Here is a 244449-nt window from a genome sequence, read left to right on the forward strand (position 1 = left end):
TAGCCCCTGTACTCTGGGGTCTTCCACCCTGCAAACTCCTTGCGGGCAAGGATTGTGTCCGTTTATTGTTCTATTGTCCTCTCCCAAGCGCTGAGTACAGTGCTCTGCACACAGTAAGCGCTCAATAAATACCCCTGACAACGAATGGATGAATGGCGCTCCCCATCCATCCCCCGACTGCTATTTTGAGGCCGTGGCTGTTATGAAAACACCAGGCCCAGAGTACAAAGGGAGTGCTGGGAGGTGGCTGCATTTGGTTTGCCAATGTGCCCGGGGCCTTACTGTCCCATCAATAACGGGAATCACGATGCCAACGCTGCCACTCACTGCCTCGGAGATGTCAAATGCCTCAGCGCTGCAGCCGCGCCCCCCGAACCTAACCCCCGTCCAGAGGTGCCCGGCCCAGCCTCCAACTGAACCCCCAGCCCTAGGCATGAGGTGAAGGAAGAGGAGCGAGAGAGGGGAGGCGTCTGGGAACAAGGCACCCCAGGAGGGATTTCCCGCCAGGGGAAGCAAGGTTGATGCCCGGTTCCACCACAGTGGAATTCCCCATCCCCGGCCTCCAAGCGGGCTCTGGAAAACCCACCCGGCCCCGGCTTGGGGCCTAAACTGGGCATCCTAAACTGGGCATCCGGGGGATGGAGAGTGGAGAGGGACTCCTCACCTGGTTGGCGGGCCAGAGGGGCATCTATTTGAACGTGTGACTCTCAGCGCCTCCACGCCCGAACCCTGGGAAGGAAGTAGAGTCCCATCAACGGCTGAGGGGAGGGTCCGGAAGTGGGGGGTTGGGGAGGGGAGCGGAGGGTGGAGACAGAAAGCGCTCTGGGGCCTCATCTTCTCATCTGGAGATTTCTGGCAGGGGTGCTTGTGGTTTGTGTTTCTACCAGGACCCTGCTCTCCAATCCTGCAGATTGAATACTGCAGGAGAGCCAGGAGGGGAAAACAGTGATGGGACATTGTGAGGGAGCAATGGGGAGGAGCATTTCGGGGTGGGAGCGGGGGAGTACCACAGAGGAGTATGAGCGCAAGTTGTGGCGGCTACAGGATAATGCTCCCGCAAGAGAACTAAGCGGGCCCCGGGGGCCGACAAGGTGGGGCCTAGGAGCTCAGTAGTTTGGCCTAGGAGCCACCGCCCCAGGATCCCCGGTGGATAGGGGTGGGATGGAGGTTGAGTCACATACATGGTGGGACCCAGAAAGGGATTTGGGGGGCCAGGGGGAAGGGGTTACACCTGCCTTTAGGCCCAAACAGAGCTGCGTAGCATGGATGGTTGCAGTAGGGCTTCCCCTCGTGCTGTGGAGAGAAGAGAACAGGGTCGCATGATCCGGGAGCACTGTGTGGGGAGCGCAATCCAATCTGGGGGAGCGCAATCTTACATGCCGGTCCGGAGAGCATTTTCCGGAGGAATCACAACCCACAACCAGGGGAGCCCGGACTCTCCAACCCCACCCCATGCCTCCCCCATGGACTATGGCCTGTCCTTCCTGCAGAGATGTGAGAGAAGTTCTCTGGGAGAGTCCCAGCTGTCTCCCACCAAGCTGGGGTGTCCGGCGGGGCGGGGGTCTCACCTCTGCGTGACTGCCTGATGTCAGAGTCTTGTTGCATTTCTCGCACTTGAGGCAGGGGCGATGCCAATCCTTGCCCAGGGAGGTGACCCTCTCAGCTGTGCCGCAAACGGGGTGGGGGGGAGACGTCAGATAGGTGTATCCCACCCCTCCTCCATCCCACACCCACTCCCTCATCCAGGCACACACGCACGGTAGTGCGGGTACACACAGGCATGCACACGCGTCCCGCATGCAGCCGAACTCTCCCTCCCGTTACGCTACACCTTGCTGTTGGCATCGAAAGCCCGATGGGGGAAACGGAGCCACAGTGGTCCCAACCCACAGCTCCTGCCCATCCCGGCTTCGCCAATTGTCAGCTGTGTGACTTTGGGCAAGTCATTTCACTTCTCTGGGCCTCAGTTCCCTCATCTGCAAAATGGGGACGAAGACTGTGAGTCCCCCGTGGGACAACCTGATCACCTTGTATCCTCCCCAGCGCTTAGAACAGTGCTTTGCACATAGTAAGCACTTAAAAATGCCATGATTATTATTATTCCCTCTACCCAGGCCTCTCACCTTGCCCTCTGACAGAGCCGGAATCCTCCCCACCCCAACCCCTGCTCCTCTAAGGCTGGACCCCCTCTCCCCAGCTCCACCCTGGAAGGTTTTTTCCCCAAAAGTGAAACACACACGGCCAGTCAGTCAATCGTATTTACTGCGTGCTTACAGTGTGTGGAGCACTGTACTGAGCTGTTGGGAGAGCATGATATTCACTCATTCATTCAATCGCATTTATTAAGCACTTACTGTGTGCAGAGCACTGGACTAAGCACTTGGAAAGTACAATTTGGAAACAACACAGTCCCTGCCCACAACAAGCTTACAGTCTAAAGAACTACACACACACACACACACATACACACACACATACACCTAACAATAATAATGATTGTGGTGTTTATTAAGCGTTTTAGATGCGCCCAACCCCGTGCAAAGCGCTGGGGTTGATAGACTCTAAGCAAATCGGACACAATCACTCCCATACCAGGCTCACAGTCTAAACAGTCTTCTTCATTCATTCAATTATTCAATCAATATTCATTCAATCATCCAATCATATTTATTGAGCGCTTACTGTATGCAGAGCACTGGACTAAGCGCTTGGAAAGCACAATTTGGAAACATAGAGAGACAGTCCCTTGACAATATAACAGACACAGTCCCTGCCCACAACGAGCTTACAGTCTAGAGAACTACACGCACACACACACACACACGTACACCTAACAATAATAATGATTGTGGTGTTTATTAAGCATTTTTGATGCGCCCAGCCCTGTGCAAAGCGCTGAGGTTGATAGATTCTAAGCAAATCGGACCCAATCCCTCCCTTACCAGGCTCACAGTCTAAACAGTCTTCTAGACTGTGAGCCCGTTGTTGGGTAGGGACCGTCTCTATATGTTGCCGCTCTGTACTTTCCAAGCGCTTAGTACAGTGCTCTGCAGATGGTAAGCGCTCAATAAATACGATTGAATGAATGAATGAATAAACAGGAAGGAGAAGAGTCTCTGGGTTGGCTCACCCTGGTGGGAACCCAGGCCACTTGGCTCTGAATCCCAGCCAACTGGGACCCCTCCCCATCTCTCCCAGCACCAGTGCTTGCAGGAGTTCAGCCAAAGCCTCAATCGATCAATAACAATAATAACGATGGCATTTATTAAGCGCTTACTATGTGCGAAGCACTGTTCTAAGCGCTGAGAAGGTTACAAGGCGATCAGGCTGTCCTACGAGGGGCTCACAGTCTTAATTCCCATTTTACAGATGAGGGAGCTGAGGCCCAGAGAAGTGAAGCGACTTGCCCAAAGTCACACAGCTGACAATTTGGCGGAGCCGGAAACTGAACCCATGACCTCTGACTCCAAAGCCCGGGCTCTTTCCACTGGGCCACGCTGCTTCTTTTCAATCAATCAATCAATCAATCAGTGGTATCGAGCACATACTCTGCGCGGAGCACTGTACTGAGCCCATGCAACAGAGTGTAGTGGGCACCACCCCTGCCCTCAAAGGTCCCACATCGTGTCCCCCGTCCCCCACACCCACATATACAGGGACATACACATCCCATTCATTCATTCAATCGTACTTACTGAGCGCTTACTGTGTGCGGAGCACTGTACTAAGCGCTTCACTCCATCATCCCCAACTCTGGGACCTCGCCCTATTTCCCACCTGCTCCCCTTCCTCTTCCTCCTCCTCCTCCCCCGCCAGGACCGGCCTCCCCATCCAGTGGAGGGGGGGGGGGCGCCCCCAGGCCGAAGCTAGGGGCGGTAGGACCCCGCGGACACCGGCCCAGGGAGCCCTCCCGGTTGCTCCTCCGCCTAAGTTCGCCCCGGCGCCTGATTTCGGTGGGGCCTGCAGAGAGCGGAATAAGGAGGGAAGCAGCGTGGCTCAATGGAAAAGAGCAGGGGCTTTGGAGTCAGAAGCCATGGGTTCAAATCCCGCCTCCGCCAGTTGTCAGCTGTGTGACTTTGGGCAAGTCACTTCACTTGAAAAGAGCCCGGGCTTTGGAGTCAGAGGGCATGGGTTCAAATCCCGCCTCCGCCAATTGTCAGCTGTGTGACTTGGGGCAAGTCACTTCACTTGAAAAGAGCCCGGGCTTTGGAGTCAGAGGGCATGGGTTCAAATCCCGGCTTCTCCAATTGTCAGCTGTGTGACTTGGGGCAAGTCACTTCTCTGGGCCTCAGTTCCCTCATCTGTAAAACGGGGATGAAGACTGTGAGCCCCCAGTGGGCCAACCTGATCACCTTGTAACCTCCCCATCGCTTGGAACAGTGCTTTGCACAGAGTCAGCGCTTAATAAATGCCATCTGTAAATAAGGCCGGGCAGGGGGCCGTCTCTTACCGAAATACACCTCCTTCTGGCACTTGGGACACTTGGGCATGGCGGCAGAGGAGGAGGAAGAGACGATGGAGACAGTCGGTGGAGACACAGAGAGACAGAGAGAGAGGGCCGGAGCTGAAGCAGCGGTCAGTGCGGGGATTTGGGGGGCGGCCGCGCCCTCCTCCCGCCTTTCACTTGCCTGCTGACCCCTCCCCATCCCCTCCCACCCGCAGCCCCTCCCCCTCAGTCATTCATTCATTCATTCAATCGTATTTATTGAACGCTTACTATGTGCAGAGCACTGTAATAATAATAATGACATTTATTAAGCGCTTCCTCTGTGCAAATCAATCATATTTATTGAGCGCTTACTATGTGCAGAGCACTGTACTAAGCGCTTGGGAAGGACAAATTGGCAACATACAGAGACAGTCCCTACCCAACAGTGGGCTCACAGTCTAAAAGGGGGAGACAGAGAACAGAACCAAACATACCAACAAAATAAAATAAGTAGGATAGAAATGTACAAGTAAAATAAATAAATAGAGTAATAAATATGTACAACCATATATACATATATACAGGTGCTGTGGAGAAGGGAAGGAGGTAAGACGGGGGGATGGAGAGGGGGATGAGAGGGAGAGGAAGGAAGGGGCTCAGTCTGGGAAGGCCTCCTGGAGGAGGTGAGCTCTCAGCAGGGCACTGTTCTAAGCGCTGGGGAGGTTACAAGGTGATTTCAATTCAATTCACTCATACTTATTTATGATTTATTTATTATTATGTTATATTATTATGTTGTTATTATTATGTTATTATTATTGTGTTATAATTATGTTATTATTATGTTGATTATTATGTTACTATTATGACATATAATATGATATTATTATTATAAGATATGTTATTATTATGCTATTATTATGCTCTTATTGTTATGTTATTATTATGTTAGTTGTTATTATTTATTGTTATTATTTATTATTTATTGTTTATGATTGATGATATTTATTGAGCGCTTACTGTGTGCCGAGCACCGGACTAAGTGCTTGGGAAGTCCAAGTTGGCAACACTATAGAGACGGTCCCTACCCAACCACGGGCTCCCAGTCTAGAAGGGGGAGACAGAGAACCAAACATATTAACAAAATAAAATAAATAGAATAAATATGCACAAATAAAATAAATAAATCGAGTGATAAATCCGTACAAACACATATACGTATATACAGGTGCTGCGGGGAGGGGAAGGAGGGAGAGATCAGGCGGTCCCACGGGGGGCTCACAGTCCTCATCCCCACTTCCCAGATGAGGTAACAGAGGCCCAGAGAAGTGAAGTGACTTGCCCAAAGTCACACAGCTGACACTGTACTAAGCGCTTGGGAGAGTCCACTTCAGCAACAGAGGCGGTCCCCCTTCTAGACTGTGAGCCCGCTGTTGGGTAGGGACCGTCTCTATATGTAGGGACTGTCTCTATATGTTGCCAATTTGTACTTCCCAAGCGCTTAGTACAGTGCTCTGCACATAGTAAGCGCTCAATAAATACGATTGATGATGATGATGTTGCCGACTTGGACTTCCCAGGCGCTTAGTACAGTGCTCTGCACACAGTAAGCGCTCAATAAATATGAATGAATGAGTACCCAACAGCGGGCCTACAGTCTATTGTCTCTGTTGCCGACTTGGACTCTCCAGGCGCTTAGTACAGTGCTCTGCACACAGTAAGCGCTCAATTCATTCATTCAATCATATTTATTGAGCGCTTACTATGCATAACACTGTACTAATCGCTTGGGAAGTACAATTCGGCAACATTTAGAGACGGCCCCTACCCAACAGCGGGCTCACAGTCTGTTGTCTCTGTTGCCGAATTGGACTCTCCAAGCGCTTAGTACAGTGCTCCGCACAGAGGAATTGCTCAATTCATTCATTCAATCGTATTTATTGACTGCTTACTGTGTGCGGAGCACTGTACTAAGAGAAGCAGCGTGGCTCAGTGGAAAGATCCCGGGCTTTGGAGTCAGAGGTCATGGGTTCAAATCCCGGCTCCGCCAACTGTCAGCTGTGTGACTTTGGGCAAGTCGTTTCACTTCTCTGTGCCTCAGTTCCCTCATCTGTAAAATAGGGATTAAAACTGCGAGCCCCCTGGGGGACAACCTGATCACCTTGTCACCTCCCCAGCGCTTAGAATAGTGCTTTGCACATAGTAAGCGCTTAATAAATGTCATCATTATTATTATTATTATTACTAAGCGCTTGGGAAGTACATTCGGCAACATTTAGAGACGGTCCCTACCCAACAGCGGGCTCACAGTCTATTGTCTCTGTTGCCGAATTGTACTCTCCAAGCGTTCAGTACAGTGCGCTGCACACGGTAAGCGCTCAATTCATTCATTCATTCAATCGTATTTATTGAGCGCTTACTGTGTGCAGCGCACTGTACTATGCACTTGGAAAGTACAATTCGGAAACAGAGACTGCCCCTACCCAACAGCGGGCTCACAGTCTATTGTCTCCCTCTGTTGCCGAATTGGACTCTACAAGCGCTTAGTACAGTGCTCTGCACACAGTAAGCGCCCAATAAATACGATTGAATGAATTAAGGGAAGCAGCGTGGCTAAGTGGATAGAGCATGAGCTTGGGAGTCAGAGGACCTGGGTTCTAATCCCCCCTCCGCCCCTTGTCAGCTGTGTGGCTTCACTTCACTTCTCTGGTCCTGTGACCTCATCTGGAAAATGAGGATTGAGACTGTGAGCCCCTCCTGGGACAACTGGATTACTTTCTATCCCCCCGCAGCGCTTAGAACAGTGCTTGGCACATAGTAAGCGCTTAACAAATGCCATCGTTATTAATCCCTCCTCCACCCCTTGTCTGCTGGGTGACCTGGGGCAGGCCACTTCACTTCTCCAGGCCTCAGTGACCTCATCTGCAAATGTGAGCCCCACGTGGGACAACCTGATGAAACCAGAAAGAGGGACGCTTGCAAGTGTAAAACAAGAGCCAGGCCAGAATTGTAACATTAATTGGACACACCATCCAGGGTTACAAATATATATACCTATAATTCTATTGATATCGATGCTATTGATGCCTGTTTACTTGTTTTGATGTCTGTCTCCCCCCTTCTAGACTATGAACATGTTGGGGGCAGGGATTATCTCTCTTTATTGCTGAATTGTACTTTCCAAGAAATTAGTACAGTGTTCTGCCCACAGTAAGCGCTCAATAAATACAATCGAATGACTTCCCTTGTATCTACCCCAGCACTATGCTTAACAAATACCATTATTATTATTACCTTTAGCGTGGACCACCCCTCCTCTCCAGAATCTGGTCCAGGGCCCAGAGACCCCACGACCCTCTCGCCCCCAGCCCCACTCACCCATTGGACTGCCTCCCGCCAGGCCCTAGTGAGAAGTGCTTCCTCGAGTCCCACCTTAAGCCCTCCTGCTGTCTGCCGAGAGGCCCGGGGAGGGGGTGGCCACCTCGGAAAGACCCTTCCTCCTCTGCCTTCCCCTCTCCGTACCCATCGCTGCAGGCTGGGAACAAGGGGGATTTCTAAATTCTGAGTGGAGCGGATATCCCCTGACCTGACTGCTGATAATAATAATAGTGATGGCATTTATTAAGCGCTTACTATGTGCAAAGTACTCTTCTAAGCGCTGGGGAGGTTACAATGTGATCAGGTTGTCCCATGGGGGGCTCACAGTTTTAATCCCCATTTGACTGATAAGGGAACTGAGGCACAGAGAAGTTAAGTGACTTGCCCAAAATCACACAGCTGACAATTGGCAGAGCTGGGATTTGAACCCATGACCTCTGACTCTAAAGCCCGTGCTCTTTTCCACTGAGCCACGCTGCTTCTCTAGCCACACTGCTGCTGAACACTCATCCACCCGGAGACAGGGGCCTGGACTAGATCATCTTTGGGTTCCCAGCCAATGCTGGATTCTGGCCTAGGGGACAGGAGGTGGGCTTTATTAAAGAGAAGCAGCGTGGCCTAATGGATAGAGCACAGGCCTGGGGGACCAGAAAGTAATGGGTTCTAATTCCGGCTCTGCCACTTACCTGCTGTGTGACCTTGGGCAAGTCACTTCACTTCTCTGGGCCTCAGTGACCTCATCTGCAAAATGGGGATTGAAACTGGGAGCCCCACGTGGGACAGGGACTGTGTCCAAACCGATTTGCCTGTCTCCACCCCAGGGCTTAGTACAATGCCTAGCACATAGTAAGAGCTTAATAAATACCAGCGTGGTAGCAGCGTGGCTCAGTGGAAAGAGCCCGGGCTTTGGAGACAGAGGCCATGGGTTCAAATCCCGGCTCTGCCACTTGTCGGCTGTGTGACTTTGGGCAAGTCACTTCACTTCTCTACGCCTCAGTTCCCTCATCTGGAAAATGGGGATTAAGACTGTGAGCCCCCTGTGGGGCAACCGGATTACCTTGTATCCTCCCCAGTGCTTAGAAAAGTGCTTTGCACATAGTAAGCGCTTAATAAATGCCATTATTATTATTATTATTATTACTATAATTACTAGGACTCTACTCTTGACCGAAGGGGGTTGGGGTGGCTCGGGAGGACCAAGACGATGGAGAGGCAAGAGGGGAAAGTGGGGAGGGAGTGGTGGTGGGGTGGGGCAGAGGGGTCCCAGGGGAATTCTACAGCACCCACCTCCTGCCGGGGAGCGGGGAGACCCTGCCTGCTTCTGTTCTGATTCCCCCCTGCTCTACTGCCCCTGCTGCGTGACCCCCGGAGACCCGCCCCATCCCCCAACTCAGTCCCCTTACCCCAAATCCTCCGCCATCCTCCTTGACCTGTTGGGATTTGAGATGGAAGAGGCCTTCCCATACTGAGCCCCCTTTACCCTCTCCTCCTCCCCATTCCCCCACCCACCTCCTTTCCCTCCCCACAGCACCTGTATAATAATAATAATGGCATTTATTAAGCACTAACTATGTACAAAGCACTGTTCTAAGCGCTGGGGAGTTTACAAGGTGATCAGGTTGTCCCACGTGGGGCTCACAGTCTTAATCCCCATTTTACAGATGAGGGAACTGAGGCCCAGAGAAGTGAAGTGACTTGCCCAAAGTCACACAGTTGACAAGTGGCGGATCTGGGATTTGAACCCATAACCTCCGACTCCAAAGCCTGGGCTCTTTCCACTGAGCCATGCTGCTTCCACGCTGCTGTATAATATGTTTGTACAGATTTATTACTCTATTTTACTTGTACATATTTACTATTCTGTTTATTTTGTTAATGATGTGCATTTAGCTTTAATTCTATTTGTTCTGACGACTTGACACCTGTCCACATGTTTTGTTTTGTCGTCTGCCTCCCCCCTTCTAGACTGTGAGCCCGTTGTTGGGTAGGGACCATCTCTACATGTTGCCAAGTTGTCCTTCCCAAGTGCTTAGTCCAGTGCTCTGCACACAGTAAGCACTCAATATGTACGATTGGATGAATGAATGAATGAATGAATGGAGGGGCTGGGTAGTAGTGGGAGAGGACAACAATATCAATCAATCCATCAATCAATCAATGCTATTTTTTGAGCAGTTCCTGTGGGCAAGGCACTGTACTAAGTGCTTGGAAGAAAAAAATATAACAGAGTTGTTAGGCATGTTTCCTGCCCGCAACAATCAATCGATCAATCAGTGGTATTCACTGAGTGCTTACTGTGTGCAAAGTACAGAACCAAGCACTTGGGAGAGTATTCATACAATGTAACAATTCATAATAACAATAATAACAATTAATCAATTGGATTTATTGAGCGCTGACTATGTGCAGAGGATTGTACTAGGGCTTGGGAGAGTATGATAGAACAGGATCAGTAGACACGTTTCCTGCCCACCAGGAGCCTACAGTCTCGAGAGGGAGACAGATATTAATATAACTAAATCAATTATGGATATATACCTAGGTGCTGTGGGGCGAGGAAGCGGTGAATAAAGGGGGTAAATCCAAGTGCGAGGGAGACGCAGAAGGGAGTAAGAGAATGGGGTTGTATGATAGTGTATTCGCAATGACGTGCGAAGATAAATTGAATATAAACCTCGAGGGAAACCAGTCGGGGTTCCCTGACCCCTAAACGAACACCGGGAGTGTGCCAACACAGCTTTCAGCAAGGCAGGGGTGATGGTAAGCGCTTAGTACAGTGGTTTGCACACAATAAGCACTCAAAAAATACAACTGAATGAATGGGAAGGGGTACGGCCATAAGAACATTCTCCCCCAGCAGCACTTAATAATAATAATAATAATAATAGGATTTATTAAGCGCTTACTATGTGCAAAGCACTGTTCTAAGCGCTGGGGAGGTTACAAGGTGATCAGTTTGTCCCACAGGGGGCTCACAGTCTCAATCCCCATTTTACAGATGAGGGAACTGAGGCACAGAGAAGTTGTGATGTGCCCAAAGTCACACAGCTGACAATTAGCAGAGCTGGGATTTGAACCCATGACCCCTGACTCCAAAGCCTGTGCTCTTTCCACTGCGCCACACTGCTTTAGGAAATGGCCCTTCCTTGCCTCTGCTCTTTCACTTCCTATCACCCAGTTTGCCCATGGGGGAGTTGGTGGGGGACTGGTGTGGGGAGGGGGTTGTTCTCTCTTCTAAACTGTGAGCCCGTTGTTGGGTAGGGACCATCTCTATATGTTGCCAACTTGTACTTCCCAGGCACTTAGTCCAGTGCTCTGCACACAGTAAGCGCTCAATAAATACGATTGAATGAATGACCCCCGCCACACAAAGAACGACAACCTTGGGAGGAAGGACGGGCGAGCCAGAAATGGCGCCGCTGGCAATGAAATGCACCTGGAGGCGTGGCTGCGTTCGGAAAGGCCGATGTGAGATGGCAGTCCTGACCACGTTAGGTACACATACGCGCACACACACACACAGTCATCTGTTGTGCTGACGTGTTCGCCTCTGGTACACTGGCACTAATCACTCTCTCCGGAAGAACTTCCTCATTCTCTCGGCCATTCTACACCGTCAGCAGAGGCTTATCGACAACAATAAACTCGAGAAAGCCGAGGTCGTGAGCCGCCCTCCGCCAGTCGGGGCTCCATTGGTGACACAGAACCTAATGTTGTCACCAAATTCTGCTACCTAGGCAACAAGTGCCCGCCTCAGGGACAAAGAAGGGGGAAAAAAAACAAACAAAACAAAGCAGAAGGAAGACAGCCAGCGTGGCTCTGGAGAGAATGAAAAACAAAATACAGCAACAATGGGAGAATCAGATGCTGCGCCAAGTTCATTCATTCATTCAATCGTATTTATTGAGCACTTACTGTGTGCAGGGCACTGTACTAAGCGCTTGGGAAGTACAAGTTGGCAACATATAGAGACGGTCCCTACCCGACAGTGGGCTCACAGTTTAGAATGAGTTTATAAAGCTGCTTTAGTGTCCAACCTGTTGGGTGGCTTTGAGGCCCAGACCTTCTGGAGAATCAATCAATCAATCAATCAATGGTACTTATTGAGCACTTATTATGTAAAGGTCACTGTACTAAGTGCTTGGGAGAGTACAGCATATCAGCATCATGGCCTAGTAGATAGAGGATAGTAGATAACAGATAGAAGATAGCAGATAATAATTCTGATAATCATTATCAGAATTAGCAGACATGTTCTCAAACAAGCCTGAAGTCTAGAGGGGGAGGCAGACATTGATATGAAATAATGATTTACAATATGTTCATTCAATAAAAATAATAACAATAATAAAGGTAAATGTTGAGCACTTTCTACATGCCAAGTACTGTTCTAAGCACTGGAGTAGATACAAGATAATCGGGTTGGACACAATATCTGTCCCACATAGGGCTCACAGTCTCAATCCCCATTTTACAGATGAGGTAACTGAGGCAGGGAGAAGTGAAGCGACTTGCCCAAGGTCATACAGCAGACACGTGGCAGAGCCGGGATTAGAACCCATGACCTTCTGACTCCCAGGCTTGTGCTCTTTCTACTATGCCATCCTGCTTCATATTTATTGAGCACTTACTGTGTGCAGAGCACTGTACTAAGAGCTTGGGAGAGTACAAAAGAACAATAAGCAGAATTTACATATCCCCTACAGACCCACCTGGACCACAACCACAAATTCCGGGACCACAATCTGCTCCCTGGGATTGAGGCAATGATCCAGGCAACACATTTTATCTGGGCCACTTAGGAGACTGGATGACAACAGACCCCCCACAAGCAGCTGCTGTGTTCATTCATTCGATCGTATTTATTGAGTGCTTACTGTGTGCCGAGCACTGAACTAAGCGCTTGGAAAGTACAATTTGGCAACAGATAGAGACAATCCCTACCCAACAACGGGCTCGCAGTCTAGAAGCCTGTGTGGTGCTGCGTGCTGTGTGGTGGATTGAATGAATTTATTACTTAAGTAAGTATGGTATTTGTTAAGCGCTTAGGGAAGACCATGGTGATCCCTCTGGATCATCATCAATCGTATTTGTTGAGCACTTACTGTGTGCAGAGCACTGTACTAAGCGCTTGGGAAGTACAAGTTGGCAGCATATAGGGATGGGACGTTGAGGCCCCATGGGGAGAAGTGTCAGGGCTGCGGGGGGGGGGGGGTGGCAAGTAAGCATCTCCCCTTTTTAGACTGTGAGCCCAATGTTGGGTAGGGACTGTCTCTATATGTTGCCAATTTGTACTTCCCAAGCGCTTGGTACAGTTCTCTGCACATAGTAAGCGCTCAATAAATACGATTGATGATGATGATGATGATCTCTCCCGCTGCCCCCAGTCTCAGATGAGTGACGGCAAACGTTATCCCCGTGCAAATGGCGTGACCTAGAAGAAAGAACCCAGGCCCGGGAGTCAAAAGGACCTGGGTTCTAATCCCGCATCCGCCACATGTCTGCTATTGACCTTCGCTCTTCGGGGCCTCAGTTACCTCATCCGTAAAATGGGGATTGAGGCCGTGAACCCCAAGTGGGACACGGACTGTGCCCAACCCGATTAGCTCGCATCTAACCCTGGTACATAATTCGTGCTTGACAAACACCATTTAAAAAAAGAAGGGAGGGGTTGAATTCCTCTGCACCACTGGCCTTGTAAATCAAAGCTGGGATCCTGAACAGATGGCAGCAGATGAGACTAGAGAACAGATGAGAAGCATCATGGCCTAGTGATAGAGCATGGGTCTGGGAGTAGGAGAGACCTGGGTTCCAATTCTACCACTTGTCTGTCTTGTGACCTTGGGCAACTCACTTCAGGCAGGGCCTGTTGCTGCTTCTGCCTCTGAGTGAAAGTTTCAAGGAATCAGCAAAGCAGAGAAGAGGCATATACAGCAACAGGCCCTGCCCGAACTCACCACCAACACAGCTTCGATCCAGGGGGAGAATAATAAATAATAATAATAATGATGGCATTTATTAAGCGCTTACTATGTGCAAAGCGTTGTTCTAAGCACTGGGGAGGTTACAAGGTGATCAGGTTGTCCCACGGGGGGCTCACAGTCTTAATCCCCATTTTACAGATGACGGAACTGAAGCAGAGAAGTGAAGTGACTTGCCCAAAGTCACACGGCTGACAACTGGCAGAGCCGGGATTTGAACCTATGACCTCTGACTCCAAAGCCTGGGCTCTTTCCACTGAGCCATGCTGCTTCTCTGCTGGGCTGGGTTACCAGAGAGGTCTGGGTTACCAGAGAGACCACCCCCTCCCTCTCTTGATCAATCAATCAATCGATCAATCATATTTATTGAGTGCTTACTGTATACAGAGGTCTATATTAAGTGTTTGGGAGTGTACAGTACAGGAGCTGGTAGACAATTTCCCTGCCTGCATGAGCTATCAATCTTGAGAGGGAGACAGACATTAATATGAATAATAATAATAATAACCATGGTATTTGTTAAGCGCTTACTATGTGCCAGGCACTGTGCTATGCACTGGGGTGGATACAAGCAAATCAGGTTGGACACAGTCCCTGTCCCACATGGGGCTCACAGTCTCAATCCCCATTTTACAGATGAGGGAACTGAGGTCCAGAGAAGTGAAGCGACTTGCCCAAGGTCACACGGAGAAGAGGAAATGAGGACTTAGTCAGGAAAGGCCTCCTGGAGGAGATATGATTTTAATAAGGCTTTGAAGTTGGGGAGAGTGATCGTCTGTCAGATATGAAGGGGAAGGGAGTTTCAGGGCAGAGGCAGGATGTGGGCATGGGTTCGGCAGCCAGATAGATGAGATCAGGGTACATCATCATTCGTATTTATTGAGCGCTTACTGTGTGCAGAGCACTGTACTAAGCGCTTAGTACAGTGACTAGGTTGGCATTAGAGGAGCGATTGATAGGAAACCAGGGAAGTAAGGTAAGGGGGGTGAGGTGGTCGAGTGCTTTAAAGCCAATGATAAAGAGTTTCTTTTTGATGTCTAGGTGGATGGGCAATCACTGGAGGTTCTTGAGGAGTGCGGAAACATGGACTAACTGGTTTTTAAAACTATGATCCAAGCAGCAGACTGAAGTGTGGACTGAAGTGGGGAGAGACAGGAGGCAGGGAGGTCAATGAGGAAGTAAATTTCATGGTCAAAGGTGGGATAGGATAAGTGCTTGGATTAACATAGTAACAGTTTGGATGGAGAGGAAAGGGTGGATTTTAGCAATGTGCATGTCGTACTGGGTACAGCATGGACCTGAGAATCAGAAGATCATGGGTTCTAATCCCACCTCTGTCACTTGTCTGCTGTTTGACCTTGGGCAAGTTGCTTTGATTCTCTGTGCCTCAGTTACCTCATCTGTAAAACAGGGATTGAAACTATGAGTGCTTTTTAGGACAGGGACTGTGTCCAACCTGATCTGCTCGTATCCACCCCAGAGCTTAGCACAGTACCTGGCATGCAGTAAAAGCTTAACAAATAGCACAATTATTATTTCAATTATTAAGGTTGAACTGACAGTATTTGTTGACAGACTGAATGAAAGGAATGGGTCGAGGATAATGCCAAGGTTATGGGCTTGTGAGATTGGACCGTGGCACTGTCTATAGTAATGGGAAAGTCAGGGGGAGGACAGGGTTTGGGTGGGAAGATGAGGAGTTCTGTTTTGGACATGTTAAGTTTGAGATATTGGGGGGACATTCAAGTAGAGTTGTCCTGAAGGCAGGAGGAAATCTGAGACTCCAAAGAAGGAGAGATCAGGGCTGGAGATGTAGATTTGGGAATCATCCACATAGAGGGGATAATTGAACCCACAGGAATGAATGAATTCTCCAAGGAAGTGTATGTAGATAGAGAATAGAAGGAGATCCATTCATTCATTCATTCATCTGCATTTACTGAGCACTTAAGGAAAGAGCATGGGCTTGGGAGTCGGAGGTCATGGGTTCTAATCCCAGCTCCGCTGCTTGTCAGCTGTGTAACTTTAGGCAAGTCACTTAACTTCTCTGTGCCTCAGTTCCCTCATCTGGAAAATGGGGATTAAGACTGTGAGCCCCATGTGGGACAACCTGATTACCTTGTATCCCTCCAGCACATAGAACAGTGCTTGGCACATAGTAAGCACTTAACAAATGCCATCATTATTATTATTATTACAATATAACAATAAACAGACACATTCCTTCCCAGAGCGAGTTTACAGTCTGGAGGGGGAGAAAGATGTTAACACAAATAAATAAATTATAGATATATGTACATAAATGCTGTAGGGCTGGGATGGTGGGGATGAATGAAGAGAGCAAGTCAGGGTGATGCAGAAGGAAGTGGGGAAGAGGAAAGGGAGATGAGTCAGGGAAGGCCTCTTGGAGGAGGTGTGCTCTCAATAAGGCTTTGAAGGGCAGGGGAGAGTCACTGTCTGTCAGATTTGAGGAGGGAGCGTGTTCCAGGCCAGAGGGAGCCAAAACTGAACCTCGAGGGCCTCCCCCAGTTAGGTGGTGGGGGGCAGAGGAGGAGCCCAGAAAAGAGACTGAGAATGAGCAGCTAGAGAGATAAGAGGAGAATCAGGACAGAACCTTGTCAGGGAAGCCAAGGTTGGTTAATGTTTTCAGGAGAAGGGAGCGGTTGACAGTGTCAAAGGCAGCTCAGAGGACGTGGACTCTGTCTGATCTAACAGCTAAGCAGATTCAATTCAATTCAATCGTATTTATTGAGCACTTACTGTGTGCAGAGCACTGTACTAAGTGCTTGGGAAGTACATGTTGGCAACATCTAGAGACGGTCCCTACCCAACAGTGGGCTCACGGTCTAGAAGGGGGAGACAGAGAACAAAATAAAACATATTAACAAAATAAAATAAATAGAATAGTAAATATGTACAAATAAAATAGAGTAATAAATACGTACAAACATATATACAGGTGCTGTGGGGAGGGGAAGGAGTTAAGGCAGGGGGATGGGGAGGGGGGAGGAGCGGGAGAGGAAGGAGGGGGCTCAGTCTGGGAAGGCCTCCTGGAGGAGGTGAGCTCTCAGTAGGGCCTCGAAGGGAGGAAGAGAGCTAGCTTGGTGGATGTGCGGAGGGAGGGCATTCCAGGCCCGGGGGATGACGTAGGCGGGGGGCTGATGGCGGGACAGGCGAGAACGAGGCACGGTGAGGAGATTATCAGCAGAGGAGCAGAGGGTGCGGGCTGGGCTGGAGAAGGAGAGAAGGGAGGTGAGGGAGGTGGGGGTGAGGTGATGGACAGCCTTGAAGCCCAGGGTGAGGAGTTTTTGCCTGATGCATAGGTTGATTGGTAGCCACCAGAGATTTTTTAGGAGGGGAGTAACATGTCCAGAGCGTTTCTGGACAAAGACAATCCGGGCAGTGGCGTGAAGTATGGATTGAAGTGGGGAGAGACAGGAGGATGGGAAATCGGAGAGGAGGCTGATACAGTAATCCAGACGGGATAGGATGAGAGCTTGAACGAGCAGAGTAGCGGTTTGGATGGAGAGGAAAGGGTGGATCTTGGCAATGTTGCGGAGCTGAGACCGGCAGGTTTTGGTGACGGCTTGGATGTGAGGGCTGAATGAGAGAGCGGAGTCGAGGATGACACCAAGGTTGTGGGCTTGTGAGACGGGAAGGACGGTAGTGCCGTCAACAGTGATGGGAAAGTCAGGGAGAGGGCAGGGTTTGGGAGGGAAGACAAGGAGTTCAGTCTGGGACATGTTGAGTTTTAAGTGGCGGGCAGACATCCAGATGGAAATGTCCTGAAGGCAGGAGGAGATGCGAGCCTGGAGGGAGGGAGAGAGAGCAGGGGCAGAGATGTAGATTTGGATGTCATCAGCATAAAGATGATAGTTGAAGCTGTGGGAGCGAATGAGGTCACCAAGGGAGTGCGTGTGGATGGATTACGCCAGTTGAGGTAGATCTGATAAACAGATCAGACACTTTCCCTGTCCCATGCGGGGCTCACAATCTAAGCGGGAGGGAAGACAGACATTCGATGCCCATTTGACACCTGAGGAAACTGAGGCCCAGAGAAGTTCAGCGACTTGCCCATGGTTCCCCAGCAGGCAAGTGGCAGATCAAGGATTAGAATCCAGGTCCCCTGATTCATGGGCCTGTGTTTTTTCCACTCATCCAGGGTGAAAAACCCCACCCTGGAGTCAGTAGGGAATGGGCAGAATAGGCAGGGAAGAGACTCCAGGGGTTGCTCCAAAGATCAGCCCCCACCCCTGATAAGGCTAGAGCATGCCGGGCTCTACCAGTCCCGACCTCTTTGTTCAGCAGGGGGGGACCACTCATAATAATAATTATTATTATTATCATAATAGCATTTGATATTCTGATATCTATTTGATATATTATATTTATTTGATTTATTATATTTGATATAATAGCTTACTCTGTGCCAGGCACAGTTCTAAGGGCTGGGTAGATATAATAATAATAATAGCATTTATTAAGCACTTACTATGTGCAAAGCACTGTTCAGGTTACAAGGTGATCAGGTTGTCCCACGGGGGACTCACAGTCTTAATCCTCATTTTACAGATGAGGGAACTGAGGCCCAGGGAAGTTAAGTGACTTGCCCAAAGTCACACAGCTGACAACTGGCAGAGCTGGGATTCGAACCCTTGACCTCTGACTCCAAAGCCCAGGCTCTTTCCACTGAGCCACGCTGCTTCTCTTGGACACAGCCCCATCCCATGTGGGGCTCACAGTCTCAATTCCCATTTTACAGATGAGATAACAGGACCAGAGAAGTGAAGCGACTTGCCCACGGTCACCCAGCAGAGAAGTGGTGGAGCCGGGATTAGAATCCATGACCTTCTTACTCCCAGGCCCGGGCTGTAGCCACTACGCCATGACTCATTACTCGTGACTAGGATTGGGTTAGTGGGTGGGGTAGCTCAGGACAGCCACTCTTTCCGGAGGTTCTTTGGAAGTGCTCTGCATCCCTGGCTGGATCCCCTGATCTTAGGCCAGGGGAAAGAGCACAGCTCTGGGAATCAGAAGTCCCGGGCTCTAGTCGGAGAAGCAGCGTGGCTCAGTGGAAAGAGCATGGGCTTTGGAGTCAGAGGTCATGGGTTCAAATCCCAGCTCCGCCAGTTGTCGGCTGTGTGACTTTGGGCGAGTCACTTAACTTCTCTGTGCCTCAGTTACCTCATCTGGAAAAATGGGGATTAAGACTGTGAGCCCCCCCATGGGACAACCTGATCACCTTGTAACCGCCCCAGCGCTTAGTACAGTGCTTTGCATATAGTAAGTGTTTAATAAATGCCATTATTATTATTATTATTAGGCTCAGGTCTGCCTGCAGCTGGTTAACATAATAATAATAATTAATAATAGTATTTGTTAGGCACTTACTATGTGTCAAGCACTGCTCTAAGTGCTGGGGTAGCTCCAACCTAATCAGGTTGGGCCCAATCCACGTCCCAACATGGGGTGCACAGTCTTAAATCCCCAATTTATAGATGAGGGGGGAAAAAACTGGGATATTTGTTGAGCGCTTACTATGTGTCAAGTACTGTACTAAGCACGGGGATGGCTACAAGCAAATCAGACTGGACACTAATGATTCATTCATTCATTCAGTCGTATTTATTGAGCACTTACTGTGTGCAGAGCACTGTAATGATGTGCATTTAGCTTTAAGTCTATTTGTTCTGACGACTTGACACCTGTCTACATTTTTGTTTACCCCATCTAGACTGTGAGCCCGTTGTTGGGTAGGGACCCTCTGTATATGTTGCCAACTTGTACTTCCCAAGCGCTTAGTACAGTGCTCTGCACACAGTAAGCACTCAATAAATACGATTGAATGAATGAATGACACAGTTCCTGTCCCACGTGGGGCTCACAGTCTCAATCCCCATTTTACAGATGAGGGAACTGAGGCCCAGAGAAGTCAAGTGACTTGCCCAAGGTCACACAGTAGACAAGTGGTGGAGCCGGGATTAGAACCCATGACCTTGGAGAAGCCGTGTGGTTTAGCAGCAAGTAGACGGGCTTGGGAGTCAGAGGTCATGGGTTCTAATCCCAGCTCTGCCACTTATCAGCTGTGTGATTTTGGGCAAGTCACTTCACTTCTCCGTGCCTCAGTTCCCTCATCTGTAAAATGGGGATTGAGACTGAGCCCCCTGTGGGACAACCTGATTACCTTGTATCTACCCCAGTGTTTAGAACAGTGCTTGGCACCTAGTAAGCACTTAACAAATACCATCTATCATTATTATAATTCTTCCAACTCCCAGGCCCATGTTCATGCTCTATCCACTAATAATAATGATGGTCTTTGTTAAGCGCTTACTATGTACAAAGCACTGTTCTAAACGCTGGGGAGGTTACAAGGTGATCAGATTGTCCCACGGGGGGCTCACAGTTTTAATCCCCATTTTACAGATGAGGTAACTGAGGCTCAGAGAAGTGAAGTCACTTGCCCAAAGTCACACAGCTGACAGTTGGCGGAGCCGGGATTTGAACCCATGACCTCTGACTCCAAAGCCCGGGCTCTTTCTACTGAGCCACGCTGCTTCTCTACACGCTGCTTCTCTGCTTCCGCTACACGTGCTGCTTCTCCAGCTGAGGCCCAGAAAAATGAAGTGACTTGCCCAAGGTCACACAGCAGAGAAGGGGAGGATCTAGGATTAGAACCCATGACCTTGGAGAAGCAGCGTGGCTCAGTGGAAAGAGCATGGGCTTTGGAGTCAGAGGTCATGGGTTCAAATCCCAGCTCCGCCACGTCTGCTGTGTGACCTTGGGCAAGTCACTTAACTTCTCTGAGCCTCAGTTACCTCATCTGTAAAATGGGGATTAAGACTGTGAGCCCCACGTGGGACAACCTGATCACTTTGTTATCCCCCCAAGTGCTTAGAACAGTGCTTTGCACATAGTAAGCGCTTAACAAATGCCAACATTATTATTATTATTAAGGGGAGGATCCGGGATTAGAACCCACATCCTTCTGACTCCCAAGTCCATCGTTTTTCCATTAGGCCATGCTGCTTCCCAGTATCATGATAATAATAATAATAATACTAATGATGTTGCCCGGGCTCCCAGGCCTGAAGTTTCCAAGGGTCTTGCCACCGATCCTGAGGGGAGACGACGCCAAGCTTCCCCCCAGCTGCTGCTCACAAACCCGCCTGGGGGGTCTGCACCTTGGTGAGACCACCCAGCCTTTCTGCTGCCTCCCTCCCCCAGCCCCAACAAAGGGGTCTCCCACGCTCCGGGGTCTCCAGAGAAACAGCTGGCCTACTGGAAAGAGCCCGGGCCTGGGAGCCGAAGGACCTGTGTTCTAATCCCACTCCATCACCTGTCTGCTAAAGGACCTTGGGCAAGTCACTTCACTTCACCTGTATATATGTATACGTATTTTTATGTATACAAAGTCTTTTAGACTGTGAGCCCACTGTTGGGTAGGGACTGTCTCTATATGTTGCCAACTTGTACTTCCCAAGCGCTTACAGTAAGCACTCAATAAATATGATTGATGATGATATGTATATACGTTTGTACGTATTTATTACTCTATTTACTTATTTATTTACTTGTACATACCTATTCTATTTATTTTATTTTGTTAGTATGTTTGGTTTTGTTCTCTGTCTCCCCCTTCTAGACTACAGTGCTCTGCACACAGTAAGCACTCAATAAATACGATTGATGATGATATGTATATACGTTTGTACATATTTATTACTCTATTTACTTATTTATTTACTTTACTTGTACATATCTATTCTATTTATTTTATTTTGTTAGTATGTTTGGTTTGGTTCTCTGTCTCCCCCTTCTAGACTACAGTGCTCTGCACACAGTAAGCACTCAATAAATACGATTGATGATGATATGTATATACGTTTGTACATATTTATTACTCTATTTACTTATTTATTTACTTTACTTGTACATATCTATTCTATTTATTTTATCTTGTTAGTATGTTTGGTTTTGTTCTCTGTCTCCCCCTTCTAGACTACAGTGCTCTGCACACAGTAAGCACTCAATAAATACGATTGATGATGATATGTATATACGTTTGTACATATTTATCACTCTATTTACTTATTTATTTACTTTACTTGTACATATCTATTCTATTTATTTTATTTTGTTAGTATGTTTGGTTTGGTTCTCTGTCTCCCCCTTCTAGACTACAGTGCTCTGCACACAGGAAGCACTCAATAAATACGATTGATGATGATATGTATATACGTTTGTACATATTTATTACTCCATTTACTTATTTATTTACTTTACTTGTACATACCTATTCTATTCATTTTATTTTGTTAGTATGTTTGGTTTTGTTCTCTGTCTCCCCCTTCTAGACTACAGTGCTCTGCACCCAGGAAGCACTCAATAAATACGATTGATGATGATATGTATATATGTTTGTACATATTTATTACTCTATTTACTTATTTATTTACTTTACTTGTACATATCTATTCTATTTATTTTATTTTGTTAGTATGTTTGGTTTTGTTCTCTGTCTCCCCCTTCTAGACTACAGTGCTCTGCACACAGTAAGCACTCAATAAATACGATTGATGATGATATGTATATACATTTGTACATAGTTATTACTCTATTTACTTATTTATTTTACTTGTACATATCTATTCTATTTATTTTATTTTGTTAGTATGTTTGGTTTTGTTCTCTGTCTCCCTCTTCTAGACTGTGAGCCCACTGTTGGGTAGGGACTGTCTCTATATGTTGCCAACTTGTACTTCCCAAGTGCTTAGTACAGTGCTCTGCACACAGTAAGTGCTCAATAAATACGATTGATTGATTGATGCACTTCTCTGGGCCTCATTTATCTCATCTGTAAAATGGGGATTAAGACTGGGAGCCCCATTTGGGACAGCGACTGTGTCCAACCTGATTAGCTTGTATCTACTGCTGTGCTTAGTACAGTGCTTGGCACATAGTAATAATAATAATGATGATGGCATTTGTTAAGCGCTTACTATGTGCAAAGCACTGTTCTAAGTGCTGGGGAGGTTAAAGGTGATCAGGTTGTCCCACGGGGGGCTCACAGTCTTCATCCCCATTTTACAGATGAGGTAACTGAGGGCCAGAGAAGTGAAGTGACTTGCCCAAAGTCACACAGCTGACAACTGGCAGAGTCGGGGTTTGAACCCACGACCTCTGACTCCAAAGCCCATGCTCTTTCCATTGAGCCACGCTGCTTCTCTTATGTGCTTCTCTAGTAAGCACATAAATAGTATTGAAAAAAAGAAGGGAGCTGTAGTCCACAATAGGAGGAGTAGCAGGGCTTCAGCTGGGAAAGGCCACATAATAATAATAATTGTTGTATTTATTAAGCACTTACTATGTGTCACACACCGTTCTAAGCACTGGGGCAGATAATAATAATAATAACGGCATTCATTAAGCACTTATTCTGTGCCAAGCACTGTTCTAAGTTCCGGAGTAAATACAAGGTGATCAGGTTGTCCCACATGGAGCTCATTTCCCAGATGAGATAATTGAGGCCCAGAGAAGTGAAGTGACTTGCCTAAGGTCACACAGCAGACAAGTGGCGGAGTCAGGATTAGAACCCAGGCCCTTCTGACTCCAGGCCTGGGCTCAATCCATGAAGCCATGCGGTTTCACATCCTCCCCACCCTTCTCTGCCTACTGTGTCTGAGGTTGGTGGGCTTTTGGGTGGGCCCCACCGCTCCATCTGTTGGATGGGGGCTGGGGGCTTTCACGTGTGTATGTGGCAGGGGCGGGGACGGGACGGGGTTCGATTCACCCCCATCTGGCCCAACTGCCTCAGGCCTTCCTCTCACATCTGGATGGGGCGGAGGAGAGATTTGGTCCAACCACATTTGGAACGATCGCCCTTCCAGCTCAATCTTCTTCCCCTCTTCCAGCCTCCTGCCACGGAAGGGAGGCCCCACTCGAGTCTATAATAATAATAATAATCATTTTGGTATTTGTTAAGCGCTTACTATGTGCAAAGCACTGTTCTAAGCGCTGGATGATGATGACGATGGCATTTGTTAAGCACTTACTCCGTGCCCAGCGCTGTTCTAAGTGCCGATAAGTTAATTGGGTTGGACACTGTCTCCGTCCCACGTGGGGTTCGCAGTCTTAATCCCCATTTTACAGATGAGGGAACCGAGGCCCAGAGAAGTGAAGTGACACAGCTGACAAGTGGCGGAGCCGGGATTAGAATCCAGGTCCTTCTGATTCCCAGGCCTGGGCTCTAGCCACTAGGCCATGGTGGGGCTCTGTGAGGTGAGAGAGAGGCTGAGAGGGGTATCCTCGAGGGTATTGGAGGGTATCCCTTCCCCACTGCACCTGTATATATGTATATATGTTTGTACATATTTGTTACTCTATTTATTTATTTATTTATTTTACTTGTACATATCTATTCTATCTATTTATTTTATTTTGTTAGTATGTTTGGTTTTGTTGTCTGTCTTCCCCCTTCTAGACTGTGAGCCCACTGTTGGGTAGGGATTGTCTCTATATGTTGCCAACTTGTACTTCCCAAGCGCTTAGTACAGTGCTCTGCACACAGTAAGTGCTCAATAAATACGACTGATTGATTGATTGATTGGAGGGATGGGGCTGGGGTGGTGGGAGCATGTTGCCCACCCCCACCTCTGTGCCCCAGGATTTGCGTGGACGGTGCCCTGGACGGCCCCCCTCTTTCCTCCCCCGCTGCCGGGATTCCAGGCCAGGGTTTGCCCCTCGGGAGCCCACTGGCTCCGGCAGTCCTGTACCCACTGCTGCCACTGGTTGATTTTGGCGGGGCGGCCGTGGGAGCAGAACGTTTCCCACCCACCCACAGCCCGCCGGCCCCGTCGTCCTCGACCGTGGGGCCGGTCAATCCCCACGGGACCTGAGGCTCCACGCTCAGCAGGCCCTGCCCCAGGGGACCCCCCAATCCCGGGACCCCCATCCTCATCTCTGTCCTCACCCTCGTTCTGGGAGGGAATGCCCAGCTTCTTGGGGCAAAGCTTGGAGAGGGGGAGATAGGTGTCCTCTAGACTATAAGCTCATTGTGGGCAGGGAATGTGTCTGTTTATTGTTGCATTGTGCTTTCCTTGAGCTCTTAGTACGGTGCTTTGCACACAGTAAGTGCTCGGTGAATACTATTGAATGAATGAAAGAATGAGTCCCCATGGGATCACCCTGACTGTGTCCTACCAAGACCCATGGTGACCACCTGCAGTCGGGGGGAGACCGGATTCTAGACTGTAAGCTCCTTGTGAGTAGAGAATGTGTCTGCTTACTGTCATATTGTACTCTCCCAAGCGCTTAGTACTGTGCTCTGCACACCGAAAGCACACAAAAATCCGATCGAATGAACGAATGAATGAAGGGAGTTGTCTGGAAATAGGTAAGCTTTTAGTACAGTGTCTGCACACTCGGTAGGCACTTAATAAATACCTTTGATTGAGGATTTAGTTTCTTTCTGTCTGTCAGTACAGTGGATGTGTATATCAGGGCATGGATGTGAATTCATGCCCATGTGTTTCTGGGTTTACATACATACTGCCTGGCCAACATATTGTTTGCACATGTGCATGCATGCCCATGTGTGTTCTGTGTGTATCAGTCGATTTATTGCGTGCTTACTGTGTGTGCAGAGCACTGTACTAAGCGCTTGGGAGAGTACAACATAACCGCATTGGTAGCCACGTTCCCTGCCCACAGTGAACTTACAGTCTACAGGGTATCCGTCCTGGCCGTCCATCATACCGTGTGTGCATGTGCGTGCAGGCCCATGTATGTTTTTTGTGTTTGCATCCCTCCTGCCCATCAAACCGTGTGCATGTGTGCATTAGCATTCATGGCCATATGTGTTCAGTGTGTGGGCGTTCTGCCCATCCATCAAACTGAGTGTGCATGTGTGGGTAGAAAACAGGGGGAGGGAAAGCAGGGGGCTAGAAAAGACTTGGTGGGGGGGGGGGGTCCCAGTCCGGGAAACTGAGTCATTCTGGAGAAGGTGATGCGAAGCCCAGCAGGCCAACCAGAGCCTGGGTCCTCTGATTCTCTCCCCCCTCCCTGGTCTGCCCCGGGCATTAATCCCAAAAGGCGAGATGCCAAAGGAGGAAAACTCTTCCTGATTTCCTGCCACTTTATTGGCAGCTGCGGCTCCTTCTATTTTTACTTGAGTTTCCCCGTCCCGTCCCCGTTCTCCGCCTCAATGAAGCTGTCAGAAGGGAAAAATGGTGCCTCCCTGGGCGGCTCCTGGATCCTCGGCCTGCTAATGATCAGCGGGATTCCGGGGGTAGGGGGGGAGCCCAAGGGGCAAGGAGGAGCCCAGGATGCCAGGAGCAAGTGAAAAGATGGACATGGCATAGTGGTTAGATCCCAAGCCTGGGAGTCAGAAGGTCATGGGTTCTAATCCTGGCTCCGCCACTCTTCTGCTGTGTGAACTTGGGCAAGTCGCTTCACTTCGCTGTGCCTTGGTTACCTCAGTCTGTAAAATGGGGAATGAGACTGTGAGCCCCACGTGGGACAGGGACTGTGTCCAACCCGATTAGGTTGTACCCACCCCAGTGCTTAATACAGTGCCTGGCATATAGTAAGCACTTAACAAGTACTATAATTATTATCCGCCTGCTCCCAGGGCCCCCCCCCCCCCCCCCCCGCCTGGATTCTGCCCCACAGTAAGCGCTCAATAAATACGATTGAATGAAAAGGAGGAGGCCACCCAGTTGTCCCCCTGGGGACCTACTCCCCTAACGTACCCCCTTGCTTGTTTCCTCGTTTCCTTGGCTACAGACGATGGTGCAGAGCTGGTGCTGCTGTGGGGTGAGGGCCAAGGGGGACCAGGAGGGGCAGGTGATAATAATAATAATCAAAATTGTGATATTTATTATCAATCAATCAATCATATTTATTGAGCGCATACTATGTGCAGAGCACTGTACTAAGTGCTTGGGAAGTACAAATTGGCAACATATAGAGACAGTCCCTACCCAACATTGGGCTCACAGTCTAAAATGCACTTACTATGCTCCAAGCACTGTATAAGTGCTGGGGTAGATACAAAACCATCTTGTATCTAGGAGAAGTAGCGTGGCTCAGTGAAAACAGCACGAGCTTGGGAGTCAGAGGTCATGGGTTCTAATCCTGGCTCCGCCACTTAGCAGCTGTGTGACTTTGGGCAAGTCACTTAACTTCTCTGTGCCTTAGTTCCCTCCTGTGTCAAATGGGGAGTAAGACTGTGAGCCCCACGTGGGACAACCTGATCACCTTGTATCCCCCCCAGCGCTTAGAACAGTGCTTGGCACATAGTAAGCACTTAACAAATGCCATTATTATTATTACTACATACACAAGCGCTCTGGGGCGGGGACGGGGGTAGAGCAGAGGGCGGGAGTTGGGGCGATGGGGAGGAGAGGAGGAACAGAGGAAAAGGGGGGAAGTCTGGGAATGCCTCCTGGTGGAGGTGAGTTCTCAGTAGGGCTTTGAAGGGGGGGGAAGAGAGCTAGGTGGCCACAGGGGTGGGCTGGGAAGGTCCAGGGGAGGGAGGCTGGATGGGGGGAGGCCTGGGGGGCCGGGGGGCTTGGGAGAGGGAGGCTGGAGAGGAGGCCAGGGTGGAGGCCGGGGTTCCCGGGGGCGGGGGGCACAGCCTGGGGAAGGCAGCAGCTGCCTCGAGGGCTACCACTGCGACCCCCGAGGGGAAGCAGTCAGTCTAGGGTCAGCCTGGTGGATCCGGCGTGGGTGGATGGAGGGAGGGATGAAGGAATGGCTGGATGCATGGGGTAGGAACACCTGCAGGCTTATTTTGGACTCCATCCCCCTGGGAAATGCCTGCAAAAGAGGTGGGGAAGGGCCTGGGGAGACCAGGAACAGGGCAGGGCCTGGAGACTTCTTCCCACTCTCTCTCTCGATTCCTTTTTTTTAAAGAAAAAAAAGGTATTTGTTATGGCCTTACTATGTGCCAGGCAGTATACTAAGCACTATACTTAGTAGAGTACTCAGCACTCGAGGTAGATCCAAGCTAATCAGGTTGGACACGGTCCCTGCCCACGTGGGACTCACAGTCCTAATCCCCACTTTAAAAGTGAGGTAATTGAGGCAAAGAGGAGTAATAATAATAACAATAATAATAATAATAATGGTACTTGTTAAGTGCTTACTATGTGCCAGGCACTGTACTAAGCGCTGGGGCAGACAGGAGCAAATTGGGTTGGATAATAATAACGAATGATGGCATTTGTTAAGCGCTTACTATGTGCAAAGCACTGTTCTAAGCGCTGAGGTAGATACAAGGTTATCAGGTTGTCCCACGTGGGGCTCACAGTCTTCATCCCCATTTTGCAGATGAGGTAACTGAGGCACAGAGAAGTTAGGTGACTTGCCCAAAGTCACACAATTGTCAAGTGGCGGAGCCGGGATTTGAACCCATGACCTATCATCATCATCATCAATTGTATTTATTGAGCGCTTACTGTGTACAGAGCACTGTACTAAGCGCTTGGGAAGTACAAATTGGCAACATATAGAGACAGTCCCTACCCAACAGTGGGCTCACAGTCTAAAAGACTCCCAAGCCCATGTTCTTTCCACTGATGCAGTCCCTATCCCACATAGGGCTCACAGTCTTAATCCCTATTTTACAGATGAGATAACTGAGGCACAAAGAAGTGAAGTGACTTGCCCAAGGTCCCACAGCAGACCAGTGGAGGACCCGGGCCCGGGCTCTATCCACTAGGCCACGTTGCCCAGGACTTGTGGTAGAAAATGATAGGGTGAACTGGTTAGGGCTCACAAAGACTCCCTCAGTCTAGGCTTTCCATCACAGGGTGGGAAACACCCAAACCAGATAATAAATGTAAACTCCTTGTGGGCAGGGAATGTGTCTATTTATTATTCTCTCCCAAGCGCTTAGTACAGTGCTCTGCACATAGTAAGTGCCCAATAAACATGATGGAATGAATGAATGAAGTTTCCTTTTTCAGGGTTAGAGCTATTTTACTACTACCTTAATAATAGTGCCCATTAAGGGTTTCTTTTATGGTATTTGTTAAGCGCTTACTACACACCAGGCACTGGACTAAGCGCTGAGGTGGAAACAAGTTAATCAGGTAGGACACGATCCCTGTCCCACGTGGGGCTCACGGTCTTCATCCCCATTTTACAGATGAGGTAACTGAGGCCTAGAGAAGTGAAGTGACTTGCCCAAGGTCACACAGCAGACAAGCGGCAGAGCCGGGATTAGAACCCAGGACCTTCTGACTCCCGGGCCTGGGTTCTATCCATTAGACCATGCTGCTTCTCATTAAGTGCTAACTATGTGCCAAGTACTGTACTAAGCATTGGGGTAGATAGAAGATAATCAGGTTGGACACAGTCCCTGTCCACAGCCCTACTGAGAGCTCACCTCCTCCAGGAAGCCTCCCCAGACTGAGCCCCCTTTTTCCTCTCCTCCTCCCCATCCCCCCCACCCTACCTCCATCCCCTCCCCACAGCACTTGTATATATTTGTACAGATGTATTACTCTATTTATTTTACTTGAACATATTTACTACTCTATTTTATTAATGATGTGCACATAGCTCTAATTCTGTTTATTCTGACGGTTTTGACACCTGTCTACATGTTTTGTTGTCTGTCTCCCCCTTCTAGACTGTGAGCCCGTTTTTGGGTAGGGACCGTCTCTATATGTTGCTGACTTGTACTTCCCAAGCACTTAGTACAGTGCTCTGCACACAGTAAGCGCTCAATAAATACGACTGAATGAATGAATGAACTTGCAGTCCAAGTAGGAGGGAGGAGGATTTACAGAGGAGGAAAATGAGGCACAGAGAAGTGAAGTGACTTGCCTGAGGTCACACAGCAGACAAGTGGCAGAGCCGGGATTAGAACCCAAGTACTCCGACATCAAGGCCTGCGCCCTTTTCCCCCTAGGCTGCTCGGCAATAACAAAGACTTCAGTGTTTGTTGTTGTCCGGAAGGCTAGTTCAGCTGGCACAATAACCAGTGGCACTGGAAGTGGATGGGCAAGGTGCCAATGCCAGGCCTGAGGGCCCTTGGATTTTTTCAGGCCAATTGGACACAGCTCTTCTTCTGGAGAGCCCATTTTCGGCCCTGTTGATTAACCATCCAATGTTATTCTTCCCTGACCCCTCTGTCCTCGTCCACAATCCAGGGCACTGCACTTTCTGCAATGCTCAACTGACCAGTTTGACTCTCCCACGGTCTCTACGCTCATGCAAAACCAGATTGTGGTCCACTTTGACCTCCAGGGCTTTTACTTCTCATCTCTCAAGCGTCTAATCAATCAATCAATCAATCGTATTTATTGAGCGCTTACTGTGTGCAGAGCACTGTACTAAGCGCTTGGGAAGTACAAGTCGGCAACACATAGAGACAGTCCCTACCCAACAGCGGGCTCACAGTCTAGAAGGGGGAGACAGAGAACAAAACCAAACATACTAACAAAATAAAATAAATAGAATAGATATGTACAAGTAACATAAATAAATAAATGAATAGAGTAATAAATATGTACAAACATATATACATATATACAGGTGCTGTGGGGAAGGGAAGGAGGTAAGATGGGGGGATGGAGAGGGGGACGAGGGGGAGAGGAAGGAAGGGGCTCAGTCTGGAAAGGCTTCCTGGAGGAGGTGAGCTCTCAGTAGGGCCTTGAAGGGAGGAAGAGAGCTAGCTTGGCGGTTGGGCAGAGGGAGGGCAGTCTAGTACAGTGTTCTCCACTCAGTCCGTACTCAGTAAGTACTGAAGCAGCGTGGTGTAGTGGATAGAGCACGGGCCTGGAAATCAGAAGGTCATGGGTTCTAATCTCGGCTCCGCCACTTGTCTGCTGTGGGGCCTTGGGCAAGTTACTTCACTTCTCTGGGCCTCAGTTACCTCATCTGTCAAATGGAGATTAAGACTGTGAGCCCCATGTGGGGCAACCTGATTACCTTGTATCTACCTAGTGCTTAGAACAGTGCTTGGCACATAGTAAGTGATTAACAAATACCATTATTATTATTATCATCCTGCTTCACTTCACTTCTCAGTTACATCATCTGTAAAATGGGGATTGAGACTGTGAGCCCCACGTGGGACAGGGACCGTGTCCAACCCGATTATCTTATATCTACTCCAGTGCTTAGAACAGTGCTTGGCACATAGTAAGAGCTTAACAAATACCGCTATTACTATTATTATTACTATTGATAGTTGATTTTGAGCCGCGTGGTCTGTGAGTCCCACGTGGGGCATGGCCTGTGACCAACCCGATTATCTCGTTTCTACCTCAATACTTGATAAGATGCTTGGCATGTAGTAAGCACTAACAAATACCAAATTACTAATATCAGGGATGGGTGTGGGTGTACATGGATGTTTTCATCCCAAGGTACTTCCTCCCTCTGGACTATCATCTCATGAACTCCTCTTCCCGAGTCTGCCTGGCCCTGACCCTCTGAATTCTCTCCTTATCATCTCCTGATTAGCCATCCACTCCACCCACTCCCCACAACCATGCCAGCACATGCCTTCTGCAAACCGACCTCAACTCTCCATCTTTCCTCCCAGGACACTGATAACGAAAAGTCCAATAAGGCCCCAGAAGATGAATAACCTCCAGCTAATTATATAATCATGGTATTTATTACGCACTTACTATGTTCCAGCACTGGATAACTCCCCACTGGGTTGCTAGACCACAGTCTGTCCCTCCCTCTGGTAATAATAATAATAATAATGATGGCATTTATTAAGCGCTTACTATGTGCAAAGCACTGTTCTAAGCACTGGTACCTGACCCATTAGGCCTACCTTTCCTCTTGGCGGGAATGCCCCACTCAAAACCCATCAAACCACGTTTCTCCTTTCCCACTTTCAAAGGCCTCCTAAGAAGTCACCTCCTCCAGGAGGCCTTCTGTGATTAATAGTAATAATAATGGTATTTGTTAAGCTTACTATGTGCCAAGCACTGTTCCAAGCAATGGGGTAGATACAAGGTAATCAGGTAGTCCCACGTGGGGCTCACAGCCTTAATCTTTGTCTTAATCCTTAAGACAAGGAGACTTGTCTTTTTGTTTGAGAAACAGCGTGGCTCAGTGGAAGGAGCACGGGCTTTGGAGTCAGAGGTCATGGGTTCGAATCCCGGCTCCACCACGTCTGCTGTGTGACCTTGGGCAAGTCACTTAACTTCTCGGAGCCTCAGTTACCTCATCTGTAAAATGGGGATGATGACTGTGAGCCCCACGCGGGACAACCTGATCACCTTGTATCCCCCCCCCCCGCGCTTAGAACAGTGCTTTGCACATAGTAAGCGCTTAACAAAATGCCATCAAAAAAATCCCCATTTTACAGATGAGGTAACTGAGGCCCAGATAATAATAATAATAATGGTATTTGTTAACCTATGTGCCAAGCACTGTTCTAAGCAATGGGGTAGATACAAGGTAATCAGGTTGTCCCATGTGGGGCTCAGTCTTAATCCCCATTTTAAAGATGAGGTTACTGAGGCACAGAGAAGTTAAATGACTTGCCCAACGTCACACAGCTGATAAGTGGTGGGAGTCACAACCTCTGACTCCCAAGCCCGGGCTCTTTCCATTAAGCCACGCTGCTTCTCATAGCAGGATAGACTTCTCATAGACTAGTCCCCCTACTTCCTGGCCAGGCCCAACCCAAACGTGCTTTTAGCTCCTTTCTTCCTTTTCCCCTTGCTTCCCAGCCCAGTAATACAGCTCAGACAGGCAGCAGGACAATGAAGGCGATCACACCCCTCAATTTAACTGGGATCGTCTCTGGTCCAACTCTGCCAGCTCTGCAGGCCCCGCCTGGCTTTAATGACGATCTAGTGTAATATAGAAGTGGGAGAGCGGGACGGGGTGGGGGGTGGGGAGGAAGAGCTAGAGTAACGGGGAGAGGGGGGTGACTTCAGGGCTCATCTGGGGCTTGGGTTTTCCTTGAATGAGATGAGGATCCAGGCCCCAAATTGAGGAAAGGGGCAGGAAATTGGCCTTTTGCAAGGTAGGAGATGTTGCCAAATGATGATTAGAGAGAGAAAAGAGGAAGGGAGTGTGTATGTGTCTTTGTGTGTGTGTGTGAGGCTGTGTGTGTGTGTGTCTGTCTGTCTGTGTGTGTGTCTGTGTGTGTGTTTGTGTGTGTGACTCCAGCTGGTCTTGGAGTCAGGGAGGGAATAGAAGTCATTTTTCATTTTTCCAGCTTCACACCCGGTCGTATTTCCTGCAGATCAGACTCCCGAAATCCTTTTCACAGGGTTTAACGTTCTGTGCAAATGCCAAGATTGGAGTATAATTACCGGAGCAGCCAAGGCCACGCCCACAGAGATGTTTACTGAATATTTGGGGGAAACCAATTTGGAATAAGCAGAAACCCTTCTTGCCCATCCCTCTCCAGTTTGCCCCAACACCCCCCAACCCCTGACTTCCCCAATGTTTTCTCGCTCTCTTTCTCTCTCTCCCCCACCCAGCTGCCCCTAGGAAGGCCCACACCCTGGGGAATGGTGACTTCCATCTCTATCCTGGCAAAAGTCGAGCTTCCTTAACCCTGGCTGCATGGTCTTGTGGATAGAGACTCACAAACCCCTGGGTTGATGATGATGGTATTTGTTAAGCGCTTACTATGTGCCAAGCACTGTTCTAAGCACTAGAAGGAATACAAGGTCATCAGGTTGTCCCAAGTGGGGCTCACAGTCTTAATCCCCATTCTACAGATGAGGTCAGTGAGGGATAGTGAAGTTAAGTGACTTGCCCAAAGTCACACGGCTGACAAGAGGTGAAGCCGGGATTAGAACCCACAACCTCTGACTCCCAAGCCCGTACTCTTTCCACTAAGCCATGCTGCTTCTCATCCCGGCTCCCCCATTTGTCTGCTGTCTGTCTCCCCCTTCTAGACTGGGAACCGGTTGTTGGGTAGGGACCATCTCTATCTGTTGCCAACTTGTACTTCCCAAGCTCTTAGTACAGTGCTCTGCACACAGTAAGTGCTCAATAAATACGATTGAATGAATGAATTGGATGAATGAATGCTATGGGACCTTGGACAAGTCACTTCCCTTCTCTGTGCCTCAGTTCCCTCATCTGTAAACTAGGGATTAAAAAACACTGAGCCCCACGTGACACATGGATTGTGTCCAATCCGCTTAACTTGTATCTACCCCCAGCCCTTAGTACAGTGCTTGGCACATAGTAAGCACTTAACAAATACCATTAAAAAAGTCAATCAGTTAAGAGTATTTGCTTGAGTGCCTACTATGTGCAGAGCACTGTATTAAGCACTTGGGAGAGTACAACAGAGTTAGTAGATGTGATGGTCTAGCTGGGGACAGAGATGCAAAAGTAAACTTTAGCGAGGAGGAAGTAATGGAATATAAAAGATATGTACTTAATAATAATGATGGTATTTGTTAAGCGCTTACTATGTGCCAAGCACTGTTCTAAATACTGGGGTAGAAACAAGGTAATCAGGTTGTCCCATGTGGGGCTCACAGTCTTCATCCTCACTTTACAGATGAGGGAACTGAGGCACAGAGGAAGTGAAGTGACTTACCCAAGGTCACACAGCAGACAGTGGCGGAGCCGGGATTAGAACCCAGGTCCTCTGACTCCCAAGCCTGTGCTCTTGCCACTAAACCACGCTGCTTTTTAAGTATCACCGGGATTGTTAGTACTTAAGTGCTAAGAGGTGTGAAAGTACTGACTTGGGAGTTAGAAGCTACAACCTGGGGAAATTAGAAATTATTTGGGAAAGGCCTCATTGAAGAGATGTCCCACTCCCTTCTGCTTCACCCTGACTTGCTCCCTTTGTGCATTTCCCTCTCCCAGCCCCATAGCACTTATGTACAGATCTGTCATTTATTTATATTAATGTCTGTCTCCCCACCTTTAGACCCCAAGCTCGTTGAGGACAGGGAATGTGTCTGTTTATTGTCATACTTAGTAAGTGCTCTGCACACAGCAAGGCTCAACAAACACAACTGAATAAATAAATAAGAAATGATTTCAGAACAGCTTTGAAGATGGGGAAAGAACTCTGGCGGTGCGGGAGAGTATGAGCGGAAGGTCAGCAGCAGGACAGATGAGAATGAGAAACAGTGAGTAGAACGGTTTGAAAGTAAAACTGTGAGCTGAGATGTCATTACCACTGCCCAAAGCACAGAGGCAGATATAACGTAAACTGACAAACACAAGCCCACGTCCCATTTGGGGCTCACGGTTTAAGGGAGAGGGAGAACAGACACTTCATTCCCATTTTACAGACGAGGAAACTCAGGCACAGAGAAATTAAGTGTGACTTGCTCAAAACCACTCAGCGGGCAAGTGGCACGGCAGAGTAGGATTAGAACTCGGGTCCCCTGACTCCCTAGTGCTGTTCGCACTAGGTCACAGTGCAGTGGGAGCAAAGAGCAGATATGTAGGCGGGAGAAAGCCGATAGGCTCAAAGCCAGTTGTCAGGAGATTCTGCTTGATGCAGGAAGAAATGGATTTCTAGACTATGAGCCCACTGTTGGGTAGGGACCGTCTCTATATGTTGCCAACTTGTACTTCCCAAGCGCTTAGTACAGTGCTCTGCACACAGTAAGCGCTCAATAAATACAATTGAATGAATGAATGAATATTTTAATTTATTCCTATCTTTGGCACTTTTATGTATACATTTTCTAATTTACATTTGTAAACTCAGTGATCCATGCTACCACTTCATCCTGGTATGTCCCTTCTACTTCCTGTTCTATCCTACTAGGGGTGAAAGGTAAAAAAACAACACTTCTAACCAGGACGGTGCGGTCAGCTGGGGGGGTCAGCCAGGGCAAGGGTCCGGTTGCCCTCCCGGGCTCCCAGGCCTGGGGAATGGGGTCCTGCAAACAGAGGGCTGGGATGGAAGGCCCAACTTGACTGGCCTCTCCTACCCCCTCCCTTTCCAGCACCCAGGGGCCATCAGGTTTGGCGTCCAGCCCAGGGCTTCAAGGAGGAGTTAAAGGGGAGAAACTCCATCCCTCCCTCTGCTCCCACTGCGGGCAACAAGAAGCAGCAGGAGGTGGGGGTGGCCCGGACAGGGCCTTCCCTTCCCCCCAAGTCCCACGAGAGCGCTGCTTTCCACAGTCACGGAAAAACCATCTCAGACCATGAAACCATCCCAGGCCTTTTTCTTTTTCTGAGTTGCAGCTTGCTTAAGACTCCTGTGCTCTCCCAAGAATTCAGTAAGTGTTCTGCATAGAGTAAGCGCTTAATAAATACCACTGCCTGCCTCCTATCCTCTCTATTTATATTAATAATCATGGCGTTCGTTAAGTGCTGACTACATGCCAGACACTGTACTAAGCGCTGCCTCCTATCCTCTCTATTTATATTAATAATCATGGCGTTCGTTAAGTGCTGACTACATGCCAGACACTGCTCTAAGCGCTGGGGTGAATACAAACAAATCCATTTGAACACAGTCCCTGGTCCACATGGGGCTCACACTCTCAACCCTCATTTTACAGATGAGGTCACTGAGGCCCCAAGAAGTGGAGTGACTTACCCAAGGTCACACAGCAGACAAATGACAGAGCAAGAATTAGAACCTATGACTTTCTGACTCTCAGGCCTTTGCTCTAGCCACTACGCCAATGTATATATATTGTACCTAAATACAATATACCATGTAACTATAGTTATTGTTGCCTTCTAGTAAAACTGTAATAATAATAATAATAATAATAATAATAATAATGGTATTTGTTCATTCATTCATTCAATCATATTTATTGAGTGCTTACTTTGTGCAGAGCACTGTACTAAGCACTTGGAAAGTACAATTCAGCAACAGAGAGAGACAATCCCTACCCAGGCTCGAATCCAGGCTTCGCCACATGTCTGCTGTGTGACCTTGGGTGAGTCACTTAACTTCTCTGAGCCTCAGTTACCTCATCTGTAAAATGGGGATTAAGACTTTGAGCCCCATGTGGGACAACTTGATCACCTTGTATCCACCCCAGTGCTTAGAACAGTGCTCTGTACATAGTAAGCGCTTAACAAATGCCATCATTATTATTATTATTACCCAACAAGGGGTTAAGAGCTTACTATGTGCCGGGCACTGTATTAAGCGCTGGATACTCTCCCAAGGCTTAGTATAGTGTTCTGCACACAGTAAGCGCTAAATAAATATGATTATTTGCAAATTTTAAAAAAATCTGTCTCCCTCTTTATATGGTGAGCTCTTTGAGGGCAGAGAACAGGTATCTGGCTTCCATGGCTTCTCTCAGAGAGTCAGTACTGTGCTTCACACTCAGTAAATGCTCAGTTAATAAGGCTTACTGGGAGGGTGTTCAGAACAGGAAAAATAAAAATAAATCGTCGTCATCTCTCCCCCCACACCGCATTCCTGCAGAGACAAAGAGATCTAGAGAGACATGGACAGTCTCCAAACAGAGGCCTAGATGGAGACCATTCATTCATTCATTCATTCAATCGTATTTATTGAGCACTTACTAAGCACTGTACTAGGAGCTAGGAAAGTACAATTCAGCAACAGATAGCGACCATCCCTGCCCAACACCGGGTTCACAGTTTAGGAGGGAGACAGACATCAAAACAAGTACAGACCAAAGTGCAGAGCTAGAGAAAAGCAGCTTCAGAACTCACAGACAGCTAGAGATGGTTACCCTATTCCTACTTGCAGAGCTAAAGAGACCCCCAGAGAAGCAGTGTGGCTTAATGGATAGAGCCTTGGGCTGGGACTCAGAAGGACCTGGGCTCTAATCCCAGCTCTGCCACTTTTCTGCCATGTGACTTTGGGCAAGTCGTTGCACTTCTCTGGGCCTCAGTTACCTCACCTGTGAAAAGACTGTGGGCCCTATGTGGGACCAACCTGATGACCTTGTATCTACCCCAGTGCTTAGAACAGTGCCTGGCACATAGTAAGCGCTTCACAAATACCAGAAAAAAAAAAGCAAACCCACAAAGGAAGAGATGGGGATTAAGACTCTGAGCCCCATGTGGTGCAGGGACTGTGTCCAACCTGATTAGTTTGTAATAATAATAATAATAATGATGGGATTTATTAAGCACTTACTATGTACAAAGCACTGTTCTAAGTGTTGGAGAGGTTACAAGGTGATCAGGTTGTCCTACTGGGGGCTTACAGTCTTCATCCCCATTTTACAGATGAGGGAACTGAGGCACAGAGAAGTTAAGTGACTTGCCCAAAGTCACACAGCTGACAATTGGAGGGGCAGGATTTGAACCCATGACCTCTGACTCCAAAGCCCGGGCTCTTTTCCACTGAGCCGCACTGCTTGTACCCACCCCAGCACTTAGAATCATCATCATCATCAATCGTATTTATTGAGCGCTTACTATATGCAGAGCACTGTACTAAGCGCTTGGGAAGTACAAATTGGCAACATATAGAGAAAGTCCCTACCCAACAGTGGGCTCACAGTCTAAAAGGGGGAGACAGAGAACAAAACCAAACATACTAACAAAATAAAATAAATAGGATAGATATGTACAAGTAAAATAAATAAATAAATAAAACCATATATACAGGTGCTGTGGGGAAGGGAAGGAGGTAAAACGGGGGGGATGGAGAGGGGGAGGAGGGGGAGAGGAAGGAAGGAATAGAATACAGCTCAACACACAGTAAGTGCTTAACAAATACCCTTACTATTATTATTTTGCAGTCTCTCTCTCACACCCAAGGAGAGACACACAGAAACACCAAGAACACACACACAACAACACCCACCCCAGGGGATTGGGGGAGAGGCCAACTCCCCAGTCTCCCTGCAGCTCTGCCCTCAAATCCCCCATCCCTCTAACCCTCCCTTTCCTCTTCTCCCACTCCCTTCTGCTTCGCCCTGACTAGATTCCTTTGTTCATCCCCCCTCCCAGCCCCACAGTCCTTACTTACATATCTGTCCTTAATTTATTCATATGAATGGCTGCCTCCCCCACTCTAGACTTTAAGCTCTTGTGGGCAGTGAATGTGTCTGTTTCTTGTTGTGTCTTACTCTTTCAAGCGTCCAGTCAGTAAGTGCTCGAGAAACACGATTGAATGGGCCGAGCTGGGGGACAAGCAGAGGGGAGTTGGGTCAAAAGCAGATTCCTTGACCCTCCCCTCCCCTCCCCCGGCGCGTTTTCCGTGGGCTGCCTCCCTCCCCCGCCTGCTCCTCCCTCAAAGAGCCGCTCCCAGGGACCACGGACCATGGTCTCCATGGCAACCCTCGGAAACACACAAAACACTCACATCCTCAGGAAGGACAGCAGGGGAGGGGATGGGCGGGGCGCCTGGAGGAGAAAGTAGGGGTGCCTTAGGCCAGGGGTGGAGCCTGGAGGGGGGCCCCGACTTTGAAGACCCCCTCCTTCGCCCCCTCCATCACATGGTCGGGAGTACATATTTGTTACTCTATTTATTTATTTATTTGTTTTACTTGTACATATCCCTTTTATACTGTGAGCCCACTGTTGGGTAGGGACTGTGTCTGTGTGTTGCCAATTTGTATTTCCCAAGCGCTTAGTACAGTGCTCTGCACATAGTAAGCGCTCAATAAATACGATTGATGATGATGATGATGATTCGGACCTCTCCTGGCCCAGCCTAATCAGCCCTCGGCATCTCGCATCTCCCTCGGCAAATGGCTCCGAAAATGCAGAAGTAAAACCATCCCCCTCCTCCCCCTTTCCCTCCTCTTCTTCCCGCTGGAGTCCACACCCAACCGCTCCTTGGCCGGACCTTGCCCCTAGGCCAGGGAATGGGAAAGAGGGGCCCGGGAGGGACCCCAGGGAGATCTGTGCTTCTCAAGCGCCTAGTCCAGTGCTCTGCACACAGTAAGCGCTCAATAAATACGATTGAATGAATGAAAAAGTGTGTACGTGGGGGGTCCCGGCACCGGTTCATGCGGCGGGGATGGAAGGGGGGGTGTCCACGAGGGAGGGGAGTGTGATAGAACTGGGGCAGGTGGGGTCGGCCTGCCTCTGGCCTGGAGTGCCCTCCCACCTCAAATCCCACAGACAACCACTCTCCCCCCACTTCAAAGCCTTATTGAAGGCCCATCTCCTCCCAGAGGCCTTCCCACATTAAGTCCCACTTTTCCTCATCTCCCACTCCCTTCCGCATCACCCTTTCTCCCTCTGCTCTTCCCCACTTCCCAGCCCCACATCACTTATGTTCATATCTGTCATTTTATTTGTTTGTACTGATGTCTGTCTCCCCTCCTCTAGACTGTAAATTCATCGTGGGCAGGGATTGTCACTATTGCTGTATTCTACTTTCCCAAGCGCTTAGTACAGTGCTCTGCACACTGCAAGTGCTTAATAATTATGATTGCATGAATGCCAGTGATCGCCCTCCAACCCGATGCCCCTCCCTCCCTTCACCGGATTCTAATCTCGGCTCTGCCACTTGTCTGCTGCGTGACCCTGGGCAAGTCAGTTCACTTCTCTAGGCCTCAGTTCCCTCATCTGTAAAGTAATAATAATGATGGCATGTAAGTGCTTACTATGTGCCCAGCACTTGTCTAAGCGCTGGGGAGGATACAAGGTAATCAGGTTGTCCCACGTGGGGCTCACAGTCGTAATCCCCATTTTACAGATGAGGGAACTGAGGCACAGGGAAGTGACTTGCCCAAAGTCACACAGCTGACAAATGGCAAAGTCAGCATTAGAACCCACCACCTGTGACTCCCAAACCCGGGATCTGTCCGCAGAGTCACGGGGATTGAGACTATGAGCCGCACCAGGGACTGGGACTGTGTCCAACCTGATTTGCTTGGGTCCACCCCAGCGTTTAGCACAGTGCTTGGCGCATAGTAAGCGCCTACCAAATACCCTAATTATTGTTCACCCGCCGCCTCGGCCCCCAATGCTGCGCCCCGGCCCCCCTCCCCCAGGCCGCCCTCCGGGCCAGCGCCCCTCACCCCCCGACTCTGGCAGCCCAACACACTCACGCAGTCTGTTTCTCCAAACTTTATTGTCGGCCCAAAGCCCCGGCAGCTTTAGTGTCCCGATAAAGGGCGGGGGTCGCGGAGAGGGGGGGCGAGGGTCCCCGAGGACCCAGGACCCCCCACCAGTCCCTTCCCCTCCTACTGCTGCAGAGACATCAGAGACAGCAGAGACAGCAGAGACAAGCGTTTAGCTCATAAATAATGCAAACCCGCAACAGAGGCCTCCCCCCTCCCCATCTCCCCCTACCCCATTATCCCTTCCCACCCCCACCCCCGGGATCTCAGCGACCCAGGCCTTCTCCCCCCACCCCCTTCCCCACTCCGACCTGGGGGTTCTGCCCCGGATCCAGCAGGGAGCCCCCCACCCCACCCCCCAAATCGCCCCTTCCCCAACTACTAGCAGCCTGTACTTGGGGAGGGGGCGGCAGCTCATTATTCCTTGGGTTGGATTCCCGGCCTTGGCGGGCAGAAGGGCAGAGGTGGGGGTGGACAGAGGGGCGGGACCGCCCAGGGTTAGGGGGGTCGTCGTCTCGCCCCCCACCCAAATTGCTAGTGTAGACAGCTACTAGTGTAGACAGCTACTAGTGTAGACAGCTGCTAGTGTAGATAGGAGGAAGCCAGGCCTAGGGGGAGGGGGATCTGCCGGCCGGGAGTGGGGGAGAAGGGAGGAGGAGGTGGAGGTTTGGGAGGGGAGGGGGCGCAAGAGGAGGAGGAGGAGGAGGAGGAGGGAAAGGGGAGATGCTTAGGGCTGGTCCTTGGCCTCTTTGTCGTAGATGTAGCTCCCCACAGCTCCGGTGTTCACACCTAGGGTGTTAGGACGGAAGGGAACCGGCTCAGATAGGGTTTGGGGGAGGGGCTTCTCTACCCCCCTCCCCCCACGACCCCCTGCTCCTTTGGGCTAATGGTGCAGGGGTCGCAAGCCCAGTTCTCCCATGTAACCCCACCTCCCACCCTATCTCCAAGGATGGAGAGCCGCCGCCGGCCCCACTCCTCACCTTTCGGCCCGAAGAGGATCCCGTAGCAAGGCTTGTGGCAGTAGGGCTGACCGTCGTGCTGGGGGACGGGAGGGGGAAAGGGGGACAAGGTCACTCAGTGCTTGGCACATAGTAAGCGCTTAATAAATGCTATTATTATTATGAAATCCCCAGGCCCCTTGACCTTCAAACCCTCAGGCCCCTCTAGACTATGAGCTCATTGTGGGCAGGGAATGGGTCTGATCTTATATTGTACTCTCCCAAGCGATTAGTACGCTGCTTTGCACACAGTAAGCGCTCAATAAATAGGATTATTACTATAAATAATAATAATAATAATAACCTTCCCATCGGCTGCCGGGCGGACAAGGCCCAGATCTACGCCGCTCTCCCGCCCCCTCGTGGACAGATCCTAAACTACAGCCTGTCTCGGCCAGGCCCCGCCTTTCATTCATTCATTCATTCATTCATTCATTCATTCAATCGTATTTATTGAGCGCTTACTGTGTGCAGAGCACTGTACTAAGCGCTTGGAAAGTACAAGTTGGCATCATATAGAGACGGTCCCTACCCAACAACGGGCTCACATTCAATCGTATTTATTCATTCATTCAATCATATTTATTGAGCGCTTACTGTGTGCAGAGCACTGTACTAAGCGGTTGGAAAGTACAAGTTGGCATCATATAGAGACGGTCCCTACCCAACAACGGGCTCACATTCAATCGTATTTATTCATTCATTCAATCATATTTATTGAGCGCTTACCGTGTGCAGAGCACTGTACTAAGCGCTGGAAAGTACAAGTTGGCATCATATAGAGACGGTCCCTACCCAACAACGGGCTCACATTCAATCATATTTATTCATTCATTCAATCATATTTATTGAGCGCTTACTGTGTGCAGAGCACTGTACTAAGCACTTGGAAAGTACAAGTTGGCATCATATAGAGACGGTCCCTACCCAAAAACGGGCTCACATTCAATCGCATTTATTCATTCATTCAATAATATTTATTGAGCGCTTACTGTGTGCAGACCACTGTACTAAGCGCTTGGGAAGTACAAGTTGGCAACATATAGAGACAGTCCCTACCCAACAATGGGCTCACAGTCTAGAAGGGGGAGACGGACAACAAAACAAAACAGGTGGACAGCAATGGTATTTATTATTAGTAGTAGTAGTATTAGTATTAATTGTGGTATTTGTTAAAGTGCTTACTACGTGCCAAGCACTGTACTAAGCGCTGGGGTGTATACAAGTAAATCGGGTTGAACACAGTCCCTATCCCAGTGCTTTTACGGTGTTGGTTAAGCGCTTACTATGTGCCAGGCACTGTAGTAAGCACCGGAGTAATCAAGGTAATCAGGCGGGCATGGTCCCTGCCCCACATGAGGCTCACAGTCTTAATCCCCATTTGACAGATGAAGTAACTGAGGCACAGAGAAGGTAATTGACTTGCCTAAGGTCACACAGCAAAGTGTCTGTTTACTTAATAATAATAGTAATAATAATAGCATTTGTTAAGCACTATGTGCAAAGCACTGTTCTAAGTGCTGGGGAGGTTACAAGGTAATCAAGTTGTCCCACGGGGGTGCTCACAGTCTTACTCCCCGTTTTATAGATGAGGTAACTGAGGCACAGAGAAGTTAAGTGACTTGCCTAAGATCACACAGCAGACAAGTGTATGTTTACCTGTGTTGATGTCTCTCCCCCAGATCCCCCCAACCACACTATGAGCTCATTGTGGGCAGGGATTATCTCTCTATTGCTATATTGTTCTTTCCCGAGTGCTTAGTTCAGTGCTCTGCGCACAGTAAACAATAAATATGATTGAATTGAATAGTATTCGTTAAGCATTTACTATGTGCCAGGCACTGTATTAAGCACTGGGGATAGATGCAAGGTAATCCAGTTGGATAGTGTATTTATTGAGCTCTTATTGTGTGGTCAGCACTGTTGCCCCCATCCGGGCTCTAAGCTTTGGGGCAGGTGGTAAACGGGGATGGGGGGAGCGGGAAACAGTGGATTAAAGGAGAGGTGGTGGGCACTCCGGTTTTTGCAGATAATAATAATAATGGTATTGTTAAGCGCTTACTATGTGCAAAGGACTGTTCTAAGCGGTGGGGAGGTTACCAGGTGATCAGGTTGTCCCACGGGGGGCTCACAGTCTTCACCCCCATTTTACAGACGAGGTAACTGAGGCCTAGAGAAGCGAAGTGACTTGCCCAAAGTCACACAGCTGACAAGTGGCGGGGTCGGCATTCGAACCCACGACCTCTGACTCCAGAGCCCGGGCTCTTTCCACTGAGCCACGCTGCTTCTCTAAATCAGGTCGGGATGAGGGTGGAAATATTCCGAACTTCGCTTGAGGTTTGGGAAGGGGGGCCGCCTAGGTCAGTCTAAAGCAGGGGCTGAGTTGCGTCCCCAGGAGACCCTTCCCTCCCGCTCCCGACCCCGCCGCCACCCCCGGCCTCCTCACCTCGGCATGGCCTCCTGGAGTCAGGGTTTTGCTGCAGCGCTCGCAGCGCAGACATGGACGATGCCAGTCCTTGCCCAGGGAGGTCACCTTCTCAGCTGCGGGGCAAGGAACCAGACTGAGTGAGCATCTCTCCCCCCCTCACCCCGCTATCCATGCCTGTGGAAGGCGATCAGCCCACTGACAATTCCTCTTCCCCCATTCAATGCCTTATTGCAGGCCCAACTCCTCCAAGAGGCCTTCCCTGACTAGGGAAGAACAGTGGTCAGCACTGTTCAATCAATCGTATTTATTGAGCGCTTACTACGTGCAGAGCACTGTACTAAGCGCTTGGGAAGTACAAATTGGCAACACATAGAGACAGTCCCTACCCAACAGTGGGCTCACAGTCTAAAAAACTGTTGCCCTGACAATAATAATTTAATAATTTTGGTATTTGTTAAGCGCTTACTATCAATCAATCAATCAATCAATCGTATTTATTGAGCGCTTACTATGTGCAGAGCACTGTACTAAGCGCTTGGGAAGTACAAATTGGCATCACATAGAAACAGTCCCTACCCAACAGTGGGCTCACAGTCTAAAAGGGGGAGACAGAGAACAGAACCAAACATACCAACAAAATAAAATAAGTAGGATAGAAATGTACAAGTAAAATAAATAAATAAATAAATAAATAGAGTAATAACTATGTGCCAAGCACTGTTCGTTCATTCATTCAATCGTATTTATTGAGCGCTTACTGTGTGCAGAGCACTGTACTAAGCGCTTGGGAAGTACAAGTACAAGCGAAGCAGCGTGGCTCAGTGGAAAGAGCCCGGGCTTTGGAGCCAGAGGTCACAGGTTCAAATCCCGGCTCCGCCAATTGCCAGCTGTGTGACTTTGGGCGAGTCACTTCACTTCTCTGGGCCTCAGTTCCCTCATCTGGAAAATGGGGATTAAGACTGTGAGCCCCCCGCGGGACAACCTGATCACTCTGTAACCTCCCCAGCGCTTAGAACAGTGCTTTGCACATAGTAAGCGCTTAATAAATGCCATTGTTATTATCACAAGTTGGCAACATATAGAGACGGCCCCTACCCAACAGCGGGCTCACAGTCTAGAAGTGCTGGGGGAGATACAAGGTCATCAGGTTGTCCCATATGGGGCTCATAGTCTTTATCCCCCTTTTACAGATGAGGGAACTGAGGCACAGGGAAGTGAAGTGACTTGTCCAAAGTCACACTGCTAAGTGGCGGAGCCAGAATTAGAACCCATGACCTCTGACTCCCAAGCCCATGCTCTTTCCACTGAGCCACGCTGCTTCTCTAGACTTGCTTTCTTTATTCATCCCACTCCCAACCCCACAGCACATATCTGTGATTTATTTATATTCATGTCTGTCTTCCCCCACGTTGGCCATGTTGGATTGGGAGTGGGACAGAGGGCTGGCCAGATGGACCAGCCTGGAATGTCCTGGCCTAGAATGCCCTTCCTCCTCAAATCCAACAATTACTCTCCCCCTGCTTCAAAGCCTTATTGAAGGCCCATCTCCTCCAAGAGGCCCCATTTTTCCTCATCTCCCACTCCCTTCTGCATCGCCCTGACTCCCTCCCTTTGCTCTTGACCCCCACTTCCCAGTCCCACAGCACTTATGTATATATCTGTCATTTTATTTGTGTTGATGCCTGTCTCCCACCCCACTAGAGTGCGAGCTGGTTGTGGGCTGGGATTGTCACTGTTCATTGTTGTATTGTACTTTCCCAAGCACTTAGTACAGTGCTCTGCAGAGAGTGAGCACTTAATAAATACAACCGAATGAATAAATGACCCTGGAAGGCAGAGGATGGAGTTTGTGACTTCAGGTCAGTCAGTTAAGCAATCGTATTTAATGAGCACTTACTGTGTGTAAACCACTGTTCTAAGTGCTTGGAAGAGTACAACAATTAACAGACGCATTCCCCCAGTACAACTAGCTAGTCTACTCTAGACAGACATGAATATAAATAAATAAATTACAGATATGTGCTGTGGGGTTTTAGACTGTGAGCCCACTGTTGGGTAGGGACTGTCTCTATGTGATGCCAATTTGTACTTCCCAAGCGCTTAGTACAGTGCTCTGCACATAGTAAGCGCTCAATAAATACGATTGATTGATTGATTGATTGGGGTTGGGAAGGGGATGAATAAAGAAAACAAGTCAGGGTGAAGCAGAAGGGAGTGAGAGTAGAGGAAAGGAGGATTTAGTCAGGGAAGGCTTCTTGGAGTAAGGCTATAAAGATGGGGAGAGTAATCGTCTGTCGGATATGAGGAGAGAGGGCATTCCAGGCCAGAGGAAGGACGAGGACGAGAGGTCGGCAACGAGATAGGTGAGATGGAATGTGTACAGTGAGAAGGTTAGCATCCAGCGCTTAGAACAGTGCTTTGCACATAGTAAGAGCTTAATAAATGCCATTATTATGTTATGTTATTATGTTGCCAATTTGTACTTCCCAAGCGCTTAGTACAGTGCTCTGCACATAGTAAGCGCTCAATAAATACGATTGATGATGATGATGATGATGATTATTATTATTATTACTAGAGGAATGAAGTGTGTGGGCTGGGTTATAGTAATAATAATAATAATGGTATTTGTTAAGCGCTTACTATGTGCAAAGCACAGTTCTAAGCGCTGGGGGAGTGGATACAAGGTGATCAGGTTGTCCCACGTGGGGCTCACAGTCTTAATCCCCATTTTACAGATGAGGGAACTGAGGCACAGAGAAGTGAAGTGACTTGCCCGAAGTCACACAGCTGGCAATTAGCAGGAGAGTAGTGAGGTGACGTAGGAGGGGGCAAGGGGATTGAGGACTTTAAAGATCACCCCTGCCCCCCAGCATGGGCGGGGAGCTGGGAACTCACCAAAGTAGACCCTTTTGCCGCAGCGGGGACACATGTTGGGTTCTCCAGTAAAGATGGTGACGCTGGAGGCTGAAACAGGGGCAAGAGGAGGGCAGTTGACCCATCCGACCTCCGGAACCTGCCCGATGGGTAGCCCAGCCCTCCCGCCCCTCGCCAACTTGCTCACCTTTGCTGGGCCCTCTGGGAGGATTGGAGGCGGTGTTGACCTTCCGCTCCTCCGCCCTGGCCACATGCTCTATGGGGCCGGTCACCGGGGTCTCGTCCGCTGGGGGCTTCTCATAGATGTAGGAGCCAGCGCCACCGATATTCACACCTGGACACGGGCCTCTGATCGTCACACCTGCACCCGAGCCCTGCCGTGGACACTTGCAGCCCCCTCCCTCAGGACAGTCGCACCCTCTCCTCCTCTTGTGAGTCCATGCGCACACACACAACACACACACACACACAGGGGAGTGGGGAGTTCTCCTACCTTTGGGCCCAAACAGCGTGGCGTAGCAAGGCTTGTGGCAGAATGGCTTCCCATCATGCTGAAAGTGAGAACAGGTAATAATGGCATTTATTAAGCGCTTGCTATGTGCAAAGCACTGTTCTAAGCGCTGGGGAGGTTACAAGGTGATCAGGTTGTCCCACGGGGGGCTCACAGTCTTCATCCCCGTTTTACAGGTGAGGGAACTGAGGCCCAGAGAAGTGACTTGCCCAAAGTCACACAGCTGACAGGTGGCGGAGCGGGGATTTGAACCCATGACCTCTGACTCCAAAGCCCGGGCTCTTTCCACTGAGCCACGCTGCTCAAAGGGGTCAAAGGGAGTGAATCCTTTTATTTATTTATTTATTTATTTATTTATTTTACTTGTACATTTCTATCCTACTTATTTTATTTTGTTGGTATGTTTGGTTCTGTTCTCTGTCTCCCCCTTTTAGACTGTGAGCCCACTGTTGGGTAGGGACTGTCTCTATGTGATGCCAATTTGTACTTCCCAAGCGCTTAGTACAGTGCTCTGCACATAGTAAGCGCTCAATAAATACGATTGATTGATTGATTGATTGATTGATTGATTGAATCCAGGAAGCATCTTACACGGGCCAGACCTCAGGAACCATATTCGTTCGATCATATTTATTGAGTGCTTACCATGTGGAGAGCACTGTACTAAGCACTTGGGAGAGTACAATAATCATAATAATTATGGTATTTATTAAGCACTTCGTGCAAGGCACTGTTCTAAGGGCTGGGGTAGATACAAGATAATCGGGTTGGAGACAGTCCCTGCCCCACATAGGGCTCACAGTCTTCACCGCCATTTTACAGATGAGGGAACTGAGGCCCAGAGAAGTGAAGTGACTTGTCCAAGGTCACACAGCAGAGAAGTGGAGGAGCTGGGATTAGAACCCATGACCTTCTAACTCCCAGGCCTGGGTTCTATACACTAGGCCATGCTGCTTCTAACAATATACAATAGAACAATAAACAGACACATTCCCTGCCCACGACACACAGTCTAGTGGGAGCTTACGGCCTAGAGGGTCCACGGACCGTATGATAGGTGGAGGTAAAACGAGCCAGAGACTTGGAAGAGCTTTCCCTCATTTCAGGCCTCCTCCGGGTGTGGTGGGGAGAAACTGAGGAAGCCCACTGGCCCTCCCCCTCCCCCTAATTCTCGTGGAGCCCCAGGGCTGCCATCTCCACACCAAGGACGTAAATGGAAGAAGAGCAACAGAATGATGGGGAGAAACTTCGGTGGGGAATGAGATGTTGGGAAAGCGAGAAAATGGCCTGCCCAGTGGACAGAGGGATGGATGGGATCCCCTTCCCCTGGTATAAGAGAAGCAGCGTGGCTCAGTGGAACGAGCACGGGCTTTGGAATCGGAGGTCATGGGTTCGAATCCTGACTCTGACAATTGTCAGCTGTGTGACTTTGGGCAAGTCACTTAACTTCTCTGGCCTCAGTTACCTCATCTGTAAAATGGGGATTAAGACTGTGAGCCCCCCGTGGGACAACCCGATCACCTTGTAACCTCCTCAGCGCTTAGAACAGTGCTTTACATATAGTAAGCGCTTAATAATAATAATAATAATAATGGCATTTATTAAGCGCTTACTATGTGCAAAGCACTGTTCTAAGCGCTGGGGAGGTTACAAGGGGATCAGGTTGTCCTACGTGGGGCTCACAGTCTTAATCCCCATTTTTACAGATGAGGTAACTGAGGCACAGAGAAGTTAAGTGACTTACCCAAAGTCACACAGCTTAATAAATACCATTATTATTAGTATTATTATAAGGATGTGCTGACCATAGAAGCCCCTCCTCCCCACCCCAGTCTCGATAAGGCCGGTCACTTCTCAGTCCCTCACCCCATCCTCCCCCAACAATCCCTCTCTCTGCCCCGAGCCTTCTCTAGGGAACGCCAGGCCCCGGTGGGGAAGCTGTTTCTCTGAGAAGGGTCAATAGGGAAGGGGAGCTGAGTCCAGGCTTGATAAAACAGAAAAAAGAAGCAGGGACCCAACCTAGGAGTCCCTAGGGAGAAACTGGGCATGCCTCCCATTTTATCTCGGGGAGTATATGTTCTTCGTATTGGAAGACGCAGCAGGGATGGTGAGATTCAGAAGAGGTGGTGGTGTTTGTGTGTGTGTCTGTCTGTAGAAGCCAATAAGGGACCCATAATCCCAGCCACATTGTGCACACAAAAAGGCCGTCCTTTATTGTCTTGTGTTTGCAGAGCCTGGCACTTCTCTTTTGCCTTCTTGTTCAATCAGTGGCATTTGTTGACCGGCCACTGTGGGCAGAGCACTGTTCTAAATTCTAAATCTGAAGGAAGAAAGTGGGTGAGGGAAGGTACAGGATGAGATGGATCCCCTCCCTTACCTCCTCACCCAAATTCTGTCAAACTTGGGTCCTGTCTCCTGGAGCAGGGTAAGTCAAAGCTAATCTCCCTCAGAAGTCTTCATGGACATAACAGCAATTATTTCCCACCCAATGCCGTCTCAAATATTTACAGTATTACATGTAGGAAGCAGTGTGACCTAGTGGAAAGAGCCTGGGAGTCAGAGGTTCTTGAGAAGCAGCGTGGCTCAGTGGAAAGAGCCCGGGCTTTGGAGTCAGAGATCATGGGTTCAAATCCCAGCTCCGACGCTTGTCAGCTGTGTGACTTCGGGCAAGTCACTTCACTTCTCTGGGCCTCAGTTCCCTCATCTGTAAAATGGGGATTAAAACTGTGAGCCCCCCGTGGGACAACCTGATCACCTTGTAATCTCCCCATCACTTAGAACAGTGCTTTGCACATAGTAAGCACTTAATAAATGTCATTATTATTATTATTATTATTCTAACACTTGCCTGTTGTGTGTCCTTGAGCAAGTCACTTAAGTACTCTGTACCTCAGTCCCCTCATCTATAAAATGAGAATTCAGTACCTTTTCTCCCTCTTACTTAGACTGAGCCCCCACCTGATTAGCCCGTTATCTATCCTGGAGCTTAAAGCAGTGTGTGGAATAATAATTGTGGTATTTGTTAAACACTTACTAGAAAAGCAGCATGGCTCAATAGAAAAAGCACAGGCTTGGGAGTCAGAGGTCATGGGTTCAAATCCCAGCTCTGCCAATTGTCAGCTGTGTGACTTTGGGCAAGTCCCTTAAACTTCTCTGGGCCTCAGTTACCTCATCTGTAAAATGGGAATGAAGACTGTGAGCCCCATGTGGGACAATCTGATCATCTTGTATCCTCCCCAGCACTTAGAACAGTGCTTTGCATGTAGTAAGCGCTTAACAAATGCCATTATTATTACTATTATTATTATCATTATTATTATTATTATTATGTGTCAAGCACTGTACTACGAACTAGGGTGATACAAGCAAATCAGGTTGGACACAGTCCCTGTCCCACAGGTGGCTCACTGTCTCAATCCCCATTTTCCAGATGAGGTAACTGAGGCCCAGAAAAGTGAAGTGACTTGCCCAAGGTCACAAAGCAGGCCAGCGTCAGAGTTGGGATTAGAACCCATGACATTCTGACTCCCAGGCCTGTGCTCTATCCATTATGGAACATAGTATGAGCTTAACAAAAACTGCAAAAACAAAAGAAAACAAAACCAGGGAACTGTCCAACCAACCTGATGATCATGTATCTATCCCAGCACCTAGTACAGTGCTTAGCACATAATAAGCACTTAACAAGAACCATAATTACATACGTAGGAGGGGGCTGCAGGTTTATCCTCGCCTGGGTGACCATATAATGAGGGTGTGGTTCTCTGCTGTTCTCTAACTTGGGTTGAGAAGGGATATGGCCTTAAACCTGATTCATTCATTCCGTCGTATTTATTGAGCGCTTACTCTGTGCTGATGGGAGGGACTGGTCAGCCCCACCTGCATCCTGAGGCCTGGGGGGTGGAAAGGATAGAGAAAAGAGTGGGGGGCAAAACACGATTTTACCTCCGCGTGACCCCCGGGGGTCAAAGTCTTGTTGCAGCGTTCACACTTCAAGCAAAATTTATGCCAGTCTTTGCCCAGAGAGCTGACTTTCTCGGCTGCAGGAAGAGACAGAGACAGTCAATCAATCCATCAATGGCATTTATTGGGTGCTCACTGTGTACCGAGCACTGTACTAAGAATCGGCATGAGGATGTCCGCCCCCCCTGCCTCCCCCATTGACTGGGTGGGCCTGCCTTTCTTTACATGGATTCCTCCATCCCCTCTGCTGCCAACTCAGCCAAGGCACGCATCGGGGCAGAGACATCAAGTGCCACCCGCCAAAGCCCCCTGCCCTTCCCCTCCCGGGGTATTTAGTGGTCCTGACTTTCCACGTGAGTTTGGGCGAGTCACTCGCCCTCTCTGGGCCTCAGTATTCAAACTGGACATTTGCCCCAGGACCCCATAGGTGTGGATTCGGCCCGGGCTCTGACTCTGCCTTCTGGAAGGATGTTGGTTCTGAGCCTTCCAGATGCCTGCGGGCCCCTCCCAGCAGCTCTGAGCCTAGGCCCGGGGTCCAGGCCCGGTGGGAGTGGCCACAGAGTTCCTAATCCTCCTCTGAAGGGTCCTCTCAGTCGGAAAGCCCCCTCCCAGGTCCCAAAGAAGCCACATCCTGAGCAGCAAACAGGGGTGGCAGGGGGTGGCTTTCCTGCTTGCTCCCCAAAACACACACACACACACACGTGTGTCCTGGGAGGAGGGGGAGGCCTCTAGTCTCTACTTTCCTCCTCCTCCAGCGGGTGTGGTGAGTTATCCCGACGCATCCTGTTGTCCTTGGCCCAGACCAACTTTCCAAAAGACTGGAGCCAAACCATTCCCCGCCCTTGTGGTCTCCCCCGCTGCGGCCTCTGGGACCCAGAGACTCCCAGAGAGGCCTAGAGACACACAGAGATGCAGGATCTTTGGAGAGACTCGGAGGCTTCTCCGGCTGACCCCCATTCTTCCCCCACCTCAACCCCATGGTCCGAGAGGCGCCCGCTTCCTTCCCCTGACCACCTGTCCTGTCCACACCTCGACCACCCTCTGTCTTGCTCCTTTTGGGCAGCTGGGGAAGGGGAGACCCCGGCCCCGCCATCGGATCCCCTCCCTTCGCACTCCTGAGGACCCCCGGCCCATTGCCTGGGAAACTTCCAGGCTGGTCCTGGGCCTGATTGTGTCCACCTGCAGCGGAGGCAGAAACCCCTCCCGGCCCCAACCCCTTAGTGGACAATGGCCGGATCCCGTGGGTTGGGGGGTGGTCGACCACTCCTCCTTCCTGCAGATCCAGAAACAGGAGGGTGGGCCCAGGGGAGAGAGTTGACGTCAACTCACTCATCCCCTCCCCACTATCCCCCAAAAAGGCTAGTCCTTTCATTCATTCATTCATTCAATCGTATTTACTGGGCGCTCACTGTGTGCAGAGCACTGGACTAAGCACTTGAAAAGGACAATTCGGCAACAAATAGAGACCATCCCTACCCAACAACGGGCTCACAGTGTTGGGCCTTAGCCCAGGACGCAAGGTGTGTGTGTTGGGGGCGGGGGGGGGGGGCTGTCATCAGGCCAATTCATTCAATTGTATTTATTGAGCGCTCACTGTGTGCAGAGCACTGTACTAAGTGCTTGGAAAGTCCAATTCGGCAACAGATAGAGAAAATCCCTACCCAACAACGGGCTCCCAGTCTAGAAGGGGGGAGAAAAACAACAAAACAAGTAGACAGGCATCAATAGCATCAAAATGGATAAATAGGATTATAGATACCCATCATTAATAAAATAAATAGAATAATAACTACGTGCAATTCAATGAGGGGTCCGGGAGGAAACCAAGTCCTGCCCCCTCCCACCCCCACACTCCCGGCAGCCACCTGTGCCCAGGGCGCAGGAGACAGCAGCTGCAAACATCTGGGCGTCATGCAAACCGGGGGGCCGGGGTTGGGGGCAGGGGGGCGTCCAGCGCAGAAATTCTCCCACACCTGCCTCCTCCACACCCAGATAGACCCTCGGCCCCCTGCCCCACCCCTCCCCCTCCGTCCCCTGTCAGTCTGCGGTCACTAGGGCCGGACAGGTCATCCGGAGCAGTAGGGAAGGGAAGGGAAGGGAAGGGAAGGGAAGGGAAGGGAAGGGAAGGGAAGGGAAGGGAAAGGAAGGGAAGGGAAGGGAGGAAAAGGAGGGGAGGAGGGGAGGGAGGGAAGAGGGAGGAAATCAATCAATCGTATTTATTGAGCGCTTACTGTGTGCAGAGCACTGTACTAAGCGCTTGGGAAGTACAAGATGGCAACATACAGAGACAGTCCCTACCCAACAGTGGGCTCACAGTCTAAATGGGGGAGTCTAAAAAGTCTAAAAAGGAAAGAGAGGGAGGGAGGAGGGGGAGGGAAGGGAAGGGAAGAGAGAAAGGAAGGAGGGAAGGGAGGAAAAAGAGGGAAGGGAGGGAGGAAATAGAGGAAGGGAAGGGATGGAGGGGAGGAGAGGGGAGGAGGGGAGGGAGGGAGGAAAGGGAGGGAAGGGAGGAAAGGGAGGGAAGGAAGGAAAGGGAGGGAAGGGAGGGAAGGGAGGAAAGGGAGGGAAGGGAGGAAAGGGAGGGATGGAAGGAGGCTGGGTCCAGGGCCGCCCCCCGCCCATCCAAGCTGCGGGGCCTATATTTAGCTGCCAAATTTCCGGAGAGTTGGGCCCTAGGGCTCGGATGATGTAAGGCCGCCCCCTCCCCTGTCGGACTTCGCCCCTCTCCCGTTGGGACCCTCCCTCCGTCCTGCCGAGGGTGGGTGGGGGGCGGCCACCGTCCGGGCCCGGAAGGCCCCCTCTCTCCGGCACCTCCCCGGCGGCTTCCCCTTCCCGCATGAATCAATCGCCCCTTTGTCTGGGCTTGGGCCCGGGGCGGCGGCGGGGAGGCGAGGCTCAGGACTGGAGGCGGGCCAGGGGGCCCTGCTGCCTCCCTCCTAGTCCCCAGGGGTCCAAGAAAGCCCCCTCTCCTCGACCAGCCGGGAGCTGCCCACCCCCGCGTGGACCCCGATGAAGTGGGAAGGAAAGGGGGGAGACCCTCGCCCTCCTCCCCTCCAGACCTGGCTGGGGTCTCCATCCCCTCCAAACCTTCCAGGGCGCGGGCGCACTAAGACATGTAATAATGGTATTTATTAAGCGCTTACTATGTGCCAAGCACTGTTCCAAGCGCTGGGGTACGTACAGGGTAATCAGGTTGCCCCACCGGGGACTCACCGTCCTAATCCCCATTTTACAACTGCCGTAATTAAGGCCCAGAGAATAATAATAAACAATAATGATAATGGCATTTGTTAAGCGCTTACTATGTGCCAAGCACTGTTCTAAGCGCTGGGGGAGATACAGGGTAATCAGGCTGCCCCACGGAGGACTCACCGTCCTAATCCCCATTTTACAACTGCCGCAATTAAGGCCCAGAGAATAATAATAAATAATAATGATAATGGCATTTGTTAAGCACTTACTATGTGCCAAGCACGGTTCTAAGCGCTGGGGGAGATACAAGGTAAACAGGTTGTCCCACGTGGGGCTCACAGTCTTAATTCCCATTTTACAGATGAGGGACTGAGGTTCAGACAAGTGAAGTGACTAGCCCAAGGTCACACAGCAGACAAGTAGTGGATGGGGATTAGAACTCACGACCTCTGACTCCTAAACCCGGGCTTGTTAATGAGCGTGTGAATGCCCGCGTGTTTGGGCACGTGGGAGGACCAGTGTGTTTTGGTGTGAGCGTTGGATAATAATAATAATAATAATAATAATATTAATAATAATAATAGTATTTGTTTAGCACTTCCTATGTGCCAAGCACTGTTGTAAACGCTAGATGCGAGCAGTCAGCATCCCCCCCACCCCCCACCCCACACACTCCTCAGGGGTCAGGCCCACGAGGAAACGAGCCTGCGACCCCCTCCCCAAGGCGGCACCTTACCCCCCGCTCCGCCCTCCCTGCTGGTCCTTATTCATTCATTCATTCATTCGATCGCATTTATTGAGCGCTTACTGTGTGCAGAGCACTGTACTAAGCGCTTGGGAAGTACAAATCGGCAACATATAGAGACGGTCCCTACCCAGCAACGGGCTCACAGTCTAGAAGGGGGAGACAGGCAACAAAACAAGTAGACAGGTGTCAATACCATCAAAATAAATAGAATTATAGCTCTATACACATCATTAATCAGTAAGCGCTTAACAAATGCCATCATTATTCTTAATAAAATGGAGTCCTTATTTCACCCGCGGGCTCACGCTGATCCCCTGGTCTTCCCAAGGCCGGAAAGGGGGTGGGAGTGGGGGGAGACCTGCGACCCCCAGGAGGGGAGGGATGCCGGCCTTCGGACATTGACGGGATAAGGGGGCCTTGCCCCGCAGAGTCCCCATTTCCGAGGCAGGTGGATGGGCGCTTTGTAAAATAAGGATTAATAATAATAATAATAATGAAGGTATTTGTTAAGCGCTTCCTATGTGCCAGGCACTGTACTAAGCGCTGGGATGGATACAAGCAAATCAGGTTGGACACAATCCCTGTCCCACGTGGGGCTCACAGTCTCAATCCCCATTTTACAGATGAGGGGATTGAGACTGTGAGCCCCACGTGAGACCGCCTGATGACCTTCTATCTACCCCAGCGCTTAGAACAGTGCTTAGCATATACTAAGCGCTTAATAAATACCGTCATTATTATTATTAGCAGCAATGTCCCCGGGAGAGGACTGTCCCTATATGTTGGGACTGTCCCTATATATAGGGACTGTCTCTATATGTTGCCAATTTGTACTTCCCAAGCGCTTAGTACAGTGCTCTGCACACAGTAAGCGCTCAATAAATACGATTGATGATGATGAGAGGGGTTGGGGGTTCTGTCGGGGGAACCAGGCGACCCGTGAAGAGGCCCGGCATGTCTGGAAAGGCAGGGGAGGAGGAAGGGTGGGGGTCTCAGAGTAAGCAGCGTGGATCAATGGTTAGAGCCCGAGTTTGGGAGTCAGAGGACTTGGGTTCTAATTCCGACTCCATCCCTTGTCTGCCTTGTGCAAACCACTTCACATCTCTGGGCCTCAGTTCGTAGCTTAGTGGAAAGAGCCCGAGCTTGGGAGTCAGAGGTCATGGGTCCTAATCCCGGCTCCGCCACTTGTCAGCTGTGTGACCCTGGGCAAGTCACTTCACTGCTCTATGCCTCAGTTACCTCATCTGTAAAATGGAAATGAAGACTGTGAGCCCCACGTGGGAAAATCTGATTACCTTGTATCTAGTCCAGCTCTTAGAACGGTGCTTGGCACATAGTAAGCGCCACGTGGGGCAACCAGATTACCTTGTATCTACTCCAGGGTTTGTAACAGTGCTTGTCACATAGGAAACGTCTAACAAATACGATTATTATTATTGTTATTACCCCAGCGCTTAGAAAAATGCTCGGCACTTAGTAAACGTTTAACAAATACCATCATTATTATTATTACCCTAGTGCTTAGAAAAGTGCTGGCATTTAGTAAACATTTAACAAATACCATTATTATTATTGTTTCACACCCCCACCCGGGATTATCACTCTCGCATTCCTCTCGTGCTTGGGCGTACCCTCCCTCCCCGCCCAAGGTCTAATAACCCCCCACTCCCTATTTCCCCTTCAGAGTGGGGAAACTGAGGTTTGGTGGAGAGGAAGGTCGAAGTGGGGTTGCCCCCCAAGTCCTCTTTCCTCGCCCACTTGGGTCTGAGCCCCCGGCCCCTCCAGATTCCCCGACCCTCCTTCCACGATGAGTCGCCCCCTCCCCATTAAAATCTTGGCATCCTGGCAAGAGGCGGGGAATCTAGCATGCCACCCCCCAAACCCGACTGCCCGCCTGGGTGCCCTCCACGTGGTAACTTTATAGCAGGAATCTGGGGTAGGGGACGGGAAAGGGTGAAATTGGGGGTCTCCGGGCTGGACAATGAAGACCCCCCCCCCTCCATTAGAGAAGCAGCGTGGCTCAGTGGCAAGAGCCCGGGCTTGGGAGTCTGAGGTCCTGGGTTCTAATCCCGACTCCGCCACTTGTCAGCTGTGTGACTTTGGGCAAGTCGCTTCACTTCTCTGGCCCTCATTTCCCTCATCTGGAAAAACGGGGATTTAAGACTGTGAGCCCCACGGGGGACAACCTGATAATCTTGTATCCCCCACCCAGCGTTTAGAACAGTGCTTGGCACACAGTAAGCGCTTAACAAATGCCATCATTATTATTATTATGATTATTATTAAAATCCTGGCATCCTGGCAAGGGGGTGGGGAGGGAAAAATCTAGCATGCCACACCCCAAACGCGACTGCCCGCCTAGGCGCCCTCCATGTGGCAACTTTACAGGAGGAATCTGTCGAGAGGGGGGATGAAATTGGGGGTCTCCGAGCTGGACAATGAAGACCCCCTCCCCATTAAAATCCTGGCATCCTGGCGGGGGGGGGCAACCTAGCATGCCACACCCCAAACCCGACTGCCCGCCTAGATGCCCTCCACATGGTATCTTTACAGGAGGAATCGAGTTGGGGCGGGGGGGAGAGGGTGCAATTGGGGGTCTCCGAGCTGGACAATGAAGACCCCCCTCCCCAATAAAATCCTGGCATCCTGGCAAGGGGGGGCAATCTAGCATGCCACACCCCAAACCCGACTGCCCATGTAGGTGCCCTCCACGTGGTATCTTTACAGGAGGAATCGGGTGGTGGGGGAGGAGAGGGTGAAATTGGAGGTCTCCGAGCTGGACAGTGAAGACCCCCCTCCCCAATAAAATCCTGGCATCCTGGCAAGGGGGAGGGGGGGGGTATCTAGCATGCCACTCCTCAACCCCGATTGCCCGCCTAGGTGCCCACCACGGGGAATCTGGGAGGGAGAGGGTGAAACTGGGGGTCTCCCGGCTTGACAACGAAGACCCCCTCCCCATTAAAATCCCGGCATCCTGGCAAGGGGGTGGGGGGCAGGAAATCTAGCACGCCACACCCTCAACCCGACTGCCCGCCTAGGTGCCCTCCGTGTGGTATCTTTAAAGGAGGAATCGGAAAATTGGGGGTCTCCGGGCTAGACAATGAAGACCCCCCTCTCCAACCCCACCCCCTTTCCTGGGGTCCTTCAGGATTTAAGGGCTTGGCGGGGGGGGGGGGGTTGTCCAGCTGCTGCTGCTGCTGCACCTGTGCAAGACGCCCCCCACCCCCCCCCACCAACCGGGGCTTCGAGTGCCACCTCAACACGCCCTGCCCCCCCCCCCCACCCCCGGGTAGTGCCACCCCCGGGCAGTGCCACCCTCGGGCAGTGCCACCCCCATTCCTCTCCCTCTGCCAAGGGCGGGGGAGCCGCCCCCATCCCCACCTCGGGGACTGTCCCACCCCCTCTCGGACTCTCGTTTGCGACCCCTCGGGGGGCTCCCGGGTGGGGGGGCACCCCTGGCATCGCCCTGGGGGATGCCCGGTTTTAGCCAGGGGAGACGTGGGGGGCGAGGGGGAGAGGGGGAGGGCTGCGGAGCCCTGGGAGGGGGCTGGGGGGCGTGGGGCGGGCGCAGGGCGCTGCGAGGGCGCGCGCCACCCCCAGGTGGGCACAGGTGCGTGGGGGCACGGGGCGGGGGCGCTCACCGAAGTAGACGGTCTTGTCGCACTTGGGGCACTTGGAGGCCATGGTCCGGGACGGGGGGCACGGCGAGAGGGGGCACGGCGAGGGGCACGGGGACGGGGGGCACGGGACGGGCACGGGGGGCACTGAGCGGTGCGGAGGGTCCGAGAGGCCGGCACGGTCTCGGCGGCTCCGCGGCCCGCGGCAGGCCCCGCCCCCTCCCCGAGGCCCCGCCCCCGGACACGCCCCCCGGACCCGCGCGGCCCGCCCATTGGCCCGGGACCCGCCCGGGCCACGCCCCCCGGGCCCGGAGGCGCCCGCCCATTGGCCCGGGGGCCCAGGAGGAGGGGCGGGGCCGGGGGCCACGCCCTATCCCCCCCCCGCGCGGGGGGCAGGAGGGGGAGGAGGGGGAGGAGGAGGGATTTGGGAGGGGGGAGAGGGGACAGGAGAAGGGGGTGGGAGGGGAGGGGGGAGGAGATGGGGTGGGAGGGGGGAGAGGGGATGCAGGGAAGAGGGGAGGGGGAGAGAGGGGGGACAGGGGAGGGGAGGGGGAGAGGGGAGGGGTGGGAGGAGAGGGAGAGGAGAGGGGAGTCGGGGGGAAGAGGGGATGGGGTGGGAGGGGGAGAGAGAGAGGAGAGAGGAGGGGAGAGAGGGAGGGGAGAAGGGGGTGAGGGAGAGGGAGGGGGGAGAGGGGATGGGGTGGGAGAGAGGGAGGGGAGGGAGAGAGATGAGAGGGAAGGGGAAGGGGAGGGGGGTTGGGAGAGGGGAGTGGGAGGGGGGAAAGGGAGGGAGTGGGAGGGATTTGGGAGGGAGGGGAGAAGGGGGTTTGGAGGGGGGAGAGGGAGGGGAGAAGGGGGTTGGGAGGAAGGAGAGGGAGGGAAAAAGGGGGTTCGGAGGGGGGAGAGGGAGGGGGTTCGGAGGGATTTGGGGGGCAGAAGGGGGTTGGGAGGGGGGAGAGGGAGGGAAGAAGGGAGGTTGGGGGAGAGGGAGGGAAGGGGGAGGGGGGAGAGGGAGGGGGTGGTAGGGATTTGGGAGGGAGGGGAGAAGGGGGTTCGGAGTGGGGAGAGGGAGAGGGTTGGGAGGGTGAGGTAGGGGAGAAGGGGGTTGGGAGGAAGGAGAGAGGGAGGGGAGAAGGGGGTGGGAGGAAAGAGAGAGGGTGGAGAGGGAGGGGGGTGGGAGGTATTTGGGAGGGAGGGGAGAAGGGGGTTCGGAGGGGGGAGAGGAAGGGGGGTGGGAGGGAGAGAGGGAGGGGAGTGGGAGGGATTTGGGATGGGGGAAGGGGGTTCAGAGAGGGAGAGGGCAGGGGTATGAGGGGAGGGGGGAGTAGAGCAGGGTGAGGGGGATTGGGGATGGGGAGGGGAAGCGGAGGGAGAGGGAGGGGAGAAAGTGGTTGGAAGAGGGAAGGGGAAGGGGAAAGGGAGGGGTTTGGGAGGGATTTGGGAGGGGGGAGAGGGAGGGGAGAATGATGATGGTATTTGTTAAGCGCTTACTATGTGCCAAGCACTGTTCTAAGCGCTGGGGCAGAGACAAGGTCATCAGGTTGTCCCACGTGGGGTTCACAGCCTCAATCCCCATTTTATAGATGAGGTCATTGAGGTAAAGAGAAGTGAAGTGACTTGCCCAAAGTCACACAGCTGACAAGTGGGGAAGTCGGGATTAGAACCCACGACCTCTGACTCCCAAGCCCGGGCTCTTTCCACTAAGCCACGCTGCTTCTCAGAGAAGGGGGTTGGGGGGGGGGGAGAGGGAGGGGAGTGGGAGGGGGTTGGGGGGGGAAGGGAGGGGGGTGGGATGTTTCCACTCCCCCCCAACACACACACACACACACACACACACACACACACACTCTCTCTCTCTCTCTCTCTCTCTCTCTCTCTCTCTCTCTCTCTCTCTCTCTCTCCCCCCCCCCCCCCCCCCCCCCCAACCAGGGGGGCTACGGGTGGCTGCCCTGCCTCTGGTCTGGGGATGTCCCAGAGACCCAGACCAGAAAGGAACTCAGGCGGTGGGCCTGCAGAACTCAGGCGGCGGGCCCAGAGGAAAGGGCCTTGGAGTCCTGCTTGACGGGAAAGACGGGGTGGGGGGTCTCGGTGTTTTTTTCCTGGATCCGAATCCCTCTTGGCCTTCTCCCTGCCCAGCTCAATTCCTCTTCTCCCACTCCCTTCTGCATCGCCTTCACTTGCTCCCTTTGTTCATCTCCTCTCCCAGGCCCACAGCACTTTTATCATAATAATGATTTATTCATTCATTCATTCATTCAATCATACTTATTGAGTGCTTACTGTATGCAAAACATTGCACTAAGTGCTTGGGAGAGTACAATATAACAGAAACATTCCTGCCCACAACGAGCTCACAGTCTAGAGGTAATGATAATAATGACAATAATGATGGTATTTCCAAAGCGCTATGTGCCAGGCACTGTACTAAGCTCTGGTTATGTACCTACCTGTAATTAATTTATATTAATATAATAATAATAATTTTGGTATTTGTTAAGCACTTACTATGTGCCAAGCACTGTTCTAAGCACTGGGGGATACAAAGTAATCAGGTTGTCCCACTTGGGGCTCACAGTCTTAATCCCCATTTTCCAGATGAGGTAATTGAGGCCCAGAGAAGTTAAGTGACTTGCCCAAAGTCACACAGCTGACAAGAGGTGGAGTCCGGATTAGAACCCATGACCTCTGACTCCCAAACCTGTGCTCTTTCCACTGAGCCACGCTGCTTCTCATATCTGTCTCCATCCCTCTAATGATGATGATATTCGTTAAGCGCTTACTATGCACCAGGCACTGTACTAAGCGCTAGAGTGGATGCAAGCAAATCGGGTTGGACACAGTCCCTGTCATAGTCTTAATCCCCATTTTGCAGGTGAGGTAACTGAGGCACAGAGAAGTGAAGTGACTTGCCCAAGGTCACACAACAGACAAGTGGCAGAGCTGGGATTAGAACTCATAATAATAATAATAATAATAATAATAATAGTAGCATTTATTAAGCACTTACTATGTGCATAACACTGTTCTAAGCGCTGGGGAGGTTACAAGGTGATCAGGTTGTCCCACAGGGGGCTCACAGTCTTAATCCCCATTTTACAGATGAGGTCACTGAGGCACGGAGAAGTTAAGTCACTTGCCCAAAGTCACATAGCTGACAATTGGCAGAGCAGGGATTTGAACCCATGACCTTCTGGATTCCCAGGCCCGTGCTCTGTCCACCATGCTGCCGACTGTCAGCCCGTCATAGACAAGGAATGTGTCTGTTTATTGTTGTAGTATACTCTCCCAAGCGCTCAGTACGGTGCTCTGCACACTAAGTGCTCAGTAACTTCGATTGAATGAACAGTTGGGGCCCAGGCTGATAATAATAATAATCATCAATTGTATTTATTGAGCGCTTACTGTGTGCAGAGCACTGTACTAAGCGCTTGGGAAGTACAAGTTGGCAACATATAGAGACAGTCCCACCCAACAGTGGGCTCACAGTCTAGAAGACTAATAATAATGATGGCATTTATTAAGTGCTTACTATGTGCAAGGCACTGTTCTAAGCGCTGGGGAAGTTACAAGGTGATCAGGTTGTCCCAAGGGGGGGCTCACAGTCTTCATCCCCATTTTACAGATGAGGTAACTGAGGCCCAGAGAAGTGAAGTGACTTGCCCAAAGTCACACAGCTGACAATTGCCAGAGATGAGATTTGAACCATGACCTCTGACTCCAAAGCCCGGGCTCTTTCCACTGAGCCACGCTGATCACCTGCCCCTTCCACATCCCCTCCCCTTAGTGTCCCCCCAACCCCAGGGGTCAGCCCGGGGGGGTCGGTCCGGCCCTGCCCGGCTCTGGCAGCATCTGGAGCCCGAGCTGGGTGGAGGTGGGCCTTCAAGGCCCTACTGAGAGCTCACCTCCTCCAGGAGGCCTTCCCAGACTGAGCCCCTTCCTTCCTCTCCCCCTCGTCCCCCTCTCCATCCCCCCATCCTGCCTCCTTCCCTTCCCCACAGCAGCTGTATATATGTATATATTTTTGTACATATTTATTACTCTATTTCACTTGTACATATCTATTCTATTTATTTTATTTTGTTAGTATGTTTGGTTTTGTTCTCTGTCTCCCCCTTTTAGACTGTGAGCCCACTGTTGGGTAGGGACTGTCTCTATATGTTGCCAATTTGTACTTCCCAAGCGCTTAGTACAGTGCTCTGCACATAGTAAGCGCTCAATAAAAACGATTGATGATGAGGTGGGGGGCTCTGCCCCCATCAGGGGCCCCGCGGCCTCCCGGGCCTGCCAGTGGACTGACCGTGAAACAGGAGCCGCCACGGTCCCTGCGCTGGCGGCCTTGCAGGCGGGTAAGGCAGATTTTCAAGGACAATAAACAAGGGAAAAGCTTGGACCGAGACAATCGACATCCGAGACCCAGGGCGCCACTGCCCCCCCAACACTGGTGTGCATGTGTGGGGAGGGGGGGCAGGGGCGGTCATCCCCATCTGTCCGCTTTCTACAGCCTTGTCTGAGAGTAGTGCCGCCATGCCCCGGCTCACCCAACCACATCTCCGTTAGGGCCGTCATCATAATAACAATGGTATTTGTTAATAATAATAATAATGATGGTATTTGTTAAGCGCTTACTATGTGCAAAGCACTGTTCTAAGCGCTGGGGGGATACAAGGTGATCAGATTGTCCCACGTGAGGCTCACAGTCTTAATCCCCATTTTACAGATGAGAGAACTGAGGCACAGAGAAGTGACTTGCCCAAAGTCACACAGCTGACAATTGGCGGAGTGGGGATTTGAACCCATGACCTTTGACTCCAAAGCCCGAGCTCTTTCCACTGAGCCACGCTGCTTCTCTGCTTACTGCTTAAGTGCTTACTATGTGCCAGGCACCGTTCTAAGCGCTGGGGTAGATACGAGATAGTTGGGTTGCATAGAGAAGCAGCATGGCTCAGTGGAAAGAGCCCAGGCTTGGGAGTCAGAGGTCATGGGTTCTAATCCCGGCTCTGCCGCTTGTTAGCTGGGTGACTCTGGGCAAGTCACTTCACTTCTCTAGGCCTCAGTTTCCTCAGCTGTAAAATGAGGATTCATTCATTCATTCATTCAATTATATTTATTGAGTGCTTACTGTGTGCAGAGCGCTGTACTAAGCGCTTGGGAAGTACAAGTTGGCAACGTATAGAGATGGTCCATACCCAACAACGGGCTCACAGTCTAGAAGGGGGAGACAGACAAGACAAAACATGTGGACAGGTGTCAAGTCATCAGAATAAATAGAAGTAAAGTTAGATGCACATCATTAACAAAATAAATAGAATAGTAAATATGTACAAGTAAAATAGAGTAATAAATCTGTACAAATATATATATAGGTGCTGTGGGGAGGGGAAGGAGGTGGGGAGGGAAAGGAGGTAGGGCGGGCGGGAAGGGGAGGAGAAGAGGAAAAAGGGGGCTCAGTCTGGGAAGGCCTCCTGGAGGATGTGAGCTCTCAGTAGGGGTTTGAAGGGAGGAAGAGAGCTAGCTTGGTGGATATGCGGAGGGAAGGCGTTCCGGGCCAGGGGGAGGACGTGGGCCAGGGGTCGACGGTGGGACAGGCGAGAACAAGGCCCAGTGAGGAGGTTAGCGGCAGAGGAGCAGATAAGACTATGAGCCCCATGTGGGACAACCTGATTACCTTGTAACCCCTCCGGCGCTTAGAACAGTGCTTGGCACATAGTAAGCGCTTAAAAGATGCTATCATCATCATCATCATCATCCAGTCCCTGTCCCACATGGGGCTCACAGTCTTAATCCCTGTTTTACAGATGCGGCCCAGAGAAGGAAGGGACTTGCCCCACGTCACACAGCAGAAAAGCGATGGAGCTGGGACTAGAAGCCAGGTCCTGCTGACTCCCAAATTCGGGCTGTATTCACTAGGCTATGCAGCCAAGAACACCCACTACATGCATGTTAGTTTATATATGTGCGACCCGCTAAAGTCATGTTAGTATCCCAAGCACATGTGAGGGAGGAAACCCAGGTAAGCTGAAGCCCTGATCTATGCATCAAACTAGCGCTGTTTCCAGCACCAAGGCCATAAAGAAATCAGGCAGCGAGACTAAAAGAAACTAAACACATTGTTTTCTTGCCCTCCCCTCAGGGTCAGGTTTCTGTTTGGGGCTTAGAGCAAAAAAGAAGGAGTAGACTGGTAGAAAAAGTCAGAGGCCTTGGGCTCTAATCTCAGCTCTGCCACGTGCTTGCTGTGTGACCTTGAGAAAGTCGCTTCACTTCTCTGTGCCTCAGTTTCCCCATCTGCAAAATGGGGGTTCAATACCTGTCTTCACTCCTACTTAGATTGTGAGCTCCGTGGGGAAAGGGGGTACATAATAAGGGTTTAAGAAGCACCAGAATCAATCAATGGCGTTCACTGATTGACTGTACTAAGCGACTGGAAGAGTCTAAAAAACATACTTAGTTTTTTATGGTATTTGTAAAGTGCTTAATAAGCGTCAAGTTCTGTTTTAAGCGCTTGGGTAGCTACACATTTATCAGGTTGGACACAGACCCTGCCCTAAATGGGGCTCACAGTCCCGTTAGGAGGAAGGAAAATTTAATTCCCATTTTACAGGCGAGGACACTGAGAAGTTAAGTGTCTTGCCCAAGCAGCATGGACTAGTGGATAGAGCACTGGGAGTCAGAAGGACCTGGGTTCTAATCCCGGCTCCACTAGTTGTCTGCTGTGTGACTTTGGGCAAGTCACTCCACTTCTCTGGGCCTCAGTTCCCTCATCTGTAAAATGGGGATGAAGACTGTGAGCCCCATGTGGGACAGGGACCGTGTCCAATGTGATTTGCTTGTATCCACCTCAGTGCTTAGTACAGTGCCTGGCACACAGTAAACACTTAACAAATACCACTATTATTATTATTATTATCATCATCATCATCACAGTAGGCAATTGGCAGAGCTGGGATTAGAACCCAAGTCCCCTGCCTCCCAGCTGTACATGCTCTAACTTCTCAGAGTTAGTAGACTCATTCCCTAACCACAAGGAGTTTGGTCTAGAGGGGGAATTATTATAATTATCATTACACCCTGCCTTTGAAAGGGCTGACAATCTGATGGAGGAGACAGATTCTTTCTCCGGCTCCGTCTGTCTCTCTCATTGTCCTGAGCTCTGAGGCGGAGGAACAGGTTCACAGTTTTGGAAATAGAGGTGTCCGTACTGGTTATTCATTCATTCAGTCAATCAATCAATCAATCGTATTAATTGAGTGCTTACTGTGTGCGGAGCACTGTACTAAGCGCTTGGGAAGTACAAGTTGGCAACATATAGAGACAGTTCCTACCCAACAGTGGGCTCACAGTCTAGAAGGGGGAGACAGAGAACAAAGCCAAACATATTAATCAACATAAAATAAATAGAATAGATACGTACAAGTAAAATAAATAAATAAATAGAGTAATAAATATGTACAAACATATATATATATATGTATATACAGGTGCTGTGGGGAAGGGACGGAGGTAAGACGGGGGGGATGGAGAGGAGGACGAGGGGGAGAGGAAGGAAGGGGCTCAGTCTGGGAAGGCCTCCTGGAGGAGGTGAGCTCTCAGTAGGGCTCAGTCATATTTGTTGAGTGCTTCCTGTGTGCGGAGCACTGTACTAAGTGCTTGGGAAGTACAAGTCGGCAACATATAGAGACGGTCCCTACCCAACAGCGGGCTCACAGTCTAGAAGACTGCTAGAAGACTAGAATGGTTAGAGGTTGGAGAGATCAAAATGACCATAAGCATGTGAGATGACTCTTGGAAGGTTTCCTGGAGGAGGTGGACTTTCAGGACAGAGGGTGGGGCAGGCCTGGAGCCCCTTGGACCCTGTTGGGAAGGGGGCTTCCTTGCCCCTGCCACGCATCATTCCCAACAGAGGTTGAGAAAATCCATCTGCGCCCCTGCCCCCCTCCTGCAGCAGAGCTCAGCTCCCCTCACCCCTCCCTGTGCCACCGTTCTCAGACTGGCGCGTTTTCTTTGTTGCTCCAGTTCTCATGGCAACGGCCTCGCAGGCGGATTCCTCCTCCAAGATTGGAATGACGGGGCTCGGAGACTTGGGACAGATATCCAACTTGGGGTTCAGCCCAGCCCACTCCCCGAGGGCTATTGGGGAAGACTTATCCCATCCACTGGCCCACCAGTCCAGCCGGGCCCAGCTCCCAGTTGCAGTTCAGTATAACCAGCCCGGGCTTCGGCTCCCAGTTCCAGACCAGTATAACCGGCCCAGATTCCAGTCCCCAGCTCCAGTCCAGTATAACCTGCTCAGCCCCAACCCCCCAGCTCCAGGCCAGAGAAGCGGCGTGGCATAGTGGCTAGAGCCCGGTCCTGGAAGCCAGAAGGTCAGCGGTTCTAATCCCAGCTCTGCCACTTGTCTGCTGTGTGACCTTGGGCAAGTCACTTCACTTTTCTGGGCCTCAGTTCCCTCATCTGGAAAATGGGGATTGAGACTGTGAGCCCCACATGGACTGTATCCACCCCAATTTGTTGGTATCCACCCCAGCACTTAGTACAGTGCCTGGCACATAATAATAGTAATAATAATGATGTCATTTGTTAAGTGCTTACTATGTGCAGAGTACTCTTCTAAGCGCTGGGGGGGGATACAAGGTGATCAAGTTGTCCCACGTGGGGCTCACAGTCTTAATCCTCATTTTACAGATGAGATAACTGAGGCTCAGAGAAGTTAAGTGACTTGCCCAAGGTCACACAGCAGACATGTGGCGGAGCCGGGATTCGAACCCATGACCTCTGACTCCAAAGCCCCGGCTCTTTCCACTGAGCCACGCTGCTTCTCTAGTAAGCACTTAACAAACACCATAATTATTGTTATTATTTATAACAGGCCCAGCCCCCAGCCCCCAGCTCCAGGCCAGTAAAAGGGGATTGAGCCGGACTCCCAGGATCCCCCACTGTCGCAGTAGCCCTGGAAGCAGGGGCTGGAACTGCCTTGCAGTCATTCATTCGTTCATTCAATTGTATTTATCGAGCGCTTACTGTGTGCAGAGCACTGTACTAAGCGCTTGGGAAGGCCAAGTCGGCAGCATATAGAGACGGTCCCTCCCCAACAGCAGGCTCACAGTCTAGAAGGGGGAGACAGACAACAAAACCAAACATGGAGACAGGTGTCAAAATCATCAGGACAGTCCTCACTTGGAGGGCTTCTGCCTTCTCTACAGCCACAGGGTCTCCCGGATCCCCGTCACTCCCACACCCGTGAGCTACTGTTTCAGCACCCAAGACAGCAGCCGCCTTCCCATCCCTGCTGACCAAGGTTGGGTTGGGGGGGACGGTGGGGGGGCAGAGAGAGGAGGGGTCACCCTCCCTAACCTCATGGCACTGGAAGTAGGTTGGGGGACACAGGACACACGCACACAGTCCTGGGCACTGACTCTTAGGAGGCCTTCCCTCCTTCCTCTCCCCCTCCTCCCCCTCTCCATCCCCCCAGCCTTACCTCCTTCCCTTCCCCACAGCATCTGTATATATGTATATATGTTTGTACATATTTATTACTCTATTTATTTTACTTGTACATATCTATTCTATATATTTTATTTTGTTAATATGTTTTGTTTTGTTCTCTGTCTCCCCCTTCTAGACTGTGAGCCCACTGTTGGGTAGGGGCCGTCTCTCTATGTTGCCAACTTGGACTTCCCAAGCGCTTAGTACAGTGCTCTGCACACAGTAAGTGCTCAATAAATACGATTGATTGATTGATTGATTGATTGACTCATCTTCAGCCGGGCCTGAGAGGCCGCGGAATGACCCGGGGTGACCTGACCAAGAGCTGGGAGTCCAACAGGGCCGATGGGCTAGAGCCAGGGACCAAGAGGTGGCCGGGGTGGGCGTGAGGTGGGCCACTGCTCTACTCTGCAGGGGATGAGAGCCCCGCTGCATTCCGGATGCCCCCTGCCACCTTGCCACCCTGCGGGGTTGGATTTGGTGGTCTGTGGCTAATAATAATAATAATGATGGTATTTGTTAAGCGCTTACTACATGCAAAGCACTGTTGTAAGCGCTGGGGGGATACAAGGTGATCAGGTTGCCCCATGGGGGGCTCACAATCTTAATCCCCATTATACAGATGAGGTAACTGAGGCACAGAGAAGTGAAGTGACTTGCCCAAAGTCACACAGCTGACAATTGGTGGAGCCGGGATTTGAACCCGTGACCTCTGACTCCAAAGCCCGTGATCTTTCCGCTGAGCCACGAATCTAACAGGGGATCCGGCCCAGGCCTAGGATAGGGAAGGAATTACCACTCCAGACAAGAGTGGACCACTCCCCCGGCCCAGACTGGCCTGGGACCATTCACTCCACGCTGACCCTGTCCGGGGGGAGCAAGGTGATGGCAGGGAAGAAGCTATTTTGAGGCTGGGCCCCCTGCCCCCATCCTCCAAGAGGTCTACAGCCCCTTCAGCGTCACCTGCTTATCTGTTTCGGGGGCCCGGAGAGTGATATGTGCGGTGGGGGAGAGCTGAGTGGTGATAGTCGAGGCAGCCAAGAGTCATCCCAGTTTGGCACGTTGGCCAGAACTTTCTGTGCTCCTCGGTAACGGCCTCTCCGTCTCCCCCTCCCCAATCCCCAGCACTTCCAGGCCTTTTAGGGCCATGGATTGAGTCCTTCCCCCCTGGGGTCCGGCAGCAGTGGAGTTGGGGAGGAGCTTCTCGTGGACTGCCTCTGGCTGGGACAACCCAGACTACCTACCTGCACTTTCTGCTGCCCCTTCCCGGGGTCGGGAGTTGGGGACGGTAGTTCCCAGGACATTGAGACCCTGGACTGGTCCCAGGCGCGGCTGAGAGGCTTCTCCCCTCCAGCCCTTTCCCCAGGCCCTGCAGCAGGTGGGATGGAAGTTAGACTCAGTCCAGTGCAGTGCACACAGTAGGCATCCAGTGTAGATGGACGATGATGAGGATGAGCGTTTTAAGGTTGAAGGTGGGTGTGGGGGGGAACCTTTCTCCTCACTTCCTGACTTTCCTTCCCTTTTCCCTCCCCACCCTCCCCTCGGGGCCTAACAGAATCTGCGACCACCCAGGGTCCAGACTATGACTACTTTCATTCATTCAATCATTTATTGAGCGCTTACTGTGTGCAGAGCAATGTACTAAGTGCTTGGGAGGGTACAATATGACAATGACAGACACATTCCCTGTCCACAGCAAGCTTACAGTCTAGAGATGAGCTTAAGGAGCCAGACACTCTGATGGCTTGATGGCCTCCCTCCCCCAACTGCTGCCACCCAAGGGGGTGGCGGGGGAGTCACTGGGACCTTGGGTGACCCTCCACCCCCCCGCTGCTCCTGTCACCTCGGGGAGCAGTCTGCTGCCACCCCATCAACCTTGGCCTGGGCACCTAGGAGGGAACATCTGGTCCCCTGAGGGAGGGCAGACTGCAATCCCCCCATCCCTTGACCTGGTCACCTAGAAGGGCACAGCACGTCTCCGGAGAGAGGGGCAGACTGCCATCTCCCCCGCCTCCGCCCAGCAGCATGGCTCAGTGGAAAGAGCCCGGGCTTTGGAGTCAGAGGTCATGGGTTCAAATCCCCACTCCGCCACTTATCAGCTGTGTGACTTTGGGCAAGTCACTTAACTTCTCTGTGCCTCAGTTCCCTCATCTGTAAAATGGGGATTAAGACTGTGAGCCCCCCGTGGGACAACCTGATCACCTTGTAACCTCCCCAGAGCTTACAACAGTGCTGCCATTATTATTATTATTATTATTATTATTATTGTTGTTATTATTATTGTTATTATTATTATTATCCTCCCTGTGAGGCTGGGGTGGGCTTCTCTGGGACTGTAAGCTCCTCCTCTGTTATGTTGTACTCTCCCAGGAGCTTAGAGTGGTATTCTACACACTGTAAGTGCTCGATTAATTAATAATAATAATAATAATAATGGTATTTGTTAAGCACTTACTCTGTGCGAAGCACTATTCTAAGGGGTGGGGGGGATACCAGGTGATCAGGTTGTCCCACATGAGGATCACAGTCTTAATCCCCATTTTACAGATGAGGTCACTGAAGCACTGAGAAATTAAGTGGCTCATTCATTCATTCATTCATTCAATTGTATTTATTGAGCGCTTATTGTGTGCAGAGCACAGTACTAAGCGCTTGGAAAGTACAATTCAACAATAAAGAGAGACAATCCCGTGGTTCAGTGGAAAGAGCACGGGCTTTGGAGTCAGAGGTCATGGGTTCAAATCCAGCCTCCTCCAATTGTCAGCTGTGTGACTTTGGGCAAGTCACTCAACTTCTCTGGGCCTTAGTTACCTCATCTGTAAAATGGGGATTAAGACTGTGAGCCCTCCTTGGGACAACCTGATCACTTTGTAACCTCCCCAGCGCTTAGAACAGTGCTTTGCACATAGTAAGCAGGATTAGAACTCAAGACCTTCTGGCTCCCAGGCTCATGCTCTATCCACTATGCCATAAGCTTGTACCTGCCCCAGTGACAATTAGGATGATGAGTGCACACGGTAAGCACTTAATAAATACCATTAAAAGGGTATCCCACAGTGCTGATCCTTACATTCTGCTATTGCCTCTAACAGTAATTTATTTTAATATCTGTCTCCCCCACTAGATTGTAAGTTCCTTAAGGCAGGGATCATGACCACTAACTCTGCACTCAGGAAGCACTCTATATCAAGAAATCAATCAATATAATAATAATAATAATGGCATTTCTTAAGCACTTACTATGTGCCAAGCACTGTTCTAAGCGCTGGGGTAGATACAAGGTCATCAGGCTGTCCCACGTGGGGCTCACAGTCTTAATCCCCATTTTACAGATGAGAAAACTGAGGCACAGAGAAGTCAAATGACTTGCCCAAAGTCACACAGCTGATACGTGGTGGAGCGAGGATTAGAACCCACGACCTCTGATTCCTAAGCCCGGGCGCTTGCCACTTTCCACATAATATGTTCAGGGCACTGTACTAAGGACTTGGGAAAATATAAGGGTATCTATTGGTAGATACGATCCCTTTCCACAGAGATCTTAGAGTCTGAAAAAGGGGGAGAACGACACTGCAATACAGATGAGAAAATGTCAGGGTAGAAGCACTGTGGGGCTGAAGGTGGGTGAATATCATGACTTTTAAGGGCAGAGATCCAAATGCTTAGGAGACACAGAGGGAGAGGGGGTAGGAGACATGAGAAAAGAAGCAGCGTGACTCAGTGGGAAGAGCCCGGGCTTTGGAGTCAGAGGTCATGGGTTCAAATCGCAGCTCCGCCAACTGTCAGCTGTGTGACTTTGGGCAAGTCACTTAACTTCTCTGGGCCTCAGTTACCTCATCTGTAAAATGGGGATGAACCAACCAATCAATCGTATTTATTGAGTGCTTACAGTGTGCAGAGCACTGTACTAAGCGCTTGGGAAGTACAAGTTGGCAACATATAGAGACAGTCCCTACCCAACAGTGGGCTCACAGTCTAGAAGGGGGAGACAGAGAACAGAGCAAAACATATTAACAAAATAAAATAAATAGAATAGATATGTACAAGTAAAATAAATAAATAAATAGAGTAATAAATATGTACAAACATATCTACAGGTGCTGTGGGGAAGGGAAGGAGGTAAGAGGTAAGGTAAGAGGTAAGGGAAGGAGAGGAAGGAGGGGGCTCAGTCTGGGAAGGCCTTCTGGAGGAGTGAGCTCTCAGTAAGTAATACTAGTTGTAGAGATTTATTTTAATTTTTTACTACTATGGAACACCACACTTGGAAAGAGAATCGCATAATGGTACATAAGCTATTTTGAAACTCCGAACGCCTCAAAACAAAAATTATAAAGTGACCGAATCATAAAAGAAACAGAGCAAGAGTAAAAACTCCAAAAGGAATATTCAGACTGTGAGCCCCCCGTGGGACAACCTGGTCACCTTGTAACCTCCCCAGCGCTTAGAACAGTGCTTTGCACATAGCAAGTGCTCAATAAATGCCACCATCATCATCATCATCATTATTATTATTATTATTATTATTAAAGGACAGAGATCCAAATGCTTAGGTGACACAGAGGGAGAGGGGGTAGGAGACATAAGGGCTTAGTGAGGGAAGACGTCTTGGAGGAGATGGGATTTTAGGTTGGTTTTGAAGGTGGGGAGAGTCGTGGTCTATTGTATATGAAGGGGCAGGGAGTCCCAGGTCAGAGGGAGGATGTGGGAAAGTGGTCATCGATGAGACAGATGCAGTAGAGGTACAATGAAGTGTGAGGGCTGGGTTGTAGTAGAAAATCAGCAAGGTAAAATAGTGGGGGGTGAGCTATTTGGGGGCCTTGGTGCCAATGGCAATAGTAATAATAAATAATAATAGTTATCATATTTGTTAAGCACCTACTATATGCCAGGCACTGTACTAAGCACCGGGGTGGGTACAGGAAAATCCGATTGGACACAGTTCCAGTCCCACGTAGGGCTCACAGTCTCAATCCCTATTTTACAGATGAGGTAGCTGAGGCCCAGAGAAGTGAAGTGACTTGCCCAAGGTCACACAGCAGGCAAGTGGCAGAGTCAGGATTAGAACTCATGACCTGCTGACTCTCAGGCCCGGGCTCTATCCAGTACGCCACGTGCTTCTCCCAAGTGCTTAGTTCAGTGGTTTGTACACCGTAAGCGCTCAATAAATGAAATAGAATGAATGAATGTGTTTCTGTTTGTTGTGGAGGTGGATGACACGCAAATGCGTGAAGCGTTCCATATTTTTATGTTTTGTTTTATTGTCTGCCTCCCTCTTCTAGACTGTGAGCCCGTTGTTGGGTAGGGACCGTCTCTATATGTTGCTGACTTGTACTTCCCAAGTGCTTAGTACAGTGCTCTGCACACGGTAAGTGCTCAATAAATACGATTGAAAGAAAGAATGAATGAATGGGCAACTATTGGAGGTTTTTGAGGAGAGGGGAGAAATGGACAAAACATTTTTTTTAAGAAAAATGATCCAGGCAGCAAAACGAAGTATGGACTGGAGAGGGGAAAGACGGGAGGCTGGGAAGTCAGTGAGGAGGCTAATACAGAAGTCAAAGTGGAATAGGATAAGTGCTTGGGATCAGCATAGTAGCAGTTTGGATGGAGAGGATATGTCTGCCCGTCTGTCTCCCCCTCTAGACTGTGAGCTCATTGTGGGTAGGGAATGTGTCTGTTGTTTTATTCTACTTTCCCAAGCGTCTAGTACAGTGCTTTGCACACAGTAAGTGTTCAATAAATACGATTGGGGCCCCAGACTGAGCCCCCTTTTTCCTCTCCTCTTCCCCATCCACCCCCGCCCTACCTCCTTCCCCTCCCCACAGCACCTGTATATATATATTTGTACAGATTTATTACTCTATTTATTTTACTTGTACATATTTACTATTCTATTCATTTTGGTAATGATGTACATATAGCTGTAATTCTATTTATTCTGACGGTTTTGACACCTGTCTCCATGTTTTGTTTTGTTGTCTGTCTCCCCCTTCTAGACTGTGAGCCCGTTGTTGGGTAGGGACCATCTCTATATGTTGCCAACTTGTACTTCCCAAGCGCTTAGTACAGTGCTCTGCACACAGTAAGCGCTCAATAAACACGATTGAATGAATAAATGAATAAATGAATGAAAGAATGAAAGGATAGAGTGGATTTTAGTGGTGTAATGAAGGAAGAACTGACAGGATTTGGTGACAGATCAAATGTGTGGATTGAATGAGAGAGCTGAGTCAAGGACAATACCAAGGTTGTGGGCTTGTGAGACAGGGAGGATGGTGGTGTTGTCTATCCTAGAGAAGCAGTGTGGTTCAGTGGAAAGAGCACGGGCTTGGGAGTCAGAGGTCATGGGTTCAAATCCTGGCTCCGCCACTTGTCAGCTATGTGACTTTGGACAAATCACTTAACTTCTCTGGGCCTCAGTTACCTCATCTGTAAAATGGGGATTAAGACTGTGAGCCCCCTGTGGGACAACCTGATCACCTTGTAACCTCCCCAGGGCTTAGAACAGTGCTTTGCACATAGTAAGTGCTTAATAAATGCCATTATTATTATTATTATTATTATTATGTGCAGAGCACAGTACTAAGCACTTGAGAGAGTACACTATAAGAGGTTTTTTTTTAATGGTATTTATTTAGTGCTTACTATGTGCCAGGCACTGTACTAAGTGCTGAGGTACAAGCTAATCAGTTTGGACACAGTCCACATCCTACTTGGGGTTCACAGTCTTAATTCTTATTTTACAGACGGGGTAACTGAGGCACAGAGAAGTGAAGTGTCTTGTCCAAGGTCACACAACAGAAACGTCATGGAGCCAGGATAAAAATGCAGATCCTCTTACTCCCAGGCCCGTCCTCTTTCCACTAGGCCACACTGCTTCTCTGAGTTGGTAGTGTTAGTCGACACGCACCCTGCCCACAGCAAACATACGCTCGAGAGGGGGAGACAGACATCAATATAATAGAGAAGCAGCGTGGCTCAGTGGAAAGAGCACGGGCTTGGGAATCAGAGGTCATGGGTTCAAATCCCGGCTCTGCCCCTTGTCAGCTGTGTGACTTTGGGCAAGTCACTTAACCTCTCTGTACCTCAGTTACCTCATCTGTAAAATGGGGATTCATTCATTCATTCATTCAATCGTATTTATTGAGCGCTTACTGTGTGCAGAGCATTGTACTAAGCGCTTGGGAAGTACAAGTTGGCAAGATATAGAGACGGTCGCTATCCAACAACGGGCTCACAGTCTAGAAGGGGGAAACAGACACCCAAACAAAACATATTAACAAAATAAAATAAATAGAATAGTAAAGATGTACAAGTAAAATAAATAGAGTAATAAATCTGTACAAATCTGTACAGGGGTTGAAGACTGTGAGCTCCTGGTTGGACAACCTGATCACCTTGTAACCTCCTCAGTGCTTAGAACAGTGCTTTGCACATAGTAAGTGCTTAATAAATGCCATTATTGTTATTATTATTAAATCAATGACGGATATGGATGTAAGTGCTGTGGGGCTAAGGGAGGGCTGAATAAAGGCCAAGTGCAAGGATGACACCGAAGAGAATGAGAGAAGAGGAAATGAGGACTTAGTTGGGGAAGACTTCTTGGAGAAAATGTGTTTTGAAGGCGGAGGAGAGTGATTGTCTGACAGATATGAAGAGGAAAGGCATTTCAGGCCAGAGGCAGGATGTGAGGAAATACCTGGGGTGAGATAGATGAGATGGAGATATAATAAGTAGGTTGGCATTAGAGGAGTAAGTGTGTGGGCTGGGTTGGAGTATATGTTAAGAAACATTTGGACAGTGTTAGCAGCCATTGGAAAATGTTTAGTACATATTTACTATTCTTTTTATTTTGTTAATGATGTGCATATAGCTGTAATTCTATTTGTTCTGACGATTTTGACACCTGTCTCCATGTTTTGTTTTGTTGTCTGTCTCCCCCTTCTAGACTGTGAGCCCGTTGTTGGGTAGGGACCGTCTCTATATGTTGTCGACTTGTACTTCCCAAGCGCTTAGTATAGTTCTCTGCACACAGTAAGCGCTCAATAAATACGATTGAAAGAGTGAATGAGTAGGACAGTAGCGAGGTAAAGTAGGAGGGGGCAAGGGGATGGACTGCTTTAAAGCTAATAGTGAGATTTTGTTGTTGGAGGTGGATGGGCAAACACTGGCAGATCTTGAGGAGTAGGGAAACATGGACTGAATGGTTTCCTCAATAATAATAATGACGGCATTTATTAAGTGCTTACTATGTGCAAAGCACTGTTCTAAGCTCTGTCAATCCAGTATGGAATGGAGTGGGAGAGACGGGAGGCAGGGAAGTCAGCAAGGAAGCAGTAATCCAGGTGGGATGAGGTCTTGGATTACAGAAAGCAGCATGACCTGGTGGGAAAGAGCATGGGCCTGGGATTCAGAGGATCTGGACAGGAGCAGGGGGGATTTTAGGGAGGTCACACCTGATGGTATCAATTTTTTCCAAATTGGAATTAAATGGGGATTAAATAACTGTTCTCCCGCCCCTTTAGATTTTGAAACCTTTATGGGACAGGGCCTGCCCCGATCTGATTGTGCTGTATCAATCCCAGTGCTTAGAGCAGATAAAACCTAAAAAAAAACCCCACAATTAGTATTCCCCTTCATCTAGGACTCCTGAAAGGGGGAATCTCCTTCCCTCAGGATCAGTCAGTCATATTGATTGAAGTGGCATTGTGTAGTGGTAGAGCACAGGCCTGGGAATCAGAAGGCAATGGGTTCTAATCCTATTCTGCCATTTGTCTGTTGTGTGACCTTGGGCAAGTCACTTCACTTCTTTGGGCCTCACTTACCTCATCTGTAAAATGGGAGTTGAGATTGTTAGCCCCACGTGGGACGGGACTGTGTCCAGCTCGATTTGCTTGTCTCTACCCCGCTGATTAGCACAGTGCCTGGCACATAGTAAGCCCTTAATAAATACTATCATTATTATCATTTTTATTGACGGATTGCTTACTGTGTGCGCAGCACTGTACTGTTGGGGAGAGTACAATAAAATGGTTGCTAGACACGTTCCCTGCCCACAAACGAGTTTACAGTCCAGAGCTTACGTTCTCAGAATGAAGCCAACTGGACAGGATTGTTGACTCCGAAAGGCGGCCAAACCCAGACCCCTTCCTCCGACTTCCCCGCAACCCACCTCTGTGGTCAGGATTGTTGACTCCGAAAGGCGGCCAAACCCAGACCCCTTCCTCCGACTTCCCGCCAACCCACCTCCGTGGTCAGACACCACACTCCCACCCCGATTCCTTTCAATCTCATCTCTCAGGGACAGATGTAAACCCAGGGTTACACGAGGACCCTGAGGGGAAGGAGTTGCGTCGGCGGGTGAGGGCTGGAATTACCCAAGCTGGCACAGGGCCAGGCTGGATCCCAAGAAAACTCCCAGATGGGCAGTGACTGATCCCTCTCCACCCTGGGCCCTGGTGTTTGCCAGTCCTGGGGTCGGCTACCATCTCTGCCTGGGATGCAGGGACACTGGGGTGAGGGGAGTGACTGGAGAAGCAGCACCAGTGACAAGAGCACGGGTTTGGGAGTCAGAAGAGCTGAGTTCTAATCCCGGCTCCTCCCTTGTCTGCTTGTGTGGCCTTGGGCAACCCACTTAACTTCTCTGGGCTTCAGTTACCTCATCTGTTAAATGGGGATGAAGGCTGTGAGCCCCAAGGGGGACAAGCTGATTAACTTCTATCTACCCCAGTGCTTAGCACATAGTAAGTGCTTAACAAATACCATTATCATTATTATTGAGAAGCAGCATGGCTCCGTGGAAAGAGCACAGGCTTTGGAGTCCGAGGTCACAGATTCAAGTCCTGGCTCCACCAATTGTCAGCTGTGTGACTTTGGGCAAGTCACTTAACTTCTCTGTGCCTCAGTTCCCTCATCTGTAAAATGGGGATGAAGACTGTGAGCCCCCCATGGGATAACCTGATCACCTTGTAACCTCCCCAGCGCTTAGAATAGTGCTTTGCACATAGTAAGCACTTAATAAATGTCATTATTATTATTATTATTATTGGGATGGGAGATGTCCCCTGTGCAGAGAGGGAAAGGAATTGGGGGTAGCTCCCCTGGAGAATCCTCCCCCTCCTCCTTCAGTCCTTGAGACTGTAAGCTCGTTGAGGGTAGGGAATGTATCTGTTGATTGTTCATTCATTCAGTCAGTCACTCGTATTTATTGAGTACTTACTGTTTGCAGAGCCCTGTACTAAGTGCTTGGGAGAGAACAACAATAAACAGACACATTCCCTGCCCACAACGAGCTTTCAGTGTAGAAGGACTTATAACAATTGTTATAGTGTACTCTCTGAAGCACTTAGTACAGTGCTCAGCACAAAGTAAGTGCTCAATAAATACGATGGACTGCCTGAGAAGAGAAGACAGAGGTGAGGACAACCATGGCTTCCAGGTCCAGGCAGGTTTGGGGGCTGGGAATGCTGTCAGCACTCCACCCCCAATGGGGGGAATCCATCAAGAGGAAATGGGCAGGACTTAAAAGTGATCAGTCATAATTATTGAGTACTTACTGTGTGCAGAGCACCGTAGTAATAACTGTGGTATTTGTTAAGCTCTTATTATCTGGAGGGCACTGTATTAAAGGCTGAGGTAGATACAAGATAATTGAGTTGGGCACAGTCCCCTTCCCACATGGGGCTCATACTGTTTATCCCCATTGTACAGTTGAGGAAGCTGAGGCACAGAAAAGTTAAGTAACTTGCCCAAAGTCACACAGCAGACAATTGGCAGAGCTGGGATTAGAACCCAGGTCCTCGGACTTTGTTTTAATGGCGTTTGTTAAGTGTTTATAATGAGTTAGGCACTGTACTAGGCGCTGGGGGAGACACAAGCCAATCAGGTTGGACACAGTCCCTATCCTAAATGGGGCTTACAGTCTTAATCTCCATTTTCCAGGTGAGGGAACTGAGGCCTGGAGAAGTGAAGTGACTTGCTCAAGGTCATGGAGCAGACAAGTGCAGAGGCAGGATTCGAACCCAGGTTCTTCTGACTCCCGAGCCTGTGCTCTATTCACTAGGCCACATTGCTTCTCGATTGTGATTGGATACAAAGAACTTCCTGATGGCAGGAGCCAGTTCCTAAGGGTGGGGTGGAATCTCTCGCTCTCTTCCAACTCTGTGGCTCAGGGCTGACTTTGGGCTCACTGATTCACACCAATGCTCTTACCCTCTAGACTGTAAATTCCTTGTGGGCAGGCAACATTTCTACTCACTCTGTCCTATTATACTCTCCCACGGGCTTAGAACAGTGCTTGGCACACCAGAAGTGCTCAATAAATATTGTATCTTCCTGGTGTGTCTCCTTATCAGGGAGAAAGAGCTGGCTCCACCTAATGGGGTCCCCAAACGGTGGTAATAACAGTAATAATAATAATTATGATGTATTTGTGAAGCGCTTACTATGTGCCAAGCACCGTTCTAAGTGTTGGGATAGATAAAGGTAACCAGGTTGTCCCACATGAGGATCACAGTCTTAATCCCCATTTTACAGATGAGGTAATTGTGGCACAGAGAAGTTAAGTGACTTGTTCAAAGTCACACAGAAGACAAGTGGTGGAGTTGGGATTAGAACCCATGACCTCTGACTCCCGAGCCCGGGCTCTTTCCACTAAGACACGCTGATCTCCTAGTGGTGGTGATCTCAGGGAGATCAAACGCAGACCACGATGGTTCCAGAACCCTCGCACTTCTGCCTGCTCCAGTGATGAATGGACAGTGATTCTGCAAAATCTGCTGGCCTCAAACTCGTCTCTTCTTCTCTGCAATATCCCATTTCCTCCTGCCTCCAGGACATCTCTGTACGGACAGACATCCTGCTGGCACCTCGTGCTCAACATGTTAATCAATCAATGGTATTTCTCGAGCACTTACTGTGTACAGAGCAGTGTACTAAGTGCTTAGGAGAGTACAATGCTACAGAGTTGGTAGTGGACAAAGCATATCGTCAGGTCGTGGGTTCTAATCCCGGCTCTGCCACTCATCTGCTGTGACCTTGGGCAAGTCGCTCCACATCTCTGGGCCTCAGTTTAAGCGCTTAGTACAGTGCTCTGCACATAGTAAGCGCTCAGTAAATGCGATTGATGAGCTACCTCATCTGTAAAATGGGGATTGAGATTGTGAGCTCCATATGGGACAGGGCTGTGACCAACCTGATGAGCTTATATCTAACTGCAGGGCTTAGGAAAGAGCCTGGCCCCTAGTGCTTAACATATGCCACAATTTATTTTTAAATTTTTTTGGTCATGTTCTCTTCTCACAGTGAGCTCACATATGAGAAGCAGCATAGCCCTAGTGGCAAGAACACTGGCTTGGGAGTCAGAGGTCGTGGGTTCTAATGCCGGCTCTGCCACTTGTCAGTTGTGTGACTTTGGGTGAGTCACTTCACTTCTCTGTGCCTCAGTTACATCATCTGTAAAATGGGAATTGACTGTGAGCCCCACGTAGGACAACCTAATCTCTGTGTATCCCCCCCAGCACTTAGAACAGTGCTTGGCACACAGTAAGTACTTCCCAAGCGCTTAGTACAGCGCTCTGCACACAGTAAGCGCTCAATAAATACGATTGATGATGATGATGATGAAATGCCATTAAAAAGCAAATACCATCATTATTATTATTATTACTATAATGCAAACTGAACTCATCTCCCCCTGCAAATCTTCTATTCCCCCTGACTTTCCCATCACTGTGGAGAACACTACCATCTTCTCCATTTCTCAACCCTGTAACTATGGCATTATCTTCCTCGATGCCTTCTCTTTCAACCCCAACATCCAGTCTATCACCCGGTTCTTATTTTTTTATGGTATTAGTTAAGCACTTACTATGGGCCAGGCACTGTTCTAAGTGCTAGGGGTGGATTCAAGCAAATCAGGTTGGACACAGTCCCTGTCCCACTTGGGGCTCACAGTCTTAATCTCCATTTTACAGATGGGGGAACTGAGGCTCAGAGGAGTTAATTGACTTGTCCAAGGTCACACAGCAGACAAGTGGCTGAGGCAGCATTAGAACCCAGGTCCTTCTGACTCCCAGGCCCGGGGTCTAGCCACTAGGCCACATTGCTTCCCAAGGTATTCTGGTTTGCGAAAGCTAGATCCCACCTGCCCGCCCGTTTCTGGCACGCACCCTCATTTCCTTTTCTCCCACTCCCTTCTGTGTTACTCTGATTTGCTGCCTTTATTCACCCATGATCCTCAGCCCCATAGTATTTATCTATAATTGATTAATTTATATTAATGTCTGTCTCCCCCTTAAACTGTAATATTGCTGTGGGCAGGGAATATGTCTGTTATATTGCTATACTGTACACTCCCAGGAGCCTAGCACAGTGTCCTGCACACAGTAATCAATAAATACAATTGATTCCTCTTTGTATTTATTTTTATGTCTGTCTTTCCTGCTAGATTGCAAGGTCCTTGAAGGCAGGAATCATGTCTGCTAATCCTACTGGATTCTTCCGGCACAGAGTATAGTGCTTTGCACACAGTTGCAGTTGGTACTCAGTTCATTGTTTGATCAAATTAATGGAAACATTTATATGGAATACAGTGTATAAAGGAGTGAATTGCCATACAGTAAAAATACAAAAGCTAATGCACAAAGCATTCAGAAATGGCCAGCCAACAGCCTACCAGAAATTGAGGAAGTCAGATCGCATTCTGACTATGAGATGGTAGGGTCTGTTTTATATAACTGCCACGTTAAACCAATTGACTACCAAATTGTTTATCATAGTAAGTTTAAATAATCGTTAATAATAATTGCGGTATTTGTTAAAGGGCTTACAACTCTGGCTATAACCAAGTGACAAATGGCCACTGTGGTTTTGGAAAAGGTATTGGCTGGATTGCTAGATTAACAGGAAGGAATCTGGGTAAGAACTGCTGCAGTTATTCCAAAATTGGACAGACTGGTCTACTGGGAAAAGCACAGGCCTGGGACTCAGGAGTCTTGGATTCCCACCCTGGCTCCATCACTTGCTTCCTGAGTGATCTTAGGCAGGTCACTTGACTTCTCTGTGTCTCCATTTCCTTCTCTGTTCTCCCTCCCTGCAGACTGTGAGCCCTGCGTGAAAAAGGAGATGAGTCTGATCTAACGATGGTTGGCACATAATTAAGTACTTAATTAGTGATTAATGATAATAATGATGATCATTATTAATCTCAGGTTATGAGGCTAGGTGAAAGGAACAGGGCAGGTGGCCCTGGATGGAGCCAGCTGAGGGGGAAGTTCAGGAGAAAATTCACAGCCACATCCTTCCTGCCTCATTTAGAAATTATCGGTAATTTTGGGACAAGCCTTGTGGACCCCCCAGCCCCCTTCCATGGTAAAGGGGTTATGAAATTCCTCCTGGGTGCCAAGATAATGATCCATATGACTGGGATATTGGGTGAAGGGTGTGTGGGGCTCGTACTTCATCCTCCACAGTTGGGAGTGTTACCCATGGGTTTAGCAATAAAAACAATGACTGTATTTGTTAAACACTTACTATGCGTCAAGGACTGTAGTAGGCCCTGGGGTAGATACAAGCTAATCAGGTTGGACATGCTCTCTGTCCCTCATGGGCTCATGGTCTTAATCCCTACTTTACAGATGAGGTACAGAAGTGAAGTGACTTGCCCAAGGTAATAACAATTGTGGCATTTGTTAGGTGCTTACTAAGTGCCAGGCACTGTACTAAGTGCTGGGGTGGATACAAACAAATTGGGTTGGACACAGTCCCTGTCCCATGTGGAGCTGTACTTCCCAAGCGCTTAGTACAGTGCTCTGCACACAGTAAGTGCTCAAAAAATATGATTGAATGAATGAAGTGGTGGAGGTGGAATTGGAACTCAGCTCCTTCTAACTCCCAGGCCTGTGCTCTATCCACTAGGCCATGCTGCTTCTCAACATGGTCTACCTGGATTACTCCCAGCAACACATGCAGTCGAGCATAGGAAAAGGGAGCAAGGTGTACCTGGGTAGAAGGATTGGGTATGAAGTAATGGGAAGACGGGACAATTCCACGCCACCCGTGGAAGCATTTGGTTGGAATACCACCCATATAGCACACAAGGATGAAAAGAGACTGGCTAACCTTTGTGGAATGGGCAAGCAGGGAGTAACCATAACTGAGTTTTTTTTTAAGAAAATGGTATTTGTTAAGCGCTTACTAGGTGCCAGGAACTGGACTAGGCGCTAGGGTAGATACAAGCTAATCAGGTTGAACACAGTCCATGTCCCATGTGGGGCTCACAGTCTTGACTCCCCACTTCACAGATGAGGTAACTGTGGCACTGAGAAGCTAAGTTCATTCATTCATTCAATCGTATTTATTGAGCGCTTACTGTGTGCAGAGCACTGTACTAAGAGCTTGGGAAGTACAGGTTGGCAACATATAGACGGTCCCTACCCAACAGTGGGCTCACTTGCCCAAGGTCTTACAGCAGATAAGTAGCAGAGTGGGATTAGAACCCACATCCTCTTACTCCCAGGCCCGGGCTCTTTCCACTAGGCCATGCTGCTTCTTTGAACTACTCTATAGTTCAAAGAACTATATACTCTCTCTCTATATCTATATACTCTATCATTTAAGTATATATATATATATACATATATATACTAAGTATAATATATATATATATATATATATATATATATATACACTCTCTCTCTATATATATATACTCTATCATCTGGCATAACTTGTGAAAATTAGTCCACCAAATGTGGGTTAAAATTGAGTCTGACCTAAAGAAACAAAAAGGGAGCCATGACATATGCTCACCATCGGCTGGAACAGATGGCTTCAGAAGCAGGCAGAAGTGGTTTACCATTGCCACCTTCCGAGTCTCCGTCCTCAGCTGTCTCCCATGCAGCTACTACCCAGCACAGCTAATCGCTTAAAAAAATAGTATTCATTAAATATATACTTGGTCCTATTCCCACCCGTTGGGAATGAGATTGGTGACCAACTTCAAAGGTGACCAAGAGTGGTGCGCTGGCAATCGGATTTTGACCAAGAAAACTCCATGGATATGCTACCAAAACGATTGCAGATGGAGGTGGGCATTCTGGGAGAGATGTGTCCATGGCGTCGCTATGGGGCGGAGATGACTCGACAGCAATATGCCAGACACTGAATTAAGCGTTGGGGCAGATATAAGCTAATCAGGTTGGATAGAGTCCCTGTCTCACATGGGATTCACAGTTTTAATCCCCATTTTGCCGCTGAGATAACTGAGGCACAGAAAAGTTAAGTGACTTGCCCAAGGTCACACAGCAGATACATGATGGAGCCAGAATTAGAACCCAGGTCCTCTGACACCCAGGCCTGTGCTCTTTCCATAGTCTACGCTGCTTCTATTATTACTACTACTACCACCACCACAAGCACCTCTTCTACCCAGTTTTCTCCCCTACTTAAGATTGTGAGCCTGACGTGGGACCGAGACTGTGTCTGAACTGATTGACTCGTATCTACCTCAGTTCTTTCATTCAATTTATTGAGCACTTACTGTATGCAGAGCACTGTACTAAGAACTTGGGAGAGTACAACACAACGATAAAAGAGGAAGCGCTTGTTGCAATAATAATGGGTTGCTTTTATTCATACTTTGCACCTAGTAATAGCATTATGTGTAGTTATGGTTAGAATGTGGACATGCGTGAGTTAAGCTCTGGTGCTAATCTCCTCTCTGGGCTTCATTCTCACCTGTCCCGCTGTCGACCCCTGTCCCATGTCCTACCTCTGGCCCGGAATGCCCTCCCCCCTCAAATTCGCCAAACAATCACACTTGCCCCCTTCAAAACCCTACTAAAGGCTCACCTCCTCCAAGAGGCCTTCCCAGACTAAGCCCCACTTTTCCTCAGCTCCCCCGCCCCTCTCCATCGCCCCGACACACTCCCTTTGCTCTACGCAGCCACCCACAGCACTTGCGCATATATGTACAAATCTATAATTCTATTTATTTATATTAATACATATATTATTATATGTATTTATCCATAATGATGGCACTTATTAAGCGCTTACTATGTGCAAAGCACTGTTCTAAGCACTGGTGAGGTTACCAGGTGATCAGGTTGTCCCACGGGGGCATACAGTTTTAAGCCCCATTTTCCAGATGAGGTAAATGAGGCCCAGAGAAGTTAAGTGACTTGCCCAAAGTCACACAGCAGACAAGTGGTGGAGCTGAGATTTGAACCCATGACCTCTGACTCCAAGGCCTGTGCTCTTCCCACTGAGCCACACCCAATAAATATGATTGAATGAATGAATAATTCTAATGTAATTCTATTTATATTGATGCTATTGATGCCTGTTCAACTTGTTTTGCTGTCTGTCTTCCCCTTTTCAGACTGTAAGCCTGTTGTGGGCAGGGATTGCCTCTACTGCTGAATTGTACTTTCCAAGTGCTTAGTACAGTGCTCTGCACACAGTAAGCGCTCAATAAATACAACTGAATGAATGAATGAGTTGTCTGTATCAAAAATTAAAGGTATTTCATTAAGTATTGGATTCACAAGGTTGGATGAAGCCAGCACGTATTTTGGGACAAAGAAGTCCATGGCAGAAGTCTGTCAAATGATGAATGAACTGTCAGTGATTCTTGGATCTGTGACCTTTGATGATGATGATGGTATTTGTTAAACGCTATGTGCCAAGCGCTGTCCTAAGCGCTGAAGGGCATTTGATATTTGCCCCACCCTCGACCCCACAGGTACATATCTTTAAATTATATATTATAATTTATTTATGTCAATGTCTGTCTCCCCCTCCAGACTGTATGCTTATCGTGGGCAGGGAATGTGTGTGTCAACTCTGTTGTTCTGTACACTCTCCCAAGTGCTTAGTACAGTGCTCTGCACATAATAGGTGCTCAGATACCATTGATGAAAATAATAATGATGGTATTTGTTAAGCGCTTACTATGTGCAAAGCACTGTTCTAAGCACTGGGGAGGTTACAAGGTGATCAGGTTGTCCCACTGGGGGCTCACAGTTTTAATCCCCATTTTACAGATGAGGTAACGATGAACGATTCTGCTTTAGAATTGCACAATGATTGATTCCAGTTTGCCTAAAAGTTGAAGTTATTACTGATATTTCATACTTATCAATGACGGACTGCCAATGAGAAAGGGTATGGAATAGGATTCAGGAAGGAAGGTTCTAGAAGCTGGCTGAAAGACAGGAAAAGGGCCTAAGGGTATGAAAGCAGGAATCCTTATCACAACCAAGAATGTGAACATGGCTCACCTTATCAGTGAGGAACTCATGTCTCCAGTCCAACACCAAACAGAAGTGACTGAGCTGAGCGAGAGATGATAAGCCGAGGACGAGACACAGAACAGATGCAAAATGTGCTGGGATGAAGAGGGCACCTGACAAGGATGGACCAGGGGTGGCATGAGGACACTGAACTATAAAACCAGGGACAAGCCCATCCATTCAACTGCAAGACCCCCCCTATATGGATTTGGCCACTTTCGATAAACCAACTAGCAGAAACCACACGCGGGTGTGTTTGAGTGCACGACAATCCTCACTTTGGTGGCTAATCCATTCCACGGTGATCAATAATCAGATACAGTGTCAGTTGCTGTGGGCGTTTGCTCTTCCCCTGAATCCTCCTCTCCCACTGCATGGCCTAGTGGCTAGAGCCCGGGCGTGGGAGCCAGAAGGACCTGGGTTCTAATCCCGGCTCTGCCGCTTGTCTGCTGTGTGACCTTGGGCAAGTCACTTCACTTCTCTGGGCCTCAGTTACCTCATCTGGAAAATGGGGATTAAGACTGTGAGGCCCACGTGGGATAGGGACTGTGTCCAACCTGATTTGCTTGTATCTATCCCAATGCTGAGTACACTGCCTGGCATATAGTGTTTAACAAATACCCCAATTATTGTTTTTATTAAAAGGACCAAGACCCAGCGCAGCTGTCGACCCTGGCCACCCCCTTGGTGGGGCTCTGTGGCTTGGCCAGGTTTCTGCTGGACTGCTCCCCTAAAACGGTCCCCACTCCAGGCACCCACTCTCTGGGAATATGGTAGCCATCTCTCCGGCTCTCCAGGGGGAACCAAGGATAGGAACAGGTTAGTCAGTGCTTTCATTCCCTCCGTGGCCATTTCCTTCTGGTGATGATGATGGTATTTGTTAAGCACTTATTATTATTATTATTAATAATAATAATGATTGTGGTATTTGTTAAGCCCTTACTATGTGTCAGGAACTGTACTAAGTGCTCGGGTAGATACAGGCAAATCGGGTTGAACACAGTCCCCGTCCCACATGGGGCTCAGTCTTAATCCCCATTTTAAAGATGAGGGAACTGAGGCTCAGAGGAAGTGAAATGACTTGCCCAAGGTTACGCAGCAGACAAGTGGTGGAGCCAGGATGAGAACCCAGGTCCTTCTGATTCCCAGGCCTATTCTCTATCCACTGAGCCAACCTGCTTCTAGATACAAGTAATCGAGTCAGAAACGGCCCCTATCTCACACGCGGTTCACCATTTAAGTAGGAGGGACAATGGTATTGAATTCTCATTTTACAGATGAGGGAACTGAGCCCCAGAGAAGTGAAGTGACTTGCCCAAGGTAACATGGGAGGCAACGGGGGGAGCCGGGATTAGAACCCAGGTCCTCTGACTCCCACGCCTGGGCTCTTTCCATTAGGTCGCGCTGCTTCTCCAGTGCCACCTAATACGTCTCTTAAGAGACTGTGAGCCCACTGTTGGGTAGGGACTGTCTCTATATGTTGCCAACTTGCACTTCCCAAGCACTTAGTGCAGTGCTCTGCACACAGTAAGCGCTCAATAAATATGATTGATGATGATGATCCTTAAAAATAATAATAATAATAATAATGATGGCATTTGTTAAGCACTTACTATGTACCAAGCACTGTTCTAAGCACTGGGATAGATACAAAGTAATCAGGTTGTCCCATGTAGGTCTCACAGTCTTAATCCCCATTTTACAGATGAGGTAACTGAGGCACAGAGAAGTTAAGTGACTTGCCCAAAGTCACACTGCTGAGAAGAACCCACCACCAGGACCCCTAAATCTTTAGTTCTCCACCCAGATCGAGCTGCCATCCGTCTCTCAAGTGCCCCAGGGTCATCTGGGCAATCTCTCCTCCCATCCGTGGTCTCTTTCAGCTCGCCACTTTAGCAACCCCCCCCAAACCCTCTCGCTGCCCCAGTGAGGGGTGTGGACAGGGCTTCCAAATGGTCCCCGGTCACCCCGCATCCTGCCCGTAGTTTCCCAAGCACAGACGAACAGGCCGGAGGTTCACAAACGCGTCACTGCCGGATTTATTTGCACCGTAAGTAAAGGGAACCGAAATGTCTCCGGGAGGGGGTGGGGGTGGGGGGTGGTTTTCCATCGTGCTGGACGCAGCTGGTCTGACCCCCTCCTCCTCTCCCCGCACCGGTTAATCCAAAAAACAGCACTTTGGCTCATCTCGGCGCCAACACTTATGGAATGACTAAGGAGTTTATCACATGCGTTGCCTGCCCGCGGCAGGGACACGGACAGATCGGTACAAGTTGCGAATGAGAGTCGACATCTGTTCAAACACAGCGGGGGCGTCTGAAATGCACCGCATGGAGGAGACGTACAAGAAAGAAACCGGACAGACCTGCAAATACAGAGTAAGTTCAAGATGCAAAAACCGTAAACACAAAAAAGGTTTCAAGGGGAAACACACTTAGCTTTTTGATACACACTGTGTCCAAATTAAAATCCAATTTTCAATTTCCTCCACAAGGGAAAATGTCTAGTAACGCCGCTTCCCCTTGGAGAAGTGTATCCAAAACACTGTTGCACAAGCAAGTCTCTGAAACAAAAGCGATGTAGGCCCCGGACCAGGGCAAGACGGTCGGGGGAGAGGAAAGGGGTGCGGGGTTGCCGGACCCCCGGGTCCAGAGCCAGAGCCGCTTCTCGCCCCCGGTTTCCGGAGGGCCCCGGGCCCACGTTGATGGCTCGCCCGGTCCCAATGCCCCCGGGTGTTTCAGAGGGGGGACGGGTGGGCCGGGGCCTCCCTCGAGTCTGGGGAGACGGCTGATGGGCTCACGCCCTTGGACCCAGCCGACGACTTCCAAGGCCCGGGGCTAACACTGCTGGGGGGACGGGGAGAGGGGTCGGGGCAGGAGAGGTCCCTAGGAGGGTAATTTGAAAAGACGAGGGACAGACCCCGGACGGACCGACTGAACTTGTGGTTGGCGGTTGTGGCCCTAACGTCCTCACGGAGCTGCGGACCTCAAGTTCCCTACAAAAGGAGTCGTAGAAATAAAATTAAAAATGGCACCTTCGACACCAGAACAGGAAGAAATCTTACAGCACAGCCTCCCAGCCCCGCTGAGGATGCCGAGAGCTCGGAGGCGTGCGTAGTGGAAGATTCCTTGTCTTCACCTCTTCTGAAGGGTAAACAAAAAGGCTAAAAATGGCTGTTCCGCATTCTCTGAATAAGTTAAACCGCCCCCCCTCCCCTCAACACCACCCCGGCTTGCCCACCCAAGGAGCGGGCCTCGCTGCGAGTGAAGGGGAAAGGGGGCCAAGACTACCGACAACAGAGAAAGGAAGGAGATACGGACAGTCCTCGGTCTCGGAAGCCGCCCGATTCGGGTCGGAGAGGGGCAGGCCGATGCTGTAATCCTCTCCCCGTTTCAGCAGCTCACTCGATGCCGTCGCTGGGAAAGCTCAGAGACACTGGAGCGGAGATTCTTTCGGGCGGATGTGGAGTGGGGTCGCGTCGGGGAGGGGAGGGGGTGGACGGAGGGGAGGGTGGGGGTGGCCACTCGGCTGGCGTTAATCCTCGATGACAATGGGCTCGTCGTTCACGGGCTGTCGGAGCTGTGTGGCCGGCAGCTGCCGCAGGATGATGGGCTTGTACGGGCGCCGGGCGGCTCGCTTGGTCTCCGACGATGAAAGCAATTTGCGGATTTTCCTGCCCGGGGACGGAGACAAGAGGCATGAGGGCCAAGGCGGGAAAGACAAACCACGTTCCCCAAGGAGATCCGATCTCCCTTCGATTTCACCAGGGATAGAGGTCTTCCCCAGGTGTGGGGGGGCCGCCCCGGTGAAAAGGGGCTACTCGGCCGGATCCCGAGTTCCCTGGTTGCCGCCCCCGGTCATTCCCTGAGCCCGCTTCCTACCTGGTTTCTTCGGTGGCCATGTAGAACACGTCATCTGGAGCATCAATCCAGTTCATCCTCCTCCTTTTCACCGGCGGCATGGATCCACCACGGATTAACCGGACTTTCGTTGGGTACGATTTCCCATTGAGCAGCAAATTTCGGCTTGGTCCCTGACACAACACACGAGAAGGAATGAGGGCAAGGCCAGGGGCAAGCCCACACGTGTTTACTTACGCTGACCGGCTGGGGAGGGGAAGGGGCTAATAATCTCTGGAAACACCCCCTCCCCGCCCCCACCACCACTCAAGTCCAAAGGTCCCCCGGAGATCTGAGGTGCCCAAACCAGAGTCAGCGGTGTCCACGGGCCTCCCTGGAGAGGTGGAGGGACACCCACGGTCTCCCGCTTCCTGTCAGCCCTACTGGCTCTCAGCAAGTGGACAGTCTAGGAGGAGCTTAGAGTCCCAGGACCCTCCACCCTAATGCCAGCACGTCCAAGTGTCCGAGGTGAACAACGACTCCCGGGGCAGCGATAGGTCGGCAGAGACTCAGAGAGAGGTAAACCAGTGTGTACGTGGGTGGGGGAGTGGGGGACCCTCTGAGGGGGCTTCGGGGCAGGTGGGAGGGGTGAGAGGGATGATAGCTGCAGCCCAAGGTGTTGGTCACGCACATCTCTCGGCAAATACACATCTCGGAGAAGCAGCACATCTCTAGAGCAGGGGCCTGAGATTCAAAAGGTCATGGGTTCTAGTCCCGGCTCTACTACTGCTCTGCGGTGTGACCGTGGCGAGTCACTTCACTTCTATGGGCCTCGGTTACTTCACCTGTAAAATGGGGATTGAGACTGCAAGCACCACATGGGACAGCGACTGTGTCCAACCCGATTTGCTTGTATCCACCCCAGTTATTAGAACAGTGCCCGGCACCTAGTAAGCACTTAACAAATACCATAAGGTAAACAAAATCAATCAATAAATAACAACTCTCCCCTAAAGTCCAAAGTGACTCCACCTTCCCTCTGGGCCAGAGAGAAGCCAGGTCTCCCCTCAGCGGAGTCCTCCTACCACACCTCAGAAAATCCTACCTACCATTTTCCCTGAAAACCAGCAGCCCCACAGTCCTTTGGAGCTTGGATTGGGATTTCTGCCTGGACAACAGGGCTATCATCCTGCCCTGGCGGCTGGAGAGGATTCCGGATTTGAGCCAAGTGGGATAGTTTCCTGGGGATTTCCCACTTTTCCTCAGTGGGGGAGTGGGCGTCCCGGCCCCCCAGCCCCAGCATCACCAACATGGCCTCCTGCTTGGAGGGACTGCCCTGTGGGCACCTCTGATTAGCACCCGGGCCCTTCGCCAGGCATCCGGAGAGGGTGCGGAAGGATTCCGGCCTCTCTGCCCTTGCCGGGTTGGGCTCATCCAACCCAGACGAGAAGCAACCCTGGCATCCTCTGGGGAGACACGCCCCTGGCCCGGCCCGTAACACCACGCTATCGCACCCGGAAGCGTGAGACGAGCAGTTCTGTCCCGAGGGAAACTGGCACACATTTAACAAGGCGGGGAGATCAGGTAGGGCAGGCGAGGGAAGAAGAAACGGGGCTCGCTGTGACCTAAGTCACCAATCAATTCTCCTGAAGAACAAACATCTTGACTTTCACGACCCAGGAGTCCCCGGACAACAGTGGGGAATCTGCTCCCCAGGCCTTGTGTGGGGGCAGTTCCCGAGAACTCCAGCCTGCAGCGCAAATTAACGTCGGAGCCCCCTCCCCACCCCGGCCTTTCACGTCGATCTGCACCAGGTTGGTCTTTTTTTCCACCATGACCAAACCCCTAGCTCAACGCACACTGGGCCCATCCGGGAGCAACCTGCACGCCGACCGTTCAACAAAAAAACTGTTCTCTAAAAGCCACCTGTTCCCTGACATCTTCCTGGGCGAGGTGACCCGGCCTGCCTAGGGTCCAGCCCCAGGCCCACCCGAATGCCTCGTTTCATCTCCGTGGGACGTGGAGACGACGGGCATTTCAGTTGGAGCAGAGCGCCCTGGGTGCCCTGGGAGGGAAAATGGTGCCCACGTCCATTTCCCGTTGGCTGGGCCTGCTGACAGGCTCTTCTGCCTCTGACGACAGAGCAGAAAAGGCTGTGGGTAGCAAGGAGAGGGGGCTGCCTGGGTGGTCGGGAAACTATCTAGAGACAGGTAGAGTATTCTTTCTCTTACCATTTGTCTGGTTGGTCCGTGGTTAGCCAGACCTAACAAACAGGAAAGAGAATAGAGCTTGTAAGACACCATAGTTCTTCCAAGACAGAAATAATACAAAGTCAAACCAAACAGCAGTGTTTGCAACTTGTTTGTTCATCTAAACTAATGGGTTTGGGGCTGCCTCCATCTTCCTGGAGGGATAAACAGAAAGCAAGCCTCCCCAACTGAACACATGCTGGGGGCCAGGAGGGGCAACTTTCCAGCCTGCTGTCTGCTAGCCCCCACTTTCTGGCCCAAACTGGACACGGGGCATTCAGAGGGGGCGAGGGGTAAAATACGATCCTTTCTAGTGGTGGCCTGCTAGTGTGTGCCCTGAAATGACTGAGGGTGACTTGAACTGAGGGGAAGGTAGGATGTCATGAACCAGAGGGGCTGGGAGTTAAAAACCCACCCCTAAAAAGATCACAAGCCCCACTCCCTGCCCCTGCCAGAGTGGTATCTACTGAGCCCCCTGGGCTGGAGATTGGGTTGCCGAGACCTTCCCATCGGCTCTCAGCCCAGGAGCTTGGCAGGCTTGCTGCCATCCACCCATGCCCCTTTGCCAGCCTGGGCCTAGGACCTTCAGCTCCCAGACCCCGACCCTCCAAAGTCTGAGTTGCAGATGCCGTTGGCTGGGGGGTTGCCAAGCTGATGGGGCTGGGTGGGTGCATACCCATTACCCAGAGGGAGAAGGGGTTGGCAGACAGCAGCGGTGCCTCAGCCAAGATGGTACAGGTGGCCACCGACAGTACTAGAATTGGCAGCTACTCCCAATTACCACCCTTATTCATCTGCCTGGCACCAAGGGAGTTTTAATCTCTGCTCTTTCCCACCTCTACTGGAGGATCTCAAAGTTCTTACTGTCCCGATCAAATCACTAGGCCTCCACAGCAAACCACTAGTCCCCCAGAGCAAACCCCAGCCAGGCTGGGCAGAGAGGGCAAGTGGATAGCAGGATCTCCAGAAACAGCCCAGGCACAATAGTTTCTGGGCTTGGTTCCGAGGACAGTCAAGTGGGGGTGGACAACAACTCGCTAGCACTTTCTTCTATTCCCTCCCTGACCTGGAAGAGTCAGCAGAGAAGGGCAATGCATCCTGGGCTTGGCGGGTCATACAGACAGTGCTCTGGGGAAAACCCTGAAGTCCCTGTGGTCCTCTTCCCCACACCACGATTGGATTTCTTTCCAACACAAGTTGACGTGCTGCCCCTCTCTGGTCCCACACCTCAAGATTTGGAGGGAAAAAAAAATCAACCATCCACCAGCTTTAAAGCAGCATGGCTCAATGGAAAGAGCATGGGCTTTGGAGTCAGAGGTCATGGGTTCAAATCCCGGCTCCACCAATTGTCAGCTGTGTGACTTTGGGCAAGTCACTTAACTTCTCTGTGCTTCAGTTACCTCATCTGTAAAATGGGGATTAAGACTGTGAGCCCCCCGTGGGACAACTTGATCACCTTGTAACCTCCCCAGCGCTTAGAACAGTGCTTTGCATGTAGTAAGCACTTAATAAATGCCATTATTATTATTATTATTATTAAAGGGAAACAGGCAGGTTCTCTTGGAGCTCCCAAGTTTCCTGGGATTCACAGACTCTTGGGAGCGGAGGTGGCTCGGAGTGGGGCCCCCGGAAGAGGGAATTTTGTCTCTTGTTCTGAGTCTCGGCTGCTCTCCCTGCCTGTAGGCCCGGTTCTGGACAGAGACATAGAGCCAGGCTAGTGCCAGGTGGAGAATGGGAAAAAAGTCGGCCTATCCGGCCAGCCCAGCAGCCCCCAAAATCACTCCAGAATGGTGGTCAGGTGCAGCTGAGGCCCCAGCCTATGGGAAGGGGGAAGGAAAAGGGAGCAGTCGAAATCCATGAAGGTTTTCTGGAATGGGCGCTGACCAACCCATGTCCTGAGGACTGGACAAGAAGAATTAGGCTTCTTCCCACAGGAGAGACTGCCATTGTGGATAAGGATGATATTTCTGCCCCTCTGGAAGATGCAACATTGGAATAAGCTACCTAGGGTGATTGAGGTCTTGATCCCTGGAGATCGGAAAAGAAAGAATTAACTCCATCTGAGGTGGATGGAGGCAGGGGGCTGGACCAGATGATTTCTGAAGCTCTCATTATGTATTATGCAAATTCAGACCTCCAGATGATTGATAAATATAGGGATGTCCTAATCCCAAACCCCCAGTGATTTAATAATGGAGGACATCTCTAACCAATGCTATCCAACTCAGCTGAGAAGCCGCATGGTTTAGTGGATAGAGAACAGGCCTGGGAGTCCGAAGATCATGAGTTCTAATCCTGGCTCTACCACTTGTCTGCTGTGTGCCATTGAGCAAGTCACTTTATTTCTCTGTGCCTCAGTTCCCTCATCTGTAAAATGGGGATTGAGACTGTGAGCCCCACGTAGGACAGAGATCGTGTCCAACCCAATTTGCTTGTATCCACCCCAGTGCTTAGTACCATGCCTGGCATGTAGTAAGCGCTTAACAGATACCATAATTATTATTTATTATTACTGATAGGGTTTCCTACTGAATGTCCCAATGACACATGTGCAGATTCTCCAACCCTGGGAAGTCAGTAACGGGCAATGGGGAATCAAAACAGAAACTCTTAGGGTCAAGGCCGACGGGAGTCACAAGAATCTGGTTCAAAATCCAAGGAGACTGTGGCAGGCCTGCCCTACATACAGTTCTCTCACTTCTACTGAACCCACGAGGGCAGGAGAGCGGCCAGGCTGGAAATCAACATTGCCGACACTACACCACTGAACATGGATGTACTGACAGGGATGTCAACCCTGCTCCCCGGAGCTTAGCGGGCAGGAGGAAGACAGGTTCTCCTCTGCAGTGATCCAGCAATTACCACCAACGACTGGACAGCCTTCTTCTCCAGGACAAACAAGAACTGTCACTTGACCTTTAGTTCATGGAATGGGGAGGCCTGCCGTGTCAAGGTATGACTGAGTAAGGCCAGGTGTACAAACTCCCCCTACCAAAAGAGAAGCTTCAGCTTGGTGAAAGATGCTACTGCAGAAGCAGATTTCGCAGGAATCGTCCCACTACCCAAAACCCTTTGATTTATCAAACCAAACCACGTTCATAATGACTCTCAGCACTGCTGGAAGGAAACGAGAAGCCACTTGTGAGCAGGACAAGCTTAAGAGAAGCAGCATGGCTCAATGGAAAGAGCACGGGCTTGGGAGTCAGAGGTCATGGGTTCAAATCCCTGCTTCACCGCTTGTCAGCTGTGTGACTTCGGGCAAGTCACTTCACTTCTCTGTGCCTCAGTTACCTCATCTGTAAAATGGAGATTAAGACTGTGAGCCCCACGTGGGACAACCTGACTACCTTGCATCCCCCCCAGCTCTTAAAACAGTGCTTTGCACATAGTAAGCACTTAACAAATGCCATCATTATTACTGTGGGCTAGAGAAGAATCAAGAAGCATAACTGGTACTGGCAAATCGTCTCCACTACCTGCCTCTTGAAGCTTCAGTGGCAGCGTGCTGTTTTGGGGGAAGTTTGTGTCCCCAGGCCAGACTGGGACCTGTTTGAACGACAAGTAATTTTTCCCAGGGAAGGGGCAGCTCCGTTGCCCATCAGGTGAGTTCCTTAGAAAGGCGGTCAGGCCACACCCACAGGGCCTTTTAGCAGCTTGTTTGCCCTCTTTGACGTGGGGGTGGCCCCTCTGAAGCCTGCCCGAGGGAGAAGCTGCCTAATGGTTGACAGAGAAACTCTGTCAAGAACAAGAAAGTGCTCCAGAGGGTTGTGTTTGACATTCACGAGGCCTAGCCCATTCTCCTGTTCACCAGGGACCCAGCCCAAGGGAATCTGGCCTGAGGGGGAAATGCAATGGTGCCTGTTTCCCTTCTCCACTGAGGCCCCACTCAACCCATGGAGGACCCCCAAGTGGGATGTGCTCTCCTGGGCTTTGAAATCAAAGCAAAAATAATCTTGTTTCAAAAGCTCCCAAGCGATTGTCCATAAAGGAGGCTGTCCCCTCACAACCAATGCTTCTGGGTGTTTTTATTCCTCCTTGAAGAGACGAAAACCTTGTCTACCAACTCTGTTATACTGTACTCTCCCAAGCACTTAGTACGGTGTTCTGCATGTAGTAAGCACTCCAATAAATACAACTGGTCAATTGAGACACCAAAAGAGTTGCCCTCTCAGCAGCCCTGGAGTTCACAGGGCCCATGGGCCACCCTATAACCATGAGCCCTTGGCTCCCCAGACCCTGGAACTCTCCTGGCCACCAAGCCGAAGTGAAAGTCAATACTGAGCGATCCCTCAGAGGCGGGAAGGGTGTACATAGGGGAGGAGAAGGGCGGAGACGGGAGACGAAGCATAATCTGTTGAAACGTGTCAGGGCCCATTTCGGACGGGGAGCACAAGCCTCTATAATGAAGCAAACAACCTTCGCGTGGCATTTTCCCGGCCCCCGCCAACCACCGAGGGCTCACGGGGTTAGGAGAGTCCCACTTGAGGAGGGCGTAGGATGCCTCTCCCAGTCACCCTTGGCCTACTGGAAATTCGGGCAAAATGAAGATGTTAAAATTCCAAGCTACTTACCTAAGTAAGTTCCTATCAGATTGGCAGAGGAAAAGAAAACAGATTGAAAGTTAAAAAAAAAAAAATGAGGGAATGTGACTGGCACCGAGAAGAATTCAACAAGTCTGCTGGGCGGGATTCGCGAGCAGCGAAGCCAACTTCGGGGACATGTGATGGGGGGTGGGGGTGGCGGTTTGTCAGTTCACCCTGCAGCTGGTAAAACCACTTGCGCTTGCGAGAGCCTTGATTGGCTCCGGGCGGTCTGGAGCAGCTGGAAGCTGGACATAACTCAGGAGAAACACTGCCCGCGGGGCAACTGGCAGACCCTGTCCCAAGGAGGCCACCTCCCTGCTTGCAAAGAACAACAGGGAGACCGAGAATCGTCAGAACGTCAGTTCCTGAGAAATCTCTCCAAGGAAGGAGCGAAACCCTCCAGTGTCAGCTCCTGGAAATCTCACTGAACACACACATCACGGGGCGGACACCCACGATCTTTCTCCCGCCTCCCCTCCTTGAGGAAGCCACAGGGCTAAGGCCCCTGATTCTCGGCCTTGTCCTTGAGGGTGGCAAAGGACATCTAGAATCTCAGTGGGCTTCTCCGGGCTGGAAAGGAAGCCAACCTTGGAGAAGCAGCGTGGCCTAATGGAAAGAGCCCGGACCCGGGAGTCTAATCCCGACTCTGCCACATGTCTGCTGTGTGACCTCGGGTGAGTCTCAGTTACCTCATCTGTAAGATGGGGATTGAGACTGTGAGCCCCAGGTGGGAAATGGACCGTGTCCAATCTGACTAGCTTGTATTTACCTCAGCGCTTAGTACAGTGCCTGGCACATAGTAAGCTTTTCACAAATACCATTAAAAACAAAAACAAAAAAACTCAATAACTTCATTTCCACTGCCCAGAAGGCCCGGTCTGGGCTAGAGACTCTACCTGCCAGAAGTTCCAGGGAGGGCCACTGGGCCCCCTCTATCGTTTCTGCTTTGGACTCGATACCAGGGGAAACTGAGCAAGGACTAGCATTCAGAAACATCTGAGGCGAGATCTCCTGGTGCACAAGGAGGAAGGGACCCAGGACTCTTTTCAAAACACCACTGCTTCCCGAGGAGCTCCCTTCTCCCCGGCTCCCCCGGGCAGTCAGACCCCCACCTCTCCCGCTGAGCATTCCGAGTGGCATTTCCCCACCAAGTGCCCTGCCAAAGCATAGTGGAAAATCCCAGGTGGACACATCCTCCAGATCAAACAGGAATGCCTGACGGCGGGGCAGGAGCGGGGAGGTAGGCGGGGATTTTCTGCCTGGCTAGAAGGGTTGAGGTGGAAGTCCCAGCCTCTGAGGAGGTCACTCAGTTTGCTTGTATATGATACAAATGGAAACCAGACAAAATCAGAAGTGAGAAAAGACAATTTTCAGATCTGCAATGCCCTCAGGAGGGAGCAATATGGGAAGCAGCATGGTCTAGTGGAAAGAGCAGGACCCTGGGAGTCAGGACCTGGGTTCTAACCCTGGCTCCATCACTTGTCTGCTGTGTCACCTTGGGCAAGTCACTTCACTTCTCTGGGCCTCAGTTCCCTCACCTGTAAAGTGAGGGTTAAAACTGTGAGCCCCGTGTGGGACATGGACTGTATACAACCTGCTTAGCTTGTATCTATCCCAGTGCTAAGTATGTAGCAAGCACTTAATAAATATCATAAAACAATTATGGATGGCCTGTGCACAGAATCTAGGGACGAAGGATCAGTCCTGGTGCTTTGGCTTCCTTTGGCAATAGTTTAGACATGAAGGCAGGACAAACGTTTCCTCCGAAGGCACGGAGACCAGATTCTCCCCCTTTTAGACTGTGAGCCCACTGTTGGGTAGGGACTGTCTCTATGTGATGCCAATTTGTACTTCCCAAGCGCTTAGTACAGTGCTCTGCACATAGTAAGCGCTCAATAAATACGATTGATTGATTGATTGATTGATTCTGACCATTCAATGACTCTCCACTGGAGCCAGGCCCACATCAGGGAAAGTCTCGGGAGGGTCGTTACAAAAGCAAGGCCTAGTCGAAAGAGAACCGGTCTGGAAGTCAAAAGACCTGGTTCTAATCCTGGCTCTGCCGCTTGCCTGCTGTGACCTTGGGCAAGTCATTCCACTTCTCTGTGCCTCAGTTTCCTCATCTGTAAAGTGGGGATGAAATGCCCCACCTCCCTCTTACTTAGACTGCCGGCCCCAAGTGGGACAGGGGGTGTGTCTGACCTGATTAATTTAGACCTACCCCAGCATTTAGAACAGTGCTTGACATGTAGTAAGAGCTTAATAAATACCACATAACGATTAGTAATAATTATTATTGTTGTTATTACAGAGCTGGAGAAGGTACAGACAGATGATCAGACGGATGGTATTCCAGGATGAGTCGAACGGGATTGATATCTTCGGTCTCATGAAAAGTGTGGGAAAAATAGGATTGTTGTTCATCAAATACCAACGCAAGAGGACAAGAGATGCAGTGTGGCCTAGTATATAAAGACTGGGCCTGAGAGTCAGAAGGACCTGGGTTCTAATCTCAGCTTTTCCACTTTTCCACTTTTCTGTGAGAATTGGGGCAAATCACTTAACTTCTTTGTGCTTCAGTTATCTGTTAAATGGGGATTAAGACTGTGAACCCTAGGTGGGATACTGACAGGCTTAAATATAGACATAATAATATAATGGTCATTCATTCTGCTAAATGGATGAATAATTAAATAATGGTCATTCATCCTGCTAAGTGGATGGCATGGATTCCGGCGGACACCATCATTCGAAATATACACATTTAAACCAGTCAGTATCCCACTTTTATATATATATATACATATATCCCAGTGCATAGTACAGTGCCTGGCACATAATAAACACTTAACAAATACCATAAAACAACAAAAAAACAGGCGGACATCTAGTGAGTCTTGAGGTGGGGGTTCCATACAGAGAAGCAGCATGGCTTACTGGAAAGAGCATGGGTTTGGGAGTCAGAGGTTGTGGGTTCTAATCTTGGCTCCGCCACTAGTCAGCTGTGTGATTTTGCGCAAGTCATTTAACTTCTCTGTGTCTCAGTTACCTCATCTGTAAAATAGGGATTAAAACAGTGAGCCCCACATGGGACAACCTGATTACCTTATATCTAGCGCAGCGCTTAGAACAGTACTCGGTACATGATAAGCGCTTAACAAAGATTATTATTATGATGATTATTATATGAACAAAAGGGAGGCAGCGTGGCCTAGGAGACAAATCAATCAATCGATCAACTGGATTTATTGAGTGCTTACTGTGTGCAGTGCACTGTACAAAAGCATGAGTTTGGAAGTCGGAGGACCTGGGTTCTAATCCACCTGACGGAGGCTGAGGACATGGAATATGTTGCTACAGGAAGTCCTACAGCTGAAAATATTTGCAGGTTCAAAAAGGACTGGAGAAGCAGTGTGGTTTAGTGGAAATAGCAGGGGCCTGGGTGTCAGAAGACCTATGTTCTAATCCTGGCTCTGCCGCTTGCCTGCTGTGTAACCTTGGGGAAGTCACTTCACTTCTCTGTGCCTGTTTCCTCATCTGTAAAGTAGGGATTAAGGGCTTGCTCCCTGCCTGTGAGATGGAGAAGCAGCGTGGCTCAGTGCAAAGAGCACGGGCTTTGGAATCAGAGTTCATGGATTCAAATCCTGGCTCTGCCAATTGTCAGCTGTGTGACTTTGGGCAAGTCACTTAACTTCTCTGTGCCTCAGTTACCTCATCTGTAAAATGGGGGTTAAGACTGTGAGCCCCCCATGGGACAACCTGATCATCTTGTAACCTCCCCAGCGCTTAGAACAGTGCTTTGCACATAGTAAATGCGTAATAAATGCCATTATTATGATTATGTGGGACAGGGACTATGTCCAAACTAATTATCTTGTACTCACCCCAGCACTAGGTAAAGTGCCTAGTACATAATAAGTAATTATTATTATCACAATTATTATCATCACCATTACATTCATGGACAAGTGGAACATAAAGGGTTCTTAGAGTGAATGTTATGATGGTAGAGAGAAAAGTTCAGTGTTAACAGTTCATTCCTAAGCAGGAGGGTGGATGTCTGGAAGGGTAACCAACACGTGACTCTCCCAAGAGTCCTGGCGCCAATGTCAGAGACCAAGCAATGGCATTGTTTTGTCGTCTTCAACTGGCAAGATCCTTCATCTGCCTGACAATTTTCTCCTATTTTAGAGCATGAGATTAAAACAACTGTAATCTCCACCCAGAGGCTGGAACACTGAAAATGCTTTGGCAAACATACAATTAGGGGTAAATAATGGTCATTCATCCTGCTAAGTGGACGGTGTGGATTCCGGCCGACACCATCATTCGAAAAATTGTAATTAGTCTTCTTAAAGGCTCTTCGGTGCAATTTCAAATACACGGATCCCAACCAAGACAGAAGTTATTATTCAGAGGAATTGGATGGGAGCAACAACTAAATTAAAATGAAGCAGCACAGCTCTCGGTAATTGGCAAAATGGAAGAGGTAGTCTAATGCAAAAGATGTCTGCACATAAGAGGTGGGGGAGGGAAGGTATACAGCAGAGTCTTTTCAGCAAGGGGCTGGGGAACTAGGAGGCAAAATCCCTATTTCTGGCCAGAATAGGTCGCTGGCCCCTCCCTGGAGAGGGTTCTGTGAAGCTGTGGGGGGAGACCAGGGGGCTGACTGATTCCTTAAACCCAGGCAGAGGTGGGTGGAGAAGGGAGAGGGGCTGTATTGCTTTGTAGTGAGACCACCACCGGTGGCTGCAGAGTAAATTGGCTTGGCCAATGGCAGGTAGCAGCGGAAACTCAGAGGGGCCAGAGAGGTAAAGGGTGAGCAGTTGTGGAGGTGGGAGGGTTGAGGCTGAAGAGAGAGGAGGAGGATCGTGATGCTTCGGGAGCAGGGGATCGGGGTCTGAACAGTCTGAGGGGTGAGTCTGAGGGAGAGAAATCCAAGGTGCCTGGTGAGGGGTCAAAGCAGGGTGGGGGAACCATTAGGGAGATTGGATTTGAGCTCGTTGCCCAAGCCAAAGCTGAAGCAAAAATTGTTTTTTGCTCTGAAGAGAGAGACGCACTCACTGGCCTGTAACGGGTGATGCCCTGGGGATCAGAATGACCTGGCTATGGTCAGTTGCTCAGGTCAGAGAAGGCAGAGGAAGACCGGAGGGGTCCTCCCGCCACCAGCCCTCTCGCCCGATCAATTCCAATCGAGGTCGCCCGCTTGTGTCAAGGAGGCTGAATTCTCGGCGCAGAGACGGGTGGCGAGGCCCAAGACCTGGCTCCAATGAGTACGGCTGAAATGGACTGGTGACTCTGCCAGGGCTCTCAGACTCCCAGCCGCTTCATCGATCAATGGCCGCTTCCTTCCCTCCCCAAGGTCACCCCTCTCGGAGCGGTCCATGTCCAGCCCCCGCCCTCCCCTTCTGTCCTCAATGGAGGAACCCAAGAATGCAGCCCATTCATCCCTCCAGTCCGGCAGAGGATCCTTGCTGCGCAGCCTGTGGGGTCTTTGCCCCCTCATGGCATCATCCACTCTTTCCTTTAGGAGGCCAGTGTCCTGCCTCGGGCACCTTCCTCCATTCCTCGTTAACCATCCCTCTGTTCTGGAACTTGTACCCCTTGGGCTGACTGTGTATTTGGATGGTCGGTCAAAGAACCTAAGAAATCTGCATTTGAGAAGGGGATCTGTGGCCTCAGACTCAGAATCTGGGCAAAAATCTATCCTCCCACCCTACACAGACACCACGGTTGGCTTTTGGGCCACCTTGGCTGTTGGTAAAATTCTTTGTAGGCCTCTTCCCGCAGAAAGGATCTTCTCTCCATTCCTTCCCACTCTCTTATCCCTTCATCACTCAGCCTGTTAACGTACTCTTCAGCCTCAACCCTCCCTTTCTGGTTCTGCCCGAAGGGTCTGAGCTTCCAAAGAAACCCCATTTACTCTTTGCCCTGTCCTGCCTTTCCTCTCATGCCCATGCTTCCTCATACACCAATGGGCTGACGAATCCCTTTCTCTCCAGGTTATTTACGGTTACTGGGGGCACTGTCATTACATGAGTTCAGAATTACAGTGCCCCAGTTCCTCTCAGCCATTGCACCAGCCACCTCTACCTCCCTTTGGCGGGAAGAAATGAGCTCTTGGGGTTTCAGGGTGAGGCGAGGGGTGGGTGGATTCTTGATTTGGAGTTGCCGGTGAACGACACCCGCCCCCGCCCCCAGTGAGTCTGCTGCCTCAAGCGTGGAATCTCACCAAAGAATGCCAACTGGCTCCTTGCCCCTAGCCACTGCTATCCCACGAAGAGAGACCAAGCCAGGGAGGCTCATGTGGGCTATGCGACCTGGCCGTGTAGTTTGCTGGCTCCCTCCAGGACTCCCTGCAGCGAGGCCTGGTTCTGCTCAGCCACCGAACAGACCCCGCTTCCGGCCAAAGCGGGCCTGTGCCCACCCACCATCTTCCATAAGCTTGGCCCCAGGGCCACGCAATGAGCCAAGACCTAGGGCAGAGGACTCCACCCCCGGAGGACAGATGCCATTTCCCCCCTAGTTTGCATGGCACGGTGGTAAAATCGTTTGCTCTACCTAACAAGCTCAAGGAGGCCATCTCCCAACTCTTCCCCACCAACAAGATTCCCTCCCATCTGCTCAGACCCCTGGTCCCTGGTTGACACCCGGCAGAGATGCTTGGCTCGCTCGGGCACACTAGTGTTTGGGGTCTCTGGACGTTTCCTAAGGGTTGCGGAGCCTATAAAGGCTCCAGAAAGGAGTCGCTGGCCCAGAGAAGTGGGGTTGACTACAGAGGCCTCTCCCAGCCCCAACAGAGATGACTCAGGCCATGCTGATCCTGCCCAACTCAGACAGGGGGATGGTCCCCAGCCAATGTGAAAAGGCTTTGTTCTGGCAACCCCTCCACAATGATGGACTGTGGGCTAAGCTGCTGAGTTCCTGTCACTCTCACAGGGAAGGACTAAATTCAGTCTAAAATGGTGCTCACGCTGACCCAGCAGCAGAGGGAAGACCTCCCCCAAGACATTCCCACTTCTCAGTTCTGAGTAGACCAAGGAGCGGGTTGGCCCGTCCACAGCTATCGGATGTGGAAGCGGGTTGATCTGTGCAAAGTTTTCTGGTTTGGGAGTGGGTTGGCCTGTCCTCAGCTATCTTGGGTGGGACTGGGTTGTCTCGTCCACAGCCACCTGGTGTGGGCAGGTACATGGGTGGGGCAGGAGAACATAATGAACTAGGTTCCGCCCGTCTAGGAGAAGATGGGCTGCAGTGAGATGTAGAAAAGCTAGCACCGTTCCCTTCTGGTCTGTCCTTTCCCTAGACTCTGCTCCTCTCCCCATAGTTTCCCTAGGCCAGCTCTTTCTCCCAGGGCTTCCTGTCACTTCTCAGAAAGCCCCGACAGGCGGGGTGGTGATCTGATCTAGAAGACAACACTATGATGATGCTTCTAGGTTCTGGAGGGCAGGGACAACCTGTCAACCAACAGCATCTACCGAGCCCCTCCTGTGTACAGAGCACTGAACCGAGTGCGTGGGAGAGTACAAGAGAAGGCAAAAACCCAGTCCCTACCCTTGAGTAGTTTTTAATCTAATGGGGAAGTTCACCGCCTAATAATCCTATTATCCCAGCATCTGTTTCCTACCAGCTAGGATGCTCCCAGAAGCAATGACGTCTCAGCTTGGCCCCAAATTACATTTTCCTGATTAAGGCCACCCCAGGGAAAAGTCATCCAAACACAGGCCAAAGCATGCCGAGGGTTACTTGAGGCAGATGAAACATTTTTGGGCCCTGTTAACCATTGGTGGTCTGGCTGAGGAGGAGGTGTGGGGGCGGTGGATGGGAGGGGGTGCTGGGGGAAGAAGGTAGCCTGGTCAGTGCCTTTTTTCATAGACCATTGAGCAGTAGTTTGCAAGAATCCAGGCATCCCCTCCTCCCCCCGGGAAAGGGCTCCCGTTGTCACGGCCGGAGAGGGTTTGGGCACTGCAAGAGGGCAGGGCAAAGAGCATGCCAACCACACAGAGCACGACGAGAACAATCCAGAGCAGAGCCACAGGGCCGGGCTGGCCTACACTTCCGCACCGCCACTGCACGGCACACCGACAATATCCATTTTGAAACGGTTCACACGGACACAGGAGGAAGTTGGGCTATTTCTCCCCAGGGGAAACAGCTCGAGGGCTCTGACCCAACCCGGAGGAACACCTTTACCTCTTTCTCCTCCTCCTTCCCCTTCCCATCCTCTCGGAGTTCGATTGGTGGGCGGGAGAGGGACTGCCCAGGATAGAGACACACTAGCTTCTTGGTTGCCAGTTTCTCCAAGGGGGCCAGTTCTGGGGTTGGATCTGTGGGTACCCCACCTCAGGCCAGAGAGGTGGAGGGGGCCTGGGCCAGAGTGGGGTCAGAAATGTCTGTCATTAGGAAAACATGGGCATCCATGAGTACTTGGATGGAGTCTGGAATCGATCGGCTGGGGGCATTTCTCCTGCCTTCAGGTCCAACTGTTATCTGCACCTTTTTGCCCTCTGGCAGGGCTGCTGCCACGTTGTTTGCCACTCAAACGGCAGCTGGGCACTCTGAGAAGGCGAGTCCCAGTTTAGGAGGGACTGTCTCAGATTTCCATCTCCTTCCATTTTACCTCCTCCCTCTTCCATAGTCCCAGCACCTTCCAGACTTTCTAATGGCATCGGAATGGGTGTCCACTCTAGAAAGCAGGGGGTTGCCCACGGTCCTTTCACCCATTAGGCCCTCCTCAGGAAATCCCGGGTCCTTTCAGGTGATACCAGAAAATGGACAAAAAGGTGGATGGATCGGGACAACAGAACTGAAGCGGGGGGAGGTCGGTTCCCAGGGAAGGGGACCAATTTACTCAGATGGACGGGTCAGCTGCCAATCTCCCTCCTGACACCTAGGTGCCCTGTGTCAGTGTGGACCCTCAAGGCAGACATTGTCCCGAGAACATTCAGCCACCAAGACAGGATTCACACAAAGCATTAGTAGCCACAAAGCACAGACAAGCCAACTAGAGAAGCCTGCAGGTGAGTCTAAGATCACAGACTGTCCTAGCATCAACTGACTGCAGCTTCGAGGTTCTTACCCCTGCTAGGCATCAAAAGGCGCTTCTTCATGTTGCCTGACAGTACGGGTGAACAGAAAAGAGAAAAAAAAACTACATCATGAAAGGGAACAGTGACATTTCAATTTTAACAGACTAGTGTTAAAGCCCGGCAGTGACCACCAGGGATTGGATGCATGGCTTCCTCAACATTTCATCAAATTTTTCCATTCAGGCCAAAAGTCACCTCTTACTCCAGTGTTAGCTAGGGGGGAGAAAGACGATGCAAGAAAGGCCCAGTGCTGGGAAGGAGTGGGAATGCCATGTTGGGGCTGAGGCCGTGTCCTAGACAAGCAGAGTTCCTCCCCTCCAGGGCCTTCACGTCGGCTCTTTTCCGCCTCTCATCCCTCCTGGGTGATGGCAAATTTTGCTGAGGTCCGAGGCCACCCCTCTTCCTGCTTTTCGCCGCCCTCATTTCTCCCACTGAGGCCTGGGCTGCCTTATCAAGTCCAGAGAGTCTACGGGGAATACCAGTTTTCGCTTTACAGAGGGCAGATTCTGGGAAAGCGAAAACTCCGTACTGGGGCCTGACGGGGCGGAGAGAAAACAGTCTGGGTTGACTGACTCATTGAGGGAGATCCGACAAGGCAGCTTGACCAAAGTCAATGGCTGTATATTTTTTCACTCCAGCTCAAGTGTCTCCGACTCCACAAAGCCCACCCTCCACCCGTCCCCCTTAGCCAGATCGCCATATGCAGAGAGATCACCGAGTGACTCTCCTCCTTCGCGCTTCAGACGATTCGAGCCGCCTGGACTTCTGGACAGGAATGGGAGTTCCCGCTTGAGGGGCGATGGCGGGGATAGAGGCTCACCATCCATCCCGTTGTGCTGCTCGTAGCTCCGCTTGCCCAGGATGGTCGGGGACCCATTGTTGATGACCGGAGAGGACTTGGCGGGGGTGAGGCTGCTCAGGGAACCGGAAGCGGTCTTCACAGGGTCGGGCTTGGGAGGGCGGGGATGGGTCTCTGTTGAAAACCAGCATGGATATGGTGTTACTTGTCCTCCTGTGGGGGGTATATCTAAGAGTCTGGCTGCTCTTGATGAGGGCAACTGGCCCCTTGGGAAATGCCGGGCTGACCTGAGCGCTCGGCCTGGTTCCGAGAAGTGGCAAGAGGAAAGGCCCTACACCCACACTGGCCGGAATCACATTTCTGGGTCTACTCTCCTGAGGGAAGTGTCCTGAGTTCTAATCCCGGCCCCACCACTAGTCTGCTGGGTAACTTCTCTGTGCCTTGGTGACTTCATCTATAAAGTGGAGATTAAGACTGTGAGCCCCTTGTGGGACAGGGACTGTGCCCAACCTGACTCGCTTATATCTACCCCAGCACTTAGTACACTGCCTGAAACATAGTAAGCGTTAAACGAATACCATTAAAAAAAAAGGATCATGGTTTTAGGCTATTTGGGATGCTCTTGCCTCCACAAAACGCTGCCCTGAGGCTTTGGTGGGCGAGATGGAGGTGGGCAGGCAGGACTCTGGGGGGCTTCCTTTCCCACCTATGGGGTTCCTGAGACTGACTGGTGGGGACCAGAGACCTGGCCGCATACTCATCCTGCTCAAAGGCATCGGAAGAGGGAGCGCCCATGGCGGGAGGGCTCAAAAGTGGTTCTCGGTTCGTTCCAAGGGGTCGAGACGAGCTTTGGAACCGGGGCTGTGCCGACTCCATTCATCCTCTCTTGCGACCCAATGCAGGGGACCTACTGTATGGGTCCCCACCCAAGAAGTACGGAGAGGGAGGCAAGAGGGTCAGCTGCCACGACTCCCACAGTTACCCGGACCGTTGTCCCCTCCCCTGCCATTGTGGTTACAGCTTCAGGCTATATCAGAGAGAAAATGTGCAGGGAAGCAGGGTTGAGTACGTTCTGGGGATGAAAAGCTGCATCGTGTGATGGATCGAGCACAGGCCTGAGAGTCAGAATGTCATGGGTTCTAATCCCAGCTCCACCACTTGTCTGCTGTGTGACCTTGGGCAAGTCACTTCACTTCTCGGGCCTCAGTTCCCTCAGCTGTAAAATGGGGATTGAGAGACTGTGAGCCCCACATAATAATAATAATGATGGTATTTGTTAAGCGCTAACTATGTGCAAAGCACTGTTCTAAGTGCTGGGGGATATACAAGGCGATCAGGTTGTCCCACGTGGGGCTCACAGTCTTCATCCCCATTTTACAGATGAGGTAACTGAGGCACAGAGAACAATAATAATAATAATAATGGTATTTGTTTAGTGCTTACTATGTGCAAAGCACTGTTCTAAGTGCTGGGAAGTGAAGTGACTTGCCCAGAGTCACACAGCTGACAAGACGCAGAGGAGGGATTAGAACCCATAACCACTGACTCCCAAGCCCGTGCTCTTTCCACTGTGCCACGCTGATTCTCATGGCGCAGGGAATGTGTCCAACCGAATTGCTTGTATCCACCCCAGTGCTTAGTACAGTTCCTTTTTGCCTAGTAAGTGCTTAACAAATACCACAATTATTATGATTACTATTACTAGGGATGGTAGCCGGGGGAAGACCTGGCCCAGGGGGCCCCTCAGAGCCCATGTTTGACTGTTGTGCCCAAGAAATTTCCTTGGGGAACAGTCCTGCCCCACCCTGCTGTTTCTCAATACAGAGGCAAAATTCCTGCCAACACCCTTGGGCGCTCACACTACCAGTTTGTGTCCATTTGAACAGACAAAAAGGTCACGGTAGACAGCAGGAGCTTCTCAACAGCCTCAGCTCAGTCAGAAGCACTTGCGGGAGGCTTAGAATGACAAAAGGGCTACGCCACCTGGTAGAGAATCAGCACGGCCTAGTGGGAAGAGCCTGGGGCCAGGAGTCAGAGGTACTGGGTTCTAATCCGGCTCCACCACTTGCCTGCTTGGGTGACCCTGGGCACGGCACTCCACTTCTCTGGGCCTCACTTTTCTCTTCCGTAAAATGGAGAGTCAATACCTGTTCTCCCTCCTACTTAGACTTTGAGCACCATATGGGACCGGGACAATGTCTGACCTGAATTATGATGTTTCAACCTCAGCATTTAGCACAGTGCCTGGCACACAGTAAGCACTTAATTATTATGGTGCCCCTCTGAGGAAAACTGAGCACTTTCATCCCGATAGGAATGCTTTCCCCTGTTCATTCATTCATTCATTCAATCGCATTTACTGAGCCCTTACTGTGTGCAAAGCACTGTACTAAGCGCTTGGGAAGTACAAGTCGGCAGCATATAGAGACAGTCCCTACCCAACAACGGGCCCTGTTGAGGGGCACCCTCGAAGGGACAGGAACAAGAATGGTCTGGTTCGCTTTCTTTCCCAGCGGGCACAGCGGGGGTACGCCCCAAGCTGGGGAACTCCCCTGGAGACCACAGGGATGGGATGGCCCTGCCATGCTCTATTCCACCTCTATTCCACCTCTATTCCACCTCTATTCCAAGTGCACTTACCAATTAAACCGTTGTCTAAGTGTTCCCGGTGACGGGAACTGACCTTCAGTGACACATCTGTCTACATGTTTTGTTCTGTTGTCTGTCTCCCCTTTCTAGACTGTGAGCCCGTTGTTGGGTAGGGATTGTCTCTATCTGTTGCCGACTTGTACTTCCCAAGCGCTCAGTACAGTGCTCTGCACACAGTAAGCAGAATGAATGAATGACCTAGAGAGCCCTTGCAGTAAGGTTTATGCTGCATGCAGGCCAGTGCATTCATTGTGTACTTTCAGGGACTACCTCCCAGGGTGGGAATAAATTATTATTATTAGCGGTAATAATAATAAAATATTATATTTTATTATGGTATGTTAAACGCTGAATGCTGATCCTGAAACCCCCCTCGGTCCCCTCCAACAGAGAGGGCTGAAGGTGAGGATGAAGGGAAAAGTGGCCAAGGAAAGGCTCCTTTAGAGCTGGCTGTGGCTGACTCCAAAGCAACCTCTGCAAACAAGAATTTAAAGAGAAATACCTCCACTGCCGGCTGAAGGCCAACGATGTGAGGAGGAATATCCCAGCTCGTTTTTCCAAGAGACTGAAACCAAAACGCTTCAGAAAGAAATGGAATTCAGTCAACTCCCAGCTATCCATGAGCAGAGCCTTTAGCTGGTGGGTAATGAGGGGTTTTGCTTTTCACCCTGCTCTATCCCCCAGGGTCATTAGCATTTCTGCCAGAGAAGGGAGACGGCAGAAAAGTCAACTTTGCTACTCTGGCCTTCGGCTTTCAACTCTGGAAAGGAGAGAAGCCAACAAAAATCTGACAAGAAACTCTAGGAACCCAAATAAGGTGCTTGCAAAACACCCGCTGCTATTTTAGGAATTCCTTAGAGAAATACAAGTAAGTGAAAGCCCAGAGGTTCTGAATCACTCAAAAATGGCCGAGGACAGTTATGACACCCAGCCTTCCTCTGCTGGGCGGAGAGTTAATGATTCTTGGAAATGTCAACGGCTCTCACCCAAAACCATATCCTGGGTGGGTGGGACTCTGGAAGAGGCCGGGTCTGCCTATATTTACCAGCTTTGTTCATTTGAAAGTCAATGACACCAGGAATTATACTCAGGAATGTCTTCCGGAAATGCCAGAGTGGGTCCCCTCAGCTCCCCGGAGCCCTGGGACCGAGTACTAGCACTGTCTCTCTGGTCCCACCCCGTAGTCCCCAGACCACCTCCCCACCCCCCTTTTCAGGCTGTTTTGCTGCTCATTCTGAACAGGCCCAGCTTCTTTCAGTTTCCAAAAGCCATTGCTGAACCCTGCTTGGCCTCATGATGGCTTAAACTCACTGACCACCCCCAGCTACTCCCTCCCCCGCAAGTCTTTCCCTCCAGCCTCATTCTCCTCAATCTCTCCTCAGGGCCGAGCTCTCTCCAGGCTTCTCTGGCTGAGGTCCTGCCACACCTCATTTCTTCTCTTCCCTTTCCAATGACCTCTTGAGCATCTCCCTTGACAGCTGCTCCCATCAGCTCCTTAACAAGGTGGAGAGAGGTCCCCCAAAGACTGTCGCCCTCCAAACTCCATCTCTCAGGGATCTGTCTTCGCTTGCACGTATGCACTGTCTCTTGCTTATATGTGGACTCCCCCCAAGACCTCTCCCCCTGGCATCCGGTCATGAGCTCTCCCTCTGTCTTGTGGGACGTCCTGAATAAATGCCCCACCCCAGTGCCAGAGGCAGGACTCCCCGATTTCCTGGTCACAACTTCATTCATTCATTCATTCAATCGTATTTATTGAGCGCTTACTGTGTGCAGAGCACTGTACTAAGCACTTGGAAAGTACAATTCGGCAACTTCCCAACCTCCCTCCCTCACAGGCAACCTCCACCAACCTACCTGTCTTCCCCAAGCATGAAACCTCCTGCCTCCCCCTCTGGAAAGGGTGGAGAGATTGGCTAGCTGACCGGCTGACCCCACTGGGCCTCGTGCCAGTATTGCCAAAGCAACCACTTCCTGCTTGGCGCCAAGGTATAGGATGACTCAAACAGCCCCGGCTGCTAGCCCCCGCAGGCCAGAAGCCCCCACGAGATGCAGGTGATCAGAGACGGGCAGCCTGTCCTGGCTCAGCCCTGCCAGACCTGACACCGAGTCTGGGGCGGGTGAGATGGAGAGAGAGACGAAGGCGTAGGAGGCGAATTTCTCAGAGTGTGGAAGAATGCTGGGCAAGAAGACTTGAAGAGCCGAATGAGAGATTTTTGGCGATTGGGGAGGTAGGAACTTGCCGCCCCCACAATTTTTCATCCCTTCTAGTGGCAAGTGTGAAAGCTACTCCCCGTTTCCCAAAAGTGCTTTACCTAGATACCGGAGCACGGCTTCTAGCGGCTTACGAACCACCTGCTTCAACATGAGCGGGCGCTGGGAGGCTTCTGGTAACCGGGCGGTGCCTGCCGAGACAATACAGGGCCGCTGTCAGACACTTGAGACGGTGGATTGACTCTGTTACCAGGTGACAGCGTGGCCTTCTCTGAGCATCTTCCAGAAAAAACGCCACTTTTCTGGAGATTTCTTGGGCCAGGGGAGCACATCCTGACAAGACGGTGGGATGCTAGCAAGGTCCAAAGCTAAAAGAACGTTTACGCACTCTCCCCGCCCCCTTCAAAGCCTTACTGAAGGCCCATCTCCTCCAAGAGGTCGTCCCAGACTAAACCCCTCTTTTCCTCATCTCCACTCCCTTCTGTGTCGCCCTGACTTGCTCCCTTTGCTCTTCCCCCTCCCAGCCCCACAACACTTATGTCCATATCTGTCATTTATTTATTTGTATTGATGTCTGTCTCCACCCTCTAGACTGTAAGCTCACTGAGGGGAGGGAATGTCACTGTTTACTTTTGTACTGTACTTTCCCAAATGCTTAGTACAGTGCTCTGCACACAGTAAGCGCTCATTAAATATGATTGAATGGATGAATGAATGAGTCTGTGATCTCTGGGCATTTGATATTTGCCAGATTCCCAACGCCACAGCACTTAGGTGCATATCTTTACATTATACATTATTATTTGGTTGTAATCCTGGCTCGGCCACTTCTCTGCTGTGTGACTGTGGGCAAGTCACCTCCCTTCCTCTGTGCCTCGTTTACCTTGTCTGTAAAATAGGGATTGAGACCATGAGCCCCATTTGGGACATGCACTGAGTCCAACCTGATTAGCCTGTATCCACCTCAGAGCTTAATACAGTGCCTGGCACATAGTAAGTGCTAACAAATACCCTGATTAGTATTATTATTTATATTAATGTCTGTCCCCCGCTGTAGACTGTAAGCTCAGTATGGGCAGGGAACATGCCTGCTCATTCTGTTGTACTGTCCTCTCCCAAGCACTAAGTACAGTGCTCCATAAGTACCACTGATGGATTGATTGAATTCCCTTGTGTCAGGGCCCAGGCTCTGGGCAGGTCACCCCGGTGACCGGGCCGGGCAATGTGTCAGCAGGGCAGCGGTTCGGCCAGTGGAAACACTTACACTCAGCTTTGATGGCGGCACTGTTGATAGGCAGATAGGGGTGTCGGGCCGCATGCCACGGGCGCAGGATATCGCGGCACAGGCGCCGGGCGATCCGCGTCAGTTTGGTTGTGTGCAGGTAGAAGGCTTGTCTCGTCTTCATGGCGAACTTGGGGCTTCCGCTGTTGCGCACGGGGACGCCATGAGGACTCTGAGAGAGGGGAGAGGCCCGCCCGCACACACGGGTTCCGTTATCTCTTGGGTAGCATTGTGGGATGGGCGACCCCCGGTTGTACAACGCCACACACCCTGATGGTCAACCCAACTGTAGGGTGCCTTTTGGGGCCCCGGGCAAGAATTTAGGAGGTCAGATAGCATGGGTCTCCCGCTCCCATCCCACCACAGAACTGTCAAAGAGCTGCCTGGCCTTCATTTTCACATTCCAGCACCCGCCAGTGGCCTTCTTTTCAGCGTGCGCTAGCGAAAGAGAACAGACTTGGGAGTCACCAGACCCAGACTCTAATCCGACTCTGCTGTTTGTCTGCTGTGCGACCCTGGGCAGGTTACTTCACTTCTCTGGGCCTCGGTTACCTCATCTGTAAAATGGGGATTAATAATAATAATAATAATGATGGCATTTGTTAAGCACTTACTTTGTGCAAAGCACTATTCTAAGCACTGGGGAGGGAACAAGGTGATCAGGTTGTCCCACGTGGGGCTCACAGTCTTAATCCCCATTTTACAGATAAGGTAACTGGGGCCCAGAGAAGTTACGTGCCTTGCCCAAAGTCACACAGCTGACAAGTGGCGGAGACGGGATTAGAACCCATAACCTCTGACTCCCAAGCCTGGGCTCTTAAGAGTGTGAGCCCCATGGGGCACAGGGAATGTGTCCAACCTGCCTGTTTACTTGTTTTGTTTTGTTGTCTGTCTTCCCCTTCTAGACTGTGAGCCCATTGTTGGGTAGGGATTGTCTCTGTGTTGCCCAATTGGACTTTCCAAGCACTTAGTACAGTGCTCTGCACACAGTAAGCGCTCAATAAACACGACTGAATGAACCAACTCTAGTGCTTAGAACAGTGCTTGGCACATAGTAAGTGGTTAAAAAGTACCATAAATATTATTATTATTAAAATGGGGATCCAATACCTCTTCTCCCTCCCACTAGGATTGTGAGCCCCATATGGGACAGGGGTTGTGTCTGTGTGTCTGACATGATTATCTAGTACCTACTCTAGCGCTTAAGAAAGTTCTTGGCACATAGTAAGCACTAAGAAATACCACTGTTTTTTCTTTTAAAAAGCACTTACTATGTATGGCTCAAAAACTGTTCTAAGCACTGGGGTATGTACAAATGAATCAGGTCAGACACAGACCCTGTCCTGCATGGGGCTCACAGTCTAAGTAGGAGGGCGAGCAGGTATTGAGCCCCTCTTTTGCAGTTGAGGAAGTTGAAGAACAGAGAATTTAAGCGACTAGCCCAAGTTCACCTGGCAAGCAACTGGCAGAGCTGGGATTAGAACCCAGGTCCTTCAGACTCCCAAGCCTGTGCTCTCTCCACTGGGCCACGTGGTTTCCCATGTTATCGCTGTTATTTTTCAAAGCAACACCATACACCCATCGATGGGTCTCAGAGGCTATTTGGCTACAGTCGCTATTAGAGACAGGGCTTGTTTTTTGTCCGCGCCTTCGGAAAATAAGACCAAGATCTTAACAGAATCCATGAAGCAGGACATTTTCAATGGGAAGATTTACCCCTTTGACCCCTTCACTGGGGCTGTTCCAAGGAACATGCAGCTCCGAACCATTACCCTTCAGCCCATGATGTAAAGCAGCCCCGCGGATGCCTAATGCTAACAATTTCCTGCTGAGGAGAAGGGCACAGACGGCTCTCCAAGAGTCAGGTGTGGAAAAGGGGAGTCCTTTTCAGGGCATCCAGTAAGTGCTCAATAAATATGATCGAATGATATGGCTCACGGGGCTGGAACATAAATCGGGCAAAATACGTCAGAGCGAGATTTGGAGGCGGGAACTGAATGTGTGTCTCCCCCGCTCTAGACTATAAGCTCGGCTCACTGTGGGCAGGGAATGTATCTGTTTATTGTTGTATTGTCCTCTCCCAAGCACTTAGGATAGTGCTCTGTGCACAGTATATGCTTAATAAATATGACTGACTGAATGAACGAGACCAAAGATCCACTCAGTGGTTTGCTTGCTCCAGCTGGGAAAGGGCTCCAATGAATTAGAGCCCTAATTCTTCCCTGATGACAACAGACTCGTTTTCTAAGAGCAAGGACGGGGACACCACAGTCCCACGGCTCCTAGACCGCCTGGGCCCGGACCAGACGGCGAAGAGCAAGGCGGCCGACTCCCCGGACATACCATGTTATTGCGGTTTGGTCCTGGCCGCTCACCATCCAGCCGGGTTGGCATTTTCAAGCCGCCATATTTCTTCCAGTAGGTCCAGCAAGATGCACAGAGGCGACACTGCATGGTAGGGGGACCCCAAGAATACCACTGGTAAGACTGGGTGGCTACGGACAACAAAGTTGAAAATATACGTATTCTTAAACAGGACTATTTTTTAGGAAGTTAATTATACTTCAAAGTCATTTTTACCGCTTCAAGAAAGGAACACTTCATTTGTCTCCACATTGGCAAAACTAATCAGCGTTTTAGCTCCGGAGGGAAGATGGCAACTTTCGGAGCAGGTGAGCCATAAATAGGCGGTGGGGTCCAGGGTACCCTCCCCCTCCTCATCCGTGGGACCGCTGCTCTCCCCATCTTCAAAGCCCTGTGGAAATCGCATTTCCTCCAGGAAGCTTTCTCTTGACATCTATCCACTCCCCAATTCCCATTTCCCCTACTATAGCATCACATTTGTACTTAGGTCCTCCCCACAACCCTTTCCCCGCCAATAGCCCCTCCCCGCTTCAAAGCCTTATTGAGGTCGCATCTCCTCCAGGAGGCCTTCCCTGACTAAGCCCCTCCTTTCCTCTTCTCCCACTTCTTCTGTGTCGCCCTGACTCGCTTCCTTTCTTCTTCCCTCCCCTCCCCAGCCCCCCAGCACTTATGTCCATATCTGTAATTTATTTGTATTCATGTCTGCCTCCCCCTGCTCTAGACTTCAAGCTCATTGTGGGCAGAGATTGTTTCCGTTTACTGTTGTACAGTACTCTCCCAAGCACTTAGTACATCGCTCTGCATACATTAAGCGTGCAATATATGACTGAATAAATGTACATGTCTTTAAACTCTGTTGCTCCCCCCTTCCCCTCCCCATTGTCCCAACCAGCTCCCTTTACTCTTCCCCCCGCCCCTCCCCACAGCACTTGTGTATATATGTACATATTTATAATTATAATTCTATTTCTTTTTATTAATATGTATATATCTATAATTCTATTTATTTATAATGATGCTACTGATGCCTGTTACCTTGTTCTGATGCCTGTCTCCCTGCTTCTAGACTGTGAGCCCGTTGTGGGCAGGGATCGCCTCTGTTGCTGAATTGTACTTCCCAAGTGCTTAGTACAGTGCTCTGCACACAGTAAGCCCTCAATAAATACCATTGAATAAACAAATTTGTTTTCACGTCTGCCTCTTCCAATAGGCTGTGAGCTCTTTGAAAGCAAAGATCATGTCTACTGACTCTATTATGACATACCAAGTACTTAGTGCAGTGCTCGGCATGTACTAAGAAAGTGCTTAATACATGTACTTGAACTCGGAGCCCCGTGTGGGAAAGGGATCTTGTCCAAATTGATTATATTGCATTTACCCCAGTGCTTAGTTCAGTGCTTGGCATATAGTAAGCCCTTAAAAAATACCATTTAAAAGCAAACAAAAAAAGCCACAGTTACTACTAGTACTATCACCATTGAGCAGTTGGTACAGTGCTCTGTACAAAGTAAGTGCTCAGTAAACCCTACTGATTGATTGCATAATTCAACAGGTTAGAGAATCTGGCACCAAAAAAGTTACATTTCTCTTTCTCACAGAACTTGGTGCCTTCCATTTGACCCCAGAGTACGATACACAGGGCAGGAGACTGAAGGGCTTCTAGATGGCAGTTCCCTCCCTCGGGCCTTTATTGATTTGTGACAAACAGTCCCACTGGGGTCACACCAAAAAAGGGAACAGATTTCATCAATAGCTTGGGCAGGGAAGAGGGAGGAGAGAGGAGAGTCTGGGGTGAATTATTCAATGAGTGGATTTACCCACATTCATACACTTGGAAAACATTTGGAAATGAAGGACTATTTGCACCTAGACTGTAAGCTCATTGTGGTCATGGAATATCTGTTTATTGTAGTAGTGTACTCTCTCAAACGTTTAGTACAGTGCTCAGCACACAGCAGGCATTCAATAAATACCATTGATTGATTGATTGATCTGAGCTCTGAATGAACTCTGCTAATGTTCACCAGTGACAGAAAAACAGATTTTTTTTAATGGTACTTATTAAGCACTTCCTATGTGCCGGGCACTGAACTAAGCGCTAGGGTGGATACAAGCTAATTGGGTTGAACAGTCCATGTCCCACATGGGGCTCACAGGCTTAATCCCCATTTTACAGAGGAGGCCATCGAGGCTCAGAGAAGCCAAGTGACTTGCCCGAGGTCACACAGCAGACAAGCGGCAGAGCTGGGATTAGAACCCAACCCTATTTGCTTGTATCCACCCCAGCACTTAGTATAGTGCTTGAAACATAGTAAATACTTAACGAATACCACAATCATTATTATTATTGAGTTCTAGGCCCGTGCTCTATCCACTGGGGCATGCTGTTTCTCAAAACCCCTCAAAAGATCCCTCAAAAACCCCCCAAGAGGACAGGAGGAAGGCAACCAGCCTGCAATTCCTCCTAATATCCTATTGCCAATCTCAGTGCCCCCCTTTCCTCTTCTCCCTCTCCCTTCTGCATCGTCCTGGCTTGCTCCCTTGCCCCAAAGCACTTATGTACATAGCTGCAATTTATTTATTTATACTGTTGTCCGTCTTCCTGCCTCTAGACTGTAAGCTCATTGTGGGCAGGGAATATGTCCGTTTACTGTTGTACTGTACTCTCCCAAGTGCTTAGTACAGTGCTCTGCACACAGTAAGCGCTAGATAAATACAACCGAATGAATGAATGAATGAATTCCTGGGCTGACTGGGTCTCAGAGGTTTCTGAAGCAGCATGGTGCAGTGGCTAGAACACGGGCCCAGGAGTCAGAAGACCATGGGTTCTAATCCCTGCTCCGCCACTTGTCTGCTGTGTGACTTTAGTTAAGTCCTTTCACTTCTCTGTTCCTCAGTTACCTTATCTGTAAAATGGGGATTAAAACTGTGAACCCCACATGGGACAAAGACTATCTAACCTGATTTGCTTGCGTTCATCCCACTGCTTAGTACAGTGTCTGGCACACAGTAAGTGCTTAACAAACACCATACTTATTGTTATTATTCTCATCTTCCTGCAATGAAAATCTGTCGGCTTTCTCAGGACAAATTTTGCAGCCTCTCTCCCAAACCAGCTCTGTTTACGCCCATCGTGTCCCTCCTCAAACCACTTACTGTAGCAGCTTTCACAGCCCCGTCCCGCTCCAGGGTTCTGGCCCTGGACGCCCGTGCCATTGACCGTTCCCGGCTTGACGTTATTTACATTGATCTGGTTCGGATTTGGCTTGTTACTGAAAAACACGGACAAGAGGAAAAGAGCGTCAATGGTATCTCCGTCCTGACAATTTCAATTGGTCTCTCCTTCTAGCCACCCAGCAGACATTATGTCACTGGCCCCAGGGAGGACTGGGTATATTAGTTTATGCCAACATGCCGTTCGCTGGGAAGCTTCCAGTCTAAACCTGGCATAGATGCTGGAAAAGATGAGATGAACATCCAACCCATGGGACAGGAAGACATCGGGAAAGGAGCTAAAATACTTTCCTCTTCAGGCCCCATCTTCATCCACGGGGGGACCCAGGGGACCTGGGTTCTAATCCTACTGAGAGCTCACCTCCTTCAGGAGGCCTTTCCACACTGAGCCCCCTCCTTCCTCTCCCCCTCCCCCCTGCCCTACCTTCTTCCATTCCCCACAGTACCTGGATATATGTTTGTACAAATTTATCACTCTATTTTACTCATACATATTTACTCTTCTGTTTATTTTGTTAATGAGGTGCATCTAGCTTTGCTTCTATTTATTCTGACGACTTGACACCTGTCCACATGTTTTGTTTTGTCGTCTGTCTCCCCCTTCTAGACTGTGAGCCCGTTGTAGGGTAGGGACCATCTCTATATGTTGCCAACTTGTACTTCCCTAGCGCTTAGTACAGTGCTCTGCACACAGTAAGCGCTCAGTAAATACGATTGAATGAATGAATCCACCTCTCACCAATGTGACTAATAGCCATTCCCATGTCTTTCCACCATTCTGTTCATTTTTCCCCTCTCCCAGCCAAAGCTTCATTCACTGCACGTCTAATCCATTCAACCAGTAAACCTGGAATACTCTCCCTCCCTCTAAAATTCCTGCCAATTTCACCAGCTCTCCTTAAGTCCATCCCTCTTCCTCCTTCCATTACTCACCACAGTCGGGACTTTCACCCTTTGCCGTTGTCTCTGTTTTACTCTATTTATTTATTTTACTTGTACATATTTATTCTACTGATTTTATTTTGTTAATATGTTTTGTATTGTTCTCTCCCTTCTAGACTGTGAGCCCACTGCTGGGTAGGGAACCATCTCTATATGTTGCCAACTTGTACTTCCCAAGCGCTTAGTACAGTGCTCTGCACACAGTAAGGACTCAATAAATACGACTGAATGAATGAATGAATGAATGTCTCCTTGCCGCTGCTCCTCTAATCATTCCTCCTGCTCATACTAAGGCTGGTGGCTAACAAGTGCCCACCTCACATCTGCCCCTTTTCTCGTTCTGTGGCCACCCAAACTCTGGGGAGGGCCTGATGCTGGGGGCCAGGAGAAGCAACTCACACAGAGCCCACAGCTTGGAAGAAGCGAGGTCAAACGCACAGCCAGACCGGGCGGGGTGGGGGTGAGGAGGGTTCCCAGGACCTCCCCTAAATTACTTGCAACTCTCGGTACAGGATCTCGACTTCTCTAGATTCCTCTGCTTCTGATCCCCATTTATTTTATATGCAAGGCTAATGGCAAGATTGACACCTAATCTGAATAGACACGTTTGTGAGGGGGATGGTGACGTACACTATTCCCCAAACCCTCTCAGTTGTTCCAACTGTAATCGGTTCTCCTAAGACGTGGGTGCCCTGTCCCTAAAGAACCTTGTGCTGAGGAAGATGGGCACTAGGATGTTCATGTCTCGACCCACACCTCAATCAAGGGCACAACTCTTTCTTCCGACACCACGTCGGAAGAACACCCCCCCCCAAATTTGCCAACCAGCAAAGGACACAGATGGGGTGGACACACACACACACACATTAATAATAATAATGATGGCATTTATTAAGCGCTTACTATGTGCAAAGCACTGTTCTAAGCGCTGGAGAGGTTACAAGGTGATCAGGTTGCCCCACGGGGTGGCTCAAAGTCTTAATCTCCATTTTACAGATGAGGGAACTGAGGCCCAGAGAAGTGAAGTGACTTGCCCAAAGTCACACAGCTGACAATTGGCAGAGCCGGGATTTGAGCCCATGACCTCTGACTCCAAAGCCCGGGCTCTTTCCACTGAGCCACACAAACACACAGACACAGGTGCGCTCCCTGACAGGAAGTGGCTTGGGCGTCATGGTTTACATTTGAACTCTTCCCAGTGGACAACATAAACTTTCCTTCTGCTGAAATGGAAATGCTTTCAGGTGCTGGGAACACAGCACACTCCATTACTGGGGGATTCTGTTGCTGTCCTGGTCCAAAGCCAGCCCAAACTGCTCTCCTTCTCTCCTTCTCCAACCCAGTCCACAGACTTCACTCCTCTGGTGCTAACCTCACTATGCCTTGATCTCACCTGTCTCACCACTGACCCCTGACCCACGTACTAATTCTGGCCTGGAATTCCCTCCCTCTATATCTGTAATTTTATTTATTTGTATTGATGTCTGCCTCCCCCACTCTAGAGTGTGAGTTTGTTGTGGGCAGGGACTGTCACTCTTTTTTGCTGTCTTGTACTCTCCCAAGCACTTAGTGCAGTGCTCCGCATACAGTAAGTGCTTAATACAATTGAATGAATGAACTGTTCCTGACAAACGGTCCTAAATCCTGTACCACCTCGGCTGCCCATCTCACAGCCTTCCTGTGACAGCCAGCTACATCATGGAGCTCACGGTGCCCTCCCGTGTATTGTGAAGCAGCTTAGCTGCTGCTTCACAACCAACCCAAGTCCTCTGAGAAGAACAACTTACTAGTTCGGTATGTACACTTGCTTCAGCTTGCTTTCCGCTTCGGCTGCTTTCAATCGTTTCTTGGAACACAAGCAGAGGAGAAAGTCAGGGACGTGGACGGGAATTTTCTACTCCAGCCGGGAAAGGAGGAGGCCTGCAGGGCTGGGACGGAGGCGGGCGATCCCTGAATCCCTACTGATGGATGTAAAACTATTTCGGCATGGGTGGGTTGTTTGAAGAGGTGGTGGGCCCTCCTTCCTCAGTGACCTATGAGCCCGTAGATTGGTCTGACCAGATTAGAATCAATCCATCAATAGTACTTCTTGTGTGCAGAGCTTGGGAGTGTACAATATAACAAAATTGGTAAACCATCTCCTGCTAAGAATAATAATAATAATATTTGTTAGGTGCTTGCTATGTGCCAGACACTGTTCTGAATTCTGGGGTAGATACAAGATAATCAGGTCCCCGACCCACCCAGAGCTCACAGTCTTAATCCCCATTTCACAGATGAGGGAACTGAGGTACAGAAGTTAAACGACTTGTCCAAGATCACAGAGCACACAAGCGGCAAAGCCGGGATTAGAACCCAGGTCCCTTTGACTTCCAGGCCGTGCTCTATTCACTAGGCCATGCTCCTAGATTGAGCAATGATTCCCCCTCCCCCTCAGTCCTTTGATCCTGTGCTGCCCCATTCCACTTGAACTCGGTTAACCGGGGAGGGGAGCGTTAAGCTAGGAACTGGAGAAATGGATCTGGGATGTCTTCTCTCTCACCCAGATTCAAAGGAGAGAGCTGCATTAGGTGGGAGAAAGGCTGTGGAGAAGCAGCATAGCCGTGGAGAAAGTCTGCGTCTGGGAATCAGAGGACCTGGGTTCTAATCCCGGCTCTGCCGCTTACCTACTTGCTGAGTGACCATGGGCAAGTTACTTCACTTCTCCGTGACTCAGTTTCCTCATATGTAAACTGGGGATTCAATAGCTGTTCTCCCTCCTACTTAGACTGTGAGCGCCATGTGGGACAGGGACTGTGTTTGACATAATTATCTAGTATCTACCCTAGTGTGCAGTACAGTGCTTGGCACATACTAAGCACTTAACAAATACTACAGTTATTATTATTACTATTATGTGAGTAAGAGAGGTGTGATGGGGGGGTGGATGGGCACGGAGGATAGCAGAGATTTCAGGAGATCTGAATACATCCTCTAGACTGTAAACTCATCGTGGGTAGTTTACTAGTCTCCCAAGCACTTAGTACGGTGCTCTGCACACAGTAAGTGCTGAATAAATATGACTGATTGATAGTCACATCGCCCGCCCAGAAGTGAGGATTCGAGGGAGCAGAGATCAACCCGGCCAGAAGGATGTCTTGAAGTGGTTGGGAAATGAGGATTCTTACCTGCTGAACGTATCTATCTGTTGTCTTCCACATGTAATAGTATTCAATTATGCTGGTTAAGGACTTCCACGGGAGCTATGAACAGGAAGAAAAATGTATTCATCGACTAGAATCAGAGAAAGGGGTTTAAAGCTTCTATTGGGTAATGTTACAATCACAAACCTGGTGTAAATTTATCTGCAGGGAGAAATGATGAGGGAGGTATCTTTGAGAAAGTCTGTCCCTGTGTTTGAAGCTCCGGGAACAGAGTCTGGGTTAACCCACCGGGCCTGGCTCTCCCAAGGGGCGGCCAGCCGAACCACCAGTCTCTCCGACTGACCTCATCTCCCACCCCCCGGGCGCTGCTGGGAACCCCATAGGCCCCTCAGTTTGGTGTCTGAGGAGAATGTGGCTTCCCGTGCCCCCAGAAATGAGTCCCACAGCAGGGAAGAGCCTACAGTTGCCAGCAGCCTCCTCACCACCTCTGGAGGGAAAGCTCGTGAGCTTTCAGAAACACAGGCCGCTTAGCCAGATGGTCTGAGCCACACTCCCCTCCGAGCCAAATTGGCATCTTCTCCATCTGCCTTGCTTATTCAAGCTTCTGCTGGCCACATTCTAATCGGCTCGCCCTCCCTCAATCCCCCAGATATGATTGTCAATGCAACGCGTCCATCAGAGGAAAATTCAGCTCCGAGGAGGGAAGCCGTCCTTCTGATGAACGCCTAAATTCACACGGATTAACGCCAGCAGATCTTCCCAGCCAAAAATCATAGCTGGGGGTTGAGGTAGGGGAGGATTCTATAGTAGGACATGCTGAAAAGGTTAGGGCTTGGCCATCTGGGAATAGGCCGGATGAGGGGGTCCACGATTCAACTTTACAGGACCGAGATTGGTTGAGACGGGGTGGATACAGAATTGCTGTTCCCCAAATCCTACTCTGCCGGGATAGGATTTGGGCATGAGGGTGGGAGGAGGGTGGGAGTTGGATGTCCTGAAGGCAGAAAGCATCATGAGGTTCAAGAGAGTTTGGATAAATCGTCCCGTTGGCCAGCTTCTGTTTAAGTTGCATTCACCTCTCTCTCCCCCATGATGTACAAGGCTCAAGGGTGACAGCTGAGAGGCGCGGCCAGGTTCTCTCTCCCGGCCCCGGATGTTGGCGGAAGCCCAGAGATCACGGTCCGCACCGAGGACAAGTACTTACAAAATCTTGCTGAATGTCAGTGAAATCTTTTCCATACTTTTCTAGGGCTTCTTCGAAGAGGTTGGCCTCAGAAGCAGACCACTCTTCCATCTCGTCCCGGCACAGGACGGGCCCGCCCTGGGGCACCAGAGCAGAAATGGCCTTGGAGATGTCATAGACGTTTTTGTGCAAAGTGTCCATGGCGTGGAACTGAGGGGGAGAAAAACCAAAAAAAAGAAAAATGGAGGTGAGAAGAGGCCCTACCCATCTGAGAACCAGCCTGGAGAAGCTTGCCATTTCTGTAGCCCCAGGCCTAGGCACGTGAATAGTAATAATAATAGTGATAATAATAGTGATATTTGTTAAGTGCTTAGTATGTGCCAGGCACTGTATTAAGAACTAGGGTAGAGATGAGCTCAGTGGCTCAGTGGAAAGAGCCCAGGCTTTGGAGTCAGAGGTCATGGGTTCAAATCCCGGTGCTGTTTGTCAGCTGTGTGACTTTGGGCAAGTCACTTAACTTCTCTGTGCCTCAGTTACCTCATCTGTAAAATGGGGATTAAGACTGTGAGCCCCCTGTGGGACAACCTGATCACCTTGTAACCTCCCCAGCACTTAGAACAGTGCTTTGCACATAGTAAGTGCTTAATAAATGCCAGCATTATTATTATTATTATGAGCTACTCAAATTTGGACACAGTCCCTGTCCCACGTGGGGCTCACAGTTTCAAACCCCATTTTACAGATGAGGTAACTGAGGCACAGAGAAGAGAAGTGACTTGTCCAACGTTACACAGCAGACAAGTGTCAGAGCCGGGATTAGAACTCATGTCCGTCTGACTCCTAAGCCCATGTTCTTTCCACTGGGTCACACTGATTCTCCCCAAAGGACATGATTCCAGCTAGAATCACCGAAAGATCAAATGCACCCCACCCTGGGGGGTATCCAGCTTGAGGGCCAAACTCATGCTGGCCATAGGCCCCTGAGCTTGGAACTCACCAGCAGGCTGAGGCACCCCCTCACCTGAATAATAATAATTGTGGTTTTTCTTAAGTGCTTACAGTGTGCCAAAAACTCTTCTAAGCACCGGGATGGACTCAAGATCAGTAGGTCTCACATGGGGCTCACAGTCTAAGTAGGAGGGAGAACAGGTATTGAATCCCCATTTTGCAGCTGGGGGAACTGAGGTCCGGAGACGTGAAGTGACTTGCCCAAGATCCACAGCAGTGTGGCTCAGTGGAAAGACCCCGGGCTTTGGCGTCAGAGGTCATGGGTTCAAATCCAGGCTCCACCAATTGTCAACTGTGTGACTTTGGGCAAGTCACTTCATTTCTCTGGGCCTCAGTTACGTCATCTGTAAAATGGGGATTAAGACTGTGAGCCCCTGGTGGGACAAGCTGATCACCTTGCAACCTCCTCAATGCTTAGAACAGTGCTTTGCACATAGTAAGCGCTTAATAAATAATAATAATAATAATGTTGGCATTTGTTAAGCGCTTACTATGTGCAAAGCACTGTTCTAAGCGCTGGGAGGGTACAAAGTGATCAGGTTGTCCCATGTGGGGCTCACAGTCTTAATCCCCATTTTACAGATGAGGTAACTGAGGCTCAGAGAAGTTAAGTGACTTACTCAAGGTCACACAGCAGACATGTGGCAGAGCCGGAATTCGAACCCATGACCTCTGACTCCAAAGCTCGTGCTCTTTCCACTGAGCCACGCTGCTTCTCTAAATGTCATTATTACTATTATTACTATTATTATTATTATACGTCAGGGGCCTGGGAGTCAGAGGTCGGGGGTTCTCATCTCGGCTCTGCCACTTGTCTGCTGTGTGACCTTGAACAAGTCACTTCACTTCTCTGGGCCTCAGTTCCCTCATCTGTCAATTGGGGATTAAGACTGTGAGCCCCATGTGGGATAGGAACTATGTCCAATCCAATTTACTTGTATCCACCTCAGGGCTTAACACAGTGCCTGACACATAGTAAGCGCTTAACGAACACCACAATTACTATTATTATTATTATTACAAGAGAGAAACAGGAAGAAGACCTTTATTTGCCAGGTGGCATAAATGAACTTTACCTTGAAAACTGCCTGAGAATAGACCACACATGCTCACTTGCACACAAGAATCAAACGCCAATTCTTCTGTGGCCATTTACCATTTACCCATTTACCTGCTTCCTGCTGGAAATTAGGGGGTCTGGGGGATTTGGTAAGTGTGTGTATCTGTCTGTCTGTCTGTCTGCACACACATCTGACCTTCATATTTAAAGATAAAGCCCCTGAAGGACAATCTCTCCAGTATTGGCAGATGTACGCTCGTCGTGGGCGGGGACTGCGTCAGTTATATTTTACTCTCTCAAGTGCTTAATACAGTGCTTTGCACACAGTAAATGCTCAATAAATACGACTGAGAGGTTTCAGTGCTGTTCTTCACCCGCCTCCAAGATCTGACATGCTGCAGACAGCCTGTCTCCTGACTTGTGGTTTGGTCTGGAGTTACGTTGCAATATGGGACTCGGGCTAGGCCTTTGCAGGCAGTGGAAATCAATAAGACACCCTAGTAGCCACTGGAGTCTCTGCTCTCTCTTCACCCTCCTCCTGGAAGGTCATGGCGGCAGCGGGGCATGGTCTATGTCACTCTGAAGCATCTCTCTGTTGAAGCAAAGCTCGTCCAATTGCTTCATTCCATTCCCCTCCAGGCTTCTACATCTCCATCAACTGGCCTGTCATCAGGTCCTGGTGCTTTGTCATTTTTCCCGTTGCTGGCTGTGGCAGGGGCTTTTTCAAAAGCCAGACTGATGCCTCTGCTAGGCTTTGGTTTCGTGAGGCCTTCTCCCAGACAGCAGAAGGTGTATTAAAGGAACGTCTCCATGGGATTTCCACCACGACAAAGCTGGAACCTGTCCTTGTCCTTTAGCGGTGCTGTGAGACAGTCACTGTGGTCGGGTCGGTGGGGCTGAAACTCCTTCGGGGATGTGGAGGCTTTGGTTTCATGATGGCCTGGATATTCTCGGATCCCTCCAGCCTTCATGTCCCTACGCAGGCCTGGGACATTTTTACCTAACTTTGCCCCAGATGTAACTCTGGGGGTGGCATGCAGGCATGCAGGTGATGTTTAGAAGTTGCTTGCAAGGCATGGGTCCCAGCAAAGACACTCCACCCTCAAACTGCCCCCGGATCCAGCTCGCTGCCCTGTGCCCGATTGCATCTGTCTGTACAGCCAGATAAAAGGCAGATCTTCGGAATACTTCCCATACTGGGAATTGGATAAAGCACGGACCTCAGAGTCAGGAAGAATAGGGTGCTAATCCCGGCCCCATCACTTATCTGCTGTTTGACCTTGGGCAAGCCGCTTAACTTCTCTGTGCCTCAGTTTCCTCATTTGTAAAATGGGGATTAAGACTGTGAGCCCTCTGTGGGACAGGGACTGTGCCCAACACAATTACCTTCTATCTCCCCAGTGTTCAGTACAGTGCCTGGCACATAGTAAGCATTTAACAAATGCTACTATTATTATTATTATGAATACTTCACTTCCAGCTCATGCTCTCTGACAACAACCAGGAAATTTGCTACTTCAGTAGGTTTGGATCCTAGTGGGTGCTTTGTTCAGTACTCTGAACGCAGTAAACGCTCAAGCAGGGACCTGGGAATCAGAGGACCTGGGTTCTAATTCTGGCTCTGCAACTGCTTACTGTGTGGCTTTACTGTGTGGCTTTGGGAAAGTCACTTAACATCTCTGTGCCTTACTTTCCCTAACTGCGAAATGGAGATTAAAATCCTATTCCCTCTTGGCTGGGAGTCAGAAGGTCATGGGTTCTAATTTCAGCTCTGTAACTTGTCTTCTCTGTGACCTTGGGCAAGTCACCTCACTTCCCCGGGCCTTAGTTAGCTTATCTGTAAAATTAGGAATTGAGACTGTGAGCCCCATGTGGGACTTACAGTGCCTGGCACATAGTAAGCTCTTAAAAAATACAATAACAATAATAATAATAATAACAATAACGGCATTTACTAAGCGCTTACTATGTGCAAAGCACTGTTCTAAGCGCTGGGGAGGTTACATGGTCATCAGGTTGTCCCATGGGGGGCTCACAGTCAATCCCCATTTTACAGATGAGGTAACTGAGGCACAGAGAAGTGAAGTGACTTGCTCAAAGTCACACAGCTGACAACTGGCGGAGCTGGGATTTGAACCCATGACCTCTGACTCCAGAGCCCGGGCTCTTTCCACTGAGCCATGCTGTTTCCCTAATTATTATTAGTTACTTAGACTATGAGCCCCATGTGGGACAGGGATTGTGTCTAACCTGATAAACTTTTACCTACCTCAGTGCTCAGAACAGTGCTTGACACATAGTAAACACTTAGCAAATACCATAAAAAAATAATACCATTAATCAATACCACTGACCACCCCCGAAGGAGATGTTTAAGGGGAGGGTTCGCTGTTGGCCCAAACCCAACAGGTTCAGCAGTCAGGGATGAAAGCCAGTTGCCTCAAATTCCACCCCAAAGCAAGAGCATGATTTCCCTGGGGTCAGAGTTCACATCAACAGACTTCAGAGACCACCCTCTTTGGAGATGCTGGAGAGGCAGCGTGGCGTAGTGGGGAAGTAATTGTGTCCAACCTGATTACTCAGAAGCAGTGTGGCTCAGTGGAAAGAGCCCGGGCTTGGGAGTCAGAGGTCATGGGCTCTAATCCCGGCTCTGCCACTTGTCAGCTGTGTGACTTTGGGCAAGTCACTTCACTTCTCTGTGCCTCAGTTACCTTATCTGTAAAATGGGGATTAAGACTGTGAGCCCCACGTGGGACAACCTGATTGCCTTGTATCCCCCCACCCAGCTCTTAGAACAGTGCTTGGCATATAATAAGCACTTAACAAATACCATCATTATTATTATTATTACTCTGCATCTACCCTAGCGCTCAGAACAGTGCTTGACACAGAGTAAGTGCTCAACAAATACCATAATCTTTATTATTATAATTATCTTTTCTCCTCATGGTAGGGCTTCCTCATGGAGACTCTTCTCTGGGTGGATGGCCCAACCAAGGCAATTTTCTTCAGGAAAGGAGAGAACATTTCTTTTCTCATCTTTTTTTCTAACCGCCCCTGGAATTGGCATCTCTATTTCATCTCTCACTTAAGTCATAAAGCCATTAAAGTCAGGGATCCTGTCTCTTTCCTTCCCACATGCTTAGTAGAGTGCTCTGCCCACAGAAAATGCTCGATAAATATCAACCACTGGATTGATTGCATTTTCAGGTGAATGGGAGGTTGAAGAAACCTCCCCTCAGGCAAGGGAAGTAGACAGGCTGAAATTTCCCCTTCTAGAGCTCAGAGTGGTCTGGGCAGACCATTTCGGGGGCTTCGTGTCCGAACAAGCACTCCGGTGACCCTGCAAGAGGGATGGTCTCGACTTCTGTTGGAGGGGGAGGCAGCCCCTTAACTCCGAAAGCCGTTTAGTGAGGGAACAGAAATCAGGTTCTGGACCCACGAGTTCTAGCCCCATCTAAGACCAGAAATAACCGCATCTTTCCCATTAAGTGTCCACTAAGGGTGCATTAAGACAGAGGCTGCCTGCTGACAAGAGTGTTTCAAAACACCGAATGAGGTAAGGGCATTCTGGCAGACAGGGTGAAGGTGGTGGGAAATATCTGGAGCCGTTTTCTTGTCACTTGCTCTAATAATAATAATAGTGATGGTATTTGTTAAGCGCTTACTATGTGCGGAGCATTGTTTTAAATGCTGGCACTGTTCTAAGCACTGAAGTTGTTCCCCGAAATTGCGTGTACGTTTAATGGGCGGGGGGGGGGGGGGGGGGGAATCTTGTCTGAGAGAAGAAGTGAGAAGAGCTAAGCGAACTGAGGCAGGAAAGGGAGTTGGAGGAGAGGAGGAATATCTTTGGTCTCAGCTTGAAGAACTCAGTCCCAGTCTGGCCTGCAACCTTCTGCAAGGCAAGTTTCTGAATTAAAAATAAATAATAATTATAATAATTATGGTATCTGTTAAGCACCTACTATGTGCCAAGCACTGTTCTAAGCACTGGGGTAGAAACAAGATAATCAGGTTGGACACAATCCCTGTCCCACATGGAGCTCACCATCTTAACCCCCATTTTGCGGATGAGGTCACTGAGGCCTAGAGAAGTGAAGCGACTTGCCCACGGTCACCCCGGAGACGAGTGGCGGAGCCGGGATTAGAACCCAGGTCCTTCTCACTCCCAGGCCTGGGCTCGATCCACTAGGCGACTCGGTACGCAATCCAGGCCACAAACTCCTGCAAGGCGAGTTTCTGATTCGAGATTGAAAGCCCCCGGCTCTAAGGAAGGAAATGATGTTATTTTAAGGTTTTCCTATTCACGCCCATGATCCGGAGCTGAGCCTGGCTGAGCGCCCCCCCTCCACCGTCCCCTCCTATGCCCCCCGTCCCCGAGGGAGGCTCCACCCCCCTGCTGTGTGGCGGCGGTGGGCTTCGCACGCCTATCTCGAGCAGAAAGAAGGGCTGTCGGCAGCGGGGATTGACACGGCTCTAAACACACAGCTGCTCGAAGGAAGACAAAGCCGAATGGAGACCGCGGGATCCCCGACGCGGCCGCAGGACAGCAGAGGGGACACAGCTGTACGCCGGGCTCAATCTGGGCCGGGAAAAGGAAACCGGCCAGATGGACCCCGGCATTTCAACAATGGAAATGCTGCTTCTGAAAGGGTGGGAATTGGATGGCAATGATTTAACGGGGAGAGGGAGAGGGGGAGAAGGGCAGCCGACTGGAGGCTTAAGGCAAAGAAATGATTCAGAGAGGCCCAGGAGAGCAGCAGACTGAATGGAAAGATAAAGGATCCAGGCGGGGGACTTAGGGTCTGCTGTCCCTCCACCATCCGAGGTTTAACGCAGCGTGGCCTACTGGACAGTGCCCAGGTCTGGGAGTTGGAAGGACCTGGGTTCTAATCCCGGCTCTGCCACTTGTCTGCTTTGTGACTTTGGGCAAGCCACTTTACTTCTCTAGGCCTCAGTGACCTCTTCTGGAAAACAGGGATTAAGACTGTGAACTCCATGTGGGACAGGGTCTGTGTCTGACACAATTTGCTTGTATCCCTCCAGCAGTTAATACAGCGCCTGGCACATAGCACAGGCTTAACAAATACCACAGTTATTGTTATTATAATTATTATTATTGAAGCAGCATGGCTAGCAGACAAAGCACAGGCCTGGGAGTCAGAAGGTCATGGGTTCTGATCCTGGCTTCGCCACTCGTCTGCTGTGTGACCTTGGGCAAGTCACTTTACTTCTCTGGGCCTCAGTGACCTCATCTGTACATTAGGGATTGATACTGTGAGCCCCACATGGGGCAGGGACTATGTCCAACCCGATTTGCCTGTATCTACCAGCACTTTCATTCATTCATTCATTCAATCGTATTTATTGAGCGCTTACTGTGTGCAGAGCACTGTACTATGCGCTTGGGAAGTACAAGCTGGCAACATATAGAGATGGTTCCTACCCAACAGCGGGCTCACAGTCTAGAAGGGGGAGACAGACAACAAAACAAAACATATTAACAAAATTAAAATAAATAGAATAAATATGTACAAGTAAAATAAATAGAGTAATAAATATGTACAAACATATATACACCTGCCATATATATATATACCCGCCAGGATGCTATATATATACATATATATAGGTGCTGTGGGGAGGGGAAGGAGGTAAGGCGAGGGGGATAGGGAGGGGGAGGAGGGGTAGAGGAAGGAAGGGGCTCAGTCTGGGAAGGCCTTAGTACAGTACAGCACTTAATACAGTACCTGCTCCACAGTAAGCACTTAACAAGTACCATTATAATAATAGTAATTATTATTATTATTAATGCCTGTTAGCCAGATCATCAATCACCACTCATGCCCAGGGCAGTGCCAGAAGTGTGGAGAAGGCATGGGACCACTGTTGAAGCCTCTCTCGCTCTCAGAAGGGAGCCGTGAGAAGAGAATGTAAGCCTAGGTGAAGGGTTACAATTTAAGGCATAACTAGCCGGTCCCTCGGTCTCCCCTAGAAGAGACACCTAGTTCTGCTGGAAGCAGCAGTGGACAGGAACAGCGGTGGTAGCTGCTCCCCTTTGGAACAGGGCAAAGAACTTTCCAGAAGGCACTACCAGCTGGCAGGGCAGACACGGGGCGAACAGGGGGTGGCTTTAACCGCAGACCTCAGGGAACAGGAATGGAAGCGAGATGCCAGTTGCTCTTGCTGATTCCCACTTGGCCTGAGCCAGAGAGCCGGGACCCGCCAGGATGCCAGAGAAGCAAGCGTGATGAGGTTGCAAGCGTGAGAAGCCGCATGGTCTACGGGATAGAGCACGAGTTTGAGAGTCCGAAGGACCTGATTCTAATCCCACCTCCACCAGTTGTCTGTTGTGTGACCTTGGGGAAGTCACTTCACCTCAGTTACCTCACCTGTAAAATGGGGATTAAGACTGTGAGCCCCACGTGGCACAACCTGATTACCTTGTATCTGTCCCAGCTCTTAGAACAGTGCTTGGCACATAGTAAGCGCTTAACAAATACCATCATCATCATTATTTTTATTATTAACAGGGACTTTATCCAATCTGATTAGCTTGAATCCACCCCAGCAATTAGTACAGTACCTGGGCATATAGTAAGCACTTAAAAATACCACTAGTATTATTATTAATAACAAATACCATAAAAAAATGTTCGGGTGTTTCCGGATGATGCCGATCTGCTCTTGGAAATCCTGCTGTTCTCTGAGAGTTGGGAGTTTGTTTCCCTGAGATGTGTTTGGACTCTGGCCCCCAAGACACTTATCAGATGGCGGGGAGGCTACTCCCACCAATGAGGGTGTGCACACACACACACACACACACATGTGTGTGTGTGTGTGTGTGTGTGTATGAGAGAGAGATAGAGAGAGAGAGAGAGATAGAGTGCATGTGTGTTCAGGGAGCTGGGTAGTGGAGCTGGGTAAGTGATGATGATGATGGTGGTATTTGTTAAGCGCTTACTATGTGCCAAGCACTATTCTAAGCACTGGCGGGGGGGGATACAAGGTCATCAGTTCGTCCCACATGGGGCTCACAGTCTTAATCCCCATTTTCCAGACGAGGGAACTGAGGCCCAGAGAAGTGAAGTGACTTGCCCAAAGTCACACAGCTGACAAGGGGCGGAGCCGGGATTAAAACCCATGACCCCTGACTCCCAAGCCCGGGCTCTTTCCACTGAGCCACGCTGGTAGTGGGCAGCATGTATGCTGGCTTTGCTGGGTCTTATAGAAAATACGGACACAGACAGCCAATCCTGGAGAGATCCGTAAGTATAGATAATAATTATAATAACAATAATAATAATACCACCATAAGTATTGTGGAGCGCTTTGATTCCAATGTGCTCTTACATTACTTATCTCATTTTCACCCTCACAGCAACCCTGTGAGGCAGAAAGACAGGCATTATCGTTCCCGTTTTACAGATCAGGAAGCTGCAGTACAGAGATCAATAGACTTGCCCAAGGTCACCCAGCAGGCTGGGAGCAGAGCCTCTGGCTTGCAGACTGGCATTCTGCCACTGTCCCCCGCCCCCGCTGCATCCCAAGAATTCCTGCCAAGGCCGTCTGGCCAGCCCCAGTCCCTGATGCAGAAAGACCCAGGTAGCGTAGCTCTTGGATCTGAGGGTGAAGACAGTATTCCGGCATTCCCGGGGCACTGGAAGAAGACACGGGGGAGGCAGGGAGGCTTCACTAATTTTTGTCCTGCTACTCAAGATTTTCCCAAGAAGCAGCAGGGCCTACCGCAAAAAGCATGGGCCTTCACTTGCCTGAAGTGTGACTTTGGGTAAGTCGCTTCTCTTATCTGTGCCATAGTTTCCTCATCCGTAAAATTGGGATTCAATACCTGTCCTCCTTCAGCCTTAGTGTGTGAGCCCCATGTGGGACAGGTACTCTGTCTGACCTTATTAGCTTGCAACTACCCTAGTGTTTGGTAGAGTGCTTGGCACACAGTAAGCACTTGGGAAATACCACAGACACTTCCAAGGAAATCTATCCTCAGAGCTTGCTCTTCCATTTCCATTCCTCCTCATTTCATGAGACCAACTTTTCCTTCCCTGGCCATCACCTTCAACTGCTTGCTTTCTGATGACTTCTTCCCCTCTGCCTTCAAACATGTCCACTTCTCCCCTAAACTAAAAAAAAACACCCCAAACCCTCCTCTAAACTCCACTGTGCCATCCAGCTATTATCCCAGCTCCCTTCTCCTATTCCCACCCAGATTCCTCCTGAAATGGGCTGCCTCCTCTTCCTCTCCACGACCCTCTACAATCCATCTTCTGTTCCCATCCCTCTATTGAGCCCACTCTCCCTAAGGTTACCAATGATCTCCTATTTTATTGAACTAACAAGCTCTACATTCTGTTCTAATCCTCCTCATTCATTCACTCATTCAATCATATTTATTGAGCGCTATGTGCAGAGCACTGTACTAAGTGCTTGGAAAGTACAATTTGGCAACAGATAGAGACAGTCCCTACCCAACAATGGGCTCACGGTCTAGAAGGGAGAGACCACCTCTTGACCACCACTGCCGATTACTACAGACCCCTACTTGGACACCCATCTAAATTTTGGTCTTTCTGATCCTCTGATCCTCACAGCCTTAGAGAGCTCATCCCTGTTATTAATTCTACTGTACACCTGTGAGCATTGATTGAGTGCATATTAGGCGCCCAATAAAGGCTATTGAAGGACAGAGAAGCAGTGTGGCCTAGTGGATAGACCATGGGCCTGAGAGTCGGAAGGACTTGGGTTCTAACCCCGGCTCCACCACTTCATTTGTTGTGTGACCGTGGGCAAGTCACTTCGCTTCTCCGTGCCTCCGTTACCTCATCTGTAAAATGGGGATTAAGACTGTGAGCCTCTTGGGAGACATGGACTGTGTCCAACCCGATCAGCTTGTATCTACCCCGGCGCTTAAAACAGTGCCTGACACATAGTAAGCACTCAACAAATACCGTTAAAAAACATGGAGGACAAGTAGAATAAAGTAGACCATAACCCCAGGAAGCCACTCTAGGAGAAAATCCCCAAATAAGCAAATATCGCTTTGCCAAAAAAATGTGCAACTCACAGCCTCCCCATTCCCTCTGGCACAATTGCTGATGCTTGGGCTCTGAGCCTGTGACAGACTGTAAAGTCCTTGAGGGCAAAACTCTTATCAGGAACCCTAGTCTGCCCTTGGGCAGGGAACTCAGCCTGGGTAATAATAATAATAATGATGGCATTTATTAAGTGCTTACTATGTGCAAAGCACTAAGAGCTGGGAAGGTTACAAGATGATCAGGTTGTCCCACAGGGGGCTCACAGTCTTAATCACCATTTTACAGATGAGGGAACTGAGGCCCAGAGAAGTTAAGTGACTTGCCCAAAGTCACATAGCTGACAATTGGCGGAGCCAGGGTTTGAACCCATGACCTCTGACTCCAAAGCCCGTGCTCTTTCCACTGAGCCACACTGCTCCTCTAAGGGTCCAGGGTCCAGCGCCTGGACCCTGGGTAGAGAAGTAGCATGGCCTAGTAGAAAGAGCATGGGCTTGGGACTCAGAGGACCTGGGTTCTAATCCTGACTTTTCCACTTGCCTGCTGTGTGATCTTGGGCAAGTCACTTAGTACAGTGCCTGGCACATAGTAAGTCGCTGACAAATACCATTAAAATAAAACAAAACAAACCACCCAAAAAACCCAAGTTGGAATTTCCTGCATGTCTTCTCTGGAGGGAGAGGCAGCCTATCTTCTTTAACATCACAGGCGCGAGAAACCAGCGTTGGTCAACTCTGTTATACAGTACTCTCCCGAGCGCTTAGTACAATGTTCAGCCCACAGTAAGTGCTCAATAAGTGCCACTGTTTGACTAAATGAAACCAAGTTGTGAGGACCATTGAGACAATGGGTTTAAATGGAACGGAGCTTTTGAGACCTATTTCACCCATTTCCCCCTGCCTCAGGATCTAGAAGCATGACACTTCCCAGGGACGCCCCTGTCAAACTGTGTGGGGGAGAGTCCTTGAAGCGTGATATTCCCATATTTAACGGATGTAAATACGGAATAAACAATTCCCCTGCCCCACACAATTTGATAGAGCTGGACTTAACTCCCAAATTTGGGACAATCCAGCTCTCTTTGTTTATGAGGAAGTAGCCACATGCACACTGCCGGGGAAACCACTTTCAACAACGGATCCTTCAGCGCCTGGACCCTGGCCCTTTATTTGTGGTCGATGTTGATTTCTGGCTGGGAGAATGAAGAGGCTCCACTAGACAAATGAGGTTGGGCCGCATTTCGCTCAATCAGCCCTATGAAGAGTGCGCTGAGCCCTCAGGAACGCCTCCAAGAAGCTGCTGGAAGAAGTGCTTTACTGCCCAAAATTTCTACATTTACCACACCAACAGACCCACAGCGAGGCCGGTCTTTTTGCAGAGATCCCGAGCCATTAGCTAACTCCCAGTTCAAGGCCTGTGGGGAGCCAGATGCACAGTGTCTCCTGTCAGCTTTCAGGCTCATCTGTAGCGCCCTTTGCTCTGAGCCCTCTTTTCATCCACACAATACCACCTCGCTCCACCCTCCTGAGACTGAAACTGGAGACGCGGATTCTTCTGAAGCGAGTTCTGTGCCCCCAAGTGATGTTTAACTGCAGCTTCCTGGAATACCACCTCAGAAGGGCCCTGAAATGGTTTGTGTAACCAGTGCTGTCTATCGGGGCAGCGATCTGGGGATCCAAAATCTGGCAGAGGTGAAGGGAAAGGCAGAGGGACAGTGTGTGACAGAGGGGGAGGAAAGGAAGGGATAGAGGAGACGAAGGGGGAAATGACAAGGACTGAAATTTGGGTAGACTGGAAACGAGAGGTAGCATTAGGGAATTCTAGAATCCCACACCGAAGCCTACCACTGGGTTCTGAAATCACAAGCAAAGGAGAGCGCTTGCCATAAGACTTCTAGGCAGCCCGCAGGCAGAACTTCCTCCAAGGGAAAGCAGCCAGCTGTGTTTATGTTCGTATCAACAACCCCGCAAAGATCTGCTTCCTTTTCTTTTTGTTGAAAAAACATGGGGGTATTTGGTGTATAAATCTCATCAATGGAATTTATGCTGGCCCTTCTTAGAGAAGTCAGGAAATGCAAAGCTATAGTTTCCGGGGTGTTGACTTAAGCCCGACTTGTGACGTGAAGCTGAAGACTGGGCACTGATTTCAAGAAGTAAATGAGCACACGGAATGCAGCAGTTCAAGGGATGTTGATGGGGAAGTCATCAGAAGCCCAATGTTGGGCTGTGAGACCAAACTGCCCAGAGTGACACTCTTCCCCCCGGCACCCCAAATACCCTGACCCTTATCCCCAGAGTCCACCCAGCCCAGGACTTTGATGGTATTTACTAAGCACTTACCATGTGCAGAGCACTGCACTAAGTGCTTGCGAGAGTACAGTACAACAGAGTTGATCGACGCGATCCCTGCCCATCACGAGCTTGTGCTTGGAGGAACTCATTTCCCCCACTTCCTCTCCTTCCACGCTGCCCTTGCACTTGGATCTTTCCTCTTTAAGCACTTAATAGTCATCCCACCCTCAGCCCCTAAACCCATATCTGCAATTTATTTTAATGCCTGTCTCCCCCCTAATAATAATAATGGCATTTATTAAGTGTTTACTATGTGCAAAGCACTGTTCTAAGTGCTTGTGGGGGGATACAAGGTGATAAGGTTGTCCCACGTGGGGCTCACAGTCTTCATCCCCATTTTACAGATGAGGTAACTCAGGCACAGAGAAGTTAAGTGACTTGCCCAAGGTCACACAGCTGACAAGTGGCTCGTTAGAGAAGAAGAAATGGCTTGTTAGAGAAGAAGGGGAAACCCCCAGGCCTAACCTTTTCCTGATCTTCCCAACCAGTTCCCACCCCAAACCTGACCACCTCAGCGGTCACCCCTTACCAGAGTGATATCCCTGGAGGCGGCGGCGGCGCTCATGTGCAAACTCGGCTGCCGGACGGAGCTGCTGCAGTCAAGAGCCCGGGCAAACGTACCTACAGAGCTGAGACGCATTGGAGGAGGAGAGAGACGTCAGATTCTGGCCCACCTTGGCCGGGTGACCCCCACCCCAGGGGGACAGGCTGCTCTCCGGCCTCTAGCTGGACAGTGCCCTCAGGCCCCTTTCTCCAAGGGCCCGGCCAGCGGGCCAAGCTGTGGTTGAGGAGACCTCCCGCATGCCCTCTCTTCTCGCCTCCCACCACTGCCATCGTGGATGTGGCCTGGGTCTAACTGGTTCGGCCTCAGGAGATAACTGGAAATCAGATCCAAACGCCCCACAAGTTTCAGGGCCAAAGCTTGCCGGTCTCATGGAGGTGAAGAGCCAGTGTGGGGAGAGTGGGGATAGTGGGAGTCCTGGATGTCTAGCAATGCCTCCAGTCAGCTTAAATCACCCACATCTTCCAACTCCACTGCCTTCCTTCCTTCCTTCCCTCCTTCCTTCCCTCCCTCCCTCCTCCTCCCCACTCCCTCCCTCTCTCCCTTCCCCCCTCCTTCCTTCCTTCTTTCTTTCCTTTCTTTTTTTCTCTCTATCTCTACCTTCATTTCTTTCTTCTCTCTCTCTCCCCCTTCTCTTCTGCTCCCACTCCTCTGGACCCTTGGTGGATCTTCAAATGCACTGGGCCTTTCATTCTCTCGCTCGGCAGAGGAGCGCAATGTCAAGACCATAAGCTTGTGGATGGCAGGGAATGTGTCTGTTAATTTGTTCTTGTCCAAAAGCTTTGTACGTGCGCTGCACCCAGTAAGTGCTCAATAAATACAACTGATTGACTGACTCAGAGGAAGCAGTCTGGGCAAAGAAACCTAGGGGCCCGGGCATCATCCAGAAGGGACTTTATTAAGACTAGTGATGGCGGAGTGGGACCAGGCCGGCCTGCACCGAGAAATGGGGATGGTGATTTGGGGAAAGGGGGCATGGGGTTCTAAAGAAGATGTTGCCTCTCCTGCCCTTGAGAATATGTCTCTCTGGAGGGCAGTGTTCACTACCTCTTCCACTATGGGAATTGCAGACCCTGGGCCCTAGACATTTCTGCCACCAAAGGGATAGGGGTAACCATGCAAATCTCACAAGGCTGGGGGGGTCACCTGGAGGGTCTGTGAGAGTGGGCCCAAACATTGGGCCTGCGTAGACCAGACAATGAACCTCAAAACTCCAGCAGGTGCCTACCTGGGCCACAAGCTGAGAGAGATTCTGGACTAGGCCGTAGCCACTTCCCTGGGCCTGTCACCAGCCAAGGGACAGAGAGGTGTGGTGTTCTGCTCCAAGCTGGGGGAGCCAGGCCAACCTGACCCTGGGGATATTGCTGCATCCCCTGTGGGGGTGGCACTGGCTCTTGTCCTAGACTGGGAGAGTCGGGGGTCCCAGTAGGAAGAGAGGAGCTACTTTGCTGTCATGCCTTTGGCCTAGCCACGTGGGCGCTGCCCTTGGGTATCCCTGGGGCAGGTAGAGGACAGAGAAGGGGGAAGAGACTAACCTCTAAAAGAGCAGGTCCCTCAAGTCACCCTTCCCTTTTCTTCCTCTCCCCTCCCCTCTTATTTCACGCTAGTAGCAACAGCAGTGGCTATGAAGCAGCTGTCCAGATCAACGACAAAATGATGATGGCATTTATTAAGCACTTACTATGTGCAAAGCACTGTTCTAAGCGCTGGGGGGATACAAGGTCATGAGGTTGTCCCAAATGGGCCTCACAGTCTTCACCCCCATTTTCCAGATGAGGGAACTGAGGCCCAGAGAAGTGAAGTGACTTGCCCAAAGTCACACAGCTGACAAGTGGGGGAGCTGGGATTTGAACCCATGACCGCTGACTCCAAAGCCCATGCTCTTTTCCACTGAGCCACGCTGCTTCTCCGACCGGGCCACAGTTAATGTGACACAAGGACGCCATTTGAGGGCTCCATAAAACCAAGTAGTCCTGGGCCCCCTGGGCTAGACTGTAGGCTCCTTGTGGGCAGGGAATGAGTCTAATAAATCCATTCTATTGTCCCAAGCGCTTAGTATAATGCTTTGCACACAGTAAGCGCTTAATAAATACAACTGACTGAACAAGATATTTAAAACTGCTGTTGCCATGTAGGGAGGTGGTGATGACATTTTGCAAGCCATTTGGTTCAAAATTAAGTAAGCTTTGTTAAGATGTGTTTAAATGGTAAGATTGGCTCTTTGCATGCCCTTTGATCAAAGTTTTCATTTTTCTTGCCTCTTCAGAACAAAAAAGATGCCAGGCCCTGCCCTAGGGTTTAAAGTAACAGGAATCTGGCTAGAAAGACACTCCTCTGCTGTCATTTAAGTACTCTGACAGGCTGGGGCCCATAGGCAGAGACCATAAGGGGCTAGAGGGGAACAGGTTCAAAACTTGGGAAATACCTTGTTTGGAAAGACTAAAGACATGAGGCTTAGCCTTAAAGAGAGGGAGGCTAAGGGGAACAGCGGACAGGCAGAAGGTGAAAGATGAGTTACTTTCTCTATTTCCACAGAGATGGAAAAGGCTGAAAATGCAGGTGAAAGGGATTTAAGAGAGCTCTGAGGGAGAACTCCCAGGAGGCCCTGGAATCAACAGCTTTTCTCTTTGAAGAAAAGTGTAGACAACATATCTTGGGTCAGCTCTGGGGAATTATTATTATTATTGTATTTATTAAGCTCTTACTGTGTCAAGCAATGTTCTAAGTGCTGGACCTAATCAAGTTAATCAGGATGGACACAGCACCTGTCCCAATTGGGGTTTGCAGTTTAAGGACGAGGGAGAAAATGTATCGAATACTCATTTTACAGATGAGGACAGTGAGGCCCAGAGAAGTTAAGTGACTTGCCCAAGGTCACACAGCAGTCATGTAGTGGATTCGGTATTAGAACCAAGGTCCCCTGACATCCAGGCCTGGGATCTTTCCACTAGGCAACACTGCTCCTGCAGGGGATTAATAATAATAATAATAATAATAATAATAATAATAATAATAATAATGGCATTTATTAAACGCTTACTAAGTGCAAAGCACTGTTTTCCTCCCATTTGCGGTGCCTATGCACTTGGGTCTATACACACTAACCACTTTCATAACCCATTGCTAGGCAGCGTGGCTCAGCGGAAAGAGCCCGGGCTTTGAAGTCAGAGGTCATCGGTTCAAATCCCGGCTCTACCACTTGTCAGCTGTGTGACTTTGGGCAAGTCACTTCACTTCTCTGGTCCTCAGTTACCTCCTCTGTAAAATGGGGATTAAGACTGTGAGCCCCACGTGGGACAACATGATCACCTTGTAAATTCCCCAGTGCTTAGAACAGTGCTTTGCACATAGTAAGCGCTTAATAAATGCCATTATTATTATTATTATTATTATTATAACCTTATAGTTGGCGGCTTTCCCATCTGTAATTTATTTTAATGTCTGTCTCCCTCTCTATACGGTAAGCTCCTTGTGGGCAGGGACTGTGTCTGCCAACTCCACTGTGTTGTACTCTCCCAAGCACTTAATACAGTGCTCTGCACACAGTAAGTGCTCAGTAAATACCACTGATTGATGGTTCAGCCATTCCCTTCTCCCAACCCCCCAGCTCCCATGCCCCATCTTCTCTTCAGGATGGGGAGGAGGAGGACCTTTCCCAGAGGTCATTCAGATTAGGAAAGAGGACTGGGCAGAGATGGAGGGAAGGAATACCGAAAGACGGAAAGGCATAATGCACTGAGGCAGTGGGGTGAGGAAGAAGGACAGGTCCAGCTGACAGCGCCATCAGAGCAGCAGAGCCTCGGCTGACAAGACGCCCAGGGCCACTGTTCAGAAGAGACCACTCCCTGGGGTGGGGAGCGGGCCCGGGGGAAGACGGGAGGGAAGAGATGCCACCCACCCTGTCTCCCCAACTCTTACCGTGCCACCACCAGAAACTGGTCTATCTGCTTATCTATTAGCGGGTTGTAGGCTTCCCAGACTTTCGTTTCCAGCTTTGATTGGTCTCTTCCATCTTCCTCCCCTACGGAAATGGAAAACACGAAAGCCGTTGGCAGAACAAAGGATCTCTGATGGGCAGAGCTCGTGGGGTCAAGTGAGATGTATGAGGGAGAAAGATTGCAGGTGGGAGTGTGCAGAGTCAAACCAAGGCAAGAAGAGGGTCTCTGAGTTCCCTACAAGAGTCCAATTTGCATCTCCGATAGCGGTAAATGAGCCTTGGTACCTGTTTTCAGCAAGGCTGACAGGACTCTGTCCAGACTATATGGAGGCACATAGAGACAATGAGAGTCAAGGCTGACGTTTAGAGAGCAGGAAGGAAAATACAGGATGGGAATACCAACTTGATTATATCGCTCTCTCCCAAGCACTTAGTACAGTGCTCTGCACAGAATATACAATTGATAAAAACCACTGATTGACTGATTTGGAGCTAGGGTTCCCATCCAAGCAGAGGATTGAAGGAAATCAACCATTAGGGTTAGGAGGTTCCTGTTGGAGTGGGACATATTTAGCGAGGACTCCAAAGTGTGCACAGATCGATGCTGATATGCTAGCCTTGAAGGAAATGGATGCAGGCAGCCGTGTCCTCCTGACAAAGCCCCACCATAAGGCCCTGGATCAGGACCCCCAGAATCCTCAGTGGTGGGATGGAGATCAGCCCTGTGTGCCCTTTGACCTACTTTCCCTAGGATTTTCTAAGGGTTCCAGAGGCCCACTAAAAATACTCCTGGAAAGAAGATTGTGGACCTGGGGCATCTGCCTCCTTTGTTAACAGAGCGGAAGCACCCTGTGAGTAGGGACAATGTCTAAGTTTTATATTTTCCCAAGTGTTTAGATCCCAGTGTACTAAATAGACCGTAGACTCAGACTGTAGGCTGTAACAGACTCTAGACTGCAAGTTCATTGTGGGAAGGCAATGTGTCTGTTTATTGTTATTCTGTACTCTCCCAAGCACTTAGTACAGTGCTGTGCACACAGTAAGCGCTCAATAAATACGACTGAGTGAATGAATAAATGATCACAGTTCAGTGTTCAATATACTACTACTGGTACTCCTCAGCCGCACATTCCTCTACCATCTGAAATGGGCCTATTTCAGTTCAGTGGCTCACTGGGCGACAGTCCCCAGTTCCTCCCTTCCCCATCTGACTTGGTGTCACTGAGTTCAATTTTGCAGCTGGGATTGTCCACCTCAGTTATGTTTAAACCAGATCGCGCAGCAAATTTAATTCTTGTTCTCTCCAAATTTGACTGTCCTAATACCCGGGCGTGCCAAGGGTTCCAGGAGGCTTCTGTGGCCAGGGTGGGGACTGTCTCTATATGTTCCCAATTTGTACTTCCCAAGCGCTTAGTACAGTGCTCTGCACATAGTAAGCGCTCAATAAATACGATTGATGATGATGATGATGATGATCTCAGGGGTCACTCAGAGGTCACACTGCTCGACTGCGGGCCAGTGTTGGGAGGGCGGAGGGCTCCCTGCCGGATGGACACTCCTCACAGTGCTGCGTCCAGCTTGGGAAGGCGGGGAGGGCTGCTCATTGCTTTCTCATTCATCCTTTTGGCCGGCGGCCAGATTGGACCATTGGTTTCCTAGAGGACACCCCTCTAGGCGAAGAGTGGGCGAGACAAAAGTAGGTTTTGTAGGGGTCTCCAGGTAAAGCGCTGGCGTCTTGGGAGCGAAGCCCTGAGACACCATTTTGTGGAACCTTACACGTCAAATGAGGAGCTATACCGGGACACAGCGATAGACCTGGGCACTCTGCCCTGAAGCTAGGGCTGCCCAGTTGGGTGGGTGTCCGTGGGCTTTCATGTGATAAACACAACTTCCCCTTGTGTTGGGCTGCTTTCTCCTGGGAGGTCACTGAGTATGCTGTCCCAGAGTCCTCATCACTTTGAGGGTGAGCGTGGGGGAGACAGGTCTGGAGTTTTTCAGGCGTATCCTTGGCCCGAGTCCTCCAGGTGAGCTAGGGGCAGGTGTGACAGAAGCTTGGGTTGCTGGGGAGGCTTGGGCCCCTTGGGCTTTCATCCCTTCCCCAGGTTAGAGTTTCTCTGAGATCTTTCAAAGGCAAGCGTTAATAAAAAGGCATGCTTCGCCACAATTCAAATTCATTTCCTTGTATGAATCTCCAAATATTTCCCCAGAGTCAAGAGTTCCTTATGAAGTAGCTCCGCTCAGATCTGCCAACTACTGTGTGTACTGCAACAAAGACCGGGCTGGGCCTTGGATGCAGAAATCCCAAACCAGCCCGGATAACAGAGAGTCAACAGGGAGGACGTTTATGGCTGACAGCTCCTGTACTGATAGGAGACCACAGATTTTGTTCACATGCCGGTGTGCCAGTTGCACGAAAATTTCACTTTCCTTTCTTCACTGGCCAGTAACCCCTGGAGTCTGAAGACTCCTTCTTTGGTAATTTCCCTTCCAGATTTCTATGTACAAGGAGCACTTGGCTCTGGGTTCCTTTTCCTTTACTGGAACCTGCAGACCGATTCCCGGTAACCTGAGAGAATGTGGTCTCCGGACCAACACGCTCAGCTTATTCTCTCAGGAGGCCAGGGAGGTGCCTGCCATCAGACAGTAACAGCCCACTTGGCGTCCCGAGCCTCCAACTACTGTGAACAGTGAACAAGGTTTTGAAGAATGGCCGTGTCTGGTGGGTTTTTTTTTTTTTTTTTAGAGGAAGCACTTTACGAGTCATCAAAGGCGCCCTAGGAGTTTACCCTCTTTCAGCAAGTCTGTTATGTCGGCTTGGTATCTGTTCCCCACTCGAATCTCCCCTTTATCAGCCAGAAGAGTCTTTTGCTGCGGATCGTAAACTAGAGAATAAAAGAAGAAATCCTAAAAAAAAAAAAACCACACACACATACACACGCACACACGCACACACACAGAAAACAAACATTATTAACATTATGAGTTCAAAATTGTCTGCAGATCATTTGCAACTGTGGGTATCAAGCCTGCAGCTTCTAGTTTAGGAGGAAGGAGCATTTTCAAGCATCCTGTGGTCAGAGCAGTGTGCTAAGCAGAGCCTGAAGGCCAACAAGTGACTTTTGGGGTCCAAAATGAGTTCGCACCCTAGCCCAGTCCGACTGTGAAAACCCTGGCCACCTGTTCATCTCAATGGCCGGCAGGACTTTTTGTTTTCATTTTCTATGGTATTTGTTAAGTGCTTGCTATGTGCCAGGCACTATTCTTAGTGCTGGTGTACGTATAAGATTATCGGGTTGGACACAGTCCACGTCCTAATTGGGGCTCACAGTCTTAATCCCCATTTTACAGATGAGGGAACTGAGGCATAGAGAAGCGAAGTGACTTGCCCAAGATCACAAAGCAGACGAGTGGCAGAGCCGGAATTAGAATCCAGGTCCTTCTGACTCAGGCCCAAGCTCTATCCACTTGGCCACGTTGCTTCACTTATTGGAAGGGAACACGAAAAGGAGTCATGGTCTCCCTGAACTCCCTCCTGGGACAAGGGTGACAGAAACAGGGGTGTGAATAAAGCAACCTGAATTTGGAAGCTACAAGCCCATGGGCCAGAAAGAAATATGACTGGGACCAAAAGCAATCTGGCAATATCCCTGTTTGAAATTAAACGTCTTTAAGTAGTTACGGGATGATCTGGTATTTACTCCAGTGCTTAGCTCTGGGCTTTGGCAAATGCTTTATAAATGCCATAATTAATTCACTTAAAGCCACTGCCGTATGATTTATATTGGAAAGCATGGAGTGTGCTGGGAAAATCCCAGGGCTTGACAAAAAAGTCGGGGGATCCCTGGAGTTTCTTCGCCTATATCTGAGCTTGCCAGTGAAGGCTGTTGCTTCACAGCAAGCAAAGGACCATTAGAAGGCCAACAAAGACCTGCCTGATTAAATTGTGTCTACCCCTAGAACAGTGCTTGACACATATAGTAAGTGTCTAGTAAATACCGTAAAAAGCAAATGAACCAAAAAAACCCTTCACCCCGAGGAAACCCAGCCCAAACCCTCGTGGCGAAAAGGGCTTCGTTTCTGCCCTTCAGACAAGCTGAGGAAAGTCAAGCAAGACTTGAGACCTTCCAGAGGTAATCACGTGGCTCTCTATGCCCTCCCCTTCCCTTGCCCCTAAGGCCAAAGGGAAAATCTGCTACCTTGGCAGTTCCTCTGTCATCATGTGAATGAATGGCCGGTACTCCCCTGCCCTCCCCCCTACAAGCCGGACTGAGAGATCGTGTTACCCAGGGGACCCCAGAGGCACCAAAGAGTAAAGGCATTCGAATAATCTGTGGAAGCTTCACCATTAGCAAAATGGGCTCCTACCTCCCGTTCCAGGTAAGATTTCAGGGATTCCGTCTCATTTAACAGAGTGACGCTGCATTTGCCTCTAAAAGAGAAAGAGACGATACTGAAAAATAAGACAGACTTGCCTCTCACAACGCACTCCGTGGCGGGCAGGGACACGCCCTTCCACTTAAACCTGACCAAGAAGGATTTGAGACCGCTTGCCTTCTGGCCGGGGGAAGGTGATTGCATTATAAGCACCCTGGCGCTTAGCACAGTGCTAAGCGCTTAGCAACTACTGCGATTATTAACAAAAACCGATACCTGATGTGGGTGGCTGGCAGGGACTCCAGCTGCCGCGAGAGGAACAGCTCTCGATGCCTTAGCTGATGCTTAAGTTTCTCGGGCAAATCTACCATTTCCGGGTTTTCCATCTCTTCCTCCATTTCCCCTGAAGGACAAAGGTTCACAGTCATCGGATGGCTCTGGTGAGATGCCCACAGACAAAGCCAGTCGCCCAACCCGGCCCCTCGAGGTTCGGGGCCTAACTGGCCCGACATTAGCTGCAAACCACGGGGCAGAACAACAAAGCTCTCAGGTTATGGGATTAATGGCAAGCAGAACTCATCACGGAGCAGCTGAGGCAAATGAGAATGATCTCTGAAATGGAAAGCAAATTATTTATATAAAAAACAAAACAAACAAAAAAGCAGCAGCAGCGCAGCAGCAACAAGCCAAGCTGCTATTACAACCATGGAGAGGGCAGAAGCTTATAAAGCATCCTTGGGTTGAAGACACAAATCTGCCATCTTCTCTGCCCAAGATGATGGTGGCATCTCTTCACCACGTCTTCCTGGGGCAGGGTCCCGGGGCCTGTCAGTCACGACATCGGGTGGTCATTCACAGCTCCTCAGAGCTGCTACCCCAACCGGCTGGACCTCAGCCCAAACCGCTCCGATAAATGATCTGCCAAGCCCCGGGGCCCCTTTGCATCAAACTCGGATATCCAGACATGGGAACTGGACAGTTCTCCTAGCGACCTCCCCGGAAAACCTACTAGGATGGCGTCCGTTGTGGAACTCCAGAACCTAAGTTTGTCTTTTCTGTTTCACCCTGGAACCCCGATACCGTAGACCAGAGACAACCCCGACGGGAAAAGGTACAAACAGCAAAACGCTGGCCTCGAAACAGATGGATGACAAAGAGGAAAACAGAAAGCAAAGCGGCCAGTCCCTGCGAGGCGATGAACATTGGTGCCCAAGTGTCAGAATAACCTTTGGAACTGAGCGCGACGCGGGAATGTCCGGGAATGACTCAGAGTGCTGAGGGCAAGTTTGGCACCCCCCCGCCGCCCCCGGGGAGCATCACCCTAAAATCCCTGGAGGCGGAATGGGGCGACACCACGCCCATGGAGCAGCGGGTAGAGCGAGCATGGTGCGGAGGAGCCCACAGCAGAGACAGAAGCCACACGCTCATCGCACAAATGGGATGTGGAAACTGGGACGGTATTTCACAGAGAGCAAAGGGACACATAACAGGGAAACTGGGCACAAACGGACAGGATTTTATCGCTCGCCCTGTGAGTTAGTACGGGCTACAGGTCCTTTCTCACTCTTTCTCTCTCTCTCTCGCCACCCCCCACCCTAAGCGGCAGCCAAGAATCAGGTGATTCACCCACAGACGAGCTAATCCCCAGCAAAAGACCTCAGTTGTCTTCACTCTAAGTGACCCAGGCAGCAGGAAAACCAAACACCCTCCAAGTCACATATTCCTGTTTCTAGTCGCAAGCACGCTTCAACAAAACCTCAAAGCAGCATGGCCCCCTTGCACTCCCAAAGCCCAGACTGACTGCATTTTGACAACGAGCACCCTCCCATCCGGTTATCCCATAACCCATCCTGCAACCACCCCCTCCCCACAACCGCCCAAGCTAAGAAAGCCAGGAGGAAGTCACTCACTGCCGCTCACGGCAGCGGGTGGCCGTTCCCAGAGATCAGTGGGAAAACACTTTCCTTCCTGTCAGTCTGTCCCCGTCAGTGAGAGGGAAGCAGCATGCGGGGCTGGCTGTCCCACCGGGGTCCTGAGCCACCTCGCCTCACTCCCCCTCCCTAGCCCACCCTCAGATAAAGGCAGCGGGGGACGCGCTGAAGAAAACAATGCGAAAGGGGTGATATTTTCCTTCAGAGAAAAGCTGTTCTTACCTTCCTCGTCGTTTTCTCCCCCTGGTCCGGTTTTAGAGTAGACTGATAATGCTATATAACACAGACAAATACCACCCATTATGGTACAGGTTAACAATGTAGCTTGTCACAAACACTGTTACGGCTTTGTCTGAGTTGGGCGCAGTTAGGGAACAAGAACTCATATCAGGACACACTCCCAAAGAAAGGCCGTGCCTGCGTCCCAATACTCCTCGAGCCAGAGGATGGAGGGCAATGGTGAGGAACGACCAAACGGATTGGCTTCCAGTATCGGCGGCACAGAGCTGGGGCTGGTGACAGAAGGCTTCAGTAGCCAAGCCTCTCTGGGAGACTCACAGGGGAGAAGTAAGGGGTGGCCAGAGTGCCAAGACTGAAGTCCAGGAGTGGCATTGCCTCCTCTCTGCCCGCAGAAAGTTGGGGGATATGTAAGACCCTCAAGAGCTACACAGCTTTGTGGTTCGAGGTAAACCAAACTAGAGGAAATTTTGCATCACCAAGAGGCAACCGATGGAAAGGATTAGAAGAGGGTGAGGCACAGAGGCGACAGAGTCACCCCTGGACCTGTGCAGGAAACCCGCCGCTCAAACTGATATCTAAGGCCCCTCCGTACCCAGGCACCTGGAGGAAAACCTGCCTTGCTGAGCCGGCAACCGGCCTGAGAAGAGATTTATGTCCACTCTCCGGATCCGGCAGCAGGATGCCAAGTGGGCTGACTACCTTTTGGAATTTATTATCCTCGAGGCAGGAATCGAGAATTTATTCAGGAAAAGGGGGAGTAGAGGAGGGGGTTCCTTCAGCCTGATCTGGGTCAAAAATCAAAACCACCACAATCTGAGCCATCGGCCCTGCTTATTTTGTTTCTTCCTCCAGCTAAAAATAAACCCAAGACACAGAATAACAACTCTAACCCTGGCTTCCTGACCGTGGCAGCCTCTCATGGGAGATCTGTCTTGCCATTCAAGTCGCTTCATGGGGGAAAGGCATTGTGTATGTTTCATCCCAAAAGACTTCTCCCCTCCAACCTCTTCAGGAGTATGGAAATGGAAGCACTAGCTTTGGTTCTAGATGCCTTTCAAGAATAGGCCCTGATTTCCTCTTCTCCCACTCCTGCCTGCGTCACCCTTGAGCACGGATTTGCACCCTTTATCCACCCCTCCCTCAGCCCCACAGCACTTAAGTACAAACCCATAATTTATTTATTTATATTAGTGTCTGTCCCCCCCTCTAGACTGTAAGCTCGCTATGGGCAGGGGACGTGTCTACCAACTAATATCATACTCTATATTTCATTTAATTCTATGCCATATGCTACATTGTATTGTATTAGTACAGTGCTCTGCGCCCAGGAAACGCTCAATAAATACGATCGATTGATTGTTCATTTGGGCCCCTTAACTCCAATCTCATTCATTCAATCTCATAAACCGCTGGGCCTGGGGTGGGCTGAATTAAAACCACAGCTCCCCGCCTAGTCCCCTATAATAGTTCAGGTATATTCTCTGAACTGAACCCACGATTTTTAAGTCTCCAAACCCATATGGAAATTGGGTTCGGGAGTGGGGTAACTTTCACCCACCCAATTCATTACGATATTGTCAAACAATCCAAGGCTCCTGAACCTGCTCTCGGTAAAAGTGAGAAGCAGGAAAGCCATGCGGCCTAGTGGAAAGAGCCTGGGCTGGGAGTCAAACCAAGATTTTAAAACAAGTTCCACCACTTGTCTGCTGTATGACCATGGCTAAATTAGCTTCTATGTGCGTCGGTTCATCTGTAAAATGGGGATGAAATTCTAACCCCAACAACCTAGCCTGTGAACCCCATGGAAGACAGACACTGTCTCTAACCTGTTCATCTTCTATCTACCCCAGTGCTTCGAACAGTGCTTGGCACATCGGTCAATCTGTGGTATTTATTGAGCGCTTACAATGTGCAGAGAATTGCATTAAGCATTTGGGAGAGTAATAATAATAATAATGGTATTTGTAAGCACTTACTATGTGCCAAGCACTGTTCTAAGCACTGGGATAGATACAAGGTTATCAGCTTGTCCCACGTGGGGCTCACAGTCTTAATCCCCATTTTACAGATGAGGTAACTGAGGCACAAAGAAGTCATGTGACTTGTCCAAAGTCACACAGCTGACAAGTGGCGGAGCTGGGATTAGAACCCACAACCTCTGACTCCCAAGCCCATACTCTTTCCACTAAGCCACGCTGCTTCTCCAAAATAAGTACAATGAGTACAAAGCAAGAGGGTTGGTAGACACGTTCCCTGCCCACAACAAGTTTACAGTCTAGAGGGAGAGACAGACATTATAAATAAATTATGGTTATGTACGTAAGAGCTGTGGGACTGAGGGTGGGGGGAGTAATGGGTAAGTGCTTAATATATACCATTATAAAAGAAGGCGGAAGACAAGATAAGCACTTAGTGCAGTGCAGTGTAGTGCAGTGCTCTACACACAGTAGGTGCAGAATAAGTACTACAAATTGATTAACTGGCTGAAATAATTGTTAAGTGCCCTGCTGGTGGGTCAGCTAAAAAAAATCTATTTTTCCCTTCCGGCCCAGTCAGGAACAAGGGACAGCCCATCCAACTGGGGTCACTGCAGAAGAAGAACTACTGAGCTCGGAAGGAGGCATATCGGCTGAGGTCAGAGGTCGAATCAAATCACCAAGTCATGGCAAGATATTTGAAAGCTTCACTAGTCAGTTAACTGATAAGGACATTACTTGGAGTGGGGAGGATTGCTATTTAAAAGTGAGAATCTACATTTTCCTCTTCAGCTTAAGACTTAGTAGGGAAGAAAATAACAGAAAAAAGGACGGTAACAAAGGGGCCTGGCTTCCGTTAGCAGAGATGTACAGTGCTAAGTGCTTCGTATGGTGCTTTGCACACAGTAAGCGCACAATACAATAGAATGTGACTTTAGAGACCTTTTCTTCAATTTTCAGAAATTCTTTCTAGTTACCTGAAAGATGGCCTATTCAACAAGGGCTAACGTCCCCCTTTAAATACTCATTTTCTTTTATCTGTCTTTCTTTCTTTTGTTTTCCAGTAGTGTCCAGAGGGGCTTGGAAGACAGCAGCAGTTGGCTGACATGGGAGGACATGGGAATTAGCATGACCAGACTAAAGAGGAAGTCCCTGAGAAGGTAGCATTAGAAGCAGCATGGCCTGGTGGATAGGGCCTGGGCTTGGGAGTCAGAAAAACCTGGGTTCTAATCCCGGCTCTGCCGCTTGTCTACTGGGTGACTCTAGTCCCCCTGGCCTGGAATGCCCTCCCTCCGCGCATCTGCCAAGCTAGCTCTCTTCCTCCCTTCAAAGCCCTACTGAGAGCTCACCTCCTCCAGGAGGCCTTCCCAGACTGCGCCCCCTCCTTCCTCTCCCCCTCCCCCACCCCCCCCCCAACCTCCTTCCCCTCCCCATAGCACCTGTATATATGTATATATGTTTGTACATATTTAATACTCTTTATTTATATATTTTACTTGTACATATTTATTCTATTTATTTTACTTTGTTAATATGTTTAGTTCTGTTGTCTGTCTCCCCCTTCTAGACTGTGAGCCCGCTGTTGGGTAGGGACCATCCCTATATGTTGCCAACTTGTACTTCCCAAGCACTTAGTGCAGTGCTCTGCACACAGTAAGCACTCCATAAATACGATTGAATGAATGAATGAACGGTCAAGTCATTTCACTTCTCTGAGCCTCGGTTCCCTCATCTGCAAAATGGGGATTAAGACTGTGGGCTTGTATTAGCTTGTAGCTACTCCAGCGCTCTCTACACTGCCTAGCACATAGTAAGTGCTTAACAAATACCATTTTTTAAAAAAGGTAGCACCCTGTCCCTTGATTTTCAGCAGGCCCACAGGATAAATTTGAGTCTGCCCAGGGCCTCGGGACAAGTTGGCTGAGACATACCACCTGGTCGAAGTTTGGGGGGCATTCATTCATTCATTCGATCATATTTATTGAGCACTTACTGTGTGCAGAGCACTGTAGTAAGCGCTTGTGAAAGTACAATACAGCAATAGAGAGACAATCCCTGCACACAATGAGGTCACAGTCTGGGGGTTGGGGGGAGAGAGACATCAATACAAATAAACAGACATCAATATAAATAAAATTATAGCTATATACACAAGTGCTGTGGGGTGGGGTGAGTGAAGAAGAGCAAAGGGAGCAAGTCAGGGAGATGCAGAAGGGAGTGGGAGATGAGGAAAAGTGGGGCTTAGTCTGGGAAGGCTTCTTGGAGATGTGCCTTCACTAAGGCTTTGAAGCGGGGGAGAGTCATTGTCTGGAGAATCTGAGGAGGGAGGGCATTCCAGGCCAGAGTTAGGACGTGGGTCAGGGGTCAGTGGTGAGACAGGTGAGATCAAGGCACAGTGAGGTTTAGCATCAGAGGAGTGAAGTGTGTGGGCTGGGTTGTAAGAGAAAAGCGAGGTGAGGTAGGAGGGGGCAAGGCGATGGAGCACTTTAAAGCCAGTGATGAGGCGTTTCTGTTTGATATAGAGGTGGAGAGTCAATCACTGGAGATTTTTGACAGGCATGAGGGCGGCGTGTCCTGAACGTTTCTGTAGAAAGATAATCCAGGCAGCGGAGTGAAGTATGGACTGGAGTGGGGAGAGGCAGGAGGTTGGGAGGTCAGAAAGGAGGCTGATACAGTAATCTAGGTGGGACAGGATGAGCGATTGTACTAACGTGGCAGCAGTTTGGATGGAGAGGAAAGGGCAGATTTTAGCAACGTTGTGAAGGTGAGACCAACAGGAACTGTTGATGGGGCAGTGGGGTGTATGGAAGGCAAATAGACTCTTTCTGACAGAAACCTTTCTTCTTCAATGTGGTTCACAGAGGCCAAAAGCCAAGGAAGCTAGGAGCTGGGCTGCTCAGGTGAAAGAAAACCAGAGCCTGTCTCGCCTCACTGCTCAGTCTCCGTCCACTGCACCCAGACCACTGCAGGGATAACATTACCAACCGCCTTGACCTTCTCAGGAGGGACCCACATAAGGTTTCCTGTAGACGCATCCACTCAAGGCGGCTTTCTGAGGGGAGGTCAATCCATTCCGGCTAACGAAGCGGCTTCACATCGAGGCCGGCTGTGCTTCCTAACCCTCACAGGGTGGAGAACTCAGTGATCACTACTAAAGACATGCTTCCTCCAGCCAGCTCCCTCTGTCCTTTGCTTCCTGTCCAAAAGGAGAGGTAGGCCAATCTGTCCAGGACATCTCTCCCCCCTACCGAGAAACAAGCCTGAGGCAAGTTTGAAGGAATTTGCTTCAAGTTCACCAAACCGGCTACTCCAACTTGGTAGTTCTTTTGCAACCAATCTGCCAGTTTAAACCAGCAAGGAAAGAAGAGCGGAGAAACCACTTTGCAGAGATGGTTTTAGAGCACAGAAGAACCCTTTCCAAGCACATGACTTTGGATCAACCACAGGCAGGAGCCAAATCACGGGGCTGCCTCTTATTCTGGTTGACTCTGGCCATCTCATCCGTGGGCCATCCTGCCCCAAGCTCTGTCACGGAGCCCTAGATACCCTCCCGCAGCCGAGGTTATTCCGACTCCGAGGCAGAATTCCAGGCCTCCTTCTACGCCTGCCTTTACTGACCTCGTGTGGAGGAGAAACAAATCGTCGCTCTTTTTTGTCGATCGCTTGGAGAAGTTATTCTTGTCTATGAAGCACTGAAAGTCCAAATATTCTGTTCCCCTTTACGGGGCAGAATCGAACAATCGGACCAGAAAACCAGGTGGGCAGGAGTAGTGAAATGCCTTACAGTCAGAGTGGCGAGGAGCCATCTAGGCTAGGCTGCCTGGATCGGGCCGGGAAATTTGGGGAGTTGGAATCGGGAGCTTTGTTTCCCACCCAATTATTTCTCCCAGGTCACCCAGCCCCACTCCAACCTCTTTTTTTCCTCCTTCTTAGACGCCCACCCCTTACGGTGTCCTACGCGAGCCGGAGCCAAGCTGAGCAGTGCTGGGGAAATCCCTGGTTTGGTAATAATGTTGGTATTTGTTAAGCGCCTACTATGTGCCAAGCACTGTTCTAAGCGCTAGGGGGATACAAGGTAATCAAGGTTGTCCCACGTGGGGCTCAGAGAAGTTAAGTGACTGGCCCAAAGTCACACAGCTGACAAGTGGCGGAGCCGGGATTAGAACCCATGACTTCTGACTCCCAAGCCCGGGCTCTTTCCACTGAGCCACGCTGCTTCTCACGGTGGTAGTCACGGAGACGGGTGTGTAGTCACCGGGGGATGAGGGAGACATCTTTCGACCAGCTCCCTGGTCCAGCTGTGGGAAGGTCTTCAAAGCCAGGACTGTAATTGGTGTTGCAGCCAAGCAGGGGCCTGAAGCAAAGCACTTTTATCGACAAGGGGAGATTTTTAATGACCTGGACAAGCGGGCTGGGAGTTTTGCCCTGATCTATGGTCATCTGGCCCTTTTACACCCATTTTCTCTAGGGCAGTCAATTAACTTCTCACATTCTTACCCACTTACAGGCACCATTCAACATCCTTTCCTTCCCCGCTTCAACACACTCTGGAAATGATTAATTTATCCAAACAGAAATCTCTTTGTTGGCTTCCACTACTTTATATCACTGTTAGCTCCCCGTGGGCTCAGACTGTGGGAATCTTCTAGCACATTCACCAAACTGCTGGGCCAGGCTTCAATCAATCTATCAAGAAATAGATGACATTTCTGGAGCGAAGGAGCATAACCTAGTGGAAAGAGCATGGACCTGGAGTCAGAGGACCTGGGTTCTCTGCCAATGGTAGCTGGGTGACCTTGGGTGAGTCACTTCACTTCTCTGTGCCTCAGTTCTCCCGTTCTTCCTCCTACTTAGACTGTGAGCCCCATGTCGGACAGGGACTGTGTCCAACCTAATTCACCTGTATCTACCCCAGTGCTTACAACAGTGTTTGACACAGGGTAAGCGCTTAACTAAGACCATTTAAAAAAAGGGCGCTTACTGTGTGCAGAGTGCTGTGAATCTTAGGGCTGTTCTGAAAATTCCCTGCCTGGCTGAATCCTTAAGAGCAGGAATCAGTTCATTGTGGGCAGAGAATGTGTCTGTTGTATTGTTCTCTCCCAAATGCTTAATACAGTGCCCTTCACAGAGTAAAAACTCAATAAATGATTGATTGATTCTGTATTCTCCCAACTGCTTAGCAAGGTGCTCTGCGCATAGTAATCATTCAATAAATACCACTGCTTGCTTGCTTCACTGTTATATTGTTACACGGTATCTCCCAGGCATTTGGTACACTGCTCTGAACATAGTAAGTGCTTAATAAATACAGTTGACTGTCTGGGCAACCACAGGCTCACCCGTCAACAGCATGGGAAAACATCACTTGCCCCAGACCCTCTTCAGCTTCTCCCCGCTTGGGCAGGGTCCTGGAAAGGTTCAGGATTTAAGCCAGGAGGCCTCCATCCCTTCTTTAGAGGCTCACTGGAATTGTCATCCACGGTATTATTTATTGAGCGCTTACTCATGTGCCCTGAAATCTGGCATCCCTCTTCTCTCTGCAAGTCTGGGCGCATAAACTTTAAATCCACAGAGCTCATTGTCTTTCTTTGAACCCTTCAAACTACAGTTTCCACTTGTACAATTTTAGAGAAGCAGCGTGGCTCAGTGGAAAGAGCACAGGCTTTGGAGTCAGAGGTCATTGGTTCAAATCCCAACTCTGCCATTTGTCAGCTGTGTGACTTTGGGCAAGTCACTCAACTTCTCTGTGCCTCAGTTCCCTCATCTGTAAAATGGGGGTGAAGACTTTGCACCCCCTGTGGGACAACCTGATCACCTTGTAACCTTCCCAGCACTTAGAACAGTGCTTTGCACATAGTAAGTACTTAATAAATGCCATTATTATTATTATTATTATTATTATTTTAGTTCGTTGTGGGCACGGAACGTGTTCACAAACTGTTCTACTGTATTCTCCCAAGTGCTTTGGACAGTGCTCTGCACACATTGAGTGCTCAATAAATACCATCATTTGATTGATGGATTTTACTGCATGATCCCTGAAAATTTTTAGGTCTCACCTTTACCTCTTTAATTTTCCTTTCCCCACCAAAGACCTGGTTCCCAGTGAAAGTCTGAAAGCCCAGGCAGGTTTCACTATGGCTCGCTGCATTTCTCAGCTCTACTTTCATCCCATCATCGGCTTCAAACCAAACCTGGTGCTCAAAAGGTATTGCTGCCCACCCCCAGAGGTAGAGAAGCAATCAATCAATCAACTGTATTTGCTGAGTGCTTACTGTGTGCAGAGCACAATACTAAGCACTTAGGAAAATACAGTATAGCAAGGTTGGTACACATGTTGCTTGCCCACTGGAAGTTTACGGTCTAAAAAAACACTCCTTAGTTCAGCCAAGGGTCAGCTGCATTATTCATTCATTCATTCAATCGTATTGCTGAGAAGCAGCGTGCCCTAATGGATAGAGCAAAGACCTGGGAATCAGAAGGACCTGGGTTCTAATCCTGGCTCTGACACTTTTCTGCTATGAGATCTTGGCAAGTCACTTTACTTCTCTACGCCTCAGTTACCCCATCTGTAAAAAAATGGGGATTAAGATTGTGAGCTCCAGGTGGGAAACGGACTGCCCAACCTTATTACCTTGAGAGAAGCAGCCTGGCTCAGTGGAAAGAGCATGGGCTTCGGAGTCAGAGGTCATGGGTTCAAATCCCAGCTCTGCCAATTGTCAGCTGTGTGAGTTTGGGCAAGTCACTTCACTTTTCTGTGCCTCAGTTACCTCATCTGGAAAATGGGGATTAAGACTGTGAGCCCCCCATGGGACAACCTGATCACCTTGTAACCTCCCCAGTGCTTAGAATAGTGCTTTGCACATAGTAAGCACTTAATACATGCCATTATTATTATTATTAATATTATTACCGTACCTACCCCAGAGCTTAGTACAGTGCCTGGAAGATAGTAAGCATTTTACAAATACCATAAAAAAAATCTAGTATCACGCTGCCCAAGCTGTGAGAGACATAAACAGCCTTTGCTTATACTGCAGTGCTCCCCTAGCAACTAGAAAAAGAGAATTTACGTTTGGATCCGGCTCCATCAATTCACAAATTATTCATCATCCGCCCGGTAGAAATCAACATCAGCAGGGCTGGTCCACGCTACAAGTGCACCATTCACAGCCCTCTGGCCGAATTCTTAGCAAGCCGAACAAGCTACCGGTTGGGTAAAAAAAAAAAAAAATCCACATTTCCTAACTGCACAAATGCTTGTTGCCTCCCAGTCAACTGAACAAAGGGCGATTTGCAACCAATGGATTTTGTTGCGAATGAGGAAAGACTGAAATTCCCAGTCTGAGACTCAAAAATAAAAGGTTTCTACTTAAATTCTGGGATTGCACCCAAAGAAGCAGCGTGGCTCAGTGGATAGAGCATGGGCTTGGGAGTCAGAGGTCATGGGTTCAAATCCAGGCTCCGCCAATTCTCAGCTGTGTGACTCTGGGCAGGTCACTTAACTTCTCTGTGCCTCAGTTCCCTCATCTGGAAAATGGGGATTAAGACTGTGAGCCCGACGTGGGACAACCTGATCACCTTGTATCCTCCCCAGCACTTAGAACAGTGCATTGCACATAGTAAGCGCTTAACAAATGCCATCATCATCATCATTATTATTATTATGCGTTCTAATCCCTGCTCCGCCACTTGTCAGCTGTATGACTTGGGGCAAGTCGCTTCACTTCTCTGGGCCTCGTTCCATCTGGAAAATGGGAATTAAGACTATGAGCCCCATGTGGGACAACCTAATTACCTTGTATCTACCCCAGACCTTAGAATAGTGCTTGGCACATAGTAAGCGCTTAACAAATACCATTATTATTATTATTATTATTAATAATAATCGTGGCTCTGCCAAATGCTTCCTATGTGACCTTGGGCAAGTCGTTTAACTTCTCTATGCTTCTTCAGTTTTCCTATTCTCCCTCCTGTGATCCTCATGCTGGTCAGGGACTTTGTCCAACTTGATTATCTTGTATCTGCCCCAACGCTTAGGACAGTGTTTGACACATAGTAAGTACTTAACAAACACAATTAGGAAAAAAAAAGCCTCTTCTCTGCTGTGGTGTATTTTCCCAAGAACAGAATACAATGCTCTACACATAAAATAAATACCCTCTGATTGATTCCTTGGCTCTGGCATCTGCTTCATGGATGGCTATAATAATAATAGTGATGGTACTTGTTAAGCATTTACTATGTGCCAAGCGCTGTTCTAAACACTGGGATAGATACAAGGTAATCAGGTTGTCCCACGTGGGGCTCACAGTCTTAATCCCCATTTTACAGATGAGGTCACGTGTTCTCCCTCCTACATAGAATGTGAGCCCCATGTGGGACCTAATTATCTTGTATCTACCCCAGTGCTTAGTACAGCGCTTGGTACATAGTAAGCATTTAACGCACTGTAACCCTTCTTCGGCACACCAAAGATATGTCTCTACCCATTTAGTCAAGAGAAAGTCCTGTCATTTCTAGAGATGATTTTTTAGGTTTTTTTATCCAAGTGGGCAAATGTGGATTCACTTCTGCACTTGATTTTCCCCTCACCCTCTGCACTTACGTAAATATCCATAATTTATTTTAATGTCTATCTCCCGCTCTACAATGTAAACTCCTGGTGGGCAGGGAACATGTCTCCCAACACCTTGGAACAGTGCTCTGCACACAATAAGCATTCAATAAAAACCACTGAATGATTAATTGGGCACGTGGATAACCCTTGGTTGGGTCATATTTACTATCTGCTGCTTCTAGCACCATCTGCTCATTTTCTTTGGTGATATTCTGTTGTTTACGGAACCACAAGGGCCCGGCCTACCGGTTGTGTCCTTTGGTCAGTCGGATCTGAATGAAGTGCACAATTTGTGTGTTTGTGGGAGGAGCAGCTTATTCAGGGGTGGCAGCGTGAGGTAAAGAAGGCTGTTTTTGCTATAGTCTCGGCCGCCCTACAGCATCCGACTTTAGTTTCTGCCAGGGAGCACCCCACTGTCAGAGGAATCTGGCCTTGAGTTGTTTCTCCAGTAAAGGGTGAGGGGTTGCACTGAGCCACCCACACTCTTCTGCCCCATTCCTTTGTCCAGCAGCTTTGCACATTAGGGTTAGGAGTGCTGTGGGGTTTGTTTTTTTTTTTTGGGGGGGGGGCATGCAGACCCTATTGTGTCTGAGCAACTGCTTTGTAACACATATCCACAAGAAGGAGGGGACCACTTGCCTAAAAAAGGTGGAGTTTGGCATGTAGCGGTTTCAAAGGGTGAGTCATAAGTAGCCTCTTCTCCTGAGTGGTGAAAGCACTAGGGTGGTTCCCCCCTGTCTTGGGGCTGGGACTTTTTTACTGAGAAAAAAATTTCTGGCCAAAGCCAACCTTCTCCCTTGTGGATCCCCTTCCCCCCATCCCATCCTGCACAATTGCAGCAATCTGTCTCCCCCTTCTAGACTGTGAGCCCGCTGTTGGGTAGGGACCGACTCTATACGTTTCCAACTTGTACTTCCCAAGCGCTTAGTACAGTGCTCTGCACACAGTAAGCGCTCAATAAATACGATTGAATGAATGAATCCTGCCCCCTCTCACCCAGGCTGAACACCTGACTGCAGCTGAGAAGCAGCGCGGCCTAGAAAAGCATGAGTCTGGGGGTCAGAGAAGCAGTGTGGCTCAATGGAAAGAGCACGGGCTTGGGAGTCAGAGGTCACGGGTTCAAATCCCGGCTCCGCCAATTGTCAGCTGTGTGACCTTAGGCATGTCACTTAACTTCTCTGGGCCTCAGTTACCTCATCTGTAAAATGGGGATTAAGACTGTGAGCCCCCCGTGGGACAACCTGATCACCCTGTATCCTCCCCAGTGCTTAGAACAGTGCTCTGCACATAGTAAGCGCTTAACAAATGCCATTATTATTATTATTAACTGCATGCTGTGTGAGCTTGGGCAAGGCACTTAACTTCCCGGTGCCTCAGTTTCCTCGAGTGTAAAATGGGGATGAAATATCGGTTCTCTCCCTCTTGGACTGTGAACCCCAAGTGGGACGGGGGCTGTGTCCAACCTGATTAGCTTGTATGTACCTTAGCACTTAGAACAGTGCTTGCACATAGTAAAGTGCTTAAATATAGTGATGATAATAGTAATCCCCCTCTACCCTACTTCAGGTTTCCCCGGGGTCATAAAGTGGGAGAAGAGGTCAAGATGGGTAAGGCCATTGAAGTGGGAAAGTCCCACTGCCCAGTGTCATACATCTGCCCATCTGGGTAACCCCCAACAATATCAGTTTGAGTCAAAAGCCAGGGTGGGTGGCAGATTTGAGGAGAAACAACTCTTCCCCACCCACCCGTCCCGCCCCAGAAAAATGCTTCCCAAATCCACCTGGAGCGGATTCCACCACTGAAAACCCAGTTACGAAGTGACAAACGCCACGCTCGAAAAGGCAGAAGGAAAAATAAGAGTGCTTGCTTTCGTTTGCGGGGGCATGACAAGGCAGATTTGCACTATTTAAAAGTCCCTTGAGGCAGCATTTCTGAATATCACATTAAAAAAGCATCTTCAGCTCTCTGAGCGGAGTACGTTGGAGCTCAAAATAATTCCCCGTTGCGGTAGTGTGTTTGGAAATCTTGTGGCTTTTTTAAAAAAAATACATCTACATTAATTGCTAGGTGTCAACCGAGTCTCCCCCAGAAATCAAACCACCCACCAGCAAACTAATCTCAAAGACGGGCCTGATCTCCGACTTGTCTCCAAGAACGTTCTCCAACACAGATGCATTTATTCTTTCTGCAGCATGACGCCCATGCCGACAATTCCCATTCCAAATGGGCGCAAAAATAAGTTTTCTGAGAAGGAAGCTGCTGTGGAGCAGGGAGTAAGGTGAGGCCCGCCCCCCGACCATGGCTGTTGGGCGGCTTTCTCCCTGCTTTTTGATGATGATGATGGGCTCTTACTATGTGCAAAGCACTGCTCTAAGCGCTTTTTGTGAGCAGACTCCCAGCGGGAGCAAGTCTGAGAGGTCGGTGTTCCCATATACGGAGCCCAAGTGGAGGCGGTGCAATTCCGATGTGAGCTGAGTGGCGGCTGGGTCGATAATTCGTCAGGGTCCCAGGGGGCCGCACTCCAGGAGGACAGGGGTCAATCAATTAATCAATCGCATTTATTGAGCGCTTACTATGTGCAGAGCACTGTACTAAGCGCTTGGGAAGTACAAATTGGCAACACATAGAGACAGTCCCTACCCAACAGTGGGCTCACAGTCTAAAAGGGGGAGACAGAGAACAGAACCAAACATACCAACAAAATAAAATAAATAGGATAGAAATGTACAAGTGAAATAAATAAATAGAGTAATAAATATGTACAACCATATATACATATATACAGGTGCTGTGGGGAAGGGAAGGAGGTAAGATGGGGGGATGGAGAGGGGGACGAGGGGGAGAGGAGGGAAGGGGCTCAGTCTGGGAAGGCCTCCTGGAGGGAGGGTCCCCATCTGGCACTTGGTTTTCCTGTTGGAGTCCTACTGCCCTGTCCAGATGGGACCATAAAGACTTCAGGGGCCCACTGAAGGCTGCCCAGACCCAAGCTGGCTTGGATGTGTGTGGGTGTGGGAAGGGAGAGGAAAGGGAAGTATTGTTTGGGTGACATGGCCTGCTCCCCAGCAAAAAAAAAAAAAAAAAAAAGTTTCCCCACTCAAGAACCTCCGGTTGTTTCCCATCCATCTCCACATCGAACAGAAACTCCTTACCGGTGACTTTAAAGCGGTCAATCACCTTGCCCCCTCCTATCTCACCTTGCTTTTCTCCTACTCCAAAGCAGCCTGCACACTTGGCTCCTCTAATGCCAACCTTCTCACTCTACCTCAATCTCATCTATCTTGCCGCCGATCTCTTGCCCACGTCCTGCCTCCGGCCTGGAATGCTCTTCCTCTTCATATCCGACGGATGATGACTCTTCCCCTCTTCAAAGCCTTACTGAGAAGCAGCGTGGCTCAGTGGAAAGAGCATGGGGTTGGGAGTCAGAGGTCATGGGTTCAAATTCCGGCTCCGCCACTTGTCAGCTGTGTGACTTCGGGCAAGTCACTTCACTTCTCTGGGCCTCAGTTACCTCATCTGGAAAATGGGGGTTAAGGCTGTGAGCCTTCCGTGGGACAACCTGATCACCTTGTAACCTCCCCAGTGCTTAGAACAGTGCTTGGCACATAGTAAGCGCTTAATAAATGCATTATTATTATTATTATTGAAGGCCCATCTCCTCCAAGAGGCCTTCCCTAAGCCCCCCTTTCCTCTTCTCCCACTCCCCTCTGCGTCGTCCTGACTAGCTCCCTTTATTCATCCCCCCTCTCATCCCCACAGTACTTGTCTCTATCTGTAATTTGATTTATTTCTATTAACATCTGTCTCCCCCTCTAGACTATAAGCTTGTTTTGGTGGGTGGATGTGTCTCCCAAGCATTTACAACAGTGTTCTGCACAGAGTAAGTGCTCAATAAATGACTAATTATTTATCCTGTATCTATGCCAGTGGTTAATACAGTGCTTGACAACTAGTAAGGGCTTAACAGATACCACTATTATTATTATTAATAATAATAATAATAATAGCAATAATAATGCAAAGGAGGTTGAGAATGGGGAGGAGGGCCTAGGGGGACAGTGGTGGGGCTGGCTCACGAGGTCATGTGGCTTACATTATGTCCCGGAATGGCTTTCCATGACAAACCCACTTGGAGAAACCCAGATTCAGAAGTTACTTTCCTGGCTTGTTAAACTGGTGACTAAATAGTACTTATTGGGTGCCTGCAGTGTGCAAAGCATAGTACTAAGCGTTTGAGACAGTATAGGCACTTTGCGGGCAAGGAATGAGTCTCTCTTTCCGCTGCACTTTTCCAAGTACGTAGGACAGTGTGTTGTGCTCAGTGGGTGTACAGTAAGTACCAATACTGCTATTGCTACTTAGTGGAAAGAGCACGGGTTTGGAAGCCAGAGGTTGTGGGTTCTAATCCCAGCACTGCCACTTGTCTGCTGTGTGACCTTGGGCAAGCCACTTCACTTCTCTGGGCCTCAGTTACCTCATCTGGAAAACGGGAATTAAGACTGCCCCACGTGGGACAACCTACTTACCTTGTATCTACCACAGTGCTTAGAACAGTGCTTGAGTACAGTGCTCTGCACACAGTAAGTGCTCAATAAATATGATTGAATGAATGCTTGGCACATAGTAAGCACTTAAATACCATAATTATTATTATTATTACTAGTGAAGCAGCGTGGCATAGAGGATAGAGCACAGGCCTGTAAGTCACAAGGACCCAGGTTCTAACTCTGGCTCTGCCACTTGTCTGCTGTGTGACCCTGGGCAAGTCACTTCACTTCTCTGGGCCTCAGTTCCCTCATATGAAAAATGGGGATTAAGACGGTGAGCCCATGAGGGACATGGACTATGTTTAACCTCATTAGCTTCCCCTGGAACATAGTAAGTGTGTAACAAGTACCATAAAAAAAAACAACTTCTCTGTGCCTCCTTTACCTCATCTGTAAAATGGGGATTAAGACTGTGACCCGCATGTGGGACATTGACTGTGCCTAACCTCATTAGTTCACATCTATCCCAGCACTCAGTACAGTGCCTGGCATCTAGTAAGCGCTTAACAAATACCATAAAAAAAAATTACAACCCACACTCAGAGACACCCACTTGTGAGGAGCAGGATGTGGGAAAGGAGGGAGGGAGTTGGGGAGAAAAGGCCATTGTTGAATTTGGTCTGCAGCCTGGGTTGCAATATGCAGACTAAGCCCCCTTTTTTCTCTCCTCCTCCCCATCCCCCCGGCCCTACCTCCTTCCCCTTCCCACAGTAGTTGTATATACGTTTGTACAGATTCATTACTCTATTTTCCTTGTACATATTTACTATTCTATTTATTTTGTTAATAATGTGCATATAGCTTTATTTTTATTTATTCTAATGACCTGACACCTGTCCACATATTTTGTTTTGTTGTCTGTCTCCCCCTTCTAGACTGTGAGCCCATTGTCTGGTAGGGACCATCTCTACATGCTGCCAACTTGTACTTCCCAAGCGCCTAGTACAGTGCTCTGCACACAGTAAGCGCTCAATAAATACGATTGAAGGAATGAATGGCAACCAAGAGGTGATGAAGATTGGCCATTTCTGAGCTCTTAAGACCAGCCAAGGGCTGGGCAGGACCAACCCCAGTGCTGGTTGTCTCACGCTCACGTACAAACAGCACCAACTCCTCTTCCCGTGTTTTCTTTAGTTGCTTTTCATTCTTGCTTTCCATTTTGTTGCCAGCTTTTCTGTCCTGGCAGGCTTGATTGAGGAAGTGGAGTCCTCTTGGTCTCCGTGTTTACGTCGCTCTTCTAGAGGGTCTCAGTCCCATGACCTGGAACGTCCTCCCTCTTCATAACCGACAGGCAATCACCCTCTCCCCCTTCGAAGTCTTAATGAAGATACATCTCCTCCAAGAGGCCTTCTCTGACTAAGCCCTCCTTTCCTCTTCTCCCTCTCCCTTCTGTATCACCATGTCTTGCTCCTTTCAGTCATCCCCAATCCCAGCCCCACAGCACACATGTACATGTCCATAATTTATTATATTAATGTCAGTCTCCCCCTAGACTGTAAGCTCATCTCCTTCAAGAGGCCTTCCCTAAGCCCTCATTTCCTCACCTCCTACTTCCTTCTGCGTCACTCTAACTTGCTCCCTGTATTCATCCCCCATCCTGGTCTCACAGCACTTATAATAAATAATAATAATGGCATTTATTAAGCGCTTACTATGTGCAAAGCACTGTTCTAAGTGCTGGGGAGGTTACAAGGTGATCAGGTTGTCCCATGTGGGGCTCACAGTCTTAGCCCCCATTTTACAGATGAGGTAACTGAGGCACAGAGAAGTTAAGTGACTTGCCCAAAGTCACACAGCTGACAATTGGCGGAGCCAGGGTTTGAACCCCTGACCTCTGACTCCAAAGCCCGTGCTCTTTTCCACTGAGCCACACTGCTTCTCATGCATATGTCTGTAATTTATTTATTCATAATAATGTCTGCCTCCCCCTCTACATTGTAAGCTCATTGTGGGCAGGAAAAGTGTCTGTTTATTGTTACAGTGTACTCTCCCAAGTGCTTAGTACAGGGCCCTGCACACAGTAAGTGCTCAATAAATGCGACTGAATGAATGCAAGTCAGCAAGCTGATTTTTACGTTTTCACCAAGAAAATCTGTGTGGCGTCCTACCGTGGTTTCCAGCAATTCAGTTCTGTCTCCTCACCCCCCGATCCTTTTCTCCCTAAACTCTCCTGTCCTCTCCCACTCTGCCCCTCCCCATTAGCCCATGGTGGCTTTAAAAAATTGGTTTCCCTATTTTCCCACAGCTCTGTTTTCCTCTTCTGTTCCCCCACCCTCGCCGTCCCCACACTGGGGCTGTGGATTCCATCTCGTATTTGTTTGACGTCCCTCTTCCGGGACTGCCAGAGTGGATAGTTGCCCTGGGCCAAGCAGGGTGGCTGGATGAGGGTAAGGGAGGTGAGTGAGAGCTGCAAGAAAATGGGGGACGGAAGAGGGAAAATGGAAAAGCTCAAGAGGTGAGGCAAGAGCGTAAGACGTTTTTAAGATGTGGCAGTGAGGGTGAGGTGGGGATGGGGCAAGGGTGGGCTTACAGAGGGAAGGGTCTCCCCCAGGGTCGCCGCAACAAATTTACCTCTCAGAAAATGGCTGTGCTTCTGGCTTTCATCCCAGAGCCTAGGGGCCTGTCCCAGGGAGCAGACCTGTGATGACTCCCACCTTTTCCTGGGAGAGACTGCTTCTTCCGGGGAGGGAATGTGTCTATTGTTCTACTGAACTCACCCAAGCCCTCAGTACAGTGCTCTGCACACAGTAAGAGCTCAATAAATATGACTGACTGGCTGACCCCAAGTTACTCCCTGACGCTTTAGGGCCATCTCCCCCAACCTCTGCTCAAGCTAACAGGGGGAGGGAGGGGGATGAGGGAGGAGAGTCCATCGCTAAGAGTCTGTGCCTTTTATTTTACTGGAAAACACCAGCAGGATCAGAAGGCTGGAGGAATCAATAGATTTCCTTGTGACTGTGGTAATATAGCTTCATTAATCAGCCGAACAAAGGCGATTACAGACTCAGTGATTCTCACACACACACATACACACACACACACACAAGCACACATCCAAGTCGCCCACTACAAACACATCAAAACCGGCAGCAGGCCACAACAGAGAAAGAACCGCATGCGATCAATTCTATCCCGAGTTGACGAGACGTCTGTTCTCGAGGACCAAAATCTCCGTGTTTGAAATAAAGCAAATTCCTTTCGGGGGCGGCCTATAATCGGGCCAAACCAACACATCTAGGCCAATGCGGTGGAGAGCAGGGCAGGCACTGCCAATTCCCAGGGTGCACTGGTTTAATTGTCCCTGCTCTGAACCCCCAAGGCCTGTGGCTCTGGAAAAGGGGGAGGTTTTCTAAACCTGGCTCAAGGGGTTCAGAAGAGAACATTCCTGCATCTCCACAGGGAAATTCGGCAACCTTTATGTTTGGAAGAGCAGAGATCACTTAGACTATCTGTGGTATCGAAATTCGCACTGACTCCATTGCATGAAGAATGGCAGAGAGAGAGAGATGAGCACAGAGACAGAGACACCCTTCCAGGCTCGTCTCTACCAACCTAAAGAGAGGCCTCAAGCACGGAGACCAAGATTGCAAGCCTTCTACCACCACTGAGGCCCAGTTCTCATCTTCATCCTCATTACGTCCCGGGGCCACCCACGATGTGACCGCTTCCACTCTGGTGTCTGGCCCAGGGGCTGGCCGATAGAGAAGCAGCACGGCGTAGTGGATAGAACAGGGGCCTGGGAATCAGAAGGTCATGGGTTCTAATCCCAGTTCCGCCATTTGTCTGCTGTGTGACTTTGGGCAAGTCACTTCACCTCTCTGGGCCTCAGTGACCTCATCTGGAAAACAGGGATTGAGGCTGTGAGCGCCCACTTGGAACACGGACTCGCTTTGCCTGTATCCACCCCAGCACTTATTACAGCACCTGGCACATAGTGAGTGCTCAACAAATACCATCATTATTATTACTCCCCGCCCCCTCCCACCACCAAACTAGAGCAGAGATCCGCCTGCCAGGACCAAAGGAACAACGGCCCCTGATGAAGCCCAATCTTTGCCAGCTCCAGAGGACAACACTGTGATGCCAGTTGTAGCATGGAGGCAGTGTAAAGGTATCAGAGCTGAACCCCACCGGAGGGTTGATTGGCCTCAGGGCTACACCAACCGGCCTCACCCCTTCTAAGCCTATAAGCTGAAGGATGTACGTTTTCAGAAGCCAGTGCCTGGCTCTGGCGTCAGACTCCCCCTCCACCAAGCTGTACCTACAATCCAGTGGAGATTTCCTCACATTCCAGCACAAGACCTGGAGCGTCTGGGAAAGGGGATGGGATGTAGGCACCTTGAAAGCCGAGGGCCACTTTTATAGGCGGAGGGTAAAGACGATCCTGAACAGGGATGGGCTCTCCAATTCAATTATTCATTCAATCGTATCTACTGAGTGCTTGTGTGCAAAGCACTGTACTAAGTGCTTGGGAGAGTACAATAGAAAAATCAACAGATACATCCCTGCCCACAAGGAGCTTACAGTCTAGAGGGGGAGACAGACATTAATATAAATAAATTACAGAACCCCTCTAGACTATAAGCTCCTTGTGGGAAGGGAATGTGTCTGTTTATTGTTCTATTGTATTCATTCAATCATATTTATTCATTCAATCATATTTACTGAGCGCTTACGGTGTGCAGAGCACTGTATTAAGCACTTGGAAAGTACAATTCAGCAACAGAGACAATCCCTACCCAACACCGGGTTCACAGTCTAGAAGACTATACTCTCTCAAGTGCTTAGTACACTGCTCTGCACACAGTAAATGCTCAATAAATACAATCGACTGACTGCTCTGACACAGTGAGCCCTCAATAAATACCAATGATTGATTGATTGACTTGCGGAGGGGCAGGGCTGACAGGAAGAAGAAATCTCCCCGGTTTAATAGTGCCAGCCCCGCTTGCTGAGAAAACGTCTCTTCACTGCCTTCTAGCTCTCCAAGACCAGAGAGACACGGGACAGCTGGGGGTGTCCGGAAGCAACAGCGTGGGCCTGGCTCTCTCCTGGGGTGTCCAGACAGGAAATGGCCTCAGTAGCTTCTAGAGGAATGGCGTGATTTTGGGGGGGAGCTGGAAAGGTGGGGCAGGAAGAAGTTCCCTCTTCCTGGAAAGTAGAAACCTCCAGGATGGAAGCCAATGCCCATGCCTCTAGAAACACTAAGAAGCAGCATAGCCTAGTGGTTAGAGTGCGGGTTCTAATTCCGGCTCCGCCACTTTGCCGTGTGACCACGGGCAAGTCACTTCACTTTTCTGTGCCTCAGCTACCTCGTCTGTAAAATGGGGATTAAGACTGTGAGCCCCATGTTTTGTTTTGTTGTCTGTCTCCCCCTTCTAGATTGTGAGCCCATTGTTGGGTAGGGATTGTCTCTATCTGTTGCCGAATTGTACTTTCCAAGCTCTTAGTACAGTGCTCTGCACACTGTAAGCACTCAATAAATACAACTGAATGAACATGGACTGTGTCCACCCAGATGACCTTGTATCTACCCCAGCGCTAAGAACAGTGCCTGCCACATACACCATACACAAATACCATAAAACAAACAAAAAAACAAAACAAAAAAACCAAAAACGAAAATCCAAACTAGAAAGACAGGGCCCTAGTCACCACAGACAAAACCAGTTGGGTTCCAAAGTGTTCACTAAGCCCCATCCTGCTGCCTCAGCCATGTCCTCTGTGAATATAAAGAACACCTTAGTACTAAGCGCTTTGTAAAGTGCCCTGCACAAAGGAAGTGCTCAATAAATACCAATAACTGGTTGACAATTCTGGAAAGACAGCAGTCAGAGGAAGTCAAGGGAGGGGAAAGGATTAAACTACACATTTCAGTCTGTTCTTGACATTCCCCTCTGAGGTTTGCTACCGGTGGATACATCCACACCCCTCCACTGGCTGCTTGAGTGGGCTGGGAGTCCTTGAAATTTTGGTGCCGTTTGGCCTAGGCTGTGCTTGGGCTAAGGAGAAACAGACCTAAGGGAGGGAAGAAGGATGGCAATGCAGAGGAAGGATGCCACGCTCCCCCAAGCATGGAATGGGAGAACACAAAAGTGGCTTGGCGGGGTATTGAAGGGAACCTTCCCCACATGACTGACAGGCAGCATCTCAAAGCTCATCAAACTTGTTGCGTTATCCTGCCGACAAGGAAAGCTCGATTCCTCTTATGCAACGGTCAGCAGGGGCAGACTGAAGATTCTTGCCCCAAGGTGATGACGGACTGGTAAGGACACCGGGAGGGAAACTCTGGACCTCATTCCTGGAGCTGCGCTGGAGGCTGATTTCGAGGGAAATAAGTAGGGGAGGACTGGGAAAGGGTGGAGCCAAGGACGGATGCTTGCAGGACGCTCTCCCAGAGAGAGATGATTCAGACCTGCCTGCGGCCGACAAAACAACAGCCTCCCTGCCACTCGCATCCACTTTTCCCGATCCAGGTCCTCCCCAGAGCCCAGAGTCAGAGGTAGCCCTGCCCTCAGTCGATTTAGGTCCAGTTCCACCAGCCCTCCGGCTGCCTCCGCCTGATTCCGGCCCAGGCTGGTGGGCGCGCCTCTCTTGCGATCTCTCAACTCGCACGCAGCGGGAGGACCCCCTCGGAACTCCAGAGGGATGGATTTACCCCTTTTGAGGTGGTTGAAGAACCAGACAATCACCGATCCGGGTACATTAAGGGCTCCAAAACACTTGTTTCCCATCTTTTCTCACTCGAAGAATCCGTAGGCTCCAATATGCCCCTTTCCCGGCCCAACCAAGCAAAACTGTTCCATAAGATAATGGTTTGGAGTTCCATTCACCCAGCAGGCAACGCAAAGGTGATTTGACAGACAGATGCCTAAAACCATAGAGGAATAGTTGGAGGTCAATAAAGTATCCTTCTTTGCATTGGGGAAGCAGCGTAGCTCAGTGGAAAGAGCATGGGCTTTGGAGTCAGAGGTCATGGATTCAAATCCCGCCTCCGCCACTTGTCAGCTGTGCGACTTTGGGCAAATCACTTAACTTCTCTGTGCCTAAGTTACCTCATCTGTAAAATGGGGATTAAGACTGGGAGTGCCCCGTGGGACAACTTGATCACCTTGTAACCTCCCCAGCGCTTAGAACAGTGCTTTGCACATAGCGCTTAACAAATGCCGTCATCATTATTATATTATTATTATTATTATTCTGGGTTTGTCCACACAGACAGAATAGCTTCATTCGACTTCATTTTGACTTGAAAAATGAAGAAACAAGTTGTTTTTATCTGGAATGGATCAGGACAAGGGAAGGAAACTCAAGGCTACTCTAATCCCAGAAACGGAAACAGAATTGGCCAGACCAGGCCAATAGGACCATTCAGGCCCTGGAGGCAGTCCACATTAACTTCATGATAATAAAATAATAATAATAATAATAATAATAATAATAATAATAATGGCATTTGTTAAGCGCTTACTATGTGCAAAGCACTGTTCTAAGCGCTGGGGGGATACAAGGTGATCAGGTAGCCCCACTTGGGGCTCACAGTCTTAATCCCCATTTTACAGCTGCGGTAACTGAGGCACAGAGAAGTCAAGTGACTTGCCCAAAGTCACACAGCTGACAATTGGTGGGGCCGGAATTTGAACCCATGACCATCTTTCATCTCACTTCAGGCCGCCCTCTAAACAGCCGAGCACCAATCGCCAAGACAAGAGGGGGAACCAAGCCCTGCATTGGGAGTTCTGGTGCGGCCCGAGGAAAAGTTCGCCAAGGAATTGAATCTCTACCACTTCAACAGCAACGCGAACTGGGGAGTATTTTTTTGGTTCAATTCCCCATCGAGTCAGACATTCCTGAATAAATGAGGTCATTACTCCTGCTTCTAAAAGTTAGCAACTGCAGTCCGGGGGAAAGGGAGAGCCTGCAGGATTTCACTTACCCTTCAAAATCCCTGTGAGTTCATAGGCATATTTTTATATGTTAGTAGGTTATTAGTATTTATACTGTGGGGGTAAATTGCCTCATATGCAATCACTTAGTTTCAGGTGAGAGCGCTACTTAGGCTCTCTGGAAATATGGGGCATTATTCTCCTGCTCAGGAAGTTATTTCCTAACCATGAGACAGTTAAAAAAGAACAGATCACACCTTCTCAGGACTAAGAAAGCGGGAGAGAGAGGGAGCGACGAGACTTTCCCAAACAAGGGTTTCTCGGCCTCCTCGCCCAAAACTTCAACAGAAATTCATTTTTACCAACTCAGTTTGGGCAGAAAAGGGCAACCAAAACCCGGGGGGTGGTAGGAAGATGGAGCAACTTCCAGCTAGGACAGCTGACTCCGGAAACCCCAGGATCTGAGGGACGGACACGCTGTTCACCCTATTTCCGGTCATCAATAATAATAATGATACTTGTTAAACGCTTACTCTGTGCCAAGCCCTGTTCTACACACTGGGGTAGATACAAGTTATACTGAGGTCCAGAGAAATGAAGTGACTTGCCCACGGTCACACAGCAGACAAGTTGCAGGGTCAGGATTAGAACCCAGGTCCTTCTGACTCCCAGGGCCATGCTGCCTCTCTAGTTCTAATTCTCATCAGCATGAAAAGCCCTAATTGAGGCTTGAGGATGGTACACTTAGGAAAAAAAGAACCCACATAGGATAATAATAATAATAATAATAGTGGTATTTGCTAAGTGCTTACTATGTGCAAAGCACTTTTCTAAGCACTGGGGGGAATACAAGGTGATCAGGTTGTCCCACTTGGGGCTCACATTCTTAATCCCCATATTACAGTAACTGAGGCACAGAGAAGTTAAGTGGCTTGCCCAAGGTCACACAGCTGACAAGTGGCGGAGCAGGGATTCGAACCCATGACCTCTGACTCTGAAGCCCGGGCTCTTTCCACTGAGCCACGCTGCAAAGGAAAGACTCCTTCACCTAGCAGTAGTAGTAGAAGCAAAGTGGTGCAATGGAACTCCCAGCGTCTTGGAGTCAGAGGACCTGGGTTCTAATCCCAACTCCGCCACTCCCCTGCTATGTGACCATGGGCAAGTCACTTCAATTCTCTTCCTCATCTGGAAAATGGGGATTCAATACCTGTTCTTCCTCCTACTTAGACTGTGAGCCTCAAATGCGACAGGGACTGCGTCCAAGATGATGATTTTGTTTCTACCACGGTGCTTATTACAGCGCTTGGCACATGGTAAGCGTTTAACAACTACAGCGATTATTATGGAATTTTGCAGGTCAAAAAACGTCACTGGAGCCAAAAGGTATTTGGATCAATTCATCGGTGAGGCTAGAGTGTTGGGTAGGGACCATCTCTATATGTTGCCGACTTGTACTTCCCAAGCGCTTAGTACAGTGCTCTGCACACAGTAAGAGCTCAATAAATACGACTGAATGAATGAGTGAAGGATGGGGATGGAGAAGGGAAAGTTAAAGGAGTTGGGTCTCTAAGCAAGAGGATGGAGGTCTAGAAGGGCAACCATCACACTGTTCCATAAAGCATCTTGATGTCCCTGTTGGAGACAGAATCTGGACCAGATCTGTCCCAGGATCACAGTGCTGATATTCATTAGGATTTTCTTGGGAAGGTGTCACTTAAAAAAAAAAAAAAAACCACATTGGATGGAGCTGCACGTTGGAGACTGAAAATGCATCGGTGTGGCCCGACAGCTGGAGGGGGGGTAGTTGGAGGAGTATCCAACTCTGAATAGAGCCCAGGCCCGGCAGTCAGAAGGTCCTGGGTTCTAATCCCGGCTCTGCCACATGTCTGCTGTGTGACCTGGGGCAAGTCACTTCACTTCTCTGGCCTCAGTTACCTCGTCTGTAAAATGGGGATTAAGAATGTGAGCCCCATGTGAAGCGAACGGCGTGGCTTAGTGGTAAGGGAGCACAGGCTTGGGAGTCAGAGGTCATGGGTTCTAATCTCGGCTCCCTCACATGTCAGCTGTGTGACTCTGGGCAAGTCACTAACTTCTCTGTGCCTCTGTTTCCTCACCTGTAAAATGGGGATTAAGACTGCAAGCCCGTGTGGGACAACCTGATTACCTTGTATCTACCCCAGCGCTTAGAACAGTGCTTGGCACATAGTAAGCGCTTAACAAATACCAACACTATTATTATTATTATTGTGTGGGACAGGGACTGTGACCCACCTGATGAACTTGTATCTACCCCGGTGTTTAGAACAGCGCTTAGCACATTGAGAAGCAGCGTGGCTCAGTGGAAAGAGCCCAGGCTTTGGAGTCAGAGGTCAGGGGTTCAAATCCCGGCTCCACCAACTGTCAGCTGTGTGACTTTGGGCAAGTCATTTCACTTCTCTGGGCCTCAGTTACCTCATCTGTAAAATGGGGATTAAGACTGTGAGCCCCCCGTGGGACACCCTGGTTACCTTAAAACCTCCCCAGCGCTTAGAACAGTGCTTTGCACACAGTAAGCGCTTAACAAATGCCATTATTATTATTATTGTAAGCATTGAACAAGTACCATAGTTATTATTACTATTAGATTCCCTCTGGGAAAGGCCTGTCTCAGCCCCAGAGGGGCAAGGCAGTGGTTAGTGTGCAGGATTGACACTCGGGACCCTCTTCGCCATTGCGTGTTCTAAATCTGAGCCAAATGAAAGCGCCAAATGGAGAGAGAAAGGGGCCTGGAATCACCAGCTTATGACACAGGCCCGCTGGGTGACCGTGGGCAAGACGGAGAGAAGCAGTGTGGCCTAGTGGATACAGCACCGGCTTGAGAGTCAGAAGGACCTGGGTTCTAATCTCGGTTCTGCCATTTCATTGCTGGGTGACCTTGGGCAGGTGAACAGGGCCTCAGTTCCGACGTCTGTAAAATGGGGATGAAGACTGTGAGCCCCATGTGAAGCAGGGACTGTGTCCAACCTGATTCCCCTGTATCTATCCCAGCGCTTAGTACAGTGCCTGGCACACAGTAAGCGCTTAGAACAGTGCTTGGCACATAGTAAGTGCTTAGAACAGTGCTTGGCACATAGTAAGTGCTTAACTACCATTATTATTATTATTATTAGTAGTAGTAGTAGTAGTAGTAAGTGCTTAACTACCATTATTATTATTATTATTATTATTATTATTATTATTATTAGATACCATTAAAAAGTCACAACTTTCCTGAGCCTCAGTTTCCTCATTTGAAAATGGGGATAAGGTATCGCATCTCCCTCCCTCTTAGGCCTTGAGCCTCAGAAGAGACAGGAACTATGACCAATCCGATTGTTGTGTATCTAACCCAGTGAGTAGCACGTACTCCTTAATGAATGCAGTAATTAATATGCGGGAGCTTCACATAGGAAGCAGCGTGGCCTAGTGGAAAGAGCCCGGGTTGGGAGTCAGAGGTCATGGGTTCTAATCCCAACTCCGCCACTTGCCTGCTGTGTGATGCTGGGCGAGTCACTTCACTACTCTGTGCCTCAGTTTCCTCAACTGTAAAATCAGAACTGTTTTGTTATCTGTCTCCCCCTTCGAGACTGTGAGCCCGCCGTTGGGAAGGGACCGTCTCTATATGTTGCCGACTTGTACTTCCCAAGGGCTTAGTACAGTGCTCTGCATACAGTAAGCGCTCAATAAATATGATTAAATAAATTGTATAAATTTATTTATAAATTTAATAATAAATTAAATAAAGCGCTCAATAAATACGATTGAATGAATGAATGAATGAATGAATGAATGAATGAATGAAAACCTACTCCCTCCTACTTAGACTCTGAGCCCCATGTGGGCCAGGATCTGTGTCCAACCGATTAACTTTAATCTACCCCAGCGCTTAGAACAGTGCTTGGTGCATTCTAAGCATTGAACAGATACCATTAAAAAACAAAAAACCAAAAAAACTCCTATTCAAAAAAAATCTCGGCACACAGTAAGCGCTCAATAAATATGACTGAATGAACAAATGAATCTTCAGGGCTATCAATTTTCAAGTTCCTGGGTGTCAGAAACCCCAAACACTTTTTAGGAGACCTGAGGAAAGGAGAATCCAGGAAACGAAGAGGAGTGTGGCTTAGAGGAAAGAGCCCGGGCTTGGGAATCAAAGGATGTGGGTCTGATCCCGGCTCCGCCACTTGTCTGCCATGTGACTCTGGGCAAGTCACTTCTCTGTGCCTCAGTTACCTCATCTGTAAAATGGGGATTAAGACTGTGAGCTTCACATGGGATAACCTGATTACCTTATATCTATCAATCAATCAATCAATCAATCGTATTTATTGAGCGCTTACTATGTGCAGAGCACTGTACTAAGCGCTTGGGAAGTACAAATTGGCAACACATAGAGACAGTCCCTACCCAACAGTGGGCTCACAGTTTAAAAGGGGGAGACAGAGAACAGAACCAAACATACCAACAAAATAAAATAAATAGGATAGAAATGTACAAGTAAAATAAATAAATAAATAAATGAATGGAGTAATAAATATGTACAACCATATATACATATATACAGGTGCTGTGGGGAAGGGAAGGAGGTAAGATGGGGGGATGGAGAGGGGGACGAGAGGGAGAGGAGGGAAGGGGCTCAGTCTGGGAGGGCCTCCTGGAGGAGGTGAGCTCTCAGCAGGGCCTTGAAGGGAGGAAGAGAGCTAGCTTGGCGGAGGGGCAGAGGGAGGGCATTCCAGGCCCGGGGGATGACGTGGGCCGGGGGTCGACGGTGGGACAGGTGAGAATGAGGTACAGTGAGAAGATTAGCGGTGGAGGAGCGGAGGTTGCGGGCTGGGCAGTAGAAGGAGAGAAGGGAGGTGAGGTAGGAGGGGGCGAGGTGATGGACAGCCTTGAAGCCCAGGGTGAGGAGTTTCTGCCTGATGCGCAGACTGATTGGTAGCCACTGGAGATTTTTGAGGAGGGGAGTGATATGCCCAGAGCGTTTCTGGACAAAGATAATCCGGGCAGCAGCATGAAGTATGGATTGAAGTGGAGAGAGACACGAGGATGGGAGATCAGAGAGAAGGCTGGTGCAGTAGTCCAGACGGGATAGGATGAGAGCTTGAATGAGCAGGGTAGCAGTTTGGATGGAGAGAAAGGGCGGATCTTGGCAATGTTGCGGAGCTGAGACCGGCAGGTTTTGGTGACGGCTTGGATGTGAGGGGTGAATGAGAGAGCGGAGTCGAGGATGACACCAAGGTTGCGGGCTTGTGAGACGGGAAGGATGGTAGTGCCGTCAACAGAGATGGGAAAGTCAGGGAGAGGACAAGGTTTGGGAGGGAAGACAAGGAGCCCAGTCTTCAACATGTTGAGCTTTAGGTGGCGGGCAGACATCCAGATGGAGATGTCCTGAAGGCAGGAGGAGATGCGAGCCTGGAGGGAGGGGGAGAGAGCAGGGGCAGAGATGTAGATCTGGCTGTCATCAGCGTAGAGATGATAGTTGAAGCCGTGGGAGCGAATGAGGTCACCAAGGGAGTGAGTGTATATTGAGAACAGAAGGGGACCAAGCACTGAACCTTGGGGAACCCCCACAGTAAGAGGATGGGAGGGGGAGGAGGAGCCTGCAAAAGAGACTGAGAAAGAACGACCGGAGAGATAAGAGGAGAACCAGGAGAGGACAGAGTCTGTGAAGCCAAGGTCAGATAGCGTGTTGAGGAGAAGGCGGTGGTCCACAGTGTCAAAGGCAGCTGAGAGGTCGAGGAGGATTAGGACAGAATATGAGCACATTGGATTTGGCAAGCAGGAGGTCATTGGTGACCTTTGAGAGGGCAGTTTCCGTGGAATGAAGGGGACGGAAGCCAGACTGGAGGGGGTCGAGGAGAGAGTTGTTGTTGAGGAATTCTAGGCAGCGCGTGTAGACAACTCGTTCAAGGAGTTTGGAAAGGAATGGTAGGAGGGATATGGGACGATAACTAGAAGGTGAGGTGGGGTCAAGAGAGGGTTTTTTTAGGATGGGAGAGACATGGGCATGTTTGAAGGCAGAGGGGAAGGAACCAGTGGAGAGTGAGCGGTTGAAGATGGAAGTTAAGGAGGGGAGAAGGGATGGAGCGAGAGATTTCATGAGATGAGAGGGAATGGGGTCAGAAGCACAGGTGGCCGGAGTAGCACTTGAGAGGAGGGAGGAGAGTTCCTCTGAGGATACCGCTGGGAAGGATGGGAGAGTAGCAGTGCTCGGCACATAGTAAGCGCTTAACAAATACCATTATTATTATTACTATTATTATTATTTTTATCATCATCCCTAGTTTTGTGCTTTTCAGGCAGTGGTACCAACCATTAGAGATGCTACAAAACACACCAGGTGGCCTCCATCTAATCTGTACTTAACTTCCTTGAGAGCAGATCAGAGAGATGTGTCTGTTTCAGGGAGAGTGGGGTCTTTTTATTATAAAGGGAAAAAGTATGTTTAACGTTTGCTTTGTCACCAAGTGCAGCTTTTAGTTCTCCATTCTGGATAATAATAATAATATGAATGATGATGATGATGATAGTATTTGTTAAGCGCTTACCCCTCCTCCTCTTCTCCATCCCCCCGCCTTACCTCCTTTCCTTCCCCACAGCACCTGTATATATGTATATATGTTTGTATGTATTTATTACTCTATTTATTTATTTATTTTACTTGTACATATCTATTCTATTTATTTTATTTTGTTAATATGTTTTGTTCTCTGTCTCCCCCTTCTAGACTGTGAGCCCACTGTTGAGTAGGGACCGTCTCTGTATGTTGCCAACTTGTACTTCCCTAGCGCTTAGTACAGTACTCTGCACACAGTAAGTGCTCAATAAATACAATTGATTGATTGATTATGTGCCAAGCACTGTTCTAAGCACTGGGGTAGGTACAAGGTAATCAGGTTGTCCAACGTGGGGCTCACAGTCTTAATCCCAGATATCTTAATCACAGATAATAATGACGATGATGATAATACTAATAAATAATTAAGGCATTTGTTAAGTGCTTAGTATGTGCTTAGCACTGTTCTAAGCACTGGGGTAGATACAAGGTAATTCGGTTGTCCCGAATGAGGCAACTGAGGCACAGAGAAGTTAAGTGGCTTGCCCAAGGTCACACTGCACACAAGTGGCAGAGCCGGGGTTAGAACCTACATTCTCCTACTCCCAAGCCCGTGCTCTTTCTGCTAAGCCATGTTGATGATGATGGTGGTATTTGTTAAGCGCTTACTATGTGCCAGATTCTGTAACAACAATTAATAATTAAGGTAGTTGTTAAGCACTTACTATGTGCCAAGCATTGTTCTAACTGCTGGGCTAGATACAAGGTAATCAGGTGGGACACAGTCCCTGTCCCACAGGGGACTCAAAATCTTAATAAGTGCTGTACTAAGTGCTGGGGTAGATTCATTCATTCAATCGTATTTATTGAGTGCTTACTGCTGCAAAGCACTGTACTAAGCGCTTGGGAGAGTACAATATAACAACAGACACATTCCGTGCCCACAACCAGCTCACAGTTGGACCCAGTCTCTGTCCCAAATGGGGTTTACAGGCTTAATCCCTGTTTTACAGATGAGGGAACTGAGCAGTTAAGTGACTTGCCCAAGGTCACACTGCAGAACCCTCCATCCTCTCAGGGATAAAAGATCGGGACCTGTAACACCCTGGGTAGAAGAACTCTGCCCAAGTGGGAGAGGAAGCCAAAGCTGTGCCCGTGATGCCATCGGTCTGGGTTGCCCTCAACACATTGAGAAGCAGTGTGGCCTAATGGATAGAGCATGGGCTTGGAATTCAGAAGGACCTGGGTTCTAATTCCAACTCCAACATATCATAATACTGATGATGGTATTTGTTACGGGCTTATTATGGGCCAAGCACTGTTCAAAGCGCTTGAGGAGATACAAGGTAATCAGGTTGTCACATGTGAGGCTCACAGTCTTACTCCCCATTTTACAGATACGGTAACAGGCACAGAAAAGTTAAGTGACTTGCCCAAAGCCACACAGCTGACAATACTGATGGAGCTGGGATTAGAACCCATGACCTCTGACTCCCAAGCCCGGGCTCTTTCCACTGAGCCATGCTGCTTCTCTGGGCAACTGACTTTTTTTTTTTTTAATGGCATTTATTAAGCGCTTCTATGTGCAAAGCACTGTTCTAAGCGCTGGGAAGGATACAAAGTGATCAGGTTGTCCCACATGGGGCTCACAGTCTTCATCCCCATATTACAGATGAGGTAACTGAGGCAGAGAGAAGTGAAGTGACTTGCTCAAAGTCACACAGCTGACAGTTGGTGGAGCCGGGATTTGAACACATGACCTCTGACTCCAAAGCCCGGGCTCTTTCCACTGAGCCACGCTGCTTCTCTTCTTCTCTGGGGCTCAGTTCCTTCATCTGTAAAATGGGGATTGAGCTTGTGAGCCCCACAAGGGACAGGTTCTGTGCAAATGCTTAACAAACACTACTATTATTATTCTCTGTGTCTCAATTACCTCATCTGTAAAATGGGGATAAGAGTGTGAGCCCCATGTGGGACAGTGACAGTGTCCAGCCTGATAGAGAAGCAGCGTGGCTTAGTGGAAAGAGCACGGGCTTGGGAATCAGAGGTTGTGGGAATCCTGGCTCTGCCCCGTCAGCTGTGTGACTTTGGGCAACTCACTTAACTTCTCTGGGCCTCAGTTCCCTCTTCTGTAAAATGGGGATTAAGACTGTGAGCCCCACATGGGACAACCTGATGACCTTGTATCTACCCCAGAGCTTAGAACAGTGCTTGGCACATAGTAAGCGCTTAACAAATACCAACATTATTATTATTATTATCATCATCATCATCATCTACCTCAGCACTTAGAACCGTGCTTGGCACATAGTAAGTGCTTAACAAGTACCATAACTGTTATTATTATTATTATTATTATAACACTATGCTGAGAATAGTAGGATGTGAACTGTGGCTAGTTTTAAAGTTCTGAAAGGACCCCTCTCTTTCCACCTGGAACAGAATGATCGAAAGTCTGCTTGCTTCCAGTGTGTTGGCCCAGCACTCACAACTCGAGAACCAGTGTGGCCTTGTGGCTAGAGCCCGGGCCCGGGAGTCAGGAGGTCCTGGGTTCTAATCCAGGCTCCGCCACTTGTCTGCTGTGTGACCTTGGGCAAATCACTTCACTTCTATGGGCCTCGGTTCCCTCATCTGGAAAATGGGGATAAAGGCTGTGAGCCCCTCATGGGCTGTGTCCAACCTGATTTACCCCAGCACTTAGAACAGTGCCTGGCACATAGTAAGCGCTTAATACCATTATTATTATTATTATTAATAACATGATGAGGTTTTCCAAGCACCAGTCCAGCCCAGGGGTTCCAGGCCTGTTGATATTGGTGCCGACCGGGAGCCTAGACCCCCGTTTGGGCCCCCAAACCTTCTGGCTAGTCCCGCCTGGCCTGAGCCCTGGGATCGGTCCGGAACCAGCCCGGAATGGACGGACTCCTCCCCGCAGGGACAACCTCCCGCTGTGCCGGATCCCGCGGAAACCTCAATGGGAGTTGGGCAGGGGTGGGTTGGGGTTAAGACCACACCGTCCCCCGAAAATGGCAGTTGCTTTTTCTGCTGGCGTGGGACTCATAATGCGAGTCACAAGACACCCCAAGAACTAAATTCCCCTCTCCCGCCGGGAATGGATGCAACCCCTGCTGGGCTTCCTGGATCCCTCTGGCCTTCTGACACCCAGGTAATCCCCCTCAGTCCCAAGCCATTAGGCGAATCACTGCTCCCCTTAAAAAACAAAACAAGAACCCCCCTTTTCTAGCCCATTCCGTCGATCCAAGCCCTCAGCGGTCTGAGAAACACGAACCCCCAGAGTCATCGGCCCAAATGCCCCACAAGCTGGACCTGATCACAGACCGGAATGAGGGGGAGGGAGGCGGGAAGAGGAGAAGGAAACGTACTTGCGTGTTTGTCTGCCAGGGCAATAAGAGTGCTTGATATGTCCCGCCGCCGGTAGAAACACACCACCTTGGCTTCCACGTTCCCATTGGCTGTCTGTGATGGGGAAGACAAAGATGTGGTTAAGAACATGTGCAAAAATAACCAAAAACAGTCTTTCATTTATTTATATATATTGATGCCAGTCTACCCCCTAGACTGTGAGCTCGTTGTGGGCAGGGAATGTGTCCGTTGTTGTACTGTATTCTTCCAAGTGCTTAGTACAGTTCTTTGCACCCAGTAGGTGCTCAATAAATACAACCGAATGAACGAATGAATGAACTGAACCAGAGTCGTTGGCTCTCCAAGGGTTGGGATTCAATTAGACTGGATAATCTTCAACCAGCCCACTAGTAATTTCATTTTCTATGGTGTTTGTTAAGCGCTTACTATGAGCCTGGCACTGTACTAAGCGCTAGGGCAGATACAAGATAATTGCGTTGGACACAGCACCTGTCCCACAGAGAGCTCCCAGTCTTAATCCCCATTTTACAGATGAGGTAACTGAGGCCCAGAGAAGTGAAGTGACATCTACAGTCACACAGCAGACAAGAGGGCCTGGCAGTCAGAAGGGCCTGAGTTCTAATCTCAGCTCTGCCATTTGTCTGCTGTGTGATCTTGGGCAAGTCACTTCACTTCTTTGGGCCTCCGTTACCTCATCTATAAAATGGGGATTAAGACAGTTGAGTCCCACGTGGGACACGGACTACGGCCAACTTGATGATCTTGTATCCACCGCAGAGCTTAGTACAGTGCCTGGCACATAGTAAGTACTTAACAAATACCATTTCAAAAAAAAAAAAAAAAGGGTGGAAGAGATAGACTTGAAACAGCATGGCTTAGTGGAAAGAGCCCGGGCTTGGGAGTCAGAGGTCATGGGTTCTAATCTCGGCTCCACCACTTGTCAGCTGTGTGACTTGGGGCAAGTCACTTAACTTCTCTGTGCCTCAATTACCTCATCTGTAACATGGGGATGGAGACCGTGAGCCCTATATGGGACAACCTGATTACCTTGTATCTACCCCAGTGCTTATAACAGTGCTTGGCATGAGTAAGTGCTTCACAAATACCAATATTATTATTATTATTATCATTATTATCATTATTAATTGGGCATTGTCCAGTTCCCAGGACCAAACCCGGCTTTAAGAGCTCTGGTGTCCGTGCAGTTGAGCTGATTCTGCAGCATTCTGTTTCCTTGCTATGAAGTCAACAGCCCTGTCAGCTGACTGTGCCTTCTTTGCTACGGCTCTGGCTTCATATGAAACTCTCAACTTGACTGGGCTAACTGGAGAATTCCTGATCTGATGTTTAAACGTCTCAAATTTACTCTCATTTCTCCAAAAGGTCTTGAAATCTTGCTACTTGCCTGGCTGCTTCTGGTAATAGCCACACAAAAAATACAACAAAAACAGGATGAAGACATTTGCGTTTGCTAGTATTTTTTAGAAGAAATGACTACACGAGGTTGTGGGAATGGATCAGGAATTCATTTTAATTAGCCGAAGGCAGAATGTAGCTCAAAGTCTCAAGATAAGACAAGCAGCATGGCCTATTCGAAAAAGCACGGGTCTTGAAGTCGGGGACCTGAGTTCTAATCCCAAATCCATCACTCGCCTGCTGTATTTGAAGTTTCTCTGTGCCTCAGTGACCTCATCTGTAAAACGGGGATTAAGACTGTGAGCCCCACAGAGAACCCAGACTGTGTCCAACTTTATTCTACTCCAGCTCTTACTTAGTACAGTGCCTCGCACACAGTAAGTGCTTAACAGATACCATAAAGTAATAACAATAAAAAAGATAACAGGGAAAAAGTTAGCTAACTATAATTACCTTATTGAGCTCCTCTATTCTTCTTATCAAGTATGGGTTGCTTGAAGAATTTTCAAAGTAGACGTAATCTGAAATATTGACAGAGAAAAACGTTAGTATCGACAGCTTTACTGCAAAGAACCCATGGTGCTTGACAGAGAAAAACATAAATACCGCTACCATGGTGCCAGGCCCTTTCCTCTGCCCAATTCTCCTCCTGGCATTGCATTATAGTTGCTTAGCGGAAAGAGTACGGACTTGGGAGTCAGAGGATATGGGTTCTAATCCCGGCTCCGCCACTTGTCTGCTGTGTGACTTTGGGCAAGTCATTTCACTTCTCTGTGCCTCAGTCACCTCATCTGTGAAATGGGGATTATTACTGTGAGACCCATGTGGGACATTCTGATGACCCTGCATCTACTCCCGTGCTTAGAACAGTGCTTGGTACATAGTAAGTGCTTAACAAATACCATTATAATTATTATTATTATCCCAGGGCCAGGCACCACTCAGTTTCCCCTTCAGCAAACGTCCTCCGAGCCAAAGATTGTCGGATTCAGAACCGTGTAGTTGCTAGATAATTATTAATCGGTGTTTGTTAAGCACGTACTATGTGTCAAGCACTGGTCTAAAGTTTTGGAGTAGATAGAAGATTATCAGGTTGGAAACAGCCCCTGTCCCAGTCTGAGTATGAGAGAGGATGGGTGTTGAATTTTTAGACTGTGAGCCCACTGTTGGGTAGGGACTGTCTCTATATGTTGCCAATTTGTACTTCCCAAGCGCTTAGTACAGTGCTCTGCACATAGTAAGCGCTCAATAAATATGATTGATGATGATGAATCCCCATTTTATGGGTGAGGAAACTGAAGCACAGAGAAGCTGAGTGACTTGCCCAGGGTCACAGAGCGGGCTACTGGCAGAGCCGGGATTAGAACTCAAATCCGCCGACTCTCAGGCCCGGGCTCTTTCCAATAGGCCGTGTTGCTTCCCGTCAATCAGATTACTTTCAGATTAAACAGGTACCCACTCAGGGTACACAGAGGAGAAAGCCCCCCCGCTCCCCGGATATACTAGTCAGTGCTGGATTCCCCCCTCCCAAGTCCCTGACAAAACCCGGGAGTTTCTCCCCATCTGGGGAGGGACACACATAAAATGGTGGCTTCTGGACCCAAATCCACCAGGCTATAGCCCTTCCCAACCAATCAATCATAATCATTCACTCAATCTCATTTATTGAGCACTTACTGTGTGGAGAGCATACTGTATGTACTAAGCACTTGGGAGAGTACAATACAACAATAAACAGGCACTTTCCCTGCTTACAGTCTGGGGGAAGAGAGGGTACAGCCTAGATAATAATTATAACAAATAATTACGGTATTCTTTAAGCGCTTACTACATTCCAGGCACTGTTCTATGTGCTGGGGTATATATAAGATAATCGGACGGAACACAGTCCCCATCCCACATAGGGCTCAGTCTCAATCCCATCATTATTATTATTATTATTGTTATTATTAATCCCCATTTTACAGATGAGGGAACTGAGGCACAGAAGTTATGTGACTTGCCCAAGGTCAAACAGCAGAGAAGTGGTGGAGCCAGGATATTCGTAACCAAAGCCAATCTGAAACCCTGCCTGTCCAACAAATTTTCCCCTCTTAACTTCCAGCATCCTGCCTCATATAAACTCTCCAACCACCCCTAGTCCTCACATATTTGCTTATACCCATCCTCCACACCTATGGCTAGACATTACTTTAATTTCATTCAATTCAATCGTATTTATTGAGCGTTTACTGTGTGTGCAGCACTGTATTAAGCATTTGGGAGTGTACACAACACTAAATAGACACATTCCCTGGCCACAATGAGGTTACAGTCTGGGGGAGGGGGGCACACAGACATTAATACTCATGCGCTTAGTACAGTGTATTGTACACAGTGGGTGCTTGATAAATACTACTACTACTAGTACTGAAAAGCAGCAAGGCCTATTGGCAACATTCTGGGCTTGGGAGTCAGAAGACGTGAGTTCTAATCCCAACTCCGCCACTTGTCTGCTGTGTGATCTTGGGCAAGGCACTTAACTTCTCTGTGCCTCGGTTACCTCATCTGTAAAATGGGGATTAAGACTGTGAGCCCCGCATGAGACAATTTGACTACCTTATATCTACCCCAGGGCTTAGACCAGTGCTTGGCACAGAGTAACTGCTTAACAAATACTATAATTATTATTATTAGTAGTAGTATTTGAACCCTGCCCCTTCCCAGCCCCCATAAAATCCTTTCTTCCCTTCCTCCTCCAGCTCAAAGTGAGAAGTTGACACCCACAGGAAACATCCACCCTACAGGCCGGTAATTCATTCAATCGTATTTATTGAGCGCTTACTGTGTGCACAGCTGGTCTCTCCGCGCGCCCCCCCCCCCCCCCTGCCGCTTCTCCTGGGAAATGGAGAGCCTGACCTGTCAATCAATCAATCATTCATTCGATCATATTTATTGAGTGTTCACTGTGTGCAGAGCACTGTACTAAGTGCTAAGTACTAAGTGCTTGGAAAAGTACAATACAGCAATTACAGCCTCCGGTTCCCCAGCTCCATCCTCTTTAATAATGGCATTTATTAAGCGCTTACTATGTGCAGAGCACTGTTCTAAGCACTGAGCACTGTTCTAAGCCTCTTTAGCAGGGGCTGCTTGGACCACGGGTCAAGGCCGACCACTGGAGCTGAAGACGGTGGTCCTTGCAACCAGGGAGCTTGAGGCTGAGCATCTCTGGAACGGAATAGGGAGCCTGGGCGCTCACCATCCAGAATCTGGGGCTCTGAGGCTCCGGCTCCAAGCTCCGGCCTCTTGTCCCCTGGCTCACGCTATTCCCCTAGTTTTCGAGTGGCCCCCTCCCCACATCAGACAGACCCCAGCTCTCCCCACAATCAATTCCCTCCTCCAAATCTCCCTCCGACGCATTCTGCCCGATTCATGTGGCCAGAGGTTAGCTTTAACGATAGAAAATGAAGAATAGACGAAGGGGTGGAGCAGGGCAAAAGTGGGCAATTTTCCTCATCTAAACTGTAAGTTTGCTGTGGGCAGGGAACATGTCTACCAACTCTATGGTGTGAGCCCATCTCTATGTGTTGCCAACTTGTACTTCCCAAGCACTTAGTCCAGTGCTCTGCACACAGTAAGTGCTCAATAAATACGACTGAATGAATGAATTTATTACTCTATTTATTTATTTATTTTACTTGTACATATTTATTCTACTTATTTTATTTTGTTAATATGTGTTGTTTTGTTGTCTGTCTCCCCCTTCTAGACTGTGAGCCCCCCGTTGGGTAGGGACCGTCTCAATGTGTTGCCAACTTGTACTTCCCAAGCGCTTAGTCCAGTGCTCTGCACACAGTAAGCGCTCAATAAATATGATTGAATGAATGAATGAATTTATTAATCTATTTATTTATGTATTTTACTTGTACATATTTATTCTACTTATTTAATTTTGTTAATATGTGTTGTTTTGTTGTCTGTCTCCCCCTTCTAGACTGTGAGCTCGCTGTTGGGTAGGGACCATCTCAATGTGTTGCCAACTTGTACTTCCCAATGCTTAGTCCAGTGCTCTGCACACAGTAAGCGCTCAATAAATACGATTGAATTAATGAATGAATCTTCTAGAATGTGAGCCCGTTGTTGGGTAGGGACTGTGTGCCGACTTGTACTTCCTAAGCACTTAGTACAGTGCTCTGCACACAGTAAGCGCTCAATAAATACAACAATTAATTTCCCAGCAGCCTGAGCCATATCGATCAATCCTATTTACTGAGCGCTTACTGGATGCAGAGCACTGTACTAGGAGGTGGGAGAACCCAATGCAACACAGTGAGTGGACAGGTTCCATGCCCACGAGCTTGCAGTCTAGACGAGCAACCCTGTTATGCCTTCAGCTAACCTATTCACCGTACCTTGATCATCTATCTCACCGCTGACGTCTCACCCATATCCTGCCTCTGGCCTGGACAATCCTCCCTCTTCATATCCGACAGACACCGATTCTCCCCCCTCCCTTCAAAGCCTTATTGAAGGCACATCTCCTCCAAGGGGCCTTTCCTGACGAAGCCCTGCTTTCCTCTTTTCCTATTCTCTTCTGTGTAACTCTGATTTGCTCCCTTTATTCACCCCTCCCTCAGCCCCACTGAACTTAAGTCCATAACCATAATTTATTTATACTAAGGTCTGTCTCCCCTTCTAGACTCTAAGCTTGTTGTAGGCAAGGAATGTCTCTGTTTTAGTGTTATACTATACTCTCCCAAGCACTTAGTACAGTGCTCTGCAAAAAATAAGCGCTCAATAAATACACCTGATTGATTGATTCAGCCTGCTCTAGCAATTAGGAGCGTGTTTATGCCCTCCTTAGCCCTCCCAGGTATATGCATTCACCATTCTTTAATTCTTTATTTCACCAGGTGAAACTTTTTTTTACCTCCATCTCCCCCACTGAAACATAAGCTCCTTGTGATCAGGGAATGTGTAACTTTATCATTCTGAACTTTTCAAGTTCATTCATTCATTCAATCGTATTTAGTGAGTGTTTAGTGTGTGCAAAGCACTGTACTAAGCACCTGGAAAGTACAATTCGGCAACAGTTAGAGACAATCCCTAACCAACAATGGGCTCACAGTCTAGAAAACAACAACAATAATAATAATGGTATTTGTCAAGCGCTTACTATATGCCAAGCACTGTTCTAAGCGCTGGGGTAGATACAAGGTCATCAGGTTGTCCCACGGGGGGCTCACAGTCTTAATCCCCATTTTACAGATGAGGTAACTGAGGCACAGAGAAGTTAAGTGACTTACCCAAAGTCACACAGCTGATAAGTGGTGGGACACCCCATCTCCACCTACAATCTGGTGGTGGATCCATAGAGTTTTCTTGGTAAAAATCCACAATTGGTTGGCCATTGCCTCCTTCAGACTCTCTCCCTTGCCGCTGCTGCCCAGCACAGAGGAGTTTGCCTCTCTCTGAACTGTTCTAATTGTCTCCAGATTCCAGCCTCGCCAATCTTGGGCCCCCTTCCCTTCTTGGTTCAACAGACTGTTTCCTTCCCTCAGCTCTCTGGCTGCTTGTCGGAGCAGGGTACGAGCCATTTGAACAGCAAAGGGATGGAAAATCCTACCGGTTTTAGGCATGATAACAGGAATAGCCTGGGGCAGTGGGATTCTATGGAAAGCGCCCCAGGCAGCTTCGGAAAAGAGTTTCATCCTTCCTTCCTCTGAGTCCCAGGGGCAGAGCATCCTCCTAATTTCTCTGTGCCCTTCTGGTACACACGGAGACCATTAAGCGGCCAAAAAAGAGAAGCAGTGTGGCTCAGTGGAAAGAGCACGGGCTTTGGAGTCAGAGGTCATGGGTTCAAATCCCGGCTCCGCCAATTGTCAGCTGTGTGACTTTAGGCAAGTCACGTAATTTCTCTGTGCCTCAGTTACCTCATCTGTAAAATGGAGATTAAGACTGTGAGCCCCCCGTGGGACAGCCTGATCACCTTGTAACCTCCCCAGTGCTTAGAACAGTGCTTTGCACATAGTAAGCGCTTAGTAAATGCCATTATTATTATTATTAAAAAATGACCAGAGGCCACAGAGAGACAATGACAAGTATCATTTCTGAAGAGCTTTGCCCGAAAAATAAATGCTCCCTGATAAAGTCCTCATTTCCCCTACTCCCTCTCCCTTCTGAGTCACAGCCTATGCACTTGAATTTGTACCGTTGAAGCATGATATTCACCTCACAACATCTATGTAATAATAATAATTATGGTACTTGTTAAGCGATGTGCCAGGCACTGTACTAAGCGCTGGGGTGGACACAAGCAAATTGAGTTGGACACGGTTCCTGTCCCAAATGGGGCTCATGGTTTCAACCCCCTTTTCCAGATGAGGAACCTCCTTTTCATTCATTCATTCATTTGTATTTATTGAGGGCTTACTGTGTGCACAGCACTGTACTAAGCACTTGGGAAGTACAAGTTGGCAACATATAAAGACGGTCCCTACCCAACAGCGGGCTCAAAGTCTAGAAGGGGGAGACAGACAACAAAACAAAACATAGTAACAAAATAAAATAGAGTAGCAAATATGTATAAGTAAAATAGAGTAATAAATCTGTACAAACATATATACAGGTGCTGCGGGGAGGGGAAGGAGGTAGGGCAGGGGGAGGCGAAGGAGGGGGCTCAGTCTGGGAAGGCCTCCTGTAGGAGGTGACCTCTCAGTAGGGCTTTGAAGGGAGGATGAGAGCTAGCTTGGCGGATGGGCAGAGGGAGGGCATTCCAGGCCGGGGGGGGGGGGAGGACGTGGGCCGGGGGTCGATGGTGGGACAAAAGAGAACGAGGTACGGTGAGGAGGTTAGCGGCGGCAGAGGAGCAGAGGGTGCGGGCTGGGCTGGAGAAGGACGGAAGGGAGGTGAGGTAGGAGGGGGTGAGGGGGTGGGCAGCCTTGAAGCCGAGAGTGAGGAGTTTTTGCCTGATGCGTAGGTTGACTAGTAGCCACTGGAGATTTTTGAGGAGGGGAGTAAAGTGCCCAGAGCATTTCTGCACAAAGATTATCCGGGCAGCAGCATGAAGTATAGATTGAAGTGGGGAGAGACAGGAGGATGGGAGATCAGAGAGGAGGCTGATGCAGTAACCATCCCCAGAGCACTTGTATATATTTGTACAGATTTATTACTCTATTTATTTTACTTGTACATATTTACTATTCTATTTAGTTTGTTAATGATGTGCATATAGCTTTAATTCCACTTGTTCTGATGATTTTGACGCCTGTCTACATGGTTTGTTTTGTTGTCTGTCTCCCGCCGCTAGACTGTGAGCCCTTTCTTAGATAGGGACCGTCTCTATATGTTGCCTACTTGTACTTTCCAAGTGCTTAGTACAATGCTCTGTGCACAGTAAGTGCTCAATAAATATGACTGAATGAAGGAATGAATGAAACTGAGGCCCAGAGAAGTGAAGTGACTTGCCCACGGTCACACAGCAGCCAAGTGGCTGAGCCGGAATTCGAGCCCATGACCTGCTGACTCTCAGGCCTGTGCTCTACCCACTATGCCATCCTTAAAAATCTTTAATCTATTTCATTGTCTCCCCCTCTAGGCAGTGAACGCCTGGTGGTTACCGAATATGTCTGCTCTTTCTGTCACGGTGTACTTTCCCAAGTACTTAATACAGAGAAGCAGCATGGATGTGAAGAGAGTAACGTGCCTGGGAATCAGAAGGACTTGGGGTTCTAATTCTGGCTCTGCCTCTTGTCTGCTGTGTGACCTTGGGCAACTCACTTCACTTCTCTGAGCCTCAGTTATCTCTTTGATGCCATCTGTTTAGCACTTACTATGTATCGAGCATTGTTCTAAGTGCTGGGGTAGAAACAAGACAAAGCACTTACTATGTATCAAGCATTGTTGTAGAAACAAGCCAGTCGGGTTGGACACAGTCCCTGTCCCACACAGGTCTCACAAACTTAATCCCCATTTTACAGATGAGTTAACTAAGGCACAGAGAAGTTAAGTGACTTGCCCAAGGTCGCACAGCAGACAAGTGGAGGAGGCAGGATTTGAACTCAGGTCCTTCTGACTCCAAATCCGTGCTCTGGATAGGCCTTGCTGAGGATTTAGATTGTGAGCCCCAGGTGAGACAGGGACTGTGTCCAACCCAATTTGCATCTGTTTGTTTGTTCTTATGGTAGTGGTTAAGCGCATACTAAGTACCAGGCACTGTTCTAAGCGCTGGGGTAGATACAAGCTCATCAGGTCCCACATTGGGCTCACAATCTTAATCCCCCTTTTACAGATGAGGTAATTGAGGCCCAGGAGTTAAACGACTTGCCCAAGGTCACAGAGCAGACAAGTAGCAGAGGCGGGATTAGAACCCAGGCCCTTCCGACTCCCAGGCCTGTGCTCTAGCCACTAGGCCATGCTGCTTCTCACTGGCCATCCTGGTCCCAGCCTGGACGAAGCTCAGGAGCAGGTCTTATTCCAGACTTGCCAGGGAAGGTCAGGGGAGATGGACAAGGAGGTGGTTGGTCTGGAGACCGTGGGCACGGCTGACTGGATATCAAGCATCGGTGGCAGGGCTCCAGCCCGTGACCAGGAGCAATCTGGACAGGGCCAACGGTCAACTCAGGCCTGGAGGGTAATAACTGGGCTAGTCCTCCCACCCCACTATGCTAAACCAACTCCCAACGGGTAGAATCTACCGTTCTTCTCCCAACTGGCAAAGCAGAGGGCCGCCTGCCTTGGCTGGAACAAGGCTAATGAAAACAGCAATAACCGAAAAGGAACAAGAAGGTTCAAACGGCGGCTGGACAGATTAGGGCTAATTCACCGCCAACTCACGGTAAATTCACGGTAATTCAGATTAGGGGTAATTCACGGTGCACCGAAGCAAGCTAAAGCAGAACAGGGCAATATCAGAGAAACCACGGAGGGGGGATAAGAATTTGAGACGTGAAGAGGTTACCTAGATAACTCTACAGGCAGACTTTTAGAGATTAAAGCAAACTGGGGAAAATACGATGAATAATAAAGATAATAACTATACTACTATTAATGATAATGATGACACTTACTAGGGGAAATATGATGAATAATAAAGATAATAACTATACTATTAATGATAATGATGACACTTACTATAATCCAAGCACTGTGCTAAATGCCTGGGTAGAAACAATCCCTGCCCCACGTGGGGCTCACAGTCTAAGAGGAGGGAGATGAGGTATTTATTGCCCGTTTTACAGATGAAGGAACTGAGGCACAGAGAAGTGAAGTGACTTGCCCAAGATGATAAGGCAGTTAAGTGGGAAAGCCGGGATTAGAATCCAGGTCCTGAGTCCCTGGCCCGTGCTCTTTCCACAGGGCCCCAGTGCTTCTCAGCAAGTCACAGTGACCGTCCTGACAAAGATGATCTGACAAGCAATGGGGCCTGCCTTGCTCACAGAAGTCATATCAGAGAAGCAGTGGCAAGAGCCAACTCTGCCACTTGTCTGCTGCCTGACTTTCGGCAAGGGATTTAACTTCTCTGTGCCCAGTTACCTCATCTGTAAAATAGGGATTAATAATGTGAGCCCCACGTGGGACAGGGACTGTCCAACCTGATTAACAGAGAAGCAGCATGGCTCAGTGGAAAGAGCACGGTCTTTAGTCAGAAGTCATGGGTTCAAATCCCGGCTCTGCCAATTGTCAGCCGGGTGACTTTGGGCAAGTCACTTCACTTCTCTGTGCCTCAGTTCCCTCATCTGTAAAATGGGGATTAAGACTGTGAGCCCCCCATGGACAACCTGATCACCTTGTAACCTCCCTAGTGCTTACAACAGTGCTTTGCACATAGTATGTGCTTCATAAATGCCATTATTATTATTATTATTATTACTATTATTATTATTATTATTATTAGTGTGTTGCCTACCCCAGCACTTAAGACACTTCCTGGCACAAAGCAAGCCTTTAACAAATACCATTGAAAAAAAAATTAAAAAAACAAAACAAAAAGAAGCACATTCATTCCCAGCAACTCAACGGAAGCAACTTGGAGCAACTTTGGAGAACTAGTAGCAAGTCATTTGGAAATGCATGAAATGGACAAGAATGCTAATAAATATGGAAACAAGAATTACAGGGCTTGATAACAATAATAATAATAATAATAATTGTAGCATTTGTTAAGCGCTTACTATGTGCCGAGCACTGTTCTAAGTGCTGGGATAGATACAAGGTTATCAGGTTGTCCCACGTGGGGCTCACAGTCTTAATCCCCATTTTACAGATGAGGGAACTGAGGCACAGAGAAGTTAAGTGACTTGACCAAGATCACACTGCAGATGTGTGGCAGAGCTCTGCTAATAGATGCTTAGTACAGCACTTGGTATGTAGCCAACACTTATATATCCTAGTTTGTATTAGCTGTAATGGTCAGAAGCAGTGGCTCTATAGAACCCATTGGGACAGCCCTGAGTCTGAAACCCCACTATTATTATTTACTGAGCATTTACTGTTGGCAGAGCACTGCATTAAGCACTTCACTTGGGAGAGTACAATAGAACAGACAAATTCCCTGCCCACAGTGAGCTTACACTAGGCCACGTTGCTCCTCCTTATTGATAATAATAATAATAATATATGTGATATTTCATTCATTCATTCAATCATATTTATTGAGCACTTACTGTGTGCAGAGCACTGTACTAAGCGCTGCAGCAGCGAGAAGATAATCAGGTCCCACATTGGACTCACAGTCTAAATAAGCAGGAGAACAGGTACTGAATCCTCATTTTGCAGATGAGGGAACTGAGGCCCAGAAATGAAATGACTTGCCCAAGGTCACAAAGCAGGCAAATGGTGAAGCCAGGATTAGAAACCAGATCCTCTGGCTCCCAGGCCTGTGCTCTATTCATTCAATCGTATTTATTAAGTGCTTACTTTGTGCAGAGCACTGGACTAAGTGCTTGGAAAGTACAGTTTGGCAACAGAGACAAGCCCTACCCAACAACTGGCTCACAGTCTAGAAGGGGGAGACAGACAACCAAACAAAAACAAGTAGACAGGCATCAATAGCATCAAAATAAATAAATAATTACATATATATATATCTATATATACACATTAATAAAATAAGTAGAATAATGAATATGTACGAATATACATAAGTAATAAGCATCTTGCTCACCCTCCCCTAGGATTGGGGGGCACATATACAAGGGAGACAAAGCCCCATAAAGGGGAAATCACTTGTGATAAGAAAACCTCTTTCATTGCTCTGGATGTTCTTGGTGATCCAGCGCTTAGAACAGTGCTTTGCACACAGTAAGTGCTTAACAAATACCATCATCATCATCATTATTATTATTATTATTATAAGTGCTGTGGGGTGAGAAAGGGGGTAGAGCAGAGGGAGGGAGTAGGGGTGATGGGGAGGGGAGGAAGAGCAGAGGAAAAGGGGGGCTCAGTCTGGGAAGGCCTCCTGGAGGAGGTGAGCTCTCAGTAGGGCTCTGAAGCAGGGAAGAGAGCTAGTTTGGCAGATGTGAGGAAGGTGCTCTACCCACTAGGCCACACTGTTTCTCCTTCTTGATGTAGGGAGTAAGATGGCAGCTACATTTTGGATTATGGATGCAGCCATGAGGTTTTCCTCAGGCTTGGCAGATAGAAGACAGTACTCGTGAGCATGAGGATACAGGACACAGCCATTGTGTGGAGTAGGCCAATCCCACATGGCCCCATGACATTCCTCTTGACTGGAAGCTCACTGTGGGCAGGGAATGTGTCTGTTTATTATTGCACTGTACTCTCCCAAGCATTCAGCACAGTGCTCTGCACGCAGTAAGTGCTCAATAAATATGACTGACTTTCTCCCTGTGTGGTCGTCTTCCAACTCTAGCATTCAAGTTGCCCTCTCCGATTAGCTGATCTGATGCCGGTCCCCTTGTCAAGCTAGTTCAGGTCTTTGAATGTGTCTGACCAACTCTGTTATTTTGCTCTAAGGTCTGTCTCCCCCTCTAAAGTGTAAGCTCATTAGGGGCAGGGAACATATCTGCTAATCCTGTTGTACTCTTCCCAAGCGCTTAGGACAGTCCTCTGCATACAGCAAGTGCTCAATAAATACAACTGGTTGATTGATATTGTACTTCCCCAATCAGAGAAGCAGCGTGGCTCAGTGGAAAGAACCCAGGCTTGGGTGTCAGAGGGCATGGGTTCTCATCCCGGCTCCGCCACTTGTCAGCTGTGTGACTTTGAGCACATCACTTCACTTCTCTGGGCCTCAGTTACCTCACCTGTAAAATGGGGATGAAGACTGTGAGCCCCACATGGGACAACCTGATCATCTTGTATCCCCCCAGTGCTTAGAACAGTGCTTGCCACATAGTAAGCGCTTAACAAATGCCATCATCATTATTATTATTATTACGGCTCTGCACACAGTACATTCAGTAAATACGATTGATGGTAAAAACGTTTGTTTTTGGCATCACAGTCCATCATTGTGGCAGGGTTGGGCACCTGAGCTTAAGATGGTGTCAGGACTCTTCCAATCAATTGATAGTCTTTATTGAGTGCTTACTGTGTGCAGAGCACTGTACTAAGTACAAGACAACAGAGTTGGCAGACTCCATCCCTGCCCACAAGGAGTGCATAAGTCTACAGGGGGAGACAGACATGAAAAGAAATTTTGGATAAGAGAAATAGTAGTGCATAAGGATATTTACATCACACTGCAATTTCATTTCAGGGGCAAGCGTGGCATTAACAGATGGTTAATTACATCTCTGGGTTGGCCTGGAAGGCCTGATGGTAGTAATAGGCTGATTTAAAGCAGCATGGCCCAGTGGATAGAGCACGGGCCTGGGAGTAAGAAATATCTGGGTCCCGGCTCCGCCACTTGTCTGTTGTGTGCCCTGGGGCGAGTCACGTCACTTCTCCGAGTCTCAGTTCCCTCATTTGTAAAATGGGGATGAAGACTGTGAACCCATGTAGGACAGAGACTGTGCCCCACACAATTAGCTTTTACCTACCCCAGTGCTTAGTAGAAAGCCTGGCACATAGTAAGCGCTGAATAAATACCATAAAAAAACAACCACCGGGTATTTTATCCCTATTTAACAGATGAGGTAAAATAGGATCATCTTTCTATAAAACCATTCAGTTCCTGTTTTCCCACTCCTCCAGAACCTCCAGCAGTTGCCCCTCCACTCTGCGTTGAACAGAAACTTCTCACCATCGGCTTTAAAGCACCCAATCACCTCACCCCTCCTTCCTCACCTCGCTACTCTCCTGCTCCAACCCAGCCCGCACACTTTGCTCCTCTAAAGCCAAACTATTCGCTGTGTCTTTATCTAATCTATCTTGCCACCAACCTTTCGCCTATATCCTGCCTCTAGCCTGGAATGCCCTCCCTCTTTATATCCAACAGACAATCACTCTCACCACCCTCAAAGCCTTACTGAAGGCATATCTCATCCAAGAAGGTTTCCCCAACTCATTTCCTTATCTCCTACTCTCCTGCATCACCCTTGCTCTTGGATTTGCTCCCTTATTCACTCCTCCCTCAGCCCCACAGCACTTGTGTACATAACCGTAATCTATTTATTTATATAATGTCTCTCTCTCCCCGTCTAGACTGTAAGCTTGTTGTGGGCAGGGAATGAGTCTACCAATTCTGTTATACTGTACTCTCCCAAGCACTTATGGCAGCACTCTGCACACTGTAAGCACTCAATACAATTGAGTGATTGATGAGGTAGTTAGGCCCCGTCGAAGTTAAATGACTTGCCCAAGGTCACCCAGCAGGCAAGGGCAGAACCGGGATTAGAACCCAGGTTCTCAGCCACAGAACCTGCTGGTAAAGTTCATCTAATAATAATAATAATAATGAGGGCATTTGTTAAGCGCTTACTATGTTCAAAGCACTGTCCTAAGCGCTGGGGAGGATATAAGGTGAACAGGTTGGCCCACGTGGGCCTCACAGTCTTAATCCCCATTTTCCAGATGAGGTAACAGAGGCACAGAGAAGTTAAGTGACATGCCCAAGGTCACACAGCTGACAACTGGCAGAGCCGGGATTTGAACCCATGACCTCTGACTCCCAAGCCCATGCTCTTTCCATTGAGCCACGCTGCTTCTCTCTGTCTGTTGTCCCTAAAACCCACTACATTGGAATTAACGACTAGAATAGCAAGCCTCCAGATTTCAAACCAGAAAGGTTACCTTGGTAATATCATCCCCTGCCACTCAAGCCAGGAACTGTAAAACTATTCAAGACACTTGGAGATGCCCACAAATAAGCACATTTCAATCAATTAATCAATCAGTGGCATTTATTGAGTTCTTACTGTGTGTAGAGCACTGCACTAAGCACTTGGGAGAGTAATAATAACAACAATGGTATTTGTTAACCACTTAACTATGTGCCAGGCACTGTACTAAGTGCTGGGGTGGATACAAGCAGATAGGATTGGACAGTCCCTGTCCCACATGGGGCTCACAGTCTCAATCCCCATTTTACAGATAATAATAATAATAATTTTGGTATTTGTTAAGCGCTTACTATGTGCAAAGCATTGTTCTAAGCGCTGGGGGGGATACAAGGTGATCAGGTTGTCCCACGTGGGGCTCACAGTCTTAAAATCCCCATTTTACAGATGAGGTAACTGAGGCACAGAGAAGCTAAGTGACTTGCCTAAAGTCACACAGCTGACAAGTGGCAGAGCCAAGATTAGAGCCCATGACCTCTGACTCCAAAGCCCGGACTCTTTCCGCTGAGCCACGCTGCTTCTCTAATATAACAATACAACAGCGTTGTACAACTGAGTTGGTAGCTATTTCCCCTGCCCACAAGGAGCTTACACGCTAATCAAAGAGTCGCAAGCAAGGCCTGCTCACAGACTAGGCAATGTGAGGACAGATCATCAATTAATGGTATTTATTGAGCGCTTACTTTGTGCAGAGCCTTGTACTAAGCCCTTGGGAGAGTACCATTTAGAACTGGTTCTGCTCTGCACACAGTAAGCGCTCAATAAATACAACTGATTGATTGATTGGCAGACCCCTTCCCTTCCCTCAGGGAGATTATACTCTGTCACAAGCAGATCTGCTCACAGCCAAGGGAATGCAAGGACCAGCTTTGGCCCCAAAAAGCAACTGGTATCCAGTTCTGGGGTGCAGTGCGCCCCTTAAACTGCCACAAATCCCGAGGTTCATGTTCTCAATTGGTTTCCATCAAACCGAAAAATCAAGGGACCACAATCACCAAAGCTTCCAGCCTTCAGCTTGGCTCAGTGGAAAGAGCCCGGGCTTTGGAGTCAGAGGTCACGGGTTCGAATCCCGACTCCGCCACATGTCTGCTGTGTGACCTTAGGCAAGTCACTTAACTTCTCTGAGCCTCAGTTACCTCATCTGTAAAATGGGGGTGAAGACTGTGAGCCCCACGTGGGGCAACCTGATCACTTTGTATCCCCCCAAGCACTTAGAACAGTGCTTTGCACATAGTAAGCGCTTAACAAATGCCAACATTATTATTATTATTATTATTATTATTCACAATCTAGTGGGTGGAAATGGAAGACAGGCAAAGACTCCTCCTTTGCTAAGGATCCCGTTCCCAGACAGGCAAAATCTCCGAGATATTGGCTGGGGGTGGGGAGATAGGGGGGAAGAGAGAATCAGGCAGCCTCCCCAACTTTACAGACCCCCCGGCGGTCATCGGTTCAAATCCCGGCTCCGCCACTTGTCAGCTGTGTGACTTTAGGCAAGTCACTTCACTTCTCTGTGCCTCAGTTACCTTATCTGTAAATCATTTATCAGTTGATTGACACCATATTTTCTCTAGGGTTTAATAGTAATAGAATAGAATACCATCATTATTATTATTAAAATGGGGATGAAGACTGTGAGCCCCACGTGGGACAATCTGGTCCCCTTGTAATAGAATAGTAATAGAAGCGTGAAGCCCCATGGGGGACAACCTGATTACCTTGTATCTACCCTAGCGCTTAGAACAGTGCTTGGCACATAGTAAGCACTTAACAAATGCCATCATTAGCATTAATGACGGCATCTGTTAAGCACTTACACCTGGCTGAAAGCAGAGCACTGGAGTAGGTATTCTGGGGAAGTCCCTTAAATAGCTTTTCTCTTTTTCTCTCGTTCTTTTAAATCAAGTAAAGGTTTCTGTAAGTGTATCATTCAGTGCCCACTTAAAATTAAACCCTCTGGGTTGTCATTGTTCTCTGGCAAATTGGATATAATGAAGTTTTATCATTATGAGTTTGATCAGTCAATCAGGTATTAAGTGGTTACTGGGTGCTGAGCACTGTACTAAGTGCTTGGGAGATTACAGTAAGGTCACATCTCCTCCACAGAAGCAGCGTGGCTCAGCGGAAAGAGCCCGGGCTTTGGAGCCAGAGGTCATGGGTTCAAATCCCGGCTCCACCAAATGTCAGCTGTGTGACTTTGGGCAAGTCACTTAACTTCTCCGTGCCTCAGTTACCTCATCTGTAAAATGGGGATTAAGACTGTGAGCCCCATGCGGAACAACTTGATCACCTTGTATCCCCCCAGCACTTAGAACAGAGCTTTGCACATAGTAAGCACTTAACAAATACCATCATTATTATTATTAAAATGGGGATGAAGACTGTGAGCCCCACGTGGGACACTCTGATCACCTTGTAAACTCCCCAGCGCTTAGAACAGTGCTTTGCACATAGTAAGTGCTTAATAAATGCCATCATTATTATTATTATTAAGAGCAGAGACAAGCAGTTGGCTGGTTCAGTCCCTCTGCCTCTCAAGCAGGGACTCACAACCTCAGACTGAGGAATGGGGGGGCAGGGGAGCCAATGGTGGGCGGGAGTGGCGGGGGAGGAGGGGGCATCACAACAAGTCTCAGTTTGGTGATTGGCTACGAGACGCGACATGGCCTAATGGAATGGACAGGCCTGGGAGTCAGATGGACCTGGGTTCGAATCCTGCCTCCGCCACTTGTCTGCTGTGTGACCCTGGGCAAGTCACATCACTTCTCTATGCCTCAGTTACTTCACCTGTAAAATGGGGAAGAGGACTGTGAGCCCTACGTGGGACAGGGACTGTGTCCAACCCAATCATTCTGTACCTACCCTAGCACTTAATACAGTGCCTGGCACAAAGTAAGTGCTTTAAGAGGCCTTCCCAGGCTAAGCCCCACTTTTCCCCATTTCTCATTCCCTTTCATTCATTCAATCGTATTTATTGAGCACTTACTGTGTGCAGAGCACTGTACTAAGCACTTACTCCCTTCTGCATCACCCTGACTTGCTCCCTTTCTCCCCTTCCCCACAGCCATTATGGTTCAAATCCCGGCTCCGCCAACTGTCAGCTGTGTGACTTTGGGCAAGTCACTTCACTTCTCCGTGCCTCAGTTACCTCATCTGTAAAATGGGGATTAAGACTGTGAGCCCCCCGTGGGACAACCTGATCCTTGTAACCTCCCCAGCGCTTAGGACAGTGCTTTGCACATAGTAAGCGCTTAACAAATGCCATTATTATTATATATCTGTCATTTTACTTATTTATATTAATGTCTGTTTATTTGTATTGATGTCTGTCTCCCTCCGTTAGACTGTGAGCTCATTGGGGGCAGGAATTGTCACTCTTTATTGCTGTATATGCACTTTCCCAAGTGCTTAGTACAGTGCTCTGCACACAGTAAGCGCTTAATAAATGCAACTGAATGAATGAATAACAAATACCACAAATATTATTATTTGATGTCCGGGAAATGTGCCCATGAGGAGATGGGGAGAGAGCAAACTGGCATCTCCCTTCCTCTCGGGGCTCCCCAAATACAGGGGCAGCTGAAAAAGCTGACCCATAATCCTTTGTTAGAACAGTGCTTTGCACATAGTCAGCGCTTAACAAATGCCATCATTATTATTATTTGTGACACTGCCAAACCCAGTTGGGGGCAGAGAGGTAATGAGGAAAGGCAGTGAGCAAAGAGATACGGGGAGGGGACGGTCTGACAGTGGGGATCTGGTTGGGCTGGAGAACTCAGCCATCCTCACCTGAACTGTCACCTCCCTCCTCAGTCGAGGAGCCGCTCGGAGCGGATAGGGTTTCATCATCTTTTGAAGGCGACAGAGAGGAATACTGACTTCCAGGCTCGATAAGCCTGGGCGTTTATGAATGAGAGAGGAACATTAACATTAATGAGAAGAGCTGCATGCAGGGGCCCTCCATTAGACAGAACACTGGTATTCTCCCTTCTGGCCTACTAGCCAAGCCCTGTACAAGGGAGGGCTTCTAAATAGTACAGCCACTACGGGAGAGCTTTCTGGGGCTCCACGTGATGTTAAAGATGGCACAGCTGCCAAAGATGCAATCCATCAGTGATATTCGTCAAGTGGAGCAGAGAATATGGTGATGAAGAAGAGATAGGAGAGTGGGTAATCTGGGGAGGATGGGGGCTGGGAGAAAAAAGGGGGAGGAAAGAAAGAGAGGAAATGGGGGGGAAAGGAGGAAAAAGGAGAGGGAGAGGAAAGAAGGGAGAAGAAAGGGGGAGGAGGGAAGGAAAAGAGGGGAGAAAGGAGGGGCGGAAGGGGGAAAGGAGGGGAATGGGGAAAAAGCGGGGAAAAGAAAAAAGGGAAAAAGGGGAAAAAAGGAAAAGGGAAAAAGGAGGTAGGTCTTGGAATTGAGGATAAACAACTTGGGCTCCCTGGGTGCGTGTAGTAACAGAGGGGATCTTGGCTCCAAGATCCAAGTAGCGGGGGAAGAAGACCAGCCCACAGCAGAGGACTGACTGTCAGACATTCCACAAAGGACAGTTTGAGTCGTCCTCGCTCTTTAGCAGAAGACCCGGATTAGGGCGAGGACACGACTTTGGGAGAGAAAGGGCTGGATGCAGGATCCCAGGCCCCCAAGGGTAGGAGGTGGTAGGAAACTGGCTGCAGGGGGGAGAGAGACGAAGGATACCCTGTGTGTTCTGCTCAAGGAAACCAAGCAAGTGGGGGCCTCTCCCATAAAATAGGTTTTAGGGGTTACAGGGAGCTAGGAGTGTTTCAGGAGCAGTGGGCTTTTTTCATCTCCATCTCGGATGGCCCACTAGTCGCCCAATATAAATATAACTCCCAGTCCATTATTAGTCAGGTCTTTGAGCATTTTGGGCCCTCCCCAGGCTCCACCAAGGACACTTATACCTCTATGGGGCCAGGACCCCACGGCGTGACAGGCCGGGCATCTGACCCAGGAAGATTGGCGTTACTCATGATTTTGTGGGGGTTTTTGGGTTTCTTTAAAGCTTTGGCAGGATGAGCTATCAGACCTCAAAAAAAAAAAAAAACCCATAGTGATCATCTTGTTTCTTTTCCCGCCTACACGTCAATGCCGACATTTTCAGCAGCTGCTATTTGAGAACTGCTTTCAGTACTTTCCCATCGACTTGCGAAGAACCAAAGGCAGTCAAATGATTTGATCATCAGATCTGAAACTCATCAATGATTCCAGAAAGGAAGTGGTTTCTTCATCTGAAAAATGGGGATTCAATACCTGATTTTTTTATGGTATTTGTTACGTGCTTACTTTGTGCCAATTGTACTGTACTCTCCCAGGCATTTAGTACAGTGCTCTGCACACAGTAAGTGCTCAATAAATATGACAATGTATGAATGTGCCAGACACTGTACTAAGTGCTGGGGCAGAGACAAGCTAATCAGTCCATCTCCTACATTAACAGTCTTAATCCCCATTTTACTAATGAGGTAATTGAGGCCAAGAGAAGTGAAGTGGCTTGCCCAAGGTCACACAGCAGACAAGTGGTAGAACAGGATTAGAACCCAGGTCCTTCTAACTCCCAGGCCAGTGCTCTATCCACTAGGCCACGCTGCTCTCATGGTCTCCTCCCCTTTAGACTGTGAGCTGCATGAAGGACAGGGACCGTGTCCAATTTGATTACCTTTTATCTACCTCTGTGCTTAGCCCATAGTAAGCGCCTAACGAGCACTACAAATATCTCCCACTCAGAACTAAAAACATTTTCTGGCAGATTACCCTCTATAATAATAATTATGGCATCTGTTAAGCACTTACTGTGCCAGGTTGTACTAAGCAAATTGGGTTGGACACAGTCCCTGTCCCATGTGGGGCTCCCAGTCTCAATCTCTATTTTCCAGATGAGGTAACTGAGGCCCAGAGAAGTGAAGTGACTTGTCCAAGGTCCTACAGCAGAAAAGTGGCAGAGCTGGGATTAACCCATGACCTTCTCACTCTCAGGCCCGAGCTCTAGCCACTAGACCCCGCTGCTTTCCACGTGATCCCCACATACACACTACTCATCCCTAAGCCACAGCAGGAGTGGGACATTTAAGCCACGTCTGATCCCAGTATCACGTAATAATAATGATAATAATGATGATGGTATTTGTTTAGCGCTTACTATGTGCCAAGCACTGTTCTAAGCCCTGGGGTTGTTCAACGTGGGGCTCCCAGTCTTCATCCCCATTTTACAGATGAGGGAACTGAGGTACAGAGAAGTGAAGTGATTTGCCCAAAGTCAGACAGCCAATAAGGGGTGGAGGCGGGATTAGAACCCATGACCTCTGACTCCCAAGCCCGGGCTCCTTCCACTGAGCCATGCTGCTTCACATGTGGAGTGGTCAGCGCTGGTTTACCTGTGCCGGATCCGCACTCCTGCCCGCTCACAGGGTCCTAATAGGCTACCTTAGAACAGTGCTTTGCACATAGTAAGCGCTTAACAAATGCCAACATTATTATTATTATTATTACCTTCTGGCCGAGAATAGTGTAGCTCGTGGCGGGGGCTGAGCCAGGAAATGATCGTGCCCAAGTTGGAGGGGGGCAGAGGAAAAAGAGCCAACCCAATTTGCTTCTATCCACCCCAGTGCTTGTCACCTAATATGCGCTTAACAAATACCACCATTATTATTATTATCTGGATCCAGACCAGATCAAGACAACATTTTTTTTTCATGGAATTTGTTAAGCGCTTACCATGTACCAGGCACTGTACTAAGCTCTGGGGTGGATAGAAGCTGACCAGGTTGGGCACAACTCTTCCCAGGAGGAATTCCCTGACTGAGCCCTCCTTTCCTTTTCTCCCTTTCCCTTCTGCTCTGCCCTGACATGCTCCCTTTATTCATTCAATCATATTTATTGAGCGCTGTGTGCAGAGCACTGTACAAGTTGGCAACATATAGAGACGGTCCCTACCCAACACTAGGCTCACAGTCTAGAAGTTATTCATCCCCCTTCATTCATTCATTCAATCGTATTTAGTGAGCGCTTACCGTATGCAGAGCACTGTACTAAGAGCTTGGGAAGCATTTAAGAGCATGGGCTTTGGAGTCAGAGGTCGTGGGTTCGAATCCCGGCTCCACCAATTGTCAGCTGTGTAACTTTGGGCAAGTCACTTAACTTCTCTGTATATATGTATATATGGTTGTACATATTTATTACTCTATTTATTTATTTATTCATTTTACTTGTACATTTCTATCCTATTTATTTTATTTTGTTGGTATGTTTGGTTCTGTTCTCTGTCTCCCCCTTTTAGACTGTGAGCCCACTGTTGGGTAGGGACTGTCTCTATGTGTTGCCAATTTGTACTTCCCAAGCGCTTAGTACAGTGCTCTGCACACAGTAAGCGCTCAATAAATACGATTGATTGATTGATTGATTCTCTGGGCCTCAGTTACCTCATCTGTAAAATGGGGATTAAGACTGTGAGCCCCCCCCCGTGGGACAACCTGATCACCTTGTAACGTCCCCAGCGCTTAGAACAGTGCTTTGCAAATAGTAAGCGCTTAATAAATGCCATTATTATTATTATTTATGTCCCTATCTGTACCTTACTGATTCATATTAATGCCTGTCTCCCCCCTAGACTGTAAGCTTGTTGTAGGCAAAGATTTTGTCCCTTATATTTTATATTGTATTCTCCCAAGTGCTTAGTAAAGTGCTTTACACACAGTAAGTGCTCAATGAGTATAACTGACACAGTCCCTGTCCCAGGGTCTTAATCCCCATTTGACAGATGAGGTAATCGAAGCACAGAGAAGCAAACTGACTTGCCCAAGGTCACACATCTGACGGAGCCAACATCTGACAGAGCAGGAATTAGATCCCAGGTCCTTCCGACTCCCAAGCCCATACTTCATCTACTATGCCACTCTGCTTCTCTAAGCTGAGCTCTAAAGATAAGCTCATCCTCTAGGCTGTAAGCTCACTGTGAGCAGAGAAAGTGTCTACCAACTCTGCTATATTGCATTTTTCCAAGTGCTTAGTACAGTGCTCTTCACATAAGTATGATTAATTGATTCCCAACAACCTTACCGTAGTCTCTCGGCCCCAATGCCAACGACTCTCCCGCCTTCTAACGCCCCAGCGCAGACTAGGCTCAGCTTGTGTATATATATTTGTACAGATTTATTACTCTACTTATTTTACTTGTACATACTTACTATTCTATTTATTTTGTTAATGATGTGCGTATAGCTTCAGTTATATTTGTTCTGACGATTCTGACACCTGCCTACATGTTTTGTTTTGTTGTCTGTTTCCCCCTTCTAGACTGTGAGCCCGTTGTTGGGTAGGGCCTGTCTCTATATGTTGCCGACTTGTACTTCCTAAGCGCTTAGTACAGTGCTCTGCACACAACAGGTGCTCAATAAATGCTTTGCACATGGTAAGCGCTTAATAAATGCCACCATCATTATTATTATTATTATTAAATACGAATGAATGAGTGAGTGAATGAATGAATGAATGAATGAATGAATGAATGAATGAATGAATGGAGAGAGAGTGCCTCAGGGTTTGAAGTGTTGGGAATTAGTGACGCCCAGCCCCCAAGAGGCCTTCCTGGGCCAATTAAACAAGCCCCTTTGGTGATTTAAAATCCATTCTTTCATCCAATCGTATTTATTGAGTGCTTACTGTGTTCAGAGCACTGTACTAAGCACTTGGGAAGTCCAAGTTGGCAACATATAGAGACGGTCCCTACCCAACAGTGGGCTCACAGCGCGAATCTTCAGACCATGAGGTAACCTCGGACTTGTGAGGAGTTCAGCGCGCCCCATTCAGCAGAAGTAAAGTGAGTCTCCCAAAGTCACCCAGCAGACAAGTGGCGGAGGCGGGATTAGAACCCAGGTCCTTCCAACTCCCAGCCTGTGCTCTATCCACTAGGCCACGCTGCTTCTCTATCTGGGGAGGGACATGGGCAGGGGGCACGTTAGAGCCAGTCTCCCACCCTGTAACTGTGGCTCCCTACTATTATTTAATGTGAGCCCACTGTTGGGTAGGGACTGTCTCTATATGTTGCCAATTTGTACTTCCCAAGCGCTTAGTACAGTGCTCTGCACATAGTAAGCGCTCAATAAATACGATTGATGATGATGATTTAATGCCATTAGCATTATGCCTTTGGCTCTCAATCCCACATCAATCAATCGTATTTATTGAGCGCTTACTATGTGCAGAGCACTGTACTAAGCGCTTGGGAAGTACAAATTGGCATCACATAGAGACAGTCCCTACCCAACAGTGGGCTCACAGTCTAAAAGGGGGAGACAGAGAACAGAACCAAACATACCAACAAAATAAAATAAGTAGGATAGAAATGTACAAGTAAAATAAATAAATAAATAAATAAATAGAGTAATGAATATGTACAACCATATATACATATATACAGGTGCTGTGGGGAAGGGAAGGAGGTAAGACGGGGGGATGGAGAGGGGGACGAGGGGGAGAGGAAAGAAGGGGCTCAGTCTGGGAAGGCCTCCTGGAGGAGGTGAGCTCTCAGCAGGGCCTTGAAGGGAGGAAGAGAGCTAGCTTGGCGGATGGGCAGAGGGAGGGCATTCCAGGCCCGGGGGATGACGTGGGCCGGGGGTCGATGGCGGGACAGGCGAGAACGAGGTACAGTGAGGAGATTAGCGGTGGAGGAGCGGAGGTTGCGGGCTGGGCAGTAGAAGGAGAGAAGGGAGGTGAGGTAGGAGGGGGCGAGGTGATGGACAGCCTTGAAGCCCAGGGTGAGGAGTTTCTGCCTGATGCGCAGATTGATCGGTAGCCATTGGAGGTTTTTGAGGAGGGGAGTACTATGCCCAGAGCGTTTCTGGACAAAGATAATCCGGGCAGCAGCATGAAGTATGGATTGAAGTGGAGAGAGACACGAGGATGGGAGATCAGAGAGAAGGCTGGTGCAGTAGTCCAGACGGGATAGGATGAGAGCTTGAATGAGCAGGGTAGCAGTTTGGATGGAGAGGAAAGGGCGGATCTTGGCAATGTTGCGGAGCTGAGACCGGCAGGTTTTGGTGACGGCTTGGATGTGAGGGGTGAATGAGAGAGCGGAGTCGAGGATGACACCGAGGTTGCGGGCTTGTGAGACGGGAAGGATGGTAGTGCCGTCAACAGAGATGGGAAAGTTAGGGAGAGGACAAGGTTTGGGAGGGAAGACAAGGAGCTCAGTCTTCGACATGTTGAGCTTTAGGTGGCGGGCGGACATCCAGATGGAGATGTCCTGAAGGCAGGAGGAGATGCGAGCCTGGAGGGAGGGGGAGAGAGCAGGGGCAGAGATGTAGATCTGGGTGTCATCAGCGTAGAGATGATAGTTGAAGCCGTGGGAGCGAATGAGGTCACCAAGGGAGTGAGTGTACATGTACATATTCTTACGCTCTCCTGATCCGCTGATCCATACGCTCTATTTCCTCTACTTGTAATTTATTTAAACATCTGTCTCCCCTTGTGGAAAAAGATCGCGTCCGCCAACTCCACTGAGTGGACCTTTCCCAAGGGCTTAGCACAGTGCTCTGCACGCAGTAAGAGTTCAATGAATCTGACTGATTGACAGATCAATCAATCAATCGTATTTATTGAGCGCTTACTGTGTGCAGAGCACTGTACTAAGCGCTTGGGAAGTACAAGTTGGCAACATATAGAGACGGTCCCTACCCAACACAGATCTGATCTTCCTCCTGGATATCCCTGGCGTCCAAGCTGAAAAGGGGAGAGTGGAAGTAACTGAGGCCACAGCAGAGGGTCCTGGAGATCCAGTAGAAGCAGCGTGGCTCAGTGGAAATAATAATGATAGCATTTATTAAGCACTTACTATGTGCAAAGCATTGTTCTAAGCGCTGGGGGGTTACAAGGTGATCGGGTTGTCCCACGGGGGGCTCACAGTTTTAATCCCCATTTTACAGATGAGGTAACTGAGGCCCAGAGAAGTTAAGTGACTTGCCCAAAGTCACACAGCTGACAGTTGGCGGAGCCGGGATTTGAACCCATGACCTCTGACACCAAAGCCCAGGCTCTTTCTGCTGAGCCACGCTGCTTCGACTGGATCTCCAGGACCCTCTGGAGAGAGAGCGAGAGACCCTCTGGAAAGAGCCCGGGCTTGGGAGTCAGAGGTCCTGGGTTCTAATCCCAGCTCCGCCACTTGTCAGCTGTGTGACTTGGAGCAAGTCACTTCACTTCTCTGGGCCTCAGTTACCTCATCTGGAAAATGGGGAGTAAGACTGTGAGCCCCACATGGGACAACCTGATCACCTTGTATCCCCCCCGCAGCGCTTAGAACAGCGCTTCGCACAGAGTAAGCACTTAGCAAATACCATCATCATTATTATTATTAGAGCCTGGGCGCCAGAAGGTCATGGTTTCTAATCCTGACTCCACCACGTGTCTGCTGTGTGACCTTGGGCAAGTCACTTCTCTGGGCCTCAGTTCCCTCATCGGTAAAATGAGGATTGAGACTGTGAACCCTGTGTGGGACAGGGACTGTGTCCAAACTGATTTGTTTGTATCCACCCCAGTGCTTAGTACAGTGCCTGGCACATAGTAAGCACTTAAATACCATAATTATCTAGGAAATCCAGCTTGTTGTGGGCAGGGAATGTGTCTGTTTGTTATAATGTACTCTCCCAAGCGCTTAGTACAGTGCTCTGCACACAATAAGCGCTCAATAAATACAACTGAACGAATGACCCCAGAGCCTGCAGTACCCCAGACACCCATGATAACAGCCAGTTCTGTGGTTGGGTTTTGGGGTTTTTTGTTTCTTTTTGGCATTTGTTAAGCACTTACTACGTTCCAGGCTCTGTACTAAGCCCTGTGGTTAGATATCATCATCATCAATCGTATTTATTGAGCGCTTACTGTGTGCAGAGCACTGTACTAAGCGCTTGCTCAGCACATTGGCCACAGCCCCTGTGCCACATGGAGCTCACAGTCTCCATCTCCATTCCACAGATGAGGAAACTGAGGCCCAGAGGACGGGAAGTGACTTACCTAAGGTCACACATTTCAGGCAAATGGTGGAGTCAGGATTAGAACCCAGGTCTTTCTGACTCCCACGATGATACGCTGTCCATTAGCCAGTTGAGGTGTAAGGGTTTGCTGACGTTTAGGGCTGGGAGCGCATGGAAGACGCAGCGTGGCTCAGTGACTACAGCCCAGGCCTAGGAGTCAGAAGGTCTTGGGTTCTAATCCTGCCTCTGCCACTAGTCTGCTGTGTGACCCTGGGCAAGTCATTGAACTTCTCTGTGCCTCACTTCCCTCATCTGCAAAATGGGAATTAAGACTGTGAGCCCCGAGTGGGACAGGGACTGTTATTCAATTATCATTTCTCTACCACAGTACTTAGAACAGGGTCTGGCACAAAGTAGGCTCTTAAATACCATAATTATTATTATTGTTATTATTATCATTATGACCATTAGGCCCTCGGTCCTCTAGACAAGAGGGTGGAAACAACATACCCCGGGGCCTCCTGGAGAACAGTGCATGGCACATAGTAAGCGCTTAACAAATACCATCATCATTATTATTATTATTACTATTACTTCCCCTTTCTGCAACCCCGCCATTTCCTGAACCACTGAACAGCCAATTCTGCACAATTAAAACCTCTCCATTTCCCCTTTCCTTTTACTAGCCAAGGCTTCCAAAGCCAAGGCTCAACAGAAACTCAGGTCCCAAAAGATCATCATCATCATCATCAATCGTATTTATTGAGCGCTTACCGTGTGCAGAGCACTGTACTAAGCGCTTGGGAAGTACAAGTCGGCAACATATAGAGACGGTCCCTACCCAACAGTGGGCTCACAGTCTAAAAGGGGGAGACAGAGAACAAAACCAAACATACTAACAAAATAAAATAAATAGAATAGATATGTACAAGTAAAATAAATAAATAAATAGAGTAATAAATATGTACAAACATATACACATATATACAGGTAATATATACAGGTAAAAGATGCTCCTACTATATCAAATACTAATAATTAATACTATTCATTCATTCAATCATATTTATTGAGCGCTTACTGTGTGCAGAGCACTGTACTAAGTGCTTGGGAAGTACAAATCGGCAACATATAGAGACGGTCCCTACCCAACAACGGGCTCACAGTCTAGAAGAGGGAGACAGACAACAAAACAAGTAGACAGGTGTCAGTACCGTCAGAATAAGTAGAATTATAGCTTATATACACATCATTAATAAAATAAACAGAATAATAAATATGTATAAATACTACTACTAATAATAATAATTGTGGCATTTGTTCAGCGCTTACTGTGTAAGCAATATTCTGTATTCTGATGACTTGACACCTGTCCACATGTTTTGTTTTGAGAAGCAGCGTGGCTCAGTGGAAAGAGCCCGGGCTTTGGAGTCAGAGGTCATGGGTTCGAATCCCGACTCCACCAACTGTCAGCTGTGTGACTTTGGGCAAGTCACTTATCTGTGCATCAGTTACCTCATCTGTAAAATGGGGATTAAGACTGTGAGCCCCAAGTGGGACAACCTGATCACCTTGTAGCCTCCCCAGCTCTTAGAACAGTGCTTTGCACGTAGTAAGCGCTTAATAAATGCCATTATTATTATTATTTTTTTGTCTGTCTCCTCCTCCTAGACTGTGAGCCCGTTGCTGGGTAGGGACCGTCTCTATATGTTGCCGACTTGTACGTCCCAAGCGCTTAGTACAGGGTTCACCAGCCCTGCTTTAACAGAGACGCAATTTTGTTTCTTCAAACGGAGACCAGAGAAGCAGCGTGGCCTAGTGGATAGATTGAGCCCATTTTTGGGTAGGGACTGTCTCTATCTGCTGCCAAATTGTACTTTCCAAGCGCTTAGTATAGTGCTCTGCACACAGTAAGCGCTCAATAAATATGACAATGAATGAATGAGTGAATATGGGATAAAAATCCAAGTTTAAACTTCTAATCTGTAGACTAGACTGTGAGCAGGGAATGTGTCTACCACCTCTGTGGTACTGTACTCTCCCAAACGCTTAGTGCAATGCTCTGCACGCAGTAAGCACTCAATAAATACAATTGATTGACAGTAAACCTGTCGTGGGCAAGGAACATGTCTATCAACTCTTAAATTGTAGTCTTCCAAGCACTTGGTACAGTGCTCTGCACACAGTAAGCGCTCAATAAATACAATTGATTGATTTTAAGTTCACTGTGCGGAGGGAACGTTTTTATCAACTCTGTTATATTGTACTCTCCCAAATGCTCGGTACAGTGCTCTGCACACAGTAAGCGCTCAATAAATACAATTGATTGATTTTAAGTTCACTGCGCGGAGGGAATATTTTTTATCAACTCTGTTATATTGTACTCTCCCAAACGCTTGGTACAGTGCTCTGCACACAGTAAGCGCTCAATAAATACAATTGATTGATTTTAAGTTCACTGTGCGGAGGGAACGTTTTTATCAACTCTGTTATATTGTACTCTCCCAAACGCTTGGTACAGTGCTCTGCACACAGTAAGCGCTCAATAAATACAATTGATTGATTTTAAGTTCACTGTGCGGAGGGAACGTTTTTATCAACTCTGTTATATTGTACTCCCAAATGCTTGGTACAGTGCTCTGCACACAGTAAGCGCTCAATAAATACAATTGATTGAGTTTAAGTTCACTGCGCGGAGGGAATATTTTTATCAACTCTGTTATATTGTACTCTCCCAAACGCTTGGTACAGTGCTCTGCACACAGTAAGCGCTCAATAAATACAATTGATTTTAAGTTCACTGTGCGGAGGGAACGTTTTTATCAACTCTGTTATATTGTACTCTCCCAAATGCTCGGTACAGTGCTCTGCACACAGTAAGCGCTCAATAAATACAATTGATTGATTTTAAGTTCACTGCGCGGAGGGAATATTTTTATCAACTCTGTTATATTGTACTCTCCCAAACGCTTGGTACAGTGCTCTGCACACAGTAAGCGCTCAATAAATACAACTGATTGATTTTAAGTTCACTGTGCGGAGGGAACGTTTTTATCAACTCTGTTATATTGTACTCTCCCAAATGCTTGGTACAGTGCTCTGCACACAGTAAGCGCTCAATAAATACAATTGACTGATTTTAAGTTCACTGTGCAGAGGGAACGTTTTTATCAGCTCTGTTATACTGTACTCTCCCAAACGCTTGGTACAGTGCTCTGCACACAGTAAGCGCTCAATACAATTGATTTTAAGTTCACTGTGCAGAGGGAACGTTTTTATCAACTCTGTTATACTGTACTCTCCCAAATGCTTGGTACAGTGCTCTGCACACAGTAAGCGCTCAATAAATACAATTGATTGATTTTAAGTTCACTGTGCGGAGGGAACATTTTTATCAACTCTGTTATACTGTAGTCTCCCAAATGCTTGGCACAGTGCTCTGCACACAGTAAGCGCTCAATACAATTGATTTTAAGTTCACTGTGCGGAGGGAACGTTTTTATCAACTCCCAAATGCTTGGTACAGTGCTCTGCACACAGTAAGCGCTCAATAAATAAGATTGATTGACTGACAGAGAAGGGAGAGCCCCCAGGGCCCCCTGAATCCTGGAACCCTTCCAGGGAATTCCCCTCCTAAGGAATTCCCCGTTAGGGCTAGTGACTTGTCCCAACTTGAGCCCCAAAGTATTTACCGAGTTTTGTCTGTCCACCTTCACACAGTCGGGCTGGGTGGAACATGTGAAGGGAATGGGTGATAACAGGACAACCCAACAGCGGCCTTGCGGAGAGCGGAAATTGGGAAACCGAAAGCAAGGAGGGCAGAGGAAGCGGCTTAAAGCCGCGGTAAAACAAGGCCTCAGACATCGCCGCGTCCCAGCAGAGAACTGGCATCTGGGGAGGGCACCCCTTTTTCTCCGCTGCCCGGATCATTTCTCCAAACAACCGTTCCGTCCTTGTCCCTCCGCTCCTCGAACGCCTCGGATCGTGGCTGGTTGGACTGTAATCAATCAATCAATCAATCAGTCATATTTATTGAGCGCTTATTTATTTATTTATTTTACTTGTACATATCTATTCTATTTATTTTATTTCGTTAGTCCGTTTGGTTTTGTTCTCCGTCTCCCCCTTTTAGACTGTGAGCCCACTGTTGGGTAGGGACCGTATTGATGATGATGGTGGGAGATCAGGGAGGAGGCTGAGAGTATATCTTTATGACTCTATTTATATATTTGTTACTCTATTTATTTATTTATTTTACTTGTACCTATCTATTCTATTTATTTTATTTTGTTAGTCTGTTTGGTTTTGTTCTCCGTCTCCCCCTTTTAGACTGTGAGCCCACTGTTGGGTAGGGACCGTATTGATGATGATGGTGGGAGATCAGGGAGGAGGCTGAGAGTATATATTTATGACTATTTATATATTTGTTACTCTATTTATTTATTTATTTATTTTACTTGTACCTATCTATTCTATTTATTTTATTTTGTTAGTCTGCTTGGTTTTGTTCTCCGTCTCCCCCTTTTAGACTGTGAGCCCCCTGTTGGGTAGGGACTGTCTCTAGGTGTTGCCAATTTGTACTTCCCAAGCGCTTAGTACGGTGCTCTGCACATAGTAAGTGCTCAATAAATACGATTGATGATGATGATGCAGAGCACTGTACTAAGCGCTTGGGAAGTACAAGCTGGCAACATATAGAGACGGTCCCTACCCAACAGTGGGCTCACAGTCTAGAAGGGGGAGACAGAGAACAAAACTGTTATCGACAAGTAGGGTGTAAGCCCCTCCAGGGCAGGGTTCTTCTCGACAGAAGAACTCTACAGTCTTTTAGACTGTGAGCCCACTATTGGGTAAGGACCGTCTCTATATGTTGCCAACTTGTACTTCCCAAGTGCTTAGTACAGTGCTCTGCACACAGTAAGGGCTCAATAAATACGACTGATGATGATGATTGATGATACAGACCTTACTGTACTCTCCTGGGCACTTGGTTCAGTGCTCTGCACACCTGTAAGCGCCCAACAATTTATGGCGCACTGCCACCCTCTACACCGTCAGCTCGTTGTGGCAGGGAACGTGTCTACCAACATTGGTGTATCGTCCTCTCCCAAGCGCTTAGTACAGTGCTCTGTGCAGAGTAAGCACTCTGATACCACTGATGAGGAGGAAGAAGGCAACAGCTCTATGAGCCAAAGCTTCACACAGAGAAACAAGGAGATAATAATAATAATAATAATGGCATTTATTAAGAGCTTACTATGTGCAAAGCACTGTTCTAAGCACTGGGGGGATACAAGGTGATCAGGTGGTCCCACATGGGGTTCACAGTCTTCATCCCCATTTTACAGATGAGGGAACTGAGGCCCAGAGAAGTGAAGTGACTTGCCCAAAGTCACCCAGCTGACAAGTGGTGGAGCCGAGATTTTTACCCATGACCACTGACTCCCAAGCCCGGGCTCCTTCCACTGAGCCACGCTGCTTCTCTAACAGAAGATCAAACAGAGATCTAACAGAGATCAAACAGTATCCTGCCATTTGTCTGCTGTGTGACCTTGGGCAAGCCACTTAACTTCTCTGTACCTCCTTTACCTCATTTGTAAAATGGGGATGAAGACTGTGAGCCCCACAGTCTGATTACCTTGAATCTACCCCAGTACTTAAAACAGTGCTTGGCACAAAGTAAACGCTAACACCATAATTATTATAAGCATTATTACAAACATTAAATCAATCGATCAACCAATCGTATTTATTGAGCGCTTACTGTGTGCAGAGCACTGTACTAAGCGCTTGGGAAGTACAAGCTGTCAACATATAGAGACGGTCACTGCCACCCTCTACACCGTCAGCTCGTTGTGGCAGGGAACATGTCTACCAACATTGGTGTATCGTCCTCTCCCAAGCGCTTAGTACAGTGCTCTGTGAAGAGTAAGCACTCTGATACCACTGATGAGGAGGAAGAAGGCAACAGCTCTATGAGCAAAAGCTTCACACAGAGAAACAAGGAGATCAAACAGAATCCCGCCATTTGTCTGCTGTGTGAGCTTGGGCAAGTCACTTGACTTCTCTGTACCTCCGTTACCTCATCTGTAAAATGGGGATGAAGACTGTGAGCCCCACAGCCTGATTACCTTGTACTAAAACAGTGCTTGGCACAAAGTAAACGCTAACACCATAATTATTATAAGCATTATTACAAACATTAAATCAGTCATCAATCAATCAATCGTATTTATTGAGCGCTTACTGTGTGCAGAGCACTATACTAAGCGCTTGGGAAGTACAAGTTGTCAACGTATAGAGACGGTCCCTACCCAACAGTGGGCTCACAGTCTACAAACATAGGGAACAAAACCAAACATATTAACAAAATAAAATAAATAGAATAGATATGTACAAGTAAAATAAATAAATAAAAATCCAACAACACAGGGGACAATCCCCTCTGCTGTTCTCTCCCAAGAAGTTGTACAGTGCCCTGCGCACAGTGAGCGTTTAGTAAAAACCATTAACCCTTTCTGTGTGCATGCCGGGGCCGGGACTGTGGATTCCACGCTGGCCTCTTCCACCCATACGCTCCTACGTGTAATTCACCATTAATGGTGTCTTCTTTGAATGTGGACAGCTAAATATATTTTCTTCCCGGAAGAGCTCAGTATGACTCTGAACACTGTAGACCGGGGATAGTTTGTCCTCCCGGCTTTTACCAACAAAAAAATATGCCCTGAAAAACTGGAGAAACACACGCTTTTCAAGCGCTTAGTACAGTGCTTTGCACACAGTAAGCGCTCAATAAATACAATTGATTGATTGATTGATTTTAACTCATCACACAGAAGCATAATGCCTGCCTCCCTCCTAAAGACTGGAAACCCTTTGCGGGCAGAGATAACAACTACTAACTGTTCTAGATGAGAAGCAGTGTGGCCCAGGGGGTAGAGCACGGGCTTGGGAGTCAGAATTCCAGCTCTGCAACTTTCCTTCATTCATTCAACCGTATTTATTGAGCGCTTACAGTGTGCAGAGCACTATACTAAGCGCTTGGGAAGTACAAGTCAATCAACCAATCAATCAATCGCATTTATTGAGCACTTACTTTGTGCAGAGCACTATACTAAGCGCTTGGGAAGTACAAGTCGGCAACATATAGAGACGGTCCCTACCCAACAGCGGGCTCACAGCCTCACTTGTCTGCCGCATGACCTTGAGCAAGTCACTTCACTTCTCTGGGTCTCAGTTACGTCATCGGTACAAATAATAATAATGATGGCATTTGTTAAGTGCTTACTAGGTGCCAAGCACTGTTCCAAGTGCCGGGGCAGATACAGGCGTGGCTCAGTGGAAAGAGCACGGGCTTTGGGGTCAGAGGTCATGGGTTCGAATCCCAGCTCCGCCGCTTGTCAGCTGTGCGACTTTGGGCAGGTCACTTCACTTCTCTGTGCCTCAGTTACCTCATCTGTAAAATGGGGATTAAGACTGTGAGCCCCACATGGGACAACCTGTTCACCTTGTGTGTCCCCCCAGCGCTTAGAACAGTGCTTTGCACATAGTAAGCGCTTAACAAATAATAATAATAATAATGTTGGTATTTGTTAAGCGCTTACTATGTGCAAGGCACTGTTCTAAGCGCTGGGGTAAATACAAGGTAATCAGGTTGTCCCACGTGGGACTCACAGTCTTCAACCCCATTTTACAGATGAGGGAACTGAGGCCCAGAGAAGTTAGTGACTTGCCCAAAGTCACACAGCTGACAAGTGGCAGAGCCGGGATTTGAACCCATGACCTCTGATTCCAAAGCCCGCGCTCTTTCCACTGAGCCACGCTGCTTCTCCAAATACCAAAATGATTATTATTATTATTACAAGGTAATCAGGTTATCCCAAGTGGGGCTCACAGTCTTAATACCCATCCTACAGATGAGGGAACTGAGGCACAGAGAAGTAAATCGCACAGATGATAAGTGGTGGGGCCCCAATTCGAACCCATGACCTCTGATTCCCAAGCCCGTGCTCTTCCGCTAAGCCACGCTGCTTCTCAGGACGGGGATTAAGACTGAGCCCCATGTGGGACATGGACTGCGACCAAAGTGCGTCAACCTGTGTCAAACCCAACTCTCGGTAGTGTCTGGCACATAGTAAGCACTTAAACACCACCTCCCCTAAAAGAAAAAAAAATGAAAAAACAAAACTCTACTGCACTCCCCATTTAGGACGGTAATCTGCATACGGTAAGCACTCAATAAATACGATCGCAAAACTTTCTGAAGTGTTTTACCAGAAGGAGAATCCCAGGGCCAGGAGACACTGTGTCCGACTTGGGTAAAATCTGGCTCAGAAGAAAATCCAGGGAAACGGGGGGTTGGAGGGGAGAAGGCAGGGACAGGATCCAGGAAGATCAAGCATAGATTCAAAGGTATCTCAGATCCCTCACCTGGAAACCTCCCTCTTCCCCACACCCGCAATTTCGTGGCTCAGTGGAAAAGAGCCCGGGCTTTGGAGTCAGAGGTCATGGGTTCAAATCCCGTCTCTGCCACTTGTCAGCTGTGTGACTTTGGACAAGTCACTTCACTTCTCTGGGCCTCAGTTACCTCATCTGTAAAATAGGGATTAAGAGCCCCCTTGGAACAACCTGATCACCTCGTAACCTCCCCAGTGCTTAGAACAGTGCTTTGCACACAGTAAGTGCTAATAAATGCCATTATTATTATTAATTTACTTTCATTCTTTCATTCACTCATTCAGTCATACTTATTGAGCACTCACTGTGAACAAAGCACTGTACTAAGAGCTTGGGAGAGTACAACAATAATACTCATTCATTCATTCATTCAATCGCATTTATTGAGCGCTTACTGTGTGCACAGCACTGTACTAAGCACTTGGGAAGGACAAATCGGCAACATCTAGAGACGGTCCCTACCCAACAACGGGCTCACAGTCTAGAAGGGGGAGACAGACAACAAAACAAAACATGTGGACGGGTGTCAAGTTGTCAGAACATGAGTTGTTATCTCACTCCCCAACCCGCAACATCACTTACGCCTAGTAATTTGTTTTACTATCTGTCTTCCCCACTACATTATAGTCCTCCAAAAGCAGGGACTGTGATTTATCCACGGTCACACAGCAGGAAAATGGCAGAGCCTGCATCAGAACCCAGGTCCTCTGATTCCCGGGCCCGTGATTTATCATCATCAATCGTATTTATTGAGCGCTTACTATGTGCAGAGCACTGTACTAAACGCTACACCGTGGAGATGACCCAACTGCTTAGGGGGTAAAGACTCCCCTCGCGATGATTCAGAAGGGAGGGAAAATAGGATGGGGAGATGAGACACTGATCAGGAAAAGGCTTCCTGAAGGAGGGGTCATTTTAAAACATCTTTGCGTGTCTTCCAGTAGGCTTCTTCTTCCCACTTTTTATTTCTATTATTATCCATCTACCCCTCTAGACTTCAATCAACCAATCGTATTTATTGAGCGCTTACAGTGTGCAGAGCACTGTACTACTAATAATAATGATGGCATTTGTTAAGCGCTTTCTATGTGCAAAGCACTGTTCTAAGTGCTGGGGGGGATACAAGGTGATCAGGTTGTCCCACATGGGGCTCACAGTCTTAATCTCCATTTTACAGATGAGGTAACTGAGGATCAGAGAAGTTAAGTGACTTGCCCAAGGTCACACAGCAGACATGTGGCGGAGCTGGGATTCGAACTCATGACCTCTGACTCCAAAGCCCGGGCTCTTTCCACTGAGCCACGCTGCTTCTCAATAAACAGACTCATTCTCTGCCCATAAGTTTACAGTTTAGAGTGGGAGACATTACTATAAGTAGGTTTACTAGACCTCACCTCTTCCCCCTCCTTAAAGTCCCCCTAAAAAAAAAATAAAATAAATCTCACCTAATTCCCTGATTAATCCCCAGCAACCTTATAACACCCCAACACTTGCGTACTCATTTTTACCTGGCCATAGCGTTCATGAATATACGATATTTTCTCAAAGAACTACCTTACTTTCTGACAGAATTTCTGTAACATTAAAACAGGGGTGGAGCTGTTAAATAATTGATATTAAGAGGTAAATCTGGCAATAACAAATGCCACAAAATAACTCTCAGAATAACTCTTACAATCAATGATGCTAATATTAAATTGTTCAATTGATTAATAATACATAACCACAATTAGTTAAGGGGGAGAAAAAAAGTGAAGAAAAAAGGAGGAGGAATAGTGAAGGAAGAGGGAGGGAAGGGCATTTGTGACAGCATCTTTTACTTCCAGTGCGTTCATTCATTCATTCGTATTTATTGAGCGCTCACTGTGTGCAAAGCACTGTACTAAGCGCTTGGGAAGTACAAGTTGGTAACAAATAGAGACGGTCCCTACCCAACAGCGGGCTCACAGTCACAGTGCAGCCACAGAGCCCGTTGTTGGGGAGGGACCGTCGCTATATGTTGCCAACTTGTACTTCCCGAGCGCTTAGTACAGTGCTCTGCACACAGTAAGCGCTCAATAAATATGATTGAATGAATGAAGGGTGGTATACAATAGGCACTCTATGAATTAATTACTGGGGGAAGCAGCATGGCTTAGTGGAAAGAGCACGGGCTTTGGAGTCAGAGGTCACGGGTTCAAATCCCGGCTCTGCCACTTGTCAGCTGTGTGACTTTGGGCAAGTCACTTAACTTCTCTGGGCCTCAGTTACCTCATCTGTAAAATGGGGATTAAGACTGTAAGCCCCACGTGGGACAACCTGATCACCTTGTAACCTTCCCAGCGCTTAGAATAGTGCTTTGCACATAGTAAGCGCTTAATAAATGCCATTAAAAAAAAATTACCCCTCATCAGCATGGCCTGGGGGTCAGAAGGTCATGGGTTCTAATACCAGTTCTGCCACTTGTCTGCTGTGTGACCTTGGGCAAGTCACTTCACTGGGCCTCAGTTACCTCATCTATAAAATGGGGACTGAGACTTATGAGCCCCACGTGGGACAAGGGACTGTGTCCAATTGAATTTGTCTGGATCCACCCCAGGGCTTAGTACGGGGCCTGGCGCACAGTAATTGTGGCTCAGTGGAAACAGCCCGGGCTTTGGAGCCAGACGTCATGGGTTCAAATCCCGGCTCCGCCAATTGCCAGCTGTGTGACTTTGGGCACGTCACTTAACTTCTCTGTGCCTCAGTTCCGTCATCTGTAAAATGGGGATGAAGACTGTGAGCCCCCCGTGGGACAACCTGATCACCCTGTAACCTCCCCAGCGCTTACAACAGTGCTTTGCACATAGTAAGCGCTTAATAAATGCTATCATTATTCTTCTTATTATTAAGCGCTAAATAAATACCGTAATTATTATTATTACTCTTCCTCCTCCTCTACCTCACAGCAGACTTGATGAATCACACCCTCCGCCCTCTTGTTTTGGATATCCTCTCCCTCGTGCTTGGCTAGCACTACTTACAATTATGTGATAACTCCCCCACCACCCCACAAAAAAAATCAATTTCCTCCTCAAAAGAAGGGGAACAATTACACAAGACTATACGGTAATCCATATTCAATTGTTCTGATATTTCAATTTGGCATCTTCCCTCTATAATGCTCGCTCTTCCTACCACTCCCCCATATATCAATCAATCAATCAATCGTAGTTATTGAGCGCTTACTGTGTGCAGAGCACTGTACTAAGCGCTTGGGAAGTACAAGTCGGCATCATATAGAGACAGTCCCTACCCAACAGTGGGCTCACAGTCTAGAAATCATTCGTTGCGGATAGGGAACGTGGCCGCCAAGTCTTTTGTATTATAATGATGGCATTTATTAAGCGCTTACTATGTGCAAAGCACTGTTCTAACCACTGGAGAGTTTACAAGGTGATCAGGTTGTCCCACGTGGGGTTCACAGTCTTAATCCCCATTTTACAGATGAGGGAACTGAGGCACACAGAAGTGACTTGCCCAAAGTCACACAGCTGACAATTGGCGGAGCAGGGATTTGAACCCACGACCTCTGACTCCAAAGCCCGTGCTCTTTCCACTGAGCCATGCTGCGTAATAATTAATAATGATGGTATTTGTTAAGCGCTTACTATATGCCAAGCACTGTCCTGATACAAGGTAAATGAGTTGTCCCACGTGGGGCTCACAGTCTTAATCCTCATTTTACATTTTACAGCTGAGGTATCTGAAGCACAGAACAGTTAAGTGGCTTGCCCAAGGTCACACAAACGACAAGTGGTGGAGCCGGAATTAGAACCCATACCCTCTGACTCCGAAGCCCGTGCTCTTGTCACTAAGCCAAGCTGCTGCTTCTCATTGTTTCTGCTTCTCTCACTGGTCCTGTTCGCTGCTTCTCTCCCAGCGCTTAGAACAGTGCTTTGCACATAGTAAGCGCTTAACAAATACCATCATTATTATTATTGTGCCTTCCCAAGCGCGTAGTCCAGTGTTCTGCATATAGTAAGCGCTCAAATACCATTGTTGATTGACAGATAGATGGGGAGGGAAACCTTGTTTTATTCTCCTTCTCCTCCTCTTCAAGTGGGTTTGGTGAATAACTACGCTACCCATCTGTCCCTTCCTTCCGACTACTTGGATCGCGGCCACTTTGAGAGGCTTCCATTTCCTCATTATTTGGAGGTGCTCATTAAGCGCTCTGCTCGCCTTTTCAGGGATTCGGTTGCCTGGGTCTACGGGCCACCGTGGCTTCGGATGGGATGCGCGCTATCACTGAGCAGAGGGGGACATGGGCCCAGGAAAGATGAGTGAGCATCCAAAGTGGAAGCTAAAGGAAGAGGAAGGACAGCTTCCTCAGGTACCTACTAAGCGCTTAGTACAGTGCTCTGCACACAGTAAGCGCTCAATAAATACGACTGAATGAATCTACCTTTCACTCCCCAGCTTTCAAAGTCATCCATCTGCCTAACAACTGTGGAATTTGTTAAGCGCTTATTAACAGTGCCAAGCACTGTATTCATCATTCAGTCGTATTTATTGAGTGCTTACTGTGTGCAGAGCACTGTACTAAGCACTTGTAAAGTACAATTCAGCAACAAATAGAACAATCCCTGCCCAACAACGGGTTCACCGTCCAGAAGGGGGAAGACAGACTTCAAAACAAATAAACTGGCAAACTGTACTGAGCACTTGGGAGACTAAAATATAACAGAGTTGGTAAACACATTCTAGTCAATCGATGGTATTTATTGAGTGCTTACTGTGTGCAGAGCATGTTCCTAGCGCGTGGGAGAGTACAATCTAACATTAAACAGACACATTCCCTGCCCACGATGAGCTTACAGTTTAGAAGTGGAGACAGACAAGTCTCTATATGTTGCAAATTTGTACTTCCCAAGCGCGTAGTACAGTGCTCTGCACATAGTAAGCGCTCAATAAATACGATTGATGATTAATAGAAACAATCTCCAGGGAGGGTCAAAGCTGCCACAGTCTTTTTTTTTAATGGCATTTGTTAAGTGTGTACTATGTGCCAAGCACCATTCTTAGGACTATGGGTAGATACGAGCTAATCAGGTAGGACACAGTCCCTGTCCCACATGGGGCTCACAGTCTTAATCCTCATTTTCTAGATGAGGTAGCCAAGGTCCAGAAAAGTGAAGTGATTTCCCCAAGGTCACACAGCAGCGTGGCCTATGAAGTGACTTCTCCAAGGTCACACAGCTGTGTGGCCTCGTGGATAGACCACAGGCCTGGGAGTCGGAAGAACCTGGGTTCTAATCCCGGCTCCGCCGCTTGTTTGCTGTGTGATCTTGGGCAAGTCACTTCACCTCTCTGGGCCTCAGTCACCTCACCTGTAAAATGGGGATGGAGACTGTGAGCCCCATGTGGGACAGGGACGGTGCCCAACCCAACTACCCTGTATCTACCCCAGCGCTTAGTACAATTATTATTATTAAGCGGTGGAGCCGGGATTAGAACCCAACCCTTCTGACTCTCAGGCCCGTGATCTATCTACAGTGGAAAGAGCCCGGGCTTGGGAGTCAGAGGTCATGGGTTCTAATCCCGGCTCCGCCACATGTCTGCTGTGTGACCTTGGGTGGGTCACTTCACTTCTCTGAGCTTCAGTTCCCTCATCTGTAAAATGGGGATTAAGACTGTGAGCCCCAGGTGGGACAACCTGATCACCTTGTATCCCCCCCAGCGCTTAGAACAGTGCTTTGCACCTAGTAAGCGCTTAACAAATGCCATCGTTATTATTATTATTATTCATCAATCGTATTTATTGAGCGCTTACTATGTGCAGAGCACTGTACTAAGCACTTGGGAAGTACAAATTGGCAACATATAGAGACAGTCCCTTCCCAACAGTGGGCTCACAGTCTAAAAGGGGGAGACAGAGAACAAACCACTAACAAAATAAAATAAATAGAATAGATATGTACAAATAAAATAAATAAATCATTATTATTATTATTACTAGGCCACCCTCTTCCCCAGGACGAACCGGTGGAGAGCGGCTCAGACTCGGGACCCCTGGGGCTCTTCGGGAGCTTCTCCCACCCCCCAGGCTGGCTGACCACAGGGGGACAGAGGGGTTGATGCCGCTGGACCCTCTAGACCCAGGACATGCCCACAGGAGCTTAAAATCTAGACAAGCATGAAAATAAATCACAGATACGGACGTAAAGCGCCGTGGGGCTGAGTGCGGAGTGAACATCCGATGCTTGACGAGGGCAGAGATCCAAGTGCAGAGGTGACGCTGAAGAGAGAAGGAGTCGGGGCTGCCAAGGCTTAGTGCTGGAGATGTGATTTTAATAGGGCTTTGAAGCTGGGGAGAGCGGTGGGTTGCTGTAAACGAAGTGGGAGGGAGTTCCAGGCCAGAGGGAGGATGTGGGCGAGGGGTCGGTGGTGAGACGGCGAGATCAAGGTACAGTGAGTAGGCTGGCGTTAGAGGAGCAAAGTGTTTGAACCGAGACCGTCTCTGTGGGCTCTGGGCTTTGAGCGCGGAGGCGGCCCCCTCTTTTCAGCTGCACCGACCACTCGTGGAAGTCAGCTTGGGATGGGACCCCGAAGTACCTGTTTCAGCCTTTCACTCTCCACCGACCCTCCAGTAGGTGTTGTGTGCTTTTTTATGATATTTGTTAAGCACTTACTGTGTGTCAGGCGCTTGTATTAAGTGCTGGGGTGGATACAAGCTAATCGGGTTGGACACGGTCCGTGTCCCACGGACTTAATCCTCATTTTCCAGATGAGGGAACTGGGTCCCAGAGAAGTGAAATGACTTGCCCAAGGTCTCAGGGGAGATAAGTGGCACAGCCGGGATTAGAACCCAGGTCCTTTTGATCCCTGAGCCCGTGCTCTAGCCTGTGAGTCAGGAGTCCTGGGTTCTGATAATAATAATAATAATGGCATTTATTAAGCGCCTACTATGTGCAAACCACTGTTCTAAGCGCTGGGGAGGATACAGGGTGATCAGGTTGTCCCACGTGGGGCTCACAGTCTTAATCCCCATTTTACAGATGGGGAAACCGAGGCCCAGAGAAGTTAAGTGACTTGCCTAAGATCACACAGCAGACATGTGGCGGAGTCGGGATTCGAACCCATGACCTCTGACTCCAAAGCCCGGGCTCTTTCCACTGAGCCACGCTGCTTCTGATCCCAGCCCCGCCATCTGCTTGCTCTGTGGCCTTGGGAATGTGACTTTACTTCGCTGGGCCTCAGTTTCTTCATCCCTAAAATGGGGTTGGAATACCTGTCCTCCCTCCTCCTTAGTCTGTTAGTCAGTCAATCGTATTTATTGAGCATTTACTGTGTGCAGAGCACTGTACTAAATACTTGGGAGAAAACAAGTCTGTAAGCCTCAAGTTGGGCAGGGAGTGCATCCGATCTGATTATCCTTCATCTATCCTACTGCTCCACAAATAGTAAGCACTTAGTACAGTACCAAATACTTGGTACAATGCTTAGCACACAGCACTCAAATACCATTGACTGATTAACAAATACCACAAATATAATTTGTTTCTCCCTTTCATTCACTGTACTAAGCGTTTGGGGGAGCACAATACAAAAATAAGCAGACATATTCCCTGCCCACAACGAGTTTACAGTCTAGAGGGGGAGACAGACAGGAACAGAAATGAATTTCAGACACGGATATAAGTGGTATGGGGCTGGGAGGGGGGAATGAATGAAGGGAGCAAGTCAGGGTGACGTAGAAGGGAATGGGAGAAGAGGAAAGGAGGGCTTAGTCAGGGAAAGCATCTTGGAGGAGACGGGCCTTCAATAAGGCTTTGAAGGGGGAGAGAGTCATCGTCTCCCTCCGACACAACACGGAATACCGACCGATTCCCTGTGTCTGCATTCAAATTCTCATTTCCCAAAAACCCCTCCAAAATAGGGCCCAGACCTTGATTCATCTCTCAGAAGCTCAAGCTCTCCAGCCACTTCCACTCTCGGCCTGGACAGACATTCTCCACCATGTCCCTGCTCCCTGCTGTCCGTCTCCTTTTCCCAGAGCTAAGTGCCCACCCCTTCCCTTCCCCATAGCACCTGCATATATGTATATATGTTTGTACATATTTGTACCTCGTTCTTGCCTGTCCCGCCATCGACCCCCGGCCCACGTCATCCCCCTGGCCTGGAATGCCCTCCCTCCCCATATCCGCCAAGCTAGCTCTCTTCCTCCCTTCAAGGCCCTGCTGAGAGCTCACCTCCTCCAGGAGGCCTTCCCAGACTGAGCCCCTTCCTTCCTCTTCCCCTCGTCCCCCTCTCCATCCCCCCATCTTACCTCCTTCCCTTCCCCACAGCACGTGTATATATGTATATATGTTTGTACATATTTATTACTCTATTTATTTTACTTGTACATATCTATTCTATTTATTTTATTTTGTTAGTATGTTTGGTTTTGTTCTCTGTCTCCCCCTTTTAGACTGTGAGCCCAATGTTGGGTAGGGACTGTCTCTATATGCTGCCAATTTGTACTTCCCAAGCGCTTAGTACAGTGCTCTGCACATAGTAAGCGCTCAATAAATACGATTGATGATGATGATGATTACTCTATTTATTTATTTATTTTACTTGTACATACCTATTCTATTTATTTTGTTTTGTTAATATGTTTGGTTTTGTTCTCTGTCTCCCCCTTCTAGACTGTGAGCCCACTGTTGGGCAGGGACTGTCTCTATTTGTTGCCAACTTGTACTTCCCAAGCGCTTGGTACAGTGCTCTGCACACAGTAAGCGCTCAATAAGTACGATTGATTGATTGATTGATTGAAACCGCCTCCCTCCTCCAGCAGAGCACACCACTCCCTCCCTGTCCCGACACCTTCCAGCTCCCCATCCAATAACAACTTCCCTATGGCCTCCTGGGAATTCCCCCAGATGCCACCCCAGACTTCCTGCAGGGAAAACTTCCCGTGAAGAAAATAAGAGCCAGCATGGTCTTCCTTCCAAACCAGAAATTTCGGCACCTAGGCCAACCACCCCAGTATTCCTCTCTTGGTGTGATCACCGCTCTCCTCCCCATCTTCAAAGTCCGCCTAAAACATCCACGCTTTCCTTTCGGATCCCTTTTCAATGGCCAATATTCTGTTCGTTGGAAGTGTGATCTTGGGGAGAGTTTGTTTTTGGTGTTTGTTAACTGCTTACTATATGTCAAGCATTGTTCTAAGTCTCGGGGTAGATACAAGGTAATCAGGTAGGTCTTAGTCCCTGTCCCACATTCTAAATATGTCCCCTGGACTGTAAGCTCTTTGTGGGCAGGGAATGTGTCTGTTCATTGTTATACTGCACTCTACTAAGTGTTAGTACAGTGTTCTGTACAGTAAGCGCTTAATACAAGTGATTACATACATAGGACTACATACATTCTAGACTGTGAGCCCACTGTTGTGTAGGGACTGTCTCTATATGTTGCCAACTTGTACTTCCCAAGTGCTTAGTACAGTGCTCTGCACACAGTAAGCACTCAATAAATACAATTGATTGATTGACTGAGAACAGGTATTTGACCCCTGTTTTACAGCTGAGGAAACTGAGGCACAGAGAAGTTAAATGACCTACCCAAGGTCACACAACAGGCAAGTGGCAGAGCCGGGATTAGAACCCGGGTCCTCTGATTCTCAGGCCCCTGCTCTTTCACAAGGCCATTCATCATCATCATCATCATCAATCGTATTTATTGAGCGCTGTGTGCAGAGCACTGTACTAAGCACTTGGGAAGTACAAGTTGGCAACATATAGAGACAGTCCCTACCCCACAGTGGGCTCACAGTCTAAAAGGGGGAGACAGAGAACAAAACCAAACATACTAACAAAATAAAATGAATAGAATAGATATGTACAAGTAAAATAAATAGAGTAATAAATATGTACAAACATATATACATATATACGGCAGCTTCACTACCCTGGACCTTGACTTCCATGATTGTAAAACAGGATTCCGATACCTGTTCTTCCTCCTGCTTAGACCATGAGTCTTACTGGAGCCGAGACCATGTCCGGCCTGATTATCTTCTATCAGCCCCAGTGCTTAGTACAGTGTTTGGCGCAGAGTTAGCACTTCAATACCGATCTTATTTGAGCATTTACTGTGTGCAGGGCCCTGTACTACGCGGTTGGGAGAATAAAACATAACGGAGTTTGTAGACACGTTCCCTGCCCACAGCCAGCTTAGAGTCTGGGGGAGAAATCGCAACACCACAGTATTAATAATTAATTATTAATCATTAACAATAAATGAGGCTCTCCAACAAAACTGTACAGGTTGGCCCCAGTTTGCTGGATGAGCCATTTTCCTTTCGCACTGGGTTTTGGGGGACACCTGGATGCCCAGCTCCCTGTTGGTGACATCCGGAGAGTGGGCTTGGAGATTTCTTCTTTTCCCACTATGTTCTGCTCCGCCACTGCCCTTGGATTTGTACCCTTTACTCACCCCTCTCTCAGCCCCACAACACTTATGTCCACCTCTGTCATTTATTTATATTAACGCCTATCTCCCCATCTAGACTGTAGGCGCATTATACTGTACTGTGCATCTAGCTTTACTTCTATTTATTCTGATGACTCGACCCCTGCCCACATGCTTTGTTTCGTTGTCTGTCTCCCCTGTCTAGACTGTGAGCCCATTGTTGGGTAGGGACCCTCTCTATATGTTGCCAACTTGTACTTCCCAAGTGCTTAGTACAGTGCTCTGCACACAGTAAGCGCTCAGTAAATATGATTGAATGAATGAACGAATGAATACTGTTCCATTGTACTCGCCCAAGCGTGTGGTACAGTGCTCTGCACACAGTCAGCGCTCAAAAAATAAGACATCACTTGATTGACTCTCCACCCTATTCCCTCATTCTCCAAGAATGTCACTTCCCTACTGCTCCTCTCGGCCCGAGGCACCGGGAAACTGCTCAGTACCTCTCCTCCCTAGAAGGCCGTGGTGACTGGCAGTGCCCAGAGCCGGTGCCACTCAGCAGAGTGCCCACAGGTTCTTTCCGCAGGCGACCGGAGTGGGGTTTTGCAGTGGGACGACTGCCGGACCTCCTGTCTTCCAAGCCAGCCCGGGACTCGGCGATCCATGTCGCTCCCTAAAATAATCCGCCTCCCTACACTCATTCATTCATTCGTATTTATTGAGTGCTTACTGTGTGCAGAGCACTGTACTAAGCACTTGGGAAGTACAAGTTGACAACATATAGAGACAGTCCCTACCCAACAGCGGGCTCACAGTCTAGAAGCGGGCTCACAGTCTGGCCTGTCCCGTTGAGAGGAGCGGTAACAGCTCCTCGTCTGGACCGTCCTCCCTCTTCATATCCTCTTCATAACTTGTACTTCCCAAGCGCTTAGTACAGTGCTCTGCACACAGTAAGTGCTCAATAAATACGAAAAAATGAATGAATATACCACAGGCAATGACTCTTCCCTCCTTCAAACTTTTATTGAAGGTCCAGCTCCTCCTAGAAGCCTTCCCTGAATAAGCCCTCCTTTCCTCCTCTCCCACTCCCTTCTGTGTTATCCTGACTCGCTCCCTTTACTCACCCCCTTCCCAACCCCCTGGCATTTATGTACATATTTGTCATTTATTTATTTATATTCCATGTCTTTCTCCCCCTCTAGCCTGTAAGCTCATTGTGGATAGGGAATGTGTCTGCTATATTGTTATACCGTACTCCCCCAAGCACTTATTACTGTGCTCAGCACACAGTAAGCGCTCAATAAATATGACTGACTGACTTATTTTTATTGTTGCTGTTAATTGCTCTCTCCTGTTTCCGTCTCTTGCTTTTCCCTTTTAATAATACTGGTACTTGAAGTGCTTACTATGTGCCGTGTGCTGTTAGAGTTGGGGGGATTTAATCCCCATTTTACAGATGGAGAAACTGAGGCACAGAGAAGTCACTTAATTTACCCAGACATGTGGCAGAGCCGGCATTAGAACCCAGGTCCTCCAACTCCCAGGCCTGTGCAAATGCCATCATTATTATTATTATTCATAATGTTATCATTCACAATAAAACTAATAATCATTTATTGATTTAAATCATTCTGCTCTAATTGCAGATACTTCTTAAGTCCGTCTCCCCTGTTAGGGTGCAGATTCCTTGTGGGCAGGGAAAGTTTGACTTTTTTTTCTGTAGTATTTCCCAACTGCGGAGTATAACGCACTTCACCAAGTAGGGGCTTCATAAATAATTCTTGACTGAGCCCGCTGTTGGGTAGGGACCGTCTCTATATGTTGCCAACTTGTACTTCCCAGGCGCTTAGTACAGTGATCTGCACACAGTAAGTGCTCAATAAATACGATTGAATGAATGAATGCTCTATCCACGAGGCGACACTGCTTCTTCTCCCCTGGTTTACAAGAGAAAGTGGAAGAGATCCCCCCACCCTGGCCTCTCTCAGGCCTTCACTAAACCACTCCACAACGACTTACCAAATAGGGGAAAAGGATCTGATGATGGTGGTGGGGAGGGGTCTCAGGTCTGAGACCAGATCAATCAATCAATCGTATTTACTGAGCGCTTACTATGTGCAGAGCACCAGATCCCACCCTTTCCCCCTTACCGGCCGGCTGTTTTGCTAAGTGTGACGCGCAAGAATATGGATGGCTCAGCATAAACCACAACGCAACCCCCCCAAAAAGTGAATACAATTGAATGAATGAATATCCCACAGGCAATGACTCTTCCCTCCTTCAAACTGGCAGCAGGAAAGCCCTTTCCCCTCCTCACCAGTGGAATCTGAGCCCCAAAAGGGGCCCTGACTAGATCAATCAATCAATCGTATTTATTGAGCGCTTACTGTGTGATCAGAGCACTGTACTAAGCGCTTGGGAAGTACAAGTCGGCAACACATAGAGACAGTCCCTACCCAACAACGGGCTCACAGTCTAGAAGGGGGAGACAGAGAACAAAACCAAACATACTAACAAAATAAAATAAGTAGAATAGATATGTACAAGATAAATAGAGTAATAAATCTGTACAAACATATATACAGGTGCTGTGGGGAAGGGAAGGAGGTAAGATGGGGGGGATGGAGAGGGGGACAAAGGGGAGAGGAAGGAAGGGGAAGGGAAGGGATCTCCAGGGACCCAGCCTGCCAAAGTCTCCCTCTCAAAGACATTAACATGGAAGCAGATTCACCACCAGAAAGCATCTTCGAACTGACCGACAATGCTACTAAAACCCCTCCTCCTCCAGGAAGGCTTCCCTGATGAGTTCAAAGCACACACCCCATGTGAAGCAGCGTGGCCAACTGGAGTCCAAGGACCTGGATTCTAATCCTGGTTCCGTCGCTTGTCTGCTGTGTGACTCTGGGCAAGTCATTTCACTTCTCTGGGCCTCCATTACTTCATCAGTACATATGGGGATTGATTAATTCATTCATTCAATCGTATTTATTGAGCGCTTACTGTGTGCAGAGCACTGTACTGAGCGCTTGGGAAGTACAAGTTGGCAACATATAGAGACGGTCCCTACCCAACAGCGGGCTCACAGAGTGTGAAACCCACGTGGGACAGGGACAGCGTCCAAACTTATTAGCTCATATCTTTTGCTGTACTGTACTCTCCCAAGTGCTTAGTAGAGTGCTATCACACAGTAAGTACTCAATAAATACGACTGAATATTCAATCGTATTTATTGAGCACTTACTGTGCGCAGAGCACTGTACTGTGCGCTTGGGAAGTACAAGTTTGCAACATATAGAGACAGTTCCTACCCAACAGTGGGCTCACAGTCTAGAAGGGGGAGACAGAGAACAAAACAAACATATTAACAAAATAAAATAGACTAAATATGTACAAAATAAAATAGAGTAATAAATACGTACAAACATATATACATATATACAGGGGCTGTGGGGAGGTGAAGGCGGTAAGGCTGGGGGGGGATGGGGAAGGGGAGGAGGGCGAGAGGAAGGAGGGGGCTCAGTCTTGGAAGGCCTCCTGAAGGAGGTGAGCTCTCAGTAGGGCTTTGAAGGGAACCCCAGTACTTAGTACATTGCTTGACACAACCTAAGTACTTAACAAATACCAATATTATTATCCACAACTGCCACCCTTGATTCTTGGGCACCTGAAAAATCAATTTTTAGTACTATATCTACACATGATATACATGCATATGTTTTAGTGATTACATAATAATAGTAATAATAATAATAATTTTGGTATTTGCAAAGTACTGATTATACAACAAGCACTGTACTAAGCACTGGGATAAATACAAGCAAATCGGCTTGGACACAGTCCCTGTCCCATTCTTAGTCCCAGTCTTAATCCCCATTTTACAGATGAGATTACTGAGGGCGAGTGAAGTGACTTGACCAAGGCCACACGGCAGACAAGTGTCAGACTTGGAATTAGAACCCATGACCTTCTGACTCTCAGGCCCGTCTCTATCCACTACAAGATGCTGCTTCCCCTATGTCCCCTTCATCCCAACAACCTGATGAGACTAATAATAATAATGGCATTTGTTAAGTGCTTATTATGCGTCAAGCACTCTTCTAAGCGCTGAGGTAGCTAGGAGTTAATCACGTTGGACACAGTCCCTGTCCCACATGGAGCTCACGGTCTTAATACCCATTTGGCAGATGAGGGAACTGAGGCACAGAGAAGTGAAATGACTTGCCCAAAGTCACACAGCAGACAGGTGGCATTAGAACCCAAGTCCTTCTGATTCACAGATCCAGCGTCCCATCCTTGTTCTTCCATCTCCCCTGTTTGCGGATCGTTTTTGTCCTGCCTCCTTCGGATTAGAAACTCTAAGGCTTCTCTTGTCCTCTCCCACTTACGTAGTCCAGTGTTTTGAACTGAATACCACCGACTGATTAGTTAATAATTGCGGCATTAAGCGCTTACTATGTGCCAGGCACTGTACTAAGCGCTGAGGTGGATACAAGCAAACTGAATTGGACACAGTCCTTGTCCCACATGCGGCTCACAGTCTTAATCCCCATTTTACAGATGAGGGAACTGAAGCACAGAGAAGTCAAGAGACTTGTCCAGGGCCACACAGTGGACATGTGGCAGAGCCAGGATTAGAACCCAAGACCTCCTGACTCCCAAGCCAATGTTTGATCCACTACATCCCCAGTGACCACAACAAAAGGCTAGCAGGACCCTGCCACACCAGGTGCTGAGCAAAAACATTCTGGATCGGACACTGTAGACTAGATTTCCTTGTGGGCAACAAATGTGTCTACCAACTCTGTTGTTCTGTACTCTCCCAGGGGCCTAGTACAGTAATAATAATAATAACGATGATATTTGTTATGCGCTTACTATGGTCATGGGTTCTAATCCCAGCTCCACCACATGTCCGGTGTGTGACCCTGGGCAAGTCACTCAACTTCTCTGCGCCTCAGTGACCTCATCTGTAAAATGGGGATTAAGTCTGTGAGCCCCAAGTGGGACAACCCGATCACCTTGCATCCCCCCCAGCACTTAGAACAGTGCTTCGCGCATAGTAAGCGCTTAACAAATGCCATTATTATTATGTGTGAAGCACTGTTCTAAGCGCTGGGGAGGTTACAAGGAGATCAGGTTGCCCCACGGGGGGCTCACAGTTTTAATCCCCATTTTACAGATGAGGTAACTGAGGCACAGAGAAGTGACTTGCCCAAAAAGCCACCCAGCTGTCAGTTGGCGGAGCCGGGATTTGAACCCATGACCTCTGACTCCAAAGCCCGTGCTATTTCCACTGAGCCACGCTGCTTCTACTCCACAAACAGCAAGAGTTCAATAAATACCATTGATTAGACACCCCTCCCTCCCGCTCAGCCCAGTACTCCGACTCGGACTGTGACCGGGACACTTAAAAAGTACCAGGTGTTGGTTGCCTTCCTCAACACCCACCCTCAAATTAGGGATGGACCATCCAACATCCCCAACTTTAAAAAAGAAAAATTGGTATTTGTTAAGCGCTTATGTGGGTCAAGCACTATTTTAAACACTGGGGTAGATACAAGTTGATTAAGTTGGACATAGTACACGTCCCACATGGGGCTCACAGTCTAAGTAAGAAGGAGAACACAAATTGAATCCCCATTTTGCAGCTGAGGGAACTGGAGTACAGAGAAGCAGCGTGGCTCAGTGGAAAGAGCACAGGGCTTTGGAGTCAGAGGTCACGGGTTCAAATCCCGGCTCCGCCACTTGTCAGCTGTGTGACTTTGGGCAAGTCACTTCCCTTCTCTGTGCTTCAGTTACCTCATCTGTAAAATGGGGATGAAGACTGTGAGCCCCCCGTGGGACAACCTGATCACCTTGTAACCTTCCCAGCGCTTAGAACAGTGCTTCGCACATAGTAAGCGCTTAATAAATGCCATCATTATTATTATAAGTGACTTGTCCAAGGTCTCACAGTAAATAAGTGGTGGAGTCAGGATTAAAACCCTAATCACATTCCAGTCCGTACTTTACTGTGCTGCCCGGATCATTTTTCTACAAAACTGTTCAGGACACGTCACCATCCCCTTCCTCAAAAAAATTCCAGCGGTTGCCCATCCACCTCCGTATAATAATAATAATAATGGTATTTATTAAGCGCTTACTATGTGCAAAGCACTGTACTAAGCGCTGGGGAGGTTACAAGGTGATCAGGTTGTCCCGTGGGGGGGCTCACAGTCTTAATCCCCATTTTACAGATGAGGTCACTGAGGCCCAGGGAAGTTAAGTGACTTGCCCAAAGTCACACAGCTGACAATTGGCGGAGCTGGGATTTGAACCCATGACCTCTGACTCCAAAGCCCATGCTCTTTCCACTGAGCCACGCTGCTTCTCTATCAAACCAAAACTCCTCACCATTGGCTTTAAAACTGTCCATCCCCTCACCCCTTCCTACCTCACATAGCTTCTCTCCTTCTACAGCCCAGCCCGCACACTTTGCTTCGCTAGTGCCAACCTTCTCACTGGGCCTCCATCTCGCCTGCCTCACCGCCATCATAATAATGATGGCATTTATTAAGTGCTTACTACCTGCAAAGCACTGTTCTAAGCGCTGGGCAGGTTACAAGGTGATCAGGTTGTCCCTCGTGGGGCTCACAGTCTTAATCCCCGTTTTACAGGTGAGGGAACTGAGGCCCAGAGAAGTGAAGTGACTTGCCCAAAGTCACACAGCTGAAAAGTGGCAGAGCCAGCATTCGAACCCATGACCTCTGACTCCAAAGCCCGGGCTCTTTCCTACTGAGCCACGCTTCACCATCCCCTAGCCCACATCCTGCCTCTGGCCTGGAATGCCTCCCTCCTCAAATCCCACTGACAATGACTCTCCCCACTCCCCCAAAGCCTTACTGAAGGCCCACCTCCTCCAAGAGGCCTTCCCAGATGAAACCCCAACTTTCCTCTTCTCCCACTCCCTTCGGCACCTCCCTGACTTGCTCCCATTGCTCTTCCCCCGCTTCCAGCCCCACACCACTTATGTCCATATCTGTCATTTTATTTATCTGTATTAATGTCTGTCTTCCCCCACCTCCAGACTGTAAGCTTGTTGTGGGCAGGGAATGTCACCGTTTATTGTTGTGTGGTATTTTCCCAAGCGCTTAGTACAGTGCTCTGCACACAGTAAGCACTCAATCCGACCGAATGAATAAATGAACCCTTGTCCCCCTAGCTCCCAGCCCCGTGCTTCCCTAGGCTATGCTGCTTCACAAAGATTTTTCCCAAATAATCCAAAATGGACCTCTCATCGATAAATATATATATATATATATAATGGCATTTATTGTTTACTATGTACAAAGCACTGTTCTAATCAATCCTTGGTATTTACTGAGCGCTTCCTGTGTGCAGAGCACTGTACTAAACTCTTGGGAGAGAATACAGTGGCTGGACACAATCCCTACCCAAAAGGAATGGCCAGACTAGCCCTTCTACCTGGTCCTGGGAGAGGTACATCATCAATCGTATTTACTGAGCGCTTACTATGTGCAGAGCACTGTACTAAGCGCTTGGGAAGTACAAATTGGCAACATATAGAGACAGTCCCTACCCAACAGTGGGCTCACAGTCTAAAAGGTACAGTACAACAGGATTTGGAGAAGCAGAACAGAAGCAGCGTGGCTCAGTAGAAAGAGCCCAGGCTTGGGAGTCCGAGGTTGTGGGTTCTAATCCCGGCTCCTCTGCTTGTCAGCTGTGTGACTTTGGGCAAGTCACTGAACTTCTCTGGAACTCATTCATTCATTCAATCGTATTTATTGAGCGCTTACTGTATGCAGAGCACTGTACTAGGCGCTTGGGAAGTACAAGTTGGTAACATATAGAGACGGTCCCTACCCAACAGCGGGCTCATAGTCTAGAAGTCAGTTACCTCATCTGCAAAATGGGGATAAATACTAATAAAATAATAATAATAATAATAATAATGGCATTTTATTATTAAAATGAATAATGAAGACTGTGAGCCCTCTGTGGGACAACCTGATTACCCTTCTGGACTGTGAGCCTATTGTTGGGTGGGGACCGTCTCTACATGCTGCCGACTTGTACTTCCCAAGCGCTTAGTACAGTGCTCTGCGCACAGTAAGCGCTCAATAAATACGATTGATCGAATGAATGAATGAATGAATGAATGGAGGAGGCACAGTTCCTGCCCTGGAGGAGTTTACAGTCTAGACCTTGTCAGGCAGAAATATGTCTCTTCCTGTGAAGAAATGTTTCTCTAACTTTGTTTTAAACCCACCCGCTTTGGGGGAGAAGAACCATCCCCCTCCAACCCTACTGGCCTTGTCTTTAACCCTTTAAGTCTACAGTCATCAATTATACCCCTTTTGGGCCTGTTCCATTCCAGACGGCCAAGGCCTAAACTTTTCAGGCTTTCCTCACACTGAGGCCATCTTGGTTCCCCTTCTCCGCTCCGTCCTTTCATTAGGAGGCCCAGGGGGTCCAGGAGCTGTGGATCTCGCATTGGCCCTTTCAGCCACACTGGCGCTGAGGTGAATTTCACTGCCAGGGGTGTCTTCTTTGTACCCAACGACAACACAATACGCACCTATATACGCTCCGTAAAAAACGAAACACGTCCTGAGGTACACCTCATTCAAGGTGCGGTTGTACAGTGGCAACATCCTGCCTTTCGTGGGAATTTCATTCATTCATTCAATCGTATTTATTGAGCACTTACCGTGTGCAGAACGCTGTACTACTACTACTACTACTACTGTTAATAATAATGATGGCATTTATTAAGCGCTTGCTATGTGCACAGCACTGTTCTAATAATAATAATTTTGATATTTGTTAAGCGCTTACTATGTGCAAAGCACCGTTCGAAGCGCTGGGGAGGCTACAAAGTGATCAGGTTGTCCCATGTGGGGCTCACGATCTTCACCCCCATTTGACAGATGAGGTAACCGAGGCCCAGAGAAGTGAAGTGACTTGCCCGAAGTCACACAGCTGACAATCGGCGGAGCTGGGGTTTGAACCCACGACCTCTGACTCCAAAGCCCGGCTCCTTCCGCCGAGCCACGCTGCTTCTAAGCGCTGGGGAGGTTACAAGGTGATCAGGTTGCCCCACAGGGGGCTCACAGTCTTCATCCCCATTTTACAGATGAGGTAACTGAGGCACAGAGAAGTTAAATGACTTGCCCAAAGTCACACAGCTGACAATTGGCGGAGCTGGGATTTGAGCCTCTGACCTCCGACTCCAAAGCCCATGCTCTTTCCACTGAGTCACGCTGCTTCCCAAAAGCGCTTGGAAAGTACAATTCAGCCACAAATAGGGGCAACCCCTGTCCACAACGGGCTCACAGTCTAAAAGGGGGAGAGAGACATCAAAACACCCCCTTCTTGGGCCCGCTTCGCTCCAGAACTGCCACACAATCCCTTTCCAAGGGAGGAAAGCGGAAGCTGCCCTGGCTTCCTCTCCGAAACCACAGCACCTTTGGGTCCAACACGAGGCCTTGACTTCCCCCGGGCCCGGAAAAGGTAGCAAACATCCCTACAGGGCCGTGAGGTAGCCAACCCCACGCTGCTGGGCGCCGTTCCCCCTAGTCAAGACGGGCCCTCAATCAATCAATCAATCAATCGTATTTATTGAGCGCTTACTGTGTGCAGAGCACTGTACTAAGCGCTTGGGAAGTCCAAGTTGGCAACATATAGAGACGGTCCCTACCCAACAGTGGGCTCACAGCGCGAATCTTCAGACCATGAGGTAACCTCAGACCTGTGAGGAGTTCAGCGCGCCCCATTCAGCAGCGTGGCTCAGTGGAAAGAGCACGGGCTTTGGAGTCAGAGGTCACGGGTTCGAATCCCAGCTCCACCACATCTGCTGCGTGGCCTTGGGCAAGTCACTTAACTTCCCTGAGCCTCTGTTACCTCATCTGTAAAGTGGGGATTAGGACTGTGAGCCCCACGTGGGACAACCTGATCACCATGTATCAGGTATGACGAGAAGCAGCGTGGCTCAGTGGAAAGAGCCCGGGCTTTGGAGTCAGAGGTCATGGGTTCAAATCCCAGCCCTGCCAATTGTCAGCTGTGTGACTTTGGACAAATCGCTTCACTTCTCTGGGCCTCAGTTCCCTTATCTGTAAAATGGGGATTAAGACTGTGAGCCACCCGTGAGACACCCTGATCACTTTGTAACCTCCCCAGCGCTTAGAACGGTGCTTTGCACATAGTAAGCGCTTAATAAAGGCCATTATTATTATTATGTATTGCCCCCACCGCTCAGAACAGTACTTTCACATAATAAGCGCTTAACAAATGCCAACATCATTATTATTATTATTATTATTATTATTCAACGGGGAAGGAGGAAAGCCGAGCACGGCGGGACCGAGTCTCAAACCCAAGGGCCACAACTTCTGTCCACGTTGTCCTCAGGTGCCCCAGGCCCACCGAGTTCATCCCAACTTTCGATGGCGGATCCCCACTCCACCGTCCCCAGGGGTGCACGGTCCGACTGTACGAGGGAAGAAACGGTCATGCCAGGGACGCCGGGATGGTGGGTCCAGTGGTTAGGAGATTCCCGACCCCTCACCGGCCAATCTGGTGACGGTGGGGAGGGAGGCTTGGGAAAGAACTGGACAGGAGGGAGGCTGGAAGGAAAGGGGGAAATTGGGGGTAGTTGAGTGGAAGAGGCCAAGAGCTGGAGGGTAGATTGGGTTGGCGGAGAAAAGAAGTTGGACACTGGGGGAGAGGGGGGTTAGGGAGAGAGAGATGGCCTGGGGGCTTTTAGACTGTCTTTTAGTCTTTTAGACTGTGAGCCCACTGTTGGGTAGGGACTGTTTCTATATGTTGCCAATTTGTACTTCCCAAGCGCTTAGTACAGTGCTCTGCACATAGTAAGCGCTCAATAAATACGATTGATGATGATGATGGGGGAAATGGGAGGGTTAGAGGAGACTAGGGGAAGGAGGCTGGGGGGAAATGGATTTTTTTTTTAATAGCATCTGTTAAGCACTTACTATTTGCCATGTACCGTCCTGGGGTAGATACAAGCTAATCGGGTTGGACACAGTCCCTGTCCCACATGGGGCTCACAGTCTTCATCCCCATTTTTACAGATGAGGTTACTACTGAAGCCCAGAGAAGTGAAGTGACTTGCCCACGGTCACACACCACACAAGTGGCGGATCCCGGATCAGAACCCAGGTCCTTCTGACTTCCGGGACCGGGCTCTAGCCACTAGGCCAGTGAGGCTCAGTGTAAAGAGCCCGGGCTTTGGAGTCAGAGGTCATGGGTTCAAATCCCGGCTCCGCCAATTGTCAGCTCTGGGACCTTGGGCAAGTCACTTCACTTCTCTGAGCCTCAGTTACCACATCTGTAAAATGGGGATTAAGACTGTGAGCCTCACATGGGACAACCCGGTCACCTTGTATCCCGAGTCCCACTTGGGACAACTCGATCCTTGTATCCCCCCCCAGCACTTAGAACAGTGCTTTGCACATAGTGAGCGCTTAACAAATGCCATCATTATTTATTATTATTATTAGGCCATGCTGTTTCCCCAAGGTGGGGTTAGGAAACCATAGGGAGGCGGGGGATTAGGGGCAGGAGGCCAAGAGGCTGGGGAGATGACTAGAGGGAGATTCGGGGGGTGGGGGAAGGGGTGTCTTAGGGACAGGAGGTTAGGGGGAGATGAGGGGATGATTGGGGGGAGATGGGAGGTTAGGAGCAGGAGGTTGGAGGGAGATGATGGGGTGAGATGGGGGTTTCAGGGAAAGGAGGCTGGCGGGAGATGTCTCAGGGGAGATGGGGAATTAGAGGCAGGACTGTGAGCCCACTGTTGGGTAGGGACCGTCTCTATATGTTGCCAACTTGTACTTCCCGAGCGCTTAGTACAGTGCTCCGCACACAGTAAGCGCTCAATAAATACGATTGAACGAATGAATGAATGAAAGGGGCAGGCGGCTGGGGAGGGATTGGGTGGGGATGATGGGGTGAGGTGGGGGTTTAAGGGCAGGAGGCTGGGGGGAGATGATGGGGGAAGATGGGGAATTAGGGGCAGGAGGTCGGAGGGAGATGATTGGGGGGGAGATGGGTTTGGGGGGGCAGGAGGTCGGGGGGAGATGATTGGGGAGAGATGGGTTTGGGGGGGCAGGAGGTCGGGGGGAGATGATCGGGGAGAGATGGGTGGGGGGCAGTAGGTCGGGGGGAGATGATCGGGGAGAGATGGGTTTGGGGGGGCAGGAAGTCGGGGGGGATGATTGGGGAGAGATGGGGGTTTGGGGGGAGATGGCTCGGGGGAGATGGGGGATGATTGGGAGCAGGAGGCCGGGGGGAGATGATTGGGTGGGGAGGGGGGAGATGGGGGTTTGGGGGGCAGGAGGTTGGGGGGAGATGATTGGGGGGGGGAAGGGAGGTTAGGGTCAGGGGGGTTGGGGGGCGGGGAGAGGGAGGGGAGGGGAGGGGATGGGCCCGGCGGGCGTGCGGGGGTCGGGGGTCAGGGGGGGTCTTACCTCCGACTCTGTACATGTTGGCCGCCATGTCCGGGGAGGCTCGGGCCGGAGGGGGGGCCGGAGGGGGGGCCGGGAGGCCTGGAGGCCTGGGGACCCGAGGCCTGGGCCCGGCTCCTCCTCCTCCTCCTCCTCCTCCTCCTCCTCCTCCTCCTCCCGCTCCCGCTCCCGGCCCGGCTGGAAAATGGAGGATCCGCTGGGAGCGGGATGGGGATGGGGAAGAGGGAGGCCGGGGAGGAGGCTGGGGGTCGGGGGGCGCCGGGGGGCGCCGGGGCGGGGGGGGACGGAGGGGGGAGGAGGAGGAAGGAGGAAGAAGGGAGGAGGAGGGAGGAGGGAAGGAGGAGGGAGGGAGGAGGGAGAGCGGTTTAAAGGGGCCGCGCTGTGGCCGCCACCGCCGCCTCCCGGGGCCCAGGGGGGGGAAGGGGGAGGAAGAGGAGGAGGAGGAGGAGGAGGAGGAGGAGGAGGGCGGGGCCTGGGGGGAGGAGGGGGAGGGGGAGGGGGGACGGGGTCGGGGAAGGAAGAGGAAGAAGAGGAGGAGGAGGAGGAGGAGGAGAAGAGGGTGGAAGGAGGAGGGGCGGGGAGGAGGAGGAGAAGAGGGTGGGAGGAGGAGGAGGAGGAAGAAGAGGGTAGAGGAAGAGGAGGAGGAAGAGGAGAAGAGAGGGGAGCAGGAGGAAGAGGAAAGGGTGGAAGGGAGGAGGAGGAGAACAGGGGAGAGGGAAGAGGAGGAGGAAGGAGCGGGTAGGAGGAGGAGGAGGAGGAGGAGAGGGTGGGAGGGGGAGAAGAAGGAGGAGAAGAGGGTGGGAGGGGAGAAGAAGAAGAAAAGGCGGGAGGAGGAGGAGAAGAAGAGGGTAGGGGGAAGAGGAGGAGGAAGAAGAGGGTGGAAGGAGGAGGAGAAGAAGAGGGTAGGGGGAGGAGGAGAAGGGCTGGAGGGGAGAAGGAGGAAGAGGAGAAGATAGGGGAGCAGGAGGAAGAGGAAAGGGTGGAAGGAAGGAGGAGGAGGAGAAGAGGGTAGGGGGAAGAGGAGGAGGAAGAAGAGGGTGGGAGGGGGAGAAGAAGAAGAGGGTAGAGAAAGAGAAGGAGGAAGAGGAGAGGAGGAGGGTGGGAGGAGGAGAAGAAGAGGGTGGGAGGGAGAGAAGAAGAAGAGGGTAGAGGAAGAGAAGGAGGAAGAGGAGAGGAGGAGGGTGGGAGGAGGAGGAGAGGAGGAGGGTGGGAGGAGGAGGAGAAGAAGAGGGTGGGAGGAGGAGAAGAAGAAGAGGGTAGAGGAAGAGAAGGAGGAAGAGGAGAGGAGGAGGATGGGAGGAGAAGAAGAAGAGGGTAGGGGGAGGAGAAGGGGAGGAGGAAGAGGAGAAGAAGAGGGTGGGAGGAGGCGAAAAGAAAGAGGGGGAGTGGGGGAAGATGGAAGGAGGGGGACGGGAGATGCGGGGTGGGGGACCATGTAGGGAGAGTCGACCTGCAGCCAGACAGAAGGACGGACAGTCTGGGCAGGGGCCTAGTCTGGGGGAGCCTTAGCTGGGGCCAGGAGGGACTTCCCTCCTCCTCCTCCTCCTCCTCCCCCTCCCCCCGCCCCCGGTGGGGGGCACCCGGCCGCGGGCCACTTCCCCCCAGGAGTGGCCCAGGGAACCCTACCGCTGGGCAGTGCCCATGGGCAGAGGGGCCGGGGGCCTGGGCAACGTGAACCTGCACTACCCGGGGCCTGTGGCGGGTGAGCGTGCAGTGCCCGGGGCCTGGGGGAAAAGGGGCAGGGGTCTGGGCAGGGGGACCACGAAGTGCCCCAGGGTGCGGGGGGGGGGGAAAAGGGGCAGGGGTCTGGTCAGGGGGAGGGTGGAGCACAGCCTAGTGGATAGAGCCCAGGCTCGGGAGTCAGAAGGTCTGGGGTTCTAATCTCAGCTCTGCCACTTGTCTGCTGGGCCTCAGTTGCCTCATCTGTCAAATGGGGATTAAGACTGTGAGCCCCATGGGGGACAGGGACTACGATTAGCTTGTATTTCATTCATTCACTCAATCGTATTTATTGAGGGCTTACTGTATGCAGAGCACTGCACTAAGCGCTTGGGAAGTCCAAGTTGGCAACATATAGAGACAGCCCCTACCCAACAGTGGGCTCAGTCTAGAAGGAGGAGACAGAGAACAAAACAAAACCTATTAACAAAATAAAATAAATAGAATAAATATGGACAAATAAAGAGTGCCTGGCACATAGTAAGCACTTAACAAATACTATCATTATTATTCTTATTAGTGCCTGGCACATAGTAAGTATTCTTATTAGTGGCTGGCACATAGTAAGCACGTAACAAATACTGTTATTATTATTATTGTTATTAGGGCCTGGAGGGAGAGGGGCAGGTATCCGTACGGTGCCCCGGGGCCTGGGAGAAAAGGGGCAGGAGTCCGTGCAGTGCAGTGCCCAAGTGGGGTTTGTGCAGTTCACCATGGCAACACCAGCATGTACACCATTTGGGTGGTGTCAGTGAGCCTGTGCCCCCAGTCTTTGGGGAGTGCCCCTGGGTTGGGGTGCATCGTTGGGGGCCGAGGTGGCCACTCTGTGCAGGACGGTGTGCCCTGGTCTTCCAGCTGTGTGGTGAGCCTCGGCCGGCTCCCGGATCAAAAACCCAGGAGACCCCGACCGGGGCTGGAAAGATCCAGGATCAGGTGGTCTGACCCAGGAACTCCGCAGAGCCTGCCCACTGAACATCCCAGCACCTTTGGGGGCCCAAGCCAGATTCATTCATTCATTCAATTCATTCAATTGTATTTATTGAGCGCTTACTGTGTGCAGAGCACTGTACTAAGCGCTTGGGAAGTACAAGTTGGCAACATCTAGAGACGGTCCCTACCCAACAGGGGGCTCACAGTCTAGAAGGGGGAGACAGACAACAAAACAAAACATATTAACAAAATAAAATGAATGAGAAAATAGAATAGTAAATACGTACAAGTGAAATAGAGTAATAAACCTACACAAACATATACACAGGTGCTGTGGGGAGGGGAAGGAGGTAGGGCGGGGGGGATGGGGAGGAGAAGGAAAAGGGGGCATTCATTCAATCGTATGTATTGAGCGCTTACTGTGTGCAGAGCACTGTACTAAGCGCTTGGGAAGTACAAGTCGGCAACATATAGAGACGGTCCCTACCCAACAACGGGCTCACAGTCTAGAAGGGGGAGACAGACCACAAAACAAAACATGCGGACGGGTGTCAAGTCATCAGAATAAATAGAAATGAAGCTAGACACGCATCATTAACAAAATTAATAGAATAGTAAATATGTACAAGTAAAATAAACAGAGTAAACATCCGCCTCCGTGCTTGTGCGCAGCCTCGGAGCGGGTCTGGAGCAGAGACCATCAGCTTTACCCCCTTAACTTTTAGGGCAGGGTCCTCTCCCCCGCCTCCCTCCTCAAATCTGACACACAATCACTGTCCTCCCCTTCAAAGCCTCATTCATTCAATCGTATTTATTGAGCGCTTACTGTGTGCAGAGCACTGTACTAAGCGCTTGGGAAGTACAAGCTGGCAACAGATAGAGACGGTCCCTACCCGACAACGGGCTCACAGT

At 49.1% G+C, this 244449-nt stretch overlaps 3 protein-coding genes across 11 annotated transcripts in view; all 3 read right to left on the reverse strand.

The window, feature by feature from the left end:
* CRIP1 (cysteine rich protein 1) overlaps positions 1–4609 on the reverse strand; it is a 4875-nt gene extending 266 nt beyond the window's left edge. The window contains exons 1-4 of the mRNA XM_038765822.1: positions 4451–4609; positions 1569–1663; positions 1236–1293; positions 665–729 (exon numbers count right to left, since the gene is read on the reverse strand). Coding sequence (XP_038621750.1) covers positions 689–729; positions 1236–1293; positions 1569–1663; positions 4451–4490 — 234 coding nt within the window. The 5' untranslated portion in view covers positions 4491–4609 and the 3' untranslated portion in view covers positions 665–688. The remainder of the gene's footprint in view (positions 1–664; positions 730–1235; positions 1294–1568; positions 1664–4450) is intronic.
* Positions 4610–41087: 36478 nt separating this feature from the next.
* Positions 41088–59242, reverse strand: CRIP2 (cysteine rich protein 2). Its single transcript, XM_038765821.1, has 8 exons — positions 59098–59242; positions 51499–51593; positions 47536–47593; positions 47230–47376; positions 47064–47132; positions 44184–44278; positions 41720–41777; positions 41088–41528 (listed from the first exon to the last, which is right to left on the reverse strand). Exons 1-8 carry the CDS (start codon positions 59138–59140, stop codon positions 41467–41469), a joined length of 627 nt encoding a protein of 208 aa, XP_038621749.1. The 5' UTR covers positions 59141–59242; the 3' UTR covers positions 41088–41466.
* A 29622-nt stretch (positions 59243–88864) lies between these two features.
* On the reverse strand, positions 88865–240963 carry MTA1 (metastasis associated 1). 9 transcript variants are annotated; one of them, XM_038765511.1, is made up of 22 exons: positions 240892–240963; positions 183780–183847; positions 181910–182003; positions 148909–148959; positions 147032–147158; positions 146747–146810; positions 145168–145285; positions 142363–142465; positions 138412–138511; positions 124438–124626; positions 123258–123332; positions 121878–121936; positions 119071–119186; positions 115894–116045; positions 113533–113722; positions 112370–112459; positions 107427–107579; positions 106597–106632; positions 97509–97520; positions 92920–92951; positions 90731–90882; positions 88865–90522 (listed from the first exon to the last, which is right to left on the reverse strand). In XM_038765511.1, exons 1-22 carry the CDS (start codon positions 240917–240919, stop codon positions 90384–90386), a joined length of 2148 nt encoding a protein of 715 aa, XP_038621439.1. In that variant the 5' UTR covers positions 240920–240963; the 3' UTR covers positions 88865–90383. The 9 variants fall into 9 exon arrangements, with proteins under 9 accessions (XP_038621439.1, XP_038621438.1, XP_038621444.1 ...); XM_038765510.1 differs by having other exon boundaries at positions 113527–113722; XM_038765516.1 differs by lacking the exon at positions 148909–148959.
* Positions 240964–244449: the final 3486 nt, after the last annotated feature.

This window comes from Tachyglossus aculeatus, chromosome 23 (genome assembly GCF_015852505.1).
Source record: "Tachyglossus aculeatus isolate mTacAcu1 chromosome 23, mTacAcu1.pri, whole genome shotgun sequence".
In the NCBI taxonomy this organism is placed as follows: Eukaryota; Metazoa; Chordata; class Mammalia; order Monotremata; family Tachyglossidae; genus Tachyglossus; species Tachyglossus aculeatus.

Coding starts and splice junctions, on each gene's coding strand:
- CRIP2 (XM_038765821.1), bottom strand. CDS start 59,140: ATGGCCTCCAAGTGCCCCAAGTGCGACAAGACCGTCTACTTCG. Junction 44,279..47,063: donor CGGCAAAAGGGTCTACTTTG/GTGAGTTCCCAG, acceptor CTTGCCCCGCAG/CTGAGAAGGTGACCTCCCTG. Junction 41,529..41,719: donor GATCCTCTTCGGGCCGAAAG/GTGAGGAGTGGG, acceptor CTAACACCCTAG/GTGTGAACACCGGAGCTGTG.
- MTA1 (XM_038765510.1), bottom strand. CDS start 240,919: ATGGCGGCCAACATGTACAGAGTCGGAG. Junction 147,159..148,908: donor GGGAGAAAACGACGAGGAAG/GTAAGAACAGCT, acceptor TTTGTCCTTCAG/GGGAAATGGAGGAAGAGATG. Junction 145,286..146,746: donor AATCTTACCTGGAACGGGAG/GTAGGAGCCCAT, acceptor TTTTTTTTTTAG/GATTTCTTCTTTTATTCTCT.